Source organism: Eulemur rufifrons, chromosome 7 (genome assembly GCF_041146395.1).
Source record: "Eulemur rufifrons isolate Redbay chromosome 7, OSU_ERuf_1, whole genome shotgun sequence".
In the NCBI taxonomy this organism is placed as follows: domain Eukaryota; kingdom Metazoa; phylum Chordata; class Mammalia; order Primates; family Lemuridae; genus Eulemur; species Eulemur rufifrons.
Window position 1 is genome coordinate 40,551,707 of NC_090989.1, and position 288,358 is coordinate 40,840,064.

Consider the following 288,358-nt stretch of genomic DNA (forward strand, 5'->3'; position numbering starts at 1 on the left):
TCTGTATGAAAGTATGTTTAAAGTGAGTTTTGTTTTTAATACAACCATTTTTTAATTTATTTTTATTTTTTAACCATTTTATTGAGATATGATTTATATATAAAAAGCTATACATATTTAATGTATATAACTTGAGTTTGGGGATAAGTATATACCCATGAAACCGTCACCACTATCTAAGCTATAAACATATCCATCAACTACCAAAGTTTCCTACCTTCCCATTTATTATTATTGTTGTTGTTATTATTGTTTTGTATGGGTGTGGTAAGAGCACTTAACATAAGATCTACTCTCTTAGCAAATTTTAAGTATACAATATAATATTGTTTTCTATAGGCCCTGTGCTGTATAGTAGTTCTCCAGGACTTATTAAGAACTTATGAAAATAATGGATAAGTTCTGGATTTACACTTAATAAGTTACCATTATTTTTTATAAGGTATATATCTTACATATATTTTCCTATGTATGAGAGGAAATTTTGGGAGCATGTGTTTTTAATAAAATTTTTACCAGAAACATGGCAAAATAAAACATACTTAAAAATGAATAGTAGAAATATAGCTTTTACTGAATGACTTAAATAAGAAGACTCTTTAAAACCAACAGAGAGTTGTATTTCATAGTGGGCACCTACAGGTGGTTGCCAGGACCCCTTCTTTGAAGTTGCTGCTGCCTCCTCCCCTCTTGCCATCCATCTTTCTTCATGGGAGATGCATGTTTCTATGATGCACGTTGGAATACTTTGCCCAGCCTGCACACCAAACCAATTAAATGAAGATCCTGGGCTGCAGGCCAGGGGTTGGGATGAGGGTGGGGAGGGGAGCAAAGGTCAGTACTTTCAAAGGTCTGCAGGCGATTTTACTGTCCAGCCAAGTCTGAGAACATTGGCCTAACATAAACCTGCCTTGCTTTTGCACCATTGTCAATTGATTCATTAATGAACACATCACTCATGCTGGGTCAATCAGATCTTTCCCTTGGAATTCTGGAACTGGAACTAAAAGATAAAAATGAATATTCTGCAGACCAGGCGTGGTGGCTCACGCCTGTAGTCCTAGCACTCTGGGAGGCTGAGGTGGGAGGATCAGTTGAGTTCAGGAGTTTGAGACCAGCCTGAGCAAGAGTGAGACTCTGTATCTACTAAAAATAGAAAAATTAGCTGGTTGTGGTGGCACGTGCCTGTAGTCCCAGCTACTCAGGAGGCTGAGGCAGGAGGATCTCTTGACCCTGGGAGCTTGGAGATACAGTGACCTATGATGACACCATTGCACTCTACATGGGGCAACAGAACAAGACTCTGTCTCAAAAAAAAAAAAAAAAATTCTGCCATGTCTGAGGTGTATGTGACATGAAAATGCACATTCACAAGTGGGTGGCAGCCATGTTCCACAGTGTATACTGAAGACTTGAGGAAACCGGTATGTATTGGGAGAGTAATATGTATTAATAGTTGCTTGGAGAGAAACAGCAATGAGAAACAAAGTGAGGGAAGTTTCTACTACTTGCAACCAGTGGAGCCCTCATTCACTTAAATTTACTGTCAGTAACAGAGGAGTATTTAATGTTCAGTGTGGAAGAGTCGGATTTTGGCTTACTGTAAAGCAAAGCTTTCTAAGTCAGCACTGACTGTGGCAGACATGCAAGATGTTCTGCTCTGACCACCTTCAGGAGAACCTCCTGCAGCGGACACAGCTGACAGCCCAGTTGTTACCACTCTGTATCCTCTGAGGCTGCTTCCCAGCCAATGACTGAGCACAGCAAGGGGACTTAGGCCAGGCCCCTCCTGCCAGATGCAGGACTCTTCCAATGGGCAGGCTTTTTCAGGAATTCCTCATCGACCTAGCTGAAACCGTGTCAGAACTGCACTGAGATCTGAGACTTCCTATCAGCCTCCTTCTCATCTTGCACAGGTGTCAGACTTACGTGGCTACCTGAAGAATCTCCCTACCCATCCCCGTGTCCTGTTGTATTGGTTTGCTAGGGCTGCCAAAACAAAATACTACAGACTAGGGGGCTTAGATAACAGCAATAGACTTTCGCACAGTGCTGGAGACTGCAAGTCCCAGACCCATGTGTGGGCAGCTTTGGTTTCTCCCGAGGCTTCTCCTCTTGGCTTACTGATGGCCGCCTTCTTGCTGTGTCCTCACAGAGCCTTTCCTGTGTGTGAGCATGCCGCTGTCTCTCTCTTCGTTTAAAATGACACCAGTCACATTGGATTATGGCCCCACCCTTACCACCTCATTTAACCTTAATTACTTCCTTACAGACCCTATATCAAAATACAGTCACATTGGAGTTTAGGGTTTCAACATATGAATTTGGAGGCAACATAATCAGTCCTTAACACCTGTCTAATCCTCTCTTGGCCTCTGCTTCCAAACTGACACAGTGAACAGAGAGAAAATGAGTGAGTTCTGCATCAGTGAAGGTTGTCACATAGCGCCCGAAAGATTACCTCTCAGCAATATTGGCTGGTCCTACTGATTAGGTTTGTATCTAAATATCATACTCACATAACTATTTTTTAATTGAACATTAACAGTAAAAATTAACCTGGACTCTGTCAGCCTGACAGCAAGGTAAAAACAGATTAAATTAACATCTATCAAGACATGATATAAGGCCGGGTGCGGTGGCTCACGCCTGTAATCCTAGCACTCTGGGAGGCCGAGGCGGGAGGATTGTTTGAGCTCAGGAATTCGAGACCAGCCCGAGCAAGAGCGAGACCCTGTCTCTACTAAAAATAGAAAGAAATTATGTAGACAGCTAAAAATATACATAGAAGAAATTAGCTGGGCATGGTGGCACATGCCTGTAGTCTCAGCTACTCGGAAGGCTGAGGCAGGAGGATGGCTTGAGCCCAGGAGTTTGAGGTTGCTGTGAGCTAGGCTGATGCCATGGCACTCACTCTAGCCCATGCAACAGAGTGAGACTCTGTCAAAAAAAAGAAAAGAAAAGAAAAGAAAAATAGTGAGTACTTAAAAGCTGCAGATCCCTAGTCTTCTCAGACATTTCTAGAGAGTATTTTAAACATCAGAGAGGAAAGTATAGATACCAGGAAGTATGAAAATTGTGCTCAAATTGGCTTGGCACAAGAGAAAAATTTCTTTGAAAGTTACTATTTTCAATTGTGTATACATTTGCCAAAGGCTTTCAAGAGTACCAAGTTCTTAGCTCTGAGAAGATCCTTTAAAAAAAAAGTTTGCTTGCAGGAAAAAAAAAAAAAGAAAAATATTTAAAATTTCTGGAACAATTATTCTACAAATTTCAAAGTCAGAGGAATGTTTGAAATTGAGAAAAACCCTCCTAAGGAGGTATTGAACACGTATTTCGGAAGGTAGCTACATCTTCATGATTGATTCTAACAAAAGTTTTATTCCAAGCATGCTTCTTCTTTCAGGGAACAGAATAGATATGGTACCCTCCCTAACTCAGTGGTCTTCATAAGCTCATCATTTTTGGATCCTACTTGATCTTTCTCTCCTGCCATCCCAGGAGTTGCCCATTTGTATTTCTACACCACCATTAGTGTGCCAGCCATGGCTAAGGGTGCTTGTGCATGTTGTATGACATTTGGTTTAAAAGTTTTCTCAGCTCTGATTCTAGCATCAAACTCACGCATGTTCAGGGGAGCTCTTCCTCCTCTGCATTTCCCCACGTGCAGTCACTGACAACTCCCTCTGGTGTAAATTGGCTGAGCCCCAAAGAGGTCAGGAATAAGGCAAGAAAATGTCAGAAATTAGTGATTGCAAGCTCTTTCACCCATTCAGGGAGGCATGTCACAAGGTCATCATCTCTAGTAGCTGCTTAACCAAAGCTACTCCTCCAGGGCATTGGAACATTGTCTTCACAAGTTGCCATCCTCACCTTGGATAAATTTGCTGAAGACTCTCTTCTTCCTGCTTCACTCTCCATTTCTCTCTCTCTTTGTGACTTTTCCTTGTCTCTAGGTCTCTCTCTTTCCTCATCATCTTTCTTTCTCTTTTTTTTCACTTTTTATTTTTTTATCATTTTCTACTAGTTCCTTTCTCTTTTTGGACATATTGCTCTCTTTTTAAAAATCTCTGTATCGGCTTCTTCCTTGTTTTTCTTCTGGCAATCTTTTTTTCCCTCTTTCTTTCCATTATAATATATCCATATTAATAGCACTACGAAGAAATCTGAAATGAAATCATTTCAAATCTTCCACTCTTATGTATTAGTTTAGTTCTCACTGACCACAGAAATTAAAGATCTAAGAGACTTTCAAAAGAAATAAGGCAATTATTTTTTGAAAAAAATAATTTTTCACCAAAAAAATCCTCTTTCCAGTAATAATTCCAGTTTTTTAATTCCAGAATGAAAAGAAAATTGGAAATACTTATCATATTCACATATGGGGACTAAGACTGGACTTACACTTTCAGACAGGAGAAATGAGGTGAATGATTAATCTGTACTCACAGATTAACCATTGATTTTACTGATCCATCACCTATCTCTGCAAATGGTTACGTTCTAGGGGACTCTGTAATGGGCCTGTATTTTGGATTTTTTCACTATACAAACCTGAAATAGGACCAAATACCTACTTTACCTCCATGAAGCCACTGTTCTCTACCCAACTCTTTAAAAGTAGAAATCTATATTTCTTGGCAAAGATCAAAATCAAAGATTCTTAGTCACAGGTCTAGATGCTCTCCCTCTCTAGCCATATGTGAGTGCATCTCAAAGACAGATAAAATTTATAAATGCATCTCTGGAGCCTCTATAAACATCACTGCATGTAGGAAGGTTTCTGCTTCTGATGTGAATCCCTAAAGCTGCCCTTGTATGCTGCCATAATTAAATGAGAAGCAGAGAACTCTTCCCCAGAAGATATTAATTTTTCCCTCTCTTCTCTTTTTTCCCCCCTTTCTCATATTTTCTCTCAGCTTTTCTCCATCCTTGCTTTTTTACACCAACATAATTATCAATAGTCATTGCTGATATTTCATAATTATCAATGGTCATTGCTGATATTTATCACTCATAGTATATGGTGGCAACTGGGCAAAAAACTGCACCCAGTAAGATGATCTAGTACAATTTCTGGCATGTGTCAGACACTCAATGCATGTTATGTTTGCTTTTCTTCCCTTTCTGAACTCCAGTCTACAGCCCAACCATAACTGTTCATCAAATGTTTGAGCTGTATCTGTCTTTTAACTGAAGAACTACTGTGCTGCATGAAGAGTTAGAAGTGTATCGTGTAATTTTATGTTCTGTTCAAAGAGTTGATAGAATAAAGATATTAATCATATACATTTCAAAATTATACACCAATTTATTGTTTTATGTGATGTAAAATAACTACAGTAAAAGGAAGTTTATTTTCTAAAACTGTCAATGAAATATCTGATACACACCTGATGTGATAATAGATTCAAGAGTAACAAAACTGCCACTTGAAATGCATAGCCGCAGTACCCGCAAGTATGTGGCAATTTACCTCCTTACTTCTTTGATTACAAAAACACAATATTAGCTATATCCCTCTGTGGTTATCCTTTTGTTAAAATTTTCTGTAATTTTCATAGTTCCTTTGTTCTTCAAAAATCATGTTCTGGCAATTTACTTTGGTAATTAAAAGTTGGATTCAAGGAAAACTATGAAATTCCACATACGTTCATTCTTGTTTCCAACACTAAATTCTGCCATTTCTAATGCAGAGCTTTTGTGATGCACAGAGCCAAAATTTAAGGAATGTATCCATCTCATATTTCTATACCCATTCCAACAAAATATAATGTCTCCTCCCTCATAGAATCCAATTCCCAAGAAGCAAGATTCATGTGCCATTCTCATGAAAATTTGTCCTACTTCTTTTCTAATTCAGTAAAGATACTGGTTCACACGTGAAGCCAGGTAAGAAAAAGAAAAAGCCAAAGCTGGTCCCCCTGAGGAATTGCTTTGGAATAAAGCTTTATGGCCCTCTATTCAATTCATATTTAGTAGGCCATCTCTTCTGCTTTCATAGGGAAAAACAAAACCAAAAACAAAACACTGCCTATGATGGATAATATTTAATCACATGCACTTTTGTTTGGCTTTACTTTTTTGCCTTCTGAGAATAGATATTTAAACACTATTCATGATGACAAAATTAAAATTTACTTTTACAAATAAAAATTGAAATGATGTCATTTGTAGTAAAAAATTCAAATTTAAAATTTTTATGTGTTTCATTATTTAATTTCTAGACAGCAATAGAAGTAAGGATTTTTTAATGTGATTTATATTACAACAGAATTTTTTTTTTGAAAAAGAACCTTTTTTAAAAATTCCAAGAAGGTTAAAGTACCACAAAATAATTAAAGATTGTACATCGTAGGCAAAACTCTTCAGCTATTATTGAAACGTAAGTATAATTACACACAGGAAAAAAATATTATCAGCAGAGAAAAGATGCCTTAAGAATTCTTTGTGTCTTCCTGAACTGATGGACATGAGTGAGCTCTAATATCATTATGTTTAGAAATGGCTTCATCCAGATCCAATTGTACACCATTAATCTTTGTTTCCATGCAGCCATTATAAAAGGCATTCACTGGTGTGGCATTGAATGGAACATCTGTAAAAACAGAATATTAGACTAATTAGTCCAAGAATTTTAGCATCCTATTTGTTTACAGTTAGAGGAACCATTCAGACTTCCCATTTCCAACCAAATTCTAATCCTAAAGGAAAAGTTAATAATGTAATTCTATTCGATAAATACACAAATTCAGTACATCATGAGTTCCTCTGATTTCATAAACATAATCAGTTTCATCCAAACTTAAGATAAATAAACACATTTTAAGAAGCACAGAAATAAGCATATTCTTACTTATAATATTCTACTTTATTATGCAAATTATGTATTATTTTATCATTAAATTTGAGCAGCAGTTTAAGCATTACCAAATCATTTTTTCACCTCTAAATTACAGATACTTGGAAATCTTTTCTAAATACCATGACAAATGTATCTTTTTTTTATTATTGCTGGAAGAAAAGCAGATTTCTATATTTTCCTAAGAAATAGTTTCCTTTTGAGTATACAAAGCAGGCCATGATAGATGGTTAATTTTATGTAATATTTGGTGTTCTAAGAAATAATAATTTTAATAACTCCTCAGTGAATAATTTAGGATTATTTTAGGGCCTTTGGGTCATTCTACACTTTCATATTCTTTATCAATTTTTTTTTTTTAGAGACAGTGTCTTGCTCTGTTGCCCAGGCTATAGTGCAGTGGTGGGATCAGAGCTCACTGCAGCCTCAAACTCCTGGGCTCAAGGAATCCTCTTATCTCAGCCTCCAGAGTAGCTGTAACTACAGGTGTGCACCACCATGCACAGCTAATTTTTTTTTTTTTTTTTTGAGACAGAGTCTCACTTTGTTGCCCGGGCTAGAGTGAGTGCCATGGCGTCAGCCTAGCTCACAGCAACCTCAAACTCCTGGGCTCAAGCGATCCTACTGCCTCAGCCTCCCGAGTAGCTGGGACTACAGGCACGTGCCACCATGCCCGGCTAATTTTTTCTATATATATATTTTAGTTGTCCATATAATTTCTTTCTATTTTTAGTAGAGATGGGGTCTCGCTCTTGCTCAGGCTGGTCTCGAACTCCTGACCTTGAGCGATCCACCCGCCTCGGCCTCCCAGAGTGCTAGGATTACAGGCGTGAGCCACCGCGCCCGGCCCACAGCTAATTTTTTTATATTTCATTGCCCATGCTGGTCTCAAACTCCTGGCCTCAAGTGATCCTCCTACCTCAGCCTCCCAAAGTGCTGGGATTATGTGAGCCACTGAGCCTGGCCTCTTTATAAAATTTAATACTTAGTAAGGCCCTTTGATTCCTAAGAACTAAGGTTCATTTGAAGATTATCCATCTCTCCACTTGCTTCCTCTTTTTTGGCATCTCCTCTCCATGAATTTTAATTCACAGTAGATATTCTCTAGTTCTTATTCTTCATCCTCAAAACCTTATGCCAAAAATAAAAACTTCAAATTTTCCAATTCTAACTTGCCGATACAATGAATAAAGAAAGTCCATACTTTTCTATGCGCTCATAGCATTTGTTAAGAATCCCTTTTAAGTCTAGCCAAACATCATAGATTATGCCACTATTACAAAATTCCTCAGAATCATCGATTTCCCCTGAGTTTTAATTTTTAACATGAAATTTAACATGTCTACTTGGGTACTATTAATCATTTACCCATCCCATAGTTTATACACTTATCTCAATTTTCAGCGTCTCTTAGATTTTACACACTCTTTCAACACATCCTGCCTGAAGTCAGTCCTCAATGCTATTCCCAAATCCTGGAACCACTGAAATTTTGATACTTTTGCTTCTTTTAAATTGTTTCATTGTTTGATTTCCTAAAGTTATATTTAACTAACTTGTGAATAAGGTAGTAGGTTGATTTCAATATAGAATTTATTGATTTGAACTGTAATTATACTCCCTAATAACTAACTATGCTACCTACGTAAGTAACTCTATGTATCTATGTATCTATCTATCTTTAGAGTCTATTTAATTCTATTTCCCAAAAGCCCAGATAAAATTTCCATATATAGGAGACCAAGACCCTGAACAGCTAAAGCAATACAATGAGGGTTGCTAGAAGTCCAGACATCAAACTTCCAATTTTGCCTGTGAAAATAACTTGCCCATGGTACCTAAAAATGCTTTGGAAGAAGTTCCTGGCCTTTTTTTTTTTTTTTTTTTTTTTTTTTTGCCATTTAAAATAAAATATTGGTGCAATTTTATATTTTCCAATATTAAGTTAAAGATGAACCTGCTGGCCGGGCGCGGTGGCTCACGCCTGTAATCCTAGCACTCTGGGAGGCCGAGGTGGGCGGATCGTTTGAGCTCAGGAGTTCGAGACCAGCCTGAGCAAGAGCGAGACCCCACCTCTACTAAAAATAGAAAGAAATTATATGGACAGCTAAAAATATATATAGAAAAAATTAGCCGGGCATGGTGGCGCATGCCTGTAGTCCCAGCTACTCGGGAGGCTGAGACAGGAGGATCGCTTGAGCTCAGGAGTTTGAGGTTGCTGTGAGCTAGGCTGACGCCATGGCACTCACTCTAGCCTGGGCAACAGAGTGAGACTCTGTCTCAAAAAAAAAAAAAAAAAAAAAAAAAAAGATGAACCTGCTTTTCCTCCAGCTTACTCCATTTTGGTAAATGGAATCCATGCAACTGCTCATGCTAGAGACCTTAGAATCATCCTTATACTGGTCTTTCAATTGTTAAATCCTAATAATTTGGTTTCTCACATACTTCTCCAGTCTATTTTCTGCATACCATCTCCACTGCTGTCACCCTGGTCCAGCAGCTTCCTCAGCTTCCTCATCTGTAAAATGGGGATACTAATAGTACTTACCTCACAGGATTATTCTGAAAATTAAATGAGTTCATACATTTGAAGCACTCTGAGCACTGCCAGACTGTTTGTTATGCACCAGTTGATGGTAGTGTAGATATTGCGGCTATTACTGCTTCTTCATCTGGACTAATTCAATAGCCTCCCAACTCATCTCAGCTGCACCCACCTTTGCCTCTCGCCTCTCCATCTCCATCCATCATGCAGAGTGAAATTTTTAAATTGTGACATTGATATGCCACTTCCTGGTCTAAAACTTCTTAACCATTCTCATGTCTCATAATAAGACTCAAGACCCCAAACCAGGTCTACAAACCCTTCCTCACCCACCCAGGTCACAGCCTCATGATGCACTACCATCTCCTTACCTGACATGCTTTAGCCAGACTGATCTTCTACAGAGTCCTTAAGCTTCTCATCCCCTTTTGTCCATTTTTCCCACACATGGACCATGTTACCTGCATATGAACTCTAATCCCCGCTCCCACCACCTGCTTAAATTCATCTAATCCTTCAAATATCAGATTTACATTTTAGTCTCCTATTCAGAGAGGTTGTTCCTGTCCCCCACAATCAGGTCCTGTCCCCATTTTCAGACTCTAAAGCATCCCATACTTTTCCTTCATAGAAGTGATCACAATTTTAATTATTTTGATATTTTCCTTATCAGTTGCCACTAGATTGTAAAAACCTTAACAGCAAGGACCATATCTATCTATTTATTACTGTGTCCCTAGTACCTAGGACAAAAGTACTTAATAAAAATTGGATAAATGATAGATGAACTGAACAATGGATGAATAAATATTGGATAAATTATGGCTGAATTGAAGAATAAATATTGAACTTACAAGACTATTGTGAGGGTGAAATGAAGTAATATATCCTTTCTGGAAGGATACCCAAATGTACCAAAACTTGGTCAGTTGCAGTTTACTGTTTAAAAAAGCCAAAACCCAAAAACGCACCAATAAAGTGTCAGTATCCTCCCCCAGAGAAAGAACAATAGGTACAAAAATTTTGTCTTTGCTTCTGATGGCTTTTTGCTAAAATTATAAATTTAAAATATTATCAATTTGATTAAAACTATACTTTTTAAAACTGAAGTTAGTAAGCGTATACCTGGAATGCCACCCAGGTAAGTGGCCACTGTTCCTTTCATTGCTTTATCCAAGATGGCAAATTGTCTTTGAAAGTGTTCAGAGGAGACGGTATCTTCTTGAAATGGAGTCCACACTTCCAGATTGTTTCTGTTGACTCTGAATTCCAGAGATGATTGTTGACCAGAACATAGACTCATGGCCTCTATCTGAGATATTACTGTATTTTCAACAGATACCAGAATATCCTGAAGAGCAAAGCAAAGACCTAATGTAAGCAAGTACTAACAGTAACGTCACTTAAGAGTGAATTTTGAGTTTCTGAAATTCAAAAAACCTGAATTTCGATAAGAAAAAAATATGACAGAGACTCCAGGTTTAATTGAAAAATTGCTGATTATAATAATCATAATTTAAAAATATATATTAGTTTTACAAACTCTAAGTTTAGCTAATACGTAAATGGATACTGAATTCTGAAAATTCAGTAAACTAATAGAGTTGTTTTACCACCAACAGGAATGTAAAGTAGTGTCTTAAGCAGTACCTTTCTGTTTATGAGCCTTCCTAAACTCCAAAGCTTACGTATTAAAAAAAAGGAGTTGAATCACTCTTTGATGGGGAAAAGACTTGGAAAATTTAAAGTGCTTTAGTAAGCACATGCTAGCAGGACTGAAAAGTTTGTTTGTGCCACACAAGCTATCATATAGATTTGGAACAAAATGAGTGAGGAGGTCCTGAGAAAGAAAAACCTGGGGTTGTCAGCAGTCAGTTACAGAGTATTTTCCAGAAGATTCTCAAAAAAGAAAATGTATTCATTTTGCCAAACTTTTCAAACTGCTGATATACTTAAATTACTCAGCTTGTTGAGAGTGATCTGTGCATATAACTTATATAGTGTAGAGGAAATGTAAAAAGAGAGAGAAAATAATATCAAAACTAGGGAGACAGGTACTGTGATGCTTCCCAGGTGGTAGAAAGATAGTCTGAAATGTTTACTTAGGCATTCACAATACCTATGTTAAGTGAAAAGTCTCTACGTCATAAATATAGGTTATTTGAGGATATTTGTTATAGTGTTGTACATGTCCGTATCCCTAAAACTCATTTAAAGAGATGGTCAATTGAGAAAATGCTCCAGAATGATCAATGGTTCGTGGAATAATGTTATGAAATATTGTACATAGATCTTGAGAAGGGAATCTGACATGTAAAATAAGAGCTATGGAGACAAACACAGAAAGGATAAAATAAATATCAAAGACATAGAATGCATTCACCTCCTCCACTACATAAATGTAGTAAAGATAGGAATTCCATTTTGTTTAAAAAAAAAAAAAACATGCAAACAAAAAAACTAAAATCCAAATGTAGAAAGCTCCTTGTAGTTGGAGATTAAAAACAAGAAAAAGAAAAAACTCAGCAGGACCTTTTTAGGTGACTTATGGTTAACCACTAGAAACTCCCCCCACCCTACCTCCGACCCCAATCATCCTTTAAGTTACAAACACCGTCCTTTTTTATGACTATAGGCATTATTCAATTATATGTCTTTTTCTAAAAGCTAATGAGAACATCCAAGCCAACCCTGGCATAAACATCAGCTGCTTGCTGTAACTTGGGATCCACTGTTTTGATGACACATGGACAGAATTATTAAACTCTAATATAAGTCTGTATAATTCAGATCTGATAACTCTCATGTATGCTTTTACCTAAGACTTTTTCCTGTTCTTCCTGCTAATTTCAAATAAGAGTTGCCAGTAAGGCAAGTGGGCCAGTTTTAGTTTTCTCTCTTCTTTCCTAATTTATTCATGGGAGAAAAGATTTAAGAGTGCAAGAAAGTACAAAGCATTATAATTAAGCACCGAATATATGAGAGTGGATTGTAATCAGACTCCCTTCTATTTTGTTAGTGCAGACTAATTCCTATGGTGCTCCAAAGATTCTGGATAAGGGTGGGTCTCCATGGGCCCTGTGATGGCTCCAAGCTGCCTGCGTGAGTCTGCCTAATCTTAGCTATAGACGCAGAAGGTTTCTTGACCCCCCTTTCCTCACTTCTTGGTTCAGACCTTGGAAATAAGACAGCGAAAAAGTAGCAACAATGAACATTTTTTTTTTTTTTTTTGTTGAGACAGAGTCTCACTTTGTTGCCCAGGCTAGAGTGAGTGCCGTGGCGTCAGCTTAGCTCACAGCAACCTCAAACTCCTGGGCTTAAGCGATCCTACTGCCTCAGCCTCCCTAGTAGCTGGGACTACAGGCATGCGCCACTATGCCCGGCTAATTTTTTCTATATAGATTTTTAGGTGTCCATATAATGTCTTTCTATTTTTAGTAGAGACGGGGTCTCGCTCAGGCTGGTCTCGAACTCCTGACCTTGAGCAATCCACCCGCCTCGGCCTCCCAGAGTGCTAGGATTACAGGCGTGAGCCACCGCGCCCGGCCAATGAACATTTTTTGAATTCTTAATTATGTGCTGGAGATTGTGCCAAGTACTTTACATAAGTTTCATCATTTAATCTTCAAAATAGCCCGTTTGAGGTAAATACTGCTATAATATCCATTTTAAAAATGAAGAGAAAACCAAGGCTTATACAGGTTTAGAGTAAAGTTACCTGAAATTTTTCAGAGGTGGAATCCACCAAGGACAAGGCGAAGGGCACTGTGTTACCAGAAACCAAGGCAAGCATAACACCAGTGCCCGCAGATGGGCGGATATTCAAGGTCACATTTACTTGCCAGCTCTCAGCACTGGATATGTTATCTGTTTAAAACAAGGAAACAAAAACAGGATCAATGTACTCTTTAAACAAATTTTTTTTTAATTTTTAAATTTTATTATTTTATTTTTTGAGATGGTGTCTCGCTCCGATCAGGCTGGTCTTGAACTCCTGAGCTCAAGCAATCCACCCACCTCAGCATCCCAGAGTGCTAGGATTACAGGCATGAGCCACTGCACCCCAGCCAGGGTCAATGTACTCTTAAAGCACACCAGAAGGATTTATTACAATCTGATTAATATTCAAAGCCATGTTTGTGTAATACTAAAGATTTTTAGTTCCATTTCTCAAAGATCTATATAACCTAGGGAAAACAAACAAACAAAATTTTTGTATTTAAATGCAGGTAAATGGAGCTTCTTCTTTCTGTTGTTTTTAGAAGAGAATTCTGGATTGTGGTGTTAAGGATTATTATGAGCTTTCCCTGTTTGCTCTTTAACAGCTCTTCCTTCTCCCTTGCACATTGACCAATGCTCAAATCTCAGAGTGGTTATATTTTAAAGTACACATTTAGAAGGAAATTCAACAAATTTATTGTAATTTCTGAGGGAAAATGTGGGTATAGATAGCTGCCATCACCACCCCAACATTTTTCATCTTAAAGCAGTGGGAAGGATAAATATGATTTATATACACAGGGGAGTTGGATAGTTTGATAGCAGAGAAATATTTTGACGTCAACGTTATTAATAGTTTTAAAATTAGAATGGGAACTCTTGTTCTGCAATTCTCTTACCTTTGTATTTAACATTCTCTTTCTTAATTACTATGTTAATAGTTTGCCCCACTAAAGTGCAAGCTTTAGGCAGTACATGTCTCTATCATCACTTTATTTTCCACAAGTCATTCAATAAATATTTGTTGAATTAATTACGTTTCCAAAGTAATTAGATTCCTGAAAACATTAGTTCACAATCTGATGAGGTCTCCCTCATTTAATATGATGTAACATATAACAAAGCCCAAATACTACTTGGAGCATTTGAAAGGGTGAATGTGAATGGAGAAAATAATTTTCCTTTGATAAGATGTTCTTCCATGTAGTCACATATAATACTACTAAATTTTTCATTATAATCCTATAATTCCCATGCAGAAGAAAATATATGTAATCATTGTGAAATAAGTAAATTTAACACAGGATATTAACAAACTCAAACTAAAGTGAACATACAAATGCATAGAAGTTATAATGTAATATTAAATATTAGTTATAAAGTAGTTCTCCCTTTCAAATGATCCATGAAATAACTAATTACTTATGAGAGTAATTTTTTCAGGTACAATATAACTTTTATTTTCATCATTGTGAGCTTAGATTTTTTCTATAGTCAATCGTCTCCCCATTTAGAACATCTTTTTTTAAATCCTTCATATGTAGTACAGAGCTAAAGTTAAAGGCATTGTATTAATTCATGTTAGGAAAACAGAAATCACTGGTATAAAATTCTTCCTTAAAACTATAGCAAATACTTTTTAAGGATACGAATAAACACACTTAAAATATAACTTTTTCTTAAAGCAGAGATATCAGATTAACACTAACTTAATTTATAATGCAAAGTGTTAGTAGCTCAAATAATGAACTCCTACAACAACAAAAAAACCCAATAGCATAATTGAAATGTACAAATATTAATAAACATATGAAGCTAATAAACATATGAAGAGATATTGAAGTCCAATAGAAAATAGAAAAATAATATTTTAAACTACAAAATTTAATTTTTGAACTATCAGATTAGAACACATCTCAAACAAACTTTCTCATTCTGTGGGGTAGAAGTATTAACTGATAAAAGATCTTTGGAAGAGAATGTAACAAAATCTGTAATAATTATATATTTATATAACCCTTCCTGGAGATAATCTAATTCTCAGATTTTTTCCTATAGAATCAATCACATTAGGGCACAGAATGTATGTTCAAGGATGTTCACAGAAGTGTTATTCATAAAGGTAAAAACCTGGGGCAGCCTGGCAAGACTTCCTGCTCCACTTAAGCTGTAGGAAACTGGAAAGAGCACTACTCCCACTCTTATATCAACAATGAAAGCCAAATTATCTGCACAACCACAACTTCTCTTAAACTGTCAAAGAGCTGAGGTTGCAGAGCTGCCAACTAACCAGAAACCTAAAGAAAGACAGGTGTTTCCAAGGAGAGCCAGGATAAGAATACTTTCTTACCCAGGGCAGATGCCACGTGCCCAAAAATTGGTAAAAATAATTTAGGTAAAGCTTGCAACAAATTGCTAAAGTCCATATGGGGGGTGGTGTGTGAGTTCAGAAAACCTAGAAATTGGGGACCCAGGTGAAATTCATACTCATTCACAGGCTCTTCTCCATAGACCTTATTGGGTGCTCTAGAGAAATACTGGGGGCAGGAAAGGAGACCAGAGAAAGAGTCTCCTTCCTAATGCAGTCCCGGGAGTAGCACTAGCTGCAGGAAAAGCAAAAAAACCCACTCAGATCCTTCTCTGTCTCCTCTACACAACAAAAGCCTTAAAGCATTGGGGAAAAGGCAGCAAACCTAGCCATTAAGACGCATATGAAGACCCACTGCACCTACAGACTAGGGAAAGGGAAACAGGAAAAACAAACCAAAAAAAAAAAATATTTATCATGGAGGAGGAGTAGGAAACCATCTTGAACCCTTATCATCAGACTTTTCCCTTACTGGTGAGGGTGGGAGAGGAGGAACAATGAAAAGACCCACCCCTGCCTGAGACTGAGTCTGTACCAGAACAATAGAGAATGCTCCCCTGACCTCCAGGCTCTCTCTACCATGTGAGCAAATGTCAAGTCACAGGTGAGAGCACTCTGCTGGGGGCTGGGCAAGGCCATGGAGGGACACTTTCTTGAGGCATACCATAAAGGAAATACCTAAAACTGAGCTGCTATTTAAAAAAAAACTAAATAGCTGAATAGCTATTAAGAACAACTGTCTAACAAACAAGTCCCTAACCTAAGCAGAAGGTAATATTAGAGGTATTTGAAGCCTGGGGTGCACTCAGGATAATCCTGGCAACCACAAAACTCAAGTACCTCAACTCCTCACCAGCGAAGGAAGAGGTGTGCTCAGATCCAGACATAAATATTATTTATCTCAGTTTCTAGTGTTCCATATAAGATGCCTACTTCTAAACCTAAAATTATATGATACACATAGAAGTAAGAAAAAATAACACTCAGTTAAGGGACCAAGCAATCACCATGACCAGACCCAGATATGATACAAGTGAAACTATTAGACCAGGAATTTAAAATAATCATAGTACATATATTGAAGGCTCTGGTGGACAAGCTAGACTGCATGTATAAACAGATGAGGAATTTCAGCAAAGAGGTACAAATTTTAAGAAAGGATCAAATGGAAACGATAGAAATGAAGATGAATTCCTTTAATGCATCAATTGGTAGACCCCAAACAACTGAGAAATCAGTGAGCTTTAAAATAGGTCAATTGAATTTACCCAAAATGAATCAGGCTATGTGCCAAAAAACTTTAAATAATAACATAAGAATATTCAACTGTGTTCATATTTTTTCCAATATGCTGAAAAAATTTTATAGAAAGTGTATAACAGTATGAATAAGCCTAAGACTACTCCAGGAACATAGTAGATACTCAATAATGTTCACTGAAGGCACCATGTCTGTTTGTCAATGAGTAAATTTAGTTATTAATGAGAAAAGAAAGATAAAATGGGAAATCACTTACTATAATCTATGCTAAATTGAGCAACTCCAGAACCAGGATAGTAGGAGCCCTTCTCCACAGAAACGAGGCAATGCTTATTTTGTTTTTCTTGAATAATTTCCTTTACTCCTGAAGCTCCTTGATTCATCAGATTCCAGCCTCGTATACATCCATCTAGACGAGGGTTAATCTAACAAATCAAAATGTAGGTCAAGGAGTGCATTTTAAACTTAAGTCAGACTGAAAAGTCATTTAATTGATTATGGGTATAGGTGTTCATTTAGAGGAAAAAAATCCTATCTTTGATAACATTTTAAAATAATTTAAATATTTTTAATTTTATCTATTTTTTTTTCAAGGTGTCCTTCAGATGGACAGTCTTCTTTTAGTAAAAGTGAATTTCTGCCATCACAGGTCCTCATGGGATCCTAATAATTTTTAACACCTCAATCCCCACCTGCCTCTCCTAAGTCAACCTTTCTGCTCTCAAGTTCTGTATTTGCTTCTAGTTGTGGCCCTGGGCTCTAAGTTGCTTTCTGTTTTTCTTTATTTCCATTTACAATATAGATTAGTTTTGCCAATCAGACACTGAGCTTCTTCAGGCACAAGTGTTTGCATTCTTTACCCTCCACCAAACCATCTAGACAGGCTCAAGACATGTAGTAGCTATTTCAATAAATTGTTGATTCTGTTTTAGTAATTCACTTTAATTTTAAAGTGTCTAGATTTATCAGTTTCAAAGAATAGGCATATTCATTTTGACATAGGTTAACTAACTAGAGTTTAATATCATAACATAGAAATCTTTTAACCGTTAAAGTAACTATGAATTGTCAGGATATAAAATAGTAACTATTTAAACTAAATCAGCAAGTGTATCTGGCAGGACCATGATTTCAAATGAAATTTTTAAAACTCTCCAAGGACGGTGATAAGTCACCTTCATGAAACCTCGTCCACAGTCATTAAACAAACATCATATCCAGAAAATCATTTGTTATATCTAATTTGAATTTATGACAGACTATAGTCATACCCTCAGTAAACATTTTTTTTTTTTTTTTGAGACAGAGTCTCACTTTGTTGCCCAGGCTAGAGTGAGTGCCATGGCGTCAGCCTAGCTCACAGCAACCTCAAACTCCTGAGCTCAAGCAATCCTCCTGTCTCAGCCTCCCGAGTAGCTGGGACTACAGGCATGCGCCACCATGCCTGGCTAATTTTTTCTATATATATTTTTAGCTGTCCATATAATTTCTTTCTATTTTTAGTAGAGGTGGGGTCTCGCTCTTGCTCAGGCTGGTCTCGAACTCCTGAGCTCAAACGATCCGCCCACCTCGGCCTCCCAGAGTGCTAGCTCAGTAAACATTTTTTAATAATAATTTCCACCTTTTGTGCTATCCTTGAGCTCTCTCACATTTAAGTCATAAAAATACACTTGAGAAAGTCCTTTGTCTTCTAAAAATAATGTAATTTTGGACTCAATCATATGTATTTAATATGTTTAATGGCTGACTATAGGCTATTACGATATTCATACTGAATTGACACTTGGGAATTTTAAAAATCCACTTCTCCATGAGTAATGCTGGGGACTTAAATGGGTACAAAACCACTACATTCATTTTCTTATTTCTTTAATATAATTTCAAGGGTCACTAATGTTATTTTTCCATGTTCAATTCAAGTTGTCACACTTGGCATGTTTAACAAAATAACTTCTATTGATTCTCAGCAAAACACATCTTCAAACCTATCACAGACAAAAGGAATTCATCCATGATGAATGATATAAGCTTGGATCATTACCGGTTTAATGAGTGCATTTTCCACTTTCCGAGGGAATCCTGCAAAGTATACTTTGGTCTCCAAAAATCCATTTGTAGGATTAAAAAGGCTTCCAGGTTTATTTATATTCATCACAGCCTCTTTAGCTATTTTAACACTAATACTATGTTCTAATTCTTCCACAGACACCTACAGTTAAAAGGACAAAAATTACCAAACAAGCAAGCATTATTACATGTCATTTGAAACACTGGGATTGAAAAACTATTATTCCAATAAATAAGTTCCCAAAGTAATCATTTTAATACAATTATTACGTTGTTCCAACACATTTGGAATGTCAAATCATGATTAATGTGATAAAAAAATGTGTTTTAAGGTGATAGTACTTGATCAAAAATTAAAAACATACCATATTTTAACATTAAAAAAATCAGTATCATTCTCTTCAGTTTAAATATTCAATTACATATTTTTCAATCCCAGTATGCTACAAAATTAGCAGTTTTTAAAGAAGTGAGCCATTCTATTTTAGAAAAAAATTTAAGTGTTCTTATTTTGCAATTGCTTGATACTACACATATGGAATCAACAATGTAAGTAAGTTCTTAATAACTAAGAGAAATCAATATGTCCAGTATTCTGTTCATTGAACACAAATTATCTTTCTTTCAAAATTCAAAAGTGATAGAGGTCATAAGAAAGGACATACATAAAATTAAATTGGAGTTTTCCAAGTCTGAAAGTAGTTTGGGTTTCATTAAAAAATAAGGCTGGGGCCGGGTGCGGTGGCTCACGCCTGTAATCCTAGCACTCTGGGAGGCCGAAGCGGGAGGATAGCTCGAGGTCAGGAGTTCGAGATCAGCCTGAGCAAGAGCAAGACCCCATCTCTACTAAAAATAGAAAGAAATTATCTGGACAACTAAAAATATATAGAAAAAATTAGCCGGGCATGGTGGCACACGCCTGTAGTCCCAGCTACTCGAGAGGCTGAGGCAGTAGGATTGATTGAGCCCAAGAGTTTGAGGTTGCTGTGAGCTAGGCTGACACCACGGCACTCACTCTAGCCTGGGCAACAGAGTGAGATTCTGTCTCAAAAAAAAAAAAAAATAAAAATAAAAAAATAATGGGAGCCAAACAACAGGTATATGAAAACACCATTATAGGAAGGGAAAAACTATCCTCCAAAGTAAAATTTAGTAACATTTACAGATTTAAAGTTGGTCAACACTCCATCCTTAATATAGCAATCAGCAGCATTTTACTGTAATGACTATTTCCTCCTGTACAGGTGTTCTTAACTTCGCCTCCAGCACCTGACTCTCGCTTGCTTCTCCTACCCTCCAACCACTCCTTCTCAGTCTCCTTTGCTGAATGCTCTTCTTCTTCTCAACCTCTAGTAAAAGATCCAGGGCTCAGGCCCCAGTCCTCTCCCTTCTAGCCATGCAAGTATTTCTATGACCTCACTCTGGGGCATTTTGAAAATTTGAGGATAGAGTGCACTTTTATTTGTCACAGCGAGTAGGAGCCACGCTGTCATTGCAAGATGCTAGCCATTCTGCAATATACAGGCTAGTTCTGTACAATTAGTAATAAAATAGCCAGTATCTTGAAAACCTTTGGAATATCCCTACTAGATATTCAGTTTGTGTATATATTAATATAAACAAAATATTTGTTGCACCATTTTTACCATTCATTACATTTTTCAAGAATGCAATAACCTTGTCATCCAAGGATGTATTGATGTTTGTTTTGTTTAGCTCTCTATCAAGAGTTTCTCACCACTTTGGAAAATTAATATTACTGATGACAACACCATTTACGTACTTATGGTCAGTACAACACCACAGCATGTCTTCATTTATAGCTTTCACTTTATTCTAAGTACAGAAGAAAGCTATGACAAATACTATAGTTGTACTAGAGCATTTATATATTGGAATACATATTTTTATATAAATTACTTTCCCTTTATTTGTATAATAGTGAGAGCACTATATTGAATTCTATTAGGGAGCTTACATTACTGATGCATTTCATTATAGGACAGTAAAGGAGCATTATACATACTCGGACACTGGATGAGATAGAGTTTAGAACCACTGATCAACACGGCCAATTTCATAGCCTTAAAACCCTTCTTTATGCTGAATATTTGAAAATCTGAATTGAAGCCATAACTTGAAAAATACACTCAAAATCTGATCACTTCCCACCACCCTTACCATAAGCTATCTGGCCAAAGCTGTCATCTTCTCTCCACTGGGTTATTGCAATGGTCTTCTAACTCCATATCCTGTTCTACTCTCACTCTCCACTATCTAGTTTCCAAAAAGTCACCAGGTTCTGTTGAGAATTATCTTTTAAAATGCAAATTAGATCATGTCACTTCTCAAAACCATCCAAGGCCTTTCACTTAGCACAAAATCCAAAGTCCTCACCATGGCCCCCAAAGCCCTAGATGATCTTATTCTGGACCATATTTCTGATCTCATTTGCTAACTACTCTCCCCCTCTCTCACTCTACTGCATCTATCTGTGCTAATCTTTGTGGTGGTGTTCCTCAAATACCAAACACATCTTGTCCCATGAGACTGTGCACTTGCTGTTCACATCGTAGAGAATCATTTTATATAACTCCATATATTTCTCATGACGTGTGCCTCAAGTCTCAGTTTAGATCTAATCTCATCAGAGATGCCTTTCCTGATTCTATATGCACACTATTTTTTTTTTTTTTATATAGAGTCTCACTCTGTTGCCCAGGCTAGAGTGCCATGGCATCAGCCTAGTTCACAGCAACCTCAAACTTCTGGGCTCAAGCAATCCTTCTGCCTCAGCCTCCCGAGTAGCTGGGACTACAGGCATGCGCCACCATGCCCGGCTAATTTTTTCTATATATTTTTAGTTGTCCAGCTATTTTCTTTCTATTTTTAATAGAGACGGGGTCTTGCTCTTGCTCAGGCTGGTCTCGAACTCCTGACCTCGAACGATCCTCCCACCTCGGCCTCCCAGAGTGCTGGGATTACAGGCGTGAGCCACCGCACTTGGCCTATATGCACACTATCCCTCTCTATCCAAGTCTTGCTTTGCTCTTCTTATTCTTCATAGCATTAATAACTATCTTATGTATTTATTTGTTCATGGATTTATTGTTTGTATCTCACCACTAGAATGTAAGCTCCATAAAGGCAATGACTTCGCCTTTTCATTGTTCGATCCTTACCATCTACAATAAGGATTGGTACATAAAGTGCTCAATGAATGAATTATGATACAGTTACAGATTCCCCACAGATATTAGGATCCCGTTACATTGTATTAGTTCATAAAGCAGCATCAGCTACTTATCTGTGAGAAAAGCTCAAGAGCAAGGAAAATCTCTTGCTATAGTTCTAGCACCTTGAACTCAGGAACTTAGCACTTTAAAAGTGCTCACCAAAAGCGTATTGAATAAGTGAGTCCATGAGTGCATAAATGAAGGAATGAAAGGATTTAGTGATGACCTGACGTGGCTTCTCAACATAGATCTCTCGCCAGCTCCCATAGGCATGGAAAGTGTCTTTTTAGGGCACCCCATTCTAATGTGGTGCTGATCTTCTCTCAGCTATCCTCTGCTGACAGCAGTAACGATTTCACTCCAGAAAAGACTGCTCTCCGCTATCAACTAGCAGTAATCTCTTCTCCCAGAAAAGTCCCATTTTAATCCAGTTGATTACAGTGCTATTCTTGATTATTAAAATAAAGGCCATTTGTAGGATTATATAAAAATGCTAGTTTCTAAGCATGCTGACTGGTATCCACTAGGTACATTGTTTGTACAAAATTGATTACTTATCTATATGCTCGTTATTAAAACTGAATTAACTTTCTGATTTTGTTACTTTGTGCATTTCTCTTTAATTTAAAAAATACTGGTGGCAATTGAGGGTAGTTTTCCTTGATCAGTGGTGCCTTTGCATAAATTATTATGCCTGCTAATAATGCCTGACCTGTAAGAGAGACACCAAATAACAGCCACTAAAAAAGGCAAAAAGTTAAAGACAGAGTAATTCAAGCAAATAACTAAAGCCAATTTTAATTACAAGAAATCCTAAATACATTAAATGAGGGTATCATGTTTCAGAGATGTACAGTGTTTAGAATACACTTCATAAAATATCAGATAAATCCAAACCCATTTTGGTCTAATACCACTACAAAAAGAAATTGCATCTAAAACAAACTGTATCAAAGTGAAAAGATATTCATAAAATCTGTAAAAATGTACCATATTCCATAGACCATTACTAATAATTTTGCCTCCAGTTGTGATTTTGGTTGTATGCTCATTCTTAAACTGAATTTCAATCTTTCCATCACGAAGTGCAATCAGGAACCAAGCTGAGTGATCCAGAGATTCTGCATACAGTATAACACCTTCTGAGTCATATGTCCGGAAATCAAATTCGGCTGAAAATCTAAACAAATGAACAAAGAGAGATCCATAATAGTGAGAAATATGGACAGCTCAATGTGCTACTCTTTTTTCCCTCTGTTGGAAAACAGTAATATGTCAAACAAGTCAACTAGTTATTTTGTTCAAATTAATAAACGAGAAGGACAGAATTAGACTGTTCATGTATTATCTCTGGTTCCATGTGTGTTTAAAATCAAGTTATTATATTTTCTTGCTTATTCTTGGATTCTTTTTCCCCAAGAACAGATGCTTTGGTAATTTTTCATCTTTTTGGCATATGTTTTGAAGATATCTTTCAAATGCTGGAATTAATACACATGTACAAATATTAGGCATACTGTATCTCTCCTGGAGCCTTTTTTATACTATATAACCTGACATTAAGATGTGAGGTCTTTTTTTGTTGTTGTATCCAGAAGTTATTAGTAAAAGATGTTACAATTTCATGATTGGTTTATCCATCAAAAGGCATATTTTCCCTATGATTTCACACATGTCAGGAAAGAATCACTCACAGAGATCTACAAGATAGCATCTGGACAATTGCAGACATAATTAAGCCTTCATGTGTGGTAAGGAAGGTAAAATCAGAAACTTTAAAATGTATCTATTAGCTTGATTTCAAAAGCTCTCTAAAAATTCTAATTGCATAAACCGCTGCAGTAGAATACACAGAAGGAAAGCTTAAAAGATATAGTCTAGCCCTGTGTTTGGGGGTATCTGACAATGACTGTTGCTATTAAGACTCTAGACATATATGTAGCTATTACAGGGGAGGAAAATCTTAGGGAGGCTGGATTTAAAATAACATGTGTTGATTCAGTGTTCTTAGAACACTTTGATGAGAATCAACATTAAAGTTTCCAAAGGACTAGCAAATCAAAATGATTGAAAAAAGACAAACAGGGGAAAGGAAAAATATTTGTTTAACTATTAGTCACCTGAGTTAAGTTTTAAAAAAGGTAATTTAAGTTAAAGAATCAGGACTTCAGATAATTGTTAAATAAGGCAAAAAGGAATGGCACACTCTCATCCCAACATATAATAGTAATAGAGGCACCATTTGCAATGAGTCACAGCTCCCTCTCAAATGGAACAAAGAAAAGGAGACAGAATAACATTTTCATCTTTAGAATTCCAAGGAAATATTCAAAGGAGGTAAAATGTGGAGTAAAGTATGTTGGATGATTAATAATTTGGTAGGAACTTACTGAACTCAGATTATATAAAAAAAGAACCATTTTGCTTGTAACAAGGACTTCTATCCTCTTTCATAATTATCTGAGAATTTTGCTGATGTGAAGCATGTATTATCTTGCCAAAATCCAAATCTGTGTATGCTCACGATCTTCCAGAAGTTGATCCCATTATGGAGATAATTTCCTTTTCTTTGTAAAATCATGCTAAAATGGTATTTCAAAGAGTCATGTTCTGCATATTTTGTTTCTGGAATATATCAACAGTATACTGATTCATTACATTGGGGAACAATTCATTCTTTTTTAGAAGTATTGTAGAGAGGAAAAAAGTGAATTTGTTAACATTTGGGCAGGGGAAGTATTTGATCATGGGAAACAGATGAAGAAAAAAAGAGCTTGCTGTTTTTTGTGTTAGTGACAGGTGGAAGTTTATAAAAATTCATCTACCTTTATATTTAATATGTGTGTACATTTCTGTGTATATATCATACTTCAATAAACAGTTTAAATAAATAAAAAATAAATAAATTCCGTAAAAAATAATTATTTGGCCAATTCTGATACAGTGTTAGGGATCAAACTAATGTCAGTGAGAAATGAATACACTCATCCCTAGGTATCCACAGGGGATTGGTTCCAGGAGCCCCATGGATACAAAAATCCACAGATGCTTGAGTCCCTTATATAAAATGACATAGTAAAGTATTTGCATATAACCTACTCGCATCTTCCCATATACTTTAACTCATCTCTAGATTACTTGTAATACTAATACAATACAAATAGCTGTTATACTGTATTTTAAAATTTGTATTATTACATCATCATTATTATTATTTTTAATACTGTCAATTGAGGTTGGTTCAATCCACAGATGAGGAACCTGAGAATGTGGAGGGCAGACTGTACTCCTAAAAATGTCTGAAGATAAACCATAATTAGCTTTTTTCTTCTCTCATTTTTATTATTTCTATAGCAAGGAAAGGGTGTCACAATTTACATTACTAGAAACTACTATATGCTCTAAGATGTGAAAGAGAAAAACTGGGTATTAGGGGAAATGGAATGTTGAAGGAGCACAATTACATAAGTGAATCATAGAATAACTTTCAATGTTTCTTAAAAAGATTTTTATGAATTTAGTTGAATTATTTAATGAATAATCACTCATATCTAACATTAAATTCTAAACATGCATGCTTATTTAATTAAAATATTTTAAAATCTGGACTGTATAATCAGTCTGAGATGTTTCCTTTCCATTATTCCAACAAAATTCCAATTTCTTTCTTCTACTTCCAACAATGTATGGCTCTGAAAAAGTTTAATAGTTAAAGTAGAATCATGACTCAAAAACATAAGCAACTATTCCCTCCCTAAAGCCAATCCAACTACAAGAATAACAAAGTATTAAGATAGTCAACTAAAGTTGTATAATGTATGTCTTTAAAATACCACTTAAACAATCTTATAAATTTTCCTTAATAATTTTGAATATGATATTCTAAAAGCAATACTATGAATATTTTCTCATTACTTAGTTTTCATAATATATATAAAGAACAATGAAAATTTCACAAGTATACTGAATCTACTTTCCCAGATTCTTAGTACATATGTATTTGCTAGAAAACGAAGAATGATGGAATAAGGCAAAATGATCATGGGGACAGGTCAGCCTGGAATGACCCGAATAGGGTCTAGCATGGAAATGACATGTGTGAAGGAAGAAATTAACTTTAGAGTTTTCCAAATCATGTGACTAATCCTATACCTAAATTATCTGATTGACAATACAATTTCATACATTTCAAACCTTTTTAGTTACTGTTCTACTGCCCCTACCTGTTTAACCTCTAGAAATTATCATTGGTATTAGTTCCTCACCTGGAGATTTCTGGCAGACGAAATTTTAAATATAAAACGACCCCTACAAACTGCTCTGCCAAATAAAGTAATTCATAATTTTTGTTAAGGTTCAAGGGAAGGCACACTGGAACAGCCTGGGAAAAAAGAAACAAAACAAACAAACTGCATAGGTTATTGCTTGGTGTTTGTGTCAAGCTGTGTATTCTTTCTCTGGTTCCTAATGTACCCTCTGTGATATACTAAAATAAATTAAGAATATCTTTGGTAATAATAAAGCAATATCTTCCACTTCCTTCTATAGTACATCAGTATAACCTCTAAGAATACCTGTGTGTTAAAGTTATGTTCAATGTGTGTGGCTTTAAATTTTCGTCTTTAGATTAATAATTTTTTTGCAAACCTCATTCTTTTTTTTTTTTTCTTCTTTTTTAAGATTGTGTTTTATTAAAAAACATTTAAATACATGATGCTATTTTCTTTTGTCAAAAAGATTGAAAGTTTAAAACATCGTAGCACAAATTGAAATTAATTTTTTTGTCCACACTGAGATATTGTGTATGCAAAATGCCTTAATTATGAATAAGTCAGTGTATTATGATACCAATATATTTTTAACAAAAATAAAACCAGCTGTGATTCTAACAAGATAAAAATTGTGGAATTAAATCAGGGGGCAAACCTCATTCTTAAACACAATCTTTTTCTTCAAGTACCAACATGTATCTCTTTAATACCATCAGGTATTTATTTTCACTTCCAGTTAGCAAAAGGTAGAAGAATTAATGTACCCGAAAAATAACACCTTAGTCATTAATTCATTCATTTACTAAGCTAAGAATTTCTGAGCAAGAATATGCTATCTATATAGGAATGGGCATACTAGAAAACATGGAAGAAATAAATATAAGTTAAGATATCACAGTCTCCACGGAATTTACAAGAAAGTAATTTAGAATCATCACATACGGTATCTGGTATTTTTTTTCTAAGAGTGAAAACAAACATTAAAATGAAAAACTTTTAAGGGATAAGTTCTTGGGCACATATAAGGGTATTTTGAGTGGAATTGTATATATAGCACTGTATTAAGTATAGGCCCAGAAATAACATTTCATCCCTCCTTACAACTTTGATAAATTTATTCCAAGGCAGATGGTGGCCTATACCTACAATAAATACTGAAATAATAAAACCCTAAATTATAAAATAGATGTTCACATAGCATAGAATTCCAGTTAAGCAGCATCAAAGTTACTACACATGCCAACTAGCTTACCTCATCTTTCTGTACCAAGTGGGTTGCATAATATTGAAAGTTACACTTTTCTGGGAATAAACTGCTTTGTATTGGTAACACAGAGGTATGTGTATACACATAGTTAAATCATTATTTAGGGATTTTTGTTTACAGTTTGCTTCATACTCATATGTAATTTCAACTTCACTTGTTAAAAAAAAGATGAAACAATTAGAAGGATTACTAATATGTGATCCTAATTTAGAAAACAAAAAAAGAGCTTAAGATGTTGACCTGTTTATTTTAATGAAGGAAAATCTAAAACCTATCCCCGATATTCAATTCCTGGGTCAATTATGCATTCAATCTGAGTAACTAAAAGCAAGTTTGAGAGACAGGGATTAACAAAACTGACCTCTCTGAATTTTGATATACTTAACTTCACTAAACACTATTCTGACAAAGCTGTTTCCACCTGAAAGTTTATGAGTACTCTTACAAGTACTAACATGCCTCAGGTGTAATCAAACTTAACAGAGTGGGATACAGAAAAGTAGATACCGGAAAATGTTTTCATTAAAATTTCCATGGAAGATTATTTTTTTTTTCACAAATAGAGTATTAACCTTAGCTTTTCTTGCTTTCTTAAGTAAACATACCTGAATTGTGACTCTGCAGCCTTTTTTTTTAACCAGCCACTAATTATTCCTAATGTTTATGACTTAAATGAGCATAATTAGTAAATAGATCATGACTCATAGCCTGCTTAGAACGACAGCAATTAATGTAGAACAACTGCATTTTTCTGACTTACCTCAGCTTTGTGAAAATAAATACCTGGATCTCTCATTTTAACAAAGAGATGAGAAGTTTAGCATTGTAAAATGTTTACCTCACAACTCTTCTCATCATGAGCAAGTTTGAATCCTTTCTTCCCATCACAATAACAAGAGTAACCTCCAGGGTAATTGACACAAAGTTGGGCACACATGTTCTCTGAGCATTCATCCACATCTGGGGTAAAACAGAACATAAACCTTAATATCTCCTAAATGTTCAATCTCATAGGCAGAGGAATATTCTGATTTTAGTATGTGATAATCAATGATAATAGATCCTTAGGGAAAGAAATTCCTATGATATCAAATCACATTTAAACACTTGACATGGAAATTTGAATGAGTTACAAATGTAATTTTTATTCACTTACACACTTGAAACAACAAATTTAATTTGTAACTTTCAGCAAGTAATGACAAAAGTATAACAATTGTACTAATTTTTTGATTTTGAATTTGAAGAAAAAAAGATTAAGTCTCAACTGTCATATCTTGTTATATGAATTCTCTTGAGATTACCTCCCAATTCATTGCTTTGAAGAAAAGAGAAGACATGGGATGGGGAAAGGAAAAGAAGGAGATGATAGGGAAGAAAAGTAAAGAAATGGTAGAGAAGGAAAAGGAAGAAAAGATCCTCTTTAACTGAAAGCTAATGCAATTGCGGATTAAGTGACAATATCACGAACATTTGACTTCTCATTGTACAATAATAATGATAGCAATAAGTTTAGGGACATATCTGTATTTCTTAACTTACCTTTTTTAATGAAAACCTCACCGTGATATTATCTTCCCCAATTAAATAAAAAACCTTCTATATGGTCCCTGTCCTTACTCCGTATTTTGAGAATATCATTCTTGAAAATTTGTAATAATATGCTTAAGTTAAAATCTACTTCTGAGCTATATAAGATCCTTGACATTTTCATTGGATGTACCCTGTGTCTTTGAAAATCCTCAAATGCATTATGAATATGTTCTCATAAAATGCTTTAAAACAGATCCCAAAAATTAGTGATCTTTCAATAGCATTAAAATTGCATGATATATGATTAAAGTTGGATATATCTATAGTCATATATAAATCTTTTTTAAAAATCTGTCATTCATTGAATAAAACTACAATATAGGTGATGAACTGGCTACCGATAAATCTGCAAACGTCTAAGGTTCACCTCAGAAATTTCTATCTGGAGTGGTGGGAGAACAGAAATGGGGTGTGTGTGAGTGTGTGTTTTTTTGGGGGGATACTTTTGGTGAGTACGCAAGGAGGTAAGATATCAAATTCTCAAAAGGAGCATATGCAGTTGAAAGAAACCTTTTCTAATATTATTATTGATTTAGGCAATTTTGGGGATCTGTTCATAGAGACAGAAAAGTAGATTAAAAGTTACCAGGTAACTAAGAAAAGGGAACTTACTGCTTAATAAATTCTTAATAAACAGAGTTTCTGGTTGGGGTGATAAAAAAATTTTGGAAATAGACAGTGGTGATGCTGCACAACAGTGTGAATGTAATTAATGCCACTGAATTATACATTTAAAAATGGTTAAAAGGGTACATTTTATATGATATATATTTTTCCACAAAAGAAAAAGTGTTATTGATTTGATTAGTTTTAGTCATGGTATTAAATTCATTTTGAAATTTTAAAAAATTTAAAGGATGGTGAGAGATGATTTGCATATATCATGATTTAAAAAACAAACAAAAACAAAACTCCCTCTACTATGTTTAAGCTGCCTGAGGCAAACCCGGCAGCACCACTGCAGCCAAATGAAGTGGCAGTGCCTCCAAGGGGCTGTCCCAAGTGCATTGGCGCTGATAGTCCTGATGGTATTGCTCAAATCTCTAGAGTTCCCGTATCACTCGGTTATGATAACAGAACTGTGTCATTTCTCATGTTAGAATAAACTGCTTACTTACATATGCACAGAAAATCATTGAAAAGCTTGGAATAAAACTTAATATTTTTAACCAGGTTCATCGTTTCACTCACATAATTTTTAAGCTTGCATCCTTCTTTTGTGTATGTATGTTTTTCCTTCCAAAACGAAATTCTCTTCATCTTTGAGTATGATTTAAACGATGTGAAAATATGTTTGTCTTGCTTTTATCACACATGGAGGTCTCCAATTCATACATAGCTTAACGGGCCAATTGGCTTGCATAACATTAAACCTAAAGACCCTGTGTCTTACATACTTTTACTCTGGAAGGAATCCAATGATTACCCAATTGACCAAGCTAGAAATCTGATTGTGGATGTCAAACAAACCAAGCCTTTCAATTATCAACTCAGGGTTTAAACCCACCCTCCCCACCATCAGCAGTGATACCACCACCATTCTACCTTCACAAGACTTTGATTTGGGATTGTATCTGTAGCCTTCAGGGCATTCACATTCAAAGTCTCCTGGGATGTTCTTGCACACAGCTGTGCCACAAATGCTTGGTTTCATAGAGCATTCATCCATATCTATAAATGAAACCAATATATTGAAAAGAAAACATTTTTCCCACACCAAAAGACACTAGCAAAGAACCCTTGATTTGTGTTTCCTAGATCGAGTTTAATATATGTAGTGAGACAAAAGATTGGTCTTAGAACAATAAAATATTAAATCTATCATCATATTCTAATTCACTAAATGATTTCTTTATACAAATGCACAAGCAATTTGATTGATGTTTGCCATATTCTTTTATAGTATGTAAAAGAAGGAGCGGGCTTTAGTTATTTTCTTATCTGCCAGGTTATGGTATGAAAATAAATGGAAGAAGAGATTCAACCATAGTCTTAATATTCTTCAAATGTATTCCTAAATACATGTGTCTGAAATATGGTCTTGAAAGTAGATTCACTCCATATTATCACAAATATACAAATATAAAAAAATGAGATGGCTCATCTGTCTTACCTTATTCCTTTGGAAATGGACAAATACCTAATTTGTATACTACTATTATGCCTAAAGTATTCAATAGTGATTAAAATTAAAAATGGGCTTGAGTAATGTCTCAAAGTACTTATAAAACTGCAGTTAATCCAATAAAATTTAGTGCTAAATTAATACTCCAGAAATTTCAAATGCATTTATTATATTACCGAATGAAGTAGGAGACAACATATTGATTGCAACTAGTTACTAGATAAAAACCTGTGAGAAAACAAAACAAGTGACAGAAATAGTTCAGTAGAGATGTAATTATTAGTGAACTTTTCTCATCTGTGCTTTCTGGAGAAAGACAAATTCAGCATGAAAAATATATTTTCTATTCTAAAAAGTTGACAGCTTTTTCCCATAAACTAATTGCCAAAATTTCAGATATTACTCCATTTAAAATAACCTGCACAAAAATAATGGAACAAGTTTTCTTGTATGAATTTTTCTGTATTTTGACTGTGTCATTGTCAATATCCCAAGTGTGATACTGTACTATAATTTTATAAAATGTTGCCATTAAGGGAAATTAGGTAAAGGGTACAGGAGATCTCCCTGTATCACTTCTTACAACTTCATGTGAATCTTGAATTCATTCAAAATAAAATAATTTTTTAAAAGAGCTATAAAATCCAAACTTTTAAAATAAACTACAAACATATGACTAAAATTATTTGGTTCGAGGCACATTGCTTATTTAGATCATATGCATTTAGATTATACAACATTGATTTTATGACTCTACACTGACATCTAATGTCTGGTGAAAAGTTTTGTTCTTTCATTTTTACACAATTCCTGGCAACATGATCCCAAGCATATCCATGTTTTGGCAAAGGTCCCATTGTAATAGTTTTATACATTTTCTTCTAAGTATTCTGTATTCCTTCACTTAAGTATCATGGATAAAGGATTACGTAAATGAAGAATATAAAAACATATGTTCTAGTCATCGGGAACATTCTTATTTATAAGAAGGCTTTTTATTGTCAAAGTATGAATGGGTACTATTTGTTTATGGAATGCATACAGTATCCAGAATCATGATGGTTTTCTGTAACCAGTGTTCTAATGATACTGTTATTATTCCATATTATCTAAACTCAAACAGATCTTCAAATAGACAGATAAAAAAGATATATGGTCACAAATTGAATAATCATTTAGTAGAAATTGTTAGTTAATGCAGTTCCCTTTAGAGATATTTAACTGCATTTTAAATAATATTACAGTAAACTATACCATACCAAAAATTACAATGCAGTAAGAGACCATTTGAATATGAATCTAGTTTGAAGATATACCAAAGCAGACATAAATAAAGAGTTGAACAAGAAAACTTCACATTTTAACTTAACGAATTTTTTTCCTCTTAGCAAAATAACAAAGGTGTGTCTGCGGTGGGGGCGGGGAAGGAACTTCTATGTTAACCATATCCAGTTTCTGGGGAATTTTGTTTTTAGTTATCCACACACCTAGCACCAGTATTTGAAGATTTAGTTACAGCAATTAAAGCAGTCAAACAGAAAGGAGAATATTAAAACAGAGAAAAAAGTCAAAATGTGGGAGACAGGGAAACAAAGAAAAAACACACTAGTAAAATTATCTGTTAAAAAGCTAAAGTGACAGAGATTGTTTAAGTCTGAAGAAAAACAAAACAAAAAAAAAGTTATGATCAATGATGTGATCTTAAATGCATAAAGAAAAAGAAAACCATATTTTCATTTTTTCCAAAACCACAACAGGAAATGAGATGCAAGATGAAGGGTTTATAGTGGAAATCAAAAAGGTATTTCTGAAAAGGAAAAAATAAAATACAATGGAAGAGATTATTAAAGACTATGGTAGATTTCTCTGTATAGCTGTTTATCTTACTGGAAGAAAAGAAATAATGTAGTGTCTGAAAACAAAAGACAAACAATGATTTTGCAGTCTGCGACGTGCAAAGACCTGCACTGAAACCTCACGTTATAATGAAATTCTTCGCTGAAGCATGCACATATGTGTGCACCTACACACAATACGAAAGCAACGAAACACTCTTGTTAGTACTATAAACTAAAGGCATTCTCATCCTTTCACAAGGCTTCAAGGTGGATAATAATTTATGTTTACTATAATCACTTACAACCAGAGTTTTCCAAGAATTTCCTAGAGAAAGTCCTCTGACTGAATTTTGTTCTCACACAGTAAATATCCTTTTACTCTACCTTCTTGTTCTTACCTTTACAGTCTTTTTTATTTGAAAGCATAATAAAACCGCTTTTACAGGAACAGTGGTAACTTCCAGGTGTATTATCACAAATCTGGCTGCAACCTCCATTTACATTTGAGGGATCTTTGCATTCGTTTATATCTAAAAAGAGAAAAATAAATTATTTTTAAAGAATATAACGTTTAGGCCGGGCGCGGTGGCTCACGCCTGTAATCCTAGCACTCTGGGAGGCCGAGGTGGGAGGATCGTTTGAGCTCAGGAGTTCGAGACCAGCCTGAGCAAGAGCGAGACCCCATCTCTACTAAAAATAGAAAGAAATTATATGGACAGCTAAAAATATATATAGAAAAAATTAGCCGGGCATGGTGGTGCATGCCTGTAGTCCCAGCTACTCGGGAGGCTGAGACAGGAGGATCCCTTGAGCTCAGGAGTTTGAGGTTGCTGTGAGCTAGGCTGACGCCACGGCACTCACTCTAGCCTGGGCAACAAAGTGAGACTCTGTCTCAAAAAAAAAAAAAAAAAAAAAAAAAAAAAAGAATATAATGTTTAGAGAACTTTTCAAAAGGCCAATCCAGATGAGCCAGGTGGGTTATTATACATACCAATTTCACACCTTTCTCCTTGCCAGCCTGATTTACAAATGCAAGTGAATGTAGCTTGGCCATCTCTGCAGCTCATATATCCATCTTCATTGCATGGCAGGGGATTACACTGGTCTGGAATGGCTGAAGGAAATACACATCTATTTAATTTTTACCTCATGCCATGGTTAAATAAAATTATGTGCCCTTTAATAAAAATCCTGCTTATGAAGCCTATAAGCAATGAAAAAATTATAACTCTTTCCTTCAAAGAATATGTTTTTATAAAAAAGTGAGTCCACTAGGCAAATCTTTATAATTATTTTATAAAAGGAAACTACTTTTGCACTGCACATATATGCCATATTTTATAACTGTAATTTAAATATATTTCCAAATATATTACCTTATTTGACCCTTAAAACAATTCCATGAGACAGAAAGAACAAATAATACTACTCTTAGTATCAACAGAAAAAAGAACTTGGGACTTCCGATTCAGGCTAAGATGGAATAACAGAGACTAGATTTATTCTCTTGTCTTAAATAAATAGAATTTCAGTCAACATACGTGAAATAATGATTTTAAAACATTGTAGAACAGGAAGTAGAATACTGTGATTCCTAAGGGAAAGGAAATAAACAAGGTGAACTCTACAATAGCACCTTATTGACTAGAGACAGTTTCTATACAACACTGTAAGAAAGTCAAACAGTGTCTAGTGGTCTCTCCGGGTTGAGAAGACAAATACTGGAGTTTGGGAGGTCAAACTAGAATTTTGCTGGCCAGAGTACTGTAAAAGCAGAGAGAGAAAACAGTGTGTATGTGTGGGGAGAGAAAGAGGGGCAGGAAGAGAGAGAGAGAGGGAAAGAGAGAGAGAGGGAGAGAGAGAGAGACTCTAGAGATCTGCAAAAATATCTCCTAAAGTCTTTGGCTGAATAATGATTTGCACAGGACAACTTCCAGAGCTTACACAGGGCTAGGGATAATTCCTTTTAGACTAGCTAGACTGAAAATATTTCATACTATGGAGGGGATCAGGTAAAATTCTCACAAGGACATAGCCTTATAATAGAGGCTAAATTAATGTTAAGCCAATGGCTACTCCAGACTGCCCTAACAGAGCTTAAAATCAAGGTTTTATTTTTAACATATTCCAACTAACTTAGCTGAGTACCAAAACAAAATCAAAAACTATTTGGAAGAAGCCAACAAAATCTAGAATCCAACAATATACACTGCTTATTTTCCTTCTCTTAAGAATTGCAGTACTGTGTTGCCTGTTATACAATGTCTAAAAACTGTTGTTTTATATATTTGACCAGAGTTCTACTTATTTAAAGCAGAAGAGTAAATCTGGTCCCCATTACTTTATCATAACTCAAATTAGAAGTCCCAGATTCTCTTTTCTGCTGATACTGGGAGTAGTAGTATTTGTTCTGTCTGGTAAAAACTTTAAGTAGGCGTGCAAAGAAGCAGGAAAACATGACCTATAACCAAGAGAAAAATCAAATGATGGAAATATATCCAGAAATGATTGAACAAGCAGAAAAGCAAGTCAATACAACTATTATAAATGAACTACATACGTTCCAGTAGTAAATACAAACATACAATGAAAAAAAACAATAAATGTATAAGAGACCTAAATGGGACTTATTGAGATGAAAAGTAAAATATATGAAATAAAAAACACACTAAAGGGGGAATTAAAAGCAAATTATACATGGCAGAAGAAAAGAAGAATGAACTCGAAGACATAAAAACTATCCGAAATGAAGGACAGATAAAAACAACCAATAAATAAATAGCCAGAGAATCAGTGACTTGTTGAACACTATCAAATGGCCTAATATATGTGTTTTTGAAGTCCGAGGAGAAGAGAAGAAATAGTTGTGGGAAAAAAATATGAAGAAATAATACTAAATAATTTTCAAAGTTTAATGAAAACTATGAACCCACAAATCTAGGAAGCTCAGCAAACCCCAAGCAGAATAAACGTAAAAATATCATTTCATTTTGAAGAAAACTAGTGACAAAGATAAACTTTAAAACCAGATAGAGAAAAAAAAAAAAAACAAAACAAAAAACCACAGTACATACACAGGGAAAAACTAAGGATGACAGCAGATTTCTTATCAGAGTCTATTCAAGTGAGTGTACGGTGGAGAGACGTCTTTAATCAACTGAAAGAACACTTAGTAAGTCTTTATCTAATAAAAATATCTTCCAAAAATACAATCAATATACGCAATATTTTTAATTAAAAAAACAGAGACAATCCATCTTCATCAGCAATGCACTATAAGAAATATTAAAGCAAGTTCTTGATGCAGAAGGAAAATGTTGCCAGATGGAAATTTGGATCTACACAAAACAATATAGAGTGGCAGCAATGGTGAATATTTGAGAAAATATAAACTAACATTTTCTCATTTGTTAATCTATTTGTAAACTAATGTATTGTGGAGTTGATAATGTATGATATTAAAATCTAAGGCAGAAACAGTACAAAAAATAGAAAGAAAATAAAATTTTATCCTTTTAAGTTCCTTACACTGTATATGTAGTATAATATTATTTGAATGTAGACTATAAAATGTTACAGATGTACATTGTAAACACCAAAGAAAAGAGCAAAAGAAGTTTATGAGGTATAATTAGTAAGTAAATAGTGGAGATACCATGAAATCAACCCCCAAAGGAGACTCAATTATTTGGCACAATTTCAGGAAGAAGAATCAAAAAGCAGATGGGATCACTGAGAGATTTAAACCCAAGCATATCAATGGTTACATTGGATATAAATGGTCTATACGCTAACATTCCAATTAAAATACATAAATTGACAGACTGTATAAAATAGCAAGACTCAAAAGAAATTCACTTAAAATACATACACATACTCATTTTAAAAATTAATGGATGGGCCAGGCATGGTGGCTGATGCCTGTAATCTTAGGACTCTGGGAGACCGAGGCAGGAGGATTGCATGAACTCAGGAGTTCGACACCAGTCTAAGCAAGAGCAACATCCTGTCTCTACTAAAAATAAAAAAATTAGCTGGGCTTTGTGGCATGCACCTATAGTTCCAACTACTCAATAGGCTGAGGTGGGAGGATCGCTTTGAGCCCAGGAGTTTGAGGTTGCAGTGAGCTATGATGACACCACTGCATTCTACCTGGGCAACAGAGCGAGACTCTGTCTTAAAAAAAATAAATAAATAAATAAGTAATGGAAGAAAAAATATACCATAAAAACGTGAATCAAAATAAAGCCAGAGTGACTATATTAATATAAAATAAAGTAGATTTTAGAATAAGGAATGTTACCAGAAAAAAAGAGGAATATTAAAAATTACAAAGTAAGGCTGGGCGCGGTGGCTCACGCCTGTAATCCTAGCACTCTGGGAGGCTGAGGCGGGTGGATCACTCAAGGTCAGGAGTTTGAGACCAGCCTGAGCAAGAGTGAGACCCCGTCTCTACTAAAAATAGAAAGAAATTATCTGGCCAACTAAAATATATATAGAAAAAATTAGCTGGGTATGGTGGCACATGCCTGTAGTCCCAGCTACTCGGGAGGCTGAGGCAGTAGGATTGCTTGAGCCCAGGAGTTTGAGGTTGCTGTGAGCTAGGCTGACGCCATGGCACTCACTCTAGCCCGGGCAACAAAGCGAGACTCTGTCTCAAAAAAAAAAAAAAAAAAAAAAAATTACAAAGTAAAGCTCAATTATAGTACCCTATTTATTTTCTTCATAAAACATCACTACACTTTATCACTATTTTAAATGACATGCCACTCATTTCTGTACTTATTTGTGATCTCTCTCCCCTCATTAGACATTGCAATAGTCCCTCGGTTTATACACATTTCCATGCTTGCTTCTCAAGCCTTCCTAGTCAATTGTACAAATTCTTCCCTTTCTTCCAATAATACTTCCAATATTCCAAATACTTCTATCCCTTTGCTTAAAATAGAGGAAACTTCTGTTGTTTGATAGATAAATAAATAACCAACCTAGCTAACACTTAATTAATTCCAGAATTTTTCAAAAAAAAATTCTCATAAAGTCACTAAATTTTTTGGAAAGTGGTAATAAACTAGGTATTAGTTAAAATGATAGAAAACAAGCTATTAGGAAATTGTTACCAAAACTATTATTTTCCTGTTTTTCGGTAGATTTTTTTTAAAAAAAGAAAAAGTATGAATTCAATATATGTGTTCAGGCAAACTGTTCTACCTGTAAACTTACAGCCACTTTAAATTACAGAAAATGCAGACAGATGAATATTTAGAGAATGCCTATGCTGCACGTAAAATATTCATTGAACAAACATCACAATTTATATCTTTCAGTTGCACCATTTTGCTTTTACTCTCAGTTGGGAAATTGATAAATTAGCAAAAAATAATCTCCCAACATTATCATTAGGCCCTTTGTGATCGTTAGACCAAGAAGGCTAATTTGATACACATGATATTTCCCACATTTATATTATTGATGTCAAAAAGTTAGAAGAACAAACACAGCTCTACTTTGACCTATTAATTAACTATAACATTTGGTTATACTACATGATTATGCAACAACAGCCAAAATAAAGCTGTGAGGAATAAAAATTCTGAAGTCAATGACCTAAAGCTTACTAAACAAGGAACATTGTTCAGTTTAAATATTAGATGAAAAATTCATTTTGAGTAAAACAGAAGCATTTACAATTAAAAAACATTCTTTCAACTCCAGTTTAAAAATACTTTTGCTGGCAAACCATCAAGGGCTCATTTTTTGATTTTAAATACTAGTTTATGTTAACATGGGTATACTTTACTTGTAGGTTTTTGTTTTCTTTTGTGTTTTAAATTGATGGTAGAAGCACTTACCATTGACACAGCTCCTTAGGTCAGGGTGAGCATCAGTTGACTGACGTGCAGCAGTGAATATTCCAGCTCGAAAAGAGCCAAGACAAACTGTAAATAAAAACATATGTACTCTTTTTAGAGTAGGCACTCACTTGATCTGAAATCATGATAGAAATTATCTCAAGCAGAGATGTAACGTTATCCTCAAATCTGTAGACCAGAGCCTGATTTATAAAGTATATATAATTATGTCGGTAGAATGAGCTAGTGTTTCTAGTTGCTGTGGGCAACTTCCAATATTTTTAATGTTGCATAGAGACTAATAAAATATTTGTATAATGTCTCAATATTACAAAGCAGGTTTACTTCATTCCTTTCATTCTTCACAACAATCCTGTGAAATCAGATATTGTAACCTGGCAGATATTCCTAGCAAACTAAGAAATAACAGCTGAAATAATAGAGACGAAGTACTAGGAACTTTAAAGTAATTAGGAGACATTTAGTGCCAAAAATACAATTCTTGATAGCCGATGAAGGTATTATATGTATCACTTCATTGTTCAGATAGTCAACAACTTGCTAAAAAAGGTGATATTTTGGTTAGCTTTTTTTGTTATCCTTGGAAAAATACAATTTATCACAGATTCAAAGGTTCATTTGAAATCAGTATGTGTTTAAGTTTCCTATTGCTACTGTGACAAATTGCCAAAAATTTAGCAGCTTTAGAAAAACAAATTTATTGTCTTATAGTTATGGGGTCAGGAGTCTAAAACAAAAGTGTACACAGGGCTTCATTACTTCTGGAGACTTCAAGGGAGAATCTATTTCCTGGTCTTTTTTAGCTTCTAGAGACCATCTGCATTTTTCGGCTCCTGGCTTCATCCTTGCATCACTCCTAATTCTTGCTTCATTGTCACCTATGCTACTACTGACTCTGATCTCCTGTAATCCTCTTACAACGAACCTTATGGTTATATTGGGCCCTCCCAGATAATCCAGGACAATGTCCCCACCAAAAGATCCTTAACTTAATCACATCTGCAAAGTCCTTTTTGCCATATAAGGTAACATTCACAGGTTCTGAGGATTAGGACATGGATATCTTTGGGGAGTCATTATTCAGCCTAAAATGGTGGGTTAGAAACAATAGAAACAATAATTTACAGATCATGTGGTATTTCTGGAGCACCTATCCTAGTCTGCTTTGTGTTGCTATAACAGAATACAATAGACTGGATAATTTGTAAAGAAAATAAATTTATTTCTCACAGTTCTGGAGGCTGGTAAGTCCAATATCAAGGTGCCTCAGCATTTGTTGAGGGCCTTTTTTCTGTGCCTGTGAATCTTTTTATGGTAGCTCCACTCCTACATCTCCACTGGGCATTGCCCTAGGGAGGGCTCTCTGCAGTGGCTCTGCCCCTGCAACAAGTCTTTCCCTGGGTCCCCAAGGTTGTCCATAATATCCTTTGAAATTGAGGTGGATGCTGCCCTGGCCCCACAGCTCTTGCATTCTGTGCACCTGCACAATTAGCACCACAAGGACACCACCACTGTTTATGGCTTGTACCTTCCCAAGTGATGGGTTGAGATGCACCTGGGCTCTCCTGAGCCATGGCTGAAACAGTTGAGTAGCACTGCACTGGAATTCAAGGAGCAGAGTGCCGAGGCAGTGAATGCTGAGGTCCTGCAGGCACCTCTATGAAAACCTGGCATCAAGGTCCTGCTCTGGGCCAGTGATGAGAGGGGAAACCTTGAAGATTTCTGAAATGCCTTTGGAGTCTTTCTCTCATTGTCTTGATGAACATCCCGTGGTTCTCTTCTATCCATGATAACCTCTTTTGCAAATATTTACTTAGCCCTGTTCTCCTTGGTTTGTTCTCCTAAAGACACCTCTTCACCCTTTAAATGGATAGGCTTTAAGTTTTCCAAATCTTTTCACCGTGCTTCCCTTTTAATTATAAATTCCATCTTTAAGCATTTCTCTCCTCTTGCACTTTACTATATACCATTAAAAGTAACCATGCAACTCTTTCAATATTTTGTTTAGAAATTTCTCAGATATCTTTGTTCAGCACTCTTAAATTCTGCATCCATAAAGCCTCAGGCATGGACATAATTCAGCCCAATTCTTTGCCACCTTGTAACAAAGATGGCCCTTACTCTAGTTTCCAATGCTTTGTTTCTCATTTCCATCTGGGACCTCATCAGAATGGCCTTTACCATCGATATTTTTAACAACATTCTTATCATGACACTTAAGTAATCTCTACAAAATGCCAGACTTCCCCTCCATTTCTTCTCTTCTGACTCCTCACCAGAATCACTCTCAATTTTCCATTTATAGCAATCTAGGCTTTTTCTAGACTGCTCCTCCAAATTCTTCCAGCCTCCACCCATTACCTGGTTCTAAAGCCACTTCCACATTTTCAGGTGTTTGTTATAGCAACAACCCCATTTCTGGTACCAATCTTATGTCTTAGTCTGCTCTGTGTTGCTATAATAGAATATTAGAGACCAGGTAAAGAAATTTACTTCTTCTAGTTCTGGAGGATGGGAAGTCCAACATCAAGGTGCTGGCATCTGGTGAGAGCCTTCTTGCTGCATCAACCCATGGTGGAAGGTGGAAGGGCAAGAGAGTGCAAGAGAAAGGGAGGGGAAGGCAGCCAAACTTGGCCCCAGTAAACTGAACTAGTTCTAGGTCTCGAGTAGTCTTACCTTTATACATTTGTCCCTCCTCTTGAATCACCCACCCTCAGACTTAGCTTATTCTATTGTGAAGATTTCATTAGTATCATTGCTTTTCAGACAGCCTCATTTTGTATCTCTGGACAAATTTGACAGTGAACAGGCAAAATTTGAAAGCCCTGAGGCTGGAGGCCCAGGTAAAAAGTTTCATATGGTGAGCAGGACCCTGGGCCAGACTACAAAGTAGGCTTAACCCAAAGTGCACCGTATATAAGTTTATACTAATATGTGTGATGGCATTTCTATGAAAAAGTACATTTAGAATTACAGTATGGGGAGCCAGTTTCACGGCTACTCAAAAGCAAAGCAATATAGAACCATCACCTCCCCACTTCATTTTCTTACTGCCCAACAGGAATGGGGAAAATTAAGGAGAGTGAGCAGGAAGGTGAGAATTGGAGGGAGATTGCCCCAGTTTTGTAGTCTGAGGCAGAAGCTCCCACAAGAAAAAGGATTAGAAACAGCAATTAGGGCCATCAGGGAGAAAAGGCTAAGAAACAGGCATTTTCAGGAGAGGTTCCTGTGGTCATGACAGAACATCCTACGAAAAGATCTTGGTTCTAGATTCTCACAATTGCTACCTTTTATTTACTTTTTTCCCCCATTAATTTTATTAGGGATTTAACTATTTCATTTTCTTTTGCCACTTGCTATAGGTACCACTGTCCTAATTATTTTGGTTTGTCAATTCTAAAAAAATATTAATAGCTCAAACAGCCATTGTTGACACTTAAACACAAGATTATAGTGGAGCCAGAGTCAGGTGAATTTTTCTTTTCTCCAAGAAACTACTTTATAACCCTCTGTCTTTAAGTTGCAGAAGAGGTCATCACACACAAAAAAAGTCTGAATGTTGGCTTATTTGACTTCACAAGCAGAAGACTGAGATTTCATGTTTCCCCTTTAACAGTGCATTATTATTATTGGTCTTTGAAAAGCCTATCACTTGCTTTAAAATATATACATATAATATATATTTCTTTCTATTTCCATTTCCATTTACTCTGTAGGCAATGATTCTAATGGTTTCATGTGTATTTTTAAAATTAGTATGTGTTCTTATAAACTACATATTTGCAATTTTGTGTCCGTGAATTTTTTCATTTCTGTAAATAGTTTCATATTATATATTATATTCTCTAACGTTTTTAAACTCAGCACTGTATTTTTATGATCCATCCATACTGCTATACATAATTTGTTGTGTCTAACTGCTAAACATTATTCCATATGTATTCAACCACTATCTTACAATTCTCTCTACCTGTGAGAGATACTCAGATTGCCTTCAACTTTTCACCACTACAAGTAGCGCTGCAACAAATATCCTCATGCATGTCTCCTTAGTACATGCATGAGAATTATTAGAATAGACACTCAGGAATGGAATTGTGGGATCATTAGGTAGGCATGTACCTAACGGCACTCCAGGAGTGCATTCCCACCAGCAGAACATAAGGATTTCTACATCTCATTTTTTTTTTTTTTTTGAGACAGAGTCTCACTCTTTCACCTGGTGAGTGCAGTGGAGTCATTTATAGCTCACTTCAATCTCCAACTCCTAGACCCATGTGACCCTCCTGCCTCAGCCTCCTGAATTGCTGGGACTACAGGCATGAGCCAGCATGCCCGGCTTATTTTTTCTATTTTTTTCTGTAGATACGTGTGGTCTTGCTATGTTGCCCAGGCTGGTCTCGAACTCCTAGGCTCAAGTGATTCTCCTGCTTTGGCCTCCCAAAGTGCTGGGATTACAGGTGTGAGCCACTGTGCCTGGCCTCTTTCTAATTTTTGCCAGACTAATAATACGTAATAAAATGATATCTTATATGGTTTTTCTAATTTCTAATGAGATGGAGCATATTTTCATGTCATTTTTTAAATTTGGGGGTTTTCTGAACCCCCCATCTGAAAATTTTCTCTCTTTTTTTTAACTGTTTTTCCATTGGCACTTATTTACTGTAACTGTGGATTTGCAGAAATTTAAACACTTATAAATATCATCTCTCATTTTGTCATCTGTCTTTTAACTTTACCTTTCATATCTATCTTGTAAGAGAAGTTCTTAATTTTGTTGTAATCTAATGTATTGATTATTTTGCCTTATAGTTTATAAATTTGAAGGGTTTTCTCCCCCCTGCCATTGATCACAAAGATATTCTCATATCTTTTTCTTTAATTTCGCAGCTTTACTTTAACATTTTTGTCTTTATTCCACCTAGAAATCATGGTTATTTGGTGGTAATTAGGAATCTAGATTTATTTTTCTGCTAATAGTCATCCACTTTTCTCAATACCATCTTCTAAACCATCCACAGTGATTTGTGCTATCATCTTTACCAAATATTAGGTTAGGTCATATATACATGGGTCTTTCTTTTAACTCTCTGTTCAGTTCCATTAGTCTACATGTTCTGACAATACCACATGGTTTTATTTTTATAGCCTTGTATTATTAATATTTGATAAAGTGCATATAAATTTGAGAATTGATCTCGTAGCATCACTTAATTCAAGATCATAAAATATATTTTCAAGATTTCAGTTCATCTCCTATATCCTCAATTTGGGCATTAAAATTTTCTCCATAAAGATTTTTTGTTTGTTTGTTTTTTTTGAGACAGCGTCTCGCTTTGTTGCCCGGGCTAGAGTGAGTGCCGTGGCATCAGCCTAGCTCACAGCAACCTCAAACTCCTGGGCTTAAGCAATCCTACCGCCTCAGCCTCCCAAGAAGCTGGGACTACAGGCATGCGCCACCATGTCCGGCTAATTTTTTCTATATATACATTTTAGTTGGCCAGATAATTTCTTTCTATTTTTAGTAGAGACGGGGTCTTGCTCTTGCTCAAGCTGGTCTCGAACTCCTGACCTTGAGCGATCCACCCACCTCGGCCTCTCAGAGTGCTAGGATTACAGGCGTGAGCCACCGCGCCCGGCCAAGATTTTTTTTCAGTATACACATGCATATTTATTTATTTGCCTTCCTGTAAAAGATATTTTACTTTTTTGAGCTTTAGTGTTACACTTTTGGCTTACATTAAGTGACTTTTTTTTTTATTTCAGGAAATTATGGGTATGTATTCCTAAGATATTTCTATACATTTTATGGGATTTGTTGCTATTATGAATGGTATCATGTTTTTCTTTTCTTTTCTTTTCTTTCTTTTCTTTCTTCTTTCTTTCTTTCTTTTTTTTTTTTTGAGTCACGGTTTCACTCTGTTGCCCAGGCTGGAGTGCACCGGCATGATCATAGCTCACTGCAGCCTTGAACTCCTGGCCTCAAGCGATACGCCCACGTCAGCCTTCCAAGAAGCTGGGACTACAGGCACTCACCACAACACCTGGTTATCTTTTTATTTTCTACTTGACTATTGCTTGTGTAAAGAACTACTACGGATTTTTATAGGATAGTCTTAGAACTACCTAAATCTCTTATGTTCTCTAATATTTTGTATATGGATTTTCTTTTTTCTAGGTATATCAATTATGAATAATGAACTATATATTATGGCTTATGATCTACACAATCCTCATTTGTTTTCCCTTTTTTATTGCATTGGCTGTAATCTCCAGTGTTTCCCTTCTTGTTCTCAACCACAAAGATCTCTTTCTCTCTCTCTGCCTCTCTGGTGTGTATCAGCAGACTGACCATGCTTGCCAATTTGCCCAGCACAATTCCATTTTATTCTTTTATATCTGGCATTTATCTAGATAATAATCCTACACTGAAGTGTCAGATTTTGGAAGATAAATTACATAGTTACTGTATATTTAACCTTTACCAAGCTCAGAAACTTTTCTTATATTCTTAGTTTGACAAAAGTTTTTTATCACAATTAAGTGTTAAACTTTATCAACTGCTTTTTCTATATGAACTGGGGTAATATATTATTTCTATGGAGAATTACATATACTGATAGATTTTCTGATGTTAAACCATCCTTAAATTTCTGGAATAAACCTTATTTGATCATGATATATTATTTTTAACACACTTTAGATTAGACTGGATATCATTTTATTAAGGATTGATTAAAAAAATAAATTATATTTTCATTTTCTCATATTGCCCTGATCTGGCTTTGGAGTCAAGATTACACCAGTCTCTTAGAAAAACCTCACAGTACAGAATCTTTTTCCATTTTTTAGGACAATTTTATAAGAGAAAAATTAACAATTTCTTTAAATTTGGAAGAACTCATCTGTAAAACCACCTGGATCTGGGTTTGGGGGGAAATAGTGAGAAGAGGGCTTTGACTGAGGTTGTAACTTGTTTAGTACATATTTGTATAACCCAGTTCTTGAATGCTTCTTGTGAAATTATAGATATATTTTTCTAGGAATATACCCATTTTTCCTAGGTTTCCAAATGTATCTTGGTATAGCTGTTTGTAATATTTTACGATTACCTTTTTAATATATGTTGGATTTAGACTCCCTCCTCTTTTCATCCTGTAGTTTGCATATTGGCATTTCCTCTTTCTTTTCTTGTTTTTCCTTAATTGTTCTAGCCAGATGTCAATTCAACTCATTAATATTTTCAAAGAATGAGGCAGGGCACGGTGGCTCACGCCTGTAATCCTAGCACTCTGGGAGGCTGAAGCGGGTGGATCGCTCGAGGTCAGGAGTTCGAGACCAGCCTGAGCAAGAGCGAGACCCCGTCTCTACTAAAAATAGAAAGAAATTATCTGGCCAACTAAAAATATATATAGGAAAAATTAGCCGGGCATGGTGGCGCATGCCTGTAGTCCCAGCTATTCAGGAGGCTGAGGCAGTAGGATCGCTTAAGCCCAGGAGTTTGAGGTTGCTGTGAGCTAGTCTGACACCACGGCACTCACTCTAGCCTGGGCAACAAAGCGAGACTCTGTCTCAAAAAAAAAAAAAAAAAAAAAAATATTTTCAAAGAATGAGATTTTGCTTTTGTTAGTCCTCTCTTTTGTCTATTTCACTTTTTTCCTATCTCTATTATTGTTATTTTTTTTATTTCTTGTTAATCAGGGTTTGCTCTCCTGTACTTTTTTGGTTTGTTTTCTTGATTTGAAAGTTTAGGTCACTCTTAAAATCCTCCAATCTGTTGTCTCTCTGCTGCCTCGGCTGTCAGCACCCCAATTCCCCACCCACACACGCCAGGTCAAGCCCGAATTCAGTCCATCTGGGGTTCTTACACTTTCTTACACTTCTTATTGTTTTTCATTTTATTTTGTTATTACTAGTGCCTAGAATCTTACTGTTTCTCCAGAGAGGATGTGAAGGGAAGGAATCGGTAGTTTGGGATAATTCACTAACTCGGAAGGAGCTAGAAACTAAAAATGAATTCTAATGTTTATATTCAGGCTCAGAGAGTAGTATTCTTCCCAGGAAGTTTCTCTCTCATTAATAGAATTATTCACTCTATCAGGTGATATTTTCACAGGCCTATACAGATGGTAGAGTTATTCATCTTATTTCCTAAGGAACAAACACCACAATTAAAAACTTATGTTTGTACAGTGAAACACAGGGTATTTTTTCCAAATTGCATGTTTTCAAGATAGTACATGAGATATGTGGATGGACTGAAGTGCTTTATGAACCCTTAAACTAAGTCTAAATTCTGTCCAAAAAGAATGGGTCACAGTTGTCTAATTTCTTTGGTGACCTTATCCCACTACAAGGAGTTCCCTGCATGAGCTGTTGCAATTAGTTAAAACTACTCTTAAGTTTACCAGGGACAGGATTATAAAATTTTTTTCCCCTCAACTTAGGGCCTGGCATAGGTTATAGCATATACACATCAAATGACAGAAAAGTTTAACTCAGGTACGGCATTTTTTTTTTTCTCTTTTCAACTTATGTATGCCTATATATAAGTAAAGAACAAAATATAAAATTTGAATCAAAAACCAAATCATAATAAAAAGTATATTTGTTTCATATGATGCGTTGATTAAATAATAATACTTTACATTTGAGCAAACTTTGACAGAGTAAAAAAATCTATCTATATGCATATACTTACTTGGTATTCCAAGAGCTCTGAAGTTAGAAAATATAGTCATAGTATACATTTAAAAATATAGAACTTGAAAAGTTAAATAGTTAAGTAACTTGCTTAACCTGACACAACTAGAAATTTTTAGGTCTGGGACTAGAGCCCACATCTTGTGTTTTTGTTTATTTTTTCTTACTTTGGCTTTTTACCATGCTGCCAAGTAAGATAGGTAAAGAGAAAAGAAAGTTAGGTGGAGCCAGAAAAGAAAAAAACTGAAAGGGATAAAGGGAGAAAAGAAAAATATTTTATCTAAGGAATTTTCCCAGAACACATAATGCTGTATTCAAATGTTATTTATCTTTATCTAAATGTACTTTGTGATCAAAGGAATACATCTTCTGGAATGTTGTACCCGCAAGAACACAGCCTCATTACAAAGCCCTAAGAAGCAAAGGTTAACACTATATTTTTTAATTCAAGCTTATAATTTATAAGAGTCAAACATTGTCTACTTTTACTATAAAATATTTAAATTCTACCTAAACTGAGAAGCTGAACTCGTCTCGATATTCTGTCTTTCCTCCACTTTGATAGTACAAATGCTTGATTTTTTTTAGAAAGTTAGGAGTCACATGTAATTTTAGAAAAGAAGAGATCTTTTTCATAGATGTATACCTATATTCCATTGCCTCTTTAAGATACGGCACCTAAATCTTGTTGCACTTCAGTATCTATAGACATAATAATATATAAATATCACCTCACAATTAATTTTTACAGTGTGCCATTTCGAAACTCGAGGGAAATTATTTAAGTTTGATATTAGTAGCTACAGAAAGGGAAAGGAAAGAAAAAAAATGGAAACTGAAGACAAGTCAGGGAAGAAAAATGAAGAGGACTAGCATGACAAACATCTTACTGAGTGCTTCAAAAACATCTCATTGTAGTACTTGCTACAAACTTATTAGGTAAATAATTTCTATCCATTTGACAAATGAGAAAACTATAGCACATATAGTTTAATCCTTAATAACTTAAATAATTTTAAGATCTTGCAAAAAGGAAACGTGGAATTGGAGATTATAAAAAGAAATAGTGATAAGCCAACTAGAAGACACCCAGCAGCACACAGCACAACAATGTAAAATGACATGGCATTCTAAAGAGAGATACCACAGAATTGATGTCTTAGAGTTGATGAGAGGGTGAACTGTAGTGTAGTATACTATAGTTGAGTCTTCTTGGCTCAGGATACGTCATAAATATAAAATTCTTATTGCATGGTGGTAGAAGAAAATGAAAGAAAAAAAACTAAATAAATAAAAACAAAACGAAAACAAAGATTCTGATCATCTTAGACACTTAAAAAATAGAAGAGTAACCATATCAGGATCTATGGAAAAGAGCTCCTGGTTCTAAAGGGTCTTCTACCCAGGGGTCTTGGGCTTTTAGTCTGTTAATTGTCCCAAAGGTAAACAGAATATAGACATGGGCTGCATAACATTTCAGTCAACAACAAACCACACATACTATGGTCCTATAAGATTATAGTGGAGCTGAGAAATTCCTATTGCCTAGTGACATCTTAGCCATTGTAAGGTCATAGTGCAGCACGTTGCCTTTTCTGTGTTCACATATGTTTAGATACACAAATACTTAACATTGTGCTGTAATTGCCTACAGTATTCAATACAGTAGCATGTTGTACAGGTTTGTAGCCTAAGACCAATAGGCTATAACATATAGCCTAATGTGTAGTAGGCTACACCATCTAGGTTTGTTTAAGTACACTTTATAATGTTTGCATGACAAAATACCCTAATGATGCATTTTCAGAATGTATCCCCCTTGTTAAGTGATACATACCATCACTTCAATGTAAGGCTCTGTAAGAACAAGGGGAAAGGTCTAATATTCCTTCATCTCATGATGGTCCTTAGAATCTCTGCATGAATATTTACAAACAAAACCAAACAAAAATAAAGCTCCTAAACTATAATTAAATCCTCAAAATTCATGAGAAATGAGTTTAATAAACCATTATTTGCAAAATTATGTTAAAAATTCTAAGCTGCATAGTTATTAGTGCATATCAGAGCCCATTTCTACTTTTTATTTTCGAAGAATATTTACTTTTCATTTCAAATTGGCGAGGATGAGAGTAGGGTGGAAAGATGCATAGATAAGCAATATTTGGAACCTAAAGGAGGAGGGAGAGCACACCGCTGTGTTCTGTGCCTACAGAGAATCCCATCAGAGAGAGATGTACAAATTATTCTCCACTTTTATTTTTGGAAATGCCAACAATTCTCTCAAGGACTATGAATATAAAACATTTCTCTATTTGCTTAAAGCAAACTGGAGCCTTGTTACCTTTGATTGATATTTAATTGAAATCGTCTAATCTATTTGAGTTTGGAAATACTACCTCACTCCTTGAGAGCCCAGAATCATACCTAAAAACAGAACATGGATAGGATACTGCAGGAACTGATGAAATGGGGTTGTAAAGAGAGAAGCTGTTAATGATTTCTATAAATATTTAAATGATAATTATTTATGTCATAATCTCTGAAGAGTTTGGAGATCTTTCCTTTCATTAAAAGATAACTCATGAAAATTCATATACTTACAAAAAATGTCTTGGTACCTAAATACAACTGAACATTAAGCCTGATGACTCTATGCGAAGGATACAAGAATGAAAAAACCGAAAATCATAATGCCACATGATAATAAAATAATTATTCCAAATTAGTATGCATGTATTTAAATAAAAGAACAACAAAATTGCATATAAAATGAAATCTCACTCCCAAGTATAATGAAATTACATTGGATGGAATATATGGGTAGAGAGTTAGACTTGAACATATCTAAGTTCCCTTCTAAGATAGTAGATTGAAGGCTGCCTAGGGCTGGGAGTGGGAAAGGGGGACAGAGGGTACATGAAGGGGTGGTGTGGGACAAGTCAGGGGAATGCTGGAGAGTTGGAGTTAGATGGCTAAAGGATACAGAGTTTCTTTTGGGGGTGAAAATGTTCTAAAGTTGACTGTGGTTATGTTTGCACAACTCTGAATAGACTAAAAACCACTGAATTATATATTTTAAGTGGGTGAATTATATGGGTGTGAGTTATATCTAAATAAAAAATAAAGCTGTTTATTATCAAATTTAAAAAATAAATAAATAAATAAATAAGTTCCCTTCTATTGTATGATTATGTGATTAAGATGCTTTGAACTTACCTAAGTATTTTGGATAAAAATTATCCTAGAAAGAGAAAAAAGAAAAAATATATATTAGCAAACCTAAATTTCATTAAAAAGTTAAAACTTAATTTTATAATGTGTTTTTACATTAAACTGCATATAAATTACATATAACTGTCATTTTCACATAATATCGTATTTTTTCTATAGTAAAATATACCAAGAGAAGTAAAAAAGTTAAACCAATAAGATGCTTGGGTTTAAGGCAATATTAATCACTTAAATCACGTTTCAAAAGCTTCTAATCTGAAAACAAGTTCTATTTAAGACATTAAATATAATCATATATGCCCCCTTTTTGTAAATACTTTAATTTTTCTATAATGAATACTCATTTGACATACTTTATGTCATGATGATTACCCACACCAGATTCAATGTTGAATAACAGTTAATTAAAGTGGACATTTATTTTGTAGCATCTTATGTCTATGTAATACTTTATTTATAAATTGGTTGTGTACTGAAAGTTTGTCTGTAAATCAGTAATTTGGACTAAGGAATGTACCTTACCAAAGGAAGAAAAATGTTAGAAATTTCTGACAGTAATTTCCCAGGCTGGTCCACAAAAGCATTCATAATGTATCTAACATGTAACATTAACAGCACAAGAACACCTCATGAGAAACCAGAATTTCTGCAGAAAAACATATTGTGCTTAATTTTACAGCTTAGTAAGTACAGAACATATCTTCATCTAGTACAGAGTCAACATCCTCATTCTTTTGTCCTCACACATATAAACCTATACAACCAATGCTTACTTACTGATTTATAAGAATGAAATCTCCTACCAAGTAATTCAGACAACAATATTGTCTTCTACAGAAGAAAAGCCAGGAGGAAAAGCAGCAACAAATGGCTTCAAAAGGTGATGATGTGATGGTGAAAGGAATATATTAGGGACAGTGGAGAGGTAAGCAACAGGATGAAGATTGGAAATGTGCACTAGGGTATCAGGGATGTGGTCAGGGAGTGTTTGGAGTAGGGTAGAAAATGATAAACATTAACAATTTTTTTCTTTCATTTCATTTCTCCCATTTTTTGTCCTGCTCTCTCTGTCATCTCTTTCTTTTCTGTCAATGAGACCAATGTTAGAGTTAGTGGAGGGGAGGATGTGCATAAAGGAGTTTTCCTTCTTCACTATCTGTTCGTCTCTCCATTGCAGTCTTCTCCCTCACTTCTCCTTCTGCTACTTAGAGGCTACTTTCTACGAACATATCTACAATGTTAGAATTTATGGGTGATGTAATAATATGATATCTTGGGCATGCAGCCAGGCCTTAAAATATTCCAGAAAAACAAAACAAAAGTTAGAATGCATGGGATAAAAAATGGGCAAAACAAGGATGGCAGATGGTTGGTAATTGTTGAACCAGGCATAGGTAAATTTATTACATTTTTCTCTCTACTTTGATATTTAAAATTTCCATAATAAAAAGGAAGACAACATATATAACAAAATATATATATATATATACACACACATATACACACATACACACTATTATATATGCACTGTATTCCTTTTCATTATGGAAATTTATAATTTTTACTATACAATATGCACATTCCTTTTTATTATGGAAATACAAAATATGTCGAAAACACATATATAATATGTATATCAGGTAGATATACATTATATATATGTTTCCTATGTAAGAAAAGTATTCTACCATATTGTGTGGAATAAAATATCTTTGTCCCATCAATTGTATAGCCACAAAAGCAACCAACCATTGAGAGAAACATTTCATTTAATTCTGGAGAGTAGTAATAATTAATCTTTGAATACCTTGGGATAAATTCCCTTTTAACCTATTAGAACAGGTGGAGGTAAAAAGGATTAACTAGCAGCCCCAGAGAACAAGTTGCTACTGATTTGGACAAATATTCTAACCATAAACAAATGGCTCTTGCTCATTATCCCTCATCTATTCTCATGGTCCTGGGAGCCATGGCAGAAGTATGGGAGGTACTTTGTATATAGGTTCTCCCTCTTTTGCTCTAGGTTATACAGTTCGTCTCAGGAAAAATATCAGAGGTGACCCTGAAGGTTATCTGATTAGAATTCTCAAGGGCCCCCTCACATTATTTTTTTCTTTTCTTTTTTTTTTTGGACAGAGTCTTGCTCTGTTGCCCTGGCTAGAGTGCAATGGTGTCATAATAGCTCACTAAAACCTCAAACTCCCCTAGGATAATTACGAGATCTAAAGATAAGGTCTAGGGGGTCCCATATTTCTGTATGATATTTAGGGGTCCATGTGATTAGATTTTTCTTGACAAACTTGGAAAATTTCATACACTGAAGGTATAAATTCTAATCCTAGGGATTATTGCTTATATGAAGTAGGCTCAGAAAGCTTTCCAAGGGTACATGTAATAAAGTTTACTCAGTGTACACAGTACACAGTAATGAATTCTGCATTAGGCATTCACTGAGTATCTGCTATGTACCAAGCTCTGGATTAGATAGCCCTGTTTTCTAAAGCCTAGTTAAAAATAAATGCCAGGCCAGGCACGGTGGCTCACACCTGTAATCCTCGCACTCTGGGAGGCTGAGGCGGGTGGATCCTTTGAGCTCAGGAGTTTGAGACCAGCCTGAGCAAGAGCAAGACCCTATCTCTACTAAAATAGAAAGAAATTATATGTACAACGAAAAATATATATAGAAAAAATTAGCTGGGCATGGTGGCCCATGCCTGTAGTCCCAGCTACTCGGGAGGCTGAGGCAGGAGGATGGCTTGAGCCCAGGAGTTTGAGGTTGCTGTGAGCTAGGCTGACGCCACAGCACTCTAGCCCAGGCAAAAGAGTGAGACTCTGTCTCAAAAAATAAATAAATAAATAAATAATAAATAATAAAAATAAAAATAAATGCCAATAGAGAGATTGAACAAAGCATAGTGATAACAATCCAAATATGTGTGTGCACGCACAAACATACACATACACGCACATTATACTTGAGACGTCCTCTCCCATCTCCCTCACACTACCAAATTCTGGTGGGAGAAAATATTTACAGACCACAAGGTGAATACTATTTGCTGATAATGAAGTATAATTGAATTACACTTTGGTCAGAACAGATTATTATTGGCAATAGTATCTTTGTGACAAGCCCACCTTCCTCTGATGGCACGCCCTGAAATGGAAGTGGTTACGTCTGGAAGGTGATGTACAAAATCATCAACTTTAAAATGGAATGCAAAGGAACTCAAGCTGTAAATGCTCAATCTGTAAGTGTATGTCTAGGCATGCAGAATTGATAATTTTCATGGATTCTTACCGTCTCAGGGTCATTTTCAAAGATCTCCCTGGCTTCTTCTTTATTGCATAGTTCTTCAATACATTCTCTTTCAAGATTACCCTGTTTGGTTTCTTCAAGCAAACTATTTGCACGACGTTTCCTAACCAGGACTTGTGAAGCATGTTTTTTTGACAAAACTAAAGGAAAAAATAAGTTTATATGAATAAATCTTCCATTTCCTCAACTAAAATATATTATTTTATTAAATAAGAAGAGTTATGGGCAATATATATAACCTGAACTTTTGTAACCCCATAATGAGCTGAAATTAAAAAAAAAAAAGAAGAGTTACAAATTATTCATGCTTGAAGTCAAACACACCAGATGATATGCAATGTTTACCTTATGATTGCAATGGAAAAAACATCATGCTAAAATGCCTATGTCAAAAGTCATAGTCACACCATCTTTTAAAGCAAAAGTAATAAACTTTCTCAATTTTCATGGGAAATTTCTGTGATCTTTGTGGAGATACACAAATGTGGGAGTACAGTCCAATCAGCTATTTGAGAGGTACTAGATAAGCTACAACATTTGATTATTCATACAAACAGGAAAATAAAAATTCATGAACAAATGACATTATGCAAAGTACAAAATACAAAAGGCAGGGAGAAAAAATTGGTAACTTTGACTTCATAAAAACTTTTAACAAGTCCAAGAACAACCAAAACAATATAAGAAAGTTCAATATCAAGCAACAAATTGGAGAGAAATGCTTGCATCATATAGAACAGAAAAAAAATTACATACAGAATTTATGATCTACTTTTGCAAAATAAAAACAAACAATAAGCCAAACAATAAATAAATGTGTGCAAGGTTATATACAAAATCATCTAAACAATATAAACAAAATATAAACGAAAGTATAAACAAAATCATATAAACTATCACTACAGAGAAAAAAGCTGACAAACATACAATGTTCAATACATTTTTAATTAGATTTTTATCTATTAGATTTGCAAAAATTTAAAAGACTGATAACAATTATTGATGAGAATAAAGGGAAACATGTATTTTTGTTACACTGGTGGTGGGAATATAAATGGGCAAGCATTATTTGAAGATAATTTGGTAAGATTTAAAGCACACACAATCTTCAACTCAGCAACTTTGCTTCCAACTATGTCCTACACATATGCATGTGTGCTGGAAAAGACATGTATAGAATGTTTACTGACAGATTGTTTGTAAGATCAAAAAATTAGAAACAACCTAAATATCTATTAAGAGGGGAATGGCGGCAGCCGGGTGTTGTGGCTCCTGCCTGTAATCCTAGCACTCTGGGAGGCCAAGGCAGCAGGATCACTGAGCTCAAGAGTTCGAGACCAGCCTGAGCAAGAGTGAGAGCCAGTCTCTACCAAAAATAGAAAAATTAGTCAGGCATGGTGGCACATGCCTGTAGTCCCAGCTACATGGGAAGAGTAGCAAATATATGATTCTGGGGAAAACAATAATACTTGAACGATAACATCAATAGCAAAAAACATCATGAAATGATGAATACATTGATTCAATAACAAAAAAATCAAGGTCAAGTGAACTTTGGGAAAAAACCACCATAAACATTTACTTCTTGGCATTTCTTCCATACAAAATATTAAGTTATGGAATTAAGGGCTTAATATTTATATTTAAGAATATCTCTTTCTCTACAAGGGCCCCCAGTAAAGGACACAGACCAGGTATAATAACACAGACTACATTCATGTTTGTGAAAGGGGAAATTCTCAACCACCCAGGTAGAACCAAGTTGGTGGTTTAAAGCAATGACCACCTAAGTTTATAAAAGGAAACATAATAACCTCCATTATTTAAAGATAATGAAACTCAGGTAAAGAGCATGCAGTATATTTGCCCATAATTATAAAGTTAATCAGCAACAAAACTAGGACTAGATCACAGTCACCCTGGCACTCAGACCTGCACCCCATCCGTTTGCTGCTTCTCAGAAAATAGGGACTTTTATTGTCTCCATTCATGAGAGGAATATCGAAAGGGAAAATTGTTATACCTTTGACCTAAAGAATAATTATGCTAACAATAAAGAAGTAATTTTGTCTAAATATTTGCATCAAATTTGGATGTTTATGTTTTATTTCACCTAGGTTCAGCCCAACAATGCTTTAAAGTGGCATGATACTTAATAATTTTTAAAGTGTATATTATTTCATTTGATCTTCACATGATGAAAGAAACAATAGGATAGAATTATCACCCACATTTTCTTATTCGAGAAAATGAAGCTGAAAGAAGTGACACAATTTTCAATGTCACAGAGCTAGCAAGTTGTGCTAATAGGATTCAAATATACCCATTATCTTAGTCCATTGCTCTTTTCTTCTGTATATTGTGCCACACAAACGTCCATGATGTACTTGATTTAATTTTTTTCCATTTATATAGCTTTATTTGGAATGTTTACATCAGTATAGTGGAACTAAATTTTAGAGACATTGGATTTCATTAGTTTAGAGATCACTACTTTATTATAAAAGGGAGACATGGAAATTTTTTACTGGATGAAAGATTTCAGAACTTCAATGGAATGGGCAGCTTCACGTTGATGAGATTTCAATAGTGATTTGAAATAAATACTTTCCAAGAATGTCAACACCTCTAAATAAAAAATAATCCTTGTGGTCTAGAACTACTTTGGTGCCTCCATATTCTTTTTTTTTTTTTTTTTTTTTTTTTGAGACAGAGTCTCACTCTGTTGCCCGGGCTAGAGTGAGTGCCATGGCTTCAGCCTAGCTCACAGCAACCTCAAACTCCTGGGCTCAAGCGATCCTCCTGCCTCAGCCTCCCGAGTAGCTGGGACTACAGGCATGCGCCACCATGCCCGGCTAATTTTTTGTATATATATATTTTAGTTGTCCATATAATTTCTTTCTATTTTTAGTAGAGACGGGGTCTCACTCTTGCTCAGGCTGGTCTCGAACTCCTGACCTCGAGTGATCCACCCGCCTCGGCCTCCCAGAGTGCTAGGATTACAGGCGTGAGCCACCGCGCCCGGCCCATATTCTGGGAGAAGAATTTTATCTCCAACTTTCATACCAACTGACTGAATCTCTCCACCCTTTCCTTTGGGGCCTGACCAAAGAGCTACTACTGTTGCTTGCAATACTTTTCCTTGAGATTTTTCTGTAAGTATGCTGCCTGCTTTGCTTACAGTTTCAGCTGCACTTTGTTCAACCAATACTTGGTGAAAAGCAGAAGAAACTTTTTAACTGCTTGTCCTGCCATGACTTCAACTTCTGCTGCCACAGCCCAGACTGTTCTTGCACTGCTGCTACAAGCTGATTTAAATGTTTAAAAACTAAATTTTGTGGTTGTGCAGTGTATAAGTTTGGTGTCTTAAATAAGACATTTGCTGTCCTTTATAAAATAAACCCATCCATCTACAGAGTGGCTTTTGAGGGAGTCCACTGCTTTTTGACAGAAAGATACAAATATGATATCACAGATCCAAATTAAGAACTACAGGACTGTAGGATGAGAAAAGTATGTGGTTAGGAGTGCTTTTACCAGTTGGCTCAAAGCTCTTTTGCCCAAAAATACCCACCCTACTGGCATTGCAGGAATGTCTAAAAAGTTCCACTATTTATGATAATAATAACCATGACATATAAGCACATAAAAACTACTTTGCAGTATCTGCTTTAACTCTACTCACAACTTTTCTTCTAAGCAGATCATAATTTTCCATTTTCGATGAATAGCCTGCAACTCAGAAAAGTTGAGTTAATCTTACCAAGTTCCCACAGTTGAGAACACAGCCCAGCCAGCCTCCAAAACCTGTTCTCTTTTTATATTACCACTGTCTCATCATTTGTTTCACTTCTTTGTATTAAGAAGTATCTCAAGGAAGTCCTTGTTTAAACCAACTATGTTGCTTGCAAAGTGTTACATTCAGATTCCAAATTTTAGGTTATAATTTCAAGTTATGAGTCTCTTCAGATAAGAAGTATGTCTGAGTCAGCTTGAGTTTTGAACTTAATCTGAGTCATTCTTCAAAATAGTGACCATAGCAGGTGGGAAAATTATGACAATAATGGAACCATTGTTCAAACATTAACTAGAGTTCTTTTTTGAAATTGTCTTCACAGCCTTCACATGTTCCCTTCAGTGGGGGTAAATCTTTGCTTTTTGAGTGTAAATTTGATTGTCTTATCTCCAAAAAAGTAATTTATTGTTATTGGTTTCCTAAGAGCAACTGTAATAAGGACAGTGGGGTTAGCATTGCCTCTGCTCGTGGGCAGATTCCCCACTACTCAGTTCGCTTCCAACTTGGCCAAGGGGAGTCCTTTCCTCGGGTCCCCTTCCCCATTTAGGCATAAAAACTTGCTACTCTGGGTTCAGGGAGGGCAGAACCATGGATCTGCAGGTTGTTCAACACTGATCAGTCAGATAAGGGTGGGGTGGCAGATGGAGGAGGGTCCAGGCTTTAGGACAGCTCATCCTCTGAAATGCTTCCATTTTGCTCCCTTGTCTTTTGCATAGATGGCTCTCACATTCCTCCCTCCAAAAGCTCATCTTTTAAGTTATACTTTGTCTCTGCTTTCCCCAGGCTCTTTTTATTTGGCATTCTAAGAATAAAAAATTGGCCCTGAAAAAATGTGTCTGAGAAGAGAATCTTTGGCTAGCATTTGGGCTGGCAGAGTGTTTTCATCTTTGGGCTTCAGTGTTGGATGAGGTGAGGGAAAATGGCTTTCACCATACAAACAGAGAGAACAAGCAGCTACTACTTTGAGATATAATTGTGCCTCACATGTCTCAACTGTTGAAATGGCATGTCTTCTTCAAACAAAGCCTGAGAAAATGAAATTTTATCAAATATAAAGAAAACTTTTAGTTAATAATAAGAAAACATATGGATGAATATTATAAATTTTATTTAATATAATCACATATTAATTAACTGTAAGAATATTTTAATTCTTTTTATAAATATTTCTACCACAGAAGATTTCCAATTGGGAGAAAGGAGAAATTAAAAAATGTGAAGGTTGTGAGGATTAAGAAAAACCCAAGGATAGATTTTTAAGTAATCATTCACCATACTATATAATTATTACCAATTTTTAGAAAAGCTTAGCTTTCAGGAAAAAATGCTATGTGTATATGTATGTTATGCTTCCATTTTTTAAAAAAAAGCTTTTATTTTTCTTTTAAAAAAAGAACTATTACACTTGCTTTTCTCTAAATTTCACATTTTGGTTCGTATTGAAGATTATGCTACTGAACAACTCTTTCCTCTCATATTATTGTATTAAGGGTTAGAAATGGTTAAAAAATATTCTGTGAAGATGAACCATGGCTCAGTCCTTCAAGAGGACTAAGCAATAAATATGCTGATTAGAAATACTTTCAGAGAGTCCAAGATCATAAAAGATGGGTCAGAATAAGGATTTAAATCCAGAAAACTAAAAGGGCAGAAAAAGAGGAAATGATACAAAGGTGAGTTCTAAAACATTTGGATTAGAGAAGTAAGGGCTGGTATTTATTTAGAAGTTGGAAAGCCACCGGTGGCATTAAAAAAAATGTGACCATTGACCCCAATCGGGAACAGATCAATAAATGAGTAGGGAAACAATGCCTGAACTGCTAAGCCACAACAGAAGTGAAATCTCTCCTTACTCCAAGATTTAATTATAACTTTAACATACAGTCCTAATTCTAGGACAAAAAAGAAAAAAGAAAAAAAATCACTGGGCCATTGTCTCCAGAGAATAAAACCTTTGATTTGGTCATAGATAGAGAAAACAGTACATATTAGTTATTCCCTCCAAAACAACAAATATCTCTCTCTACCTAAAAGATAGGACAGCTTTCTACCCAGAAAAACATTTACATCGGCCATTTCTTTTATTTGACTTGTTTGCTCTTGGTGAGTGATAAATAAAGATACTTCATTTGAAGGGATTCAAGAGTTCAGATTTTGGCAAGGTATAAAGAGGGAATTTTCTATAATCCCTTTTTTTCTCCTGACTACTACATTGCAAACTGGATGAACTCCCTGAGGCTACACCAGGAGGGTTCTTTCATGGTGTGCAGCAAGATATTTACATAGTCAGCTTTCCTTGTCTTTTTTATCTCCTACCCACTAGGACACCAAAACACCATCTGATTTTGACGTCATGTACCAAGGGGTTACTGCACAGAAAATGTTTTGTTTCTGTTCTATTTGACCTATTTTGTTACAATGGCATCAATATTATTAGTTCTCTGGCCCGGGTCTGTATTTATGTTTGGAAAAGCAAAGACAAACTGTTCACAGACATTTTTAAAAGCAACAGTAAAAAAAACTGGCCTAATTCTGCAACATCCCACTTCTTGCAATATCCCTTAGATCTCTAGAATAAACAAGTCTGAAGTGTGCTTAGAGGCTTACAAGGATTCCAGATCTCAATGGCTTCCCTTTTGACTCTTGAGGAACTATTTATTTTTTAAAGTGCTTATGTGGAAGTGAGATTATTTGGAATATTGGTATATCATTGAATGGGTGTTTATAATTTAATACTGTTTCTACCAGCCTCTCATAATTTCCTGTTGAATATCCAAAAAAAGGCCATAAGACACAGTCTAAATCAATGAAATAAAGTCATAACTTATTAAGGAAAGGAGAGAATATGACTGGGATAAAGAATTGGGGAAAAGAAGGAAAATAAAACAAGCAATAAGGAAAGGTGTATTTAACACATAGAAACTCAGGTCCACATTTTGAAAAAAAGAGGCAGCCACAGACAAAATGAAAAACTTATCTATCTTCTTCCACAGTAAGCAAAATAATAAAATAAGCATTTGTGTTCTATTTGACAGGGTACTATGGACTGAATATTTGTGCCCTCTCCCCCCGAAATTCATATGTTGAAGTCCTAACACCTAGTGTGGCTGTATTTGGTGATGGGCCCTTAAAGAAAGTAATTAAGGTTAAATGAGGTCATAAGGGTAGGGCCATAATCAATAGGATTAGTGCCCTTATAAGAAGAGGCACCAGATAGAAATACAGAAATCTCTCTCTCTCTCTCTCTCTCTCTCCTCCTCCTCCCTTCTTCCCTCCTCTCTCTCTGTCTCTCTCTCCCTTGACACACATGCACAAAGGAAGGCCACATGAGGACATAATGAGAAGGCAGTCATCTTCAAGGCAGGAAGAGAGCTTTATCCAGAAAATGAATTGGCCTGAACCTTGGACTTTCCCACTTCCAGAACTGTAAGAAAATGAATTTCTATGATTTAAACCATACCATCTGTGATATTTTGTTATAGCAGCCCAAATATACTAATACAGATTCTGGTATTAAGAATTTGGGTGGAAACAACCCAAATGCCCATCAATACATGATTGGATTAGTAAGCTGTGTTATATGTACACCATGGAATATTACTCAGCTATAAGAAATAATGAAGATTCGACATCTCTATGGTTCTCCTGGAGAGAGTTGGAACCCATTATATTAAGTGAAGTATCCCAAGAATGGAAAAACAAGCATCACATGTGCTCACCAGAAAATTGGTTTCCCTGATCATCACCTAAATACACATCTGGGAATGGCACCAATCGGATATCAGACTGAGGTGGGGGGTGGGGGAGGGGATGGGTGTATGCCTACACAATGAGTGCATTGCGCACCGCACCGTTTGGGGAATGGTAACGTTTGAAGGTGCTGACTCAGGAAGGGGGGTGGGGAAGGGAGGGATATATACCTACATGACGGGTGCAACGCGCACTATCTGGGGAACAGACACGCCTGGAGCTCTGACTTGGGGGGAAAGGCGGTACATGGGCAACGTATGTAACCTGCAAGTCTGTATCCCCCATAACAATAAGATGAAATAAAAAAAAAAAAAAAGAAAAAAAAAAAGAAGTTGGGTGTTGCTTTAACAATACCTAAAAATGTATGCATGGCTTTGGAATTGGGTTATAGATAGAAGCTGGAATAGTTTTGAGGTATATGCTAGGAAAAGCCTAGATTGTGGTGAAGGGAATGTTGGTATGAATAGAAATATGGATGTTAAAGGCAATTCTGGTGAGGGCTCAGAAAGAAAATAAGAGAGCTGAAAGCCTAGATCTACTCAGAGAATACATAAATGATCATAAACAGAATGTTTGTAGAAATACGGATATTAAGGACCATTATGGTAAAGTCTCAGAGAGAAATGAGGAACACATTACTGAGAATTGGAAGAAAGGCTATTCTTGTTATAAAGTTCCAAACAACTTGGCTGAATTGTGTTCTAGTTGTTTTTTAGAAGGTAGAACTTACCAGTGAAAAAGATAGGATGTTTAGCAGAGGAGATTTCTAAACGAAGTATGGAAGGTGTGGATTGAATCTTTCTTATTGCTTAGAGAAAAGTATGAGAGGAAAGAGATGAATTGAAGAGGAATTACTAAACAAAAAGAAACCAGTACTTGAAGATTTAGAAAATTCTCAGCCTATCCATCTTGTAAAAAATGAGGAAGGCTGTTTTGAAGAGAAACTAAGGGTGTGGCTGAACAACCATTTAATAAGGAGATTAATATGGGTGTGAGCCACAGATTAATCAGACATCTCAGCAGAAGCCAGGAATAGAAATGGGATTGTACTAGCAGAAACACTGCTAGCTGGGACCAAAGAAAGCAAACAAAATGAGATGAAATGAGGGAGGCTTCAAATATGCTTATTCTTTAAGAAAGGGGGAAAATGATGCTGAAAGTGATTCAGAGATCATCATGGTAGCTACTCTCACTACAGGCTTAGAAGCAGGGCTGCTCCTTCCTTGGTTTCAGAGGGTAGAGCTCACGAGTTTCAACAGGCCAGGCTGCCCATGGCCTTGGAGGTAAGGCCCCCAGCGGAACCTTGGAGGCAGCACCCCCACCCAGCAGTGGGGGTGGGGCCACCACTCCAGTGGGTCCCAAAGGCAGGACCACCACCAGTGGGCCCGGGGAGCAGAGTATAGCGCTAAAGAAGATTATTCTCAAGTCCTAAGATCTAATGGAATTTGCCTTGCTGGTTTTGGACTTGCTTGGGACCTCTTTTTTCCTTCCAATTTCTCCTTTTTAGAATGTGAATGTCTATTTTATGCCAATCCCACCGCTGTATTTTAGAAGCACATAACTTGTCTGCATTCATAGGTTCATAAATGGAAAGGAATTTTGCCTCTAGGTGAATTGTACCTTGAGTTCCACCCATACTGATTTAGATATTTAGATGACACTTTGGACTTCAGACTTTTATACCAGAATGAGTTAAGACTTTTGAGACTGTTGGGGTAAAATGAATGTATTTTGCATGTGAGAAAAACATAAATTTGGGTGAGCCAGGAGGAGAATGTTATAGACTAAACGCTTTTATCTCCCAGAAATTCGTATGTTGCAACCCTAACCCCCAGTGTGGCTGTATTTGGAGACAGGCCCTTTTAAGGAAATAACTATCTCTAAATGGAATATAAATGTGGGGGTCTGATTGCATAGGATCAGTGTGCTTATAAGAAGAGACAAAGAGACATAAGAGATCTAGATCATGGAGTCTTGTGCTTACTCTCTCTACTTGTGCACACATGACGAGGAAAGGTCACAGGAGTATACAGTGAGAAGGTAACAAGCAGCAAGCCCAAGAAAAGAGCCTTCACCAGAAAGTGAATTGGCCAGGACTTTGAGGTTGTGCTTTCCAGCCTCCAGAAGGGTGAGAAAATAAATTTCTATGGTTTAAGCCTTCAGTCCCCAACCTCCAGGCCACAGATCGGTACCAGTCCCTGGACTGTTAGGAACCAGGCCACACAGCAGGAGGTGAGTGGCAGGCAAGCAAGTGAAGCTTCATCTGTATTTACAGCCACTCCCCATCCCTGGCATCACCACATAAGCTCCACCTCCTGTCAGGTCAGTGGTGGCATTACATTCTCAGAGGAGCGTGAACCCTACTGTAAACTGCGCATGTGAGGGATCTAGGCTGCACGCTTCTTATGAGAATCTAATGCCTGATGATCTGAGGTGGAGCTGAGGCAATGTTGCTAGTGCTGGGGAGCAGCTGAAAATGCAGATTGTCATTAGCAGAGAGGTTGGACTGCATAATAAATGTAATGTGCTCGAATCATCCCCAAACCATCCCCCACCTCCCCCTCCCTCCTGCCCCAGACCATGGAAAAATTGTCTTCTATGAAACTGGTCCCTGGTGCCAAAAAGGTTGAGGACTGCTGGTTTAAGCCACACAGTCTGTGGTATTTTGTTATAGCAGCCTGAGCAGACCAATGCATAAGACAAGAAAGTTCGTGGTTATTTTTAGCTGCTCTTTAAAGACATAGAAAGTGATGCTTATGGTTAATGATGGCAGAGAGTATTTATGTGTTCTCCTTCTAAGGCTACATTAAAGTGATAGAGAATTTTTAAAAGAGGAATAACTCACAATAGTTGAGAACATGGAAAGGGTCATAGTTATATACAGGGATTTCAACAAATTCTCCAAGCTGGAAAGCTGATGAAAATCTGTCCATGAATAAGCAAAGGAAAGGAAGACTTGATCCAATATACACACTCAGAAGTACAGTGGAAGTAAGAAACACTTTGCCTAAAGAAGCCTCAGAAAGACTTTAATATGGCATTAGCAGGAGGGTGGGAGAAAGGCAACTAGAAGCAAGGGGATTGATCTGAAAGTCCATCAGTGACACTGGTTTCCCCATTCCAATGTATATTAAGTAGTATATTCAGAGAGGGCCCAGTAAACATTCATTGTATAAACAGACCAATTAATAAATGTATAAGAACTACCTGATAACTCCCCTTTAAAAGAAAGACTAGCAGGAAACCAGATCAATACACACAAAAGCAGAAGAAACCCATATCTGCCATCTAAAAGCAACTCAGTACTGTCACTTAAGTATAAGGAGACAACCAAGAATCATCAGAAATATGGTAGAAAAGGGCCAGGTGCGGTGGCTTACGCCTGTAATCCCAGCACTTTGAGAGGCCGAGGTGGGAGGATTGCTTGAGGGCAAGAGTTTGAGATCAGCGCAGGCAACATAGTGAGAATTTGACTCTAAGAAAAAATTTTTAAGGCTGGGTGCAGTGGCTTAGGCCTATAATTTCTAACACTTTGGGAGGCCCCTGAGGCAGGAGGATCCCTTGAGGCCAAGAGTTAGAGACCAGCCTGAGCAACATGGGGAGACCCCACATCTACAAAAAATTTAAAAATTAGCTGGGCATGGTGGTGCATGCCTGTAGTCCCAGCTACTGGGGGAGGCTCAGGCAAGAGGACTGCTTGAACCCAGAAGTTTCAGATTACAGTGAGCTATGATGATACCGCTACACTCCAGCGTGGGCAACAGACTGAGACCCTGTCTCTCAAAAAAAAAAAAAAAAAAAAAGAACGAAAGAAAGAAAGAAAAAAAATTAAAATTAAAAAAAAAATCAAGAAATTTACAATATGATTGTCAAAACAGAAGCGTTGAAAGAAAAAATTGAAGAAATTTCCTGGAACCTAGAGCAAAATTTCAAATATATAAAAAACATGAGAGTCAAAGCCAAAAGGATCAACACCAGAGGAATTCCAGAAAGAAACAACAAAGGATATGGAGGAAGGAAATTATCATATAAATAAAAGTAGAATATTTTCCAGAGCTAATGAGAAATACTAGTCTTCATATAAAGAAAGCCTACTGGCACTAAACCAAATGAATGAAAAGAAAACAAACTTAGACATAATCTGATACAATTTTAAAACATCTAGCACCAGAGAATCTCCAGAATCAACTGATACAGATTAATTTTACAACTCCATTCAGAATAGCAAAGCTGTCGGGAGTCCCCCTCTCTTTCTCGATGCTTCTAGCCTTTAAAATAAAACCTGAAAAGTGCTCCCTAAAGATAGGAATGGTATTGCTTGGGAAGTTTCCATGTGTGGAGCTGGATGCCAAAGAGCAGAACTTCCAGTCACTCCAAAGCTCATCTCAGTTATAGTGTGGGAGAAAGCTGGTGAAGCAACTAGAAAGAGTTATTTTTAAAGAGTAATGCCCTTAGCTCAGCAATTGCCCTTGCCCAGTTTTCACATAGGCCCTTAAAGAGAAGCCTGGCTATTGATACATCTACCCACTTAACTGATAACAAACTTCCCAAGGGAAAGCCTTGCTTAGGAAACAGACTTAAACAACCACAGGAAAAGCCATGCCAGCTACCTAGGTTATCTGATGAACTTAGGGCTTCCTTCAAAACATGTGAACCAGCCAGGCGTTGTGGCTCACGCCTGTAATCCTAATACTCTGGGAGGCCAAGGTGGGTGGATTGTTTGAGCAAGAGCAAGATGCCCCCCCCCAACTCCCATCTCTACTAAAAAAAGAAAAAAAAAATAGAAAGAAATTAGCTGGACAACTAAAAATATATGGAAAAAAATTAGCCAGGCATGGTGGTGCATGCCTGTAGTCCCAGCTACTTGGGAGGCTGAGGCAGGAGGATTGCTTGAGCCCAGGAATTTGAGGTTGCTGTGAGCGAGGCTGACGCCACGGCACTCTAGCCCAGGCAACAGAGCGAGACTCTGTCTCAAAAACAAACAAACAAAACATGTGAACGAACAGCCAAAGATCACCAAATATTTGTTTGCATAAAATTAATAGCATAAAAGAGGTGTATAAGAATCAACCCTTCCCCCCTCCAAAAATAAAGATAATTGACGATAACTTTATAAAATGTGTAACTAATATCCTAAATAAATTTGCAAGGATCTGCCATCCATAAAACAAAACTAGGCTGCAATGAAAAAGAAAAATTAACTAAAATAGGATTTTGAAATAAAGAAGTTAATGGATGGATTGAAAATAGAATTATGCCCTGTTAAATATCAGTCTAGTTATATGGAAGGTAAAATTCCATTACATAGAGAAAATTATAAATAAATGTAAAATTTCTGGGGGAAAAAAAAGATAAGAGACACAGTAAAAAGATCCAGAATCAGGCCGGGCACGGTGGCTCATGACTATAAACCTAGCACTCTGGGAGGCTAGGCGGGAGGATGGCTCGAAGTCAGGAGTTCAAGACCAGCCTGAGCAAGAGCGAGACCCCATCTCTTCTAAAAATGGAAAGAAATCATCTGGACAGCTAAAAATATATATAGAAAAAAAAATTAGCTGGGCATGGTGGCACATAGTCCCAGCTACTCGAGAGGCTGAGGCAGGAGGATTGCTTAAGCCCAGAAGTTGGAGGTTGCTGTGAGCTAGGCTGATGCCACAGCACTCTAGCCCAGGCAACAGAGCAAGACTCTGTCTCAAAAAAAAAAAAAAAAAATCCAGAATCAATATAATAGAAGCTCCAGAGATGAAACAATGGAGGTAAGGAAATTATTAAAAATAATATTGAAAATAACAATGTTAAATCCCTAATCAGTAGAAAGACAAAAGGCTCTCAAGTATATTAATTTTGATCAAGACAAACAGGAAAAAAAAAAAAGATTTCTAGATAGGGAGTTTTTACTAAAATTTTAGAATTCCAAAAATAGATAATACCGTAAAATCTTAGAGAGAAAAAATGTTATCTATTTACTGTTAAAGACACAGTGGCAAAAAAGAAGATGAGTAAAATTCATCATCTTTCCTATTGAGGAGTCAATTGATAATGTCTAAAGGTACTAAACAAAAAGAAAAAGAAAAGAAAAATATGGAAAGAGGACCCTATTTGAACTCAATAATATTTTGATTCTAATTAAAGCCCAGTTATTTAGCATCCTACATAGCTTCAGATCTAATTTCTTTTCTTTTTTTTTTTTATTTCATCTTATTGTTATGGGGGATACAGAATTGCAGGTTACATACGTTGCCCATGTACCGCCTTTCCCCCCAAATCAGAGCTCCAGGAGTGTCTGTTCCCCAGATAGTGCGCGTTGCACCCATCATGTAGGTATATATCCCTCCCTTCCCCAACCCCCCTTCCCGAGTCAGCACCTTCAAGCGTTACCATTCCCCAAACGGTGCGCAATGCACTCACTGTGTAGGCATACCCCCATCCCCTCCCTCACCCCCCACCTTAGTCTGATGTCCAATTGGTGTCGTTCCCAGATGTGTATTTAGGTGATGATCAGGGAAACCAATTTTCTGGTGAGTACATGTGATGCTTGTTTTTCCATTCTTGGGATACTTCACTTAATATAATGGGTTCCAACTCTCTCCAGGAGAACCATAGAGATGTCGTATCTTCGTTATTTCTTATAGCTGAGTAATATTCCATGGTATACAAATACCACAGCTTACTAATCCAATCATGTATTGATGGGCATTTGGGTTGTTTCCACATCTTTGCTATTGTGAATTGTGCTGCTATAAACATTCGGGTACATGTGTCTTTGTTGCAGAATGACCTTTTTTCCTTTGGGTATATGCCCAATAATGGGATTGCTGGGTCAAATGGCAGGTCTACTTGAATCTGTTTAAGATACCTCCATAATGCTTTCCACAGGGGTTGCACTAGTTTGCAGTCCCACCAGCAGTGTATTAGTGTTCCTGTCTCTCCGCACCCACGCCAACATGTGTTGTTCTGGGTTTTTTTGATAAAGGCCATTCTCACTGGGGTTAAGTGATATCTCATTGTGGTTTTGATTTACATTTCTCTGATGATTAGGGATGTTGAGCATTTTTTCACATGTTTGTTAGCCATTCTTATATCTTCTTTCGAGAAGTTTCTATTCATGTCATTTGCCCACTCTTTGATAGGGTTGCTTGATTTTTTCTTGCTGATTTTCCTGAGTTCTAAATAGATTCTTGTTATCAGTCCTTTATCAGATCTAATTTCTTTAATCTTCAAATTTCTGTTAGTTAAAATAGTTATACTAACCAAACCCCAATAAAGATAGTACAGAAAAGAAAATATATAAACTGATTTGCCAAAAGAGTATAAAGGACAAATTCTAAATAAAATACAGGCTTTAGGACAAAAATGTATCAAAAAATAAGATGTTATTCTAGAAATATAAGAATGATTAGGAATTATATGATGATCACAACATCAAGTTAGCTGCCTAAAAGTCACTGGAAAAAAACAGAACATTCTTGATTTAAGAAAAATTATTCTCCTGAGAAGTTCACTGTTAGTAAAACATTTTTAAGTAAAAAAGAAAAATATTAAAAATAAAGGCATTACGAATCTAGAAATAGTAGGGATCTTCTTTAACATGTCAAAGAGTATGTAGCAGAGACTGACAATAAAAAAAAGATATTAGCCAATGAAACACTGATACGCCCATTAAACTCAGGATCAAGACAAGGATGCATAAAATCATCATTATGTAGCCGGGCGTGGTGGCGTGTGCCTCTAGTCCCAGTTACTCTGGAGGCTGACGCAGGAGGATCCCTTCAGCCCAGGAGCTCAAGGTTGCAGTGAGCTGTGATCACGGCACTGCACTCCATCCAGCCGGGGTGACAGAATGATACCCTGTTTCTTATTAGAAAAAAAAAATCATCAGTCTTATTTATTACTATTCTAAATTTCTAGTTAAGCAATAATTGAAGAAAAGAAAATGAAGTAAAAATAGTGGTATAGAGAAACATGCCACAGCATCAATGAAATTTGAAAGCATTATGCTAAATGAAATAAGCTAGACACAAAAAGACAAATATTGTATGATTATACTTACATTAGGCACTTAGAGTAGCTAAATTCATAGAGACAAAAAGTGGAATAGTCATTGCCAAGGGAAAAGAGTTACGTTTTGATGGTTATAAAGTTTCAGTTTGGGGAGATGAAAAGTTCTGGAGATTGATGACGGTGATATCTGTACAACAATGTGAGTGTATTTAGTGCCACTGAACTATACACTTAAAAGTGATTAAAATGATAAATTTTATGTTATGCATATTTTAATACAGTAAAATAAATATGGTATAGGCAAAGACAAATTATTGTCATATAGAAATGAGTGATTACCAATGAAATCCAAGAGGACATTCTGAAAATTTATGAGCACTAACAAGAGAGCATAGAAAAATATCTAGACAGAATATAAATTTTTAAAAAATCAATAGCTTCGCTACACATCAGCAAAAACCAGTCAGAAAATATAAAATGTCGGGAGGAGGAAAGCGTAGACACAACAAAAAAATTCAATATCAAGGAATAAATAGAGTAAGTCATGTTCAAGATCAATATGACAAAAACCAAAAAACGTTACTAGAAGACATTAAAGTCTTATATCATGTCTCATATCATGATCCTGGATAGAAAAGCCCAATACTATAAAGATGTAATGTCCCCCAAATTAATCTGTAATCTTGATGCCATTTCATTCAAAACCCTAATTGTTGTTGTCGAATTTTATTAGCCATTTATAAAGTCCACTTGAAAGGATAAACAATAATATTTACTTCGGCCGGGCGCGGTGGCTCACGCCTGTAATCCTAGCACTCTGGGAGGCCGAGGTGGGCGGATCGTTTGAGCTCAGGAGTTCGAGACCAGCCTGAGCAAGAGCGAGACCCCATCTCTACTAAAAAAATAGAAAGAAATTATATAGACAGCTAAATATATATATAGAAAAAATTAGCCGGGCATGGTGGTGCATGCCTGTAGTCCCAGCTACTCGGGAGGCTGAGGCAGTAGGATCGCTTGAGCCCAGGAGTTTGAGGTTGCTGTGAGCAAGGCTGACGCCACGGCACTCACTCTAGCCCGGGCAACAGAGCGAGACTCTGTCTCAAAAAAATAAATTAATAAAATAATAATAATAATATTTATTTTTAAAATAATGAAAATAACTTTTTAAATCTGAAAATCATATTTTAGTTCTCTAATTTTCCTTGTTCACAGCGGCCTCCTTTTGTTTTATACATGCCAGATCCTCTCAGATTTATTTAGGATTAATTTTTTTAAAGTTATCTGCTGTGTCTTTTTACCTCTACTGCCTTTGGGTCATTTGTTCTGTAAATTCGTCTTATCTTTCTCTTTCACGCTATTAATTTTATGCAAATATATGGTAATCTTTGGCTGTAAGTTACTTTTTCAGATATTTAAAATGTGCTCTAAAGCCAGAGAAATAAGAACATTGCAAATGTGGCACAGTAACAGAATAATGGATCCATAAAACGTGTTCTTAGGCCTCCAGGATTCTCATGGGCCAGTGTCTCTAAATTGCACTGCTCTTGGGCAGGACACTCCTAGATAGATGGCTGCTGTCCTTAAAGTCCCAGTGCCAGGACCAAGAAACATTCTCATCAACATTTAAACTAAACAGACAACCACACTAGGTGGTGCCACACTGCAGCAGGGACCAGGACACGTTTGGATCTTGCAGCCGGACCCCAAACCTGGACAGCTACCTACACAGGTTCATTCCTGTCATTTTTATATACTGGCAACCAATGCAACCTATGTTTATAAGGTGGCAGGGGTTTACTATGTGTATACATTATTGGGGCATTCCTTTACCTCACACTAAAGTCAAAGTCAAAAAGAAAAATATGAAAACAGATTTGGCTCATAAACAGCAAAAATGTCTGTTCATCTAAAAATACACTCTGTATCAGTAAAAATCAAGGTGCAAACTAGAAAAAAGATGCAACTTATATGAAAGAGGTTTAATGTTTTTAACATGTACAGAGAACTTACAAATTCATCAGAAAACAATTTCTACTAGAAAAATGGACTAAAAACATCAATAGGCATTTTATAAAAGATGAAATAAAATGACTAATAAGCATATGAAAAAATTTTAAAGAAATATAAGTATTATCAGAATTCCTTCAAGCCTCACCAAACAGTGGATATACATAAGGTTACATTAACACTTGTGGCTGAATTTCATGGTCTCTTTACCTTCACTTTGTGATTCAGAAACTCCAGTCAGCCAAGTTTTTCTTAAGCATTTTGGGCAAGTTTCACATCAAGCTAAGACATTCACTCTCTCCACCCACCAAAAGTCTTTTTTTTTTTTTTTTTTTTTTTTACTACTATTTCATTAACAAAGATTTAAAAAGAAGTTAACATTCAATTTTGGCAAAGATGAGAGGAACCAGACACGTATAAAACCTACTTTTTTCTTTTCTTTTTTTTAAAGAGACAGGGGTCTCACTATGCTGCCCAGGCTGGTATTGAACTCCTGGTCTCATGTGATCCTCCCATCTGACCCTCCCAAAGTGCTGGGATTACAAGTGTGAACCACCACGCTTAGCCTAAAATCTACTTTTAAAAGCAGATTTCCAGGGATAAATCTACAATATGTGTCCAAAACCTTCAAAAAGGGCATATTATGTGGACTTTCAGCTAATGATTCTATTTCTAGAAAATCAACCATAGGAAATGAACACGGACATATATGAAGAAACATATATGAATGAATATGTTCATCACAGTATTATTAATACAAGCAAAACATTGGAAATAATCTAAATGTCCAAAAATATGGTGATATATAAACATATATAAAGAAATATTATGAATCAATTTCCGAAGGTGATATAAATTTTAATTTATTGATGTGAAGATAATCATCATACTTTATGATATGAAATATCAAGTTACAAATAACATATAGATCACAATTCCATTCTTGTACTTATATATTTTAATTTCTAAGAATAGATGTATGTGGACAAAGAAGCTTAGAAAAATATAGAGCAAAATGTTACATTGATCTCTGGTTAGTGGTACTACAGATGCATTTTTTAGTGCACATCTGTATTTTCAAAATTAGATTGCAAGAAACTTGGATTACTTGAATAGTTTGTTTTTTTTTTTTTTTTTTTTTTTTTGAGACAGAGTCTCACTCTGTTGCCCAGGCTAGAGTGAGTGCCGTGGCGTCAGCCTAGCTCACAGCAACCTCAAACTCCTGAGCTCAGGCGATCCTCCTGTCTCAGCCTCCCGAGTAGCTGGGACTACAGGCATGCACCACCATACCCGGCTAATTTTTTTTTTTCTATATATATTTTTTAGCTGTCCATATAATGTCTTTCTATTTTAGTAGAGATGGGGTCTCGCTCTTGCTCAGGCTGGTCTCGAACTCCTGAGCTCAAACGATCCGCCCACCTCGGCCTCCCAGAGTGCTAGGATTACAGGCATGAGCCACCGCGCCCGGCCTTGAATAGTTTTTAAATGTCAGGGAATTGGTGAAATAGAGCAAGTAGTTTAAGCTAGGAGAAGATGTCCAATAAGGCCAGAAGTTCTAAATGGAACCCCAGGTTAACAATGATATATTGTATATTTCAAAACAGCTAAAAGAGGATTTTAAATATTCTCACTTCAAAGAAATGACAAATATTTGAAGTAATGAATATGCTAATTAGCCTGATTCAATCATTCCACAATGTATATATGTATGAAAACACCACACTGTACCCCATAAATCCTTTAGTATCCTCAAGGAATTGGTTCTAGTAGCCCCTTGGATACCAAAATCCAAAGATGCTTCATTCCTTTATATAAAATGGCTTAGTATTTGCATATAACCTATGCATATCCTCCTGTATACTTTAAATCATCTCTATATTACTTATAATATGTATAATGTAAATGCTATGTAAATAGTTGTCGAACTGCATTGTTTAGGGAATCATGACATGAAAAAAGTCTGTACATCTGCATTATACATGCAGCCATCATGGGCCTAACTACATTTTCAATCCTTGGTTGGATGAATCTACCAATGTGGAACCCTGACTGTATATATTATTGTTTGTCAATTAAAAATAAAATACGATTAAATAAAAAAATAAATGGAACCCCAAGAAACTCTAACATTTAAGGGAAAGCAAAGATCATCAAAACATAGAAGCAGAATTAGTAACACATATGTACAGAAAGAAAATTTGCAGAAGAGAATGCTTATAGACACAAAAGGAAGTGAATTTCAAAAGGATGAGAATTTCTACAATACTAAAGGTTACAAAGAAGTTACTAATAATAATTGCCATTATATAGGATGAGAGTTGATTTATATAGTTGATTTACCAATAAGATCGCCATTAGAAAGAGAGAATAGTAACTTCAGAAAACAACAGGCAGGGTAATAGCAACATTTTCTTAAAGCTGGGAAGGTGCATCACAGAATAGCTTTGCAACTCATCGAGACAATGCCAGATGTACTATTTTGAAAGATGAAAAAATATCACACAAAGGCAGAAAGTCACAATTTTACCATTTTTATGAAGATTTAAAAGTCATTTTTCTTGAATGTGTCTTTTAAAAGTCTATTCCAAAAAATGAACAAGAGGACTAAGAAGAATTTTACTGATGGTCTAGAACCAGTGAGAGCTGGATCCTATTGCTTTACTCATCTGTAGAAATGCTCAGAATCTATTCAGATAAACTTGTTATTTCACTTCCCCTGAAGCTTGGAGGATTCAATCTCTATATTTAGAACAATATAATGCAAACAAACATTTTAAAGAAAGGGTTTTCCTTATAATAAAGTTAATAAAACTTAATTTATTATATTTAGAAAAAAGTAAATGAGCAATAGAAAACATTGTAACTCTGCTTTCCAAAGACACCAACCACTGCTAAAAGGTTATCCATTTCTTTCCAATCGCTTTCTGTTATGCAGAGTATTTTTTTGTTTAAATACTGAATTCTTGCCCAAACCCCCAAAAATTATTATAATTTTTTACTTATATGGATGTAAAATAAAACTTAATAAAACAGGAATGTTTAGGTAAAAAGAATTTGCATCATTTAGTAGAACAAGAGTTAAGACATATTACTTTTTTTGCACTTGGAAGTTTTTTTTCTTTTAGATTAACAAAATGTTACCCTCAATCAAAGCTTAACAACTTAATTTGAGTTTTGCTAATGTCATCTGCCCTTTTTGATTCACTGAATGATGACATGAAACTCAATCCCACATTTGATAAGTAAGAATACTTACTTATCTAATGTCTCTCAAAACTTCAGCATTTCTTTGGAGCTTAGGTTCTTATGGCCCCTGTTAGCTTTGTATGTTAGGTTTCGCTAAACTCTTTCTTCACCTCATCCATCTTATGGAACACTTTGCTCTTAATCAACTTAGATGTGAAAATTGACCCCTTTTAAAGAAGAAACACTGGTGGCAGAGGATGGGGTTGGGAGAAGGACTGCAGTTGTTTACATTCAAGCAACTTCTGCAATTTAAAGTTGAGACTTAAAAATGCCAGTTCCTAAAAGTCCTTCTCCACTTCACATCTAGTCATTTTTCACTGGAGACCTTCTCCGGAAGCTACTTTCTCTTGCCATGTTGCTCGGCCTTCTTTCTCCCTTCTCTGACATTTCCCCTTCTCTCTCCTTGGTTAGCCCCTACTGCCTCCTGCAAAAGTCTGTTCACTTCTCTATTTTCTCTGCTATCTCCTTACAGACCAAAATGTCTCAAACTTTAAATGTGCATAGAAATTACCCTGGAGTCTTGTTAAAATGCATATTCTGAATCAGTACATCTGAAGTGAGGCCACAGATACTTACTTTTTAATAAGTTCCCAGGTAAAGCTGATGCCGGTGGTCCATGACCACATTTGAATGGCATGGTTATAAACTACGTTTTCAGAACTGCACTTTCAAAATCTAAAACTGCTTTTCAAGGTAATTTCTAAAATAATTACAGTTCTCACTATAGGAATAATTTCAATATCAGCTGTTACCATATTTTTTCACTGTGCTGTATTAGCAGCCAACTCGATGTAATAATACTAAGTCCCCAGCTGTTATGTTAATAGGCATAGTTAATTATACCCTCTCTCTATCACAAATTTTATTCAGATAGTTAAAACCACCTCACATTTTATAATATATGTTACCAAAGTTTAAATAGACAGTAAGTATTTACACTTCTCTTAGAGAAAGAGACACTAATTTTAACCTTAGAAGAAAAATGTTTGTAACAGAGACAATGCTGAGGAAATATTCCATGTGCTTCCTTGGGTTGGAGCTACTTGAACTACAAGCAGAAGTAAATTTGTAACTTCCATGCGACAGCAGTTAAGAACAAGTATACCTCCTCCATTGTTCTCTTTTCTTGCAGGGGCATTGGAGGCCATGTGTACCAGATGGTATAACTAAAGATTTATTAGTTATACCACACTGAACTTTCTATAATTAAGAAACAAACTCTTATTTTGCTAGGCCATTACGATTTGGAAATCTGGTAATCAATTTGGAGTTGAGGTTAATGTGTTATCATTCTATAGCCTATCTTATTCTAACTAAGATTATGAAAAATCTAAACTAATGCCTGTAACAGAGTTTATTTAGCAATGTGCTAACTTGCTCCTTTGCTAATTCTAAAAATCAGAGGGCTCTAATAAAAGCAAAAACACACAGATAAAACAGTAGTTCCTGTTTATTCCTTGAATAAACTAACCAAAAAAGCAAAAGCGTAAATAAAAGCAAAGAAGCCCTAAATGGATTTTTAAAATATCAGAGAATAGCTATGGAGAAAAGAATAATTTTCTAAATTATCCTTTAAGAGTAGTGGAAAAATTAAAATCCTACAAAGCTTTATCATATTAATACATCAATCCATGATTCTAAAAAAGAAGAACAAAAAAGAAAAACAAAATCTTATGAAGTATCCTAAAGTATGAGTACTCTTTGGACAGATCACCTGGGATGATTGGGGGAGGACCATAAAGAGGAATAACCATTCAAAGAGAAGGACTAGCATGTGAAAAGACCATAAGGGAAAGGGGACAGAGAATGATCCTTTTTGAGAAGAGGGGCAGTGAAAGGTCAGTTACAGGAAGAGATAAGGCTAGAAGCCTCCAGATTATGAGATTAGTATGCCAAGTTCAGACTTCAGATATACAGGTAAGAGATAAGAAGCAGCAGCAGATGCTTTTTTGCCGACCTTGTAGAAACAAATTGCCATGTTATGGAGAGGACTACATGGTGGGAAGCCTCAGGAGCTGAAGGCCTCAGTTCTACAACTGTAAGAAATTGGATTTGCCAACAACCAGTGAGCCTGGAAGGGGACTCCAAGCTTCAAATGAGATCTCAACCATGGCCAATCCCTTGATTTTAGCCTTGTGAGACCCTGAACAGTCTGCCTGGACTTCTGATCTATGAAACTGTGAGATCATAAATTGTGTTATTATATTTTAAGCTGTTAAATTTGTGGTAATTTGTTACATTGCAATAAAAAAACTAATTCAAAAAGATATAATTTTGAATCAGGCTGAATGCGTTAATATTGCTGTTTTCATTGCATGTGCTAGCTGGGGCTGCCAGTTTCAGTTCTAACAGTTGGCTTGGTTGGCTAATGCCATCCTAGACCAAATCTTGGCACACGCTAAATAACATTGAAAAGCCAGACATTCCTTGGCATAATGCAACAGAAAGAATTCACAAAGACTAGGAGACAGACATTCTGGCTTGAATCCTGGTTCCTACCAATTCACTCTCCTCACTCATCCATCCCACACCCCAACACAGAAAAGAAGAACATATTTTCACCAGAACCATGGTAAATAGATTATTGGGGAAACCATTGGAAATTTTGAAAAGCTTTTACTGGCTGTTCTCCCTAGATAAAAAAAATACTGGTGGGCCTGGCAGTAATGGAAATGAGCCCTCAGATCTGAAGTGGAATGGGAAGAAACTAGGGTGGCTGAGCTGAGGTAACACCCCTTACTCACCTCAGTGAAAGTAAGGGTGCATGTAGTGATGAAATCTCGAAGAAATTATTAACAAGCAGAGATTTCACTAGAATGAGCTGGAGGACAGACAACCCACAAAATTCTTCATTGAGTGTTTCACACACAAACGCCCTGGGTTAAGCAAATAGAGGCTGCACTTCAGTCACAAAACAAAGAAATCACCACCTCTTCTTAATTACCAATCTTGAGTCAGTTGACTGACCCAGAACCTCTTGAACAAAGGAGGGAGATGCCCTTGAGGAGGCATCATTCTGTAAGTTCTGTATCCTTCTGTTTACAGTTTTTAAACTTTTTTTACAGTTTTACAAAATTTTCTCCTAGTTTCTCCAGTGTAAAATGAAATATCTAACCTGGGTAATTACACTAAGTAAAGAAAGTCCAAAAATCTCAAGTAATGATTAGATATTGGTCTTTGGAGAAGCAAAACATCTAAGATCTAAGGTATCCTGGTTAGAATTGAGGTTAATGGAAGTCGGCTGCTAAGGAGAATTCTGCCATAAAACCATCTAACTATAGGCCCAATCAGTCTCAAACCTCAAACTGTGGTTCCTTTCCTAGGCCTGAGAGCAGTGAACTATTTTCATCAACAGTTTGGTCACACTTGAATACACCTGTGCAAGTGAGAATTAAGTTGTTATATACCTAAGTGTCCATTAGTAAGGTAGAAGAATACATTTTGGTGGACCTCTTATTTTTGACGCATATTCCATTTTTGGCTGTTCTACTATGATCTATTTACCACAGGAGTCCAGAGGCTGCCAAATGTAGATGAGAACCAGAATAAGAGAATGCTCTCCAGCTAGTTCAAAGTTCAGTTCAAGCAGTCTGTCACTTGTCCTAGCCAATGATCCATCAGATCCAATTGTGCTCAAATTTTCATAGGATAACAGGGTCTTCTCTAGGGACAGTAGCAACTTCCAGGAAAGGAATTTCAGTAGAGATCTCTATGATTTGTAAGCAACTCACATTTCCTTCAGCAAGCGCTTAGTTTCCTTCTGAAAATCTCTTGGCTTCCTTTTGGACTTAAGTGGAGTCTGAAGATCTGACCACAGGACACCTGGTGACCATATGATTTGAACAGTTCATAATAAACTGGATGTGGTCTTCTCCATCTAGCTATAAATTTAGTTGTGACAGCATGAACCAGGCTCAAATGGTACGGATAGGATGAGCCTAAAAGCATAAAACTAAGTTGCCTGTGTAGGTTGCTCACTCTTCTGACTTCTTCTCCACTCTCAAGCCCCTTTTATGGTTTCATGTGGAGAGATCTGTGACAAACTGTGAAAAATCTCTTATTTACAGATGCTTATGTGTGGTGTGCCAATATAAGCCAGAAATCGACCTGCCATAAAGCTATAGCCAAAAACTGATAAACTGTAGCCTCTCTGAGTGGCACTAGAGAAACAAAATCCTCACAATGGCAGACACAATATGCAATATTTCTTATTATCCATTTTGCCTAGAATGAGAAATTGCCTGAGATGGTTACAAATGGTCTGTCTAGACCGTAGTTGTTCAGGGACTTGTAAAGAGCTAGATCTCAGGCCTAGGGACAAAGAATCTCGGCAACAATTGGTCCAGAGCTCAGAATGTCTGTGTTCTAGGTGAATGTTCACAAGACAGCCCTACACCAGAGAAGTTCTTAATAATAAGGGAGACAGAATGACTTACTTAATGACTATCAGTTGTGTTTCTTCTTAAAACAATCATCATTGATTCATCATTGTGGCAAGGGCCACAAACTCAAATATCTACAAGTGTCAGGTAGGTAACATAAACAAGGAAAGAGAATCTGGTGACAGACAACAGAGGATGCCAGGCATTGTGGCAAACTGGAGAGGGCATATTCTATCTAAAGAAGGCAGCTCAGAATCGGCTCTAGCTGAATGTTACCATGTTGGGGTGTGAGCCAATGCCAGATATTCCTTTATTTGTTTTTCAAAAGAAGCCATAAAACCAAATTTTTACATGAAATTTTCTGATTTTTGAAATGTCATGAGGCCAAACATACAAGTCTATGGGCCACATGTGACTGTCAGGCTGCTTACTTTGTGTGATTTAGTCTAATATTTGTTCAATACTCATATAATAGGCAGCCATAGTGGCAAGGATGGAGGCTACACATGGACTCAGCCACATGGACTTTCCCTCACTAATGCCCACCAGACTCTCTCTACTAAAATAAAAACACCAAATTTGTCAGCAGATTTGCTATGCCTTGAGCTGCTAAATATTAGACATAATACAATATTCAATCAGATATCTGGTAGATGGTTGATTAATTAGGCTCCTTTTATTGTGGAGGAGCAGCAATTAGTACTCAAAGGTAGAGACATTTATTCTACATTTGGATTTAATTTTTCTGTCAGCACCACTATTGACAGACTTAGTCAATGCTTTATGCTAAGCCATGTAACATTACCTCCAACTAAGGAATTAACACCACAATTAAGGAAATAAGTCAATGGAATGATTATAATAGTTTTCATTGGTCTTATTGTATACCCTAATATCTGGCAGAAGATAGCCTTATGGAATGACGAACTGACCAATAATACAATAATAATAATTGTTATTATTAGAGACAAGTTTTCACTCTTGTTTGTTTGTTTTTTTTTTTTTTTTTTTTTGAGACAGAGTCTCACTCTGTTGCCCAGGCTAGAGTGCCGTGGTGTCAGCCTAGCTTTCAGCAACCTCAAACTCCTGGGCTCAAGCAATCCTCCTGCCTCAGCCTTCCGAGTACCTGGGACTACAGGCATGCGCCACCATTGCCAGCTAATTTTTTGTACATATTTTTAGTTGTCCAGCTAATTTCTTTCTATTTTTTTTAGCAGAGATGGGGTCTCGCTCTTGCTCAGGCTGGTCTCAAATTCCCAAGCTCAAACGATCCACCGGCCTCGGCCTCCCAGAGTGCTAGGATTATAGGAGTGAGCCACCATATCTGGCCTAAGTTTTCACTTTTGTAAGGTAAGGGTGCATGGAGGTTGGAGTGCAGTGGTGCAAGCTTCAACTACTGGGCTCATGAGATCCTTCTGCCTCAGCCTCCCAAGTAGCTAGGACTACAGGCAGTGTCACCATGCACAGCTAAATTTTTTTTTTTCTGTAGAGATAGGATCTTGCTATGTTGTCCAGGCTGGCCTTGAACTCCTGGCCACAAGGGATCCTCCCACTTTGGCCTCCTAAAGTGCTGGAATTACAGGTGTGAGTCACAGCCCCTGCCAAATGGACCAATTATTGAGGGCTCCATCACTGTCCTTTGGAGCACAGCACCATCTTTCAAAATGTAATTAAAAAAATGTGATGTATTCTCTGTACCAGCAATCACTAAAATATAGTGTTGTTTTTCTAAAGCCATAATAAAGTTAGGAATAAAGGTAGAAAGAGAAGTATTTCTCATACTTTAATGGTTAATAACTATAATGGGTTGAATTGTATCCCCTCAAAGATGTTGAAGTCCTAATCCCCCATTACTTGTGAATGTGACCTCATTTGGAAATAAGGTCTTTGCAGATGTTCAGATTAAAATGAGGTCTTTAGGGTAGGCCTTAATCCAACAAGACTGGTGTCCTTATATAAAGGGGCAATGTGGGCAGAGACAGACATGTACAGAGGGAAGACAATGTGAAGACAGAGGGAGAATGCCATCTACAAGCTAAGGAACATCTGAGGCTACCAGAAGCTAAGAGAAAGCCATGGAGTAGATTCTCCCCCATGACCCTCAAAATGAACCAACCCTGCTGACACCTTAATCTCAGGCTTGTGGCCTCCAGAATTTGAGACAATAATCTTCTATTGTTTAAGCCACCCAGTTTGTGGTACTTTGTTATGGCAGTCCTAGGAAACCAATAGTTACACAGTCTCAATTTTTTTGCATTCTTTCCTCACAACTGGGTTCTGCTCATCTAGAAATCTGGAAGCCAAGAAGAAATCCAGTCTCTAGGGGACCTAATATATTTTCCACTGAATTAGAAGGTGAGATTGTTATGTAGCCATTTTAACTTTTTTACTCTTGTTGAAGAAAAAAAAGGGGGGGATTATGCCAGAATGATGACAGTAATCAATTGCCACATATAAATCAGGGTTAGAAGGAGTAGAATTCCTCTGGTATGACTATTGTACACGCTACAAATAGAAAAGAATCAATGGATATACCAGGTAGGAATAATAAGGGCTTAGATTCTTCCTGAATAAGAGTGTAATTCATCTAATTTAGCAGACACAAACATGAGGAGCTTCCTAAGGGCAAAAAAGACATAAAATGGATAGTGAAAGAATCATAAATACCAGCCTGTAACCCAGACAAGGAAGCCCTAACACCATTACCTGTATTCCCCTGCTTGTTTTTTACTTATTTATTTTTTTGGCATATAAGATGGTTGGTACACTATAGTGTATCATTTTACCCATAAAGCATAGCACAGACCTACAGGAAGCATGGCCATGATCTGATGATACAAAGCTAGGAAATGGTAGCCTCAAGTCTTCCTCTCTGGATGTGGTGACTAGAACCTATTAAGGAGTGGATTCTTTCTGTGGTAGATGAGTTATTTGCATTATATTAGACAAATATTTTCAAATGATGTTTATAGAAAAAAGGACAAGTGTGTATGTTATACAGCCAAATTAGAACGTGTACACTTCTTATTTCTGCGCCCTTTCCAGAATCCATTCCTTTGTGGGAACTGTCCTTCCATCACTTTGTGTGATTATAGTGAGTTAACAACCACAGGACTCCAGAGTCAGGCTAACGCAAAATGATCAGGCTCTCCTAGGAATTTGAATTGAGAGCAGGGACACACAGGACTAGAAGGCAGTTAGAACAGAGTCAACTGATTGGTAGTTCCTAAATTAGTGTCACATGAGTTCCTACCATATCGACCACCTAAATGCTCAAATCCCTGGCCTCCCTAGGCCTGCTTGGCTGTTCAGCATGCCACTCAGTAGCTTTCCAATAAATCACTCAAATTTTCCTTCCTCCCTCCCTCCCTAGCATAGAATGGTAAGAGAATATGGCATAGGATTTGTTGTTGTCATTGCTATACACCAGAAACGGTTTCTAATTCTTCCAGCACGAACCCCAACTAGATAAAATCTCTCCATCAGTGCAACATTTAGGACTTTGAAGTAAAGAGAATTTAAGAAAAGGCAAGGATACAGTCATAGAAGAAGGAATAATTAGAGAAGGAAGGAAGAAGATGCAAAAAGAGAAAAAAATATATGAGTCAGTAATGTCCAGGATAGACTGTACCCACCCAGAAGTGGAAGTCTGGATAAGACCAAATTAGCACAGCTAAATAAGACATCTTCTTTCCCCTATGTCCCTTCACCACAAGTCCTTAGTGAGAAATGATTAAAATACATAGACAGTATATGTTTTAATTATATAGATTCTCTCTCAGACAAAAAATAACAGATGCTGGTGAGGATGCAGAGAACAGGGAACTCATAATCTGTTGGTGGCAATGTAAATTAACATAGCCACTATGGAAATCGTATGAATATTTCTCAAAAAACTAAATAGAACTAGTGTATGATTCAGCAATCCCACTACTGGGTATTTATGCAAAGGAAAAGATATCAGCAAATCAAGGGGATACCTGCACACCCATGTTTATTGTAGCACTATTCACAGTAGCAAAGATACGGAATCAAACTAAGTGTCCATCAACAGAGAAATGGATACAGAAAATGTTGTATATATACACAATGGAATACTATTTGGCCATTAAAAACTCATGTCATTTGCAACAATTAAATGGAATTGGAAGTCATTATTATTGTTATTGTTATTAAGTGAAATAAACCAGGCACTGAAAGATACTCATATGTGGGAGCTAAATGTTGATCTCCAGGGGATAGAGAGTAGAATGATAGATACCAGAGTCTGGAAGGGTGTGGGAATGGTGGGGTAAGGAGGGGTTGCTTAATGTGTACAAACATACAGTTAGATAGAAGAAGTTCTAATGTTCGAAAGCAGGATCGGGTGACTATAGCTAACAACAATGTATTGCATATTTCAAAATAGAGGAGAGGACTTAAAATGTTCCCCAAATATAGAAATTATAATACTTGAGGGGACGGGCACCCCAAATACTCTGACTTGATCATTAGATAGTCCAGGCATGTAACAAAATATCACATGTATGCCATAAATATATATATAAATTATGAATCAATTTTTCTTTTTTATTTTTTTTTTTTTCTTTTTTTTTTGAGACAGAGTCTCACTCTGTTGCCCAGGCTAGAGTGAGTGCCGTGGCGTCAGCCTAGCTCACAGCAACCTCAAACTCCTGAGCTCAAGCAATCCTCCTGTCTCAGCCTCCCGAGTAGCTGGGACTACAGGCATGTGCCACCATGCCCGGCTAATTTTTTCTATATATATTTTTAGCTGTCCATATAATTTCTTTCTATTTTTAGTAGAGGTGGGGTCTCGCTCTTGCTCAGGCTGGTCTCGAACTCCTGAGCTCAAACGATCCGCCCACCTCGGCCTCCCAGAGTGCTAGGATTACAGGCGTGAGCCACCGCGCCCGGCCATGAATCAATTTTTAAAAAATGAATTTGAATTAGATGATTTCTAACAATTCTGTCAAAAAAAAAAACAGTGTGATTTATAAACTTTTTTCTTTAAATAGCAACTACATTTCCATGGGCTAAACAATGAATTATAAATAAAGTATTTAGAGTTCTAATATATATCTCAAATTTAAAATCTTATGGAGTAAAAACACCCCATATGTATATGTTTCCTTACCAGTAAACCAGAGATGACTTTTACCCCATTTAAGCAACCAAAATTTTTAAAATGAAGGCATTATAGGGCCAACTATTCTTATATGATATATTTGTAGAATTAATTTACATACTCTATCATTATTTACATATAACAAGTGTAATTCTCCATATATTATATATGTATATATAATACATGTACACACACATAATTTTTACCTCTGCCTAGATTTGGTCAAAATGTAACAATCTCAACCAAAAAAAGGGCCTAGCAAATTCCTGTGATGACAAGCAGTTAAGTGTGGCAAGTCACTTTTGCCTTTCTCCTCTCTGAAACACTAGCTACCAAGAATATTTAATTGTCCTAATGAACTAGATAGATGAGTTAGTGCATGTAGTCACACATCATTTAAATGTTGAAGTTTTGCCATTGTAGCTCTTTAAGACCAACAAATAATGTTTTAGCCTTTAAATTAGAATTTTAAAATACCTCATTCATCCTGATTATTAATTAATAAAAACTAGTGGAATATTAGTAAATTCTTATTTAATTCTCTTGAAGTTGCCATCTCTGAAAAGTTTACTTTGGAGCTCAAGAGAGCCTACAAGTTATTTGTAATATAGTTATCTCTCCTGTGCCAATTCCTGAGAATAAAACAGAGCACAAGAAAGCATTTTTAATCAAAGAACATACTTAAACTTTAGAAAACAAATTAAGTGACAACTAAAATGTAGTAAATGCCTTGATATTGCTTATATATTTTTCAGAGAAAACTCAATTTGCTGTCTTGAATTCGGACGTAGGAACATAAAGAATTGGAAATAAAAAGGTAAAGTGCAACGAATTCATGCCACCACCTCAGATCAGTGGCACACAGTGTCAAAAATCCTCAGTACAAAATGATCTGAGAAAAACAATACAGTATTTAATAGTCCTTTTGATTTCAAGGTTAGAAAATGACAACTGCCTACCGCTATGCAAACCCTCAGTAATCCTAAAAGTTCATCAGTGTGAGACAAGCAAACCAAGCTCAAAGTTCAGTAACTGCAAAAGGGAGGTAGGTTGCAGCAGAGGGTGCAGGTTGGGGGCAGCCGCTTGTACAAAGAAAGGGAAGACACCGTGTGCTGTCTTTTCTTCTCTACTCATACACTGGAATCTGCTCATCCCTGTCCTCTAACAGGGCACTTCAGCTGTTGAGGGAAACGAGTAGGCGTTCTAATTCCTTCATTGATACTCATCGTCACCCTGGTCCTTGCATCCGTGCTGTAGGCGACATATTCTCGCAGCAGGGCACATATTGACCCTGCCCCACCATTACACTGCCCGCTAGATCCACAGCTGCTTCCATCCGCTGGGTGTCCCTAGGGACTTAGGGGAAACTTTCTAGGAAGCCGCAGCTCTAAAGAAAATCCTACCAACCAGGGCACGTAGTTCAGTCGGCTAATGCTGGGGAGGGGAGAAGACGAGACGTTGTTGATTACTCACAGTTTGCCTCTGAGACAGAAAGCACTAGGGCGAGGCACGCCAGCAGCGCCCCGCAGCGCCCACCCAAGACCCTCATTGTGAAGCGGGCGGAGGCGCTGGCGGGGACGGTGGCGCGTCGCAGCGGGGGCCAGAGCGCTCGGCGCGTCGCGGAGCTGCGAGCTGGGGCGCCCCTCTCTGAGCTGTGCTGCGCGGTGGCGCCTGCGAGCCAGCCGGCGCCAGCGGAACAGCCAGGGGCGGAGGGGACCGCCCGCTCCCAGCCCCCAGCCCGAGAGGGGAAGTGATAACGAGGACATTTCCAGGAAGCTTTTCGGAGCTGGGGGCAGGGCTCTGGGACAGTGTTGGAGGCCCAGAAAACACTGCGGAGACATCCCTCCTCATCCGTTCCCAAGCTACTGCGTTTCGTTCGGTTTCTCCGGAATGTGAAGTTTCCAAAGAAGAAGGGGAAGGGAAAGCAGTAAAAACTTCAGGCGAGATAGGTTGAGAGACTGAGTGGCCAAGAAAACTTTGAGAGTTGAAGAGGACATGATCTCCCTAGCTTAGAAAAAGAAATGAGACAATGACTTGTCAATGAGGATATTAATTAAAACCAGTCAGTGACTTTATTACTTAAAGTCAGTGATAGCTTTAGGAAGACTGCAGAGAACAGAGATTGTAAAAGCAAATAGGATCGTTTTGATCATCCGCATTTTTGTTTTGGTCTTGTATTTATGGTGTAAAAAAACTATAGCAAAAAATATTTTGGAAAAAAATAGAGAATGTATCAAATTCCATCACCTTCAAACAGCTTGTTTTATTTTTTGCATATTGCCTCTAGTTTTTGTCCTTGGGCATAGGTACGCATTTGAAATATGTTTAAGGCTACCACTGGAAGTAAACTGCCTGAATTCTAATTGCAATGCTCTGCCACTTACTAGTTGTATAACTAAGTAAATTGCTTAATATTTCTAAGCCTTAGTTGTATTGTTAGGTAGATAGCGAGGGAGGGATTCCAGGTCTCCTAGGGACCAAAGTGGGTGTTGGTGCGATTCACCGCCCTGCCCCATGGGCTTTCACAGAGGTTCAGGCAGATCTTCACACCCAGTAAGACCCAGATCATGCAGCTCCCAACTGTCCAAAGTTCCATGGTGAGGTCTGAGCCACAGGGAGGTCCCAATCCCGGCGATATAAAACAAGACTCAGACCATAACCACGCCCTTTTTGGGCCCTTCCGTTTGCTCTCCCTTTGCCAAGACTGTGGGTCTCGTCCTCTCTGTAGTGTATGTATCATGCTCTGTAAACCTGTATCTTGGTCTTGCCCCTATATTCCTCTGTCTCCTCAATAAACCTCATTTTTGTGTATGCCTAACTTTGATACCTATGGTCATTCTTCAGCCATGGGCGCACCAAGAACCGACATTTCAGACTGAAAGCTGACAGTATCATCTGTAAAATGATGATATTAGTAGGTTTTTATAGTGTTGATATAATGATTTCAAGAGAGCACATAAAGCAATTAGTGTGTGTCACATAGTAGTACTCAATTCATATTTATTATTGCTTCTAATATTTCTGCCAAAATGAAATACCAATTGATTTCCTATGTGTGTGAGTTAAATTCCATAGGGTGATCCTATTTCAGGGGTCTCTTCCAGCTTTATCTTTTTATGGTTCTGTGATCCAGCTGGATAAAGTTGATTAAGATTAGAGTCATTTTTTCTTGTACGAACATGGGCTGGGGAATTCTCATTCACTCAATAGAGGAGGAAAATGATTCCTACTGCCCTTCTAGGTTTTGTGGCTGGTCTAAGAATTAAATTGACATTGATGAACAGAAGAAAACAATATTTAATTACATATGTTCCAATGGGAGTGTAAGGTTTTTTGGATTGGCCGGTGCCAGAGAAAGAAAGACGAGCAGAGTTTAAAGGGATAAGTAAAGAGGCTTTATTGGAGCCCTCCCGAGTGAGGGTAACGGGTCCCAAGAGAGGGGGGCCCGAGTGAGGTTCACAGGTCCCTGGAGAGAGGGGCCTGAGAAGTCACATTGCCCAGAAGTTTTGAGTGGGCTTATGTATGTTTTTTAGAGTTGGGAGATGGGGTTTCTTTGGTGCGAAGAGCGAGGATTTTCTTTGTTGCAGTTTTAAGGTGGGTATGGAGAAATAGGAGGGACTTGTGGTGTGTGTGGACTCCAGGAACCGTGACTCTTATCAGGGTAACCATCCAGGTGTGGTCATCCTTTAACTTAGCTGGGCCTTGCAGGCGTTGTTCTCGGCAGGTCTCTCGAGCTTCTTCTTTTTTTCATTAGGGAGGGGAGGGGTGCCCACCACCTGCCTTACAAGGAGTTTCACAAAAATATGAGATTTGATGAGATGGCCAGATGATTGAGACATATTAATATGTCATCTGGAGCTAAGGAAAGGAATAGGGTTTGAGGCTTCTAGGGGAGAACAGGCAAACTGAGAGAAGGTACCAGGAAGAAATGTATGGTAAATAAAGGTTGCTTTGTTATGCAGGTAAGAATCTCTCAGGCGTTAACTATTGTCTCTGGGGGTAGGTAGCTCTTTTCCTGGTACAGATACCTTTACTAAAGGAAATTTCTTTTATAAATGTAAATTTCCCTTACAAAAGGGGACATTCATACTTTATTTTAGGCACTTGAGAGGGAAGTAAAAAGCTTTCTCTACTTCTGCTGGGTTCTTGATTGCCTTTAGCTCAAAATAATACATATGTCAAAATGCCATATTTTGGGGTGGAATGTTCTGAACCCCTTCAACTTATTTGAGAAAGAATTATTGAGTGTATCTATGATCCCTCCCACCTTTAAATTCTCTTCCTTCTTGGTTTGTCTGACTTCACCGGGCAGTCTATTCACCACTTTATTCTCATCCCCAAGCTATTTAAATAGAAATATAATTCTAATCTGTGTAGAATTGTTTAGATTATATTAAACAAAATAATCTTTAAGTACCATATTAATTATTAACTATTTAAATGTATTGGCCGGGCGCGGTGGCTCAAGCCTGTAATCCTAGCACTCCGGGAGGCCGAGGTGGGCGGATCGTTTGAGCTCAGGAGTTCAAGACCAGCCTGAGCAAGAGCGAGACCCCATCTCTACTAAAAATAGAAAGAAATTATATGGACAGCTAAAATATATATATAGAAAAAATTAGCTGGGCATGGTGGTGCATGCCTGTAGTCCCAACTACTTGGGAGGCTGAGACAGGAGGATCCCTTGAGCTCAGGAGTTTGAGGTTGCTGTGAGCTAGGCTGACGCCATGGCACTCACTCCAGCCTGGGCAACAGAGTGAGACTCTGTCTCAAAAAAAAAAAAAAAAAGTATTGAAGCTCAAAATCTTTCAAGTAAGAGCCCTATTTAGGAATCTCTTCATGTTGTAAGGAGGAAAAAAAGGAGAATATCAATTTTGAGGATCTCAAGGAGGAAACAACACCAAAATCAAGAATCTGACACTGCCCTTTTTAAAATTAATAAAGGGCCACAAAGTGGGACCTGTAGTGAAGGAAATATATATATATGTGTGTGTGTGTATATATATGTATATACACACATATATATAAACAAGCCATTGTACCCAAGCTTGCTTTCCTATAATTGCTTGCTACTCAGGAGTCACATAGCTGATGATAAGATTCTTAGCTTTCTTCATTACTCACATAGATAACACCACCCTTGTGAAATTTATAACGCTAGTTTTTGAGATATCTTCCAGGCCCTGCATTCCAGTGGATCAGCTGACCCACCCAGACCAGTGGCCCATTACAAGGAACTGACTCAACTGGTCTTATGACTCCCACCCAGAAATTAACTCAGCACAAGAAGACAATTTCTACACTCCTATGGTTCCACCCTGAGCCTAGACAATCAGCAGACCCAACTGCCTAGCCCTTTGCTCAACAAATTATCTTTAAAAACCCTTTCTCCCAAATTCTTGGGGAGATGTATTTGAGAACTGCTTCCTGTCTCGTGCATGGCATCTGTGATATTAAACTCTCTCTCTCCCTCTCTCTCTCTGTAGTAACCCCTGCTGTCTCAGTATATTGGCTTCCTCTTGAGGAGCAGGCAATGAACCCGGTAAGGCTATAACAAATCAACAACTTTCATAATAAATTACCTCCAATACAAATATATATGAAAACTATAGAATGTGAAGAAAAGAAGGGAATGTTCAAGAAATGTAGGATATCAAAAAAAAAAAAAAATCTTGCTCCTCCAAAGACTTCAGTTGGACGTGAATATTGGCCAGGCACTGTGGCTCATACCTGTAATCCCAGCACTTTGGGAGGTTGAGGCAGGAGGATCACTTGAGTCCAGGAGTTCAAGACCAGCCTGAGCAACACAGCAAGACCCCACCTCTACAAAAAATAAAAATAAAAAATAAATTAGCCAAGCCTGGTGATTCCCACCTGTAGTCACAGCTACCCAGGAGGCTAAGGCAGGAGGATTGCTTGAGCCCAGGAGTTCAAGGATGCAGTGAGCTATGATGGTACCACTGTACTCCAGCCTGAGTGACACAGTGAAACTCCATTTCTAAAAAAAGAAAAATAGGAAGAAAAAGAAAGTGATTATCTTTTCAGTACCACAAATGTGTATCACAGTGCTGGTAATAGTCCTTAATGCTGAAAAATTATGTGTACTACCCTGTAATGTCAAGTTTGAAAATTCATATGAAATGTTAGTAATACAATTTCATAACATATCTCTGGATAAAATTTCCAAGTTTTTAATTTATCTGAGAAGTTCACTCTGGGATGGTGATATCTGGCTTTAGCTCAATATTGATTAACACCTGTTCAATTGCATTCAGCCAAAATTTGTTTTTGGCACACTTCTAAATATACAACTAAAATCTGTTCAAAATTTAACTCTTAACCTAATCCTATTCCTAATTCTAATCCCATACTCTTACCCAGTTTTACATTTCTCTAAATTGTTTTATATTAAAATACTGTCTAATTTACTTATTGTGTTTATTATCTACTTCCTCATCTCTCTCCACTACTAGAATGTAAAATTTATGAGGCCAGGAATTTTTTATGTTTTGTTCACAACTATTAATATATTCCTAGTGCCTAGAACAGTGACTGGTCCATAAACACTCAATTTAATTTAATTTAACAATACGGTCCTGGGAATATTTATGCCAAAATATCAACAGTGATCATGAAATGACAGTCTTAACTAGAATGATAGCAGCAAGACTGTTTTCATAATTCAGAATAAACTAGACTATACTGTGGTAAAGCAGCCACAAAATCACAGTGGTTTAGGTAACAAGTGTTTGTTTATTTCTTGTTAATGGTAAGTCTACAAGTCTGCATGACTTTCCAGGCAGCTGTCTTCTATGTGTTCGCCCAGCATTCCATGCTGCTTTGATTTTATAGTGCCTCAAAGTCAACATAAGCTTCCATAATTACCACTGCAAGGGAAGAGAGAACATTGAGAATTGTGCCCCAGCTCTTAAATACTTTTACCAAGAAGTGATATACCACTTACATTTCACTGGACAAAGTAAGGCACACAGCATGCCTGACTTCAAGAGGGTGGGAATAACTTTCTCACATACTTATAATGAAAAGAGTAGCAGGAAAGATGAGCAACACTTATGTCTACCAAACCACTACGGATATTGAAAAGCTAACAGTCAACTTAACTAAGTAAGTGACTATATGTTGACACCAAAAATGTTTGGTGATGTATTACTGTTGAAATTAGGGAAGCCATGAAGTACAGCAAGTCCTTGAATAACATTGTTTCATGAAAACATTGATGAGAAAAAAAAAAAAAAATCAATTACCGGCTGGGGTCACTGTCTGTGCAGAGTTTGCATATTCTCCTCATGTCTGCATGGATTTTCTTTGTGTACTCCAGTTTCCTCCGACATCTCAAAGATATGCATGTTAGGGGAACTGGCAGGTCTAAACTGTCCCAGTGTGAGTGGGTTTGGGTGTCTATGAGAGCACTCTGTGATGGGATGGCATCCTGTCCAGGGTAGGTTCTTACCTTGCACCCTGAGCCACTAGGATAGGCTCTAGCCACCAGAGACCCTGAACTAGAGTAAGTGGAGAAATAATGTTCTTACTGGTATTATTAATCTTTCTTAAGTGTATATATAGCTCCCATTTATTTCAATGTTTAATATTAGAAGCATTTTAATCTTTACTTAGAGTTTGGTGATGTTTTTGTGACCAAAAATATTCCATAGGAACTTAATTCTAATTTATTTCAATTTGCCTATAAATAAAATTGGTTTTGTTGTAAGTCATTTTGCTTAAAGTCATAGTTTCCAAGAACCTATGTATGACATTAAGTGAGAGGACTTACCGTAAAGCTGGTGTTGAGTGTATTTTTGGAAAAAAACAGTATTGAGTATGGTTCCAGAAACGCTGAGAAACATCTACATAGTAGGATCTTTCAGGCACAGAATAATTGAATTCTCCAAGACAACATGTTTTTTAAAAGGAAAACAGAGGGATAAGGTCAGATCTTAGAGAATGCTAATATAGGAAGCCAGAGGAAGAATGGCCAGGGAAATCAGAAGAGAACCAAAATAGTTCATAATTGTGAAAGACTTAGGCAGGAAAGAGTTAACTATATTAAATACATTAAATGATGCAAAAAAGAGAACTTATTTGGTAATTAGGAAGACATAAGTTATAATCCAAAAATATGTTTTTAGTAGTTTGATGGGACAGAAACCCAATCACAGTAAATGGATAAAAGAGTGAACAACAACAATAGAGCTTTAGGGTTTGTGAATCACTAGTTTAAGAAAATGGGTCATGAAAATAAAGAGTCTGCAGAAACGGTACTAATTTGGCTTGTAGTTAAGGAAGAACTGTGGACTTATCCTGCTTTGCCCTACTATCCTTCCCCCCCATCCCCCCATGGAGCCCGGAGATAGGAGGATACTTGCCATAAATGTTTACAGAACAGGTGACACCAAATTCAAAATCTGTTATCTCTTATGTACCAGAAATTGCACTTGAGCTTTATTTCTCTCATTTCATTGTCTTAGAAACCCTGAAAATTAGGTATTTACATTTCTGTTTTACAGATGGGGTTGTTGGGGTTCAGAAAATGATACCACAAAATAATGGCCTCAGAAGCAAAGTTTCTTTCTGACCTTCTCCTGCCCCCCCTGTCTCTCACCCCTCATTCTCTCCTTAAGCGAGCCATAGATACTAGAATTCCTTTTTCTCAAGGCAGATTATAGAAACTAGAACCCCTTTTTCCCAAAGTCGTCCATACAACCTAAAAAATTTACTCTAAGCTTCTTACTTTCTGCATAAGAGCTGGCCATAAAGAAATTCTCTGACCCACCTTGTTTGATAGTAAGTCATAATATCTTTATTCTGGAAAGGGTCCTTCCCTGTACCAGGGAGGAAGGAATGCTGCACAGGGAGGCCAGGAAGAATTGGAATAGACAGGCCTTGCTGAGTTTGCCCAGGTAATCTATTCTCATTAGACCTTACTCTTTTTGTCCAATAACAGCTTTACCTGGCTGTCTATTTCATTGAACCTAAGCATAAAATGGGTAGTATTCTCTTTTTGTTTGTGTCTTCATTCAGAAGGCTTTCATGTCACAGAAAACTTTGATTTAATAAATTTGTTATGCTTTTCTCTTGTTAACCTATTGTTATAGGATTGTTGGCCATGTCTCCCATGATGGGGAAGAAAGGTATTATTTCCTTTGTGCTCCATAGGGTTAAGACAGTAAGTTGTATGAAATGTATATGAGTTTGAATTAGGGTTATATGAATTATTAAAGGATAGAGAATAACTTAAAACCTGTATCTATCTTAGTCCCAAACCTTATTTTCCGAAAAATGCACTGGCATTCTCAGTGCCTTCTTTCCTTTTACCAGGATTTGAAAGTATTTATTTAAGTAGAAAGTGAATGGACACACAGGTGCCTAAATATTTTGCATGTACTTTTTTTCCCTGTAGGAATGTACTTGTCATTTTTTTCTCCAAAGAATATTAAAAAATGCAGATATTACATACCTCTTTTTTTTTTTTTAAAAAAAAAATAAAGTATTACAAAACAGTCAGTGGATCACAATCTTCATCTTGCAGAAACCAAATAGCCAGCAATCTATGTATCTAAAAATCCTGAAACAAATATACATCAAAATGTTAACACTGGTTATCTTTGAGTGTTGAGTGTGAGATCGCATTTTTTTCCTCTTGTTCCTTTTCATTGTTCTTCACATTTTCTACAATGAACATATATTTCTTTTGTAATCGTAACCCCCTACAACAAATATTCAATTCCGTTTCACATATTATGTAACAGCGATAAGCAGAGATTAAACCTTCACTCTCATCTGAATTATTGAGAAAATTTAGCAAACGAGTCCTTAACTTATAATAATTGCCCCAGTATATTGTTCCTGTAGTTGTGCAGCCTGAGTTTGCCAGAACGCCAGAGGATCCTCATCCCCGCTGCAGGTAAACTCCCCAAAACATAAATAAAACCCATGCACAAGAACTGAGATCTTTGAATCTCAGTTGGGGGTATTAGAGACAGACAAGAAGCAGCACCCTCGGCTGGCAACACGTTTTGTACAGGTATAAAGATAGGATTGCCGGAGATCTATCCCAGATCCCTCAGCTTATCTCTGGACGCTCGGGTTGCCTAGTTACAAGAACTCTCTTTCCCCCGAGCTCCGCCTCTTTCTTCTAGACCACTCCCCTTCCCCCTTCCCAGCTCTCGGGCAGGGGCGGGGAGCCAGGCTCCTTCAGCCACTCTGAAGCCCCCGCCGCGGGCCCTCAATCTATGATTGGAGAAGAGCAATGAGGGCGGTGCTTGGAGGAGGGTCTTCCGCGCTTTGGAGTAACGTCAGCACGTCGGCGCGGGGGTTTTCTCTGGTCGGGTCCCGCTAACTCTGCCCGGTTTATCTGCGCCTCTGTCCCCGCGGTCCCTGGGCGGCGACGGCAATCGTTATCCGCTCGCGGACCGACGCAGTTATCGGGGCGTGGTGTTCCGACCGGCCGCCTTGCCCTCCCTCCCGGTTTTTCCTCGGGGCCTACCCGCCTTAGGGGCGCCTCCGAGAGGCGGAGGCCCCTGGGACTCGGCCCGAGGAAGCTAGGGGCCCACCCCTGCTCTGGGATCGGATGGGAGGTGGCGGGAGGAGCGACCTGGCATGTTCAGTCTGATGGCCAATTGTTGCAGCTGGTTCAAGCGGTGGCGGGAGCCGGTCAGGTAGGCTGGAGCTAGGTGTCCCGGCGCCGTCCTAGGGGATGGGGATAGCTGCACCCCAGGGGCTGGGCGGGGCGCCTCCTCGTCTCTCTGCTCCTGGGCGAGTCTGTCCCAGGCCGCAGGGGATGCTTTCGTTCCCAGTTTGACTTGTCCCAGCTGGGAGAGATAGAAGGGTGTAGCCTTTTTGTCTGGTTACCTTTACGTTCTGATCAACAATGCTTATCGTTATATTTTAAATAGATATGAGTTTCTTAAAAAGTTGTGGATTGAGGGGGGGAGCGAAAAAAAAAGTTGTGGATTGTGTGTGTGTATGGAGTTGGAAACCATCCCTTGCGTATTTTTCTTCTGAGGCTTTTGTAATAGAAATCCTTTTAAAGAGAGAGGGACATGGGGATTATGGTTTTCATAATATCCACACATCCCATTCCAAATCACACCCCCACACACCCACACACAGTTTTGTTTGAGCACTTGGGCTTGAAATCTGGCTCCACTACTTAATAATTATATGACTCAACCATTTTTGGCCCCACCTTCCTCTTATATTAAATGAGGGTGATAATATCTGTGCCTTAAAAGTTTTGTATCCAATGAGAGTAAGTGGATGGGTAGTCTTTTAACTGTAACGTAGCTTCAATTTTCATTATGACTGTAGTAAAACTTTTTAGTTGAAAGGGTCCACTTTTTAACATTTCATTTTGAAGTGCTAGACATATGAGTATTATATTCAGGGCCTGTTACTTGATATTCATTCATTCAACAAATATTGTTAAGAAAATACGATGTGCCAGGCACTGTGTTAGGGAATTAGTGAAAATGAAGCTTTTGAAACTGAGAGGCCCAACCCATAAAGAGACTTTTAGTTTGGTACTCTTTATGAATAATGTTTTTATTTTTATTTTTTATTTTTTTTAGTTTTTGTTTTTACCCATGGAAGAGAAGGATGAAAATAATGTTGACTATACATAGTTCTAGTCTGGAATTAGGTCAAGGGTAAAATATAGCAAAAAAATTTTTTTAATTGTTAACATTTCAAATACAATATTTGCCATAAGAATCTATCTTCAAGAACTATCCTTGAAAGATGAATCTGAAAAACTATACTTACACATTATAAGGAAAAATATATTTTTATGTTTGGAAAAGAAATTTGCTTTAAATGAAATTTGAAATTCTTTCCCTATTATTAACTCTTAACTAGATTTGAGTGTGTGGTTTTTTTTTTTTTATTTTTTATTTTTTTTTATTTGGTTATTTTTTTTTGAGACAGAATCTCGCTCTGTGTCCTGGGTAGAGTGCAGTGGTGTCATCATAGCTCACTGCTTCAGACTTCTGGGCTCAAGTGATCCTCCTGTCCCAGCCTCCAGAGTAGCTGGGAGCGCCACAATGCCTGGCTAATTTTTCCTACTTTTAGTAGAGAGGGGCCCTTGCTCTTGCTCAGGCTGATCTTGAACTCTTGGCTTTAAGGGATCTTTCTGCCTTGACCTCCCGGAGTGCTAGGATTACAGGCGTGAGCCACTGCGCCCCGCTGAATATTTTCAGTATAAGTGGTACAGTCCACTCTAGGAGTGTTTTGGGATGTATGGACTCTGCTTATTTGTTTTAATTTTTGATCATATTCTGGTCTTACTGCAGAGTCTCTGCTAAGGCGTGAGTTTCATTCATACTACATGGCCCCTCATGGTTTTTTTCTGTCTGCTTTTAAGAAATGTATTTGATTTTCATGTAGGCATTATAGCATGTGTCCTTTTAACTAAAAACAATCAAAAAAGCTTGTAATCTGAAGGAATTTTCAATTTAATTCATCATTCTTAGTCCTTGCTTTTCTTAGCACCTTTTGTATGATCTAGGATGATTTATTTAAAGGAAAGACAGTTCAGAGAAAGGTAATATATTGATTTCCAAGTAGACCAGATAATTGAATTTTTTTCAATGAAGCAATATTATAATTTAGCTCTATAACTCAGAGTAAAAATCCCCTTAAAAAGTAGCATCTAGATTTGTACGTCCACTAGGGTAGCAGCTAGCTACATGTGGTTGTTGAGCTTTTGAAATGAGGCTAGTCCAAATTGAGATGCTCTAAGTATTTACTATATAGTGGATTTGCAAGATTTATTATGCAAAAAAGTCAATATCTTATCAGTCTTAAAATTTTAAGTTTGATTACATGTGGAAGTGATAACTTTTGCATATATTGGGTTAAATAAAATATATTAAAATTAACTTTATCTGTTTTTTGGTTTTACTTTTAAAAATATGATTTCTACAAAAATTAAACTTATACATGGCTATCATATTTCTATTGGACCTTGCTGATTTAGATTATAGTCTAGTATAAAGGACATAAGTAAACATTTCTCAGTGTTGGTTAGAATTAACTGTCAGAGGATTTGAAAACAAGTTGGGTTACACCCATCTTTAAAGTACCCTTGTTGAATGCCTGATTTTTATAGTGGCTCAATAAATATTTACTGAATTGCAATAATCAGCCTTATGTAAATAATATTAGCAAGTAGTTCCATTTAATTTTCTGGAATAAATGAGAGGTGATCAATAAATATTTACTGAATTGCAATAATCAGCCTTATGTAAATAATATTAGCAAGTAGTTCCATTTAATTTTCTGGAATAAATGAGAGGTGATCAAGCTGCTTTTAAAAACCAAATTTTGTGCTTTTTTGATATTCTGTATTTTTTAAGAGAAACTATCTAGTTGAGTATTTTATGTGTATTTGTTTTCTATAGAATTTTTAAAGTTTTAGACTATGATATCACTTACTGAGATTCCTCTTCATCTTTTGATCTTATAAGATGTCTTTGCAATTGTGAGACATGAGTGTGTAAAAGACAAGATGATGATTATTAATATACTGTGTTCTGAGATTACTTTGTAGATTTATCTAATATATTCTGTACAGTTTGTATTTAGCCACCTCTCCTCACTTAGACGCTCTTCCATTGAGCATATCGTGCTAGAGATTGGGATCAGGAATTAAATTTGTGCAATAGGGACAAGGTGGGAGTCAGAGGCCAGGTATTAAGGCACCAGTCTACGTCAGGAGTCAGGACCAGGAATCCAGGTATTTCAGGTAGCCACCCAATGTTCAGACCATACCTGCTATTCACAAGTCAGAACCTGAACCTAGGCTTTCCAGCTGTGTAAATTAATCTTTTTTTTTTTTTTAATACTGTCCTTTTTTAAAAAAAAAAAATTCAGAATATTACAGGGGCACAAACATTTCGGTTACATAAATTGCTTTTGTACAGTTTGAGTCAAGGCTATAAATGTGCCCATCACCCAAATAGTGTGCATTGTACCCATTAGGTGTGAATTTACCCATCCTCTCCTCCCCCCTCCCACCTGCTTGATTTCCTTTTGAGTTTCACTTCCATATGTGCACATAAGCGTTGATCGATTATGTCCAATTTATTTATTTTCATTTTATTTTGTTTTTTTTTTATTATTTTTTTATTTCAGCATATTACGGAGACACAAATGTTTAGGTTACATATACTGCCTTCCCCCCTCCCCGCCCCCCCGCCCCAAGTCAGAGCTTCAAGCATGTCCATCCCTTAGATGGTTTACACCACACCCGTTAAGTGTGAATATACCCATCCCCTTCTCCTCCCTCCCACCTGCCCCACACCCAATCAATGTTACTACTATATGTGCACATGAGTGTTGATCAGTTAATAACAATTTGATGGTGAGTACATGTGGTGCTTGTTTTTCCATTCTTGGCATACTTCATTCAGTAGAATGGACTCCAGCTCTATCCAGGGTAATATAAGAGGTGCTAGATCACCATTGTTTTTTGTTGCTGAGTAGAACTCCATGGTATACATATGGCATATTTTATTAATCTACTCATGTATTGATGGGCACTTGGGTTGTTTCCACATCTTTGCAATTGTGAATTGTGCTGCTATAAACATTGGAGTGCAAATGTCTTTTTTATAGAATGTCTTGTTTTCCTTTGGGTAGATGCCCAGTAATGGGATTGCTGGATCAAATTTTAGTTCTACTTGTAGCTCTTTGAGGTATCTCCATATTACCTTCCACAGAGGTTGTACTAGTTTGCAGTCCCACCAGCAGTATATCTCTCCATATCCATACCAACATTTATTGTTTTGGGACTTTTTGATAAAGGCCATTTTCACTGGAATTAAGTGATATCTCACTGTGGTTTTGATTTGCATTTCCCTGATGATTAGAGATGTTGAGCATTTTTTCATATGTTTCTTGGCCACTAGTGTGTCTTCTTTTCAACCCTGTTAAAAAGTGGGCAAAGTCATGAACAGAAACTTTTCAAAAGGTCCAATTTAATAGTGAGTACATGTGGCGTTTGTTTTTCCATTCTTGTGATATGTCACTTAGAGGAATGGTCTCCAGTTACATCCAGATTGTTTGGAAAAGTATTAGTTCACCTATTTTTTTAATAGTTGAGTGATACTCCGTGGTATACATATGGCACATTTTATTAATCCACTCATATATTGATGGGCACTTGGATTGATTCCACATCTTTGCCATTGTGAATTGTGCTGCAATAAACATTCAAGTACAAGTGTCTTTGATAAAATGACTTTTTTTGCTTTGGGTAAATACCCAGTAATGGGATTGCTGAATCAAATGGTAGGTCTACTTTTAGTTCTTTGAGATATCTGCATAGTACTTTCCATAGGGGCTGTTTTAGTTTGCAGTCCCACCAACAGTGTGTAAGTGTTCCTTTCTCTCCGCATCCACGCCAGCATCTGTTGTTTTGGGACTTTTTGAAAAGGCCATTCTCACTGGGGTTAGGTGATATCTCATTGTGCTTTTGCGTTGTAATTTCCCTGATGATTAGAGACACTGAGCATTTTTTCATAAGTTTATTGGCCATTAGTCTATCTTGTTTTGAACAGTTTCTGTGCATGTCTTTTCCCTTCCCCACTTTTTAATGGGGTTGTTTGATGTTTTCTTGCTGATTTCCTTGAGTTCTTTGTAGATTCTGGTTATCAGCCCTTTATTGGATGTATCGCATGCAAGTACTTTCTCCCATTCTGTGGGTTGTCTGTTTGCTCTATTGATTGTTCCCTTGGCTATGCAGAAACTTTTTAATTTAATCAGGTCCCATTTATTGTTGCTGTGATTGCTTTTGGAGTCCTTTTCATAAATTCTTTGCCTAGACTCATATCTAGAAGAGTTTTTCCAACCTCTTCTAGAATTCTTGTAGTTTCATGCTTTAGATTTAAGACGGTTATCCATTATGAATTAATTTTTGTGAGTGATGCTACATACGGATCCTGTCTCAGTCTTCTACATGTAGCTATCCAGTTTTCCCAGCACCATTTATTGACTAGGAATTCTTTTCCCCGGTATATGTTTTTATTTACTTTGTCAAAGATCAGATGGCAATATGAGTATTATTTTATATTTGGGTTTTCTGTTCTGATCCATTGTGCCAGTACCATGCTGTTTTGGCTACTATAGTGTTGTAGTATAGCTTGAAGTCTGATAAATTGATGCCTCCTGATTTGTTCTTTTTGCTTAAGGTTGCTTTGCCTATACAGGGTCTTTTCTGGTTCCAAATGAAACACAGATTTATCTTTTCTAGATCTACCAAAAATGACGTTGATATTTTAATGGGGATTGCATTGCATTTGTAAGTCACTTTGGATAGTATTTTAACAATGTTGATTCTGAGAATCCATGAGTATGATATGTTTTCCCATTTGTTTATATCCTCTGCCATTTCCTTCCTCAATGTTTTGTAGTTCTCCATGTAGAGGTCTTTTACCTCCTCGGTTAAGTATATTGTTGATATTTTATTTTCTTTGTTGTTATTGTGAAAAGTATTGAGTCTTTGATTTGATTCTCAGCTTGACTGTTGTTGGTGTATAGAAATGCTACTGATTCATGTATGTTGGTTTTGTAACCTTTGTCTTTGCTGAATTTATCAATTCCAGGAGTCTCTTGGCAGGATCTTTGGGCTTTTTTAGATATAAGATCATATCATCAGTAAAGAGTGGTGGTCTGACCTCTTCTTTCCTCATTTAGATACCCTTGATTTCCTTCTCTTGCCTGTTTGCTCTGGCTGGGACTTCCAGTTCTTATTGGGAGTGCTTTCAGTTTTTCCCTGTTCAGTATGATGTTGGCTGCAGGTTTATTATATATGGCTTTGGTAATTTTGAGGTATGTTCCATCTATGCCTATTTTGTTAAGTGTTCTTATTATAAAAGGGTGCTGAATTTTGTCAAATGCTTTTTCCTGCATCTATTGAGAGGATCATACGGTCTTTGTTTTTGCTTCTATTTATAGAAATCACATTTATAGATTTGCATATGTTGAACCATCCTTGCATCTCTGGAATGAAGCCCACCTGGTCCTGATGGATATTGATCTGTAGTTTTCTTTTTTTGTTGAGTCCTTTCCTGGCTTTGGTATCAAAGTGATATTGGCTTTGTAGAACGAATGTCTTGCGTTGCTTCTCTGTGGTTTCCTAATGTTGCTTCAGAGAAGAACCATCCATGTGTAGCCAGCTGCCTGCACCTTTCACTTTTTTCTTTGGGAGTGGTGTGCTGGCAGGGTGCTTATAGTCCACCATTTTTGAGAGAGAGCCTGTAAATTAATCTTGAATAGACTATAATACTAGATTCACAGACAAATAGCATGCTCCAATAGAAGCAGTGCAGTATAGTTTTGTTTTTTAGCTTTTTATTTTGAGAGCATAGTACAATGATTAAAACTAAGAAATTAACTTTGGTATAATACTGTTAAGTAAGCTATAGACCTTCTTCTGAGTTCACCAGCTTTTTGACTAGTGTCCTTTCTTTATGTTGAGTATCCAGTCAAGATCCCACGTTGCATTTGCCATATCTCCTTAGTTTCCCCAAGTCTGTGATAGTTCCTCAGTCTTTCCTTCTCTTTCTTAAGGTTGAGACTTTGAAGAATACTGATCAGTTGTTTTATAGAATACCACTCAATTTGTCTGTCTGGTATTTTCTTTTAATTTGACTAAGGTCTTGTGTTATTGGGAAGTAGAATGTCACAGAGGTCATGTGTCCTTCATGGCACATCATATCAAGGGTTCATGATGTTGGTGTGTCTTAGTGGTGATGTTAAACCTTGAGTAACTTGGTTAAGGTGTTGTCTGCCAGTTTTCTCAATGTAGTATTTGAATTAAATAGATTTGGGTCTAAATCCTAGGAATTTTGCTACTTTTCCCTCTGTCAAGTGTTGATAATTTCTGTCTTGCAGCATTTTGAGAGCAGAAATTGATGCAAGTACTTCATATTTGGTACATAGTAGTCACTATATGTAAATGGTACCTCTGATCCTAGGGGACAAATATGAATTAGTAAATTACCATCCTCAATTCACATATCATGCTTATGAGTATAGATATTCTTTTTCCTTCCTGTTTTAGTGGAAGAAGGGTTAATTTTCCTTTTCAAGGCTAATTCTTATGCTTGTGCTCTATATCCCATTTTCTTCCTTTAATTGTTCAGCATTTAGCTAATTCTACAGTATAAAGATCAATATATAGTTGAAGCTAGAGATCACACAGAGAACTTCTGGGATATAAGAATAAACTCAAACTTTTAACTGAAAACATATTCTTCAATTTTGCTATCAAAATACAAAATCTCTTTCTTTTATCTCTCATATTTTTTTCAATAGTATATTTACATGCTGAAGTCTCTCTTAACTAAACAAACCAAACTAAATGTATTAGTTTCCTATTGGTGTTGTAACACATTATCATAAACTTCGTGATTTAAAACAGCACAAATTTATTATCCTACAGTTCTGAGGTCAGAAGTATAAAATGGGTGTGCAGGATTGCATACCTTCTGGAAGCTCTAGGGATGTGGTCTCCAACCCCTGGTCTGCGGCTCGTTATTGGTCTGTGGCCTGTTAGGAAAATAGGGCTGTGCATCACCACCTGAGCTCTGCCCCCCCCAACCCCCACCATCCATGGAAAAATTGTCTTCCTTGAAACTGGTCCCTGGTGCCAAAAAGGTTGGTGACCACTGCTCTAGGGGACAATCCTTTTTTTTGTTTATTTTTTTTGTTGTTGTTTGTTTGTTTTGTTTTTTGCCTTTTCCAGCTTCTAGAGGCTGCCTGCATTCCTTGGGTCATGACCTCTTTCCTCCATCTTCAAAGCCAACAGCATAGCATCTTTTTCTTCTTTCGTCCTGTTTCCTTCTTAAAAGAACCCCTGTGATGACATGGGGCCCACTAGGATGACTCGACATAAACTCTTCATCTCAAAATCTTCAGTTTAATCACATCTACAAAATTCCCTTTACCATGTACGGTAACGTATTCACACCTTCCAGGGAATAGTATATGGACATCTCTAGGAGATCATTGTTCTGTCTGCCATACTAAACAACCTTCTGTCCTTGGAGCTACCACCCTTTCTTCTTCCCTTTTCCTGAGGCTTCACAGTTGGCAATAGATTACTGACACTATCTCAGCTTCATCCTCTTTTGTGGATTCTTTAACTCCCAGTATTAGAAGATTTTGGCCCTAACCCTTTAGTTAAATTGTCCTGGCTACACCAGATGTTCATTTGATGCTTAAGACCACTCTCCTTGAAATTCTCAGATTTCCTTTTTCTTTAAAAAATTTTTTTTATGGTGAAAAGACATATATTTAGAATTAGCCAGGTAGACTTGGTTTAGGTGATCCCAATTTTCTTGGTAACATCTAAAACATTGTAATTGGGGTCAGTAGAGCATATACCTTTTTCTCTCCATTAGATCTGTTCAGGGTGTTGACCAGTGACATAGAGCTTCTTCACAGCCTGTTTGATCTGTTTGATCTGGTGCTTGTTGACTTTGACATCCATAAAGGACACTAATGTGTTATTGTCTTCTATCTTCTTCATGGCAGACTCTGGTCAGGGGGAACTTGATGACATAGTGGTCAAGCTTGTTTCTCGTTGGAGTTGCTCTTGTGAGGATATTTGAGATACCTTTGGAGCCACAGTGTCCTAGGCCACCAGAAGATGAGTGATGTATGGATCTTCTTTTGTTTGTGGCTGTGAATGCCTTTCAGCACTGTCTTCTTGGCCTTCAAAGTTTTGGCTTTGCTTTGGCTTTGGGAGGGCAGGAGCTTCCTTCTTCACCTTGGGGGCCATCTTGTGAAAAGTGATTTCTTTTTTCTGAATTTTTTTTTTCTTTACTGCCTGCCTCCTTTTCTATCTCTTTTTGTCAGTTAGCCTTTCTTTCTTTCTTTCTTTCTTTTTTTTTTTTTTTTTGAGATAGAGTCTCACTCTGTTGCCCGGGCTAGAGTGTCGTGGCATCAGCCTAGCTCACGGCAACCTCAAACTCCTGGGCTCAAGCAATCCTGCCTCAGCCTCCCAAGTAGCTGGAACTACAGGCATGTGCCACCATGCCCGGCTAATTTTTTGTATGTATATATTTTTAGTTGTCCAGCTAATTTCTTTCTATTTTTTTAGTAGAGACGGGGTCTTGCTCTTGCTCAGGCTGGTCTCGAACTCCTGAGCTCAAAGGATCCTCCCGCCTTGGCCTCCCAGAGAGCTAGGATTACAGGTGTGAGCCACCACGCCCAGCCTAGCCTTTCTTTTCATGTCTCCTAAGTTTTCCCCGGGGTTCTGTCTTCAGCCTTTTTTTTGTTTTTTGGATTTTTTTTTGAGACGTAGTCTTGGTCTCTTGCCCTAGTTGAAGTACAGAGGTGCCATCATAGCTCACTGCAACCTCAAACTCCTGGCTCACGTGACCCTCAGCTTCCAGAGTAGCTGAGACTACCTACATGTGTGCTACCACGCCTGGCTAATTTTTTTTTTTTCTTTTTTTGTAGAGATGGGATCTTGCTCTTTGCTTAGGCTGGTCTCAAACTCCTAACCTCAAGCAGTCCTCCTTCCTTGGCTTCCCAAAATGCTAGGATTACAGGTGTGAACCACCATGCCCAACCAACCTTCTTTTCTTCTTCAGCATATTCTCCCTGTATGATGAGTCTCATATTTTATTGACATTTTAACTACCACTTGAACATTGACTCTTGACTCCATGCATAGTCATCCACCACTTCAAGATTTACATATCTAATTGCCACAGAATCCTCAGTCTTAGCACATCCAGAATTGAGCTTCTGTCCTCTCTCATTTCCATGCCGCATGTTCCTGTTGTTTCTCCCGTATTATTAGTGAATTGGTTCTGCCTTTCCATTACCCAAAGCAGAAGATAAGAATAATCCTGGACAACTCTTTGTTTTTTGTTCTCTCACTTTCCCAGGTTCTTTGATTTCTACTTGCTTAATACCTCTTACACTTCTTCCTCTATTTCCTGCTTCCCCTATTTGTTTTTCTGTTTTAGATCACATTTCTGTTATTTCCCAGATTTCTTTTACAGATTTTTTACTATTCTCCTCCAATTAATTCTCCGTACTGCTATCAGTGGTCTTCTTAATGTGCAGCTGACTTTATATTGTCAATAATTCCTAATTGCCTTGAGGATAGTATCTAAACTTCTTACAGAGTACTGAGCTGGTCTAAATGGACTCTTCATAAGCCATTCTTTCTCTTCCTGTCTTGCCAGATTTGGGGTACCTACATTCTCCAATCCCTCCATTCCTATATGGGATGCCTTTCTTTTCTTTTGGGTACTCCTAATTAGGCATCTAATCTGAGTTGGGAGAGTCTCTCCTGCAGGAAACTTTCTTTGAATTCCCAGCTACATTCTTTACCCATTACTTGTGTTTCCTTAGCACACTCAGTCTCCACTTATCCGTCTATTGTAATAAAATGTTTGCTCCTTTGTTAGTCCCCCAGGATGTCTCCAGGACTGAAGGTGTTGCTATTTGAACAACATTTAAAAGTAATGTATGTTTATTGTTATTTAAAGGTAAGATATGTTTATTGTAGAACATTGAAAGCACAGTTAAACAAAAAGAGGAATATTTAAATTACCCAGTGTCTCACTCCCAGAACCACCCCAAAATACCATTGGTATTTTGCTGTAGAAACTCTTATGTCCATGTAAATTTTTAAACAATAATGAGATAATGGAGTGCTATTTCACAGCTTTTTATTTATTTTTTTGCTTTAATATATCATTAACATCTTTCTGTAACGTTACACATTTTTCATCACTTTTAAATAGCAAAGTAGTGTGTGTATAGATATACCAAAGTATATTTATTTAATCATTCTCCTGTTACTAAATATTTAATATGTTTAAAATATTTCACTACTATCAGTAATGTTTTAGTGAGCATCCATATATAAATATATTTGGAAATAGAATTCCAGTTAAAATGGTATGAAAAAGTTTAAGGTGTTTGATATTGTTAAAATCATTCATTGGGGCCCATTAGGCTGAGAAGGCACCAGTTTCATGAATGAGCAAATTGAAACCGAACACAATGTAAACAGTAAAAGGAAACTTAAACTTAACCAGTCAGAAACTTCCAACTAACCATTAACTAGAGACTTTTCCAATCAGAAACAGCCAACTAACCTCTAACTAGGGGCTTTCCACTTTAACCAATAAAATATTCTCTTTGTCTTGCTTCTGTGAACACCTTATAAAAGTTTTCTTCTTGAACCCTCTTGGTGGAGCGTGAACTGCTTCTGGTTTGATGTTAAGCCATTCATGAATCAGTGAATGCCCAAAAAACTTTTTAAACCTTTAATGTGACTAAGGTTATCTTTTAGTGATATATAAACAAATTGCTCTTCAGAAAGGCTTTTAAAAAACTGTTTTCTACTCCTACCAGCAGTGTATGAAAGTGCCTTTTTCACTTAAAAAATGAAGAGTCATCATTTTTCATTTCCAGATTATAGGGGAAACTGCTATCTGTTTTTAATTTGTTTTCTTCATTACTGGAAAGAGAAGTTTTTCCTTGGATATTTGTATTTTTTTTTCCAGTATTATCCCTCAACTCCCTTTATGTTTTTTTCTTTTGGCAGGTATGTTTTATTACTGGATTTTTAAAAAGAGATTTTAAGTGTTTATAGTAGTAACCGTTTCTCTGTAGTACAGTTGATCGTTGAACAACTCTGGGCTGACCTCCTGTGCAGTTGAAAATCCAGGTATAAGTTTTGATGCCCCAAAAACTTAACTACTAATAACCTGCTATTCACTAGAAGCCTTACCGATAACATAAACAGTCGATTAGCACATATTAAGTGGAAGTGGATCATTGTAAAGGAATTCATCCTAGTCATCTTCAAGTTGAGTAGGCTGAGGAAGAGGAGGAAGAAGAAGATGGGTTGGTTTTGCTGTCTGGGAGGGTGCAGGACGGGGTGGGGTGGGGGGTGGGGGTGGTAGCTGCTGAGGCAGAAAAAGTAGAAGTGGAAGGGGAGACAAAGGAGACAGGAAAGGCAGGCACACTAGTTGTAACTTCTATTGAAAAAAAATCTACGTATATTTGAAAAAATCTGCATTATAAGAGGACCTGTAGAGTTCAAACCTGTGTTGTTCAAGGGTCAGCTGTATATTGTTGCAAGTATTTTCCTTCAATTTGTTATATTTTTAAATTTTTTATGGGTTTTGAAGTATGGACATTTAAAAATTTTAAATTGAAATATATTGCTCATTGTAATGTTTAGAAAGTTCCAAGACTATATTCACCTATACTTTTTTCTAGTACTTTATTATTTTAATTTTTAATATTTAAATTTTTAATCTATCGCAATTCATTTTATGTTTAGGGAGCAGCCTTCATCCTGAGTACAGAACACAGTCTGTCAAGTTATGATGCTCAGTAAATATCTGGACCCTGTAGCAGGTCCTCACCTTACATGTTATCATCTGTGTATTTTATTTTATTTTTTATTTTATTTTATTTTTTTTGAGACAGAGTCTCACTCTGTTGCCCAGGCTAGAGTGAATGCTGTGGCGTCAGCCTAGCTCACAGCAACCTCAAACTCCTGAGCTCAAGGGATCCTCCTGTCTCAGCCTCCCGAGTAGCTGGGACTACAGGCATGCACCACCATGCCCGGCTAATTTTTTCTATATATATTTTTAGCTGTCCATATAATTTCTTTCTATTTTTAGTAGAGATGGGGTTTCGCTCTTGCTCAGGCTGGTCTCGAACTCCTGAGCTCAAACGATCCGCCCACCTTGGCCTCCCAGAGTGCTAGGATTACAGGCGTGAGCCACTGGGCCCGGCCCATCTGTGTATTTTAAACTCCTCTTTTTTATACCAAGTAGCATCTAGGTGATGAGATAGTGCCTATAGGATATAATAATATGGTATGGAAGAGTTGAAAGATGATTTCCAAGATTTTTTTAGCAAGAATCAGAAGACAGGATTTTAGAAGGGGTCTTGAGGACTATTTGTGTATTCTATGCTATCCATGAACATGATTTCGGGAGTGGCCCATCTAAGAGAAAGAGAAGATTAAGACCAATTTAAGTGAAAGAATTTTGGCAACAAGAGTTATATTATAATTTAAAATAACAAAATATATTTTTACTATTATTTAAACAAAAAGAAAAATATATTAAGTACCCACGTGTCTTCCCCCCAGGTTTTACAAATACTAACCTTTAGTCATCACATTTTAATTAAAAAAAAAAGAATAGGTAACAAATCCTTGAAGCTTCCTGTACCCTATTCATCTCCTTTAGCGTAACCACTATCTGGAACTAATTTCTTGCCCATCTGTATTTTTCAACATTAAAATTCAACCTATTAAAGCTTTATTTCAAATGTATTGGCAAATTATTGTTTATTATGGCCAAGTCTAAAAGAAGAGACTCAGATTACCCTGAGCAGTGAGAATCAGTGCCTTCTGCATATCAGTATGGAGTCTAGTAAAGCATACTCTGACGTGATATGTCATCTTAGCTATGAACCTTTTTCATTGCAGGGAATAGCTCCCTAATACTACCTTTCTTGGTCTAAATAAATATAACTATAAATCTAGACCATTTATAGAAATTGCTGAGATCATTCTTTTCTAATTAAGCTGTACATACAGATTAGCAAGGATTATCTAATGTGCTCTGTGCTGAACTGGAATATCTTGTATTTCTTTTTATCCACCTACTGATTCTTGTTTATGCATAGTAAGAATTGTAGAATTTTATGATAGAAAGGGACTTAGAGACATTCTTAATTCTACCCCCTTATATTTTAGAATGAAAAAATTAACACTAAGAATTTGATTTGAACAAGGCTTCAAAGCTAGGCTATGATCCCAGATTTGGTCTTCTCACTATTTGTTCATGCTTAATAAATTTAGATAGTGATTTTGATGTAATATTATGTGAGGTTCTACAATCTGAATTAAAATGTCAGGAAATAGTATACTTGTGTAATAAAATCACACTGTAATATTTTTGGTAAATTTTTTCATTCTGTCAATTATTTGTGGTAATTCTTTTCATTCTCTCACATATGCAATAAAACAGTATTCCCAAGTCCCTTTTCATGTATGTTTGTTACTTTTAGAATTTGTATGTTTTATGTTAAAATTTAGAACTTGCTCTGTGTAGTTTAAAATATTTCAAATGATAGTTTTAATGTGTCAAACTTTGCTTTTTAGTGTTTTTGGAGAAATATTTTATCTTTGACTTGCATAATATTATTGAAGTTAGAAATAGCTTTTATGTAATTATCTCATTTGAAGTATTATCTTCCTTAGTTGACAGATGAGGAAGTTTAAACTTGTAGTTGTTGAAATGATTGTGATGATATCTTTCAGAAAATATTCAGAATTTAAATGTTTTCTAAGTTCAATAGTCTGTAATATCATGCTGTATATATTTCTGATATATTAATTTGTCTATATGTTACCTAAAAAGGGACCCTGAGAAAATATATCCTCATGTACTAACTTATGGGGTCTGTTATATATGCTATGTTGATGTGAACAACATCAAATATTAGCCTTGGAATACAGAAGTCTTCACTTGGTGAGGCAAATAGGTAAAATGTTATAAAACAGAACTTTAAGTCTCTTAAACCTTACCTTGCATTTTTTTTGCTAAGAATTATTTCAGTTATAAAATCTTTCTAACTGCTAATTATTACCTTGAAATCATGAGCATGGAAGCCTTTTTAGAAAACGTTAGCCAATTTGATATAAGAAGATATGTGATGTAATTACAATTTCAATATTGAGCTATTATTAGTGTAAAGATTTATATAAATATGTTAATAATACTTTCTCAATTTGAAGTTATATATTTCAATTTTACTTAATATTTCCTCAGCAAATGGGGGATCAGAAAATATATTTATGTTGTTTCCTTCAGTAAAGATGCCTACTGTGTTCCCAGCACGTTTGATACTAGTCCTACAGAACTGACTAAGACAAGTTCTGGTAGAGAAGACTGTATGAAAAGTAGCATGAGATGGTCGTGAAAGGCTGGGGGAATCTTGGGCATTGCAGGCCTGCTGGAAGTGGCAGAAGGGGCTGCCTAGTTTAGACTTGATGCTATAGGAGGATTTATTTATTTATTTATTTTGAGACAGTCTTGCTCTGTTGCCCCTGGTAGAGTGCAGTGGCGTCATCATAGCTCACTGCAACTTCAAACTCCTGGGCTCAAGCAATCCTCCTGTCTCAGCTTCCCAAGCAGCCAGGACTACAGGCATGCACCATGAAGCCCAGCTGATTTTTCTCCGTTTAGTAGAGATGGAGTCTCACTCTTGCTCAGGGTGGTCTTCCACCTCGGCCTCCCAGAATGCTAGGCTTATAGGCATGACCCACCGTGCCTGGCCTATAGAAGGATTTTAAGCAGAAAAATGCCATGGTTAGTTTTTTTTTGTTTTATTTTGAGACAGAGGGTCTCGCTGTGTTGCCCAGGCTAGAGTGCAATAGTGTCATGATAGCTCACTGAAAATTCTAACTCTTGGGCTCAAGCAGTCCTCCTACTTCAGCATCTGGAGTAGATGGGACTGCAGGCGCATGACACCACGCCTGGCTAATTTTTTCTATTTTTAATAGAGGCTGGGTCTCCCTCTCGGTCATGCTGGTCTCCAACTCCTGACCTCAAGTGATCTTCTCAGTTGGCCTCCTAGAGTATGAGGATTACAGGCGTGAGCCACCGTGCCCAGGCTGCCATGGTTAGATTTTTATAAACATCAGGGTTAGGTTTTATCAACATCATGCAATTCACGACCTCAGTTAATCTACTTATTACCAGGTCATCTACCTTCTATTACATACAGAAACCAAGTTGTGATTGTGGTGAGCCTAACTCTGGAGAAAAATTCCAAGCTATCTTGATGAAACTGAAACAAATTACCTGGGTACCTGATTTTTTGTTTGTATATAAATGTGAGTAAATATTAGGATAAACAGAACAGTTCAAGTTACTCCATAAAATAATCATCTTTATTATTATTTTGTAATAATAAATTATTATTTCAACATCCCATGGAAATTAACTTCTTAGCACTGAAACCTTGAGTAACTTGTATTGCTTTACTTGCAGGGACAGTGTGGCAATAAATGATAGAGTGAAATAGCTTTCAATTATCAAGACATGCTATATAAATTCAAAGCATTGGTTATTGCAGGGTTGAGCAAAGCTGAGAGCATTTAATTTTGAGGTAGTTACTAAAAAGGTAGGACTTTTATATTAAAAATTTTCACTATTTGATATTGTTCATCTGTTAACCTTTCTAGAAACCATTCCCAGTGCTATCATTTCTTTGGTCTCCTCACTTCTCTCTGACCACAATTTTAAGAGTTTCTTCTTCAAAGGTTCTTTGGGTTCCATTCTCCCCTGTGTTCTGGCTCTTTGTTCTCCTGTTCTCTCCCTGGGGTGTTTCATCTTTTCTCATGGTTTTAACTGCCAGTAATATGACTCATAAATCTAGTCCAGGACTATTTTCTAGCTTCGGACTTCAACAGTGAGACCAGCACCCTTGTCAACATGTCCAAAACTGAACAACTCATTAATAATCTGGCTCCACCCATATCTCTGGTCTCATCCGGTTCTTTAACTTTGTGCCGTAATAGCAATAGCTGTGGGTTGAGCACTCATTGTGTGCCACAAGCATTGTGCAAATTACTTGCATTGTCCTATTTAATTTTCACCTCATCCCTTTGGGGTGGCCGTTGTTATTCCATTTCACTGATGAAATTCTGAGAAGTTAAGTAATTTGTCCCAGGTCATATAGCTTGGAAATGGCAAATCTGGAACTTGAACCCAGGTCTCTAACATCAAGTTTATGGCTGTATATCAAAGTGGCCATAATCCTTATTTTACTTATTACTGGTACAAGCATACTATAAATCTTACAATACCATATAGTCCTTTCTATCTCAGTGTTTTTAGTTTGGTTTGTAATCAGAGACCTAGTGATAACTGTGATATGAGTGAAGTGGTCACTTTCAACTTCTGAGAAGGTCATATCACTAATTATTTGATAATACAATTTGAATATCCCTTATCTGAAATGCTTGGGAACAAAGTGTTTGGATTTCAGATTTTTTTGGATTTTGGAATATTTGCACATATATAATGAGGTATTATGGGGATGGGACCCAAGTCTAAACACAAAATTCATGTATGTTTCATATGCAAATAGCCTGAAGGTAATTTTATACAATATGTTTAATAGTTTTGTGTATGAAACAAAGTTTTGACTGAAATCTGTCACATATAGGGAATTTTCCACTTGTGGTGTCATGTTAGTACTTAAAAAGTTTTGGATTTTGGAGCATTTCTGATTTCAGATTTTCAGACTAGGCATGCTTAACATATTCTGGTTCCTTAAGTAGAAGTATGTCAAGTTCCCTTTAGATTCAATACATAGTTGTATTGAGTTGTGATTATGTTCCTTTGTTTAAGACTGCTCTACTGTTGTGTGCTTTTACTGCTGGTTTATCAACTTTCAGCATGGTATGGTGTCTTCTCATGCATTGTTCTCAGTCTGGAATCCCTTTATTTTCTTCCATTTTCACCTCCTTGTTTGGCAAATTTCTCACTTTAAGAACTTAGTTCAGGCATCACCTGTTTAAGAAATCTCCCTGATGTTCTCCTCTATCTCTGGACTGGATAAAGTCCCCTTACTCTGTATTCCTTTATCATCTTAAGTATGTAGATGAACATTTTAAACTGTCATAATATTGCAGTGTATTAATATTTATGTTTTATGTACTCTCACTAGAGGATGAACACTTTGGGATAGAAATCATGTCTGAAGTATTTTTGTGTCCATAAGACCTAATATGCTTTTATTGAATTACCATCTGACCAAATGACTAAATGATTGATTTTATTGCTAGTGTCAACTTTTCTAGACACTGTAAACCTAAGACCACTGTATATAATTTTTTTTTCATTTTGAAGGGTTAATATGTTTGATCAATACTCATAAGACTAAAAGACATAGACAATCTTTCATCTTTCTGTTGTCACATAGCACTGTAGCCAAACTGTTCCCAGCCATAATTTATCGTATTTTAAAAACCTGTAATGGCACATACATTTTAACATGTGTTAAATAGATTGTACATCTTTATTCTTTAAATATTTGCATAGAATTTTGAGTTTTAGGTGAATGTTAACCTTTTAAACCCATTCTATTCTGAAAGTATAAATTTAATGTTTTGTTATCAGGCATTGTGGTAATTCATGCTGTGGTTTTTATTTGTATTGCTAGTATTACATCTCTTCAGTAAGGTTTTAATTAAAATATTTAATTAAAGTATTTTATCAAGGATATGGTATAGTCCTAAAAGTTAACTATTTCCAAGGGTAATCAAAGTGAAAATAGAAATACAGATAGACTTATTTTTTGTCACTCTCAGCACTATTTTAGTTTTCCAACATATAAATTTTCATCTTTGAAGGGCTTTTTTTTTTTTGTTTGTTTGAACCTAATAGCCTATTTTAAAAAAGGCAGGCTTTTGCTGCCCTGGATGGAGTTCAGTGTTTCAATCATAGCTCACTGTAGCCTGGAACTCCTGGGCTTAAACTATCCTCCTGCCTCAGCCTCCCAAGTAGCTAAGACTACAGGTGTGCACCACCATGCCAGGCTAATTTTTTAATTTTTTGTAGAGATAGAGTCTCACTATTGCCTGGCAAGAAAGACAGGCTCTTAACGTAAAAGCTAACATCCTTAGTAGCTTTAAGAGCAATATTTCAAAATCCATAATAGATGTGTATTTGGAAGTTTGTTTTTTAAAAACTGTGGTATTGACAGGAATGGAGAAAACGTAAGATGCCACTTATGTAATAGAGAATAAGGGGTTATTGTCCTTAAAAAGTTGTATTAGGGAATTTTTACTTTGGCCCATATGGGGTGTGAAAAAGTTTCATGATGTTTCTAGGAACTGCTGACTCAGTTGATGTTTATTGGTAGTCTGGTCTTTGACTTTCAGAGTAGGCTCTGTTGGTCTCTATTCCTATGGCTGCTGCTGCTGCTGCTTTTTCTTTATAACAGGGATCATACATTATAGTAATTACCTCTCCAATGCCTGTTTTCTTGCTAGGCTCTGAGGTTTATGAGGGCTTAGAATTGTAGGTGTTTATTTGCTACTGTATAATGAGTGCTTAATATTTATAGAATAAATAATGTAAAGAAGCAGAAAACAAGGATTTTTTTTTCCCTAAAAGTAGTTGTTTTGGTTCATGGTGATGCTGAAAGCACTGTAGATCTTGAAATGCATTAATAAATAAAGAACAATTGATTTAGTTTTAATATTAAGAGTATTTTAGTGCAATTCATTGTATATCTAGTAACTAGAATTATCTAAAATATTTATTTAAAATGCTACATTATTCATTTTTTCTGGACAATCATTGACTATATGTTGTTTAGGAAATTATTTTATACTTTAATATTTGATACTTGTATGAATTATTTAATTTATAATTATGAATTCTTCAAACAGAATATTAAAATTATTGTCAAAATATCTCATATTCCTTAGGAATTAAATTCATAGTTTTTTTCAGCTTCCACTGGAAAAAGCAAAGATTCATATTTTTCAAAGTTGATAATGCAGGTAAAATTTCCGCATGGGTAGAGGTACCTTGACCTTGCATAGTAACTCATCTCCATAAATTCATAATCTGCTATGGATCTCTTTGGCATTCCTACTTGCCTCACTGCTGGCCGATTGGGAATGGCGCCTAGGAGTGCTGCTTATTGTGATTTTTACATTATTGCTTATTTTTACACTAACTCAAGTGTAGGTATAGTTTCCATTTATTTCACATGGTGGGTACAGGTTGGTTGAAACATTTAGAGAAGACTAAGGCTCCTGGTTAACAAAGGAAATTAATGTAGAAAGTAAATTCATTTTATTCACAGTAAAAGTCACAGTCCTCACTATGGCCTATAGGGCCTTACGTGATCTAGCCTCTGACATGACTGTGAACTTCTGTTCTCCTACTCTGTCCCTTTCTTACTCAGTTTCAGCACGGTGGTCTCTTTGCTGATACTTGGACCTTTCTGCATGTCCCTGCATTGCTGTCTTTGAACCAGCTGTTCTCTTGTGTCCCAAATATACGAGTGGCTAACTCCCTCCTTCAAAGGCTTGATTAGATTTGTCTTCTGAATGAGGTCTGCCATGATCATGCTACATAAAACTGCTTCCACCTCCACTCCTGGGCCCCTTTACTCTGCTCCATTCTTTTTTTCCGTAGTATTTAGTCACCTTCTAATAGACTATATTATTTATACTTGACTTGTTTATTAGTGTCTGTCTCTTACCACTAAAATATAATCCTAATAAGGCAGAGTTTCTTTGTTTTTCTTTTATTGTGATATTGGTGTATCTCAAGTACCTAGAACTCTATAGTCTGGCATATGGTAGATGGTCAGTGATTATTTATTTTATAAATTACCAATTTGGCTTTTGCAGGAATGAGTTTGTTCTTCCTCAGCTTGTGATTCATAACTGGACTACCTCATAGCTTCACCTCTGTCCTTTCTCTTTATTGTATGGGCCCTTTGAATACATCTGGAAGTTTTTTTTTTTTTTAAGTTCAAATCCAAGAGAGCCAGCCCTGGAGAGATTAAAGCACATTCTTTACTGCAATCTAAGTTGGGATGTTTGCTAATGATGACTGTCCTTTGGCAGAAACCCTGATTATACCTCATAGAAGTTGTGGCCTTATCCTGTGGTCTTAACGTGGTGGCCGTATTAAGCTGTGGCTTTCTCTCTGTATTCCCAAGGCAGTGCTCATTCCCAAATGTGTGGTGGTAATGAACTGTCTCACCTCTTATAATACATCGTGCAAAGGTTCAGCCTGGAATGGAAATGAGCTTTAGTGGTGGTCTGAATCACCAAGTAAATAGAACCAGTATAGTAGGTTTGTTCCTTTATACCTGTTCCAGGTTTAAGAAGTTCTTAGGAATTAGATGAATCTGGTTCTGACTGTGTAACTGATTTATTGTGGGACCTTTGACGAATTATTTAATATATCTGGGTTTATGTTTCTTCAGTTGTAAAATTGAACTAGATTGTATTTTTTTGTCTTTATGGAGTTTAGCTATATTGTCAGAAATATTTTAAACTTTATAATTGTAAATTTAAAACATTAGCACTTAAATTAATAATCATGTTTATTATATATGATTTATATTTAGTAAGGTGCTGCATATCTAAAAACAGTTGAGCCTAGGACCTAGCAAGAATTCTTTTCTTATCTACTTTCATAAGATAAACAGATTTATGATAACTCCTAGAATCCAATTAACTAGAAAATTTATTGAATCTGTAGACATGATAAATAATTCAGGGTTAGACTCTGTCTACTTACCTCCTTTTCACTCTTTCTTCTTTCTCTTATTTCTTCTTTATCCCTTGGATTATCAATTGTACAATTTTACTTTATTTACTTAAAGAACAAAAGGATGACACTTTACAGGTATTTTCCATGAATTTTGCTTTTGAATCTATATTTTACTCATCATTGTACTCCCCTAGCATCTAGCAGATTGTCTTGTACTTAGTACTTTCTCCTTAAATGTTGATTGAATGTATGAATTTGCTTTTATTTTCCCCAATACTAAATTAACAAAGAGTGATTTTTAAATTTTATTATTTTAAGAAAGGTGACACTTGTGATGGTGGGACTTGATAATGCTGGTAAAACAGCAACGGCAAAGGGAATCCAAGGAGGTAAGCTGAAAATATTCATATGCTTTCTGAACTCTATTAAGTTATTCTGAATTATCTACTTATTTGTGTTAAATTGCTTTATTGCTTATTAATTGGGAATAGATAGTGTGCACTGCATTATTCTTAGTATACTTGTGACTGATATAGTGAATAGGTTCTGGTTTAATGGTACCAGCATGTTATCATGTTTCAGATTTGAATAGATGCAGAGATGCAGAGGCTCCTTGAGGTCTTTGATCAGCTAGGAGGGATTGTATATGTGCTATAGACAATAGGAAGGAAAATAAAAAAGAATGACATGCTCCTGCCTTTAAGAATACTCAATTTCTACTCATATATTCTTGGCCAGAATTTAGTCACATGGCTACACTTAGATGCAAGGGAGGTGGAAATAGTTAGCCAACATAGTTCTCTTTGCATCTCTTGATGCTTTTTTCCAATATATGTAATTTTTATAGTTACATTAAAGACAGGGCCTCTATACCACTAAAGGGCTTTATATCATATATATTACATGTCACTGAATGTATTTAGTTGGTTAGTCTTAATTTAATGTTTTGTACTACAATATAGCAGTATCTATACTAGTGAGTTTATTGAGCAGTGAAGATAAATCACCAGTTGGGCATCTTAGGGGTATGAATTGGGAAAAAAATCTAACACATATTTGTTGGCTGATGATTACAACAATATATTATGCATATCAGATAGTCAGGGATTCAATTATTAACACCTTGCAAAGCTCACTGTTGGAGAAAACATTTTTGTCACCCCAAATTCTACTATGTAACGTTAGATGCAAATTACATATTATTATATATAGAGTCCTCTAAAGCTTCATTGGTAGCCGTCATGTTATCTTCTAGGTTGTATCTTCATGGAGCAGTACTCACTGTCATCATCTAAACCAGAGGTCAACGAACTTTTTCTTTAAGGAGCCAGATAATAAATATTTTAGACATTGGGGCCACATAATCTCTTTTTGAACTACACATCTGACATTATAGTGTGAAAGCAGCCATAGAAAATATGAAAACAATATGTAAATGAACCTGGCCATGTTCCAATGAAAGTTTATTTATGCACACTGAAATTCAAATATTAAATCATTTAAAGATGTAAAACACATTTTTAGCTTGTGGGCCATACAAAAACAGGTGGCAAATCAGATTTGACCTGCATGACAGGTCAAATAATAATGATAATGGTAAGATCACGAGACCTTATCTAAACTTCTTCCCTTCTTCTGTTCCTTCAAAGCCTTACCAGGAGAGCAGGCAGCTAAGAATCTGCTAATCAGAATATATAATTTGTTGTGTGTACTTGGAACATCCTCTTTCTGTCAGGTCCTTTCTCATCTGGGTTCCACCTCGATATATCCATCAGTTCCTTTTTCTGAGTCTAGAAAAATGCTCAAGATATCCCATCATAAACCAAAAGTCAAAGCTGCCTTCAACTTTAAGCTCTCTTCTGTTCTATTTTTATTCTTTATCTTATATTTACTCTTCAGCCTACTCCAATGACTGACCGATTTCTTCCTTTGAATTTTTTTTAAGATTCCAGTTGTATAGAATTCTGATTTTGAAGTTTTCGTAAGTTAAGACTTCTCATGCCTTTTATATTTTTGTTTATGTTGTTCCTACTTACTAGAGAGAATATCTACTTATCTTTAAAGATGTATTTTTGTCATATAGTCTCTTTTATAAAGTCCTTTTTAATCTCCAGCTGCTCCCAACTATTACCACCCTGATCAATAGAATTGACCATGTCTTCTTTTTTGGCCTACTCTTACCTATACTTACTTGTATCATGACTTAATTGTATTTTGTTTGTGTATTTTTCCACTTGTTCAGACTGTAAATTCTCTAAGGACAATTTTGCTCATTTTGAAGTCCCAGTTGTGGGAGGCCATGCCTTTTAGGTATAGTATGCATCCTTCTTAAAACATCTCTCCTGTGGCTTCTACTTTTCTATTTATTTCAGGTTCTTTTAACTCTTGACTTTGTTTTTCCCCTTTGGTATTTGCTAGTTTCTTTTGAGATATGTCTACTTCCTCTCTAACTGTATTGCCATTGCCTAAATCCAAGCCTTCAGTGTCTTTCATGCATAGTGTCACAATAGCTTCGTAATCTAAAAGTAGCACCCCTACCAGAACTTCAGTTCTTTAAGTCAACTTCTCTTCTTCATGGCTGTCAAAGTGAATGTATTAGTTGGATATAGGTTCAACTATTTTAATGGAGACCTAAAATAATAGGGGTTCAGCAAAATAGAAGTTTGTTTCTCTCTCTCATAACAGGCTTGGTGAGAATAGTCTAGAACTGGTATGGCAACTCCATGCTTTTAGGAATTCAGTTCCTTCTCCTGTTTGCTTTGCCATCCCTAGTGTCCTCCCTCACCTACGTGTTCTAAGGTAATTTATTACAACATGTACATTTCAGCTGGAAGGAAGAGGTGTAAAGGGTAAGGGAGGCTATCCTTTTCTCCTTTAAGAGCATGAATTAGAAGCTGCCATAACACTTTATACCATTGCCTAGAAACAATGGTGTTCTGGACCCAGACATTGCTGCCTCATATTGGCTCATATCAACCAGCAAGAGCCAATGATGCATATCTCTTACTAATTCTATGTCCAGGTACCTCACATTGCTAGTTTGAAATTGGCCATGATGGAAGTATTTATACCATGGAAATTGACAGACACTACATATCAGGGTTCCCCCTACCCTCTAAGTCAGTTATTAAATATTTAACAACACACCACTAGCTAGAACCTCCTCTCATGGCCACCCCTAGTTGCCATAGAGGCTGAGGACTGTAGTCTAACCTAAACAGTGGTGTGCCTAGCTTAAAAAATCTAGGATTCTCTAACTGTCCAATAGGGAACTATTGATATTTTGGGTGTGAAAATTCTATTTTGTGTGGATTGGTCCCTAGCATTGTTGGATATTACCATGTCTTCATTATATTGTACTTATTTGCTTATATATATTTCACCAATAGACTAAGAGCTCTGTAAGATCAGAAGATGGATCTTCTTAATCTTTGTATTTCTAAAACCTTGCACAGTACTTAGCATACAACAGATGCCCCAAATATTTATTGATTATGTATTTGCACTTTATCTTGGACTTTCTAGAGATTACATCTTACCACATATACTTTACTGAAATTCTCTCTTTTTTTTTTTTTTTTTTGAGACAAGATCTCACTCTGTTGTCTGGGCTAGATTTTAATGGTATGATCATAGCTCCCTGTAACCTCAAACTTCTGGACTCAAGCAATCCTATTGCCTCAGCCTCGCTAGTAGCTAGGACTACAGGCATATGCCCCGATACCCAGCTAATTTTTCTATTTTTTATATAAGCCGGCGGTCTCTCTCTGTTGATTAGGCTGGTCTGGAACTCCTGGGCTCAAGTCATCCTCCCACCTTAGCCTCCTAAAGTGCTGGGATTAGACGTGTGAGCCACCATACTCAGCCTTTTACTAAAATTCTCAGGATTAGGGACCACGTATCTTTGTGCCCTTGGTTCTTGCATGATGCCTCATCTATGTAATAGGCCCTCAATAAATGATTAGAAGGATGGATGGATAAATACATGGAAGGTCAAAAGAAAGGATGGATGTGTGGACAGCTGCTTCAGCTATTTCAGCAGTTTGTTGTAGTATTGGGCTCTACTAGAGAATCATCATAAAAAGGATTATTGGGAAGTTGTACTTGAACATTTAGTCATAAGTCTTGAAACACAAATTCTATGTAGGAACCAGAGGAAAGAATAGAGAGTGTTTTATACATCAAAAGAAACAGGATTTTGAAGTCCTGAAGACCTTCATTAGGGTGCTGGCTCTGCCTACCATTTTTGACAAAAATTCCTTAATCTGAATTTGTGTACTAGTAATGTTGCTATAATTTTATCTGTGCTTACATTTCTCCCTCTGCCTAAAATATTGTTCTCCCATCTCTGTTATATTTATGTGGCTTTTAAGACTTCACTCACAATCACTTCTAATCTGAAACCTTTCTAGACCATAACTCACCTCTCCTTCTTTACGCTCTTCCTCTGGAACTTTCTCACACTATCCTCTCCAGGATTTTTTACAGAATATACAAATTCTTTGTTACTCCCATTAATATTATGTCTCTCTGTGTTGCACTATATGTTCTTTGAGGACAGCAACCATATCTTACTCATCTTTGCATCCTGATGCCTAACAAAGTCTTTGTACCAAGTAGGCATTTAGTACCTGTTACCCTTTTTCCTACTCCAGCACAGTTGATTGGATTTTGCTGATGATTTCCTGGGTACTCCTGTCAGTTCATACTTAAAGGCAGCTGCCTATTTTATCTATGGAAACCAGCTCTGTCTAGGACTAGATCTACATTTTTAAATGTCTAGTGTAATCCTATTTCTGAAAAATCATTGGTTACTTATATTAGGTCTAACTGCCTTTTTCTCTTTCTAAATAATGAATGTATTAGGAACAATATGACTTGTAATGGCTCTCTATTAACTTTCTTTGGAGCTGTGTAAATGGCACTAAGGTGCTTACAGAAAGAGAATGGTATATGGCAAGTCTGTTTCTCAGTCACACCTGAGCCTAGCAAATGCCTTTCAAGTTAATCTCTGTAATAGCAAAATGTTTTGCTAAATGTGGGAATAAGAGCCTCTAAACCAATATTGTTCAATAGAACTTTCTGCATTGATGGAAATATTCTGTGTTGGCACTCTCCAGTGGGGTGGACCACTCGCCACGTGGTTTTGGATACTTGAAATGTAGCTGATGCAACTGAGAAGCTGAATTTTTAATCTTGTTTTAATTTATTTAAATTTAGAAAGCTTCATGTGGCTTGCAGCTACTGTTTTGACCATGCAGTTCTAAACAGTCTTAAGTGGTAATAATTATCAGTAGAGGCCAGTGAAGAGAGAATGGAAAAGACAAACGTGAACCTTAAACTCTATAACCACTGAGTCAGCAGGTTCAATCTTTCTTTGCTATTCCTTTCTTTTCATTTTCATACCTCTTTTTGAAGTGGCTATCACTCTCACTTCCAGTCATTCTAGAGACTTTTGCAAGATGAAACACTGCTTTAATCGCCTTAATTATATCATTGGTCTGCCAACTACCTTCAGTGGCTCCCCATTCTCTATCTTCAAAACCTTCTTTATTCTGACTTCAGTCTGCATTCATAATCTTAAGGATTTCCTGTAGCAACAGTGTTCACTTTGTTTGTATTCCTTGACTTTGCCATTTCCTTTACTTTATTAGATCACTCTTCTGCCTGTTTAAGTCCTACCTAGCTTTATGTCCTAAGTGCCATCTATCCTATGAAATCTTTTATGACTCTCGGGGATCTTTTTAATCTCTTACTGTCATTTCCACTCCTTAGGAGTTATAATCATATACCTCCTGTACCTTCTTTATGTTGTCATATATGGAAGTCCAAAATAATTCAATTATAAATTTATTTGGATATCCAAAACATGATTCTATAGAAAGGATGAAATCTACTTTCTATTTGCAAGCTGCTCTCTAAAGACTCTTTATTCCAAGTATAGCTTTAATTCATCTAATTGAAAAAGAGTGGTCTTACTCTGTAGCTTCTCTTACTCTTTGTTTCTTCTATTCTCTAAACGTTTATGGTTTTCCTTATAACTCCACAGAATATGTAACAGTCCCTGGGGGTGACTTTGGTGTTGAAGCCTTGACATTCTTATTGTTTGTAATTTGGAGAGCAGTCATAAAAGAGTTCATTCATTTATTTATTCAACAGATACATATTAAATACCTATTATATGCTAAGTGCTGGTGTTATATCAGGAAGACATAAAGAAATTCCAATCTGCATGGAGTGCAAATTCTGGTTGATATTTTATAGTATCTAGCTTCTTCCCAAACCAGTATGCTTGGATGTAATGTTTATTGCTTGAGCAAATAATAAGCATGGCACTCTGTGGTAAAGTATGACTAATAGCACTTTTTATGTCATTTAAGTTATAAAGTTAAATTAATATTATTAATTTAAAGTCTAAAGATTGTTTCTTTTGTATCATTTGAAACAGAGCACCCTGAAGATGTAGCTCCTACTGTTGGATTTTCCAAAATTGACCTTAGACAAGGAAAATTTGAAGTTACCATCTTTGACTTGGGAGGAGGAAAAAGAATTCGGGGAATCTGGAAGAATTACTATGCTGAGTCCTATGGAGTAATATTTGTTGTGGATTCTAGTGATGAAGAGAGAATGGAAGAGACAAAAGAGACAATGTCAGAAGTGCTAAGACATCCTAGGATATCAGGAAAGCCTGTATTGGTGTAAGTAACATTGGTGTCATTGTACACGTTGGGGCAGAAGCATTGGCCAATGAAGAAATTTACCTGTTATAAAATACTGAATAAGATAAATTAGTCATGTCTTGGTAGAATAAAATGTATGTAATTAATTGGGAATTGTCAATATAGTGAGGCCTTGTTATAATGCTTGCCACAGGGATAAAAGTTAAGACTATATTATGAACAAACTTATACTTAGATCTCCTGAGTATTCAAATATAAATTCTTTGTTTTATTTGATGATTTATTTTTCATTGACTTTTGCATTTTGGAATAGTCTATTAACAAGATTCTAGAATAGTTTTCAATTTTTCCCTTCTTTCAATATTAATAACTTATATTTTGCCTTTGTCCTTTTTCTTAAAGAGTATTCTTGTTTGAAATTTATTTAAGTGGTTTATTTTTTTAATACCATATTGATTTCACAATTTTCATTTCTACATTTTCATATTGAACCTATGACCTGTGACATTATCAACATAGACATATGCTTATATCATTTTGTCCAAGTGCCTGAACATTTTTTTAAAACTTAAGGGACAAAGGACTTTTGTGTTACTGGCTTTCATAGTATTTATGCATAATAAACACCAGATGGTGCTATAATTGTGAGACACAGTAAAGTGAAAGGAGTTTAAATTGCTCTTTAACATGGAGTAAACTAAACGTTGGCCCTTGGCAACCTTTCCCTTTTCCCATGTTCTTGTGATTCATTATTGGGGATTGAAAAAAAAAAAATCAGCCTATCATGTGGTTAGATGAAAACCTGTAAGTAGAGTTTCTCAGTGATTCTTAGTAGCAAGTGAACATTTATTTAGTAGGAAGTTTAGAAGCTCTAAATACAAAAGTTATAACTTTATTGCATCATTTATTGGTAAAGCTTATACTTTTTAATTTTCACACATTTAACTAGTTAGAGAAGTTATTTGATTTATATAATCAATTCTCAACTTTATTAAATCTGAAGGAAAACTTTAAGAGACATATATGAAGAGTGAACTTTGTGGAACCCCACAGGGTAAATTGGTCTCTACAGATGTTTAAGCAGAAAATCAGCTTTAGTCTAAAGTAAAAACTATTTCTGGACTAAAGAAAAAAATATTAATGACTTTTGGTCATTTGTAAAATAATAATGTGTGCTTTGTTTTTAAGCAAATAGTCATTTGTTTAATTATTTTTGTTTACTCTTTCATGCATTTACTCATTCATACATTCATTAATTTAACACATATTTATTGAACCTACCTCATCTCCTATGTGCCAGGCATTGTTCTGGTGATGGGGATGCACTTGGGAACAAAAACAACAAAAATATATGGATGAATTTCAGGAGGTTACATTCTAGGGGCTGAGAAACACAATAAATATAATTAATAAATTATATCCTATATTAGGTGATAAGTGTACTGAAACCAATGAAGCAAGTAAAAGAGTATCAGGAAGCCTATGGTGGTGGTGGTGATGACAAGGGAATGTTGCTCTTATAAATTAGGGTAATCATAGAAGGTCTTATTGAGAAGCTGACATTTGAGGTGAGGGAGTCAGTCATGCAGATATCTGTAGAAAAGCCCTGAGGTAGGCGCATGTGATTGTTAAGTGACTACAGTGATTACTGAGTAATGAAATCACTCTGTCAGCAAAGTATCTGCTTTCAGTTCTGTCTCCTCTCTCAGCTAGTGAATTTCCTGAATAGAAAAAAAGTTACACAACTAGGGTGATTGTTTCACCATTATAATCGCATTGTCAGTGAGAACCCACAAAGATACGAGAATTAATTATGGATGGTATGGTATGTTTATGAAACATAGAGTGGATTGCCTGCCATTTGACCAGCTTTTCTCAAGGTAGTTTTACAACCATAGAATTTTTATTAAAAAGGTAAATTGCTTTTTGAAATAAAAGTGCCTTAAAAATTTACAAAATGTACACAAATATGTATATTCTTAATAAATTTCAAAGACATAGGGAAAGAATTTTTTTGTTTTTATGGATATATAATAGTTATACATATTTGGAAAAGAATGTTTATAAAAAATGATTGACGGCCGGGCACAGGGGCTCACGCCTGTAATCCTAGCACTCTGGGAGGCCGAGGCGGGTGGATCGCTCAAGGTCAGGAGTTCGAGACCAGCCTGAGCAAGAGCGAGACCCCGTCTCTACTAAAAATAGAAAGAAATTATCTGGCCAACTAAAATATATAAGAAAAAATTAGCTGGGCATGGTGGCGCATGCCTGTAGTCCCAGCTACTCGGGAGGCTGAGGCAGTAGGATCCCTTGAGCCCAGGAGTTTGAGGTTGCTGTGAGCTAGGCTGACACCATGGCACTCACTCTAGCCCCGGCAACAAAGTGAGACTCTGTCTCAAACAAAACAAACAAAAAAAAAGATTGACTTACCATCCAGAGCCAGTCACTGCTAACATTTTGAAGAATTCCCTATGCATATTTTTATGACATGTAATACATATAGTATTTATATAATATATAAAATTTTGTATCCCACCTTTTTTTTTTTAATTTAAATTAAAGAGACAGAGTCTTGCTCTGTTGCCCAGGCATGATCATACTTCACTGCAGCCTTGAACTCCTGGGCTCAAGTAATCCTCCTGCCCCAGCCTCCCAAGTAGCTGGGACTACAGGCGTGCCACCATGCCTGGCTAATTTTTTTATTTTTTAGAGAGACAGTCTCTATGTTGCCCAGGCTGGTCTTGAACTCCTGGCCTCAAGTGATCCTCCTGCTTTGGCCTCCGAAAGCACTGGGATTACAAGCATGAACCACTGTGCCCGGCCCCTACCCTTTCTTATATGCTTATAAACATCTCTTGCATGTCTGCCCAAGCACCACGTTTGGAAGTTCTCTTCGTACTTTTTTCTCCCTGACCAATAACAGAATTAACTTCTCTTATTGATACTACTGTCTTAATATCATTTGAATCTCTTCACTACTCTTTATAAATCCCTCGTCACTTCTCCACTGTATGACTGATAGCAATGGTCTCCTAAGTAGTCTCTTGCTATGAGTCTTGCCCGTCCTTCAAGCTCTTCTCTACATTGCCAGCAGGAACTTTTTTCTTTATTTGATATTTTCAAATTACAAAACCAGTACATGCTTGTTATAACAAGTGAAGCAATGCAAGAATATGTAAAAAATGTGAGATTATTTCTAAAAATATAAATTTGATAATTTTACTATTTGTTTGCTTAAAGTCCTTGAGGCTCCGTTCATAGTTCTATGCAGATAGGAAATTCTGTTTGTTTTTTTTTTTTTTTTACAAATATTACCCCAGCAACTAGAAACTAGACATGCCTAGCACATAATAGATCTGGCATTGACAAATCCACTAGATAATAAGTGGGAAGAGTGTTTGGGAGAATCATGCTAAGCTCAGTGCTAGTGGCAAGAGAGCTGTGGAGAAGTAGGAGGAGGATCCCTATATTGAGAGGCAGTGCTCTTTGTTGCACACAGCTGCATCCTTGCTGCCTGCAGACATCTGGACCACTCATCTGCCAAATACATTTACAGCATCTAATTTCTTCTCTTCTCCCCTTATCTGAGCCTAAAATAGTTGATGTAGAACCCACAAAGCCTCTCAGAACCCATTTTAATACCTAGATAACTTTCGCCTCTCATATCCAGGTAACGAGCAAACAGAAAGCAACTGACCTCTGAAAAGATTCAGTCTTTCAGTAGAAGGAAATAAACCTAAAGAATTAGAATTTTGCCTATAATCACAAAATTACAAATTGATAGAGCCAGAATTCATTGTTATTTGTGGGACACAAAATAGATGACCATAGTGGCAGGTCCTGGACAATCTTTAGTTTTTGCCTACTTGTTTCTGCCCAGCAGACTGACAGCATGTGTGATTGCAAATGATGCCTTGGCCAAATTTCACTTGATGTCACAGACTTGAGGTTTTTCTTGAAAAGTCAGAATCAGACTATTACTAGGTTTCTTTGTTTTATTATTTCAGAAGTTTTCTTTGCAGTGATACAGCATTTATTAATCAGCATAATATTTTAATTAAAATTTTCTGAAATAAATGGTGAGAAGTTAAAAAAACTATTAGTTTAGAGAGAAGCTGGAGTCTGGAACCTGGATTGTAAGAGCTAATGTGAATTTGTTCATGACCCTGACAAATCACTTTACTTCTTTGGATTTAGTGGTTAAATGCCTTTTCTGTAATAAAAGTAGGTGGAAAATATTGTAATTCTTTGCTTGCATTCCGCTGTGTATAGTGACATGACCCAGAACCAATTTAAATAAAAAGATAAAAGTGATCTGCATTCCGTCTAAAAAAGATAAAAATAAATGCCATACAAACATTCCACTTTGCAATCCTGTTAACCTATTTACCTAGAAAGTCCTTTTTTTCTCATAATGACTATAGAAATTGCTGTAGCCTATACTCTGAATTAACCAAGGTATGAATTATTTTATCTACCCTACCCACACACTGTTGTTTTAACTATTTATATTTTAATTAAAAAGACCCCAAAACTTCAAACTAATCTTCACAAAGAGGGCCTTTTCAAGAAAAAAAGTAAAAAAATTTTGTAGTTGTATAAATAGCACTGAAATCAGCAGTAATCTCAAATTTTAAACTCAATATCCACCATAGAAATTTTCCGTTAATACAGGGAACTATTTATTGCTTACTTATGAAATAAACTGAGCTGAGAGGTATTTTAAACATCTTAACCTATTGAGATTTTCAGCAGCCCAAGGTTACACTGGTGGTGTAAGAAGGCACATGCTCTTTCTGTACCACCTCTCTCTATTACCTGTATAGATTTGAAAGTTGGCCTCAGAGAGATAATAAATTACCCCTCCTTTTTATAGTTGAGTCTCTTAATACCTTTAACCAGAATGACCCTGGAGACCCACAGGCTAAAATTTCCTTCCAGGATAATAACAGTTCCACTTGTGTTAGCACACCTGAGTACTGGAATGGTGCCACTTTCTCATTACATACTATCTGCTTTTCCATGGAGATATATGATCTAACTTAACTTTCGACCAAACTTCACAAAAACTGATGCTTATAACAAAAGTGATACATGTATGGAGTTTCATTCAGGGAAGAAAATATCAATGTAATATCTCTGATTTGATTTTACTAGATCTTATGAACATTCCAATAAAAAAAGGGTTTCTTGACCCAGGTTTTTTGTAGGACCCATGTACACAATTCCAAGTTCATGTGCATTTTTCTTGGGAGAAGATCCTAACACTCATCAAATTCCATGAGGAGTTTATGACCAAAAAGATTAAAAACTCCATTGGTGAGTTTCCATATCAGGAAAAACAATTACCAAACTTTTGTTATTTTTCAACATGGGATTTTTTTTTGTTTCCAACCTTTATGTGGTTACTTGACTCTCCTTCTAGACAATGTTACAGGAAAATGTTAGTTTGCAAGTTTCTTTGAGTCATATTCTTTAAGTGCACAGGAGAAGTTAACTAGGCTATGGATTATCATAATACTATTATCAGAAATTGAGTCAAATGTACTTTTTTTTAAGTTAGACCTTTAAATAATAAATAGGAGAATGATAAAGACGTGAATAGATCCATGAATTGAAGAAAAATTGAAGAACCCTTCACCTTCTTATGCCTTAAGCTAGATTCAACTCCCAGTTACCAATTAGATTCTTCAAGTACCCAGTTGAGTTTTCCCAGGATCTGTTGACCACTGAGTTAACTTACCTACCTGAGGATAAAGGATTTGATACAGGTTCTAGTTTTATTTTGCTTTATTGTAGCACCCTTTGAGATCTTACTTCATATTATTCTTAACTACCAAAATATTCTCACATGAGTCATTTGGATTGCTTAAGTAGTCATCACTTAATTGAACATTCATATTGTTAAAGCATTGGAAGTTAGAAAAATGCTTAAGAGCTTAATACCTGACCAGAAACTTAAGATCAATTCATCTCATTTTTAATATTTAACCTGTAAGTTGATGATAACGGTACTGTTTTCAGTTTAATTAAATAAAGACTTGTTTTATATAACTGGCTTCAGAAATTTCTGTAATTCTAGTGGGTTAGAGTTAAAGGGAAAAATTACAAATTAATAGTGATGAAAGATATGTGAATGGATGCATGAATTGAAGAGAAATAATACAAGACACTGAAATATGGGTTATCCTTCACTCTAAAGATGGAAACATTTCTAAAATCTCTTCTTTATTTTGAGCCACAGCATGGACAGCAGCAACAACACAATACCCTGCACAGATTTCTTTTCTTATATTTTACAGCTAGCCCAAATTTTTCTTTAGTATTTTTAACATATTCTTTTGTACTAGTCACTATCATCTCAATATTGTTGATGCTTTCTCCTTGTTCCTCTACTAAAAGAGATATCTGAATGAAAAGATCCCTTAAATCCTTTATTTGGTTCTCCAAATTAACAAGTTCCTTGTGTCTCTGTTCAATCTCTGAAAGCTGTGCTTTAGTGATATTGATTTCTGTAAGTAAGCTTTCATTAAAGACTTCCCATTTTCCTTGATGTAGCATATCATTTACTTCTTCTTCAGGTACCTCTTTTCCAGCAACTTCAAGCTGACGGAGGATAAATGTCTTGCACTTCTCTTGCTTTGCTGCTATTGTGTCATTGTATATAAACATGATTTGCTGAAAATGGCGGAACATTGCAGCATGCTGAGATTTAAGTATCCTTGTGACCACTGATGATGGACCATTTTCAACCTCTGACTTTTTAACTTCTCTAACTAAATCATCCAAACTTCTGTTAATGTGTTCTGCTTGGATTTTTATCTCCTTTGTAATGCTAGACTCTTTCTTAAGTAGACTAAACCTTCTCATTGAAGCCACCAGACTTTTTTGTTGTTGCCCAAATTTTTGAACGTTATCTGCCAAATTGTTAATACTCTCCTGTAGTTTCTGGATTTCATGTAGATGTCTCTCAGCTACAGGCTCTCTTTCATAAATAACAGCTTGCTGCAGAAACACCCCTTGTTCTTCTGCTTCTGCAGTTGACCTGTGACTTTCTCTAGAAAGTTCGATTTCCTTTGTTCTCTGCTTTAGTTCTTGAAGTCGGTCTTTCATCTTCCCTTTCCTCCTAAGAAGCAAAAATGATAAAATGATTGTATTTGAATAGAGAGAAACTTGATATTTTTTCACAGTAGCAGCTGATTTCACATAGCTGTCTATCTCCCAGCAAAAATTCTCCTAGTTTTCTAAAAAGAGGCTAAAAAATTAGAAAAATCAAGAATTTCCTCATAAAAATCATTGAAATAGGAAAAGTAATATAAAATAATTTATAAATTACTTTACATAATGTGGGGCTGCTATGAGTGCCATTTAGTTGAGGGCAGTTGCTGAGAAAGCAATAATAGAGATACAGTTGCCCAAGATGAGTTCTTTATTGTCATGATACTATCTGTCACATGATAGAATTTTTTTGTTTTGATAAAGGGTGCTATTGATCATATCTTCAACTTTTAGGATTAATATTTAGACTCCAAAGTGTTCTTACTATTGGAGCTACCGCCTCCACTGTCTGTGTAATGTTAAAATAATACTCATTTTGCTAAATATACGTAATTCTGTTAAAACCATTGTAATGACAGGACAGACTCCATATGAGAACTTTAAGTGATATAGATAATATTGAACTTAAGTTTTCTGAGGCCTTTGGATTGATTAGCATATTATTTGACATAGCTTTGTTTTCTTACTCATTGCATGTATATGAAAACATATTCTTGGTTTGATTATGCTGATTTCTCATTCTTAGCATTCTTTTGCAAAGATATCCAGGCTCTTTCAGAATAAAATGTATATCAATTTGTGTTAAGTGATATTTTTATAAACATCAGGATATATTTATATAAACTCTTATTTGGAGATTACTAATAATATTGACATTTATCACATCCTATTTTGGTGTACACAAAAGTCAAATTGATGTATGTAATTTATATATAGTGATATTTAGAGATATATAATGATAGGTATATATATAAAATGAAGTGAATAAAAAACAATTAAAATGCTTATTTTCACAAAGAGTCTGGATTTTAGAAATGTCTTTCATGACATTTTTGAAGATAAGAAGAGGCTGTTTGGGAGTATAAATGGCTCACTGGACCACACATAGTATTAGTATCAACCAGAGAAAAAGGTCTCTGATATGATGCTGTTATGTTATGGTACTCAGTGTTTTATATGTTTATGGATATATTTTTATTAATGATTTGGGTGTTGTCATAAAAGGTATACTTACCAAATACGTGGATGGTGTAAATTTTGAGGGATCTTTAGTATATGTATGTACAGAGTAGGGGATTCAAAGACTAAAATAGTGTGGAACACTTCAGTAACAAAAATATATTCAACAGAAATAGATGTAAAATATTTCACCTAGATATACAGAAAAACATCTTCACATCTACAAAATGGAAGACCCTTGGATTCACAACAGTGTTTATGAAAGTATTGGAGATTTTAGTTAATTACAAAGTTTCTATCAGAACTATCACAATAATCATTATGCTTTTATGAATAATAGTATGATGTGATGTCTAGACAGATGAAGAAAGATATTCGTTCCTCCACTTCTTTGCTATTCAGAGCAAATTGTGGGGCGAGGGCTGTATGAACTTCTGAGCATGTTATTTTGAGATGGAAATTTATAAATTAGGAATTTCTAAACTAGCATGGAAAGAGTGAGATTGGAAAACCCTACCAGATGGAGAATCATTGAAAGAATTAGAAATATTTGTCCTATAAAAGAGAAGATGTAGGGAATATGTGCAACTATCTTCTAAAATGTGAAGGTCTGTATACACGAGGGATTAGACTTACTTGGCATAGCTTCAAAGGGCAGTGGGTGGAAATTACATGAGAGAAGTTTGATTCAATATAAAGAAGACTTTTCAAACAAGTAGAGCTGTCCCAGGATGAAATAAACTGCTTCATGAGGTGGTGAGTTTGCTGTCACTGGAGATGTTCAAGATTTTCTTGAATGATGACCCATTCAAGGATGTTATAGAACTGATTTTACCTGCATTGAGCAAAAGGTTAAACCAGTATCCTGGTAATATTCCTTTGGTTTCAAAGGACTGGCATTATGTCAAATAATTATCGAGGCCTACTATATGCAAAGTTTTAAATGCTGTAGTATATATTTAACAATCTCTGTCCTTGAGGAATTTATAATTTGGGGGGAGACGGATAATACATAATTAAACAGATCAATGAGATAATTTTAGGTTTTGATAGAACAATCAGGCAGGCCCTCTTTAAAGAGATTTAGCTATGAGGCTAAATGTTAAGAAGCCAAGCAGCTGAAGAGCCATGTGAGTGTATTCTGGGTATAGGATATGGCTGCAAAGGCAATGAATGAAACTGATATGTTTTAAGAATAAAATGAATGCTTGTGTCGATAGAAATTAATGAGAGGAGTAACACCAGAGGAATGAAGTTGGAACTGGAGGCAGGGACCAGACACTAAAGGGCCAAAATAAGGAGTTTAGATTTTATTCTAGATGCCGTGGAATACAATAAAAGGATAAATAGGGTTTTTAAAAGGTGTTGTTGCTTCTGTATAGAGAATAGTTTCCCTGGGGTGGAGGAAGTAGTTCACAGAAGAAACTTGGATGATAAAAAAAAAGTGATAAAATAAATAGGAACCATAAGGATATATTTTTGGAAGTAGAAGTAATAGGTATTGATGATTTTAATTCTTCACTAGCACTTAATATAATCATTTCTTAAAACACTTTCAAGAAAAGTGTTTCTCCTGTTTTCCTCTTACTTCTTTGGTTCTTACTTCATCACTTTCTTTTTTTCTGACTTCTTCTCATCTCCCCCACTTCTGAATATTGGAATGCTTCCAGGCTCAGTCCTCTTTTTATCCATCACCATTTTTCAGTCTCATGGCATTAAATACTGTCTGTTAGCTGATGACTCAAATTCATGTCTCCAGTCTAGACTGCTCTTAAAACACCTAACTTCCTGACAGCTCCATTTTAATGTCTGTGTCTAAAATGAGCTCCCGATCTTCCTCCGAACCCCCAAACTGCCCCATCTCAGTAAAGGGCAATGCTATTCTTTCAGTTGTTCAGACCGAAAACTTTGGAGTTATTCTTAACTATTTTTTTCCACACCTCATATCTAAACTAACAGTGCCTCATAGCCAAACTAATAGCAAATCTTGGCCAGGCGCAGTGGCTCATGCCTGTAATCCTAGCACTCTGGGAGGTCCAGGCAGCAGGATTGCTTGAGCTCAGGAGTTCGAGACTGAGACCAGCCTGAGCAATAGCGAGACCCTATCTCTACTAAAAACAAAAAAATATCTGGGTGTCGTGGTGCGTGCTTGTAGTCCCGCTACTCTGGAGGCTGAGGCAGGAGGATCGCTTGAGCCCAGGAGTTTGAGGTTGCTGTGAGCTAGGCTGACGCCAGGATGCTCTAACCTGGATCACAGAGTGAGACTTTATCTCATAAAAAAAGAAAAAAGCAAATCTTGTCAACCTCCTACAACTCTCCCTCTCCCTCTGCTTCAGTCTCACTATCTTCCTTGCCATTCTCACACAAACCAGGCATCATCCAGTCTTAGAGTTTTGGCACTTGCTATTTCCTATGTTGGAAATCCTCTTCTGCATGTAGTACATGACTTATTTCCCCAAGCCTTTTAGGCCTTGCTGAAATGTCATCTCTCTGTAAGGCTGACTTTGGTCACTCTGTCTAGAACTGCAACTCCTCTCATCTCTCTGAACCTTCCCAGTTTTATTTTTCTTAGGATTTTTCACTATTTAATGCACTATATCCTTACCTATTTTAATTTACTGTCTACTTTCTCCTCCTGATATAAACTTCATGAGGATAAGGGTCTTTATTCATTCTGATATTATCGGCACCTTGATGGGTCTCATATTTACTTGAGTTCTCATATTGAATTCTTGGTATCTTATGTTTACTTGAGCTCTTAATATGTGCCAGACACTATTCTAAGTGTGTTGTTTATTCTGGTGAGAACTTTGAATTAAGTATTGTCATGATCTCTATTTTATAGATAATGAAATTAAGGTCAAAGTTTAAGTAATTTAACCAAGATGTTAGCTAGGAGTAGAGTTGGGATTCAGATTCTGGCAGTCTGGTTTGAAGGATTCAACTCTTTACTATGCTATAAAGCTTTTTCAGTGGTGTCAGATGCTACAGAGAGATAATCCAGGGAAAGTTCTGAAAAGAGGCAATTAGGTCAGTGAAATAGTTGGGAAAGGAGCCATATCACAAGGGACAAGACCTTGAAATCTGTTTCTGACAGAAAAAGTCTTTTATAGATATTGAAAGTTTATGCAGAAACATTTGCTGTGTAAATGTATTATTGAACATTTTAAGTACTGGCTGGAAACAAATTTAAGAGTAAGTTTTTTTTGCCTTTTATATAGTGTTCTGCTATTTAATTTATGTATTTGAAATATTTAATTCAAATAGCTGGTAGTCTTTTTGTTCTTACTGATTTGCTATAGTGAAAGTGAAAAAAAATCAATCAATGCAATTTATGCAAATAAAAGACTTCTAAGCTCTTATTTGGGGTGTTGGCTCATGCCTGTAATCCTTGTGTTTTGGGAGGCAGGAGGATCACTTAAGGCCAGAAGTTCGAGACCAGCCTGGGCAACACAGTGAGACCTCATCACTACTAAAAAAAAAAAAAAAAAAAAAAATTAGCCAGGTGTGATGGTGCACGCCTGTATTCTTAGGGAGGCTGAGGCAGGACGATCCCTTGAGCCTGGGAGTTCCTGGCTGCAGTGAGTTTTGACTGAACCACTGCACTCCAGCCTGGGCGACAGAGCAAGACCTTGTCTCTGTTTAAAAAAAAAAAAAAAAAAAAAAGAGAGAGAGAGAGGGAGAGATTTCTAAGCTGGAAAGGGATTCCATTTCCCCCCCCCTGCTCACCTTTCATTCTCTATATTCTACCTTCAGAATAGCACTAACTAAAGCTAGTGGTTTTCCAAGATCTGAGGGGAAAAAAGTATATTATGAATGATATTAAACATGGAAAATTTGTGAAAGAAATATTAGTCAAGAAAGAATATCAGAGGGCACTATAGATAGAACTGCCAACTTTGGGTGTTAGGGAAGTTGTAGAGCAATATAAAACAGTAGTTATTGATCAATGTTAGGCAAATCTTTTAACAATGTATTTCTTAGCCTTTTTCCATAAAACTAGGAAATAAGCAAAATAGAGGGAATATATGTAATAGTATATGAGCATCCTATTATTTATGTCCTTTATTAAAATAGAAACAAGGCCAGGCATGGTGACCCACAGGTGTAAACCCAGCACTTTGGGAGGTCAAGGTGGGAGGATCACTTGAGCCCAGGAGTTAGAGAGCAGCCCAGGCAATGTAGCAAGACCTGTCTGTACAAAAATTAAAAAATCAGCTGGGCATGGTGGCCTGCGCCTGCAGTTCCAGCTACTCTGGAGTCTGAAGTGGGAGAATCGCTTCAGCCCAGAAGGTCAAGGCTGCGGTGCTATGATTGCACCACTGCACTCCAGCCTGAGTGACAGATCCGGTCTCTAAAAAAATAAAATAAAATAAAATAAAATGAAAACAAAACAGTTTTAATTGGGAAAGATTTTATTACTAGAGCAACAAATGAAATGTGTGGAAAATTAGATATTCTTGTTTTTTATATTTTCTCTCTTTTTAAACTATACTAAACAAGTTAATTTGTAAGTTATATATAACTTACTAAGTAATTTGTAATTAATTATATTTAATTGTAATTAACCTAATATCCTTAATTTAAAAATTCAAATTTAAAAGAAAGATAAATTGGAGAATTTTTTTAGCTTTCTAAAACAATTTACCTTGGAATTTCTTGTGAGTTTTAAATATTTGGTTTATGAGAAATTCTGCCCATTCCTATTTTACCAGTCAAGATATTGTTGATTATGCCACAATAATAACCAATTCCCAAATTTTGTGGGCTTAAAACTACAAAGATATATTTCTTGCTTACATTTTATGTCCATGATGGATTTGCAGGGGACGCTAATATCTGTCTTGGTCACCTGGAGACTTAAGCTCCCGTGGCAGGGAGAAAGAAGTACTAGAGAGTCTCTCATAGGCATTAAAATTCTATAGCGTTGATGTGATGCCATATCCCACCCGCTCCCCCCCCCTTTTTTTTTTTTTTTGCAACTCCTCAGCTAAACTGAAAGCAGTGAAGTATAGTCCTCCTCTGTTTCCCAAGGTAGAGATGAAGCTGGTCTCTTCCACTCCCAGTGAATATTCTAATTCGATTCCAGAAGAATCGTTACAGGTTAAATAATCAATTTCTCATTTTTCTTATGGGGAAACTGAGGATCAGAAAAATTAAGTGTCTTGCACAGAGTCATGGTGAGCATATTTGTAGTACTAGTATGATAAGACAAGCTTTCTGATTTCTAGACCAGTGCTTTTTCCATTATATATAGTATAAATTTATTAGAATGTATATATTACATAAAGCTGGTATTATCTACATGCTCTTTTGTATATAGTATTTTATCAAATATTTGATGATTATGCTGGTACAGATATTTAAAAACAGCTAAAAACATTGGGAAGTAATTGTGGAAACTTTTTCTCATGTGGCAACTTTGTGAAAGCAGAGTTACCACCCGTAATTTATTACATACCTCTGAATAAAGAAAGACTATTCTTTTTTCCGGTGTAGAGGGAATTTGATGTGAAAGTGAGTTGCCTTAATGATTTATCTTGAATAACTTCCAACTATTCATTTTTTGGCTTAGTGTTATTTATCACTTCCTTATCTATATGCTCTTTCTGGTATTACCATATTGATGCTGAAAATAAATTCCTCCCTAGAATGTTGAAGATGTCATGTCACATTCGATATAGCTATAAACTCTTTTTATTAGCTTTTTTAAAATGTGATTTTTTCCCCTTCAGATTAATAATACTTTTACACAGTTTAAGAAGTCAAATCACTTAAAGGTTTATAAAGATAAATATCTGACCCCTGTTTACCCTACCACACCCCATTTCCAGATTCCTTTTCCCAAAGGCACTCATTTTTAGCTCCTTAGGTGTATGGTGCCTCTAAACTACCCATTTCTAACAAATATGCTTGTGTAAGTGTTTCTGTGTTTTTAGTTTTAGATATTATATTGAATTTCTGTTATGAAATATGTAGATTTAACTTTCTCTTACACCTCCATCCTTCCCTCAACTTACCTGTCTCAATATAGTTGTATCACAATTTTTGGTTAATCAATATTAGATTTTCATTATTGTGACTACCCAAATATTTATAGCTGAGTCACATAAGGTGCTCTGGCTATATTTCCTTTCTCAAATGATTTTTTTTTATTGTTTCTCAGTTTTTTCAATGAGTAGAGATAGAAAATGAGCATTTTAAAGAAAACTTTTTATTGATATATTTATATACATACAGAAAATGCCCAGAACATAAATGTATATAGTATGATGATTTTTATAAAGTGAATACATCCATGTAACCACCAGACAGATCAAAAAACATGTAACTTTTCAATTTCTCTTGAAATTATTATCAGTGTTTTCCAGTTGCTTAATTTTGTACATATGCATCACTAATTCATTCTAAAATGGAAAATATCCTCTTGATATGTTTAAATGTAGAATATATTTTTATTTAATTTTATTTTATTGTTTCATCTTTTGAGGCTTCTTTCCTTGAACCCTCCAATGTGACCTGGTTGTGTTGGAATTGTTTTTTCTCCTTTTATATTGTCTCCTGATTTTGGTTTCTCATCTTCTTTGTTGGTTTGTCCTCTGATTTGGGAGTATAACATAGCTTCCTTTCAAAATGCAAATGTGATAATAACTTGCATTTCTGAAAATGCTTTTATTCTACCCTTATACCTGAATATTATATTTCCTGTGCATATAATTTTCGCTAAGAAATTATATTCCCTTAAAATTTTGAAAGTTTTGTTATTTTGTCTTCTAGCTTTGTTGCCCTTGAGAAATCTGCCATCTGATTCCTGATATTTTGCATAAGACCTGTTTTTATATTTCCTTTCATGAAATTCTTGCCCTTTTTTCTGTATTTCTGGTGTTCTGAAATTTTACAATAATGTGAATTAGGGTGAGTTTTTGCATTTATTTTCTGTACATTTAGTGAGTTGTTTCATTCCAGAAACTCAAGTATTTAGATATTTAGGGTTTTGGGATTTTGTTTTTGTTTTTTGGTATAATTTCTTTAAGAACTTTATCTTCTCCATTTTCTTTACTTTTCATACATTAAGAAAATTAAAGAAACAGTTCAATCCAATAAAGCCAACATCTAAATAAGAGAAATTTTAAAGTGACTTGCCGGAGGCCATTCAGCTTATAAGTGACAGAGCCTACTTGACATATGTCTACCTGATCTGTTCTCTTTCCCCTATTCTGCAGTGAGTAAAAATAGATTATCCTAGTGAAATGTACTATAAATGAAGTTGATCTACAACAAATATTGTATTATGTTATTAGCATAAACACATTTAAGAGAAAAAGAGTTTAACAGGAGATAATACAGCATATCAGATCTAAAATAATTCTGTTGTTTGCAACCTTATTAGTATCTTTAAATATAATCAGACCAAATTGATCACTGTACAATATAGAAGAAAAAGAATTAGTTTGGATCTCATAGACCTATGTCACAGACAGTTTCTAAGAAATTTTGAATCCTATCCTTGGCACCATGTGGAGATTGGGATTCTGATATTTTCTTCTGCTTCAGGTCATAGTTACAATCTGAAATAGGGTAGACGGGAAGTGAGGTGCACTTCATTCCTATTTATGTACATAGATTTCAGTTTCCTACTCTGGCACTAGCTTGTCCCTATAAATTCTTATAGCTACTGTGTTTTTGTTTTTTTTCTTTTTCTTTTCTACCTAAGTCTTTTTTTTTTTTTTTTTGAGACAGTCTTACTCTGTTGCCGGAGCTGGAGTGCCGTGGCGTCAGCCTAGCTCACAGCAACCTCAAACTCCTGGGCTCAAGTGATCCTCCTGCCTCAGCTTCCCTAGTAGCTGGGACTACAGGCTTGTGCCACCATGCCCTGGCTACTGCCTAAGTCTCAGTGCATATTAGCTGCAATATTTAAACCAGATACACTATTTTTTTTAACTGACTTGTGCTCCTGATATTATGGGGAAAAGAAAGAATAACAGTGTTAGAAACTTAGTGGAGGGAGAAAGAAAGAGAGAGAGAAACCACTATTAGATAAAACAGATTTTGATTTCGTATATATGAGAACTAAGTCCTATCTCATGTTTATATAATGGCTACATAGCTTTTAACAATCTTTGAATGTCACATTTCTTAAGAACTACAACATCTTGAACCTTCTCTTTGGTTACATGGTTTGAAATAAATGCTGAAAGAATCCCCTCTAACATTTTTATGACTGGATAGATCTTTGTATTTTAAAAATTAGAAATAAATTATCAGTGTCACCAAAAGCTTTTTATTGAAGGATCATAGTTTAAAAAATTTTTTTAAGAAATAGAATATTTTAAATTGATATTGAACACAGTATACCTTTGCAAAGTGCCTTTGGGAAGGTGAATTTTACTGCAACTGATTTTGGAAACCAAGATATTTGACTCTGACCCCTATAAAGGTTGTCTTTTCCTTTTTGTCCTTGGAAAAACAGTTCCCTGAAGGAGTGCCACACTTTTATATTTGAATAAAAGGTACTTTAAGGAACTCTTTAAAATATATTAACATGTATTTTGTGTTCATTAATCTTAATAAAATTACCAGCAAAAAGCAAATAAATATTCTGCCTTTTTTTTTTTAAAGATATCTATATATTGTTGCTATTAAAGGAAAAACATGGAAATAGAATAGGGTTTCCTTTCACAGTTATATGTCATGGCATGCATATGATATAAATGATGTTTAAAGTCAAATATAAAATTTATGTTATGTTCATCTTGGTTTATGGATCCTATATCTTCATTTATTTCTTTTGAACATTTAGAGTCCATTTATGTTAAAGATCCTTTACATTATTAGGTTATTTCTGATTTCTCAGGAATAAAATTCCTTTGTTTGCGATAGCCACTCACTGGGGCCACTCTCTTGGAGATGGGCAAGTATATTTGGTGAACTTCATCAGTAGTTTATCTTTATTGGGGTATTATACAGAAATTTTCTGAGTGCCCTGCTAAATTATGGATATACTCTGAGGCTTTTTTTGTTGTTGTTGCTACTAGGGCCCCGTGGAGTTTTCCCATCGTAGCCCAGGTAGTGTAAATATAAGTCTCATTTTTCTCTAGTGATTTTTATTGTTGGAGTAGATATCTCACTTCCTGCTGTAATCCTGGACAAGTCAACAGAAATATTCCTGTCTTTGTGTACATATTGTTTGGTTTTTCTTAGGTTCACTACTTCATCTAGGAAACTCAATTTTAGTTCCTTATAACACACAAATTATAAACTTTAGCTTTAGAAGGTAAAATATTTGCTTCTAGTAGCCCAGTGGAGTTAGTTTTACTTACTTCTTTTCACTTTGGCTGTATGTTTCCTCTTCATTTCTGGCACTTGGATATTTCACTTTCTTACTTTAAAATTGAATAATGTAGTTTAAAAGTTTTTTATAAATTTAATATTATATCATACATTTCTGTATATTTAGAGTAGGAAAGAGCAATTTCTATATCTGCATTATAGTCATAGTTGATTATCTTTTCAGAGTTAACGTAGTTCAGAAATGTTCCCTCAAATCCTTGTTCATCTGTGCAGAAATTTACTTAATGTAGCTATTCAGATGCACTTATGTGCTGTATGTAAATTACATTTTCTAGTAGTTGCATGCTCATAACTGTATGTATAACTTTCCAATTTAACTTCTTGATCTCATATCTTCAGAAATTAGAATATCAGGCAAAGTGAGACATCTAAGCATATTAGAATTTAAAAGTTGGAAGAGACAGAGTGCATGTAGGCATAAAATGTGAAGCTCATAGTTGTGAAATCATTAAATTGCTTAGGCTAGGTAAAATTGATGAGATCACTATTTTATGCAGTCTTTTCTATACCTTAAATTTATTTTCTTAATGTTGGAAGAGTTTTATACAAATATGAATCATCTTTCAGTATGTTTAGCTTCCAGCATTGCTATACAGTTTTGAATTTCACTAGCAATAATTGACAGTGTCTTTGAGCTTAAACATGATATTTGAAAAAAGAAAGTTAGAACACTAATTTGTACATATAATCAACTTTAACATTTGTTCTGGGAAATAGAAAAGTAAACTTGTGTGACTCAAATTACATATTCTTTACCCTACTGCAGACTGAAAATTCCTAGAAATGGAAACATGAATAAAAATTACCTAGTGCTTTAAGAAATATGCCCTGGGATAGATACTTAATGTATTTATAGATTTTTTTTTTTAAGTAAGCTATACTTTATATAGTTACTATGTTGATTAAATAAAATATTTCAACAAATAAAACCAGGCTTTACCCAACATAAAATATTCTTTTGTTTTTGTATGTGAAGTTAACTTGCAACATTTCCCTAATTCAAGTGAAAAACAGAGGATCTTGATGTAATATGAACCTCTTTGGCTATAAATAAGGGCAAAATAGTGGCTTCTAAAAACAAACTAAAAAATTATTACAGTTTGCATATATCGTCTAATTTTGAATTCTCTAACATTTTTTAATGCAATCTTTCAAAGCTTTTTTTCTACTTTTAGTGTAAAGAAGGTATTAAATTGACTTGTTTAATTTAAGATCACTTTTTTGGTAAATATAAGATGTGTAATTTTTGAATTTTCACTTATTCAAATGAGCTGTATGTACATAAAATGATTTTTGTATTAAATTTAATGCTACATAGCCATGAAGATAATATGTTCTAGGTATTACATGGCCAATTCTCAAATCCACCCTTAAAAAACTTACAAAAGTTATTGTTACTTTATTTTGAAATGGAATATTTGTTAAATTCTAACATGGTAACTTTGAAAGTACCTGACCTATCTATATGTTGCATTAAATGATACTGACTTAAATTTTTCAAACTATCACATCAATGTAATGTTTATGTTAAATTATATAATTTAAATATTTTTAATATATTGGCTGAAACATTAAAACAATCACTGAGTATTTTGATATTTTAACATACTCATGGAAACATTAAAAAGATGACTAATCCTTTTACAACAGGATTATTTTCTAATTTCCTCAAATTAATTTTAGAAGATTCTGGGAAATAACAATGAAGCAATTAATTAAGACCATATAGAAAATTATCTCAACTTTAACATTAACATTAACTCAACATTTTTACATATGTGCCAAATTTGGGTGTAAGCTTCTTTTCAGAGTTAAATGTAAAAGTGTTGTCTAAAGTTAAGCACAGTATGGTTAATTTATAGTCTGTCTATAAAAGGAAGAATTTTAGGTTTGTTTTCATAGGATCTGACTTTCCAGTGTTAACAAAATGAGAAGAGAAGTTACTTTTTAAAGGACTTAAAAAAATTTCTTTCCTCTAAAGTTGATTTTTGTGGTAGTGGTCTATTTTCAAGAGTTTTACACCCAAATCCCAGTCAGTATGTAAGTAGTATATATGAACAAATCAGCTGCCTATAGCCCTGTCCAAATCTGAATAAAACAAGTAACTTTCATTATCTATGGAGCTATTTTTAAATGTACACTATAACCAGATTTCAGTCTGTGGACATCTCACGTTAAAAAATACAAAAAGACAGTACCTTTCTGTCTTGTTCCTTTTGTTGGTTTTCCACCTGCGGTGTTGGAGTCCTGCCTTGAGAGAAAATCTGAGTATCATCTAATGTAATGTTTTCATCAAATTAAGTCTCTATCTTATAGGTCACAAGCTAATTTCTGTATGGCTTTCACATTGTTAATTGAAAGCCAAATAATAAAGTCAAATAAGTTAAGAGATAAAGTTATGCTTTTGCTGTTAATAGCAAATGAGAACAGATTGCTTACTTCACACCTGGAGAATCCGGTTCTGCCTGTTATACACCTGTTCTTTAGATTAAAGGAAGATCATTTTCATTGGACCTAGTTGGTAACAGGAAGTCATTGTTAAACTGCCTACATAGGGTATTTGGCACAAGCTCTGCAAATCCAGTCCTACATTGTATGTAAAATACATTACTCCAAAAAAATGGGTTTGTATTTAAATGAAAGTTGCTTTCTTTTCTATAGATATCAAAGCTTGCTAAAAATACAGAATTAAATAGGAATAAGTCGGAATGGAAAGAAGCTTGGTATAAAAGCTTTTTGTTCCATTTTCTTTACAATGATTGAATTTTGTCCTATTTTAGGAAATCCCATAAGAGCCTAGCTCATAAAATCATAGAATTTCAGAAGTAGAACAACCAAAAAAGAGCTCATGTCCCCCCTCCCCCGCCCCCACTTTTTTTTTTTTTTTTTTGGAGAAACAGAGTGCACACCTTCACACCTGGCTCATTTTTGTATTTTTTTGTAGAGACTGGGTCTTGCTCTTGCTCAGGCTATTCTTGAACTCCTGGCCTCAAGCAATCCTCCCACCTTGGCCTCCCAGAGTGCTAGGATTACAGGTGTGAGCCACTGCGTTGGCTGAGCTCATGTCTTTAAATCTTCCACCCTATTTTCTTTTTACTACACCTGCTATTTTTATTTTAAAATAATTTTTTCCATGCTTTTCTGTATAGAAGAACTAAAGTTGTACAGCAATATGTTAAACCGTCTATTTATTATATCTATATAGCAATTCAAAATTATTTTTTACCAGAGGGAAATATTTATAGGAAAAATTAGAAATGAAAATTTCTCTCATACTACCAAATTCCAGATCACTTCGTTTTTTTTCTATGTGGTTATTATTTGAGGGCAAGAGGAAAGACATTTATGTTTATTCTTTGATTTAATAGTTCCACTTCCCGGAATCTGTTTCCCAAAATAAAAAATGACTCCTTTATACACTTTGTCTTCACGGCACTCTTTTTTAAAAACAAAACACTGGAAACACAGAAGTCCTTCAGTGTAGAACAGGCTGAGTAAATGATGGAATATCTATACAGTGGAGCATTTTGCAACTGTAGAAAATAATAAAGAAGATTTCTTTATACTGCATCAGTATAATTTCAGGATTTACTATTCAGTTAAAAAAGGATAGTACAGAAGAGTATATAGTATGCTAGTTTTTTGAGGAAGAAAGGGAAGGTGGATATGAATATTATATATACACGCACATACATAAACCAGTCCATAGCAATGAATATCCTTAGTACCCAAATTATGGTCTTTAAAATACCATTTCCCCCATACACTTGTTTATATTTTCAAAAAGAAATAATGGGAGGATGAACTAAACACTAATGAAAGTGGTTACCTATAGGACAAGGGAAGGAATAGGGACAAGAAAGGACAGAGATGGCAAGTAGTTCTTTTTGATTGTATCTTTTTTTATAGTTTTGAATTTTCAACCATATAACTATTTTAGAAATTAAATCTTAAACAATAAAAAAACTATCTCTAAAAAGCAAAAGCACCCAGAAACAAATGAACCTAGCTATATATCTTGATGGTGACATAACCATATGGAAAAGTATTCTTTCAAGTTATTTTAAAACTCAGTATTTACATTGTACATCTCTAGCAGAATATATCTTAGGACAAAAATAACCACAGAGAGATCTTAACTCAAATTTAGCAGTCTTATATTTAGGAATAAATATGTAAATAAATATTAATATTAAATAAATACTTAAATACGTAAATAAACATTTAGGAATAAATATGTTGAAACATATTTGTTGAAACTACTATATATAGTTGGATAAAACAAATAGTTAATGCCACTAGGAACTGTAATTTTCAGCATAAGTAAAAAGAGATACAAATAAAATTTAAGGCAGGGCTCAGTGACTCATGCCTATAATCCTAGCACCTTGGAACACCTAAGCCCTTCAGCCCAGGAGTTCAATAGATCAGCTGAGCAATATAGTGAGACCTTGTAAAAAAGTTAGCCGGGCGTGGTGGCACGAGCCTGTAGTACCGGTTACTTGGGAGGTGGAGGCAGGGGTATTGCTTGAGCCTAGAAGTTTGAGGTTATATTGAGCTATGATGACACCACTGCATTCTACCCCTGTCAAAAACAAAAAGAAGAAGAAGAAGAATATCTAAGAAGCTAAGTCAAAACTTGGTAATATTTGATTTGAAATGTAAAAATCAATATGAACTCATGATTTAAGTTTTCTTAAAAAAAAAACAAAAACAAAACCCTGTTTCCTAGCTTTGTGCACTGAAAAGGTCTGGCAGCAGTGGCATGTTAATAGCAATGTATATCCATGATGACCAGATTGTGGTCTTTAAAATACCATTTCCCTCTGAAAAGACCAGGGCTCCTTAGGGAATTGGATGATTCTGAGTCTGGAACCGTGTTTCATAGTAGAAAGCAAAGAAGCTATCAAAGACTGTTGGAGTTGTACCAAAATGACCCAGACACCCATCTGAAGGGGACTCCTTCTGTTCGTTTAGCCTCAAAAAGAACACTAACTGTAGTAAATTGAAACACATCAAATATATTTTTTAAATCCATGAGTTCATAATGATAAACCCCAAAATAAGACAAAACAAAAAGAAAAACAAAGCAATTTGATCACCTTTGGAGGTTGCTAGGACACCAATTCATTATTATAAAAATTAGGAAATAAAGATAAAGGATCAGGCTGGCGCGGTGGCTCACGCCTGTAATCCTAGCACTCTGGGAGGCCGAGGTGGGTGGATCGTTTGAGCTCAGGAGTTCGAGACCAGCCTGAGCAAGAGCGAAACCCCATCTCTACTAAAAATAGAAAGAAATTATATGGACAGCTAAAAATATATATAGAAAAAATTAGCCGGGCATGGTGGTGCATGCCTGTAGTCCCAGCTCCTCGGGAGGCTGAGACAGGAGGATCACTTGAGCTCAGGAGTTTGAGGTTGTTGTGAGCTAGGCTGACGCCACGGCACTCACTCTAGCCTGGGCAACAGAGTGAGACTCTGTCTCAAAGAAAAAAAAAAAAAAAAAAGATAAAGGATCAAACATTTATCTTGACTTTTCTCTATGAATTGTAAGAGTCATCAAGTAGTTGATAAAAGTAAATTTTTAGCAAAAATCCTGCTAGTAAATGCAGAAGAAATACAGAAGTGGAAAAGTCACTATTTCATAAACTCTTACAAAATAATGGAATTAAGCAAAGATCATCAATGTCTGCTAAAACCATTAGGCTAAAGGTTAATGAGGAATTTTATTTTGGATGAATCAGGCTAATTCTAAATCCACTGATCAATTTTAATATCACTACAATAGAATATTATATAAAAGTGATATTATATACCTCCTAAGTACCAGCACCCCCTATGAAATACACTTGTCAAAAGAATTCAATCTGAAATTCATCCAGCCTCTATATCTAACTACAAGATATAGGAAATACAGGGTATGTATGTTAAATGAGCTCATGAGGAAGATATCTGCCAAATCCCAAACATGGGAAATTCTAAAGAAAAATGACTATTTTACAAATAAATGTCATGAGAGGAAAAGGGGTGGTGGTGTTGAGGTGGGAAGGGTAGATAATACAGCTTCAAAAAGAAGTAAGTGGTAAATTATATGTAATGTATATCTGGTTTAGATTTGAATTTGAACATAACACTTGCAAAATGATATTGGGGAATATTGAGTGACTTGAGTGATACTGAAGACTTACTGTTAATTTTGTTAGGTGTAATAGTGGTATTACGGTAATGTTTTTTAACATTTGGGTGAAGTAATATGACTGGGGGAAAAGTAGAAGGTATGTGAATGAGCAAGAATGACACAGTTTTGATAATTTTTAAAGAAAAGTGATGGGGTTCATTATATTTATTATTCTGTATATTTAAAAATATATATTTTTGCCTAAAGAGTCTATCAAACCTTGACCAAGACATTATTTTATTAAACTTTTTGACCTATGCCATGTGATAGGCAAATAGTGGTATATTGTGATAATTCCTGTTTTTCTTTAGAACTTATTTTGGCTTTCCTTTTTTTGGTCTCTAGTTTGTCCATAATTGAGTGTAATTCTTTCTTTCTTTCTTTTTTTTTATGCCCAGTGCTATGTCAAATAAATAAGAAGTGGTGTAGTGTCTTTAGTAAATTGCACATTTACAGGGACATATTCACACATTAGAAATGTAAATAAGCTCAAATATTACAAGCTCAGAATAAATATTTGAGCATTTAAAAAATGATACAGTTTATATTTTAAGAAAATAAAGACATAATTTATGGCTATGAGTTGTGGAAAACAGTCCACTTTTTTTTCTATTCTGTAGCTTTTTTGTTGGCCTATTGATCTATTGCTTATGCTTTGTTGATACTTCCCTTTATCTGATTTCCCTTTTATAGACCAATTTTATTTTAGCAATAATAAATAAAAGAAAATGATGAAATTGATACTACAATAATTTTTAAAACCAGTGTGTTCTGTAATCAGTAGATTTAAAACTTGAGAATAGAAGAATGTCGTCAAAGTATCTTTAAGTTGCCATCAGATTATATATTTGCTCTAAAACTACTTCATTTGTCTTTCTAGGTTGGCAAATAAACAAGACAAGGAAGGGGCTTTAGGAGAAGCTGATGTGATTGAATGTCTGTCACTGGAAAAATTGGTCAATGAGCACAAGTGCCTATGTCAGATAGTAAGTTTTATTTTTTTTCTGCCCTTTGAAATAGGTTCAGTATAACTTAGTTTTTATAAAGGTAATAGCAGTTAGAAAGCAATCTTTCAAAGAATTTTTTTTCTTCTCCCAGGAAATCACACTGTCACTGTTCTGTTGATGTGACTTAATATCATAATACTTATTTTCTATTTGATTGTTACTGACTTCCATAAACTGTCCTTGCATGGTTTTACAGATTTTCACATTTGTTTTTTGTTTAAGGTATTGCCTGATACAATCTATATCTATACCCATACATCATGGTATGAACTTTGTAAAATGGAAAAGAAAAGTATAATTAATAGAGATTTATCATGAGTTTTGAAAAATCATATCAGGAGAGTTGTCTCACAGTCTGTTTTTTTCCAGGTCATGCTTAGTGTTTTACTTTATAAAATAAACCATGGTATGAACCCTCTAAAAACACCTACTTGTATCTTCCAATCTCCACCATTCCCAAACATCAGTTCCATTCAGTTTCCTCCAACCCCAAGCTGACCACTTTGTTTTCACAAGTTCATACCTTCCAAATGTTTTAATAATGAATAAATGTTAAATATTGACTTTTACTATTACAGAAAGGGGAAGTCACACAGTCTTAAGGAAGATAGACAAAGGATTTAATCATTTATCCTAGTTCCATAAAATAATCATTAGGCTGTCAGTTTTATGAATGTTTACTGCTATAGATTCTAGTATAAGGAATTAATTCTGGGGTATTTTTCTTATGGCAGTTCAATTTTGTCTTTCAGTAAGCTTGTTTAAAATTATAACTAGCAGTGTCAACTTCTTTTGTGAAAATGTCTCTAGTAGCTTACAGATATTTGTAAAATATTTCCATTCTAATGTACTGATGTTGGTGATCATTGCAAAGGTACGTTTTATAAGTTAAGTAAACAGATGCTCCATATCATTCATTTAAATGGCTCAATTTTGATTTGCTAGTAATTTTATTGAATGTTTTATGGATAGATTTGTGTGGAGAACTTTTAATCTTTAAGTCAAATAAATTTGTCTTTTAGGAACCTTGTTCAGCAGTCTTGGGATATGGAAAGAAAATTGACAAGTCCATTAAAAAGGGCCTTTATTGGCTGCTACATATTATTGCAAGAGACTTTGAGGCCTTAAATGAACGCATCCAAAAAGATACAGCAGAACAGCGTGCTCTTGAGGAACAAGAGAAACGTGAAAGGGCTGAACGAGTACGAAAATTACAAGAAGAAAGGTAAATAGATTAATTTTGTACCACAGTGCATTTGAAGAGTCAAAAACAGGATAATTTTATGAATGATTTGCTAGTTTTGTCTATTTAGTTTCCTCTTTCTGTATGAATGAAGACACCAAGTAGATTTGCTATTTCTATGGATCTTTATGCAAGTTTGGGTGATAGATTTCTAATTTTCCTGCTGGTACTATAGTAATTAAATTTACTCTTATATAGTAATAATTTCCAAGAGTTTTAAATATTTACCTCTTATTTCTTATGGGTACCATTAGTGCAGTGGTTCTCAATGTACAGGGTGATTTTGCCTGTCAGGGAACATTTGGCAATGTCTGGAGACAGTTTTAGTTCACAGCTGTGGGGAGGGGTAGAGTGCCACTGGCATCTGGTGTGTAGAGGACAGGGCTGCTGCTAAACATCCTACCATTGCACAGGACAGTTTTCCACAACAAAGAATTATGTGGCTCAGTATGTGAATAGTGTTGAGAATAAGGAACCTCTTTAGTCTCAGCAAAGATAGAAGGTGAGCTGTTAGAGAATCATTCAACTCAAGCAAAATCTGATCCAAAGTTGCCTTTCATTTACCTAAGATTGGCCTTTTATGTGATTTAACATAGTTGCTGCCCAAAAGGCAAGAACCCACTACCCTTGGTGATCCCTTTGTGAGGTGCTTCCTTATATTGTGAAGGAAATGCTCTGAGAACTGGTATTTTTCAGAGGTAGGAGTTAAAGGAAAGAAATATTTATAGAGATAACTCTTCACTTCCCAAATGTTCAATACTATGAGCATGTCTTTCAAATAGGTCTCTCTTGATATTAAAGAAAGAATGGGGTGAGTAGTTTTGGCGTCTGCCAATATGGAGAGTCTTTGGTTTTCAATCCTATTGTATATTTTCATGATTTTTAAAGCTAAAGCTCAGTATAGCCAATCATTCTTGTAAGTATACCTTTTATATATTTATAAAAATTAAATATATGGCCACACTTTTCTGAAAACTCCTTTGCTTTTTTTCACTAAAAAAAAACAACAACAAAAAATGAGTTAGATAAAAGAAATTTAATGTTAGTAATTTTTTTTAGTTTTTGCCTTTTTCATAATGATATTCTAGATCATGTATGGCAGGCTTTTCCAATACTCATTCCCCTTTTCTTCTTTCTCCTTAGCCATACCATTTGTGTTCTGAGACTTCTCCTATTGAGCTGATATTCTGTAATTAAAAGTAAATTAGTATTCAGAGAAGAGTGATTAAAAATAACCTTTTTACTTTACTAAATATGATTGGTTCAGATAGTCATTTCCAAAGTTTTTGAAAAACAGTGCAACATATGCTACATGAAAATAGTATATTAACACTATATGCCTGAAACTGCTTACTAATAAATGAGTAGCAGCAATAATAATGACTGTCCTATGAGTAGGTTCATTTACAGAGTGTTCTCACATATACTACTTTATCTGATCCTTGAGACAGTCCTATGAAGTAGTTATTTTTATCCACATCTGTGGGAAAGCTGAGGCTCCAGAATCAGGTTCAAAGATTTCTAAATCTCCAAATCTTGGCTTCCTAGGTTCAGAATAAAAGGATATACATGTCCATCTAGAACACAGTTAATTGATATCATGACAGTGAACATCCACATTACTATACTATACTTATAATCTAGTTAAAGATCCACAGTACTCACTTTCTGTCTTTGGCTGCTTGTTTTAGTAACTTATGTATGGGACAACATTAACTATAAATCTCAGAGATAGTAAATGTTTCAGTGGTAACTAATACGGAATTATTTAATCTGAATGATACATGGCAAACTTATTTTTATAGCCTCTTATACTATTATGCAAAGCAACAGTTGTTATCTAGTTATTCAAATATGATACACAACTTGATAAAATCTATCATTTTATATTATTACTGATCATATATTTCTAGAGAATCAATCTATAGATGCCTTGCTTTTTTATTTATTTATAATAAATGAGAAACATGTTTGTGTAGAAACATGTTGAGTTAAAAGAATGTTTTCCCAGTTTTATTTTATAAGAGGAGATATAACCCTTAAGAAGAGTGTTAAAAGAGGATTTCTTTATTTGTTAACATTAGTAAAGAGGACAACATTGATTTTTAGAGGATAATTAATAAATTGAACAATATACACGCTTGGCACATGGATAATTAATTTTCACCATTGGCAGTAAGAAGTCATAGGAAATGTCATTTTTGTCAGCATTTCTTTTTTAAAAAATTCAAATGATTAATCTTTACATGGGGCTAGATGCATATTTCCTACATATAGATTTCTGAAATACTGTCAGTAATTAAAGCCATGTCTACATGTTTAAATTATTAAGTTTAATACCCTGAAACCTATGGCAAATTTTCTTAAACATGGCTCAATACTTTGTCAAAAGGAATTTCATTTTTTTTCCCTCAAACAATAGAAAACAAAGAGAAGAGCAGGCTGAACTCGATGGAACCAGTGATTTGGCTGAGTTGGACCCAGAACCAATGAATCCTTTCCAGCCGATAGCATCTGTAATCACTGAGGTATGAATGGTGACAAATGTAATTTTTATATCTTAAATTATGAAGTTGGAATTTGGGAAAGGAGGCGGGGAGTTGGGAAAGGAGGCAGGGAAAATAGAAGTCATTCTACAGAAATGATTTCTAAAAGAAATTAAAGGTGAGAGACTGATGAAAAGTTTACTGCTTTTTTTTCTCTTCAATTTACCTTTTTATATAGTGTAAAAAGAGAAATATGACTTCAGAATTAAATGACAATGAAAATAAAGGTTGACTGTGGCAATTATTATAGTTACTGTGTTGATAAATCTATTTTTTATCATTTTTGTCATGTGATATTAACGTATTTATTCTTGTTTACATTGTCTCTTTCTGTATTGCTCTTACTGTCCTTTTGCAACAATATTTATATATTTATAATACATTAGAGTACATAAACAATTTCTTTTTTTTTTTCCTTTTCTTTTTTCTTTTTTTTGAGACAGGATCTCACTCTGTTGCCCGTGCTAAAGTTCAGTGGCATCATCATAGCTCACTGCAACTTCAGACTGTTGGGGCTCAGAGTGATTCTTCTGCCTCAGCCTCCCTACTAGCTAGGGCTACAGGTGTGTGCCACCATGCCTGGCTAACTTTTTTATTTTTTATAGAGATGGATCTTGCTATTGCCAGGTTCTAAAATTCAAACAATTTTCTATTTTCCCATGATACTTAAAAATGTTTGATCCCACCCATGCAGATATTAAGGAAGGTGTACTTAAAAAATGTTTGGACTACTGTTAAAACCCAAGTGATGTCATTAATCCATATGTAGACTAGTGACTAGTAGATATTTTGACAAAAGTTTGAATGCTGATATTTGGTGGAAGTAGAGTAGTAACTCATATTCTATCAATTCAAGTATTCTTAGTATAGTTGCTTTCCCTATTTGTTCATTAGACTAATAATACCAGAATCTATAGAATTTGAGCCTTTATAACTTAGGTGAGGTATATTTCAAACATTTCTGGACAAATCTTATTTTGTATTTCTGAAGAATATAATAAATAATCTTCTAGGCCACTTAAAACCAATGGTCCCAAATTGAATATTCTTAAGAAATTTGTCTTGATGCCATTTGACATTTCTGATCAGTAATCATATTCCTGTAATAGTTAAAACAACTACATTAAACTTGTCATGGAAACTATTTTCTTGCTTTTAGGAGTATAATTCGTGCACATATAATTACTTGAACATGCCAGGGCATCTAATAATTCCCACTGACTTAGATGGTCTAATATAATCTAATTCAGGAGGCTTGAAAAAATAATCGTTTAGTCTTGTGAATTTTAAGGTACCTGACATCATTTAACAACACCAACAACTGGCACAACTTCTTAAGCTGTAGTTTCAGTCTCTGCTAGTTCATATTGCATGTTTATTTTGGACGGCGTTTTGTAAGGATGGTCCTTGTACTGATTTAAGTAAAATGTTAACATAAAAAAAGAATGTTTGAGATGGCAAAAAATTCTCCTATATCTGAACACCATTTATTTTAATTTTAAATCATCAGAAATTTCACCAACATTAATTTGTAGATTTTAATTATGAAGAACTTAAGAGTGTGTGTGTGTGTTTGTGTGTGTGTCTGTCTTTGTTTTCATTTTCTGCTGGTGTCCAGAGTTTGCAGGGGCTCTGCTTAATGGCCTTCAGTAGCCATGCCTCCGAGGCAGTGATGCCTAAACCTCTTCCATTTACTCGGAGCCTCTTGTGGAAGCTGGTGTGTTCTCCTTTCCTCTTCCCCTGTCGCTGCCTCCTTCCACACAGGTGCTCATCTGGAAAGGTGGATGATTATTTCTTCCTTGGAGCTGCTGCTGAGGAGGGAGGCAGCTCCGCAGGTAAAAAGATGATTGGATAGTTTTGGTATTGCTTTATTTTGCAAAAGAGTTGGTAACATGAGGTATTAGGTCTTAAGTTGCTTAGATATCAGAAGATTAATTGTATTCAATCTTTCATTAACCATATTAGGATCACCCTAAATATGTGCTTTTCTAAGTATAGTAAAACCATTTTAATAGCATGAACTATTGTTTTGTCTCCATCCTATCAAAAATTATGTTTGTCAAGTTTTGTTTTATGTTCTTTTAAAAATAGAAGAAAATCAAGTTTTGCTTTTCACTTTGAAACATTAATTTACTCTTAAGTATACTATATAGCTCTCTTTGTGAATGACTTTATTTTATAGGTCCATGGGTATATATCACTTAAGAGGCCCTAGTGCTTCTCCCAGCATTGTATTTTTCACAATATAAAGAAGTGAACAATACTGGTGTACAGCATAGTATACCCTACACAGAAAGTCCCTGAATTAATAAGTGGCACGGGGGAAGTATAATTATTATGCTTTTCAACTACGATACTTTTAATAAGATGGTCAGTAAAGAAATGAAAACAAATTTACTGACAGTCTCCTTTTCACCATGCAAATTTTCTTTTTTTCATGAAACTTCTCCTTTGGTATGTTTGCATTGTACAGAAGCACCTAACATTCTTTTGATTTTTACCACAGATAATAAAATTGGTGAAGTATTATGAAGTATTGGTTCCAAAATAGATCAGTGGAACAAATAGTAATAAAGCTAATTATGCATAAGCATTTAGTATAAGATAAAGGTAACATTTCAAACTTGAGAGAAAAGAATATGAACAACCACTTGGAAAAAAGTAAAATCATTGAAAACTGTATACCCAATTAAGTTCTGGAAGTATCCAAGACTTAAATGTATTAAAAAAGTAAAGCCTTAAAAATACTAGCAGATAATGGAGTTAAAGATTTATATGTGCTTAGAAGTGGAAAAACTTTCAAAGCAGGACAGTCAAGCCACAATCATAAAGTGAAAAAATCTTGTAGTATTCAATTTTAAAAGACCTATTCTACAAAGTTACAAAGCAAAAACGAAAATCAGCATAACAAACCCTAGTGGAAAATAGGACACATAGTCCTATGTGACTGTGAGACTGGTCCTAGTGACACATAGGACAAACTAAAGAACCCTTACAAATTACTATAAAAATAATGAGAATCTAACAGAAAAGTGGGTCTTGGGTTATCACAGGCAGTTCTTTAAAGAAAAAATAAAAATAGCAGTAAGGGTATTTTAATAGTTCATCTTTGCTAGTAACTATAAAAAAAATTTAAATTAAACTAAAACAACACTAAGGTAAACATGGTTATTTATTAATTTGTAAGAGATGTAAAAGGTCATTAATGATATGCAGAGAAAGATGTAGAGAAAAATCACCTTCCCAACCAATTGCCTGGGGGTATAAATTGATTTGGTTTTTCTGAAAGGAAGTTTGTGAATATATGTCACATTCCAGTAGTTCTGTTGTTAAGAATGTAGTCTAAACAAAGCTAGTAGGATGATTGTATTTCTTATAATAGTGAAAAACTGAAAGTAAATTTGTGGTCCATTGATGGAGAATTGGTAAAATAAGTTATAAATAAGTTATGCTATAACCATTCAAAGTGATAATGTAATTGATGAAAATAATAGTAACTAAGACTTACACATAGTATTTTGAAGGACTATTCTAAGCACTTTGTATATTCATTGAAATGGAAAGAAGTTTATATTCTTAAATAAAAACTTCAATTCTTTTTTATTTAAACAACAAACAAATATAAGGCCGGTGCATTGGCACAGGGTGCAAGACTAACCTGAGCAAGAGTGAGACCCCATGTCTGCTAAAAATAGAAAAATTAGCCGGACATCCTGGCATGCACCTGGAGTCTGAGCTACTCAGGAGGCTGAGGCAAAAGGATCACTTGAGCCCAGAAGTTTGAGGTTGTAGCGAGCTACGATGATGACACTGCACTCTACCCAGGGTGACAGAGCAAGACTCTGTCTCAAAACAAAGAACCAAAAAAACCCTCAAAAACAAATATATAAATATGTACATATAGAGACAATTATGTTTATGTATGTTTGTAGGTGCTGTATGTCTGTGTGTGTGTGGGAATAGGCAGAGGAAAGCGCCTCTTAGTGATCATACACTGAATAGTGGTCATCCTAGATTGCGGAATTACTGATAATATTTATTTTCTTTTGTTTTACTTTATATGTTTACTGAATATTTGGCAATTAACATGTTTTAATGATACATTCAACAATTTTTTAAATAGAAATCTCATTGTGTCCTTGAAGTTACAGAATGTTGTTAGGTTATTTGATTTCTCCCTTAAAACTATCTTAAATATAAACATGATAATAAAGATAATAGGGTTTTTTTTTTTTTGGTTGTTAGAATGAAAAAAAACTTGGAAAAGAGAAAAAGAAGCAAAAGATGGAGAAAGTCAGTGATGGCTGCCACCTGAAACATAAAATGGAGCATGAGCAAATAGAGACAGAGAGCCAGATTAGTGACAATGGCCAAAAAAGCAATGAATCTGGACTAGTAGAAAATTATAAGGAGGCATTAACACAGCAGTTGGAGAATGAAGATGAGACAGACCAGCGATCATCAGAATCAGGTAATAAAGTTATTTAAAGTAATTTTCTTATATATATTAATAAGATCTTTATTTCGTTTGTCATATTTATTTTCACAAAAAATGTACTGTAATAGTTTTGGTCTCCAGATACAGTATTTATCATGAGTTTCTCAAGGTCTTTAATTACTCATTTGCCAGTTTGCTCCTAACATGTTTTTTTCATGATGACTTAAAATGTGGTCCTTTGTTACTTATTAAGATTTCAGCAGAAGATTCAATTTTAAATTTTATTTTCATAAATTTGGAATACAGCATATCCCTCAAGAATCCTTGGAATATATTTGACATCTTTAAGGTTTTTTATTTATTTGGTTTTTAAGCCTCATAATGCTAAAATCAACATCATTTCTTTTATCGACTATTTCTATAGGATGCAAACATAACCAGTAGAACATTTCCTAAAAGTCTTGTCAAATAGCCAACTTCCTCTTATTTTAATATCCTACACAATCTTCAACTCATAATTGCTCCCCCCCAACTGGTTATGTGATTTAATAGAACATTCGTGTCTATTGCTGTCATAGAAAGTTAGCCTGTGTCTGGAATCAGACAACCTGTGATAGAATCCTGACTCTCTCATCTACTAGATATATGTTAAGTAATATAGCATTCTTCAGTCTTAATTTCTTCATCTCTAAAATGGGGAAAAACAATCTTTATTTACAGGGCTTTTAGGGTTATCTATAAAATAACTCTGCAGCACTCCTGGGAGTATCTGCCACGTGGGTGATGCCCAATAATTGTTACTTCCTGGCCATTCCTAGTTACTGATATGCCTTTATTATATATAAGAATTTTTTATAGTATCATAAGGTTTATGAAAATAAGATTTCATTGAGGTATAGATTAACTAACGTGGAGATTTTGGTGGATGAAAAATATTAGATTTGAAAGTTACACTTTTTGTCAGTTGGGAAGTTAGAACAGTCTTATCCCTACCCATATAATTATCTCAACAGAGTTAAAAAGACTTATTACTGTGGTCTCTCAGTTTTTAAAAAGGACTCTAGCAGTGGGGTCATCATAGCTCACTGCAACCTCAAACTCCTGGGCTCAAGTGATCCTCCTGCCTCAGCCTCCAAAGTAGCTTGGACTACAGGTGCATGGTACCATGCCTGGCTAATTTTTCTATTTTTGGTAGAGATAGGGTCTCACTTGTGCTCAGACTGGTCTTGAACTCCTGGCCTCAAGCTATCCTCCTGCCTTGGCCTCCCAAAGTGCTAGGATCAGAGGTGTGAGCCATTGCGCCCAGCCCTAAAATATATTTTAAAGGGCAAAATGATTTGACAAATGATTTGAAAATGTAGCACAGGGAGATCCAAGATAGTAAATCATGTAACTATAAAATAACTAACACTGTATTTTATACTTTAAAATATGCCTTCAGGTGCATTAAATTATATTATTCAACATAGCATTATGCTATTTAACAGAGCAATCCTGGGGTATATTATTCCTGTTACATAAATGAGGAAACCAGCCACTTAAAGAGGTTGAGTAACTTGTTTATGATCGTACATCTCATCTGTGTGTAGGCTGAGACCTCAGTCCAGAACATGTTCCACATCCCCATGACCCTAAGCTACTGCCTGTCCTGAAGTATCATGTGGTTCTAGAACTCTCTTTCACTTCTTTCAGGTGTAAAGCTTACTACTTTAATTGTGAAAAGGTTTTGTTTCTATCAGAAGTGAAATGGCTCAAGTGACACTAATTTATTAGAAAAATAATTTGTTTCTAAATATATTTTTATTTTGTATTGCTTTGTAGGCTTCACAGATATTAGATTTTTTTATGTTACAGATAAGTCCCATTTTAGAAAATATATTACATATATATAAATTTAGCAGTTTGTAATTGTCAGTTAAAATATTGCAGTAACTTTGATGTTCTAAATTTGGTTATATAATATGCCATCCTTGTTTACCTTGTTAAAATTTACACGTTAACATAGATATCCTTAAAATGTTTATATGTGCTTGAATGGGGGATCTGTAAATAATTTTATTTTGAAAGAAAACAAATTCAATTCTGCTAGGTCTCCTAATGTGATTTTGATCACATAAACTTGTGCATTGGGCATACCTTATTTAGGGATTATTTTAATGAATAATGTGTTTAGATTTAATTAGGGTCTTTTTTTTCACATTTCAAAGGATTATTTTTGGACTATTTATACCCAGAATTATTCTGTGTATCCCACTGAGAAAAATCAACAACTCTTCTCTTTTCTCAGGCCATTTTGATTTTCATGGAAACTCCTGCAATTAGATAATTATATTTGTTTCATATGACATTTGGGAGAAATATAAGTTGCTTTTGGAAATGTGAACTTTTTTATATTCTGAAAAATTTCTGTTAGAACTTAAAATACAGACGTTTGGCTGTTTATATCATATTCATTAATCACTTATTCAACAAGCCATCACTTTAAAAAAATTATTCTTGGTAAATGTGAGTTCATATTTGGTCATTGGTAACAATTTCCAAAGTTGAATAGAAGATGTTTTTATGTTAGTAAGATCAATATTCTTGTTTTATTCTTTGTTTTCTATTATAGAAGCTCACCTTTTTCCAAAGGTATAACATTTCATGTTTATATTCTTATAGATAACGGTAAAAAGAAAACTAAGAAACTACGAATGAAAAGGAATCACCGGGTAGAGCCAGTTAATACAGATGACTCCGCTCCTAAGAGTCCAACACCACCCCCACCTCCTCCTCCTAGTAAGTAAATTGATATTGGTACTGAATTTAGAAAGGCCGCTTTAAACAAGGGAGAAAAAAGGGAAAAGAAATTGTGTAGTTTGTATGCAACATATTCATTATCTTGTGAATTTGTGTAAAAGAGTTCTTCACTCTAATTTGTTCTTGTCAATATAAATATCTTTTTCTTTTTTTAATCAGAAAGAAATGTTTTATAAAAGTAAAAAAATATTAAAAATTATTATGAAAACCTTACTTGGTACTTCCTAAAATATGTTCAAGTTCTGTTTGAAATATCAGTACCCAGATTACTGAAAGGAATCTAAGTTTCATGGATGGATGGTTAATGTGAGCTTTTAACAATTTAGACCTTTCATCCTGAAAGTTAATGTTTAAACCCAAGATGTATTAATATTTCTAATATATTTCCAGCACACATATCCACCTCCTAAGTTGTTAAGAGGATTAAATGGAGTAAATCATGTAAAATACTGGGATATACCTGCACAATAATTGTAACTTTTCAGCACTAAGCATATTCACCTACTACAGGTTCTCAATAAATATCTGATGACCAGGTAAATATGTTTATAATGTCTTTATGGCCCTGCTTACAAGACTTTAGATGATAACATTTTCCTTTAAGAAATTTTTCAAGTCTCATTTCTGGTATTCCATTTATTAAGAACACATTTACTGGAACTCAGGGACATGATTTAAAAGAAAGAAAATAAAAAAAAAAAAAAAAAAAAAACACATTTAGCCTCTGCTAGGGGTGAGAATGGTATCCTAAGCTTATTTATGATGGTAGTGAAGCTTCTTATATTTTTAATTAAATGTGAATGAAAACTTAAAACAGATGTTAACAGCCTATAATTACATTTTTAAATAGAACTGAGTTAAAATGAGTTTATGGCTATGTAGTACTTTGTCATTCAGTATATTTGAATTGACATTGAGTGTTATGTACACTTCCTGTCAAGGGAGGGATCCTCTCAACAGACCTAAAGAGACATTGTTTAACAGTATTTTTAAATGTTTTTCTTTTTCTTTAGTTGGCTGGGGAACCCCCAAAGTCACTAGACTTCCAAAACTTGAGCCTCTTGGTGAAACACGTCATAATGGTAATGCAAAAGGATCAGTTTTCGAATATCATGTGTACATATTACATTCACTATGCTCTGCCTCATAACTTAAACAAACTTATATTTTATTTTTGGAAGCCTTTCAAATCCACAGCCATCCTTTTTTATTATACTTCCTTTTTAATTTTTTTTTAAATTTTTTATTCTTAAGTGGGCTTTTACCTCCATATAATTTGATTTGATGTTTACCTTAGAATACAGAGGTAAAAAGAATCATAGCTTGTGTTTATGTATGATACATTTAAACAAGTGATTGAGAAAAGGAAATGTTTTAAAACAATTTAAATATGAGACAATTATACTTACAGTGTCAAAAAACTGCAGTGTCCTATATATGCTCAATGTATTCAATGATAATGCCACGTAATTTTTCTCGCTCTATTCATAAGACACACCGCTGCTGAATATTAAAATGAAGTAAAGATCAACATAATTTGTAAAATTAGAGCTCAAATCAGTAACCCAAATAAAGTTCAGCTAAACAGAAAGTAAGTTATTAAAGGCTTTATTGAGTTAAGAGAACAACTTTGAATAAAATTAACATAAGCTATAGTCCAGCTAGTTTATGGCATTAGAACTCCAGGAGGCAAAAACTAGGGAAAGGACAGTTAGAAATAGTAGACAACTGCTTTCTAAAACAGGCAGTAGTCATGATTACAGACCATCAGTCTAAGTTGTTTCCATAAAATATTTCTAGGGTGCAAAAGAATAATAATTACATAGAATTGTAGCTCAATAAACTTGTCTATTGAGAATATCCAATTCCTTTTCTTTTTTTTTTTTTTTTTTGAGACAGGATCTTTCTCTATTGCCCAGGCTGGAGTACAGTGGTATAAGCATAGCTTACTGTAACCTCGAACTCCTGGGCTCAAGTAATCCTCCTGCCTCAGCCTCCCAAGTAGCTAGGACAATAGGCAAGTGCAACCATGCCTTGCTAATTTTTCAATTTTGTGTAGAGATAGGGTCGCTTGCTATGTTGCAAAGGCTAGTTTTGAACTCATGGCCTCAAACAATCCTTTTGCCTCCGCCACCCCACCTGTCCTTCAATTCCCTTTTTGATGGCTTTGTGTTTGCATAATCTAGAACTTGGTTTCCTAAGGAAATCACTTACTAGGAAAAAAGAAGTTTAATCTTGGGAAAAGCATTATTATCTAATTTGAAATTATATCAAAGTATATAAAATATTTTCATTCAAAAAGTACATAAATATAAATATGCTGTTTGCTTTTGTTTTCAGAATTCTGTAGCTCAGTAATGAAATATTTCTTCATAATCATTAGTGAAAATTATCTGATTTTTTTTTTCACATTTCTAAAGGCAGAAAAGTTTGTCCTTAGATTATATCAGAATTACCGAAGTGTTATTTCCAGTGGAATCACATATCTCTGGTTTATTGACTTTACATCATGGTGTTTTTATAAACTATAGTAGATTAGTTCCTGTTAACTCTTAGTGAATTTGTGTACATTAGAATACACTGTCAATTTAAATATTCACTGTGTTAGAAAAAACTACGTAATATTAGTGTGTGTTTTTATATATACATACATATACATATATAGAAAAAATATTTTTAATATGACAGTTTTTTTCCTCTTACTGTCATTCAATAAGCAACTATTTTGTAATTAGCAGTGTCTAAAACATTGGTAATGACAAGAAAAATAAGATACACATTCTGCCTTTGTGGAGGTCCTAGTCTAATGGAGAAGATAATACTTCATCTTACTATAGCATGTATGACAATAAGTTCTATAGTGTACAATTGGAGTACTGTGCATAAGCTGTGTGGGCAGTTAGGGAAGGTGGCATTAGACCTGGGTCTTTGAAGAATGAGAAGAGTCAGTGGAAGCAGCAGACTGTTCAAAGGTAGAGAGGTCAGACAGAATATTGTTTATTTGAAGAATAGCATGAAGTTACCTGTGACTGGAGCTTAGGTTCATGTGCATAGAGTGGATAAGAAAGAGAAATTTTTAAATTATAGAGGGTATTGAAAGTGGATTTAAGGCTTGGTGTCAGATTGTGAAGGCTTCCTGTGTATGATAAGGTATCTAGACTTGCTATAATTTTTTGAGATACTATTCATTTTTAAAAGAGAAAATAGTGTGTTAGATTTGCAGCTTAGAAAAATAATTTTTGTCACAATGTAAAGTACAGACTTGATGGTGACCACACCTGCAGTAATAATCGCAGTTAGGAGGTTGTTGCAGTACTCAGAGGAAGAAGTAAGAAGAAAATAACTGATGAGCTCAGTCAGGAGGAACATCACAGTTAAGGGTAAATGGAAGAAGTAGTTGAAAATGGGCTGAGAAGGTTTTCTTAAAAAATTTTTTTCTTGTCTGTGTTTGTTTTTAAATTAGAACTCCTGGGAAAAAATTACAGTAAATTAGTTCAGTTTAAGACTATTATATTCGAATATTTCAGTTAATTTTAAGTATGTATCAAACTTTAGCTTCCCAGAGCAAACACTGTAACTTCACAAGTTTTAAAATGTTTTTATTATTTTTTTCCAATATATTCTAGGTCAAAGTATACCTTACCTAGGTTAAAAAAATGTACAGTCAACTCTGCTTTCATTAATTGGAGAAGAAAGCAGGTATAATACATGTAAAATTTTAGTACAAAAAGCTTACATTAAATAGTTTTTAGGGGTTGTCATGAGATTTTTGTCTGAGATACTGATAGGTACCAATTACATAATTGGATCCTCTTCATTTCCTTACTTTGTACATATTTTTTTGCATTTATATTCAGAAGCATACTGATATAAGGTTGATGGCAAGTAGACAACACATATATTATGAACTAGAGTAAATAATTAAAAACTGACTGCACTTGGTTTAGCTTAAAATTTTCTGAGTTGAAAAACAATTTGTTATAGTCATATTGTGAATTTATAAGGCAGAGACTTACTTGTACTTTGATTACAGACATTTACTTTGGTAGCAATTTGATTCTACATTTCTAATTGCTTTATTGTTTGCAAAGCTTGCTCAGTGTAACAGGTAAGACAGATGTATTTGGAGAAGAGACTTAAAAAGAGAATCTATATTCACTTGTAAATACTCTCAATCTGCAATTTATCAAAAGTATGTTATATATTATGTATTATACATTATGAGAAATGAATCAAAGATTCTGTTGGTTAAAAAATACCAAATGCACAAACCAAGGAATATTAAAATTATGAAGGAAGATAAAATTTTGTGTGTAGTTTTACTGCTCTTCAATTTTCATGTTAAAAAATTTGAAACCCTTTATAAAAATGTGTGTTGGCAATTAAGTTGGTCATTTTAGGTATCTCCTAAGATCAACTTATATCCTCTATGATTAAGGTAATAAGAAACTTACTTTGTATAAAATGATTTGATTTTCTGCCTAAGAAATAAAACAAAATCAACTGCAGAAGTAAACTAATTTCCTGGGAGGGAAGAAGAGATTTCTTGCATATATGTTTATTTATCTTTTAAAAAAGATATTTTTAAATTGCAAAAATAAAACCTATTAGTAAACATTCACATTAGTTTGTGAGTTCTGTTTTATATTAAAATTCTATTAATTTTGAATTCGAGAAATTAGAGAGTGTATACTTTAATTTTATCAAAATAATTGAGTATCTCTTATCATTTAAATTATAATAATAATTGCATATACCATGTGCTTGGCACATTGCTAATCACTTTAGGTATTTACATCATTTTAATTCTCCCAAATAACCTTATGAGATGGGCAACAATATCCTCATTTTGTGCTTGAGGAACCTATACCCCAAGGCCATATAGCTATTAAGTGGCAGAATCAGAATTTGAAGTTAGATCTGTCCAGCTTTGAAACCCATACCTTTAATTCATTGTGATATAGCATTATATTATATTATATTAAGATTTGTTAGGCTATCCTTGCAGCTTAATAGTTACTTTGAATCTATAATTGTTTTAAAAATCATTTTCCCCTAACACATTTTCAGTATATTTATTTTAAGTGATCCTGAACACCTATGCTTCTAGAATAATTTTAAGGTGACAGATCAGAAAATAAGTACTTACTGAAGGTTTACATGTGCCATTAAATTTATAAGCTAGCCAGGTCTGGTGGCTCATGCTTGTAATTCTAGCACTTTGAGAGGCCAAGGTGGGAAAATTGCTTGAGGCCAGGAGTTGGAGACCAGCCTGAGCAAGAATGAGACCCCAGCTCTACAAAAAATAGAAAAATTAGCTGGGTGTCATGGCACATGCCTGTAGTCTCAGCTACTCGAGAGACTGAGGCAGGATTGCTTGAGCTCAGGAGTTTGAGGCTGCAGTGATTTATGATCACACTCTATTGTACCCTAGCCCAGGCAACAGAGAAAGACCCTTTTTCAAAAAAAATAATAATTTATAAGCCAATTTATGATAATTAAGGAATAGAAATTTATTATGAAGGACAAAATAAGACTTTTTAAAAAATATTCTCCAAGTCACTGAACTATATTGAAGTATTATTTTAAAAGATTGCAACTTAACAAGAACACAGGAATAATTAATGAATGCTTCTCCTAAAATACCTGAAAGTAACAGCCACTGGATAAGAACATAGAATGGACTTATCAGGACATTAGCAACAGGTTCCATATTTTACATTTGTTCTGTTCTAGTATGAATGTATAATTAGAAACAAAAATAATAGTAAATGTATCCATTAGGTACAGCTTTTTATTAAGTCAAGTAGAGATTAATTTCTAATCTACAGTTAGGAATTTACCTGAGTGATTGTGTTTTGAATTTGTGAAAGTTTTCTTGGATTCTGTTTTTTTTTTTTTTTATCTTCCCCACCCATGGCCTCACCTGCAAAGTTAGAATGTCTTACTTTTTTTAAAGGTGTTGGTTGAAAAATAATGAACTGTGTTAAAAATCTTGATTTACCATAACTGTTTTATGCTTTTGGTTTCCTTTCTTTATGTAGATTTCTATGGGAAGCCGCTGCCTCCCCTGGCTGTGCGACAAAGACCCAACAGTGATGCTCATGATGTGATCTCATAGCCAAGTCATGTGGATGAGCTCTCTTAATATCAGCAAGGTGAACTGGGACATTCTTTTTTCTCAAAAGAAGAAAAACCCTGAACATTGTTGACTGGGGCAAGATAACCATAGTGATTTCAGTGAGATTAATAGTTAAGGATCTCACTTGATAATTACCCATATTCTTCATGATTAAAAAAGAAAGAAAGCAAAATGGCCAGTAGATGGGATGAGCATTTGGACCAAGTTAGAAAGATTTAGTGTTGTGTCTTTGGTATGCACATCCCCACTCATAAGCATATTCCTGAAGGAAAACTTCTTCAGAGAAAGAGCCAATGGACTTTGTATACTTTCTTTACTATTTGTTTTAATAGTCTGTATTTCTATATATTAAACATTTTTTATAAAATACATGCACGTGTAAGGGGAACTTCTGGGAATTTATAACCTAAATTTTTAACTATTTTTATATTTTTCTAAAACTTTTAAGAATTTTAATCACTATGATATTGATTGTGCACTTTTCTATAAATGCTTTGTTTAAATTGTGTCTGGAAAGTAGAGTTGATTTACTTGATAGACATGAACTATAAAAACAGGATATATTTATATGACTTCAGGTATGTTTTTTAATAACATTGTTCTTGAAGTGTATATCCTAATTTGTTCTAATTTAAAAATAATACCTTTTTAAAATAGTGGATTCTCAGATCTTTATTCTAACATATTATGCAATTTGAAAGCAATACCTAAGGAGAAAGTTCATTTTGTTGTTGTTGTTTTCTTTGGTGATGATCTTAATAAATGAAAGAGACTTGAAATACCATTTTTACCCAAATGCTTTTTAAATTAATCAAAAAAATATGTTCTGTGACACATTATTAAAAGTTTGAATGAACCCATATTTTAAAGGTTAGATACTTTCAGAGATCAAGGTGCTCCCTTGTTCTGTCAGAAGCTGCGGTGACTCTTTGTAGGTTTTTGTAATTCTTTCATGCCTTGAAATTAAAGGCAAAAAGACTGAAAAAGCTACTGCAGGTCCAAAGACTTGTGTTTTACAACTGGGAAATAGCTTGAGTACTAAAGCAATAAGCAATAAAAATATTGGTTCAGAATTACTTTTGCAAAGAAATAATTCCAAAATAGTTTCTCAATTTAGAAAGATAACACTTCTCTTGCACTTAAGAATGGCATCCATAGGATGGATTCTCTATTAATCTGGCATTTAGACAAACTTTTAGATTTATATTTGGAATAATAGATTCATAATGTTATATTTATCGAAAACATATCTTTATATCAAGGTGAAAACTCTGTAAATGGAATGATTTCTATATCACCTTGTTAAGATTGGTGCTTCTGGTAACTTGTACTGACAATAGACATATACTGGTATCTGACAATAACATTAAGAAGTACATTTAATGCAGTATAATATGATTATTTACTTTTAAAATTTTATTTCAGAGCATTATATTCGCATTTTTTAACTCACTGAACTTTCATTAATCAGGTCACTTATTCCTCTAGTCAGCATCATATAGTTTGTTGGAGTTTGTACGTGGGACCTACCTACGACACTGAGGGAGTAAAAAGCATTCTACTTCACATATAAAATTCACAACAACGTAAATTTGATAGGTGACCGAAATGTGATGGAAACCAACACAAGAAGACAGTGTGTAAATTTTGTATTGGATTTTGGAGGGAAAATTGAACAATTTTTTGGTTCCTTTTGTAATATTTGCATTTATTCAATTTTTAAACAAAACTCATATTTTTGCCATCTTTTTAATATTTACCTCGTTTGAGAGTATACATGTTTTTAAAATTTGTGTTTCCTATCAGTGTTTACTGTGTATTTACTGACTCCATTTAATAAAAACAAATAAAAATGATTTTGAAATTAAATATATTATAAAATGGAATTAGTGTTTTATGTAGCTCTCTCAAAAAATTTAATTTGTATTCTTAAAGCATCCTAAAATACTTTAAAACATGTTCTGTAATTCCAGGTGGATTTTAACAATTAAATACCTATTTTGCTATATGCTACATTTTTAATCATCATGAATTATGGCATTTTCACACAATAAAAATAATTTATGCTACTATCTCATTTCTCTTTTCTTTTGGTGCATTGAAATGATTTTGTTTGGGTTATAAAATAGGTAAGTATGTTTTCATATGATTTTTGGAAAACAATCTAAATCAGTGGATTAAAATAATGCATTTTTTGTTATTTTACATGAAAAACTTTTTTCTCTATCCAAGTTTTTATATAGGAAAGAATGTTCTGATTTTAAACACAACTAAAAATAACATTTTACTATATGATTCTAGATATTTGATGTCTGTCTTTTATTAAAACTACTGGTCCACAGATATTTTTATTTATCTAAAAGATAATCCTTTGACACATATGCCTTTATGTGTAAAATATATATATGTATATGCTATATATGCAATATTGTATGTAACTGATGTCAAGTATAAAACTATGCATAGAAACACTAGAAAGAAATGTTGCCAAATGCTAATAGTGAATTTTTTAGAGTTATTGGTTGTATATTTTCTTCAACTTTTCAAACTATTTTTGTAAATTTTGGTTAATTTTTATAGTGGGGGAAGCAAATTTATAATTTTGTATAAATTAAGTACCATATTTTCTGTAAGTATAAAATTAAGTGCTCTTTTAAGTGCCAAATGAAAGACTAGAATTCCCTTAATATGTAAAACCTAAAACCTGTGAATAGCCAAGAGCAGTTCACCTATAGAATACACCATTGTATTTGCAGCTGATCTCTTAGTAAGTGTTCTCTTACTATGACAATATTTTGATTTGATACTTAGTTCAGTATGCCATTCTATTCATGTTACTCAGTTTCTCCCATTGCAACTAAAGAAATCAAATGCTTCCAGGTGACAAAAGCTGTTCAAAAGTGAAACTGTTTATACAAATAAAGCAGTAGGTTATAAACTTTATCATTCTTGGCTTTAATTGCTAAATTTTTCTTTTGGTGGAATACGCTTTGCAACTGAGATTCTGCTAATACTGATTATTTAATTTATCAAGAAATATATTCTAGCTGATCCAAGGAACAAACTCAGATATTTCAAAATTTTCAATAAAATACGGTATAGGTTATCAAAATATCATATCACTTATTCTTTCAACTTCGTGGAAACAGAATAATAGATGCCTCTTTTTAAGAAAAAGTAAGAAATCAGAAATGAATTTCCTTTAATGAAGGGGATTAGCGTATAATTTAAGGGAAAATAGGAAAAAAAAAACATTTGATTAGGGCCTGTGTTGTAAATTCCTCCATGTGCCACTGAGGACACAGAATTTATGACTTAGGTAAGTCAATCGGTGGTTTCCAAATTTTTATAATAATACCTGCTATCAGTAAACATTTTTAATATACATTTATATTTGAGTTATTTTATTAGTTTGCCAGGGCTGCCATAACAAAATAACACAGACTGGGTGGCTTAAACAATAGAAATATATTTTCTCACAGTTCTGGATGCCGGAAATCTTAAGACCAAGGTGTTGATGGGTTTGATTTCTCCTGAGGCCTCTCTCCTTGGCTTATAAAATAGCCACTGTTTTGTTGTGTCCTCACATGGCCTTTTCTCTCTACACATGTCCTTGATGTCTCTCAGTGTGTTCAGATTTCTTTTTATGACTTTGTATAACTTAACTCTTGAAAGGCCCTATCTCAAAATGTAGTCACATTCTGAGATACTTGGGATTAAGGCTTTAACATGAATTTTGGAGGGACAAATTTCAGCCCATAACAGTTACATACTTGTTCTATTGTACTATGTATATTTTTAAATCTACCCTCTAAAAATTAATTTTAAAAGATTAGACAAAACTTAATAAAAATAGAAGTCGTTATATTTATTTTCCAGTTGCAGCAGATTGTCTGCTGGAGTTTGTACATACTACTTTGGAGCCCTAAACTTTAATAAAATGCAAGCCTCACCTGAAGCTTAAGCCCAAGATTGCCTATAACTATGCTGTGTTCTCTGGATCACAGGTTCCTCCATTGTATTTTTCTGCCATGTACTTTAAAGAGCTAAGGGTTCTCTTGATTTCACATTGTTTTACTAAAAAGCCAGCCCTTATCTTTTTACAACGTAAACCTCTATATGATCATGAAGGGTTTTGAGACATTTTTTAACATAAATATGAAAATTCATAAAACAGTTTAGGAGATGGATGGTCTGTAAAGTGTATTTATTCTGAAACACTTCTTATATCAACCAACTTTACAATAAAATTGCTTCAGTATGTCAAAATTCATTTCTTGCCTAGAGGTTAAGTCTTGGTTCTTCAACACTACCAGTAAAAAAATGTTATTTCTAGTATTCAGCTTAATTTCTTATTTCATGTCTGCAGTGGTTTCACACAAGTTTGCTTCCATTAATAACAGTTTCTATTCCTAAAACTCAATGTAGAGCTTTGTTTATTCTTCAGTAGCTATTTGGGTTGGGGGTGAGGGAGTAAATCCATTAACATTCTCATGATACACAAATATTGATTCTAGATTAATGAAGGGGTTAATTATAAAAGATCAAACTATTTTAAAAAATGGGTAAAGAAACAAGTGGCTTTCCTCTGTGGGATGAAATTTATAAGTCTAAAAGCAATGGAATCGATAACAAACTCAATTGATAATGCATAAAAGTTTAAAATATTTTCACATTTAAAGTCAAATGGTTGTAAGAAAAATTGGGAAAGTATTTTAAAATGTGACATAGTTAACGTCTCTAATACAAATATAAACAAAATAGCACTAAAACACCTATAGATCAGTGGGCATAAGCAGGTAATCTACAAAAGAAATAACTAGGAAGATTTGAAAACCTACCCAAACTAAGGGCATAATTAGGAATTATAAGCAGAATATCAAAAATGGAGACAAAATTCATGAGTGAAGATGTTTATTTAAAATCACAAGATAGAAATATGCTAAGTCACAAAACAATGTTATAGAATTAATAAGACCTCTTTCCAAGTAAACAGTCTTTCCCTCAGAAATATAGTATAGATTTTTACTACTTTCTTAAAATTCTTTTACATGTTTACATTGCAAATATAATACTACTGTATTAATTCATTAATTGTAACATTCTGTAATGAGCATAGAAAAATAAATTTATAAAATATCAAAGTATAGAGGCTGAAAGGTAGACTAATTTTTCCACAAACATCCAACAGATGACATGCATTTCATCATTTCACTCCTTAATACCATATTTTCTTTTGTCACCAAATATAAATTCTAATATGATGCATTTTTAGATTACTGGGAAACTTGTTTAAATGTATTAAACTTCAAATCACATTAGCGGTAAAGACGTGTTTTTACTGGTTATAAGTCTTGTACTTATTGCATATGCCCATACTGATACTCTGAGCATCAAGGGCCAACTCAAAACGGTGCTTATTGAATATCGGAGACCATATTAAGCACTGAATTTTTTTGTGTGCATGATAAACCGCTGATTGCTGCTACAAGGGGTAGTTACTAAAGAATAACACCAAGAGAGCAAGTTAACTATTCTTATCAGAATGGGTGTAATAAACACCTTCCTAAGAACCATTAACATTGCTTATTGTAAAGGTGAATGGGGATGCTAGCGTGGAAGGTCATTTTAGTCTTCAAGCATTTGGTATCAGAACGTGATGATGATAATCGCAATGATCCTGGTAGTGAAAATTGCGGCAGCTCACATTTGGGCGTTTACTGTTCCCTAGTGTCTGTGCTAACCGCTTTACATGTGTATTTCAATTTAATCATGTAACACTCCCCATTAGGAGGAAGAGATTATCCCCATGGGCTACTTTTGGAAAAACATGTGACTTATTTCACCATATTTCACCCTTTTATCCTTTAGTACTATCTGGGCCAAAGAGGGTCATCAGATTTGGTAGATTATTTACTAACTAGCTTTGTCTTTGAGAACATTTTAAAACAATCATCATATAAACATAGACCAAAGACTCGTTCTTTTATCAGGCCCCATACACTGAGACAGTTCAGCACGAAGTATGAGGTTCTACCATCCAGGCGGCGCCCAAGCTGCGGCCGCCCAAAGCTCCAGCCACCAGCCCCAGCCCCAAATGCCTCGCTCACTGCCTCCGCGGGCTTGGAAACACCACCCTCCATCAGACACCCAAAATAACTTCGCGTGTGTCTCTCGCGGGAGTTATGTCTCTGGCGAGATTTCTATAGCGCACGCAAAGCAGTATCTCGCGACAAGTTGAACCGGAAAAGTGAGAACGGAAGCGGAATCCCGCCGAACCCGGAAGTCAAGCTGTTCTTTCGGTTTCTTGGAGGCTTTTTGGTGCCAGTTCTTATAGATCTCTAGTTTGGAAGTTCAGAGCGGGATGATCTTGACCCGGGTGAGGCCTGGGGCCCGGCTGGGCTCCTCTGAATGAACCAGATACTTCTGTGCCGACGAGGGGTGCGGGAGGGGGACGGGACAGGGGAACTTCACCTTTGGCCGCCCCTTCGCGATTATCTGGATTTCCTTGGCTTCTCTGTAGAGCCCTGGAGTAATGTTCAGGGCACTGACGCTTGCCCTTTAGCGTTTTCAACCGCGGACTCTCCTCCGTGCCCAGGTTACCCCTCCCCTCAGCCCAGCTTGCAGACTTCTAATACTTCCTCCAGCTCCTCGAGGGCTGGAATTTGTCTTGCGTGTCATTGCTGTGTCCTGGGAGCTAACAACATTGTCTTACGTAGTAGGCCCTCGATGCACTGTTCTTGAATGGATAAATGAAACAACTGCAGGGAAATTTCAAGAGTAAACTAGAGTGACTTTTTTCTTAAATTAACTTTTATATGGAATAATTTTAGGTTTACAGGAGAGTTGGGAAGAGAGTAGAGTTCTTATATACTTTTCACTAAAAGTTTCCCTTGATGTTAACATCTATGGTAACCTTTTAGAGTTAATTTTGTTCTTTTTGGTACAGTTTCTTTAGCACCACTAGATTCTGCCTTTTGTTTCACATTGGCCAATACTCATTTGGAGAAACCCTCCTTTTTGATAAGTATGCCGCGTATCGTAATACAGTTTTATTACAAGTAAGGTATTGCTCGTATTTCAAGAACTTGTAATTCTCCGAAAAAGTGTTCTTATAGTAAAAAAATAGTGCTAATGTTGAAGTTCAATAAATTTTTAATAATATCTGTTTGTCAGCAACTTTTTCTTACCGTCATAGCTGAAAGCAAAATCAGAGGGGAAGTTTACAAAACAGATTTGCGAAGTTGTGTTGGATCATTTTGAAAAACAATATTCCAAAGAACTTGGAGATGCCTGGAATACAGTAAGGTTAGTATAATTCATCTTTTGAAGCTTCATGATAGTACAGAGAAAGTAAAGTTTATAATATAACCTTATGGGGGAGGGAGGCCCAGAGAATAAACAGTAAAGGAATCTAAGCCCGGTTGCTCTTTCCTACTCTGAGGCTATAGGAAGGAAGAACTAAGAAATACTTAAAAAGATTGAATCGTAAGATGATGGAAAGGGAAGAAAGATGACTTTGTAATGATAGCAAAAATTGTTATTCCCTTGCTTTCAGTAGTAATTGCTTTTATCCTTGAAACAGGAATGCCCAGCAGTTTGACAAAATGAATTAAAACAGAAAAATCTTAAAACTTCTGGGATATTTGACTAGTTTCTGAAATTTAGAAGATAATACAACAATAAAGCCAGCACTCCTTTATCTTAGCTAAAGTCATACTTTATTTGCTAACCGTATTTCTTTTCTGTCTATGGCTGGCTATATTTTGAACACAAGCACACATATGTACACACATAAGTTCTTTAAATATATTATAAAAACAAATATTTAAGCATGGAAGTGGGAAATTTGTTTTATATATTTGATGAGTTTTGCTGTTGGTCAGAATGTTACTTGTATGGGTTCTTGACACTTAGTGCCTGACACAGTATATAATGTCTCCTGGAATACAAAGAGCAAGATAGTCCCCCATGTCCTTCTTTCATGCAGTCTAGTTGGTGTTCATGGGGGGAGAATGAAGAGGTGTGGTCACAAGGATGTAAATTGCTAATTTGTAAGTATTATATTTAATAATAGAAGTAGGCCTTGTCTTATTTAATAAAGCTTGAGGTGCCAGCAAAGGCCTGAGGAGAAACCAGGTCTTGGTGACTTGTAGGGAGTTACTTTGGCAAAAAGAACCAGATGTTCTAGGTTGAGGAAAGTGGGTGCATTGCTCATGAAGTTAGGGACAAAAGCCCCATACACTTTGCTCAGGGGAAAAAAAGTTACATAGCTACAGGTAGTAGCTAGGACTTGGTCCAGATGATAATTTTTTAGACAGTTTTCTTATTCTCTTTTTGGATCAACTCAGTAAACATTTTTTCCTTGAAGCTTTAAGCATTTTTTAAAATAAAGAGATGAAGTCTTGGCTAATAAAGATCATAAAGTGTGAGATGGTTCTGTTAGATAGATACTGAGGGCTTCTGGGTCTCCTAGGCACGAAAGTGGGTGCTATTACCCCTATCTTGGTCCTGCTCCACCCTAATTCTCCATACCTGGGGAGGAGGGAATACCCTACGAATCTGCTAATCAGAACGTGGCATGCCAGCTGGGAAAGAATGCAGAGGACTGTAGCCCACAGGCCAAGCCACGTGGGTACCAAAAAATCCAGAAAGTGACCTAGAACCCACATGCGTAGTTAAGGCTCAGGTCATGTGATTCACAACTGTCTAATCAAAGTGGTTCCATGGTGACCTCTAAACCACAAGGGAGGTCCCTATCTGGACACTATAAAATAGGACGTAGACCATATCCAGCCTCTCTCTTTGCCCTCCCTTTTGCTAGCCCTGCTGTGACACTGGGTCTGGTCGTCATCTGTGGAGTATGTACCATGCTCCGTAAACCTATGTCTTGCTTTTGCCCTATAATCCTATCTTTCTCTCCTCAATAAACCTCATTTTTGTGCTTAACTAACTTTGGCGTGTCTGGTCATTCTTTAGCCATGAGTGTGCCAAGAACCGACAGTTTCAGACTAAAACCTAACAGTTCTAAGATAATTTTAGGACAACTAAGCTGTTTTAGAAACTCATAAATACTGTAATATGGAAACATAGTTTAGAGCTGTGGTTTTTATTTCAAAACCATATTTTAAAATGAATATATTTTATCACAATGAAGGACTGAATAATAAAATATGTAATAAATCTATGAGGCTTTCCATATGCAAAGGTACTGGAATAGAATATACAAATAACTAAAACACTTATTGCATGCTTATGTGCCAGGCAGTAGTGACTTGCATGATCCTTAGAACAAACCTGTGAAGTTTGTTTCCTATTTTTCACCTGATACAGTACAGAGTTTAAGTAACTTGCCCAAGTTCACTCAGCTAGTAAATAGCAGAGCTTTAACTTGTGCCTAGGTTCTCTGACTCAAGAACTCCCACAGCTAACCCTTCTTCTGTATTGCCTCTCATGCCTGGGATGTGATTTAGAAAAAAATATCTATATATATTTCAAGAGGTATTTTTTCTATACACTTTATGGTAATTTGGCTACTCATACTCTTTAATGAGTTATTTTTTCTATTTAGTGTGCTCAGACAGACATAAATTATTAATTTGACCCTAAACGAGCAGTGATCTTCAAATCCATTTAATTCACTATGCCTTTGGCTTTATCTACCTTTTTGTTGGGTTTTCATGGCAATTTAAGTTTTGTATAAATGTGCTAAATTTGCCATAGACAAAGTAAAGGCTTCTCAGCTTAGAAAGCAGTCTGAGCATGGACGATGGCATGGGGAAATAAGAACAGAATTATATGTTATGTTTTTTAACTGTTTATTTGCAAGACACAATATTGTACTTGTGGAATCTATTTACTTTGAGGGAAAGTTAAGTGCTTTTTTTTTTTCTTTTCTTTTCCTATCTAGAAATTAATTTAGTCAACATTTTTAGTTTCCTATAGTAGTGGCGAAGACTTAGTACTTATTTTAATTTTGTTGTTTTGAAATAACTTTTCTTGCCCAGTCATCCTTTGAGCAGCCCTTTTAAGCAGGAGTTTACCCTGGTTCGGTGTTTGCTCTACTTGTTGCCTACCATGTTCTCCTTCAAGTAAGCCCATTCATGTGGCTTGACTTTAAACTTCCAGGAATATGCTCTCAAGGTGTGCAGTACTTCCCAAGGTACAGTTTCATACTTCTAAGTGTTTTCTAGCAAACAGTTTTCACAGTTGTCATACTTGGCAGACTCAAAAGCATATTTTATCTCAAGTGAAGATACCACTATCGATATGGTTTCCTCCTTTCTCCTCTCCTACCTTCACTACCTTTATAGTAAAGAACAAACCTTACTGAAAAATAGATCTGGCATTTGCCCTCAGCTCCTGGGAGGTGATCTCTGAGCCCTTGTAATGTCCTTCCTGGTAACAGTGTCTTTGTTTACCTGGGGTCTTGGGCCACAGGTGATAATCTAGCAATGTAATTTATGGTGGGGACTGTGGACCACAGATATCAGCTCAACTTCCAGAGAGACTGGAGACTAAAAGTCAGCTTGTATGGGCAATCATGTCTATGTGACCAAGCCTAATAAAAACTGAACACCAAGACGTTAATGAGCATCCCTGGTTAGCAGTACTCCTATGCATACTGTCATACATCATTGCCTGGAAAAGTTAGCCTTGTCCCTTATTCCACTAGAGAGGATGACTGGAATCTTCATGCTTTGAACTTTTGTGGACTCAGCATCATGAGTCTACCCATGGCTGATTTAAGCCAGTATGCTTTTACTCTAATAAACCATAACTATTAGCTGTAAATATAATAGCTTTCAGTGAGTTCTGTGTGTTCTGGTGAAAAATCAACCTGAGGATGGTCTTGGGGACCTCTGAACTTGTAACTGGTGTCAGAAGTGAGAGTTATCTTGGGGACTCCCTAACTATGTACTAACACACACCACTATCCTGCCTCCACCAAATGCTGTTGCTTCTACCTGAGAAACTTTTAATTTGGATCTACTTTTCTTTCTTTCTCTCTCTCTCTCTTTCTTTCTTATTTTTTTTGTCATCTCTACTCCTGGTATTTAGTTAGGCCTTCATCATCCCTTATCTGGCATATTGCAACAGCCATAGTCTCTCACATTTAGTATTCATCTGTTTGCTTATTTTGGCAACCAGTTTTATGGCACTATGTGCCAGGCAGTATTCTAATATTGTAAATAATAACAATCTTCCATACAACCATCTGAGGTAGTTATTATTTCCATTTACAGATAGGAAAGCTGAGACACAAAGAGGTTAAGTAACTTGCCCAAGGATGCACAGCTCACACTTAGAAAAGCTGTGGGAGTTTGCCTTACTCACGCTGTCATGCTGCTTCTCAGTGCTGCCATATTGGGTCACTCCTTGAGTACAAAACTCTTTCTCCCCTGCAATATATAGTGTTACCTTTGAACTAAAGATCTTATCATAACTAGGCAGCTCCTTCATGCCTTTGGGACTGGATGTGCTTTCCCTCTGCCAGGAATGCCCTCTTCCCTTCATCTGTATAGTGATTAAGAGTGTAGGTTCCAGTCCTACCTCTGCATCTTGTAGCATATGACCCAGGTAAAAGTTACTGACTTCTCTGTGTCTCTTTGTCCTCATCTGTAAAATGGGAAAAAATAGTATCTTCTTTCATAATCATTTAGGAAGATAAAATGAATTTATATATACTTATGTATATATAAAAAGTACTTGGAATATTGTTTGACATCTAGTAAGCCCTTGATATGTGTTAGCATTATTTTTGTTACTATTTAACCACTTGTTCATCAGACCTTCCTATATGCCCCTTGGCAAAATTAGTTCTGTCCTTTGTGTTTCTACTGTATTTTGTTGATACAGCTGTTGTAATTCTTTCAAGGTGGTATTGGCATAATTTACTAACTTGCTTTTTCTGTTTCCTGAGAAGGGAAGATCTTGAAAAACCAGTACCTTAAGATGGGCAAGTCTTCTGCTTATTCACATTTTAGGCATTGTTTATGTACCAGGCATTCTACTAAGCACTGAGGGTACAAAGATGGATTATATATATCCGGACTTCAAATGTATGCATGAGGGGTGGATTAATTGTAAATCTGTGTGAACTTTGGAAATTTTACATTCACTATATAGAAAGCAAAACGAATATTAAACATTTATGTCTGGCCTATCTGTAACACTTTTTTTTTTTTAATTTAATTTCAACACTCTCCTCACTGACCCAGAGTTCACATACAGAGGGGAAAAAACATTATATAAGTATATAGTATCACCATAATCTGTGAAGGGAATAAAGTGGTGTGGTTAGGGAAGAGAGAAATGAACTAGTATCTGGATACCTATTTTGTCCCATATGTTGTCTTTACACATGTTTTCAACCTTAATCTGTGTGACACCCATGAAGTGGTAACTTTTAGCCCCTTTTGAAGTTAGAGGTTAGAACAATTGCCGGGTATCTCACAGTTATGGAAATCCAGGCCTGTGAGTTAAGAGCCCATGCCTCTTCCTCTACCATCTGTGCTGCTGTGAAGGGTCTCGAGTCACAGCCTTGGAAGTGTGTGCACAGATTCTGTAACATGAACAACTCCTCCATATGTCCAATATTTTTAGTCTTTTGATGTCTCCAACAGAAACAGATCTTCACTCACAACTTCCTATCTGAGGTAGTGTGGACAGTAAATCTGGACATAAATGCCCCTTCTGTGAGAGACAAGGAAGAAATATTGCCAAAATAGAGTAGGAAGCTATCAGCTTATCATTAGAATCTCTGAAGAATAAAGATACAATGGCTCAAAAACATACTTTGGTGCATTTCCAAGAATTGATTTATTCATCTCTAAACCAGACTTTTAAAATGGTTGAATGAGCACCCTCTAGTGGATAATCATGGCACTAAAATAAGAATTTCTATTTTTCGGTGGGGGAGCTTTGCTTGTATTTGTGTTTTCGAACCAGATACTCTACTAGGCCTTAGAAGCTTCTAAGAGGAGAAGAAACCTATTTTTGCAGCAAGTGGGTTTAGGCCATAAAGGAAAAATGTTTCATTGGCAAACACTTCAGTTCACTGAAAGAAAACAGCTAGTTGTTCCTTTGTTTACAGGTATGCTTAACTCTGTATATTAGAGCAATGTATTCACTTTCACCTCATAGCCACAAACAGGCAAAGAGAAATGTTTTCCCAGCAAGTGGGTGGTTTGTACTGTTCAAACAAAGATTTCTATTTTTTTAAGCCATGGAGACTTAACACATTAACTGCCATGTGAGTTGTATTTAATTCATGTTAGTTTTGAGCCCAGAGCCTCATGCAGCATATAAAACTCAACATGTCTCTTTACCTTGGGAGCCGTGTGGTGTGCAGGCAACTCACGGGCTGCCACGCTATAGCATACACGTTATGTGATGGGTGGCCCCCTGGGCAAAACCCTCTAGTTGGTTCCTGAAAATCTTGTTGATGTTCTTATTGTTATAATTAATACTGGCAATTTAATTGCATATAACTCACAGAAAACAATGAAAATAAAATTTTCATTAAATTAGAAAGGATCATTTTTGTTTTGGAAGTTTTTATTCTATTTTCATAATAGAACACTGTGGCTGGCCCCAAGGAAAAATTTTTTTTTTCTAATGTGGCAGTCAATGTGTTAAATTGGTTCTATAATCTATAGGGTTATATCAATTGTATTTAGCAATTTCTAGATCAAAGGAGTTTTATGATCCTCATTACTAGAGAGGAAGGTAGAGTAGGGAATAAAATTGTAGAAGAGAATAAAGTCACAGAAAAGTTGAATGAAAATCATTCTATCAGATAATAAACATCCAAATACATTATGTAATTTTTCAAGATTTTAACTTAAGATTTTAATTTTTTAATGCTTTAACTTTGTTAAAATAGCAATTAGTCCAGACATCCTTGAAAAAAACTCTGATTCTATTAATTTACTCAGGGGCTTAAGCCCCTTGGCTACTATGTACTTAGCCAAAGAGACAGAGAAAAATAAGTTTCCCACAGAAACAGGTTGGGGAAACAGATAAACAGGCAGAATGACATGTACTGTGATGCATTAGTGTAACTTCACTTACTGTTTCTCAAAGTTCAGTTACTTCCGTGTACCATCTGTCCAGTTTTAGTTAATATTTGCCTTTTAGTCTGTTTTAATTAATATTTCTCTTTTGTTTCTTAGAAATTTAAATATAAGCTCATTTTACATCATCATCATTGAATAGATGTGCCTAACATATAGTCAATACACAGTGTACAGTTAGAGAATGAATGAGTGTTGACACGAAGACAATACAGACTTAGCATAGACTTAGCACATTGGAGGTAGGAGCAACAATGAAGTAAGACACAGAAAGACTTTCTAAGAAAAATTCAGGCATAGGCAAGTTACAGCAAACAATTTCCAGATCGTCAACTTTCATGTATGCTCTTTCATGTATGTGTATTGACTCTGCTCCCCTCACTACCTCAGGGGTTACTTATTCTCCATTTCCAACCTGCCTTTCTCCAGTTTTTCATGACTCTCTTTAAAAAGAAAAGCACATTTTCACCATCCTAACTTCTATATTGCATTCTTTGAGGGTGTCAAAACCTCTCAGGGTTAGAGACTATTGGAATGTCAGCGTGAAGGTTTATAACGTGAATGACGAATAACTAACAAATTCTGTGGCAAGTCAGGTGGTTTCCAAGTTTTGCTTTCAATAAAAGTAAAGGAGCCTCAATTGAGTTGTCAGCTGATAATTAATTTAAAATATTTTTGATGATAGATCACTAAGTGATTTGTGGATATAACTCAGGATTCAAAGAAGTGGGAGACACTACTATAACAAAATATATTTAATTCTATCCACTTATTTAAATGAAAGTTTTTCTCAGATCTTATACAAAATAGGCATAAAATTGATGTTGAACCCTAGCTTATTATATAGTTAGAAGTAATAGTCCTCCATGGATATATGGAAACAAAAGTTCATTAAAAGATCCATTTCTTTTTTTTTCCTGAGACAGAGTTTTGCTTTATTGTCTGGGCTAGAGTGTAGTGGCATGATCATAGTTCACTGCAACCTCAAACTCCTGGGTTCAAGTGATCTTCCTTCCTCAGCCTCCTTAGTAACTGGGACTACAGGTTTGCACCACCACGCCTGGCCAATTTTTATAGTTTTTGTAGAGATGGGAGTCTCACTCAGGCTGGTCTCAAACTCCTGGCCTCAAACGGTCCTCTCACCTTGACCTCCCAGAGTGCTGGGATTATAGCATGAGACACTGTGCCTAGCCAAGAGATCCATTTCTTACCAGTCTTTACTTTTTATGTTAAGTATCAAATTTATAAGTTGTTTCAGTCAATTTTGTACTGATATTATTGGTCACTGAATGTAGAAGTTACCATTTTAACACTTAGAGATTTAAGACTATAGGAAAAACAAATTTAGTATATACACGTGTGTGTATGTGTGGGGGGGCAGAGAAGTATGATAGGGTAATAAAAAAGATATCAAGCACAAAAATAGGATAAAGTTATATTAAGTAGAGTGCAAATAAAAGAAGAAAAGGAACAGTAAAATTTTCATCTGTTAAGAGTCAGTTCACAAATTTTTATATGGATAATGATTGGTATCAAAACCACTCTGATACTTAGGTTCCACGGAGTACATTTTTAAAAATAACTTATATTTTAAAAATGTCAATTTTTACAGTATGCTGGAAATAGCTTCCTTACACATATGATGAGGATTTTGATGTTGACTTAAAATGTGTTGGCGGCTACATAGTTTTTTTCAAAATGATACCAGTGATGTACTAGTAAAATATTTACAGGTCACTGACCTTGTGGCTCCAAGTTCTGCTGGCTCCCAGTTCTGCAAGTACTATGTACTTGCACTTCTTCTGGACTCGAAGACCAGTAAATGGAGCAGCTTTAGACTAACCTTGAATCTTCGGAGGAGTCGTAGAGTGCCTCCTGGCCACTGTCTCCTTGAGATTTTTTTTTTTGTTTTTTTTTTTTTGAGGCAGAGTCTCACTCTGTTGCCCGGGCCAGAGTGCGCACCGTGGCGTCAGCCTAGCTCACAGCAACCTCAAACTCCTGGGCTCAAGCAATCCTTCTGCCTCAGCCTCCCGGGGTGCTGGGACTACAGGCATGTGCCACCATGCCCGGCTAATTTTTTTCTATATATATATTTTAGCTGTCTAAGTCATTTCTTTCTATTTTTAGTAGCAATGGGGTCTCGCTCTTGCTCAGGCTGGTCTCGAACTCCTGACCTCGAGCCATCCTCCCACCTCAGCCTCCCAGAGTGCTAGGATTACAGGCATGAGCCACCACGCCCGGCCTCCTTGAGTCTTCTAATAGACATTTTCTCTTCTGCCTGCTGGGCTATTTGCCCATCCATCAATGCTTTGGACCCAGTAGCCACCACCCTTTCAGCTCCAGGGTAGCAGCCCACTAAGTGCAGGCAAAGGAGGGTGGTGTGTGTGTTGTCGGGAGGGGCATGGAGGTCAGTGACAGGTGTGTGCAGAGGGAACTGTGAGACACAGCTTTGCTCTCTCAGGGCTAGGGAGCACCAGCCTGAGCAGCCTTAGTAGTGCCTTCAGTGAGTTGATCTGTTGCCTCTGGTTCTATGGGCAGGGTATAGCAGGTTGTTTCAATCCTTGGAGGCAATAGGTCTGCTTCAGGGAGGTCAGGGCCACTTGTACTGGGTGAGTTGTAGGCTGAAAATTCTCTGCCCCTCCCCCGGTGTACTGCTAGAGTCTCACACTTTGGGAATCACTCCTGTTAGGCTTTAAAGCCAGCCTGGGCCAGGCATGGTGGCTGACGCCTGTAATCCTAGCACTTTGTTGGTCCATGTAATCTTCTGCCATGTGCCACACCAGACTACTAATTTTCCAAATGGACTGTTCTTCCTCACACTCATTCACCTGTACATGTGCTATTGGTTTTGCCCAGTAACTAACTTTCTCATTTCTTCTCGTGGATATTTTGACTCATTCTTCAAGATTTAACATGTTTATACAACAATCAATAGTGTTCCTAAACTAACAATCTTCTTAAACAATATCCTGAAAAGGAAATATGCAGGATTAATAACCTTTGCTAAGGGATAGGAAAGAAAATGTGAATAGATGGAGAAACAAACATTGTAGTCAGGGTTGGAAAGACTGAATACAATAAAGATGTTAATTCTTTCCAAGTTTAATGCTTTTATTAATAATATCCTAGTCAAGGTTACCACATCTATTTAGACACCCAAATATTTTATAAATTATTTTTAACTGAATTTTAATTCTAAAGTTTATCTGAAAGTATAAACATTGAAGAATAGCTTTGAAAATTCCAAAGAAAAAAAGAAGAATGAATAGAGAGATTCACTCTGTCTGATATTAACCAATTGAAAGTATCTTGTCTTTTGTTAGCTAAGGAGTGGGCACAAGCCACTCCAGTTATATAATTAAAGTATATTTCTGACCACTTCTCTATTACACATGACTCACAACACTGGATAGATTTTTCAACCAGTTTCTAGGGTAAGATGAGGATGAATTGTCATAGGATTTACCACAGTGGCATTTGAAAGTTTGCCTTTGGGGTCCACTTTATATCAGCAGCATTAGTATCACTTGAAAACCTGTGAAAAATGCAAATTTTAGGCCCCACCTTATACCTGCTGAATCAGAAACTCTGGGTAGAGCCCAGGAGCCTTTTTTACAGATCCTTGATTAAGTTTTCAAACCTTTTTCTGAAAAAAAGGTTATCATCCTCCAAAATAACTGAAACGGATATGCCAGGCTCCTATGATGTACCATCCATATAGTAAGAGACAGTGAAAGGAGAAAATAGTTTCGCATATTAGCCCTAAATTGAAATTCACATGGCACACTTCCAGTCGCAGGTGTTACATTTCAATCCAGCCATTTCTCACTGAGGCAACTCCAGGTTGAGTAGCAGCTGGAATTTATTTAATTGACCATGGTTAATGAGGCTCCCAAATAACTCAGCTAGAAAGGTCAGCTAGTAAATAAATTAAATATTTCCTGCTGTATCATCTGTCAGTTGATGTGAGCTTGTGATTGTCAAGAGATCTAACTGTTGGGCCGAATACAAATTTAGAAAGGTAAAGCTGCTGGGGGGAAAGTCTGCACCATCAATCCGTAAGTGGTTTTTAAATCATCCTTGGTTTTGTGTCATCTGAGCCACTCATCGCCTCATTAACTCCATTACTGTGGAGCTCACTGTAGTTAGCGTCCCGTACCTTTTATCTTCATGAGAGGAAAACACTCCTTCCCTCTAACACCCGTTTATGATAGTACTTTTCCCTCCAATATTGATAGTCTCTGGTTTTAAATTTTGTGTCTCTAAGAAAAACAGTTCCTTGTGCAAAGAGTGATGGACAAAAATCCCTTTTGACAGATTTAGAGGTATGTAAAGTCAGGCCATGTTTTTTTGGCGAGATACTCGGCAGGGATGGGCAAGGCTGAGCCTAAGCTGGGCCATTCCTCTCTGGTGCAGAATTTATGATCACAATTAATTTTAAAAAAGCCATGATGAACAAAATGTTGATTTTTAAAATAGAGACAGGATCATAACAGTGCTGGACTGAGCCATATCAGAGCCTCAAGGGGCAAAAGGAAAAGTCAGGAATACTGATCCTGTCTCTGAAAAATCACATGTAAGTGAAGTGCAAAACTAGGACCACATTTACCTGATTAATCATATAAAATTGTATTGGTGTATATAATATTGATACTCCTTTATTTTCTTTTTCTGTTCCTAGGGATGTACTGACATCTCCATCATGCTGGCAACATGCTGTCCTGCTTAACCGATTCAATTATCCTTTTAAACTGGAAAAGGATTTACGTTTGAAGGGCTATCACACACTCTTTCAGGGATCTTTACCCTACTATCCTGAATCAATGAAGTGTTACCTTAGCAGAACCCCCGACCGACTGCCTTCAGAAAGACACCAAATTGGAAACCTGAAAAAATACTACCTTCTAAATGCTGCTTCTCTTCTCCCAGTTTTGGCTCTGGAATTAAGGGATGGGGAGAAGGTTCTGGATCTGTGTGCTGCTCCTGGAGGCAAATCGATAGCTCTGCTGCAGTGTGCTTGTCCAGGTAGTGTGCTTTTCTTTCAGTATTTGACAACTTTTTAATATCCATGTGTGGGGAGAAACATAAGATTAAGTTTGCAAACTTAGGAAGCCTGAAAACCAGGACACTATGGAAATTTTAGCTGAGGAAATCAGTGTAAATAATATCTTTTTCCAGCTACTTAATTCTAGCAGGTGACTGGGGACAAAACTACAACATTTTGTGAATACAGATCTGCCAGATAATTTGAATGCTGATAAGCCAATGACAAAGGTTTTTTTTAATTTTATTGTTTACTTTTATACTTAAGAGTCTTGAATTGATATTCCTGTCATACGTCTCTGCAACAAAAAAATATACATTTAAAATCATTTTTTGTATCATTAAACCATAAGGCTCTAAGGCGAAGTACATACATAATTTTGTATTTTTGAGTAGTCCCATTAAAAAAGTAGAAACAGGTGAAATTAATTTGAATAATGCTTTGTAACCCGATACATTCAAAATACTATTTCAACATGTAATAAAAATAAAAAAATTTTAATGAGATATGTTACATCATCATTTTCTTACAGGCTTCAAAATTGGTTATTTTATACTTAGCGCACATTTCAGTTTGGACTAGCCACATGTCAAGTGCTCACAGCCACATGTGGCAAGAAGGCATAGTATTAGACAATGTAATAAGGTCTTTTGAAGTGACTTTATCATTATCACTATTAGTACAAAAGTGATATACATTTTTACAAATATTTATTAAAAGTAAAAATATTCACTGTGATTTTTTTCTTAATGAGATGGATGGGACTTTTTTTTTTTTTTAAACTAATTCAGGTTTCCTTGGATTAAAATTACTTATTGCTAAATGAGGCAGCATTCAGCATCAATTCTGTCTGGATTTTATATGCTGGTTTTGTTTTTTTTTTTTTTTTTGGTGCAAATGCTGTTGTTTAGGTAGATAGAAGATGGAAGTGGTGGGAATTGTGTTACAGTGGTTTTACTGGTTCTTTAAAGTCCTTCTAATTTATAGCCCCAAATCACATACAGATCTTCATCAAACATTATTTTAATGATCTATTAGGCAAGCACTCCTTAAGTCCCCTTTTGATTTTTGTTGAAAGCAAAGAATTTGAACCATGTAAATTACAAATGGGAACATTGTCTTATTAGACTCACTCACTTTCTCAGCCAAGACACCAATGTGTTGAACTGCCCTTATTTGATGTTCTGGAGGTTTCTACACCTTGACACATGTTGCCATAATAAGATTCTGGACGAGTGGGAAGCTTGCTTTTCATTTGTAAAATTGGTGAAGTGCCATGTGAAAGGAGATGCCCCAGAGGAGGTGTTCTTCTTTGGGAAGTTGATGATCTGAAAATTGATTCTTTTGAAACTATCCAAGACTGCCTGTCTCTTAGAAAGTTGTCATATATCCCCAAGGCATGCATATCCCAGTTTGAAGACTGCTAATTTATATCTTTTTTTGAAAGCATTCACTGTTGAAGTAGATTAAAATTTTTTTAATGACAAATGTGAATCCAAGTTGTACTAGGCATTGGTACAAATATATCAGCTAACCATATGTTTAGGAGAAAATATACTGCATGTTTTAGAATTCTGATTTAAACTCTGTTATTGAAGTTTGTTGCTCACAACAAAAGAGGTTATTTTATAAGTTTACCTTATTATTTTTATCATTTGACCTCAAGTTTTATGGAATTGTGTGTTATAAAGGAGTATTTGCTTTTACTTCTACTCTTTTAATGTTCTTTGACAGTATTCTTATATTGGCTGTTACAGGGCTTATACTCCTTAATTCCGGGTATGAAATTTTTAGTATTATAAACGATGGAAGAGAAATGTCAAATTTGGTTACAATTTTGAAGAGAGGGCATTTTAATCCTAAATTATCCTCATTAGTAGGCTATAAATATTTTACACATTTATGGTAGCAAATTTGATTTGATTAGGAACCCAAAGGCAAACTGATATATTCTGGGAGTTTCAAGTGGTGAAGAATCTTCCTGTTCTTATATCAAGGGCAGTGAACTACAGGCAGTGTTCCAAGTAAAGTAGCTTTTCATCTAAGTAGGACTAATGATAATGATTTACTAAGAAGTACAGATGTCTTCATGCTGATGCTTAAAGCCCAAATTAGGTTAGCTACAGTGCTTGAATTTGGAATGTAGAAGCAATGCTAATCAAAGCTTTTATAAGCAAAACTTAAAATGATGGCTGCACTAAATGTGCATTTGTACATCAAATTTCTTTAGATCAGTACTGGTCTTTATTTGGGGCCAAGAGGCTCACAGCTTTGAATGATTAAAAAGCTCATGCTTTAGAATAATTAAAAAAAAAATAGTCTACCATTCTTTTGGTCTAGCTGCTCTCACCTGTTAGCACAGCAATGGACTGACCATGTTTTTTGTCAACACAGTCTTTGTAATGTTCTGGTCTAGACAGAAAAGGGCAAATAATTCTATTTCTAAATAGAAAAACATTAACATATTAACTAAGGATGACCCAGCTTGGTGGAGTGGCTTTGTCAACTTTCTTGTTGTGTCCCTCCAGGCACAAAAATCTCTTTGATGTCAGTGTTAACATTTGACACCTGGTTAGCATTTGGTGGTTGGGAAGATTAGGAAGACATTTTTCTTTGTTGAATTGCTTTTGCCTTCTTTCCTGCTCCTTCAAATCTGTAGTCCTTTTTGCACACTCTTCAGGTACCACTTTCCATCCTTCAGGTTACACCTCAGGAATCAACTTCCCTGGAAAGCCTTACCTGAGCTCCTTGCATTAGGTGCATCTTCTTTGTGGTAATAATAAAAATTATAATCATTTTGGAACACTTTATGTGTACTAATGACTGTGTTAATCACACTTCATAAATCTGTGCTTTTCACACATTTTTAGTAGTCTCTGCTTCCAACATCTTATGGTGTGTTTTTTTTTTTTTTTTTGAAACAGAGTCTCGCTTTGTTGCCTGGGCTAGAGTTCAGCCTAGCTCACAGCAACCTCAAAATCCTGGGCTTAAGCGATCCTACCACCTCAGCCTCCCGAGTAGCTGGAACTACAGGCATGTGCCACCATGCCCGGCTAATTTTTTCTATATATATTTTAGTTGGCCAGATAATTTCTTTCTATTTTTAGTAGAGACGAGGTCTTGCTCTTGCTCAGGCTGGTCTCGAACTCCTGAGCGATCCACCCGCCTCGGCCTCCCAGAGTGCTAGGATTACAGGCGTGAGCCACTGCGCCCGGCCATATCTTATGTTTTATTTCCATTTATAATTCTTCCTGAAGTCCTAGAGCTCTGAGGAACACTGTGACTGTCACTGGTGACCATTATCTCATTTAACTCTGCAGCACTGTGAGTTCAGTATTATTATTCCCATTTTAAAGATGAAACTGAGACATAGAGAAGTTAACTAAACTAAGGTAAGCGGCAGAACTGGGATCAGAACCCAAGTTTACTGTTGTACTGTTGTTACTGAAAGTTCAACACTTATCCCCAAGGTCACATCAGAAGTTTGGTACTTATCCCCAAAGCTGCATCAGAAGAATGAGGACAAGTGATTTGAGGAGAAAGAAAGAGAGATTTGTCAATTTGTTGGCAAATGAGGAGAATGGCAGACTCCTGTCTTAAAGTATCAATTTTCCTAACTATAAGCAGAAATACAGAGCTTTTAAAGGAAGAGGTTTCAGCTTCAGGCTATTGCTGTTTAACTTTAGTTGATAATTCTGATCCATCCCATCTCCTGGGAAAACAACCTCTTGACTTCCACCACAGAGTTCTGTTGAGCTGTCTCTTGTGGTACAAAGAGCAAAGGAGACATTCCCTGACTCTCCTGACCGCTGGCCTGAGGCAGGGATACAGGTTTTAATTCCCCCAAAGAGTGGAGGAAGTTTTAAAAAGACAGCTTGTAAAACATTTTACCCTTTTTTCAGGGCATTCCCTCTGTTACACTGTTGACTCTATTCCAAGGTCTCCCAGTGATACTCACCTGTTGATTTGTCTAGTTGCTTCTGTTAGACAACTCTGTTAGTCTTCTTGAGCATAGAGCAGGTTCTTATTTATCTTTGTGTCTGCTTCAACTAACACTATGTCTAGTCCATTATAAGTACCTTAATAAATTAGAGCTTTAAAGTGGTTGTGTTCTCAAGTGCATTTTAATCTAACGTCAACTAAGTTTTAAAAAATTCATTATTGCCGTTTTGTTCTTTTGTAAGTTTGTAACATTGCTTCCAAGTAGTTCAAAGAATCTTACCATTAGCCTTCTTAGCACTTTGTAGTATACAGGACAATATCATTATTCCAGTTTTGACATTGAAAGGAACTTACTGTTAATGGAAAAACCCAAACTCTGTAAAATAATTTAAAGAGATTTGTTCTGAGCCAATGTGTGTGACTGTGGCCTACGGAACCATACCCAAGAAGTTTTGAGCAAGTGGTCCTGAGGCAGTTGGGTTACAGTTTGGTTTTATACATTTTAGAGAGACAGAAATTGTCTATAAAGTTATAAATCAATGCATTGGTTTGGCCTGAAAAGGTGAGACATCTTGAAGGTGGGGGGCGGGGGTAATACAGGTTATAAGTGGGTTCAAAGATTCTTTGATTTGTAATAGCTTAAAGAAAGCTTTGTCTGAAGGCTTAGAATGTTTTAAGTTAAGATAAGGAAATCTGTTAATCAGAGACAAGCCCCAATATAAGTGATCTGTTAAACAAATTGACGACCCACAGGTGATATAACCTTTGTCCTGCATGCCCTTAAGTCTTGTCATTAATTTTATATCTTATTGTCACAAAGAGCCTGACTTATCAATTTTATGATCTCTGTTTTAAAATTAATACTGGTCAGTTGTTGTATCTAAACTCCAAAAGGGAGGAGGTGTAATGAAGCATGTCAGACCTTCCTTCCAATCATAGCCAGGAACTCAGTTTTAAGGGTTTTTTTGGATCCTGTTGGCTAAAAGGAGGTCTATTCAGTTGGCGGGGGGGGGGGGGGGGCACTTAGAATTTTATTTTAGTTCACCGTAGAAAACAGTTATAATTATAGCTTATGGCTCAGAAGAAATAAGGCAAAAGTATTTTTTTCCAGGTTAGGTGTACTAAAATAAATGAATAAATGAAACTGCCAGTTTCATTTCCTTTCTTTAGACCAAAGGCTGCCATGTACAGATGCTAAAGCCTCAATGACTTTTTTAGGAATTTGTTAAATTCACCCCTTATCCTACTTAGATGAAAAAAATATCAACTTGATTTATTTTTAACAATTTAAGCAAAGATTAATTATCTCAATGTACTAAGTACTAGTATATATGAAACTTGCATTGTGATACTTTATATTGCATATTTTTAAAAGTTTAACCAACCTAAGACCATTTCAAATAAAATCTACATCTAAGTAAAACATGTGGGAGCTATTTTAAAATGCTGAATTGAGAATCTTGACTAAAACTATAATTTAATGAAAAGCTGCCCAGATTTTCAGTAATAGTGATTTAAATATTCTTTATTATAATGCCATGTTTCAAATCAAGTTATCCACATTTAGTGTGCACATACTATGTGCAAGGCATTGGGTGGTATAGTGTTGAGGGATGTAGAAAATGATAAAGACATCTGCTTCCCGTGGTGTGACAGACTAGGTACCCTAACCACCACTCCCCCAAGAAAACAACTTAAAATGTAGGATATGATATTAAAGAAAACCAAAATCTTTTAAAATGCATCAATAATCTTTAAATACTTAGTGACAAAAATTTAAGAGCTAGTGGGAACCTTGAAGGTAAATTGAGTACTGAAGCTGGCTTTTGACTTAAGATCATTTGCTTAACATGAAAAACTGTCATGTTGATTTTCATTGCTTTGTGAAAATGCAGGAATAAAAAACAAAGCCAGAGCCACATAGAGCATCTAATAGGAAACCAACTCATATAAAGCTGGGACTCCAAAGTGCTATACCCTCCATATAAGGTAAAGGAAGAAATTGTCCTCTCCAAGGGACTGCAAAGAAAACTGCCTGTCTTCAACCTTGGTCCTGGGGGAGAAGGAGAGAATGTACCCTTTGAAATTTCATAACCACAGCTAAATCAATGTAGGCCATTATAGTGAAGTTGTAGAACACTGAAAATAAAGATATCTTAATAGTAGCTAGAGAGAATGGACAGTTTACCTTCAAAGGAACAACAGCTTAGAGGGTTAAGATGAGAGTAACAAGAGAAACCAGCATTCAGAGGAATGGTGTTTTCAGTGTGCTAAGAAAAGATGTCAATCCAGAAAGATACTCAGTCAAAATATCCCTGAAAAGCAAAAGTGAAATAGGCCTTCTTTTTTTTTTTTTTAGACAGAGTAGGGGGAAAGAAAGAGAAAAATTGATTAAGAGTTTGTCACCAACAATTCTAAAGGATGTACTTTAGGAAAAAAGAAAGCCATCCAAGATGGAAGTTAGGAGCTACAAAAAAATGAAGAGGAAAGAAGGTGGGAAATATGTGGGAGAATCTAACCATCCTTGGCTGTGGAAGACAATAATAATGTTTTGTGCGGTTAAAAAATGTAAGCCCAAATAAAACCCAAATATACAATAAAGGTAGCATCTAAGTTAGGAGAAAGCATTACGAGATTCTTATATCTTTTAGAAAAGATAGTGAAATAGACTTAATTTATGTTTTTTAAATGTACACATGTTAAAATCTTTCAGTTTACCACTAAAAGAATAGAAATAGAATATAAAATATTTAAACCGAAAAAAGAAAAATGTAATGAAAGATAAGTAAGGCATGATTCTTTCCTTTAAGGCTCTTATTATCTGGTAGGCAGTGGTGGACACAAGATATGACTTTGGGGGCTATTTTAGACTCAGTTTATACATCAACGCAGATGTGTTTGGCTTCATCTTTAGTCCTAGCCCTCACCTCAAGGCTGAAATCACTTGAATTGATTCAAGAGACTGCAGAAACCCTACAAAGGCTCAAGCCATTCATGCAGTTGTCTGTTGCTAATGCTACCCACTGCCACAAATTCAGAAGCCTCTGGATGGATGCCAGTTAACAAGCAGAGATCACCACACCTGTGTGCTTGTGGTACCTGACCTTGGGTGCTGTCTTGCTTTTTTAGCAGTTGCTTGGAGGGGCTAGGTACAGAAACCCGAAGTAGGTGGAAGTTATCAACTCTTGGAATGGACTTTAACCAAGGAGAGAAAGGAGATAAGAAGCAGCCAGCAGATTGTTTGTTTGTCCTCCCTACTCTAATCTCCCCCACATTTTCTTCCCAAGGCTCTCTAATTTCAGACTGTAGAGATATCCTGAGAGACTGACCACAGCTATAACCAGCTTGATTGCAAATCATATCTGTGTACCCATCTGCCATGATTTACTTCCTTTTTTCTCTCTTTCTTCCCTAGAATTGCACCCTTTCCATAACATCAACTTTTGTCTTCCAATGTTTTCTAGTGATTTCAGGCTATGACAGGGGCCTTTAGACACAAGCCAACCAAAATAAACATGCAAACTAAATATAAAAGTGTGTAGTCTCTCTGCAAATGTGCTTTAAGATGATTTCCTTCTCCTCTCCTCTTTCTAACAAAACCGATTCTACCTCCTGAGCTCCTCTCATATAGAAATCTGGAGCCCTGGTAGTAGAAAAAGTAAGCTATGAACATAAACACCTGTCATAAAATAAAATATGGTAAATACAAGAGAGGTATGAAGTATGTTTGGAAAATGGAATAGTCAATCAAGTTTGGTGGAGCACAGAGTATATAGGTGAAATAGTGGAAGATTAAAATTGAAAGATTGTCTTGAGTTCTATTGTGGACCTCGAATTAAAGACTAGATGTTTGAATTTTATTCAGTGGATGATGGGAAGTCACTAAAAGTTTTTTTTTTTTTTTTTTTTTTTTTAAGAGATTGAGTCTCTCTGTGTCACCCAGGCTGTTCTCAATCTAGCCTCAGGTAATCCTCCTACCTTTGCCTTCCAAGTTGTTGTGACTAGGATATGAGTCACCATGCCTAGCAAATTAAAAAATATATAAATATTTTTAGAGACAGGGTCTTGCTATATTGCCCAGGATGGAGTGACAGAAAAAAACCACAGCTCAACATATAAACACCTTTATATGGCCGGGTGCGGTGGCTCATACCTATAATCCTAGCACTCTGGGAGGCCAAGGCGGGAGGATCACTCGAGGTCAGGAGTTTGAGACCAGCTCTGAGCAAGAGCGAGACCCCATCTCTACTAAAAATAGAAAGAAATGATCTGGACAGCTAAAATTATATATATAGAAAAAAAAATAGCCGGGCATGGTGGCGAATGCCTGTAGTCCCAGCTACTCAGGAGGCTGAGGTAGTAGGATCCCTTAAGCCCAGGAGTTTGAGGTTGCTGTGAGCTTGACTCCACGGCACTCTAGCCCAGGCAACAGAGCGACACTCTGTCAAAAAAAAAAAAAAAAAAAAAAAAAACAACAAACAAACAAAAAACACCTTTATGTATTTGAGCAGAAGCTTTACAAAAAAAATTTCCCATGTACTTTAGAATTTGACTTTCAATTAGTTCTCTAGAATTATTTTCTTGGTAACCTGACAGAGAGTATCACGGTGTTCCTAGATGACATTGCTTATGATAAAAATGACCTGATTGGTAAACTGCATGTGCACTGGGAGAAAGAATAAATAAACCCTCGAGAGCTAACAGAGATGGCATGTTTGAGTTTTTCTGAGTGCGATGATTCTTGTAACTATCAATGTTCCCATGGAGGACCCCGAAGCTGTGCCTATGGAGTTGTTAGAAATTTTGGTTCCTGTTGTACATGAGACTTTTAAGCCAGGATAGATCCTACACCTGCCTCAATGTGAGTCTTATTTTGCACTTGACTTACTACCTGTGTGAATGTGAGAAGGAAGAATGGCTCACTCTGCCTTTTGAGAATGCTGTGGTTCCTATCCTGTGTAGGGTGATAACAAATGCGGCCTGTGTAATTCTAAATGTTTAGTTGAATCAGATCTGAAAATGGTTGAGAAGACTACCTTAAATAAAACCAAAAAACCTAGAAATTATAAAAGGATGATATGATTGACTATAAAAAAATTGTGAAACTTATACAAAAGATACAAAGAAATTCAGAAGGTAATTTAGAAAACATTTGCAAGTCAGATGGCAGATAAAGTTTTAATATTTATAATATGAAACTATCTTACTGTTTAATAAGAAAAATATAAATGGTACAATGGTAAAAAAAAATAGACAAAGGATAAATACAGGTAGCTGACAGAGAAGCAAAACGAAATGGCCAGTAGTAAAATGAAAAGATGTTCAATAGTGTTAGTGATCAAGGAAGTGCAACTTAATATACAACGACATCATAGCCCGTATCATACTAACAATAACACTTCTTGTGGGGGGTTGGTGGAATGAAATGGTAGCATTTACTAAAACTAAAAATTCTCAAACCTATCCATTGCTGTGGTACTGTCCCATAACAATAAAAGCGTACCATGTAAGGACAGCTGTATAAAGGTGTTTGCTGAGTGTTGTAATTAGTGACAACAGAACAGTGTAAGCACACAAAAGTAGGGGAATGGTTGAAAAAAGGATGATACATCTGTTCCTTGTACTATTTAGCAACCTTTAAAAAATATTTTTATCTCTGCCAATTGACTTGGGGCTATTTCCTTTGAGGTATTGATGTATATGGAGAATAAGGAGACAGAGAAGTGTGTATAATACAATCCTGCATGTTGGTGTATATATGTCAGGTTAATAACATGGGTTACTTTTGATGGGGCAGATGGTGGAGGGGGTAGATGAAGAGTAGAAAGAAAACTGACACTACCAAAAATATTATATAATTCCATTTATTTAAAATTTTATATATGAGGATATATATAAAGAAATATAGTATGACTATCAAAATGTTATATGGAGGTTATCTGAAGACAATGGATTTCAGGTAATTTTTAATGTCTTCTTTTGTGCTCTTATGCATTTAAAAATATGTTTGCATATGTATACACACATATATATACATATCTAATATATATTGTATATATATTTAAATAAAGGAAAAACAAAACAACTGTCTCACTAGGAGGAGAATCATTTGCTGAATGTCCTCTATATTGAGAAGCAGCATGCAATACTGTTTAAAGAGTAGGTACAGCTCTGGGACTAAGCTGGGCAAGGTCCCTAACCTCTCTTGGCCTCAATTTTCCTCATCAGTAAAACAGAAATAATAACAGTATCTAACTCATAGGTTTGTGAAGACTAAATGTATTACTACTTGTAAAGTGCTTAGAGCAATGCCAAGCACATAATGAGGTCTCAAGAATTATTAGTAATTGTTATAAACATTTGTTATTTACTATTTTTGCAGTACTATGCTTGGTATGTTACTAAAGTTATCACATTTAATCTTTTTTTTTGTTTTGTTTTGTTTTTTTTTTTTTGAGACAGAGTCTCACTCTGTTGCCCATGCCAGAGCGTGCCGTGGCATCAGCCTAGCTCACAGCAACCTCAGTCAGACTCCTCGGCTTAAGCGATCCTACAGCCTCAGCCTCCCGAGTAGCTGGGACTACAGGCATGCACCACTATGCCCGGCTAATTTTTTTTTTCTATATAGATTTTTAGTTGGCCATATAATTTCTTTATATATTTTTTAGTAGAGACGGGTCTCGCTCTTGCTCAGACTGGTCTCAAACTCCTGACCTCGAGCAATCCACCCGCCTCGGCCTCCCAGAGTGCTAGGATTACAGGCGTGAGCCACCGCACCCGGCCCTCACATTTAATCTTAACAACCAATCTGTGAAGTAGCTAGGTACAATTCCCATTTTATAAATAAGGAAACTGAGACTCTTGAAGAGCTAAGTAACCTCTCCAAAGTCCCAGTTTATAATTTTAATCCATGTCTTTCTTACTACGGAGCACATAGCACTTGCTTTTTTCCACATACTACTTTACTTTCCTTCATTTAAAATGAAGATATGCTGTACTGTTCTTCGCTCTTAAAGAATTAGTACTTTAGGATGAGAACTGTGTCTGAGGTATTGGTTGGATAGTATATCTTTACAGATCCATAATCCTTGGAGGCTTCACCTCCAAAATTAAATTTGATTGAGCAAATGCTAAGAGCTTCTGAGAAGCTGTGTAGGCATGACTATTGTAAATGTTTTATGCAGTCTGTGTGTGTGTGTGTGTGTGTGTGTATATATATATTTCTGTTTTTAAAGCAGAAGATAATTATAATGTTTACCTCTGAGGCCTATTTCTGCATAATTATGAATTGATTTCTTTTTGAAATTTGCTGAAAAGTAGAAATTTAACATCTCTATTGCCTCCATTTGAAACTTTTTAATCCTTTATATTTAGGTTATCTTCATTGTAATGAATATGATAGTCTGAGATTCAGGTGGCTGAGGCAGACATTAGAATCTTTCATCCCACAGCCTTTGATAAATGCGATTAAAGTATCTGAATTGGATGGCAGAGAAATGGGAGATGCCCAGCCGGAAACATTTGACAAGGTACTTTTATTACATTGTGACAAACTGATAGATTCCCAATAATACCACTAATTATGTTGCTGTGTTGCTGTTAGTTTCCATCTGCTCCCAGACATAGCCTGATACAGTTTCTCAGTACTCTGGGAAATTTTGATAAAGTGAACATGGAAGCAGTTTTCATTTGATGGTCATCATGGTTCAAAGGAAGCGGTAACATTAGATTGGGGATTGTAGAATGTTTTGTATTTCCAGGTACGTCAAAGATACTTAGGAAAAGATCAGATATTATTTGGGTCAGTACACAAACATGTGCACTGTATCGCTTTAATTCAGTAACATTTCATATGAGAGTATGACAGTTGAAGAAAAAGAGGTCATTTTAGTCAACTGAAATTGAAATACTAGTTCTTAAATGCTGAGAATCCAGAAACATAGTAATGGTTATTTACAAAGAGTAACTTTTGTAAAAGTTTTTACTGTAGTTGTCAAGAATATCAAATATCATTTGATAGATAGGTAAACATAAGTAGACTTTAATTCTCCTATCCCCCTCAGGAAAAAAAAAAAAAAAACTAAACTAAACACTGAAAATAAATAGGAAAATTTTCTGAAAAGTGTTACTGAGGAAATGTAATAAAGACCGTACCACTGGAATGCTGAATAGATACTTAAAAAAAAAAAAAAAGAAAAGAAAAGAAAACTTACCATGGTATATTTTCAGTTTCAAAAGAAATGTTTTATTTATTTGCTATTTGTCATGATTTACATAGCTTCTCTATCTCTTTGTGCATCAGAATATATTGTCAGTGTATATTTGCATCATTTGTCCTCTTTTCTCTCTAGGTGTTAGTGGATGCTCCATGTTCAAATGATCGAAGTTGGTTGTTCTCTTCTGATTCTCAGAAGGCGGCCTGTAGGATAAGTCAAAGGAGGAATTTGCCCATTCTACAGATAGAACTTTTAAGGTGAGGACTGTTAATACAAAAGGGTATTTTTTGGTTTCTAATGTAATTTAAATAGGTGTGACAAAACATGTCAGGCCCCCAAATGGAGGTCTTCCTATGTAGGTGTCAGCAATATTCCTCCAAAGGCTACACTCAGAAAGTTCCAACGTCTTCCCTTTCAGCTCTCATGCTATAGTGCCCACCCTACTCCCCGCAATGAAATGTAGTATTGCTGTGCATTGTCTTTTAAAAGGCATAAACAATTTTACTGTGGTTCAAAGTTGTTTGCTTGCGGGGAGCATCCCAAGCCTAGGGTTCATCATGTTATTCTTTCTTTAACCAGAATCTGAGTAGTCTCCCTGTAACAGTAGCTTTGGATCAGGATGCATTTTTTATAATGTTCTGGATGAATCATCCCCTAGGAAGTTACAGCTAGTTTTTAGCACTTATCTTCCCTCCAAGAATTTTCCAGGAGGGCTTGGTTCTGAGAGATATTGGTTTCCTTCAGAACAGAGGTATTTGGGGACATTTTTGTTCTGGTTCCAAAAGAAATTTCAGTTTATACCCTGCTCCCAAGTAATTCCTATTTTTTAATGCTGAAAAAAAAATTCTTCAGAATATTTAAAATATAGCTAAATGGTGCCTTATCACTTATTACCTCTTACATGTAGAATGACAGTGAATGATGGTATGCATTTCTGACAACATGCTTTACTTCCAACTTCTGGCTGGTACGTAACAATGAACATATGCCATTACCTAAACATTACAACCAATACTAGCACATAGTCTTGTTCTTGTACCAGATCATGTATCGGCTCATTGTGGTGATTCTTGGTAGTACCCAGTACTTCTCATCTGGCAGTTAGACCACTTGTTTGTGTGCTTCTGGTGTCAGCCTTTCATATAACCCTAAGATATTTTGAAAACTGTGTACCACCTTTTCCTTTTACCTTTTAGGTTATTAGCTTTGAGATGTTGCCTGGACCCTTCTCTAAATCATGTTTCTCATCTAAACTTTATTGATTTGTCTTCTTAATGAATTATTCCTGCTATTCTGGGCCTTGTCATTGTTATCCCTTATAGTGTATACAGTTACTAAATTTTGTGATGGCTCATTAGCATTGTGACCTCCAATTTTTATGTTAAGCTGTGGGTAAGCAACCAGGTTTCCTGAGATTACTATTTTTCTACTCCATGTCATGAAAAATCTCCCCTTGACTTCTTTTTCTTCATGTTCATCATCAGGCTTTCTGTGTATAGTCTGTCTACTGTTTTTTCTCTCATTTTGTCTTAATTCATTCTCTTTTTGTCTTATGTCTCCTTTATTCTTTCAAGCCTATTCTTATTGAAGTTACTAAAGTCCCATTAGTTGATAAATGGATATTTTTCTGTTAATTTTACTTGATTTATTTAAAAAATATATTTGATAGGATTTTAATTTTTTTTGTTTTTTTTTGTGGGGGGAAGAGTATCACTCTGTTGCTCAGGCTAGAGTACAATGGAGTCATTACAGCACACTGCAACCTCAAACTCCTGGGCTCAAGCTATTCTTCTGCTTCAGAATCCCAAGTAGCTGGGACTACAGGCGCGGACCACTATGCTCAGCTAATTTTTTTTCTATTTTTTGTAGAAATAGGGTCTCGTTCTTGCTCAGGCTGGTTTCAAACTCCTGACCTCAAGCAATCCTCCTGCCTCAGCTTCCCAAAGTGCTAGGATTATAGGCTTGAGCCACTGTGCCCAGCTTTAAAAATATGCTTTTGGCCATACACCTAATGCATGGAAACATTTTCATTGTAAAAACAAATCAAATAATAGAGATGAAGCAAAAGGCGCTCTAGGCCACATGCCTAACCAAATACAAACCTTCTTCATGGAATTAACTATTGGACTTAAGTTTGGTGTATACTCTTGCAGACTTTTTTCTATACCTTTTCTTACAACTATGTATACATAGAGAAATAAATTAAAAAATAACTGCTACTATTATGTCTATATTATTCTGTAACTTGCTCTTTTTTGTACTTAATGTTTTTTAGTCTTTCCTATGTAGATCTACTTTGTTCTGTTTAAGTTCTGTGAAATAGTCAAGAAGATCAGTCTATTATATTCTATTTAATCCTCTATTTTTAGATATTTACATTCTTTGTTTCTTTTTTTTTACTTTTGTGAGCTGTTCTTTAATTTGTCTCATTGGACAGGTGCGCTCACATTTTTTTTTCTTGATTAAATTTTGAGAAGTGCAATTGAGGATCAAACACTTTAATAGTTGTATTGAATTGTTCTCCACAAAGGCTATACCAGTTTATACTCTCTGCCGCACTTGGCTTTGTTAACTGCTTGCTCCCACTTAAAATATTCTCTTCCCTTGACATTTGATAATATACTTTCCTGGTTTCCTCCCTCCTTATTTAGTTATGTGATTCTTCATATTTTTCTTTTTGTTCTTAATCATCTCATCCCACAAATTTTGGGTTTCCTTAGGCTACTGATATTGGTGCTTTTCTCTATCTCATGGCTTCAAATGATATAAAATGCAATCTCCCAAATATGTGTCTAAACTCAGATCTTTGTCCTTAGCCTCAGACCTATATATTCAATTACCCATCAGAGATCCCTAGACACATCAAACTCAACTAGTCAAGACAAGACTCATAATTTCTATTGCTTTCCTAGTTCCCCTCCCCAAACATCAAAACAGAGACCCCACTTTGCCTCTTCTCTCTTTTTTATCCTAGTAAATACCACACCACCATGCATTTGCCTAACTCAGAAATCCATCTCCAAGTTCCCTCTTTCTCTTCTATTCCATCAATCACTAAGGCATCTCAGTTGTACTTGTTACATATCTCTCAAGTCCATCCAATCCTCTCCTTCCTTAATAGCCTTACCTAAGTCACCAGCATCTGTCACCTAAATGATTTCAACTGGCTTCTAACTGTCCTCCAGTGTTGAGCTTCACTAGTTCACTCTCCACGGTGAAGTCAAAGTGATACATCTGAAATGTAAATCTCATCATGTCATTATCCTTCTGGAAATTCTGCAGTGGTTCCCTATTACAGGCAAGATTTCACTCACTTAGTATAATAGTCAAGTCCTCTATCAATCGCTCCTACTTACTTTCTGGCCTCATTGTCTCAGGACTCCCATAGCATTGTGTTCCGACTGAGCAGTTTCTCAAACACTCCATGCAATGTCTCATTTCTGAGGCCAGTGCATTTCTTCTTCCTTTTGCTTGAGATTTCTTCTTCTAATTTACCCTCCTTTTCTCCTGGCTAACTCTGCTAGTTCTTTAGGAAACATCGCTGACATCTCTTTATTGAAGCCTTATCTGACTTCTTAGGCCTGGAGTGGATATTCCTCTCATGTCCTTGCCTTCTTTTAAAAATGTATTTATTGTCAGTTCTTCTGCTAGACAGTTGCCTAATACTTGTCTCTCTCTTCAACAAGACTTTAAGCCCCATGGGAGCAGGGATTGTTTTATTATTTTTATTCCCACTATATAATTTGATGCCTGGCATGTAGAAGGGGCTCAGTAAATAATTGTTTAAAAACAGTAAATTACAAGGGTTGAGTATTGAGAATTTACAGCTGTAATTAAATTGATAGCACAGTTAATCTGACAAAAATAATGATGTAATCATTATTGTGCTGCCTGGTAATTAGGCATAAATGTAAAGCAATCTACATAATTTATTTTGGTTAGTATTGCTTTTACATAGCCAAAGCATGGTTTTAGTTTTAGTTTAATTTTTTTTCTTCATTTAATAAATTTTCTTTTTTTTTTTTTTTTTTTGAGACAGAGTCTCACTCTGTTGCCCAGGCTAGAGTGAGTGCCGTGGCGTCAGCCTAGCTCACAGCAACCTCAAACTCCTGAGCTCAAGGGATCCTCCTGTCTCAGCCTCCCGAGTAGCTGGGACTACAGGCATGCGCCACCATGCCCGGCTAATTTTTTCTATATATATTTTTAGCTGTCCATATAATTTCTTTCTATTTTTAGTAGAGATGCTCTCGCTCTTGCTCAGGCTGGTCTCGAACTCCTGAGCTCAAACGATCCGCCCACCTCGGCCTCCCAGAGTGCTAGGATTACAGGCGTGAGCCACCGCGCCCGGCCCATTTAATAAATTTTCCTTAGCATTATCCAGCATTTCAGTCGTCACTGTGAAGATCATGCACGTACATAAACCTCATATAGGCATCTTTTTGTGCCCAAACAACTAAGGTTCTTCCTTAGTGACCACTCCTCTCTGTCATCATCTTACCACTCAAAAGGAATGGCTTTAGTACCACACTGCTTTAGTAGCAAATTGACAGGACACAAAACTGAAATCTCAGTCACAAAAACAATGAATACTGTTTTTCATGTAATCATATGTGATTGGGAAAGGCCATCACACCAGCCGTCTCCTATTCTTTTCCTTCAGCAGCTGCTCTACATCCCCTGCCTCTGCTGCCTGGTCTATCTGAGAGATTTTGGAGAGACTTGGAACAGCTGAAATTCTAAGTCCCTAGGCTACGTGATTGTGATGATAAAGGGGAGAAAGCGGGGTACCCAAGCTATAGGCACAGAAATGGTCTGATTCCCGACATCTACAAGTCTTAGGGTTAAAAAGATAAGGGAAAAAAATGATAATACCAGACACAACCTGTTTTTTTTTTTTTTTTTTATCTCCTGCCCTTGACTTCAAAAAGTGAAAAAAAGATAAAAGACTAGTGCAGTTTTATCATCAGGGATAGCTCTGTTATATCACTATATCTCTTACAAACAAGTTTCTCTTGTTTGTCTTCCAATCTTCCTCAGCTAGTGATTGCCATACTGTCTTTCTTTTTTTTTTTTTTTTTTTTTGAGACAGAGTCTGGCTCTGTTGCCCGGGCTAGAGTGCCATGGTGTCAGCCTAGCTCACAGCAACCTCAAACTCTTGGGCTCAAGCAATCCTACTGCCTCAGCCTCTCGAGTAGCTGGGACTACAGGCATGTGCCACCATGCCCGGCTAATTTTTTCTACATATTTTTAGTTTTCCAGATAATTTCTTTCTATTTTTAGTAGAGACGGCATCTTGCTCTTGCTCAAGCTGGTCTGGAACTCCTGACCTTGAGCGATCCTCCCGCCTCGCCTTCCCAGAGTGCTAGGATTACAGGCGTGAGCCACCCACCACACCTGGCCCATACCTTCCTTTTTAAAAAGGCAATCCTTTTATTCCACAATAAGAGATAAAAGGTTTTAAATGCAAACATGCAAGAGAGTAAATACATTGATGTATGTGAATTTTAGTCATACTGTTAAGGATTGATAGTAGATCCTCATTGGATTTGCAAAGAGCAATTACAATGCAAGCAAGCAAATACTACTTGGCTTGATATTGTGGACAGAAGATGTCATTTAGAAAGAGAAAAGAAGTGGAAAGAGTATTCAATAAATAAATAAGGGAAACTTTTTGATTATACTGTTTTGTCAAAGACTAGACTTGTATCTGCATTTGTCTGTTGACAGATATGCTCAAAGGTAATTTATACATAGTGGAATAATATGCAGCCTTTAAAAAGAAGAAAATTCTGTCATTCACAGCAACATAGATGGAACTAGAGGACATTATACTAAGTGAAATAAGCCAGGCACAGAAAGATAAATATTGTGTGATCTCACTTACATGTGGAGTCTAAAAGAGTCCATCTCATAGAAACAGAGAGCAGAAAAGTATTTATCAGAGGCTGAGGGAAGGAGGAGGGATGGGGAAAGGGGAGAAACTGATGAAAGGGTACAAAGTCTCAGTTAGACTGGAGGAAAAAGTTTTAGTGATCTATTGTACTGCATCATGACCACAGTTAATAATAATGTATATTTCAAAATTGCTAAAAGAATAGATTTTTAATATTCTCATGTAAGTTGATGAGGTAATAGATATGTTAATTAACATGATTGAATCTTTCTATGATGTGTATATAGACTAAAACATTACATTATGCCCATAAAAATTCACAATTATTGGCCGGGCGCGGTGGCTCACGCCTGTAATCCTAGCACTCTGGGAGGCCGAGGTGGGCGGATCGTTTGAGTTCAAGAGTTCGAGACCAGCCTGAGCAAGAGCGAGACCCCACCTCTACTAAAAATAGAAAGAAATTATATGGACAGCTAAAAATATATATAGAAAAAATTAGCCGGGCATGGTGGCGCATGCCTGTAGTCCCAGCTACTCGGGAGGCTGAGACAGGAGGATCGCTTGAGCTCAGGAGTTTGAGGTTGCTGTGAGCTAGGCTGACGCCACGGCACTCACTCTAGCCTGGGCAACAGAGTGAGACTCTGTCTCAAAAAAAAAAAAAAAAAAAAATTCACAATTATTATTTGACAATTTAAAAAAAGTTACTTTATGCTCTTCAAGGCTGCATATTCATTTAATTTACCAGAAATTATTCTTATTTATATTAAATAAGCAGTCTGCATAGTGTTCAGTATTTTAGCTATTGAAAAGACATTATTCTATAACCAAATATTAATCTTGAATATTTTATGAATGTGATACTTAAATGAAACTTGGTATCTTATTTAATAGAAGTTTTTTGATGTTAAAGTTTTTAAAGGAGTGTTAGTAAATATGTAATGTTCTTTTAAAATTTTTTAATAAATTAATGTATGTATAGAATTATATATAATCATGAAAATAGTAATCTAATTTGCTTTTGGTTTTAGCATGAAAAGCTTATTGGAAGGTACTGTGATGACAGGAGAAAGATCCCAAAAGCATATGAGTTCTTTGTATACTTAATAAGAACTCTTTGATTTATCCAGACAGGTATGGAAGAATTAGAATCTTCTATTAAATTTATAAAACACAAAGATATAAGTTATATAAAATTCTCTTACACATCTGTCTCCAAAACTATAATATTTTCAGGAGATTAGAATGAGGGGCAAGGATATAAGGAATAATTGAATGTAAGTCAATTCTATTAATGAAATACCATTTAAAAGTATAACCTAGGCCCGGCACAGTGGCTCACTCCTAGCACTCTGGGAGGCCGAGGTGGGAGGATTACTTGAGCTCAGGAGTTCAAGACCAGCCTGAGCAAGAGCGAGACCCTGTTTCTACTAAAAATAGAAAAATTAGCCGGGCGTTGTGGTGCATGCCTGTAGTTCCAGCTACCCGGGAGACTGAGGCAAAAGGATTGCAATCCCAGGAGTTTGAGGTTGCAGTGAGCTATAATGATGCCACTGCACTCTACCCAGGGCAACAGAGTGAGACTCTTGTCTCTGGGGGAAAAAAAAAAAAAAAGTATACCTTTGTTATCATTTCTCAAAATAATTTTTGAGCCAGTCATATCTGTTACATATTATGTATGTACATATTATACTACATAACCACTCACTTGTATTTAAATATATTAAGAAAAAATAGAGTGGGAAAATATACAGAAAATGATATATATGTAGTCTTTTTAGAAACTGGCTATGATATTTGTGCAAGAGTTTACATGATTTTCAGGTTGAAAAGTGCTAACTGAAGACTATGATTTATAACAAAAATATAGGTATCTTATTGCAGTAATGTATCATGTCATCCATTTGCTGGGAGAAAATCAATCACATTTAAAATACTGACCCCTTCTGATTTTCTGTTCTCACTGCTTGACAAGTAAAATCCAATTTATGAACTCATTGAAAAAGGAAGCTTAGATTATTTGGTAACGTTTCGAAAATTTGTATAAATCATCCAGATAACAATCCTTAAAAAGTGGTAGTCTGACAGCAAGAATTGTGTTTTAAAAGAAACATTTTTTAAAAATCACTAACATTTATTCTCTGATGCTCTAGAGTTAAGATAAGGAAAACCTAGTGACGATGTAGCATGGGCCTTTATCATTCAACACAGAGACCAAAAGTACATGTGTTCATATTGGAAAAATAATCTTTGAATATATGGGTCTATCTGAATGGAAGGATTCCATCACTATTTCAGTTATGTCTATATTTTCTTTTTAAAGTTCAAATAATTCTGCCTACTCTTGGCTGTTGAAGGTAAAAAAAAAATGAAAATAAAATTATTTCAAATAATTTAGGTCATTTTGCGTACTATCATCATATGCTTAGTCATATGTTTGGAATCCAGAAAACAAAAGAAAACTACTATTACTAATAATAATAATTCTCTTTCTCTTCCTATTCCTTCTTTCTTCTTCACCTTTTTCATTTTTCTTTAAGTTAGGTGGCAGGTGTCAGATGTTCTAAGATTAAAAAAAAATTTGTAATTTGTTTGGGGAAATGCAAATTTCTTTTTAACTAGAATTTACTAATCAAAATATTACATATGAAATTATAAAAGACTGAGGAGACATCCAAAGCTATAATTTGTAACTATCATATTTTCATTAATAAAAATGTCTCAAGTGCAGACTGACAGTATGAATACAATTTTGAAAACAAGATTTTATCAGCATTTATTAATTTATTTAACATTTATGATCTACTTTGTATTGGGAACTTTGCTAAGCACTGTAGATCCTAAAATATATAGAAAATGATTCTTGTTCTCCAGGTCATCAGGCCGATTACCATAAAATGTGGTAAGGACTATAATAGAGAGAACAGTTAGGGAGCTGAGGGAACAAGAGGAGGGATGCCTAACTTTGCTCAGGTTAAGGATGGAGTACGAGAATAAGACTGCATATTTTACAACATCACAGATAAATATTTAACCTTTAATATTTAAATAAATATTGAAGGTATTTTTCTTTTTATTTATTTTTTTCTTTTTTTGAGACAGAGTCTCACTCTGTCACTCCAGCTAGAGTGCAGTGGCGTCATCATATTAATACCTCACTGCAACCTCAAACTCCTGGGCTCAAGCAATCCTTCTCCCATAGCCTCCTCAGTAGCTGAGACTACAGGCAGGCACCACCACGCCCAGCTAATTTTTCTGTTTTTAGTAGAAATGGGATCTCACTCTAGCTCAGGCTGGTCTCGAACTCCTGACCTCAAGCAATCCTCCTGCCTTGGCCTCCCAGAGTGCTAGGATTACAGGTGTGAGCCATCATGCCTGCCCTAAACATATTTTTCTAATAATTCTTTCCTAATCATGAAAATAATAGAGCCTCAAAAGCACTTGGAAAACACAAAGATATAAAGAAGAGAAGAAGCCACCTATTGAAAGAAAACTGTTATACTATATATTATTATGTTGTATATTATTATACTGTGTTGTATGTTATTACACTATATCTTATGCTATTACCTTTGGCAGCATATAGTATTTACAATAATAATAATAAAAAAAAGAATCATAGTCATATACAAATTGATATCTTTTCCACTTAACTTATCATGAACAGTTTTAATTATTCAGTAGTCTCTGATAACATGCTTTGAAATGGCTACATCATATGAAATTATTCATTTGTTTATTCGTTTATTCAGATAGTTAGAAGTATTTAAAACTCTCTTTCCTGATACAATCTGATTAACACAAGAAGTACTTACAAAAATATATCCTAATGGAGATAAAAATATCAACTTTTTTATATTCCAGGCAAGAGCTTGATAATTTTTTGGGGAAAGAGTTAATAGCAGCTGGTTTGTGAACAATTTCTCTTTTGATATCCAGAGGGATACTCCACAGAAAGAAAGAAGGCAGGCAACCCAGTTAAATCTTCACATAAACATGTTGATAACTGAGCTCCTTGGTAAATAGACTAATGAGTTTTGCCAGGAGGATAGTTCTTACTTATGGAATGCTTTGAGCAGAATATTTGTGATTCAGATTGCCTACAGTAAACACAACCTAGAATCTATAGATTTATGAAGCATGGCTTCCTGGAGAATGTCATCTATCAGCTCCCTGAGGTAATATTGTGGCATAACCTAAATGCTCCCTCTTGTGTGAGGTTATCTGTGAATTTGGCTTAAAGAATGTATCTGTTATTCTGAGCTAGAAAGCACATATCAATGCTGGAAGCAAGACCTGGGAAGCCACATTGGATGTCCCAGATCTTCTCCTGCTTCTTTTGTGCCTCTTAATTGCTTGTATACTTGAAACTATTAGTAAAGCTTGATAGTGGGTAAGATCTCTGCTTTGTATGAATATGACTTGACAATCCAATCCTTTGTGTTAGTTTACCCCTGAACCCCAACCAGTTTCTGTGATGAAACTGAATTGAGGGCATGATTTGGATCCGAGTCTCAAGTGCAAACCTCTTATTCCAGTCCCACATCTGAATCTTGGGACTCAATCAACTCATCCAGCCAGCTGTTAGAAAGAAAGTAAATCCTGCCCCTTATATGCTTGTGCGTGGAAGCATGATTTAAAGGATGAAGGGATAGGGCCCATCCCATAGTACAAGAGCTCAGATGGGTTCAAGAGAACAAGAGAAGATGCGATATACATGAATAGTGACTTTTTCCATTTTGGTTTTATCACTAATAAAATAATAATAATGGATGCCTTTTACTTACTATGTTAGCTACTTCTCATTTCCTTGTTTGCAGAGGTTCAGGAAAGTAGGTGGAGAGGGTGTTGAATTATTCACTCCAACAAGATGCTCATCTTGTGCCTTGTGGTAGGGGAATCTCCTCCTTTATAGAAATGTGAGGCAAGGTTTATGAAGGTTGTCCCCTAACTATTTGTCCTTTCAATAAGTATTTATTGAGTGTCTTCTATATACTAGGCACCAATAGTGAACAAGACAGATTCAAATGTTATTTGACTTAGCTATTATTATTGTAATTAACCATCCACCATCTCTTATTCTGGAGTCTTATGTCTTCTACCAACACCCATGAACTTGGCAGACTAACTAACTTCCAAGCAGGGTAAAATATCAGACCCTTCTATAATTTCTGACAGTTTGGTGCAGATATCTTCTTTCATGATTTGGTGGTTTTCTCTTTTACTATCTTTGGGTTTTTTTTTTTTTGTGGGTTTTTTGTTTTTGACAGAGGTCATTACTTTTTACGTAATTCATTATGTTTTCCTTTGTGATCAATGCTTTTTGGTGTGTCCTGTTAAAGAAATCTTTACATATCCCAGATAGTCTCCTGTGTTATTTTCTAGAAGCTTTATTTTTTAACTTCCACAGTTATTAGGTCTATAATCCACCTGCAGGTGATTTTTGCTTAATAGTGAAAGATAGAATCTTCTTTTCTCCTCTCCCCTCCCCTCTTCTCTACTTGTCTCCCCTACCCTTTTGTTGTTGTTGTTAATCAGTCTTGCCTAAGGTTTGTCCAATTTTTACACCTTTTCAAGATCCAGCATTTACCTCTGTTGGTCTTTTTTATTATATGTTTGTTTTCTATTCTCAAAACATATGGGGATTTTTTTTGTTATCTTTCTTATTATTTTCTCATTTTTATTGTGACCAGAGAACATATATTAGCTCTGACTTGCTTTGGGGCCCCATATTAGATCAATTTTTGTAATTATTTTATGTGTGCTTGAGAAGAATGTAAATTTTACAGTTACTAGTACAGTATTCTATATATATCCATTGAGTGATATTTGTTAATTCTCTTTTTCAAATCTTCCATAGTATTACTTTTTTAAAAACTGATTCTCAATTATTGAAAGAGGTATGTTAAAAATCTCACAAATATGGTTTGAATTTGTACATTTCTCCTTGTAGTTATGTTATTTTACTGTGTATATTTTAAAGCCATGTTATTAGAAGCACCCCAATTTTGTTTTGCCAGTGGTTTTCATACTATCTCCAGAACCCTAGGGACCACCCTATTTGGCTGTTAAAAAGTGTGACTCTCCTATCTGCACTTACTCTTGAGCCAGACAGTACTGCTTCTATTTATTTTAATTATCTGTGCTTTTGAGTAATATTTAATTTGAACAGTTTATTCCATAACTTAACACAACTGTTATGTATACAGTTGGGAGCTACTAAAAGTATTTTTAACAATGGAATTATATAATTACATTTAGTTTAGAAAAATAACTTCATTACACATAAAGGATAGGTACAAAGGAGCAAACAGAGAGAAGAAAGCTAATTAGGAAGTTATGGAAATTTTCCAGGTGAATGATGATTATCAGTAGGCCAAAGTTAAAACACAGAGGTCTTCAAAATGTTAATGATACTTTAAGCATTTCAATAACTCACCATAGTTTATTTAATTTGTATGGTAAATAAATTATTATAGTTTATTTATAGTTTATTCACCATATTTATTCAATTGATGTTCATAAGAGTTTAAATTATTTTTTTCTTAATAACTTGAAAAGCCTTTGATGGATAGCAAACAAAATGAAACTGAGCAAATAAGTATAGTAAGTATATAGTAAGTGTTTGAAACGTGGGAACACATAAATTCTTTTATTTTAAAAAGTTTAAAATTTTTTTTTTTTTAAGATTTCTAAATAGTGACCATTAAGTATGGCAGAGGATGACCTGGCTATTTTTGACTTGAGAAGAAGTGCTTCTTTGTCATTTCAGCATTCTTAGTTGTCACTTGGTGTTCTATGTTCTTTTGCCTCCTCTGAATCTTCTTTCTGCTGGGAACAACTACTTTTATGATCCAAAGGATTGGACCTAAGGCTGAAAAAGCCAGATTAGTCCATCTTTTCCATTAGGGGTCCCTGTGAGTCTTTCTTCTTTCATCAGAAAGGTTGTCCTGGCACTTGGCCTCATTCTGCCACTCTTTACTGGTATTTGAACTTACCATGCTATTGATCTAAATGGAGACACTAAAATGCCTTTAGTAAACTTTGTAGACTTTTCATTCTTTTATAATCAATCTACTGCAGGAGTCAAATGATTTTTTTTTTTTTCTTTAGGAAGAGATGGTCATTTTTTTCCTCCAGAGAATTATTTAGGCCATTGAGTTTCAAACTCTGCTCTATAAAGACATAGGGGTTCTGTGGCATTGTTTCGGGGGTGGTCTTGATGGAAGAAATAGGGATGACCAGGAGATCCCCTTAGTCCACCACACCAAATCCAATTAGAGGCATCGTGATCTTTGGTTAAACTTGTAGAAATTTATTTGAAGAAAGTTTCTTCTTAGTAAAAAAAAAAAAAGAAAGTTTGAAAAACCCTTTTAAATCATTTAAATCAGTGATAAGCAATCTCTGTTCATTTATAAACACATTTTGCCATGAGCAAAGTCAGGTCAATTCTGGTGTTTTTCTTGAAGGCTTTTTGTTTCTTTTCTTTCTTTTTTTTTTTTTCCTTTATTTCAGCTTATTATGGGGGATACAGAAGTTCAGGTTACATACGTTGCCCATGTACCGCCTGTCCCCCCAAGTCAAAGCTCTAGGCGTGACTGTTCCCCAGACAGTGCGCGTTGCACTGATCATGTAGGTATATACCCATTCCCTCCTCGCATCCCCCTCCTCCCCGAGTCAGCACCTTCAAGCGTGACCATTCCCCAGACGGTGCGCAATGCACTCATTATGTAGGCATACACCCATCCCCTCCCCCCACCCCCCACCTCAGTCTGATATCTGATTGGTATCATTCCCAGATGTGAATTTAGGTGATGATCAGGGAAACCAATTTTCTGGTGAGTACATGTGATGCTTGTTTTTCCATTCTTAGGATACTTCACTTAATAGAATGAGTTCCAACTCTCTCCAGGAGAACCATAGAGATGTCGTATCTCCGTTATTTCTTATAGCTGAGTAATACTCCATGATATACATATACCACAGTTTACTAATCCAATCATGAATTGATGAGCATTTGGGTTGTTTCCACATCTTTGCAATTGTGAATTGTGCTGCTATAAACATTCGGGTACATGTGTCTTTGTTATAGAATGACCTTTGTTCCTTTGGATATATGCCCAATAATGGTATTGCTGGATCAAATGGTAGGTCTACTTGAATCTGTTTAAGATATCTCCATAATGCTTTCCACAGGGGTTGCACTAGTTTGCAGTCCCACCAGCAGTGTATGAGTATTCCTGTCTCTCCACATCCACGCCAACATGTGTTGTTTTGGGACTTTTTGATAAAGGCCATTCTCACTGGAGTTAAGTGATATCTCATTGTAATTTTGATTTGCATTTCTCTGATGATTAGGGATGTTGAGCATTTTTTCATATGTTTGTTGGCCATTCTTATATCTTCTTTTGAGAAATTTCTATTCATGTCATTTGCCCACTTTTTGATAGGGTTGTTTGATTTTTTCTTGCTGATTTTCCTGAGTTCTAAATAGATTCTTGTTATCAGTCCTTTATCTGATGTGTAGTATGCAAAAATTTTTTCCCATTCTGTAGGTGGTCTGTTTATTCTCATGACTGTTTCTTTGGCTGTGCAGAAGCTGTTTCTTTTTCTTTATATGAGGGAAGAGACTATGGGTGATAGATCAAAGACCGGGTCTTGAAGTTAGGCAGGCCTAATGTGGGTCTGTTGTCACTCTTTACTAATTTAAGAACACAAAACTGGATTCCTTATGTTCAATTTTAGCAGAGAGGTTTTAATCCCTACCCCCCATTCCCATACTAATGAGGTAATGATCTGCTGAGAAGAGGTACTAACGATGAGATCTCCAAGTGGAAAGTGGTAATAAATATGTTAAAACTTGTCATTTATAATCTCTTTCAGGAGCATCTCATATCATTCCTTTGTTCTACTAGTACTGTATAAGAAATATTCCTTCTTCAATGTAAAAACTTAGTGTCAGTAGAAAGAAGATAATTATCAGCATTGTTTTTGTTTCTTAGACTGACAAAAGAATAGCCATTGGGTATAGTATCTCTGAAAATAGCCAGCTCATGTTTCTTTATCATGAATTTACAGAATTTCTTTGATAATAAACAGTTTGATATCTAGAAATTTGATTACTTACTGTGAGCACAGTGAAAGGTACCCTCAAGGCTTCTAAAATAGTACCTTTAAAACTGATGATGGCACTATCAGCCTAGAAATATCTGTGTTTAAGATGCTTATAGTACTGTAAAACTTAATTTTAAATCTGCATTTATTTGATAGATTGTACATGAGCTTCAACTTTTCACCTTATGTTTTCTTTAGTCGTAGTACATAATAGTGGTAGGGATTTTTTATTTGCTTTCTTGCCCAGGGGGCTGTTTGCCAGCAGAAATAGTAAACTGATACAGACAGAGTGCAATGATGAGAAATAGGCAGTGGAAAACTGAAAGAAACAGGAACTGCTGAAAAGAAACAACAGAAAAATTGGAAAGGAATACTAGAGGCCAACAGGCTAATATGAGATGGAAGCAAAAGGAAAGGAAAGAAAAATCCCCAAAATGCTTTGGGGAAGGAAAGAAATGAAAGGTAGAGGAATTATACATTAGAGTTAGGAGGAGGCAAAAAAAAAAGAAAAAGTCAGAGACAGAGCTTTGTGGAGCTCATACAGATTGCTTAAAGATGTTTTTGCTATTTATTAAATTATATTATACCAGTTAAAATATTTCTATTGCTATGTCAAATTAGGCTAATTTTTAAAAAACTAGATCTATTTTCTTCCTTTTAAATCAAACTACTCTTCCCCACTAAGTTCATGTTAGGTTTCCCTTTTGTTTCTAGAAAGACAATTGTCAGGAATAAATGAAATTTTAAAATGTCCTAATGGCATTTTTGGTACCTCATATCTCAATTTTAGAATAGTGGCCATAGTTTTTCATAGATCCAAGTTTACTTACTAAAAGTTACCAAACGGTTCTATTCAATCAGAAACGATACCACAATTGCTAGGTAGTAGCCCTCGTGAATAGATTATTTTACTTTCTTTAAGAGTTTATTATCTAAGACCCATGTTGGCAAGAAGAAAAGCCTTTCTTATTTTTATAAATTACTTGTTAACAGAAGCTTTAGTCTTTTTTTTTTTTTTCCCCCAAATAAAGGCTTTGGCCTTTTTCATTTCTGTCTGTTCTATAACATAAAAGTTGGAGGTTGCTTTAGCTGTTCCCTACTCAGAATTTTTGCATGTTAGTTGCAATTAAATATCTTTCTTCTCTCTTCTGAATTTTCTTGGGAAAAAAAAAAATATATAACCCTTGATTTTACACTGAAAAGTTCTCTTCCTGACCTGCCTATTAATTAAGGTAGCATTCATTCATTTAATAAATATATTCTAAGAACATACTTTCCAGTTGTGCTATATATAAAAAATACACAATGAATGTAACATTAACCCTGTTTTCAAGCAGCTGAAAATTTATTGCTTGGGAAAAACAGAATAAAGAGAAATTCCATGGGGAATCAGTGAAGGTTTCAAAGACTATGTGAGCTTTGAAGTGGGTCTTGGAGGCTGAATAAAAGTTCACCTAGTCAAAAGGACACACGATTTTTGTGAAAAATAATTTGTGTAAGCATTAAAACTTGCTAAGCATCTAAAAAGAGGCAATGAATTAATTTTAACTCCCTGACTTGCTAGTTAATTGCACAACAGTGTCTTTCTAGCTTCATGGGGGCAGAGGTATTTGTTAACTGTTGTTTAGAGTTTAGTCAGATAAAAAAATCCCTGTAAATAACGTAAGGGATTCATTATTGGAATTATTAATAGATCTTATTCAACTGTGGGAACTGTTACGTAGTCTACATAAGTCTGTATAATTGTGCTCCTACTTCTGGTGCTAGCCGTGAAGTGAGCAGGGCCAGGAGTCAGCACATCAGGTGGGGGAGAGTAAAGGCACAGTGGGACCCATGAGGACAAAGAGGAAACATGTCTCTGAGCATCCAGCTTTGATGATGTGGGTAATCCACAGAAAAGCTAGTGCATTCTGCCATGGGGCTGCACAGGAACCTGGTCCAGAATTGGGAGAAGCTGAAGGAAGGTCCTGTGATTCCTGGAGTTGCCGTGGGTACAGCTGCTGTCCTCTACCTACAGGTTGAGCCAGTGGATCTGTAACAATGTGTGTGTACACTAAGCTACATGTATTTTCAAGAAGTTTTGACAATTATATAGGTAACAATATCAAGATATAGAACATTCTTATTCATCCCAGAAAGATTCTTAGTACTCCTTCAGAATCCATTCATTCCCTTTACCAAAGGCAACCATTTTTCTGATTTCTATAACCCTAGATTAGTTTCCCTGTTCTCAAACTTCATAAAAATGTAATCAAACATGTACTCTTTTATCTGTTTTTTTTTTCTCTCAGTGTAGTGTTTTTGAAGTGTATTCATATTGTATCTGAAATTTACTCCTTTTTATTGGGAGAGGTATGGAAGCAGCATCTTTGCTTTGGGACTTACTCCCATTGTTTGGACAAGAACATTTACTTGGAAGTGCTTGAGTAAGGATGGAGGCCACTATATTATCTCTGTAAGAAACGCCGCTTTAGAGATATCTTTTTATCACTGCTTCACTTTAGGGTACAGAAACTTTTCAACCCTACAAGGTCCAAACTGCTGAATTTTCAGTAGGCTTAGATTATAATCCACAGGCAGAGAGCCTTCCTTCACAGAGCTGTGTTTCTTCTGTCTCTGTGTCCAAATTCCCCAGATTTTTCCCGAGTTTTCTCTCATTAACATACACTAACATTTTGAGATTTTCTTCTAGTTACCCTAGAGTTATGTAAACATTGTTAGGATGTAGTCTGTCTTCCAAGATATCATAAACAATGATTTTATTACATGTTTTGGTATGGCATAGTAAGGGTCACTGGCCCTGTTAGAGTTCTTCAGAGAAACAGAATGGATAGGATGTGTATATGTGTATATACACACATATATACACAGTCATGCGTCACTTAACAACAGGGATACATTCTGAGAAATGTGTCTTTAGGTGATTTCATCATTGTATGAATATCATAGAATGTACTTACACAAACCTAGATGGCATAGCCTATTACACACCTAGGCTGTATGCCTTATTGCTCCTAGGCTACAAAGCTATACAGCATGTTAACTATGCTGAATACTGTAGGCAATCGTAACACTATGGTAAATATTTGTGTATCTAAACATAGAAAAGATACAGTAAAAATATGACATATAAGATAAAAAATGGTACTTCTGTATACACTTACTATGAAGGGAGCCTACAGGACTGGAAACTACTCTGGGTGAACCAGTGAGTGCTGAGTGAATGTGAAGCCTTAAGGTATTACTGTACACTACTTTAGACTTTATAAATACTGTACCTTTAGGCTACACTAAATTTATTAAAAAATTTTTTCTTTCTTTTATAAACCTTAGCTTACTGTATCTTTTTTTACTTTACAAACTTGTTAGTATTTTTTAACTTTTTGACTCTTGTTATAACACTTGGCTTAAAATATAAACACATTGTACAGCTGTACAACAATATTTCCTTTATATCCTTACTCTATAAGCGTTTTTCTATTAAAAAAATTTTTTTCTCATTTTTAAATTTTTTTGTTAAAAAGAAAGACAAAAACACACATAAGCCTAGGCCTACACAGGATCAGGATCATCAAGATCATTGTCTTCCACCTCTGTATCTTGTTCCACTGGAAAGTCTTCAGGAGCAGTAACACACATGAAGTTGTCCTCTCCTATGAAAATGGTGCTTTCTTCTGAAATACCTCCTGAAAGACCTGCCTGAGGCTGTTTTACAGTTATTTAAAAAAAATTCTTTTAGAGGAAGGAGTACACTCTAAAATAATGATAAAAGTATAGTATGCTAAATAGGAGGCAATTGGAGTTTTTCAGCTCTATTATCATTTTATGGGACCATTGTCCACTGTTGATCAAAATGTTATGTGGTGCATGACTTTATATATATATAGAGAGAGAGAGAGAGAGAGAGATTGATTTATTTAAGGAATTGGCTGATGCACCTATGGAGACTAAGTTCAAAATTTGCAGGGTGGGCTAGAGGGCTGGTGGTCCAGGGAAGAGCCAGTGTTGCAGTTCAAGTGCAAAGGCCATCTGCTGGAGAATTCCTTCCTGTTCCAAGGAGGTCAGTCTTTCATTCTATTCAGTTCTTCACCTGATTAGATGAGGCTCACCTGAATCATGAAGAGAAATCTGCTTTACTCAGTCTACCAATTCAAATGTTAATCTCACCAAAAATACCCCAACAGACACACCCAGAATAGTGTTTGACATATCTGGGCACCATGGCTCAGCCAAGTTCAACCAAAAATTAGCCCAGCCTTCACACTGGCTTTCTAAACTGTAGTGGTTTTGACATTGCCCTCTTACCTGCTTACTAAGCTAGTTCTACACTTAGATTCTGCTAAATAAATCCCACATGTGGCACCAAATTCAGTATTTGTTAAGACAGTTTTTCTTCTAATGTCACAGAGAAAGAGATTCAAAATAACAGGGACTTAAATAAAAGTATGGGTAGGCTTCCTGGTTATCCTGGCAATCAGTAAATTTCCAGACTCCACAATCATGCGGGATGCAGGCCCAATCTTTGACCTCACAGTAGAGAATAGCTGTTCCAGTGTTTGCTGTTTAGTCTGCATTGCAACTAGTAGGACACGGAGTGAAGGGGCCTAATTCAACATTACTTCTCACATATCATCAGTCAAACTTAGTCATATTACTACCTTTATTGCAAGGCAGTTTAGGAAATTAGCCTTAGCTGCCCAATTACAAATCCCATTACTACAGAAGGAAGTGAGAACAGATATTGAAGAATAATTAGAAGTGTCTGCTGTAAATTGGAAATTCCTTGATCACGTAACGTTGGAAGATGCAAAGAGAATGAACAAGAAAGTCCTTTAGCAAGAAAACCGATTTGAAAGATTTTGCAATAATCAAGAAGTAGATGACAAAGTCCTTAACTAACTGAATGGGCGGGGAATAGAGATGTGATGAAATTTGCAGATATTTTCCATAGAATAGAATTCGGTGATTGGCTCTGGAGTGGGAAGGAAAAGAAAGTGTCAAGGATAACTGTGGTTAAGAGCATGAGCTGTAGAGCTATATTGCCTGGATTTTAATACTGGTTTGGACACTTTTTGAATGACTTTGTACAAGTTACTTAACTCTCTTCCTTAGTTTTTTCATCTGCAAAGTGAGAATAGTAATTCATGTCTCAGAACTTAATTGAAAGACCTAATGAGGTAATATCTATAAAACACTTAGTTTTAGGAAAAAGAGGTAAACCAAAGATAAAATTCTAGGGAGGACTGATATTTAAGGATAGAAAAAAGAAGAAAGGTAGATTACAAGGCTAAAAGGGGACTTCATAGAATTAGGAGATAAACAAAGAAAGAATAGTGTCCAGGAAGCCAAAGTGGGAGCAAGTTTCACAAAGTTGAGGATGAATGACAGAAAATAGGCTTTTTAATACAGGCTGATTGTGTACTTATTTTCTTGTTGAGAAAAACAAGCTTCTGAGGAGAACAGTATTTTTATCTACATTTTAGAATTGTGAAAATGAAATATGGTTAAATGAATTACCAAATTGTTTGGAATTTGAAATAAATACCACATTATTCCATGTTATTTGAAATTTTAATAAATTAAATACTTCTGAGTTTCTAACCCTTGAGTCTAACTGATTAAAATTCTTCAAAACTATCATTTAAATGCCAATCTGTGATGAAGAGATTCAAATTATCTCTTTGCATGAGGTATTTGTTTCTGTTGACCTCATCATAAATGCTGTACAGCAGCACTTTAATAGGTGGGGGTTGCATGCTCCACAAAAGGACTAGTAGCCAACATAGTACGTCATTGCTTCAGATCTGTTAATTCTTAGTTTCTTTATGCTAAAAGTGCCTAAAGGTATATAGTTATTTTTTACCTTCAATGAGTATTTGAGACAATTGGGATGGTAAAATATATGCATGTGGTGTCTTTGTCTTATTGCCCCAGATTCCATACTTATTTTAGCAGTTGTGATATTTGCTTCAGGGTATATAGCAGTGGTAAAGCTTGCAGTCCTTCTCCTGGTATTAGATTTGGGTGGCATTCTTTGTGCTACATTAATTAGCTGTGCAACTTCAGGCAAGTCAGAGTCTTCGTGACCCTTGGTTTGATAAATTGGGTCTATTTACCTTGTACATCTCACCTCGTAAGGTTTTATTAAGCCTCTGTGAATGAAGTGCTTTTTAAGTAAAGCACCAAATAAACATAAGGTAATATTATTAACTAAGCTGATCACATGTCCTACATTCAGTTAACATAGGAATCCACATCTTGTTTGATTCCTGGACCAAACCATATTTCCTTTTATTCAAGAAGATTCTATTCTAGTCTAAAGAAAGAGTACAAATTTTCTTATGGAGGAATATGTACTGTGTGTCCAATGTCCTCTGGAAGCATTTCACCTTTTCACATTTGGACTTAGTTTAACTGTCTTTTGGGCAATGAGATAAATAGATGTGGCTGCCATACGTTTTTTACATTATTAATTATATAACTGTTTTTCTTCTCTCTTTAAGTTGCAAGTAGGCTTATAAAGTAGGCTTATATAGGATATCTGAAATATTAATTGAATATTAAATGGTCCCAATGGAACAGTTGCAGGATTGATGCTCCTATGCTTATTTTAAGTTCTTAAAATTACCACAAAGTTGCTTGATTTTAAAAAATATATAATGCTAGAATTTCTAGGGGGAAAAGCCTGCTAATATTGTGGCATTGAAGGAATCTTCAAATCTATCTCATTTGATTGTTTCCCTTTGCCCATATTTACATCCAACGTACCGGTACTATTGTCTTGATGCTTTAATGGTGAAGAAAGGGATGTGAATAAAGATGCGCAAATATATTAATCATAGTATTTAACTGTAGTCTTAATTTTTAAAGATTAAAGACATCTATGATTCCTTTATTTATGCGCCAGAAATTGTTGTAGGCAAGATAGTGACTATAATTTCAAACTTGTTACAAGGATGACATGAAAAGAAATTGTTTATCTCCTGAAGGTAAGTCATGGAGAATTAATAAAAAGGGGGAGAAAAACACTCTCTGTTTTGGTCAAAAGGTGGCACTGTTGCTGTGCTGATTGTTTTTTTCTGCACTTTGGGCTCAGTCCTTTTTAAATGCAGAAAACAGTTAAATTTAGTGATCTAATTAACACTGACCCTCCCAACAGAATGCCAAATTTTCTAATCAAGCATCAGAAGAATGGATCAGAGAAAGGGAATTTATATTTTTTAAATGCGTTAGGTTGTTTTAATAGCTATTTATAAAAATAGCATTCTATGTTTGAAACTCAGAGATTTGTCATAGGAAAAATAGGACACCCTGCATCATGTTTTAAATTTTGGTTAAGTTTTGAAATATTCTTTCTTTGGAACTCTAGTAGCTGTCAAGGTTTCAAAACATTTTAGGTTTTGTTTATTTTGTTTTAGTTTTCAAGGTCATTGAACTGATGCTATCATTAAAGTAATACTTTTTTTTCTTTGAAATATTAAAGTCAAATAACCATTTTTATTTTCCTTGCTCACTATAGTTTACTGGGTAATAGTTGGAAGGTTTTGTGAACTAGTCTGGATATGTAAAGGTGATCTTTCTTTTTGTTCTGGGAAAGCAACATGTTCTCATCTTGTTTCTGAGCCAGTGTCTTAAATGGCTCTTGAGGCTTGATTCTGTTTTTCTCTAAGCAAATTTTTCAAGGATGGAGAACTTCAGTGAAAGGCAATACATTAAATTTTGGAAAAGACAGAATGAATGCCTCAAAAAATGGCTTTATTATTGATTGTACAAAGTGTTTACTAAAAATACACACAAATCAAAACACTTGGGTGGCTGGGGGAAGGAACCCTTGGTGAATTAAGAGAACACAAAACAATCCAGTTTTTCTTCTTACCTTATATTAGAATAAGAAAACACTGGTGAACTCCATCATATAGACTGTTTATTAGTAGATTTGCCTATCTCATGCTTTTTAAAATTAACATTTAAGTGATTTACTTGTAAAAAGTAATTAAATTAAGCTTTTATTATGTAACTATGAGGCCAGTATTACATATAGATATATTAAAGACGATATTTTGTGTAGCTTTGCAATGTAGCTGATTTGAATCTAAAACACAGGCCCAAAATCTTATTCAAAACCTTTAAGTGCAGATGTGTTTTAGAATTCAGAATTTTTTTTTTTTTTATTTTAAAAAGGTAATAGAATATATATTGGGTATATGATAAAACCCTTCCTGCAGTAGGGTCTGGAGCAATAGTCCATAATCAAACATATTAATGCTTTTTGAGCAAAACATATGAATAATTAAACCACATGAAGTAAGTCTCAGTTATAAATAGCCATACATCAGTTTAGGTCAGATATTGAGACCAAAGGAACCTGTCATAACTTAATAAAAAAAACCTGTAGGTTTCAGAGCTTTTTGGATTTCACAATGGAGCATAAGGGATAGTAGACCTGAAGTACAACTCAAGAATATTCTGTGAACTGCCAAAAATCTATCAAGGATTTTGTGTTTGTAAATGAGGAAAATTTAACATTATGTTCTATACAATGGTTTATTTTTTAAGAATATGTTTTATTTTGTTTTTAGCTGCTTCATTAACTATGTGGTTCAAACACAAAATGCATTTCAGCCTATTTCATAATACACTGAAAGACAACCAAAGATTTGGGGAAAGTTGTATAGCTAATATCTACCATTTAACAACAGGGTTTCTGGAATATATTCTGTGGCAAGAAAGCTCTCATTCTTTCTTTCTTAGGAGTACTTGGGGTAAAAGCATTTCCCACTGTATTTTATGCTATACTATTAATCAAAATCAGCTTTGTTTCCTACAGCAATGTTGTGAGAGAGAATCTTATTTCATATTTCAAGTAGAGTTTAAGCCTGATCAATGCTTATGTGGGAGGCTTCTGAGGGGAATATATATGTTTCATATATGTTATAAAGAAGTTATATTATGTGGCAATTCTGCTTCCTTTAGAAGTACATCCCTCAGTGAAGACTAGTTGGTTAATGAATGCAAAAATGCTGTTAGTTAGAAGGTACAAGTTCTAGTATTTGATAGTATAGTAGGGAAATTATACTTAATAATTTATTGTGTTAATATATTTCAAAATATCCAGAAGAGTTGTAATGTTGCCCACATAAAGGAAAGATAAATGTTTATGGGGATGTATTTCCCAATTACCCTGATTTGATCATTATACGTTGTGTACATGTATCAAAATACCACCTGTACCCCCAAAACATGTACAATTATGGTATATAAATTAAACAAAGGAAGTACTTCTCCCAGCTTTGCATTATAATTGGACATTTTGTATTGAATAATATGTAACACCCAAGATAACGTTTACTAGTTCCCATTTCAGAATATTAGGTTAGCATTCTACCTAATCTGATCAAATAATACTTTTGCTTCTACTGTTAGTCATGACGTATTTTTCTGACTTCTACTTTTAAGTATTATTAGAAAGCTCACTGTTATTATTATAGTTCAGTGGTAAATAATGTCAGTCTTAATACAACATGATTTGTAGTAATTTCATGCAATATAATTAGTGGTTACAACACAGGTGAATAATATCACATTACTAAGGATTTTGTTAAACCATAAAACTTAGAGTCATTGAAAAGCCAAGGAAGGAGCCATGACTCATTTGGAGAAGGTTAGCAGAGGATACTGTTATGCCAAAATGGATGTTGCTTTAGTTGGTTGTTTAGTTTTTCTTCCTTTATTAAACAAAACATGAATAACTTTGCATGGCACAGAAATTTACTCAAGCATAGAGAAAAATCCTTTTGACTTCTACCAGACCCCAAATCCAATCTGTCTTTTTTTTTCCTTCTCTAATCCTGGTTTGTTTTTTTATGTAGTCAATACCACAGCTTTGCCAAAGTTTATTAGTATTATTCAAGTTTCTTTAATTCCTAAATGTCTTTACCCCTCCAGAATTTTAAGTTCTTAGTGGGTTGGTTAAGACCCACCAAGCAGTGTGTTTCTTCTGTTCTGATTGAATCATTTCTCTTCCTGAAACGGTCCTTCTCGCACCCACTATCTAACTGTTATACAAATACATATATAGTTCTCTGTTTATGAGTTGGATAAAACCTACAACAATAATTGCTTATTTCTTGTGTACTATTTGAAAATATGTGTGAATTCCTATGGAAGCAGATGATTTACTCTAGCTAGAGACCACTTTAGTGGATAGGATACTACGTATTTAGGTACGTATATTTTAGGAGTATATTAATTTTCACTTAGTATATAGTAAAAGACATCTGTTAATTTGTATTGGAAAACCAAGACCAGAAGTATTGGTCTTTAAATCATTGAATTAATCTGCTTATGGAGCTGTTGAATGTTCTAGCCTTAAAAGAAACTATTATGTATATTGATAAATTCTAATTATAGAGATCATTTGATACTTCCTACAAAGCTCGTGGTAGACCTCAATATGGACTGGTTCAGTTCATGAGAAAAATGTCATCTGTGGCATAAGATAATTCTCAGTATAGAAAAATCCTAGCTATAAATTCTGGGAGCGAGTACTTGCAGATTGTCTGCTTTCCTTGATCTTTGAATACAAATTTATGGTGCTTTCAAAATCCATAACTATAGAAGAAAAAGGATAAAAATGATATTTAAACAATAACCAGCAGCTGCAAAACAGTAACAACCGTTTGACAGGAATCCCTAACATTTTTCTCTAGGGTTTTGAGATTAACTCAATTTGTTAATAAAGCCTTTGTATTAACACACACAGCTTTTTTTCTTTAGAAATTAATGTGGGCAGTTGAGTTATACCGACCTAATTTTAGAAAGATAAATTATGAATGTTAAAATGAAAACAAAGAAGAAGAATCAGCCAACATTGGGAACATTATTAATTTAATTTAAATTAATTTAAATTTGCATTAAGCCAGGAACATATTGTTTGTAAATGATGAGGCTTCTGTGTACTTTTGTACAACTTTAATGAGGAAGAATCATACTTGATTAAGCATTGGCTTTGCTAATTGAGGAACTAGGACCAAAATCAGTCCTTTTAATGGGAGTTTAAAAATATCTGCATTAAAATACTGCATTTATCCCTTCCACAATAATCCAACATTTGTAAAGCAAATCTTATACTTATTGCTGTAGTCAGTAGAAAATGATCCAAAATGGAGGAGTGTAGTTATAACTTACACAATTTTAGTGTATGCCTTAGTGTGTCGCTGTCAAAACAAGAAAAAAGCCATCACCAAGTGTGTTTTAGTTGTTTCCTATTGCTGCTGTAATGAATTACCACAAACTTAATGGCTTAAAATAACACAAATTTATTATCTTTACACTGCTGGAGGTCAGACGTCCAAAATGGGTCTCATGGGGCTAAACTCCAGGTGCTGGCAGAGCTGTGTTCCCCTTGGAGGCTCTAGGGGAGAATCCGTTTCCTCACCTTTTCCAGCTTCCAGAAGCAGCCCACATGCATACCTTTGCTCTTTGGCCTTGGCCAGTAGTCCTGTCACTCCAACCTTAACTTCCACCATCCCACCTCCTTCTCTAACTCTCCTGCCTCCCTCTTTCATGTGTAAGAACCTTTGTCATTACATTGGGCCACTCGGATAATCCAGGATAATCTCCCACCACAGGACCCTTGATTTAGTCACATTTGCAAACATCCCTTTGTCATGTAAAATGGCATATTTCTAGGTTCCGGGGATTAGGATGTGGGCATCTTTGAGTGATCATTATTCTTCCTACCATGGGGTGTTATCCCTTAACATTTCACATCTCTGATGTCTAGATATGAGCCTCTTCTATTTTTGTGGGAGATATTTAGAGGACAGTGAAAAGTGAGGAGAAGATACATATACAAGGTTTTTTAGAGACTAAACAACAAACACTTACGGGTAAGTAGACCCTAAGTGGTAGACACTCCCAAAATATTTTTTATTCAATAAATGAATACATGGGAAGTATTGAAATTCTGGATACCATAAAATTTTAGTTATCTGGGACCTCAGGGAATAAATTTCCTGAAGAGATTATCCCTTAACAGTCAAAAAATTTTAAAAAATATATGTAACTGACCTCCATGGGAAAAGTTCTGATAGTCTCCTGTCAAATCTGCCCTTTAATTTGTATTACTATATAAATAAAACTCATGAGTAAAAAATTAAAAATATAAATGAGCTTCTAGTGAAAAGGAACTTTCTTTTGCCATTCCTCCCTCTCTTACTCCTCACAGGCAGCTTCTCATTATTTCCGTTCCTAATTTATTCTCAGGTCACCCTCAAATCTGTAAATAATGTGTTTATCCTTTTTAAAAAATATATCAATTTTAGACATTGACTACTGACCTGTGGTTAGGATTAATCTCACTTCCACCACCCTTCTCCCATGTCACACTACCCTGCACCCTGTAATTACACACTGTTCTCAGTTTCTCCCTGAGTCAACTCTGAAACTTGTGTATACTCAGATCTACATTTCTTGTAATGCTAGTGGTGGAAAGTTCCTCTTATACTCACTTCAACCTTTATTCTCTTTTTCTCTTTATTTCTCTTTATTCTCTTTTTAAAAATAATTAGGAACTATCTCTTGGTTTCTCCTTTCATACAATAAGAGTATTTACTTGCCTACCCTGCCTGCCATGTCTCCCTCCCTTCCACGTCCCACTGGCTTACAACTGTACTTGTACTTTTACATTGTCAAGGTTGATAGTATCCTTTCTGAGAGTTTATAATCTACTCTGAAACATTACTAAGATCATCCTATGGAGTGATTTTGAACATTAAAGACCAATAAGTGGTGTATATTGTTTACTTCTGTAAGTATTGTCTACTGCAGAATGGAGGAATATGTTAGAATTAAATTTCCTTTTCTATTAGTTCAATGTCATGATCAGAGTTCCACTGAAAGGCACTCCCTTCACTGTTTTCCTGTGTTGCATTCACTCTTTTCTGGGTCACATTTCTCCTCTTTCTTGATTTACCTCCTCATTTTGCTAGAGTTAAAATTTCTGAGTCATCAGATATCTGCAAGTTTCTGTATTCCTCCTACATATTTATCTGATGGGTTGGCTGCAAATAAGATTCACTTTAAATGGCTTTTTCCTAGGATTTGGAATGTACTACTGTACTGATACCAGCCTGATTCCTGGACTTTTAATAGGTGACCCATTTTTCTCTCTGGAGGCATTGAGCATCTTCTCTTTATTCTTGAAGTCCTAAAATTTAATAGTGATGTATCTAAATATGGGTGTTTTTCATTCACTAGAGGGTTGAAGTTTTTACAGTTTTCAACAAGACCCTGTACCTCCTCTTCCTCTTAACTTTCTGATCTCATCACAAACTACCATGCCCACTCATCTTGCTCCAGCACACTGGCCCCAACTTTCCTTGAACATGCCTCAGGGTCTTTTCACTGGCCATTCCTGTGGTGTGGAATGCTCTTCCCTGGGATATCTGCTTGGGTCACTCTCTTACTTCCTCAGGTCTTTGTCCAAAGGTCACTTTCTGAAATGGCATCCTATTCTAACTGTCTGATTTAAAATCGCAATCTCCCAGCCATCCAAGCATTCCTAATCCTTTCTTTCTACTTTAATTTTCTTCATAGAACCTATACTTAATTGCTTACTAAGTAAAAAATATATGCAAACATACATGTATGTATATGTATGTTTATACATATATCCATATATGTGTGTATACATATATGTATTTATGTTTGTATATGTGTGTGTTTACATATTAAATGTGTATGTATATACTTTGTATTAGTTTGCCAGGGCTGCATAACAAAATGCCACAGACTGGTGGCTTAACTACAGAAGTTTATTTTCTCATGGTTCTGGAGGCTAGAAGTTTGAGATAAAGGTGTTGCTGGGATTAGTTTCTTCTGAGGCCTCTCTTGGTAGCTTGTAGATAACTACCTTTACCCTGTATCTTCTTCATATGGCCCTCCCTCCATAATACCGTGGCCAAATTTCCTCTTCTTGTAAGGTTGCTAGTCATATTCAATTAGGGCCCACCCTAATGATCTGCTTTTAACTTAATTACCTCTTTACAGATCCTGTCTCTAAGTATAGTCAGATTCTGAGGTACTGGGGGTTAGGATTTAAGCAGATGAATTTTGGAGGGACACAATTCAGCCTATAACATATTTATTTATTTATTTATTTATTTTATTTTTTTTTTTTTTTGAGACAGAGTCTCACTCTGTTGCCCAGGCTAGAGTGAGTGCCGTGGCGTCAGCCTAGCTCACAGCAACCTCAAACTCCTGAGCTCAAGGGATCCTCCTGTCTCAGCCTCCCGAGTAGCTGGGACTACAGGCATGCGCCACCATGCCCGGCTAATTTTTTCTATATATATTTTTAGCTGTCCATATAATTTCTTTCTATTTTTAGTAGAGGTGGGGTCTCGCTCTTGCTCAGGCTGGTCTCGAACTCCTGAGCTCAAACAATCCGCCCACCTCGGCCTCCCAGAGTGCTAGGATTACAGGCGTGAGCCACCGCGCCCGGCCTATTTTTTATATTCTATATTCCCTAGCTAGAATGTAAGCTTCATAAAGGTGAGGGATTTTTTTCTTGTTGGTCTGTTTTGTTTATTGATATGTACCCAACACCTGGAACAATACTCAGCACATAATAGATGCTCAATAAATAATAATCAATATGCTAGCCTCTTGATAAGTTCTTTCAATCTGAAGAACTCATATTTTTTTCTTATCTCTGGAAAATTCTTTTATTATTTCATTGATTCAACTCCCCCTCCCCCAATTCTTTATAATATCTTTCTAGCACCCCTATTAATTGAATTTTGGACCTATTTGATTAATCCTCCCTATCTCATTTTCAGTGAATCTATTATTGTTCTACTTTTTGGGAGGAGTTTTCTTTAACCTTAATTTTAAATACTTCTATTGAATATTCTTTATTTTGGGAAACATATATTTTATTTCTAAGATCGTTCTTCTTGGTCCTTTTTCATGGCTTTCTGTTACTGTTTTATAGGTGCTATATCTTTGCTGATCTTTCTGCATTTATTAGATCTTATTTCTCTTTTGTCCCTTGAATTTTCTGTTTCTTGCTAGGTCATTTATTTATTGTTTATTTTGTTCTTTTACTTCCACATTGCTTAAGTAGTTTTCATCCTTATCTTGCAATCAACATATAAAAAAATGCTCAACATCTCTAAATCATTAGAGAAATGCAAATAAAAACCACAATGAGATATCATCTAACCCCAGTGAGATTGTCCTCTATCAAAAAATCCCAAAACGGCCGGGCGCGGTGGCTCACGCCTGTAATCCTAGCACTCTGGGAGGCCGAGGTGGGCGGATCGTTTGAGCTCAGGAGTTCGAGACCAGCCTGAGCAAGAGCGAGACCCCATCTCTACTAAAAATAGAAAGAAATTATATGGACAGCTAAAAATATATATAGAAAAAATTAGCCGGGCATGGTGGTGCATGCCTGTAGTCCCAGCTACTCGGGAGGCTGAGACAGGAGGATCCCTTGAGCTCAGGAGTTTGAGGTTGCTGTGAGCTAGGCTGAAGCCACGGCACTCACTCTAGCCTGGGCAACAGAGTGAGACTCTGTCTCAAAAAAAAAAAATAAAAAAAAAAATCCCAAAACAACAAATGTTGGTGAGGATGTGGAGAGATGGGAACACTCTTACACTGCTGGTGGGACTGCAAATTGTTGCAACCTCTGTGGAAAAGAATCTGGAGATACCTCAAAGAGCTAAAAATAGAAATGCCATCCGATATCCAGCAATAGCACTATTAGGCATCTACCCAAAAGAGCAAAAGACATTCTATAATAAAGACATCTGCACCCGAATGTTTATGGCAGCACAATTCACTATTGCAAGGATGTGGTTATACATTTTTACTTACTAATAAGACAATAAAAATACTAGAGGTTTATTTTAAGGGTGAGACCTTTTTACTTGTTGATATTACTTTATGATCAGCTAGCTGTTACTCCGGAGGCTTTCTTCAAGGTACAATGCAGAGGTCTTTAAATTAGAAGCCAACACCTACAGTGGCTGTCTTAGGTCTCCGCAGATAGGCTATTCAATTTTCTTAGATAAGAACTTTTTACCGGGTTGCCCAACTTGCAATATATGGGAGAATGGAATCAATGGTTTCTTATATATCATTCAATTAATATCTTTGTTTTTACTTTCACTTCCATTGATTCAAAGACATTATTCTATAGTTTACCCCCATCCTCCTACTTTCAAAAGGACAAAACAACCAACCAGTCAAAGACACTCTGTCTTTTCCATGTTGACTGATCTGATTGTCGTTTTCTAAGTCATCCAGGGATAAGTTAGAAAGGGATAGGTGTAATGCTAGAAAACATCCCAAGTTATTACCGTCTGAGTCAGAGTAAGGTTAGCTTCAAGTATGTAATCTTCTTGTGCTCAGACCCCCTAGTTTCCTTTTAATGTACCTCACTAACCTTCTGCATTTTTCTGCTTACACACAGGTCTGCAATTAAGGCCTTACGTCCTGGAGGTCTACTCGTGTACTCTACATGCACACTTTCCAGGGCAGAAAATCAAGATGTAATCAGTGAAATTTTAAACTCTCACAATAACATCATGCCTGTGGACATTAAGGGAATAGCAAGGACTTGGTCCCAAGACTTCACATTTGCTCCCACTGACCAGGAATGTGGGCTCTTGGTGATTCCAGATAAGGGCAAAGCCTGGGGACCAATGTATGTAGCCAAATTGAAAAAATCATGAAGCACAGGAAAATGGTGACATGAATTTTGTAAATTATGTTGATGTGTTATTATATTTATTTTTCTGAGCTTACTACATATGAATATTTAAATAATTATGCAGTCACTTTCTCTGGGTCTGTTTGGAGTCCTATTTATTTAATGCTTTAGCATCTCAGAATCTAGGCTTGAGAATCAGGTGTATTTTTTTCCTAGAAATTTATCTGTTGCAGTGATTTAAGGTGGTGCAGATGGTGTTTGTTCTGTATAATAAATCTTCTGTCTTTTACTTGGCATTTTATAGTTAAATTAATCAGAATACATGGTTTAATGCATAAAATGTTTAGAACTACAGAGTATCCATGATGTTGGTGCTTTGAACCTTTAAAAATGCACATTTACCATGATTCTTACTGTTTTCATCTTTATCAAATGTATAGATTTTTCAGTTTTTCCCCTCTTTTTCTATAAGAGCTGATTGGTATTCTGAGACTAACTGTTTAAACAGCACTATTTCTAGTTCTAAAAAAATAGGTTTCTTATTTGTGAAGTTGTTTTCTGTTAAGGACTATCTTCTGTTTACTATAAAGGTCAGTGACTCTATTGACACCCACTTTATTTCCCCCACTTTTTTTTTTTGTATTCACAAATACAAATTGAAAGGCTAAATTATGTTGAAAGGCCTTTAGAACAGCAGATTCACATGCACATGTTTGACTTTCGACATTCAGCTTATAGAATAAGGGAGTCTATCCAGAAGGCTATAAAGCAAGTACTTGAAACAAAACCAGAATGATTAATAACTGCAATAACTGCACTATATTTGGAGAGTTTTGTTACATAATTGCAGTCATAATGAGCGCTAGAGAATCTGATTATCTTACAGTGGCAATCTGGAAGAGCTTTTTATTTCACTTTGTTATAAAATGTTATATGAGAGTATGATGTCACATATTAATGCAAAAGAGGGAGAGGCCTAATGAGAGTGGATTATACTATTACCAAAACCCAATACCATTTACTAAGTGACTTTCCCTATTTACATATATCCAAGGAATATTGTATATACTTCTTTATATGTAGTTAGGGTTTTAGCCTCAGTTTGGGATCATGCATTTTCTCCAGAAATTACTTTACTTAGAGTCCAAACATATTTTTCCAACTATTAAGAAAAATTATGCAGCGTATTTCAAAAGGCTATATCTACTTGGAAATTAGCTTTTTTTATATAAAAAAAAATCTCTGTTTATAGAAATACAAAATTCTGCTGAAGCCGGATACTTTTGAATTGTTCATTACATTCTGTGCATTTAGAGACTATTTGCTCATTAACTATTTTTTTGTTTTGCAAGCATGTATAACTGGGTTCATATAATTGGAAAGTTCCTAGGAAGAATATTTTTTCTGTATCTTCATTCTATTAACCATTTCTTTCTTCATATTTAACCTATATGTTTAGAGTAAAGCTAGTTCTCTTGGACCCAATCAAATATATTGAGTTAATACTGAAGATTAATGATGATGGAAAAGATTTTTATTGTTTTTTTGTTTGTGCTTATTGGATTATTTTTTTAATTTGACATTTTGTCTTCAGATATCATAGGTTTAAAAAGTAGATTTCTTCTGCATAGGTTAATTATGGAGTAAATTTTTAGTGTATTTTGTTGAATGTCATTATTTTCCCCATATAATGGAATGAAGCTTAATCTGAATACTTGGTGTGCCATTGGATTAGACTTTCCTATGATTACTGGAAAATGCATATATGTATTTATATATATTACACATTTCATTTTATTAACAATAATTATAATGAAGCAGCTAACATTTATTGAACATTGACTATTTGATTAAAAATTCTTTATATATATTATCTTTTTTGATCTTTAAAACAAATCCAGGAGTAAGTCATATAACCCCCTTTTGTGACTGAGAAAACTGAAGCTCAGTGCTATTTGTAGCTTGCCAAGGCTACATTGGTAAGTAAATGGTGGAGCAAAGATTAAAACTGACTCCACAGCCCAGGCACTTCTCCCTACACTATGCTGTCTCATAGAGTATAGGTTATAGAAACACTCAAGATTAACAATTAGTTTTACCCCTATTCTTCATTGTTTAGTTTTTCCCGTTTATGCAATTACCTTACCTATGCCCAGGGCATCAAAGGATTAATCAATACTTGGGAAAAACCCTTTGAAGTAGTTCAGGGCATGTTCTAAAGGAGTACTCTTGTGATTTTAGTACCCAGAAATATCCCATGGAGGTGTTCTGTGCCTTCCTTTTCCTATAGAAGCTGAACTAAAGAATGGAAATTTGGAGCAGATTTGCAGTGTCAATGGAAAAGCTAGGAGTAATTGATATTACTTTCTGTGGCTTTGAGTTACTTTCAAAATAGATTTATAAAAATTTAGGTTGCTTACCAACACATTAACTTCTCCCTGCCATCAGCACGCTGAACAGCTACTAGTTTCAGAAATAGACTATGAATAAATGTAATGCATTTAAATGGTTTGTACTGAATTTTTAAAGCATCAGATATTATCTGTGATTTGAAATCAAAGTAGCCTACAGTTCTTTATCTTATTTTTTATATATTTATATATATCCGTATAGCCTTATACTCAAGATTGTGTATTACTCCTTTTGCAGTATTGTGAAAGATATCCTTTCATATAATGTGGGTAGGTATAAAATAATATTAATGGCTACCTGAGCACTTGTTACATGACTAAATAATCACAAATCTGATAGAGCCTTATCAAAGAGGGCTTTATGCCTAGGAGATAAGCATCAGATAATCTGCATAGACTAATAATGCAACTCATCCGGAATACAAAGAGGAAATTGGAACCAGTAGCAATGATTTTATTAGATGCCAAGAAGTCCTTTGATGCAATTGAATGAGACTACTTGTATTATGTGTTAGGTAAATTTGGCTTTGGGGACAAATACAGCAGATAGCACAATTTATTTTCAACACTCTTATGTGGTTCAAATCAATGGTTTACAATCTTCCTTTCCCTACCTTATTGCTGCAGTGGGGAGGGAAATAAGGATGATGCCCATTACTGATGTTACTCTTCAGACTGACATTGAAGCTAGAATATCACACAGATCCCGTGGGCATCTGAAGAATATTCGGAGGAAGGTTCACAAGTTAACTAATGTATGCAGATATTCTACTACTTGTGCTAAAAGCTCTAACAGCATCTGTCCTGAAAACATTAAAGGTAATGTCAGAATTTGGAATGGCTTCAGAATGCAAAGTCAGTGGGAAAGAATCAAATAATATCTTGACAGAATAGTTTATATTAATATTGTTAGGGTATTTTATTTAAAATAAAATAAAAATTTTAAAAGAATTGATATGAGATTCTCATTAGGGAATAGAGTAAACAAAACATTTAAAAATTGACCTGTAATTCAGTGCTAAGTTTTTTAAAAATAGGTTTTATTAAATCTAAGGAGGAAGAAAGCCTGATAGAGCTTATATACTGTTTTAAAATTTAATTTGTTAATTCAAATATTAACTCCATACCTTTCTGTAACTTTTCACAAATGAAGAAAGTGATTTCCTTAGTCATGTGAGACCATGTAGTCATGTTGAAACCCGGTGGAAGCATATGCTGCCTTAGGGAAAGGACTGTTTGCTCCCTTGGAAGCTATTTAATGGTATACGTCATGACTCAATTAAGCTTGCTATGGCTTGTCAAAAGGGATTTTCCACTGCATATTGCTATGGAAGAGCCTATCACACACAAATAACTATGCAACCTAGCAGAATCAACAGACTAAAAATGTATAGTCTATTGAAAAAATAAGAAACAGGACCATAGCACCCAGCTTCTTCCTAGTTCTTAAGAATAAGTGGAAATAAAATTGCAAAGAGGGATTACCAGTGGTAAAAGGAAAAAAGGGACTGAGTTTATATCAACATACAATTACTAAGTTATAGAGAAAAAGATTGTTCAGTTATTAATCCAAACAAGGTGTAATAACCTTTCCAAAATGGTAAACCTTTCCCCAAAAGGGTATTAACAGTAATCACTGGGGTGAAAGACAAAGGAATGAGAGGACGGGAGGACCTGTGCTGGCTCATGAGTTGATGTTAGCAGGGAAAGGATTACTAAGGGCTCATAGCTCAAAGCTGCCTACTTTCAAGAATAGGAAAGGAGGGATGTGGTGGTAACAATTAGCTCTGATGCCACTGCAGTTGTTCTGTGTGGTATCTTTAGCCATGAATAGCCAACATAACTAGTTATCCCACATTTGTACATGATATACATTCCTCTTTAATTGATAGCACTAGTTTATAAATACGTGTTTAATAAACACAATAAACATACACAAGTCAAACTACCTGTGTTCTTCAATAAAAGATTGCTTTGTGTTATATCCTAGTACAGGTAATTTCTGTTAAATTTTCTATGTAAAGCTGTAGCTATGCACATAGATGCCTCATTTTCAGTTACCCAGTCAACCTAGCCATATACAGTTGACACAGTAGGTTCTTTTTCCATCCCGTGGTATTGAGTTGGCAGAAGCAATTTGATGTAATTTCAGAAGAGATGATTTTCAAACGAGAAAATGTCTAAGTGGAATCTAGGACATCACTCTGGGGCAGGGCCTATACTGAGTCAGTCAAGCTAATTTCAGGAGCAAAAAACAGTATGGTAAGACATGAAGGGTTTAGTATGCACTACCAGGAAGCACATTACAACTCCCAACAAAGTTGAGGTGTTCATCTGTCTGGTCACATCCTATATACACTGAGGACCTTAGTCTAGTTCATATCTTCTCTATAAGAGCTTTTGCTACCCTCCAGGCAGAATTCAACATCTCTGTGGAAAACCTGTCCAATATCCTAGCTTCCTGGTTCCTTGATTGCCTCTCCTTCAAAGGCTTTTATCTCCATTATCTTTTGCAACTCACACACCTGGGCATCCCCTAGAACCTGGCATTATCTAGGGCCACACTCCAATGGACCTTTCCCCATGATGGAAATGTTTGATCTGCCCTATCCAATACGGACAGTGGTAGCCATGTGTGGCTGCTCAGCACTTGAAATGTGGCTAGGGTGACTGAGGAACATAATATTTAAATTTTAATTAATTTAAATGTAAATAGCTATACTGAACCATATTAAACAGCACAGATACAGAGTTTCTCCAATGAGAAAATTTAATCTCAGGACCTCCTATTCTTTCAGCTTTATCACTCTCTCGTTTTTATTAAACTACAATCCAATTTCCTTTTTTATTTTTTCTTTTTGAGACAGAGTTTTGCTCTGTCACCCAAGCTAGGGTGCCGTGGCATCAAGCTATCTCACAGCAACCTCAAACTCCTGGACTCAAGTGATCCTCCTGCCTCAGCCTCCCGAGTAGCTGGTACTACAGGCACACACCACCATGCCTGGCTAATTTTTCTATTTTTAGTAGAGACAGGATCTCACTCTTGCTCTGGCTGCATTTTCCTTGATACCTGTAGTTTTTAAACCTGCATCCTACTGAAGACTATCTTTTCCCCCTCCTGTTTTTTTCCCTTATTCATCCTGGACTCTATGGTTAATGCCTTAAAATTTTTCCTTCACAAAGCTTTCATCTCCCTCACGCTCTTACATTCCCTTGCACTTGATATTTAAATTTGCAGTTCTAGATCAGTCCCATAGTCCATGGCTCTACTGATATACTTACATGGCTGAGGATTGTTTGGAAAAAAAGAAAATCGTACAGCATGGCAGACTGATTTCACCACAAATTCATGCTCACCTGCCTCTCCTAAAATTTTTACACTGCTCAATAACTTTGGCTATTCCTTGACCAGCTTCCTTTTTCATTTCTGTTAGTGAGTTTTCAAAACTTTATTCTCTACAACTCTCCTTCATAAATACCTTCCTCTTTTCTCTCAGAAAATGCTCCTGCCTCCTAATTCCTTGAGAAAACTAGGGCCATCAGAGTGAATGTCCTTACCTCTAACTTTCCTGACACATAACTCCTCTTCTCATTTTATTTGGAAGCGCTACCATCCATCTGGGCTCGTAAGTTAGAAACTTGGAAGTCATATTTCACTTTTCTCTGTCCTTTTCCTCAGTCTCACCTCTAAATAATAACCAAGTCCTATCTTTCTTATTATTTTATTTTGGTACCATTGACATTGCCTTAATTATGGTCACCTGAACTATTGAATTTTCTTCCCAACTCATCTTCTTATCTGCTGCCTCACACCTCACAATCTAAACTCTCTGTTGCTGCCAAAGTGCTCTTCCTACAATGAACTTCTATCGTGGCATTATCCTGCTTAACATTCTTCAATAACTCCCCATTACCTGAAATGAAATCCAAGCCCTTAGCATTTCATACTAGGTCCTCTTGCTTTCAAGTCTGGATACCTCTCAATCTTCCTCTCTCTTTTCCTCTCTCTCACACTGTTACATCTTCTTTTACTTTCTTCTTCAAAATTTGAATAATCCTACTGAGAAAATCTAATTATCACAATGGTTAAAATGTCCCAACTCATTGCTTGGGATACCCTTTAAGTAACTTGTTAAATTTCCCCATCTATAATTAGCGAGAATTCTACTAGGGAACCTGATGTTATTTTTGCAGTGATCTAGATATATTTAAAAATACAGTCTTTTTGTTTTTATATTACTATCTGTCAACAATATAGGTATATTTTAGGCTGCAATACTTAGTTTTCCCATAGTGAATTGAAGGAATAGTCAAACCACTTTCAAAAGCTTGTGCATTGGACTGAGAGATGTAAATTAAATAGAGAATCCACTATATTACAGGCATGCTGAAGCATGCATACAGTGTGGGAAAATTTCAAAATGAAATAGGCTCAGTAATAAGGTTGGAATGCCAATGGATAAATCCATAATTGTCTTCTAGAGGATACTTCAAACGTACAAGGAATATCTAGGGGTAGAACAGCAGATGAGAATGTCTTAAAATAGAAAAAGAAATTGTACTTCACATCAAGGACAGTCAAAAAATAGATTATTAAAGAAGCACTTGCAGAAATTATAGAAAAATCTTATTCTTTATAAACTTATCAGTTACCCCAGGGTGTTTTTTTTTTTTTTAATGTGAAAATTAGTGTGATCTGGAACTACTTCTGCCTTTAACTTGATCTGTGAAATTAAATAGGCCTAGAACTTTCTAAACTTTGGTTGCCTAATCTTTAAAGTAAAATAGATTATCCCTAAGGAAAGTGAATATATATATTTTTAATCATTTTTTAATTTCAAAATATTAAGGGGGTACAAATGTTTTTGTTACATGGATAAATTTTATAATGCTTTAGTCAGGGCTTATAAGTGTGTCCATCACCTGAATATTGTTCATTGTACCTGTTCAATAGGTTTTTACCCCTCCCTTCTCCCTGCGCCATCCCTCCACCCCGTATTGATTTCCAAAAATTTTTACTTCTTTCTGTGCCCATGTGTGCCTATCAATTAGTTCCAAATTATTAGAGGGGACACATGGTGTTTGTTTTTTCATTCTTGAGATACTGAAAGTGAATATATTTTGAGCTATTACTATATTCCAAGGATTGTTTCAGGTATTTATATGGTTGTTATTTTATTGAATTGAGTATCTTCTATTTGCAAAAGTTCCCTGACCGTAACTGAGGTTGAGGCAAAAGGCTAATATTTTGTATAAAAGTTAAGAGAGAAAGTAGAAAGGCAATATTGGAGAACTAAAATAGGTCTAAGAGGAGTTGGTAAATAAGAAGAGTGAGGTCTGAGTAGGTGATGGGAATGGCAGGGAGAAGCAGGTGGAAGACCCTTGTCGAAGAGTACAACTGGCCATGTTAGTTCATGTTCTTGGCAACTATAGTCATTTTGCTAAACTGGCATCTCTGTTAGGCCAACATGCCAGGAAGCCTGGTTGTTTCTGTTTCTGATTCTCTTTTGCAGCAGACTGGCATTTGTTTCCAAGCATAATGTTTTCCACTCTTCTTTATCTCAAAATTTGCTAATATAAGTATCCCTTTTTTTTTAAAAAAAAAAAAAAAAGCAAGAACATTCTCCAGGGCCCCAGTATTTTATTAAAATATTTATTTTAACATGAACAAACAGAACTGTGTATAAAATTCTATATATGTACAGTTTTATACAACTCTAAAATCCACAAAACTATCAAAATTGTTAACAGTCAGAAAATAAAATTGAAATAAATAGCATTAATTTAATATCTCAAATGATGCCATTCCGTTAAAACTACATTGGTACGTGAAATCCGAGCATGGTCCTCACTATTAAGGCGCAGGGTTTTGAAGCTCAGTGTGTCTCAGTTATCATTCATCGTGCGATTTCTCAAGTCTTCCGTCAATTTTCTCTATTTGAACTGCAGAAAAATCTTGACGTTTATGGTTTTTTATGATGTTCTTTTGTCTTCAACTTCTATAAATATAGAATTTATGTGTTGAGAACAGCTTTGATGTTTTTTTAAGTTATTATTTCACAAATATTAAAATAGTACTCCTTGATTTTAACTTGATGATAACAGAAACACCTTCTTAAGCACAACAATCTCATAGTGACCATCCAGATGATACAGTGTGTATGTACATTATATTAAAATTTGGAATAGCTTTAAAATGAAATTTAAAAATTTTCCCAAATTCTTTTTGGAAGCTCAGTTAGCTGAGAATGATGTGAGAACTCCCAAGTCCTTGAGCTTCAGTTTGAGAAACACTGCTGTGGTTTTCACTGACACTCCTACATAGGAAAACGTGAAATTTCCTCTGACAAATGTGTCTCAGAGGATTTTACAGGAGAAAGGGAAGCACAAGGTAGTCATAATTTGAATGAAAGGATAGAACGTATTTGCTACACAGTCCTTTTCTACAAATATGTCTTTCTAGGGCAGGGACATTTCATCCTTGCTGTGAAAAGGGTGGCCATATAATTTATCATTCAACCAGGAGCAGAGAAGAATGGCAAGCTATTAATAATTACAGCAGAACAACTAGGTAACCAAGACTGTTCAGGCCACATGATTACCCTAAATGTAGTGCATGGGAAAGAGTGAGGGGGGCACTCATGCATTTGCGGAGATCAGATAGATTTCATGCTTCATGAGAAGTGCTTTTATCCCTCCTGTATACTTTCCTGCAGTCCCCTTCTGCAGAAATGAGATACTCCCCCTTTGAGTACAAATGAAAACATCTTTAATTACAAAACAACATCCTTTCCACTCTCTGCCTGTAATCTAAAGTGTGAGGGTCTCCTTTTAATCAACAACTCAAAAGGTACTCCAAGCACTCTCTGATGACTTCAATCTCATATTATTCTTGATGGAGCTTTTGACGAGATCCCAGCTGAGATAACTGATAGTCAAGATGAATAGTCAAAGCTAACACAGCAGGTTTCAAACTTTTTTTAAGAATGTGAATCATGTTTATAAGATGACACGCAAATAGGCGTCTATAGACACACAAAAAGTTTTATTACATATTATCCTTAAGATGTATACATACACACACGTATATAGAGATGTATATGTATAATTTCTTAAGACTGTGACCCACCTAATTGATTTCATGACCCAATAATGATGTGTGATGTGTAATTTGTAAACCACTATTAACCAGCCATTCCCTTTGTGTCTAGTTAAGTAAAAGGGTACATGAATATACTATATTAATTCATTTCTACATGCTCTTTCAAAACTTTACTATTTTGTTCTTGGTTTAAGTAAGAATCAATTTCAACAAATTTTAAAAATCCTATGTAAAATGTTATATACTGTCATTCAAAGTCCCCTCCCAATCCTATGTAGGACTATAATTATTAATTTCTCTTAGATTTCAGTGACTGTTTTCAGATTACTTGGACTATGTAAATCACATTACTTCCCATTTTGCCTTGTCTGTTGAGAAACATAGCTAATTCTATGATAAAGTGCAGTGATTATCTCTGTATATCTCCCTTCACCTGTCCCATTCTCCACATGGCTTCTATTTCCTCATTATCTTCCCTCTTTAATAAAATAGTCATATTGTAGAAGTTGTACTCATTAAGGGTGTATGTACCAGAGTCAATCTGCCTGACTTTAGAGTCTGTGCCACTTTCTATTATATTAATAGTTGTGTGATGTTAGGCAGGTTACTTAACCTCTTTATATTTGAGTTTCTTTATCAGCAAAATTAGAATAACAATAATAAAAATAGCAACCAGAATATCTGTACCATAGGTTTTTTGTGAGAGCTAAATGGGGAAATACTTTTAAGTACTTAGCACATTGCTTAGCCCTCGTAAGAAGACAATGCCTGAAGTTATTACTATTATCATCTTAAATTTTAGAAGTAGATATTACAATTAGTTAGGGTTCATTTATTTTCCAATCTTATAGAACTAGGAAACTCCCATAAATACAAATCTCATTTAAGTGGACATATCAATGTGCCTTTGCATCTTGTTCTATAAACATCCCTTTGTCAGTCAGGTGAATGAATAAAATGTTTTCTCTTGGAATCTTGAGACTAGGCTTACTCCTTTGTGGTATCTGTGTGAGTTTGTTTTCCCACTAGTACGCAAGAACCCTGAGGGCCAGGGGCTGTCTTGTTAATCTTTGAGTTCTCCCAGCTCTTCATTCACTATATTCCTACAGTAGGTCTTTCATAAATGTTTAATGAAATAAGTTAACAGGTTCTTTTTAATGTCAATAAAGTAAGAAAGTTCTCAGCAGAAAGGAGTAAACATCCACACAGGATCTGATAAAAGCACAGAGTTTGATATTCAGAACATTAGCTGAGAGCGTAAGGCCAAAGTACAACGCCCACTTCCCTATCAGAAGGGTTAAGCAAATGGGCTTTTTTAGTAAATCTAGGTATAAAATTTTGTCTCTGTCACTTCCTACTTATGCAAACTTGGGCAAATTATATAACTTCTTTAAACTTAGTTTTTTTCAACGCAACAATAAGGATAATTAAAAGATTATGGAAAGTGCTTAGGACGGTGCCTAATATATACAAAGCAGATGTATTTGGTTTTCTATGCTGCCTCATGGAACACCAAATTTATCACCTTAAAAGAACACAAATTTATTATCTTACAATTCCCATGGGTTAAGAGGTCAGCACATTTTAGTTGGGTCCTCTGCTCAGGATCTTCCAAGGCCAAAATCAAGGTGTAATCAAGGTGTAAGCTGGATATTCCCTCATCCAGAGGCTTGCCTAGGGAAAGATTTATTTCCAGCTTTCTTCAATTTGTTGGAAGAATTTTTTTTTGCAGCTACATGAATGAAATCCAATTTTCAAAGTAGTGCTGGCTGGGGCCACTCTCAGCAACTAGAAGCCACTCACAGGTCCTTGCCACAAGGCCCCCCTGCATAGGTCTCTCACTCTATGAATCTCTTAATCTCTTCCTTCAGGAGAGACCCGCCCCCCACCCCCATCCCTTTAAGTGCTCGAAACTGATTAGATAAGGTCCACGGAGGACAATCTCCCTTTACTGAACTTGGTGTCAACTGATCAGTAACCCAGCTGATCAGTAACCCAAGCATGGGAGTGATATTCTATCACATTCACAGGACTGGCCGACACTCAGGAGGAAGGGAATCCTAGGGTGTGGGTCAGCAGGGGGAGAGAATCTTGGGGCCATCTTAGAATTCTGCCCAACTCAAGTAGTAGTTTAGATCACCTTTGAATGAGCATTTAAGTTTTGGGGAGCATGTGGCTAAAGAGAAAGAGAATCACATTTTATCCCACCATTCCGTCTGTATTCAGCAAGTGAGTGTGTATAGTGAGTATCAGATGAGAGATTTGTAGCTGATGTTCCCTCACTGCATGCTTTTCTTACTGCCAGCATCCTGCCACTCTTTGATTCTATTATTTACGTATACACATTATTTACATAGCATGACCCTTAGCTGTATAATCAGGTGCTAAATTGAAAAAACAGCATTTTTCCCCTAAGATTGGAGGAGAAACTGGGTATGTTGGACTTAGGCTGGTAGATCTCCAACACTGCACCTTCCTAGGAGATTTTCAAAGGTAATTTTGTTTTTATGTTGTTCGCACTTTATACTCTGTTTCCAGAACCTAACCTCAATAAATAAATAATTCTACTATTTTGTTCTTCTTATTATTATTATCATCTAGGATGTCTTGAGATAACTGGTAGGGAGAGAAAAATGGTTGAACAGATATAGTTAGGAAGACATTGTCTCTCTTTATCATCCCTTCTGTAACAAGTGGCTGAAACAGAAAATATGTTACAACTTTCAGTTGGATGAGTTATGTTCAGCATTGTGAGGAGTACAAAAAATATAAAATTACTTTTATCTTCAGTGAGCTTTCAATCTAGTTGCAAAGGTGAGACATAAATATGAAGAGTTAAATAGCACTAGAAGGCACTTTATAATTATAAGCCAAATGAATAGTGTAAGTTAAATGACGGAGTCATAATTATAAGCTGGAGAGGTCAAGGATGGCTAAGGGAAACAGGAGAGCACAGCTAAGCCCACAGAGATAGGCAAGGTGTCTCCAGGTAGAAGGGAAAAGGATATTTCAGGAGGGGGAAATAAACAGAAATACAGAAGTACATGCAATGAAACATATTAATGGTACAGTGGCTAGAGTCCAGACTTCAACTAAGTGAGTAGGAAGAGATAAAGTTGAAAATATGGATATTATTTGGAACCTCAAATATGAATCCAAGCAATTTGAACTTAATCCAATAGGCAATAACAATCCATTGAAGATTTTTCAGAAGAGGAATGCCACATGGAGTGCTGAGTAAGTATTTGTGGAAATAATGAATACATGATAAATATTCTATTTTAAGAAAAGTAATTATTTTAGAGAGACAGAATTGGAGGAGGAAGAATATTGGTCTGGGCTGTATAGTATTAAAGGCTTAGAGAGGAGTAAGATCTGAGTTAGGTCAGATAGCAATGGGACCTCAAAGGAAGGGATAGACAGAAAGGAAGAATTAACAGGATTTGAAGACTAATTAGAAGTGGGGGAAAGGAAAAGAGCAGAACCAAAAATGACTCTGGATTTCCAGCCTGGATAACTTAAAAAACGATGGTAGCACTTTACAAATTTCCTATATGTAAAATGAGGAAGATAAGAGTACCTCATAGCAAGCATGTTTCTATTATTATTGTTAGATACATAAAATGTCTAACACAGTACTTTAGTAGTGGTTTCCAATAAATAGGTGTTATCTTAATATCTTTATCACCATCATTAATATTAATTCATAATCCTCAGTTCCAAGTATCTCTGAAAATCATCTTTTTTTTGGTAACATATTGAGTGATCTGACCTGAAGTCTTTTGGAAGCAAAGCTTTATCTGAACTGAGAAGTTATTTGTATCTTTATTTTCTATGTAAATAACCATATGTTTTGTTCCCTATAATTACTGTATTTATGGTGAGAAAAAATATTTGGCTTAGCCTGCTGACCTATCTTTGCCTATTTCCCTGACTCAACTCCTTAGCCTATTTGTAAAGATGACAGTATCTCTCACGTTATTTTCTAGCTCAATCAAAGGGACAAATTTGGATGCTGAGATTCTCTTAGGGGTGTTAAAAATATGTGGTATATGTAATATATTACTGTTCTAGTATTTGAAAATATCTAATTTCAAATTACATCCAGCTCAAGGGTTTTGAATAAAAGATAGAACCTGTACTACTGCTGGGGAAAAAGAGCTACTTTGAGGAGACAAATGGTTGATTTGAGATATGTTGCATTTGAGGTGGTAGGAACACATCCAAGTGAAACTGTTTGCTAGGCAATTGGAGATACTTGATTGGAATTTTGACCAAACAAGTGGGAGACGTATATAAGTGAAATTTCAAGTCATGAGTAGGAAAGTAATCTCCTAGCAAGACTTCATGGAATGGAGAAAAAGCTGTGAGGTGATTATTGAAACTTGGGGTATGCATGTACCACACAAAATGAAAAGCCCCAGCTAAGCTATCCCAAAGCAGATCCTTAGTGAGGTCATAGTTGAGTCTGTTGGAGTAGTTTGAGATGGAAGAGAAGCAGGAGAGTGCCATATTTGCCAAGGAAAGAATTAATTTTAAGGAGCAGTTGATTGTGTCTCAAAATCATTAACAGATTTTACTTGTTTGGGTGCCAGTAAACCTTCATAAAGATTTGGAACTTGGGAAAGAGATCATAGAGGCAGTGGTAGAATGCATTGATCCTGGTTCTCCAATATTCTGATTATACATTTCTTTGCTACTCAGTCACTTTTTGAGCTTTTTGTTTTGTGTGAACTGCAGCCTAGAGGACAAAGAGATATACAAGAAATTCCAGCCTTATTTGGAAGTTCTCTGTAGAAAATGGCTTATCAATGCACTTTTCCAAATGTCATATACAAATATGCCTTATTTCAAGTAATTTGCAAAGTATTAATCATATATTTAACCCTGTAGAATAAGAGTATATTTTTTTCTTTCCTGTGATGTGCTCTAATGTCTGATGTCACAAATTTCTAGTGCTCCCAGATTAGAATACCTTCAAGGCCTAATGGCACCTAAGTGTCTCGCCATACCTCAACAATGCTAAGCAAATTCCAGTGTGTTGCTCAGGGGGCCATGTATTATGCTGGCAGGCTGCCTCACCAGTGATTCACCTTGAGACAAAAGTATTGTCAACACTTTCCTTATTCACTCCCTCCCCTCCCCTCCAACTAGGTAAATTTGTATTTCTAGAGCAGCAATCACAAAGTACACCTAGTTATTTTGTCTGGATTTCTAGCTAAATTAAACAGCTACATAAGTGGAAATATACCTCCCTGGCTTCTCTGCCAGCCTACCCTGAGAACATTCTGGCTTAATTCCTATCTTTAACAAAACCAAGAAGACAGTCTTTTGCATCTCCATGTGAAAAGTATTTACATATTCAGAAATCAGCTTGGCAAACCAGAGCTAAGAGCATGGGGAATAAACATTGTCTCCGTTCTTTTTTCCCCTCAAAGTTGAGAATTAAATTCTTGAATATGATAAGAGCTAAAACTTGGCAAAAGGGAGATGGCAACAGTGATGTGACATCTGTCAAGAAGTTGCGTTGATCATTGAGGCCTTTCTGCCCACCTCATGCACTCCTGGGCTCTCAGGGGCTTGACAGGTGTCTCCCTTTCCTGTTTCCTTTCTCTGGACTGGCTTTCCTGGGCCTGATAGGGGCAGAGGCAAGCGTTCCACAGCTCACATTGCCTGATTTAAAATGCACGTTGTGTAGAAATTAAAATGAGTTCTTTTTTAAGCAAAAATGTCACCATTCTCTTTCAAAAATGAGAACCTGAGTAACGACTCTCTACTCTCTCGAGAAAAGATTGGTGTCAAATTATGAGGCTGTGCTTAGTGGGCTTATGATTTATGTACAGGAATACATAATTTTTTGACAAAGAGTAAGATGAGTTTGAAATTGTATTTATTTGGCAAGCTAATATTGGCTTCTTTTACTTTTAAGCCATTGGCATACATTTCATATGCCATGTACACTTATTTAATATCAGGTAGGAAGGACATGGGTGTTCATGTTCAAAACTAGGGCAGGCACTTGTTCACTGGACCGTGCAGGAAATCTCCAAACAATTCCATGGGATGAGAGCTGTCTTTTTGTGTTGTGATGGATATGCTAAACCATTCGTTTTGTATCTGGAAGCATGGTTTCTTTAGCTGCTGTCTGTTTCTTGCTCTTTCTTCTCTATTAATATCACAAAAGGAGGTCTAAACCTCTGGCAAGTGGAAAAATTGGTGTAAGGACCACCAGCCTTTAGAAATTCTTTGGAAATGTATATTCCATTTCTATTTCTCTCTGGCATGTTATTTTAGCAGTCAAACCATTTGTATATCAAAAATAAGAATTATAAATTATGCAGTCTATTTTTACTAAATAATAATCATGAGTATGATCACGTATGAAATTTTTCTATGGGGAATTCAGGATTAGTTTTATTCTGCTTACTTGTTAACTGAGATGATTAAATGAGCACCATTTGGTCCAAATTCATAGCTGCTGCTGCCATGTTGAATTCAGGCTGTTTTGAGGAATGTGATTCTCACCTTCCCACTAATCCATGAAGGAAAATCTTGAAGTTCCAAGTTTACAGCACAATCTCTGTGTTCTGTTATCTGACATTTTCATTATACATACAGACCCCTCAGGAAAGAACAATGGTTCTGAGTCTTATTTAGCATTGTGCCTCCATGAAGCTTATGAAATTTACTTTGAAGATTATTAAGAGGAGATCTGCACAAACACTACCTGCCGTACTGCCCTTATAAATTTTAAGTCTGTGGTCCTTTCTTGAGTCCCACATGTAAAATCATTCAGGTATTTTACCGAGGCTATTATTCTCCCATCACATGTCTAAGAAGATCTTGAAAGAAGAGATAAGACATACGGAAAGAACAATATCTTTGAAATGAGTCAGATGCTTAGTAAGTCCTTTGGCTTCTGAATCCTGGTTTCCTTTTCTGTGGAACAGAGATGGTAATACTGTCTTGAAGGGTTACCGTATGGACTAGAAGTTGCAGGCCTTCTGGTAGGTAGACTCTTCCAAGTCTACCACCCTTTCTCTTGGCTGGACATCATTTACAGTAATCCTGCTGCCCTGGATAATTCTGGTCACTACACACATACATTGTCCAACAGCGTGGTCTTTCTGTGCTGTTCCTAATCTGTTCAGTCTAACAGCAACTCCCACTGGTGTTCTGAGGCCAAGCACCTTTCAGAGTTTATGTATTTCTAGGTTCTATGAGCTACTACTTTCAATTAGTGTCTGAAGCTATTTTTCCTCAGTGAACATATAACTTTTGAAGTTCTCCCAGAGACTCCAGCAGCAGGCCTATAACTTATTCATTCATCCATCAAATAAATATTTAGTCCTTTAACCAACCCACCTACCCAACTCCAACATTTCTGGATCCTCTTTACACTTTGCACCTTCTCTTTTTTTCACTTATTATTAGCATACCACAGAATCTATTATTTTCTTATTGCCCCTCTCTCTATTATAATGCGAGTTTCACTAGGTCAGGGATCTTTGTCTGTTTTGTTCACTGATGTATCCCAAGCAAATAGAATAATTCATAGCACTTATCAAATTGTTGTTGAATGAGTTTAGAATATACTATGTTTTCAGGACATGGACACTGGTAAGTATGTTGTTTTTCCAGAGAACAGTTTGTTCAGGAACTTTTCTAGTGTTCTTTAGAATTATCAGAGTTTCTCATTGAATATCCAGCTCCTTTCTTCTGTACACTGAAGCAAAGGTAATATCACACAATGACTCTGTATTCTAGGCAAGCTGTTGATCTCCTAGGGTCTGTGCTATTCTCCTCCTCCTTCTCATCATCATCATTATCATCATCACCATGATAGCTAGTCTCCAAGGTGGTTCCTAATGGTCCTTTCCTCCTGGTATTCACACCCTTGTGTAGTCCTCTCCTCATCCCTTAGGGATGACCTATGTAACCAATAGGAAATTGTAGATATTGTGGAAATGATTATGTGTGATTTCTAAGGCTAGGTCATAAAAAAATACTACAGCTTCAGCCTTTCTCTCTTGGATAATTTCCTTTGGGGGCAGCCAGATGTCATGAGGTCATTAAAGCAGTCTTCCAGAAAGGTCCATGGGTCAAGGACACCCAACAGCCCTGTGAATGAATCATCTTGGAAGTGGATTCTCTAGCCCTAGTCAAGCCTTTAGATGACTGAAACCATGGTCAACATTTTGTCTATAGCATCATGAGAAACTCTGAGCCAGAGCCATCTATGTAAGCTGCTCCCAAACTCCTGACCCATAGGAAGTGTGAGCTAATAAAAATATATTGTTGTTTTAAGCTATTAAGTTTGGACATAACTTGTTACATAGCAGTAGATAACTAAAGTCATCGCTGCACTTCTGGAGTGCCTTCGTGTACAAACAAGTATGTGATTTCATTCTCATATCAAACTGCTGAGTTGATAATTATCTTAGTCCATTTTGTGTTGCTATAAGAGAATGCCTGAGACTGTATAATTTATAATGAACACAAATTTATTTGGCTTACGATTCTGGAGACTGGGAATTCCAAGAGCATGGCAATGGCCTTTCTACTGCATCCTCCCATGGCATAAGGTGGAAGGGAAAGTAGGCATGTGAGACAGAGAGAGGAAAGGGACCAAATTTATCCTTTCATCAGGAGCCCACTCTGGGGATAACTTACTCCCATAATAATGGCATTAATTCATTCATGAGGGAAGAGCCCTCATAACCTAGTCACCTCTTAAAGATTCACCTCTCAACACTATGGCCTTGAGGATTAAGTTTCTAACACATGAGCTTGGGGGCAGGGGGCATTCAAACCATAGCAGCAGTCATATCCTCATTATACAGATGAGAAAATGGAAACTCAAAGAGGTTAGTTTATACATCCAGGGAGTGGAAAAGAGAGAATTTGAAAACAGGCATTATTTTTAATGACCATGTGGTGCTGAGTAGAGTATAATCTTTAGAGTATAAGACTACATTTGTCAGTATCTGAGCAGGGTACCTGAGAAACTTGGCAACCACAAATCACTTTCAATAATGTTCCTTTTAAGGTACAACACGAGAGCACCTAGGTACTTAGAGTTTCAGAAATTATCCAAAGCTTCTAATGTCCCCTAAGATAAATGCATAGGTTCTCTATAATTACAATCCATGGTTCATGCTAAGTTTTTACTTTACTAACTAGTAAGCTAGCTGGTTCATGATGGAATATAACACAAGGTGGAAGTTTAGATAGTAGAAAGAGATAAGGGATGATGGCATTGAAAGAAGAAAGAGGTACACAGAAATCATGATTGTAAAATGTCAAAAATAATCTTTGTCATTTCACAAATTCTCCACCAATTCTAGCCTTCAAAGAAGGGCACGCTTTTTCAAAAGTCGGTGACCAATAGCTTCCCCTGCTTTTCTGGGTTTGCTACTTTAGTATCTTATCTAAAAAACAGCCATATCCAATCATAAGGACAGAAAATAAGAAATAAGTGAGAACATAGTAAACCCCTGACCTGAACTTTATCCACATCCACTCTCCTATTTGTTAGAATGCCTCTATCTGTCCAAAATAGGATTAAATGTAATTAAAGTAATTCTCCTAGCAGTATCCCACCAAAGAAATGCAGATATATATTCTGATTGCTTAAAATGTTTACATGTGAATTAGACATAAAACTTCTGTCTGCAAAACAGATGGAAAATTAAAATCTAACTGATGAGTGCTTAAAGACGACAGTCTAATTTCTCTAAATTTATAAACCACCTTCTATTGCTGCTTTTGTGCTCAATACTCCCATTGTTCTTTGTGTTTTAAATTCTTTCGCTGACTTATTTCCTGTGTCAGTTTTCCACAGTCAGCATCCTTTAAAATTGGCTTAGAATTTTGCTACAGAAAATGCTGAAAAATCCCTTGCTGATTGTGTATGGCATGTACCTCACATAAAATATACCATATCTCATTTTCTTTTTGAGCAATGCTTCTTATAAACAGGAAATTACAATAGAGTTGGGAAAACTATCTAGAGAGGAACAAATAGTTGTTATGGGATATAAACTCTTTTCTGTGAGCACCAACACTATATAAAACCTTGAACCTAACTCCAAAAAAGAAGGACTCAGTATAGAGAAGAGACAAATACATAGCCAAATGGCACATGTATTCAGCAGGAAACTTAATCTACAAACAGCCTATTGTGGCAGCCAATAAAGCTAATGGGCATTAACACAAGAATGCTACCTAGAATGAGGAAGGTGATAGCCATTCTCTGCTCAGACATTTGCTAGGATATTGCATTACATTCTGAATAGCAAATAGTTAAGGAAATAGAAAGAAATGAAGCTATACTCAGATAACAAAATTTGAGATAGTGGAGTATTTCAAATCTATGTCACATGAGAAAAATATTCAAATCACATTTAATGGGCTCTGTGGATTCAAGGATCATATTTTTAATTAAGTTTTCAAAATATGGACCTAGAACCTACACACAGAGAAAATAGGCTGAATCAAAAGAACTGAGGAGATAATTAGCTGCTTCAGGAGGTGTGCATTTGCAGTTATTGGAGTTGTTCAAATATAGAAAACTACTTGAGAAGGAATGCACATGGATACAATGTCTTTTAATACACTGTCACTTCATTCACTAACATGTTTTGCCCAAACAACATCCACGACAGGGATGGATCAAATTGGCAAGTCTTCATTTTATGGGAAGGGGGTTGGCTCAATGCTGGGGAGAGCAGCAGAAACACAGAGGAAGGCTGCTTGCTATATCACCTCCCCTCCCCACTGTACAATTGATAGATTTATCTTCCCTGGAAAAGAACCATGAAACTCTCTGGAAAACTTTCTGGCAATAAATAGTAGGAACTTTAAAGATGTTCACATCATTTGACCTAGCAATTTCACTTCAAGAAGTATAAAAGAAATAAACAGATGTTGTAAGAGAACTTCACTTACAGAAATATTCACCACAAAATTATTTATACTACTGGGGGAGAAAAGCAGGAAACCCTTTTAAGTTAGCAAATGTTTACTAAGCTTCTGCTCTGTAACAGGTACTCTTCTAGATAGCTGGGGTACATCAATGAGCACAACAATTTTCCTCCTCTCATGAGGATTACAGTCCAACAGGAAGGACAAATGTAAATATAAATATAAATAAGTAATTATATAATATGGTATGTTAGAAGGTGATAAATACCATGGAGAAAAATCAAAGAGTAGTGCAGAGTAATGGGGGTTGGCTGCAGAGAGGCCAGAGTAAGGCTCATTGAGAGGCAGTATGACCAAAGACTTGGTGAGGACATCAGCTATGCAAATATCTGGAAGGAAATAGCAGCATGTCAAATGATAGGAATGCTTCACTAGAAAGTGAACAATTGATGAAATAATAATAGGAATAATAATAATGATGAAATAATAAAAGAATAATAGGAAAATGCTAACAATGTAATATTCAATGAAAAAAGCAGAGTATAAAGCGTACATTCAGTACTATAATTTATAACTATACACACATATATATTCATTATTCCAAGAAATATTTTTGAGCACCTATTTGTTTATTTTATAAACATTTATATAGCACTTATTATACTCCAGGCACTATTCTAAGCATTTCCAAATATTAATGTCATTTAATTTTCAGAACTTTTTTAAGAAGTGGGAGCTATTTTGACGCCATGAGTGGGAGAGATGCTAATCAATTATCCATATTAATCACATGGTTAACACAAGCAGAGCATGGTTTTCTTCTCTTTGTGTTCTTAATTTCCATGGATTCTACCTCCTCTTCCATGAGCACTGTTAATGTCCTGAGGAGAGAACAAAACACATAAATGTATGCCTAGAAAAAATTCTGGAAAGAAATTTACCAAATGTCAATGTTGATTTTTCTGTGTGGGCATAATTATAGATAATATTTATTATTTTGTATACATTTTTGCATTTTGAAAATTTTCTATAATAAAGATATATTTAAGGTTATAATTAAAGTAATATATTTTTTATAATACAGTGCCTTTTATAGTGCTTATAATATTAAAAGCATAAACAGTTAAAACTTCAAGGGAGAGCTGGAACAGGACTTGGTTTCCCTTATTTTATTTCAGTCATTTTTTGTTGTTTTTTCCTCCCCTTAGTTACGTTTCTGTGTATATAGTATGTTTAGCATAATATGGTAGGAAGATAGGTGACTCTTCTGGAAGCCAGGCCTACTTCTGACACTAGCAAACTCTGCACCTTGCAATGGGCTGCTTAGCCAGTCTGGACTTCAGTTTACTCTTTTGTAAAATTAGTGATTTGGACTATTCGCCATATGGCCTTTTCTATCTCTGACTTTCCCTGATTCTATAGAAGGTTTCTTGTCTTGCTCTAACTAAAAGGCAAATCATTCTGAAGTAGATTTTGGAATACCAGTTTATTAGCTTGCAAAAGAAATTAAGTGATGGGTAGACAAAAAAGCCTTGAAGTCTGTGTTATTAATTCATTTTCTTTATTTTTATTTATTTATTTTTTTGAGACAGAGTCTCACTCTGTTGCCCGGGCTTGCCGTGGCATCAGCCTAGCTCACAGCAACCTCAAACTCCTGGGCTTAAGCGATCCTACTGCCTCAGCCTCCCGAGTAGCTGGGACTACAGGCATGCACCACCATGCCTGGCTAATTTTTTCTCTATATATTTTTAGTTGGCCAGATAATTTCTTTCTATTTTTTAGTAGAGACGGGGTCTCGCTCTTGCTCAGGCTGGTCTCAAACTCCTGACCTCGAGCAATCCTCCCGCCTTGGCCTCCCAGAGTGCTAGGATTACAGGCGTGAGCCACCATGCCAGGCCTTCATTTTCTTAATGTAGTCAAACTATGAAAGTATTGTTTTGTAGATCAAATAATAGCCAAATATTAGCACATTCAGAAGGTTTAACTTAAAGCATGGGAGACAATTATAATCCATGACCACTTTATTGATTAATTTTGAAATTACTATCACATGCATGGAAATACTTAATGTTCAAATAATTAGAAAATTCTACAGTATAGACTGACCAGCTTTGGAGTCAGAGGTGTGCTTGTTGAGTATGGAATCAGAAAAAGAGGCATCAGAACAAGCAAGCTGTCTAAAGACAACAGAATAAGATAGCCTGAAACATCTAAATATCTGGAGATTCAAAATCTGTGGCTGACAGCCTCCCTATGCCACCTCCACCTTAAGCTACCCTTACCAGTGGGACTAGGGATTTCTGAATTGGAGGTTACCTCTTTTTTGCACACTGCCAAAGTCGGGCTGTGCTGACACTGAGAACCCTGTGCCTTTCCTTTCTCTTTGCTTCCTGGCTGGACCTAAACTCCTTTCTCTAGAGGATTGCCTCCTTTCAGCGACTTTGCATATCTATATCCTCATCCAGGTTGCAGTTTAACAATCTAAAGGATAATCTTTAACAATCTTTCTTATTTTCCTGGTTTTTGAAAGAGAGGAGTAATTCACTATAACCCCCAAGAATTGATGACACATTTTGCTCCTTTGGTGCAGCACAAGATTCTTTTGGGCTGGAAGAAGCAACTTTTTCTCAAAATCCCAGGCTGAGAAGAAATTAGAGTTACCTGTGAAGCCACTAAGACATCCAGGCGCCTCTACAAAGATGTTACTAGCTACTTTGCTGTCCAAGAAAAGAAGCACCAAATACACCCGCAAATCAGCTCCGTAATTCACAGATGGGCATTATTAACAATGTGCACCATCTGGCAGCTTCCTTTTTTTGACTAATTTGTCTTGCTAACTAGGCTCAGTTATGGTCTATGCTGCTGAGGAAGTGCATGTGCTATCAACATGTATATATACCAAATTTTAAGACTGCACAAACTTAAAATCATTATTTAAAAAGTTTTCCCTTCTCTAAGTTTTAGTTACCCAGCCCCAGATATTGTTTTGATTTTACGCGTGTATCTTTGGTTTTCATATATATGATATTGACAAGAAAATGTTAAAGGACTTTTTAAATCAGTGTGGAGAAATATCTATGGGGTACTAAAATAGTAAACATTAGAAAATTACAAAAGCCCCAGATTCCAAAAATCCAACAAGATTATTATGCCAGTTATTATCTGACTTGCAGTTTCAAACTCCTCATTTTATATGAATTCTGTAGACTCTCTCTGGGGGTTCATACATCTAACATTATTCTATGGTGCTTCTATTCTGAAGATAGATATCATTAATCATCCCTTTCTTCCTGCTCAATATTCTGTTTATTTTAACTAGGAAAGAGAAAATTATATCATCCTCTGGTATACAGTTGCTGTGGAATTGATTAAATACAGTTTCAATAACTTTCTCATTATAGTTTAGACCTTACACTATTCATGAGAAACTATCTTGCCTACAGACAGATTGTCAGATCTTTTTAAGTTATAAGAAACATAAACTTGAAAAACAAATTCAAAGTATCCTGAGAAAAATACTGGACTCTATGATCCACCGACTGGTAGAGAAGAAAAGGAAATAGCACCAGGTACAACCAGACCCAGGACACAAATGTATCTTCAGATCACTTTCTCTTTGCTGCTCAGCTCTTCCTCTCTTTGTATGTTTGCCTCAAACCCTCCTATTTGCTTTCTAGCCTTCTTCTGCTAGCAGGTAAGCTATTAATAGCTGGTGACTACCCCATCCTGTAGAATACCCGCTTAGCCCCCAAAGAAGAGAGAGCCAACCCTTTCTCTCCAATGTCTATATTGCAATCCCAGGAAAGGACTCTGTTGGGCCTTGCTTAGTCACTGACCTACCAGCAAACCAATCACAGAGGCCAAGATGGTGTGGTGTGCTCCCATGACCAATCCTCGGTCATTTCTTTTGGCAGGAGATAGGGGATTAGATTGTATTTGACAACAGAAAAGGAGGAAAGGATGTTTGCATATTAGGCACACAAACACAGTAGCTAACCTGGTTTACTCTACTCTCTACGAATAAAGCCATTTATAGTGTTATATTTAGCTTTGCATTATGGTAGCCAGCTAGCCTGAGTTTTCTAGAGCATTTCAAATATTTTATCCCACTGAGTGACCACATGTCCCAAGTTTTATATTGGAAATTGAATCATTCTATTCTAAGGCATGCAGTGATTGACTCTCAAAAAAGAACATTTTGATAGTTTTTATATAACTTACTATATGTATTTTTGTTTTAATTAAAAGATACTAGTGTATAAATTCAGGAGGAACATTATCAACAACAGATGATAAAGAAAATAGAAAAATACTATTATTAAGAGAAGGTAGTGTGAAGTTTTTGATATGTTTTCAAACCTTGACAACAAATATCCCTTACCATACATAAACTTGTGTAACTCTCAAAACTGACATTTAGGCTACTGTTTTCCTGGCACCTTTCACAAACTCATTAATTATGCTTTGAAATTTTACTTTACAAACTATTACTTTTTAATGAGGGAGCTCATTATTTTCCATTGGCAGTACTTCATTGCCAAGCGCTACCATTTCGTAGGAGGTAGGCAGACTTTAATTTAAGCAGCAGCACAAGGCTCCATTATGTTTTTCTGTTCATGTTGGCCTCCATCAGCTGTCCTTTCCCCTCCCTCCCTGCCAAAATAAGCATTTCTCCCCACTAGGCATATACTCTCAGCCCTTGGAACTTGAAGCAGCTATCAGGAGTCTACAAATTAATCTGTTCCGTCTTCACTAACAGATGCTATTCTGGCGCTGGGTACACAGGCTGAACTCACGGGATTTGCAACATCAAGAGTAAGTGTGAAAACTACAAGCATTCAAAAGGCACTCATTTTATTTAATTCACGGATCTTGGCATTTTATTAAAAAATGGAAGCACAAATATCTTCCTAGTTACCCTCCTCAAACAATTTCTCTTTTATTGAAATTCAATGCTCTTTTTAATAAACCCCAAATAAGCACAACAACCAGATGTGACCAGAAAAACTGCAAGAGGCTTTAAAATGAATTCTCGTAAATGCCACCCAAAGCTTCTAGACCCAAGGGACACCGCACTGCTACAATATACACATAGTGAGAACAGAGGAAGACCAACAGGCAGATAAAAATCCTGAACAGCGTGTGCCTCCCAGCACGAGTTACTCAGGAGGCACTGTTGGTGTGGCTGTTTAAAAGCAACAACATGTTTTGGAAAGTGAATTTAAAGCACAGGAATACTTTTGCCATCTTAATGCCATAAAAAGGAAAAAAGTACACCACAGGCTTTTAGGAGAGGGTTGGGCTGTGCAGTGTTCTGATTTAAAATCCTTTTAAAGACTGCCTATTTTTCCTTATTCTTTCACTTCCTGTGATAGAACAAAAAGCACTCCATGGTATGCAAGTGACACATCATTTTATGCATCCAAGTGCTTTATTCGCTTAACTGTTTTTTTTCCAGCAATTTAAATAAATCACAGAGATGGAATTAGATTTTCCTGAAGAGCTAGAGAAAGGCAGTGAGAGGCTGAGTCACAGTTAATTTCTACTGAGTTGAATTTCACTCCCTCCGTTTAGGTGAGACTCATGTAGTTTGGAAAGTAATGTCTGGCATCTTATCAGCCTACTATAAAGGCTGCTTAGGTTCCTGACTAATGAGTCCCTGAAATGTTTTTAATGAATGATGGGGGGAGGAGTATGAAATGTCCTCATGTTTATTCATTTCCTCGTTGTAATGCTGGCTGATAGACCGACTAAAAGATTGAGCACTTAAATAATTAACTCATTTAAAGTGTGAATTATATGCATGATTTGCCTGACATGCAACTCATGAAGTGGAACACACAGTAAAACCTCTCCATACAGCAGGGGAGGTAGGGAGGAGAGGAGGTTGTTTTAAGTCCGGTTAATCTGGGAACGAACATTCAGTAAAGGGATCAGACATTAAGGGGATTGGAGAAGGAGGGGATCAGACACTCAATTTTCTTCTTCCAGAACAGAGGCTGGCGACCGACCTTTTTGTAAAGGGACAGAGAATAACCATTTTAGGCTTTGCAGGCCCTATTGTCTCTGCCACAACTGCTCAGCTCTGACAGGAACGCAGCCATAGATAGTAGGTAATTGAATGGGTGTGGCTGTACTGCAATAAGATGTAATTTATGGGCATTCATATTGGAATTTCATATAATTTCGATGTGTCACAAAATATTGTTCTTCTTTTGATTTTTTGCAACTACTTCAAAATGTGGAAAGCATTCGTAACTCACAGGCAAGACAAAACAATCGGTGGACCCACGGACAGTAGTCCAGGATCCTGCTCTAGAAGGCTGGGTATAAGTTTCCCCATTTTGTTATGGAAGACTGTGTCCAGGGCTTGAGGCAGGACAGAGAGCTGTACAACTGTAGAATGTGGCGTTGAAAGAGATTGTCCAGTCCAGCATCCTTACTTTAACAGCCATCCCCAGCATTTCTAGCTCACTATTAAGTATGATAGGGCATATATAAACTAGTACAGAAGGAGCTCAGGAAATTTCACCCCAAAATGTGAGTCCTTGGGATTTTGTATTAAGGCCCTTAGAGATGAACAGGCCCTGGGAAAAGAACAATTGACTTCCTTTCCCCTCCCTGTTATCTCAATATATTTCAGGTGAGACCATCAAGAGTGCAACCTGGCCCACATCATTTTAAACATAATACTTGTCTCTCAGGTTAGTTTACCATACAGTATGTTTCTCCCCATCCATGCATTTTCCCAAGTATCTATTCATCCTCCCTAGCAACCATTTCTTGCCCCTAAACAGAATTACCTCTACTCCTCATATCCCTCCTCCTTTCTAAAAGGCACGTATAAAAATATCTGGATCCCACTGGGATATTGAGTAATCACTGTGTGATTCTCCCCATGTGCGTAGTAAATAAACCTCTCTTTCTTATTAATCTGCCTTAGTTGTGAGTTGATCTTTCAGTGAACTTTGTGGGAAAAGGGGAAGTTCCCCCCCCACCCCCACAGTTCACTGCAGAAAGTGGCATATGTTATTTTGGGTGATTTTGCCTAGTTTAGGATCTATTTCTTGACTTTGCAAGTCTAATAATGTTTATCAGTGCTTTTGATAGATGAGGCTGCCTCACAATAACTCAAAGTCTTAACCTTTTGAAAGACATTTTCCCCTTTGGTCTCGTCTCAGAATAATTTTTTAATGGCATAAAATAAAATACATTTGGCAGTGATAGTTTATTATGGTAAAGTACAGTTATAACATTATAAACAATTTGTGCTGTGGTAGTTTATACCTCTTTTTTAACCCTATAAATAATGAGATCTAGTGAAGTAGTGATGAATATAAATGATATCTTGTAAATAATATTTCATGTCACAATATGATATGAAATATCATGATTTGTTTTGTAAATAAAGTCTCAGGTACTGTTAAAATCTTATACAATAGCAAAGTATAAAACCAGAATCCTAATGTATTAATTTTCAAAGAGAAATATAAATATTAAGCACATCAAGTCTTCACGTTATCTTTACTGTATGGGTCTCTCTACAAACCAAATACTTAAGAAGCTAAAGTGCAGGGAATTTGCCCTTATGTGCAGGGAATTAGAGCAAAGGTGATTGATTTATATGATTCAAATAATATGATACCTCCACTTCCACAGGTGGAGATATATAGAGATAAGATCTGCTTGGGTTTTCCAGGTGTCCCCACCACTGGGCATGGACATGCCACTATTTGCCATGATAGCTTTTTTCTGTGTTATCTTTTGAAAAAAGTACTCTGAATGACATGCTCTTTCTTTACATAATGGTTTCCCTCTGGTTCATGTGCATCCACAGCAAGCCTCCCAATAATTTCTGGAATCCTTCTGCAGGTACCTAATGGGTGCTTCCAAAGAAAAACCCTTCCTGTGCTACATTTAAAAATGGCCATAGATATCTACCTACGCACACATACACACACACACACCAACACACACCCCTATCTGTGCCCTTTTAGTGCTCCCACTCTGATTCTCATTGGTTGTGTAATTTGCTTTAGCCAATGGAACGTGAGCAAATGTGACACAAGCAGGGCCTTGAAAAGCCCTTGCACTCTGGGGCTTGCTCTGCTGTTGTTATTGAAACCTGGAATACTTCCCATGGGAATGCCTGTTGGAGGATGGGAGGGATATGACCTGTTGTTACAGTGAGAACAGCCTAGACTTTGCAGCTCCTGGCCAAGCCACACATGCATGAGCCCAACAGATACTACCTGAGCCTGCCCCAAATTAGCAGAACCTCCCAACTGCTGCATATACTCCAGAACAATAGTAAATATTTGTTATTTCAAGCCTATGTATCATGTGTGTGTTTGTTCTGCAGCAAAGGCTAACAGTTTACAATACCATTCCCTTTACCCTCCTGCTGCATGACTTTCTGGCGATATTGACCCCAAAGTTTATGGAGCTACCATTGTGGTCTGAAGGACCTTTGCTTACATACAAAATTTATTTCCAACCCTTGCCCAGTATCTCTTACCCTTACATCCTGTCCCTGAGATCCCAGAGAAGTTGCTTTAAGCATCCCAAATCTAACACAGATATTGTGTGCAAATAACATAGTGGTTTTATTCTAAAATGTACCTCTTCTATAAGGAAAGAAGATGATGACATAAAAAAATATCCCCTCTTTAGGAGCATTTGAATATAGAAAAGTATATCACAAAGAGAAGGCAAAGTTTTACACCTGGAATAAATTTCTATTGACAGAATTTCAAGAATCAGTTGAGATATTATGGATGAAATGAGTTTCCTAACTCACCTTAAAATTAAATAAATGCATTTATTGAGTTAATACCATTTCCACAGCCAGGGCCAGTTTAGGGTGAAGCCATCAAGCTTCCTAGGGCATAAAATTTAAGGAAAAATATATTCCCAAGGTCACGCAAGTGCATGGGCAGCACCTGGAAGTGATTGCCTCTTTAAATTTTGTGCACCAGGTACCCTAATCTCAGCCCTGGTCCACAGCATTATGTAGGGCATTGTACTCATCAACCTTTGCTAGGACTGTAACAAGACACTGTTGGTTGCGCCCCCAACATCCATTTGTCTCTTTTTTGTCTTACTGCTATAGCCCAGGTTTTGTTCAGGTGCCTCCACAAAGCTACGTGTTTATGTATGGGTTCTTGCCTTGCCCTGGGAGGGCAGTCGTGATTGTTCTGATAAATCTAAGTCAAACATGGTGCCAATGATTGGTTCCCGTGTTCATATGATTCAATTCTGATGAGTTGGAGCTGGAGGAAGTCTGCTGTGCTGCTCCTGGGAAAACTAAACTCACCAATCAAAGGGAATAAATAGCAGGGAAGTTCTTGTTTTTCGCTAAACGTGGCCTTGTTTGCAGATGATACCTAGCTCTGTTATGACCATTTGCAACTAGAAGGGATGGATTGCTGACATGCCTGCAATGGTACATTAGCACCTGGGTCCTTAGTGACAGGGCCGGCCTGCTGAATTAACTGTAGGTAAGTGTTCCTTCTGAGGTTTTTTGTTTTGGTGTTTTTTTTTTTGTTGCTGTTGTTTTTTATTGAGATAAAAGTAAGCCCCCTTTAGTCAAGTTTCTGTTAATTGAAATTGAAAGTGTCTTAACTGATGATGCAACCTAATACTCTGAGTTTGCAGAAAGAGAGTTTTGGCGGTGGGGGAGACTGCCACTTCTTTAGCACTTTAAACGGCATAAAAAATATCTCCTTTCATTCAAGCATTGTTCAAGAAACAACCAATAATTTATGAGAGCTGAGATCTTATGAATCTATATAATTTAAGTTCCAAGGTGAGCTGCACAGCCACAGACTTGATACTAATGGATGCAAAAAGAAACCTGCAACCTTTTGTTACAGAGAAGATGTCTCAGGACACCAGGGTGAGAAACACAGGTACTAATAAGCAGAGGACCTCTGTTTTGTAGCATGAGAACAAGAGGAGCAACACAGAAAGTTGGTGGACAAAAGGAAACTCGTTTGTATTTAATTGACTGAGATACATATCAGCAATGATTTAGAAAAGCTTGCTAAGTACCTACTTGATGGCTACTTAGCTACATAAATCAGTCAGGAAAAGACACGCCCTGCTTATAGGGACTTTATTTTCAAAGGGACTTAGAGATATGAGAAGAAAACAGTGATATTATAACAGTGTATGTTTTACAATCTGAGTTTCTTTTCATGGTTCTTCTCCCTCTCTGCACTAGGAGTATGAAATTGGGGAGAAATTACTAAGGGGAGGGAAGGAAAGCTAGAAAACTGGATGAGGGACAAGAAACTCTGGAAAATATGAAAGTAGAACAAGAATGAAATGAACTATAATGAAGACATGAGGGGAGAATTAAGAATAGTAGGCAGTAAGGGAAATAATACTCACTGGCCGCTTACCACTCGCCAGGCACTTTAACACGCTTCCTCATTTACTTTTCACAAAAATCCTGAAGAGAAAGTATTTTTACCTCAATTTACAGATAAAGAAACTAAGGCTCAGTAAGCTTATGTGACTTGCCCAGCTAAGTGATAGGCCTGGGATTCAAATCCAGGTCTACTCTGTCACATTGCCACACACCCAAAAAAGTCTTCGAGTTCAGAAAGTGGGCTGCAAAGTCCATAAGACAGGAGTAGAAAAATAAAATCTGTTACTACATAAAACCTATATCTAGAATTTTTCATGGTGTGAGTGAAGTGCAGGACCAAACGAGCTGACTGATCTGGCACAGTGGGTGAGGCGAAGGCGGGAGAGGGAAAGATGAGTTTCTGGGAGATGTGGGGACATGAGCGAATGTAGTCTTGAGTACTTCACTTCCACTGCAAGGGGTTCTGCTCCAAGATAGACAGAAAAATGGCAGAGGCCATAAGACGTGCTGGGATTGAGGGCATGAGGATATGATCGGCCACCCTAGTGACTCTATACCTGAGGTTGTCCCACATGGTTCGTAGAAAGAAGGGGAGAGAGAAGGAGCTGGCCGAGTGTGGCGGTGGTTCTGTGAGACACCTCAGTTTTTATCTGCAGCACAATCGTGTTGGTCTCTCTCAGTTCCTATCTACGGCCAGAGGCTGCTTACTGAGGGAACATATCCTGAGTGCCAAGGGGATGTGCTTCTGCCCGTATTCTCCAGGTTAGCTCTTCCTGGGGCAGGGGCAGCCAGCCAGCCAGGAGGTGTTGCCACCTGTTACCGGAACAGGAGGAAGGTGGTGGTCAGAACTCCATCTCATACAACCTATATCTGCCATGCAACCATCCTTTTAGCTTGGATGCTTCACCCGCTCCTTATATTCAACACATCCCAAAAACTCATTCTCTTTCCTCTTGTTTTACACTTTCTTGTCTTCCCAACCACAGGGAATGACATGGAGACACGCATGCCAGAAACCATCATCCTGGACTCTTTCTTCTTCTCCTTTAACATAGCCCCGTTTCCTCCAAGCTTCTCTTTTCAATTATTCTCTCATTTATTTACTCCTTTCATGCATACTGTCACTGCCCTGTATCAGGTCTTCACCATATCTCATCTGGACCCTTCCTACTGGTCTATTCCATCTAGTCTAGTCCTTTTTAAGTTCAACACCCCCCACCCCACAACCTAGGGTGATTTGATAAGCAACTTGTGAGCTGCAGAATTAAGCCCAAGCTCTTTAGCTATTCAGCATAGTACATGAGTCTCTCCGATAACTGGCCTTAAGTACTTTTTAGTCTCTATCTCTTCCTACTCTTTATTATTTGAACTTTATTATTTAGCAATACCCAGCAGCTTGTAGTTCTCAGAACACACCATATAGGTTAATTCCCTTAGGTCTTTGTTCATGTCTGGATGCCTTTCTCATCTTTCACCACCTTGCTAACTCTCTGGTCATCCTCTCCAGTACACTAGCCATCTTCAGAACCCTGAACCAGACATGAGGCTAAGCACTGCCCACTTTCCCTTTGCTTCTGTGCTACAACTAGAATCCTCATTACCTTTCTAATTTAATGTATTGAAATGAACTGTTTAGGGTTTGCCTCCCTCAGGTGACCAAAGAATTCTAAATGGCAGGGCCTGGGACTTGTTTAGTTTTGAGTTCTCAAGTACCTAATGTAAGGGGAACATAGTCAGGAGATAGTAAGTGTTTATTAAACCAAATGAAAGTTCTCTTACACTGACCAAAGTGCCCTCTTTGCCTTCATCATAAATGCAATACACACACTATATAAATATACTTTAAGCTGGAGGGATACCCCTAGACTGTTGACCTGGATAATACTTGTTACACTGTTCAATTCATCCTCAGCCTCTTATTGTTTTAAAAGCATCTACCCAAAGGGCCAGGTGCAGTGGCTCACACCTGTAGTCTTAGCACTCTGGGAGGCCAAGGTGGGAGAATCGCTTGAGTTCAGAAGTTCAAGACCAGCCTGAGCAAGAGCGAGACCCCCATCTCTACTAAAAATAGAAAGAAATTAGCCAGACAACTAAAATATATAGAAAAAAAATTAGCGGGGCATGATGATGCATGCCTGTAGTCACAGCTACTCGGGAGGCTGAGGCAGAAGGATTGCTTGAGCCCAGGAGTTTGAGGTTGCCATGAGCTAGGCTGATGCCACAGCACTCTAGCCCTGGCAATAGAGCAAGACTCTGTCTCAACAACAATAACAAAAAAAAGCATCTACCCAAAGGAAAAAAAAAGACATCTGCACTCTAATCTTTATAGCAGCACAATTCACAACTGCAAAGATGTGGAAACAAACCAAGTGCTCATCAATCCATGAATGTATTAAGAAAATGTGGTATATGTATACCATGGAGTACTACTCAGCCACAAAAAAAAAAATGGTGATCCAGCACCTTTTATATTATCCTGGATGGAGCTGGAGCCCATTTTACTAAGTGAAGTATCACAAGAATGGAAAAACAAGCACCACATGTACTCACCATCAAATTGGTATTAACTGATCAACACTTATGTGCACATATGGTAGTAACATTCACCTGGTTTGGGCAGGTGGGAGCGGGGAGGAGGGGATGGGTATATTCACACCTAATGGGTGCGTTGCACACTGTCTGGGGGATGGAGACGCTTGTAGCTCTGACTTGGGTGGGACAAAGGCAATATATATAATCTAAACATTTGTACCCCCATAACATTCTAAAATAAAAACAAAAGATAAGGAATCAACCGAAGTATCCATCAACAGGTGAATGAATAAAGAAAATGGGGTATACATACACAACAGAATACTATTCATCCACAAAAAATAATAAAATCTTATTATTCATGGCAACGTGGATGACTTTGGAGGACACTATGTTAAGTAAAATAGCCCAGTCACAGAAATATAAATATTGCATGTTCTCATTCATATGTGGAAGCCTAAAAAGTTAATCTCATAAAAGTAGAGAGTAGAATAGTGGTCCCTAGAGGCTGGGAAGGATAGTGGGGGAGAAAGATGCAGTGAGAGGTTGTTTAACAGATATAAAATTACAGCTAGATAGGAGGATTAAGTTCTAATGTTCTATAGCACTGTAGTGTGATTATAATTAACAATTTATTGTGAATTTTCAAATAGCTAAAAGAGTGGATTTTGAATGTTCCCAACACAAGGAAATAATAAATGTTTGAGGTGATGGATATGATAATTACCCTGATTTGATCATTACACATTATATATACATGTATCAAAATATCACCCTGAACACCATAAATATGTACAATTATTATGTGTTAATTAAAAATAATATTTAAAACAAAATTGGTTAAGATGATAAAATTTAAAAAGAAAATAATTATGAAAGCCATTAAAGGAAGATAAAATAAAAAAAAAAGACACAGGGAGAAGTGTTCTTTTTAGAGATTTCTTTTTTTATTCATTACAAACAATGTTTGGAGGGCTAATGTCTAGATCATTATAAGAAAGTATACAGCAGTTATTTCTTTGCTAAATTATCATCTGCAAGTTGAACTCAACCATGGACCGCCAGGGAATATCATTTTGAGGTCACTCTGTATCTCCTTGTTTCTTTTTCCTTGTTCACCTCAAAAAGCTAGTCAGAGCCTCACCATATTGCAGACTAAGTTTGGAGTTGGTGGATTAGGCTTGAAACCTTTAACAGTCTGCAAAAATATATTTTGTTCTGGATTTTCAAAGGATAAATTTACATTATTTAGTCTGGTTGATGAAGCACAAGAGCCCTAGGGACTGAGTTTTAGAGCTTACTAAGTGAATGACTTACAGTTATCATGCTTTCCTTGGTATCAAGGATAGTTGAAAAATTGACATTTTTCTCTTACAAAAATATGCTTTTTGCAAAATATGATAGTGGAGGAAATGAATTTTGTACCATTTATGCTGCAGGCATAGGTATATGGCATTGTTTTTTCCATTTTATTTAGAAGTGTTGTCCTTTTTGCTGATTTACATGCATGCTTTTGATTGGTTTCTTAATAGGTGTGAAATTATAACAAATAATGATTATGCTCCCAGAGTAGTGAGTGCCCTGTGTACGTGTGGATCCAATAAAGTTGTTTGCCAACAGTGCAACGTTTTTACTTCTCTCATCACAGTGAGAGAAAAGTACTGGAGATGGATGTCCTCATTTCTAGCCCTGGCTCTGTAGCTAGTTAGCTTTGTGCCCTTAGAAAAGCCAGCTATATTCTCTGGGTCTCAGTTTTCTCATCTGTAAAATGCAAGGTGAATTTATGGACTCAAAATGCTCTCTCTGGCTACAAAATTTTACATTTGGTACCAATATATCAGAAGCTTTTAATGCTTAAATGATGGATTGTTGATCACTTTTTTTCCCTTTTCTACTTTTCTGTGTTTTCCAATTTTTCTTAGTATTTTTCTATGGGCTTGAGCTAGGAAACAATATAACAATATATGGAATTACATGGTTTTTCTGAAAAAAAATTAAATAACATTATTTAAATATCTAGTATAGATGCCATGATACCAAGCATGATCACATAAATTATCTTATTTAATTATCGTATCTACACTGGGAGTTAGAGATTATCATCTTACATAGAATGGGGAACCTCAGGTGTAGAGAGAGAATAACTTTCTCAACACAACTAGTAAATTACAGAACCAGGATGCTAAGCTCTACATACAAACTCCCAGCAGACCATTGCTACTTCTGTTTAAAGCATTTTAAGAAAGTGACAATTCCTTATATCTATTTTAAAATAAATATGTGAGCATAAAAACGACTTGTCTAAGGCAGTTAGCCGAACTATTAAGGACAGTGCTAAAAGAGACTGTGATTAAAACACTTCAGGGTATTTTCTGTTTTCTAGTGGTTACATTTTTAAAATTTACCAATGTCATAGCTGGCTGAAAGTACATTTGCCATCTGTTGTTAAAATCTCTACCTCCTGGCTGTCTTTTTTGACTCAAGTAGCGTGTGCAGGTCTCATCCTCAGTGATGTATGCTGTACTTTCCATGTGCTGCCAATCCGCCATCAATCCAGCTTCTCCTCTCGCTGCTACCCAGCATCAGTAGCAGATTTCAAGCAAAACTCTGCAGACTTGGCCTACCACCAATTCACGCTGCCTGACTTTAATTGCTTCTTAATCCTTTCATTAATCTCTTGTTGATCCTCTAACACAGCTTGCACAAGAGCTATCCCAAACCTTCATTCACTTCCAATTCCTGGTTCCAACCTTCCCTCTCATTTTGAAGCACACAACTTCTCTTCTTTATCAAGAACTTAGGGACTGTGAGCATTTTTTAAAAGGGAATGGACATGCTTAAAGTTCTGACTTGGGGGGATGGGGGGGCATGGGCAATATATATAACCTAAACTTTTGTACCCCCATAAGCAGCTGAAATAAAACAAACAAACAAACAAACAAAAAATCTAAAAAAAAAAAAAAAAAGAGATCTCTATGCCATTTTTTTATTATTTCAAAATATTAAGGGGGTACAAATGTTTTGGGTTATGTGGGTCACTTTTTAAATTCTTGAGTCATGGTTATAAGTGTGCTCACCACCCTAATAGAGATCACTGTATGCATTAGGTAGGCTTTTGCCCCTCCTTCTCCTCCCCTTCTCCCCTGGTTTATTTCCACTGAGCTTTACTTGCCTCTGTGGACATGTGTGCTCATTGGTTAGTTCCAATTTAATAGTGAGTACATGTGGTGTTTGTTTTTCCATTCTTGAGATACTTCTCTTAGGAGAATGGTCTCCAGTTCCATACAGATTGTTGCAAAAGGTATTCATCTTTGTTATGGCTAAGTAGTACTCCATGGTATACTCATACCACGTTTTATTAATCCACTCATGAACTTTTTAATCTACTCTCTTCTTTACATGTCCTCTCATCTTTTTTTTTTTTAAACAATTTGAGAGTAAAAAGCATCTTTCTTTAGGGGCTAATGCTCCCACTTGAGCTCCAGATGTCATGTCGTAATCACCTCTGTCTCCCCAGCATTATTAGTTCTTTTCTTCTGTTGTACCCATACTTCCACCGTGTTGAAATACACATTCCTGGACTCTGCAGTCTGCATCACCCAGCTTCCATTAAACATCTCTTCTTTCTCTATTTTCTAAGAATTTTTATATTTATCTATATTCAATATCTACAAATTTGTACCATCTATTCCCTCTCCAACACCTTACATTATTGATTTTGATGCTTCATACTCTATTAATGCTGCTCTCTCAAAAGGCCTTAGTGACCATTTTACATTTTCTTATGAAATACAATGAACTTTCATAGTTATTCTTTTTGACATCTCTCAAGCACTTGACTTGGTTGTTAATTCACTTCTATAAAATTTTTTTCCCTTCACTCCCAAAACTTTTTCGTGACTCCTCTGCTCCTTCATGGCTTTTCTTTTCAACCTTTCTATGTTCTTCTGCTATATGGTATTTCATTTCATAATGATTGACTCTGATATTTGACAATAAACTTACGTCTCTTCTAAGTTTTGATTGCAAGTTATTTTGATATTCTGTTAGTTTCAGTGCTCTAAACTCACTCCATCCAAAATTAATTTTATTACCCCCACAATTTTTCTCTACTCATGTCTTGCATGATAGAAATAACATCACCAATGCCTCATTTATTCAAGTTCCTCTTTATCTGAATTCAATCAACTACCACCTGACTGATTGTATTAGTTTTCTATGCTGCATAACAAGTTACCACAAATTTAGCAGCTTAAAATAACACAGATTAATTATCTCACACTTATTTTTCTAGACCAGGATTCCAGATGTGGCTTAACTGGATCCTCTGTTTGTAGTATTATAAGACTGTACTAAAGATGCTGGCCAGGTGTGAGGTCTCATCTGGGAAAGGATCCATTTCTCAGATCCCACAGGTTTTTGGTAGACTTCTTTTTTCGGTTTAGCTTTAGAACTAATAATGGCTTGCTTCTTCAAGGCTGGTGTGAGAGGAAATCTTCTAGGAGATCTATCTTCTACCTATCTATCTTCTATCTATTATATATATTAATCAGGAAAGTGACATCTAGTCACTCTTACTGTATTCTGTTGGCTGGAGGCAAGTCATAGGCCCTGCCCACATTCAAAAGACATACCGGTATATCACTGGGGGCTAACTTAGAATCTTAGCTCATTGTTCTTTCTACAGAACTCAAGCAAGGGAAATAAGTGACTTCTATTCATGCTACAGGAATGATTTGGGAGCCAAATTAAATAAACATAAAAATGCACAAAAGGGACTTTAGTTTACTCTGGGATCTTAGGGAGGGAATTAAATTGGGCTATAAAACAGAAAAGAAGAAAGAGTAGGAAGTGAGAATAGCTCAAAGAGGAGCTGCCATAAACATTTTTCTAAAATGGTCTGATTTCGTGCTTAAACTACCTGTGGACATGAACCAGGATTTTTGTTGTTTGTTTGCTTTTAACATATCCAATCTATTGCAGACCTAAACTTTTGTAGAGGTAAAAAACAAACAAAAAAGAGTTAGTAGAAAAATGAGATAAGAAGAGAAAACATAAGTGTATAAAATATGAGCCTGATTTCTTTATATTAGATAAAACAGACATAAAATTACCTTGTACATTGCTATGAAAGTTTTCAACTGCTTACTTTTAATATCTATATGTAAGTCACTGAGGACAGTGACAGTTTGAGGACGAGCATTGTCTGTAGTCCACACTTTGAGCAGAACTGATCTAATTCACTCCCACAGCATAAATTCCCCCAGATATGTGATAATAAGCCTGTTTTCTAGCTTTAGGTACAGATCCTTTTTTTTTTTTTGAACTTCTTTTCTTCATTCATTCACAAACGAATTATTGAGCACTTACTGTTGGTCAGGTACCATGTTGGACTAGATAAAATGCTAAATAAATTGATGACTTCTCTTTGCACATTTTAACCTCCGGATTGAAATGATCTCAAACACAGCACATCAAATAGTGAAGATACTATGTTTCCTCTAGTCTGCTACTCCTCCTATGCTCTGCTTGGCACCTCCAACCACCAGTTGCCAAAGTCAGAATTTTGCTTATCTATTCCTCACTTCCTCATATTTTCTTTCCAAAATATCAAGTCTATCTATTTATTAACACCTACATACCCAGTTGCTACTACTTAGTTCAAGCACCCACCATTTCTCACTGGACCACTGTAACAGTTTTTCAAATATTGCCCTTGACATCATTCTTGCACTTCTCCATTCAACCATCATAGTACATTTAGGAGGATCTTCCTAAACTTCAAACCTCACTGTATCACTGCCTTGCTTAAAACCCCTCTGTTGTTCTTCATAGTTTAACAATGAACCTGAAAATTTATCAACGTATATATATGATGTCCTTTATGAACAAATTCCTGCTTTCTCTTCTTCTTCTTCTTCTCCTCCCTCTCCTTCTCCTCTTCCTCCATCTCCTCTTTCTTCTCTTCCTCTTTTTCCTTCTCCTCCTCCTCTTTGCCCTCCTCCTTCTCTTCTCTTGTCTCACTTCCCCTTGGAAGATTTGCTCTAGCCATACATTGAATTATTTGCAATTCCCAGGGCTTGCCATGCTCTCTATCATCTCAGAGTCTTTGTTTTTGCTGCTTCTCCCCTCTGACACATCTTTTCTCTGATACTTTATCTGGGTACTTCTTTTGGTTTCAGTACCGGATCATCTGTTTTCAGAAAAACTTCTCTGCTGCATCCCCTTTTCCTTTCTGTATTTACCTTCATCATAGTACTGCCACATCGGGTTGTACTACAAAGAAGAGATGGTTAGTTTGTTTTCATCACGAGACTGTGAATACTTAAAGTTAGAAAATTTGGCCAGGCATTGTGGCTTACACCTGTAATCTTAGCACTCTGGGAGGCTGAGGCAGGAGGATCGCTTGAGCTCAAGAGTTCGAGACCAGCCTGAGTAAGAGCCAGACCCCTTTTTTACAAACAAAAAAAAAAAAAAAGAAAAGGAGAAGAAGAAGAAGAAAAGAAAAGAAAAAGAAAAATTGGCTGAGTGTGGTGGTGCACTCCTGTAGTCCCAGCTATTCAGGAGGCTCAGGCAAGAGGATGGCTTGTGCCCAGGAGTTTGAAGTTGCAGTGAGCTATGATGATGCCATTGCACTCTACCACTGCACTCTATCCAGGGTGACAAAGCAAGACTCTGCCTCAAAAAATAAATAAATAAATAAATAAATAAATAAAAAGAAAGTCTATCACATTTTTGTTGATGTTTTGAAATAAAAGGATTAAGGAAACCTACAGAGCAGGTTGTTATACACATGTTGGGGGTAAGCTCAGCCCATTTAATAAGGCCAAAATGATCTCTCCTCCCTCTTCTGCTCTTGCCATCACAAGCCCAGTTTAAGATCTCATCACAATATATATGGAGTATCACTACAGCCTTCTAATTTCCTCCTGGACTCTACCCACTTCCTTAGAGTCCATTTAAATGCCTTTTCTGAGGCTTCAAATCTACCTTCAGAGTTAATCAAATGTTTGGTTAAATGAATTTGTTTTTTCAACAAATATTTTTTTGAGCACCTACTTTGTGTCAGGCATTCTGCTTGATCCTTGGGCCACATCAATGAACAAAATAGAAAAAAAAATCCATGTTCTTTTGGAACTTACATTTTTCCTCCCATGCTATACATTATATCCCCAGGATTTGTTCAGGTTGTAACTGAAAGTTTGTACCCTTTGATCAACATCTGCCCATTTCCCTACTCACCAGCTCTTGCCAACCACCATTATACTATCTGTTTCTATGTTTGACTTTTTTAGATTCCACATGTAAGTGAGATCATGCAGTATTTGTCTTTCTGTGACTGACTAATTTTACTCAGCATGTAATGTCCTCCAGGTTCATCCATGTTGTCGCAAATGGCATATCTTTTATTACATTTCTGTTCATGGAATTTCATTTATCTTATTTTTAACACTGAAATATAGATACTGTAGCTCAAATTATATAGATGCAATCATAAATGACTGGTAGACAGAGCCATGGTTCTTCATGCATTTGTGAATGCTGAATCAACTATCCTATATCAGTTACATGTTACCACGGCTGTACTGTGTAAAAACCATCTAAAGCTCCATGGCTCAAAAGAATACACCTGTATTATCTTTCATGAGTCTATGAAGTAGCTGGACAGTTCTGGTCATCTGGACCAGGCTCGGCTGATCTCAGCTGGGCTCATCACACATCTGTAGAAATCCGGTAGCTCAGCTGGGAGCTGCCTGGTCTAAAATAAGCTTGCTCATATCTGGCTGTGTGCTGGTTGCTGCTTGAGGTGATGGAGGTGATTGGGCTAGAAATATCTCACCATCTAGCCTGGGCTTGTTCATATACTGGTGGTGAGTTTCAAGGGAGAGAATAGAAGAGAAGCTTCTTGAGACCTAAGCTCAGAATTGGCACATGGGCTCTTCTGGTGGTTTCTTTTGGCCAAAGCAAGTTACAAGTCTAGTCTACATTTAAGGGGGAGGGAAATGGATTCTACCTTTGGAAAGGGAGAAGCTGGTCACATGACCAAGGATGTGAATAGAGAATTAGGAATTGGGAACATTTTGGCAGTCTATATTCCATAGCTTCCTTCTTTGCAGCCTCAGTATCTGATAGAATGCTTATACAGAGGTTTTGCTTGCTAGTCATTGCACACAATTATCTGACTTCTGTGTATGTTTCATAACTTATTGTGATATAGAAAACTAAAATGTAAACCCTTAGATTTTTGTAAGCTCCTTGAAGACAAGGTACATATCTCATTCATCTCTATCTTTCATGGCACTCAGCACATTGCACCAAGTAACCTCTCAAAATATTAGCCGAATCAATTATATGAACTTGCAATAAAGAGCACATGGAGTGTCATGTTTAGAAGTCCCTTCCCATCTACTTGGCTTAAAAGGAGCATGAAAACACTATAACTCAATGTGCTTTCCCAATATTATTTGGGTAACTAATACACTTCCCTATATGACGGAGAAAAAGCCATGAGACACATTAAATTTATGTGGCTTGCTAACAGTCATCTGGTGCTTCTGGGAAAGAGATTAGGATTGATTTCTTCGGATAATTAAAATCCTGGCCAGAAACAACAAAAACAAAACAAAACAAACCAAGCATGAAGGGAAGCAGAGGAGCCAGAGATGGTCCTATGCCACAGTGAAGTTAAAATAGGCAGAGCTAGAGCCATATTACCTTATGCTTGGTGGAAGAGAGAGGGTGTGGTTTTTTAAAAAAGCAAACAAACACTAAACTGTGACTGATCAAACATGTTCCTTAGTTGAGCCAAACTAAGGATGTTAATAAAGCGTTAACTAAACCTTTCCATAAAGCATCTAAATTACTTGCAGGAGTTTCTAACTATCTGGAGATAAGGTCTAGGTAAAATCAATAAAATACAGGTAAATTATATAAATGAGCTGTCCTCACTCATAAAATTTGTGAGACATGTTACTGCTAGAAAACTCTTGATAGTAATAAAGGAGTTCCCCCCCCCCCCCCATTTTCCTCAAGGATGTTTTGTGTAAACATATACACAGAAAGAATGATTAAAAAAAAAAAACAGAAGAAGAAGAAAAGAAAGAGGAAAACTTCTTAGCTGTATTTGCTTTTTGCATTTGCAAATGTATTTCTGTCAACTTTGAAGAGTTGGAAGGAAATGAGATAGATGTATGTTTTTAAAAAGTGACTTCAGAAAGATTGGAGGGAGAAATAACTTTTAGTTAGATTTTAGTCTATTAAAGAATATTCTAATTTCTCTAGGAGATACTGTATTTTCTCATTTGCTATTTACTTTACAAAGGAAGATTAGAATTGTTTAAATTAAATTTGAATTTTAAAATTTGTTTTAAATGAAACCAACACCAGGGTATATGGAAAAAAGGGAGAGTAGCCTATCATGGATAGTTTTATTACAGGGCATTAATTCAATTACAATAATCTATAATATTAGTGGAATAAAATGACAATATTGATGCACGCTATTGTATTCATAAAAGTTTTTTTTTTTATATACCAACATGGGCAGTCAGGTTTAGGTCTTACAACCCCAAATTTGTGTTTTGCTTAAACAATTCAGATCTTATTACATTAAGCAAACACTATTCAGGAGAACAGTGGATCATGTAAATACCGTTAATATTATTCATGAATTTTACTCCCACAGTAGGTTAGAAATATGCTGTGGATATTCTATTATGTATGACCTTATTTAACTTCTGATAGTGCATTTCTGTATTTTTTTATTACAATTTAAAGAGGCTTTGATTTACCTCCCTGCTATGGATTTAGTGTTCTTTTGTTCCTACCTTTTGCTCCAGTTTTCTTAACTGTGTTTCTCCTCTTTATTTACCCTTTTACTGTTTTCTCCATCCTTACAGGCCCCTTGGCACCAATTCATATCAGCAGTCAGGATTTCAGGCTAAAGTGAACAAGTTTAGTTTTAGACAACACACACATTTGTGTGTGTGTGTGTGTGTGTGTGTTTAATCAGCCTGTAATTTATGACTACTTTCCAGTGTATCATCCAGTGGTACAAATGAGACCATTGCATACTTGTGCTACAGGACAGCTTTGCTAAGTGCTGCTCTTATCACATGATATCCTTTGGGTGTATGGTGATATCAGAAGAATGAAAAAAATACAATGTCAAAAACTAGACAAAACTACTTTTTTTTTACTTCATATATTGACTTATTTTCTAGTCCCTATAATGTTTCCACTTCAGTAAAATAATATTGAGTTAAGCTGAGCATCCTTAGGAAATTGGGTCAGGAACTGGGAACAAAGATGTAAAACAAAAAAAAGTAATACAATATATTTCCTTTTATAGTTCAGTTACCCATAATCACATTCATTCGTGTCATTTATTCATTCATTTATTCAATATATATTTATTGAGCATCTATATTGTTCCAGGTACTAATCCAAGCACTGGGGATTGAGCACTAAACAAAACAAATTTTTTGATCTCTTGGAATTTATATTTTTAATTAGGGGAGACAGAAAATAAAAAATATAATATTGATCAGGTACCAATAAATGCTAGAATGAAAAGTAAATTAGGAGAAGAGTACCCAATAACGGGTGTGATTTTAGATAGTTTGATTGCATCACCCATAACAAATATTTGATCAGAGCCTGCATGAAATAAAGGAACGAATGATATGGCTCTCTGGAGGAAAGAGTGTGCTTGGTGTGTTTTGGAAGGTGAGAAAAGGCCAGTTTGGCTGGAGAGATGATGAATGAAGGGAGAGTCCAGAGGAGATGAGATCTGACAGATGGAAGTCGGTGCAGATACTGTAGAGGAGCGTGGGCCCAATCTTGTGGGCCATGGGAAAGGTTTAGCACTTTACTAAATGAGTAACATGTGAAGCCATTGGAGGGTTTTGAGCAGAGAAAAATATAAGATCTGACATAATTTTTAAAAGTTTTTGTTTTTTGTTTTCTCAACCATCTTAACCATTTTGAAGTGCACAATTTAGTAGTGTCAACTATATTCATATTGTTGTGCGCCAGATCTCTAGCCCTTTTCCATCTTGCAAAACTGAAAATGAATACCCATTGACCACCTCCCCACTTCCTCCTCAGCCCCAGCCCCTGGCAGCCACCATTGTACTCTCTGTTTTCCATGATTTTGACAGTTTTAGATATCTCATATAAGGGGACTCGTGGCATTTGTCTTTTTGTGACTTGCTTATTTACTTAGATATGATTGTTGTATTAATATTTTTGATTTCATTATTATGTTATCTTTATGTCATAGCTTCTGGGTGAAAAGGATTTAAGACTAAGGATGGGCAAAGGTGGAAGCACAGACCCAAATTTTGATGCTATTGCAGTGCTATAGGCAAGAGATGATGGCACCTTCCATAAGGCTGTAGCAGTAGAGGTGTAACAAGTGGATAAAATCTGGATAGGTTTTGAAGGTAAAGCTATTAAGACTTGATGATATTTTAGACATGTAATGTGAGAGAAAGAAGAATAAGATGTGAATCATTATATAGTGACTTTCCCAAATAACTTAATGATAGATTCCTTATCCATTATTGAGAGTAATTTTTGTAAAATATGATTAAATGCTGCCTGCCTTCTAAATTAGTGTGCAGATGCTACATCAACCTACTTGATGGTATATGGCTATTGTTTTGAACTTGAGTTTTTTATCTGTTTTAAATATAGGTATATATGGTATGAAACCTAAAGTGTGACTATATCAGGAGGGTATGAGAAATCTGGCTTGACAGGGCAATAAGATAATGAACAGTATCCAGGCAGGGGAAAGATTATCTCATTTTAACAGCAAGTTGGCCACATCCTACAAAATATTTTGGAATATTATTTAGATTCTATGTTGTAAACCTCTTTCTCTGTCCTCCTAATGAAATCTGTTCAGCATTATCTGAGCATAGAATAAACAGGTTAAAACTTGAGACCCAGTGAAGTCAGAGAAAGTGGGGGAGGTAGTAAGGTAGTAATCCTACTTTTGTCTTAATTTTTATTTTCATATTAGAGACAAAAAGAAAAGAAGAATTCTATAAGGAGAATTTTTTTCTAAGTCTTTAAGGATACTAAACATAGTCATTGAGAATTATCTCTAAGTGTTAAGAGTTATTGGTTATTATTCAAAACTATACAATGAAAAATCAGTTATAGGCAGCTTGAGATTTTTTAAAAAAGCAGCTTGCCACATTCCTCGTGAGACCATAAGAGATGTAATGAAAGGACGCAGTCTCCTAGGCTGTGCTTCTCTTTCTATCATCCTGTCCTGCATTTTCTTGATTGACACGAAGAGAAGCAGCAACGTGCACTGGGAGCTGTATGCTGGCCGTGTGTACTTTTTTTTGACCATTCTTAAAGCATGTCAGGCAGAATTTTGTAATTAGCTGAAAAGGCACGCAATTCAGTTTCACTTTGCTAAACCCAATCTGTAGGATTGACAGCATGCCTTTAATAGATTCCTTCAGTAGATAATTAGACCAGTTTAACGCAAGCACTGCATGAATTAACATTTGCACTTGGGTATGAATATTCAGGGATACCAAGCTTTCTGTGGTGTGAGTTGTTTCCCCAGGATTTGCAGAAATGCCCATTAGGTGCTTGTAACGTATTGATTAGTACAGAATGGCACCAATTAGAGGGTGTGAGAACATCTCTGGAGTCAGAGATGATATGCTTATTGGTGGTACTTATGCTTTTTTTCTGTAAACTCTAACCTAGACAACAGATTGCCTGCTTCAACTAGTCATATGCTTGAATTTTGACATGAATTTTACTTTAAACTGCTATGCAGAAAACTACTAAGTTTCCTGGCTTTTCCTGGAATTATGCCATCTGTCCATTTCTCCACTCTATGAAATTTTTCATCTGTAAGATTAACCTAAAAGATCCTATGCTCTAGATATTGTAAATAAATAATTGAATAGATAAATAAACAAATGAGTCATTGAAACTTGCTTTTCATAGTGATAAAAATTACTTTGGCACAGCTTGCTAGTGTATAAAATATTGGTTCAAAATTTTATTTGCATGTCTGTGAATTTCAAAGAACTTTATGCTATTTACAAAATAATCCCTGAGAACATAAAAACTCAAATGTGCATAACTTTAAAACAAACCTATTCAGGGAACTTAGAGGTGGAGGGAGGGATTGGGTAGCTGATAATAAACCAAGCTGATATTTCTGTATGATGATTTAAAAGAAAAATATAATTTAATTATTTTCTGAAAACTGAAGGAGGTTGTATAAAGTGGGAGGTGACAAAATACCTAGGTATGAACCCAGCTCTAATACTTACTGGCTGTGTGACCTTGGGAAGGTTTCCTAACCTCTCAGTTCCCTAATCTGTAAATAGTGACGTTAACAATATTACCTACTTTATAGGGTGGTTGTGAGGTTTAAGGGAGTTTAATACATGTATAGCATTTACAACAGTGCCCAGTATTATGTAAGCACTATGTGTTTGCTCTTCATATTTGTTCATTAACATACATATAGTAGAGACACTTTGAAATGATCTTTTCTAAAACATATAAAACATTAAATGCAAACTTTGAAGTATTTCAAAAACTTCTAACTTATGACATCTATTCATAGTGGTGTAAACATAGGGTCTCCTTCCCTTCTGCAGTCTGCAAGCCCCCGTGCCTCTCCCTCAAGCTCCTCAACGCTTTTAAGACTTAACATGCATTTTGAAGGTTAATGTCAGGTCTGGCACACAGAGTTTTTATGGTCTGGAAGGCAACCAAATGATTTTAAATGTACCCTCTCTATAATTTTCAGTGTTCCAATTCTACATTTTAGTCCTGCAGTAAGGGTGCATATATAGATTTTCTATGAACACCAGCTTCCAATCTGTGTGTTGTCCTACCCAGAGTATAAGGGCATTTGGATCAAGATACGGAAAGAATGTTAAGAAGCTTCTTTCTTGCTCTAATTGAAAATGGCCCCCAGGCCTGAATCTCAGTAGGAGAAGACCCATGCTGCTGTCAAAAAAGTGAAGTGGAAAGTAGAACTCCTCTGTGGAAAAGTAAGTGGATTTCCTACCCAGTAGAAATGAAGAGTTGTGTTACTCCTGGGGTAATTTAGGAATAGCCTGAAGGCCATCTACTCTTTCTTTATAGTTTTTCTAAGTGTTAAGTAAATAAAAGTTGCCTAAATTGAGTTGGTGAGAAACCTCAGCTCTCAGAGTTCTAATGAATGCTGTCTGCCCATGAGAACATAGACATCTCACATATTCTTCTAATGACAGAATCCTCGCTCTTTGAAACCTTGCTTCGGCACAGGCAGGGACATGGGAGCTGGATGAGGATATGTTCCCAATATGTCCAAGAGAATTGAAGGATGCTCTCTAACCAATACAGATAACATTAAACAAAGTTTATTGCTGGCTTCTATATTGATGTTCATCAGATATAGTGTAATCAACTTTTTTCCTCTTAATAGTGTGCATAATGAATGCCAGTGTCTTGTATCTGGAGGGAAGTCATTCATTTTAGCCAACATGCTGGTTATAGCTAAATCTGAAACTCCTGGCTTCTCAGTAAAAAACAATGTCATACTATTCAAGTATTTGTTTATTTGGGGAGATTTCTTTCTGGAGAGTGAAACAATTGATTTTATATCAGAAGTGCTTCAACTGAGATTAGTGCTGGGTTAACACAGGATGAATGCCTTGGAGGCATTTCAGGGATTTTTCTGTTAGGAAGGTGGTACCATGTGTGTGTGTGTGTGTGTGTGTGTGTGTATGTGTGTGTGTGTTTGTGTGTGTCTGGGGTTGGGAAGAGAGGACATTTTTAGCTTGGTCTCAGATTGAAGATAACCACCCTATGTGCATCAGTGTCAAGATTCCAGGAGATGCCTTTTGTCAAAATGTGGTTAAAACCAATTTCCCACAGCATAGGTAAATAAGAATAAAGATTTGCTTTGCAAATATCTATCAAATTAGATGGGAATGCCAGCATCATTTCTGTTCCTAAATTTAACTCTTTGGATATATATTTTCAAACAAAAAAGAAAAAAATGTTTTTCTTTCCCAAGCATAAATAGCTAGGATTTTCCTAGTTTCCTTGTTTTCTGACATTAATTTTATTATTTTGTGAATTGAAGTTGTGAAATAAAAAGCAAGATTAGCATCCTATGAATTTCCTATAAGAATTAGGGCCCTGGTGAGTACATGCGGTGCTTGTTTTTCCATTCTTGGGATACTTCACTTAGTAGAATGGGCTCCAGCTCTATCCAGGATAATACAAAAGGTACTACATCACCATTGTTTTCTGTGGCTGAGTAGAACTCCATGGTATACATACACCACATTTTCTTAATACACTCATGGATGGATGGGCACTTGGGTTGTTTCCACTCACCATGAAATTGGTATTAACTAATCAACACTTAAGTGCACATATAGTAATAACATTCATTGGGCGTCGGGCAGATGGGAGCGGGGAGAAGGGGATGGGTATACACATACCTAATGGGTGCGGTGTGCACCATCTGGGGGATGGACACACTTGAAGCTCTGACTTGGGTGGGGCAAAGGCAATATATGTAACCTAAACATTTGTATTCCCGTAATATGCTGAAATTAAAAAAAATACAAAAAGAATTAGGGCATTGAAGATATTTTAAAAGCAGGTTGCAATGTTGAAAGAAAAGTAGGAAATACAGTATTTAAATAAAGAGAAATATGCGATTTCATAATCAGCTGGAAATTTGGAATTTGTCAGTCAGTGCTGCCTTACTATGCAGGAAAAAGGCTGTGAAAAACTTGCAGAATCTCTGTTGCTCTGCTTTCTTCTTTAAAATGTCATTTTAAAGAGTAATCATTTTTGTAGGAAACTTAACTAAAGTTATACACTTTAGCATGATACTACATTGAGTATGATAAAGGAGTAATTCTCTTTTAAAAATGACTTTATGATTAGATTCCAATAGGAAAAAATTTGAATTTGTAGTCAACAAAGGGAATCTCATAGTTGAAATAATTGACATCACCCACGTATTGCTAACCACGTATTCTCCTCTTGCTGCTCCAGTTTCATTAACACCAAGTGTGAGAACAGATATTATAATTGACAGCTAAGCCTATTACTCAAGACTATGCCTTTCATATGGACGTGTGGGATGTGAGTTATGCATTAGAAGTTGTTACTATTGTTCTTAAGTGCACATTCCCTGATGTACACCATTGCTTTCTTAGCTCTCATTTTGCCTTTTTATTTTTCTTTTCCATTTGTTCCTCAAAGTACAACTCATTAGTAAGTTAAGCTTTTTTTTTTAAATTTAAGGCAAAAGTGTATAGCTGAAAATACATTTTCCTAAAACCATTTTAAAAGTTCTATGTCTAAAACTTTGAGTTTTACAGAATATGAATAATACCTGAGTTGAAAATTATATGAAAATGTTGCAAGTTAATATTCTCTTTTTCTCCCTAATTACTTTATTTGTTTTCCTACAAAAGATGTCAGTGTGGAACCAGATATTTCTTCTAGATCTTAGACCAGGAGTACTTTGCATTATATGAAAGTCAGCCAGGATGTGTGTCACTAACAGGGTAAACAGTTGGGAATCTGGCAAAGAACATCAAACCTGAATGACAAGTGAACATGGTGTCAGTCGAATCTACCTTCACATGCCAAGGTTGTGAACCTTGGTCATCTTGGTCAAGATACTCAACCTTCATGAATCACAGTTGCCTTATCTGTAAAACAGAGATAACAATATGTACCTATTTCCCAAGGTTGTTATTGAAAACTGAATGAAATGCCTGATATCAAGCACTTTGCATAGTGACTGGTCCATTGTTAAGTACTCAACAAATTGTAGTTAATTCCTTCCTTCTTCCCAAGGAAAGGAATTTGATAAAGGATGCTACTGGTGTAAATGTTCTTGCTTCTTTCGTGTATTTTCATTAATTAAAAATTTAAAAATTTTTTTCTTTTGTTTTTGTGGTAAAATAAGAGAAACATTATAAATTCATGGTATCTGTATTACACTGTGGGTAGGAATACATATTGGTTCAATCTTGCACATGATAGTCTGTTACGTAGTAAGAGCCTTAAAATTTGCATCTCTTCAATCTCCTTATCCTAAGGAATTAAAGTATAAATACTTACTTAGCATTATTTGTAATATTGATAAATATTCATAGTATTTGGAGGCAAACTAAATATTTGTTATTTAGGGAATTGGCTAAAAATATTTAAGCATGGCTGTAATAAAATATTTTGAAGGCATTAAAAAGAATATTGTAAGCACTCATAAATGTATATGGAAAGATGATTATTCTATATTATTAAGAGAAGGAAATATATAACAAAACCATATTGTCCAGGTCCTGAGGCCTAAAGTGGCCCAACATTATAACAAGAACCATGGGGAGTTATGAGCCAGGAACTATGGACAAAAACTAATATATATGTATGTGTATATACACACACATATACCTCACATAAGATCATAGTTTACATATTTGAAACATTTCTGTGATTTAAAAACATATTTTGTTAATATGTAAAATTACTAAATTACTATGGTAACACACAGTTTGAAAATTCAAACAATAAAAAATGTATAAAGTACAAAATGAGCATTCGCTCCACTTCCCCCATGCATTTCATTTATAAGCAGTAAAACACAAATTAAAAATTTTTTACTAATAAAAATAATCAAACCCTTACTTCTCTAACTCACTATCCTGAGAGCAAGCAACAGAAGTTGAGCACAGAACAGCAAATTTCCTCCCTAAATAGTTTGATGGACAAAGATAAAATATTTTGAGAATCATGACTATCATTGTTGACATTTTCCCCTATGATATATACCATTGTGATCTTATTTGAGGCTTTAGATGAATTCAGAATAAAAAACCCATTACATTGCCAAAGGAGAAGTGTCTTTTCTAATATGCAGAGCACACATGCCTACCCATTGTGTAAAATTACACTAAGATTCTATTGGAAACTTGCGATGCCACAATAAAGGGAAATGTGTGCTCACTCTGCCTAGGCCATACTGAATGGAGAAGTGCTCTATAGGAAGGCTCCTAGAGAGATTTGGCTAAATACAGCCAGGAAATCACACCTGGCTTAAATATCCATAATCACACTAAAGTTGCTTTCTCTTAATTGACGCAGAACCAACTGAAAGGTGTCTGTTATATAATCCTGCCGAGGAGCAAATGCTTCAAAGTACACATGGTAGGAAGCAACGTTCATTTTTGTTCTTAGATTGCATTAAGTGTAAATGAATCTCAAGGGATTTAAATCATGTAGGAACAGAACATTACCCTTTTTAGCAGCTTTGAGAAGTAAAGCAGCAGTCAGAAATTTCATCACTAGTTGACTTGAGCAGGATGTTATAACTATTAGTAAATGGATATTTTACTACATTATATTCCATCAATTAGGTTTCACTCTCTCTGAGCCACCTTGCATTTGAGGAACATGACAGATCTGTAGTCTGCATAGTAAGATGCCTAACAGGAGACTCTGGAGTTGCAGTCCCTCCATATCTTAAAGTGGGCAAGGCCAAGTGGACTGCCAAGGTCACCGGGCTTGGGATGGCCTTTCCAACTTGGCCAAGTCCCTCTACCTCTCTGAACCTCAGCTTCCACATCTGTGAAATGTGGAGAATTTGTTTATTTCTGTAATATTTATTGAGTCCCTGTTGTATACCAGGCACTTTGCTGAGCATAAGAAAACAAATGCAATGACAAGTTCTTTGTCCTTAAGGAATGTAACTGAGAGGGACAGAAGACAGCATGAGGCAGAGGGTACGGGGATAATAATTGTAACTCCTTCCATCAGTTAGGGTTGCTGTGAGGGGCTAAAGTGAATGAGAAAGGACTCGAGTACTTAAAGCATCAGTATTGCAGGCTTTTCTTCCCCTCCTCTGACAAAAGCTATAAAATAACCAACAATAGAAGACAGCACCCTAAAAAGTACTCCTAAAGCTTTCATCTCAAATATAAGGGCTTCTTATGAATTTTAGAGTTTCTCATGCTTTGAGATTGTAATAGAAATCTCAAGAAATGACTCATTGGGAAAATTAACTGTCCATAATTTCATAAATAGTTAATAACTTGTTCTCCATTATGTTATCCATTTTCCTGTTGCAAAAGGTATCTGTTTTATAGGATAAGGTTAAACGACATCAAATATAGGAATTAAAAATAAATTCAGTTGCTTATCTAGGTTTCCCTAATTTATAACATTTTACATGATTAAAAAAATATAATATTTAAATTTTCATATGACTTTACATTTTTATTTGGACATCTGGGATTTCATTAGATTCTATCTGAGAGGCATTACATGGCAATGCAAGACCCCCATAAGTGAAGCCAAATTTTTTTAAAGGTAGAGTTTAATAGTTTAGAAATATTTTTTCTTTAGGTCTAATATTGAAAGGGGATAATACTGACTTTTTATTACTTGATGAAATGTAAAGACAAATATAATTTGGATAAAGTTATGTAGAAATCTCAGGAATGCAGAAATCATGTTCTTCCATCTTAGGCCTCACTCTGTAGGGAGCGGGGCCATCTGTGCAAGTTGCAACAATAGCATTTGAGGACATTGCTGCCTTTCCACCTTTCCATTCTAGCACAGAATTCGCAAAGCTTGTTCAGCTTTGGAATAGCTAAAAACCAATCTATGAGGAATAAATGCTAGCATAGGAGTAGAAGAAATAGGGAAGCTAATCAAAGGGATTGACAGTTTTTCTCAAATACATTTCTCTAGAGTAGAACTGACTTTGTTTTCCTTGGTGGAATTTCAAAGCATGGGTGGTCTGGTAATAAATTTATTTGACTTGTCATTGCTACTTCTGTGGAGAACTTCTAAAATCAAATACAAGATACAAAATTATTGCATGTTAATTTGGACTCTCACCCAGATACCGTATGATTTTTAACTTCTAAATTCAGGATGAAAGGCTAGCCTTTCATTCGCTATAATGACTCACACACTTGCAGATGGCATCTCTGCATAATTTGGCTTTTCACTTTCTGAGTGAAATTTTGTCTAATAACTAGTCAGACTAAGAGAACCAAATAAAATATTGTGTTCAGCATACTCAATTCCTGTCAGGTTTCATCTCTTACTCAACAGTGAAAGATGAACGCCTTGAGGTGTTCTTTCATTTTCATGGTTTGGGGGATTCATGGCTATGTATTTTCCCTACAAATTTATGTCCTGATTTTAGTTTCTATTTTCATTTCTTTTGGTCAAAATTATTAGATTATTACAAAGTTTCTTCTATTCCAGCTATGAAGTTCAGGAAGATTGTCCTGCCAATGCCAGGGATAAGCAGTAATGAACAAGAGACAGCAGACATTTTAATTGTTTGAATTTACCACCTTTGTCCATAAGAAATATTTCAAACACACAGAAAGTTGAATGAACGTTATATGAAATATATTCCTTTTGTTCGACTTGCTTTAAATTTTTAAAAAATGAAATAAAACTTTACAAAAAGTTGAAGCTACCCTGGGTACCTTTCCCTGATCCAATTATTTTCCCTCCTCTTGTGAGAAGCCCAACTTAGTATTAATATTTATCACTCTTTGCAAGTTTTTACACTTTAAGTAAAATTGTATGTAACTATAAAGAATGCATGAACTGATCTGCTTATTTTCTAGCTTTACAGACATATTATTCCACTATATATACCATTTGATGAATCACTTTTTCCACTCAACTCTAAGATTTTGAGACTAGTCTGTGATACATGTAATTCTAGTTCACTCATTTTAGGGGTTGAATAGTGCCCCAGTGAATGAATTTATCAAAACTTACTTAAACATTTCCTGGTGATGGACATTTAGGTGACAAACAAGGTTGAAATAAACATTTTATGCATGGACTTTTTTGTTCACATAGGAAAAAGTTTCCCTAGGTCTGAGTATTTTCATCTTCACTTTGCAAGATATTGCTAAATTATGCTCTAAAGTGGTTGTGCCAAATTTATCCTTCCATCCCTGTAAAGAAATTTTGTATTTCTCCACATCCACACCAAATATTAGTAATTTCAGACTTCTAAAAATATTTACTGACTTGATGGATGTGAAATGATACCTTACTCAGGTTTAAATTTGTATTTTCCTGATTACTGAGGTTATGTGTTTGTTTTATTTAATATTTCTATTGATCATTTGGGTTTCCCTTTGTGAATTGCCTATTCATTTCCTTTACTACTTTTCTATTGGATTGTTTGTATTTTTTTTTTTTTTACAGTTGTTCTGGACATGTATGAGTTACAAATATCTCTTCCTAGACTGTAGCTTTTTAAAAAAAAATGTTTATGGTATTTTTTCTTGGCAGAAGTTTCTAATCTTAATGAAATCGGATTTGTCAATCTTTCCTTTTGTGGTTGGCATTTACTGTGTTTTGCTTGAGCAGTATTTCTGTAAAATGTCATATTCTTTGATTATGACACTTTGATTTAAGAATTTTTTAATTAATGAACTTTATTTTTTAGAGCTGTTTTAGGTTCACAGCAATACTGAGTGGAAAGTACAGAGAGTTTTCATTTACGCACACTCACAACTTCCCTCACTATTAACATTTTGTACTACAGTGGCACATTTGCTGCAATGGATGAGCCTACATCAACATATTATTATCACCCAAAGTCCACAGTGTACATTAGGCTTCATTCTTGGTGTTGTATACTCTATGGGTTTTGACAAATGTATAGTGATATGTATCCACAATTGTAGTATCATACAGAATAGTTTCCACCCTTAAAAATCCTCTATGCTCTGCCTATTCATCTCTCCCCCCACTCAGCCCTGGCAACCACTGATCTTTTTACTGTCTCTGTAGCTTTGTCTTTTCCAGAATGTCATAGAGTTGGAATCAGACAGTATATAGCCTTTTCAGATTGGCTTCTTTCCCTTAGTAGTATACATTTATGTTTCCTTGATGCCTCCATATGTTTTCATGGCTTGATCATTCATTTCTTCTGAGCACTGAATAATATTCCACTTTTGGGATGTGCCACAGTTAATTTATCCATTCACTTATTGAAGGACACAGTGGTTGCTTCCAAGTTTTGGCAATTATGACTAACGTTGCTATAAACTTCTAAGTGTGGCGTTTTTTTTTTTTTTTTTTTTTTGTGGACATAAGTTTTCAATTCATTTGACTTAATATCAAGGGGTGTGATTGCTGGATTGTATGGTAATAAAATGTTTATTTTTGTAAGAAACTACCAAACTGTCTTCCAAAATGGCTGTACCATTTTGCATTCTTACCAGCAATGAATGGATTTCTTCTACTGTTCCATATCCTCACCAGCATTTGGTGCTGTCAGTGTTTCAAATTGTGGCCATTTAATTGGTGTGTAGTGATATCTTGTTGTTTTTAATTTTCAATTCTCTAATGGCATATGATGTTGAAACATCTTTTCATATACTTGCTTACCATCTGTATATCTTCTTTGGAGAGGTGTTCATTCAGGTTTTTTGTTCGTTTTTAATGAAGTTGTTTGTTTTCTTATTATTGAGTTTCAAGAGTTCTTTGTATGTTTTAGATAATAATCTTTTATCAGATGTGTCTTTTGCAAATATTTTCTCCCAGTCTGTGGCTTGTCTTTTCATTCTTTTGACATTGTGTCTCATAGAGCATAACTTTTTAATTTTAATGAAGTCCAGCTTATCAACTGTTTCTTTTATGGATCCTGCCTTTGGTGGTGTTTCTGAAAAGTCATTATAATACCCAAGGCCGTCTAGATTTTCTCCTATGTTATCTTCTAGGAGTTTTGTAGTTTTGTGTTTTACATTTAGATAAGTGACCCATTTTTAGTTAATTTATGTGAAGAGCACAAGGTTTATATCTAGATTTATTATTATTTTCTTTGCATGGTAGGTGTCCAGTTGTCTCAGCACCATTTGTTGAAAAGAACATCTTTGTATTGTTTTTGCTCCTTTTCAGTTGATTATATATGCAGATCAATTTCCAGGCTGTTCTGTAGATCTGTTTGTCTATTCTTTGGCCAATATACACTGTCTTGATTACTGTAGTTTTATAGTAAGTTTTGAGGTAAGGTAGTATCAGTACTTTTACTTTGTTTTTCCCCTCCAATAATGAGTTGGCTATTTTGAGTCTTTTGCCTCTCCATATGAACTTTAGAGTCAGCATTTTTTCCCCCACAAAATAACTTGCTGGGATTGTGGTAAATCTGTAGATCAAGTTGGGGAGAACTGACATCTTGGCAATATTGAGTCTTCCTATCGACGAACATGGAATATCTCTCTATTGATTTAGTTCTTTTTTGATAGCTTTCATCAGAGTTTTATAGTTTTCTTCATATAGATATTGTACATATTTTGTTAGATTTGTACCTAAGTATTTCATTTTAGGGGGTGCTAATGGTAATGTGTTTTTAATTTCAAATTCCACTTGTTCATTGCTGGTATATAGAAAAGCAATTGATTTTTTTTCCAATGAAACTGACATTGTAAACACAAGAAAGTGATTGACTTTTGTATGCTGCAAACTTGGTATAATTGCTTGTTTGTTCCAGGAGTTTTTTTGTTCATTCTTTCAGATCTTTTACATAAATGGTCATGTCATCTGTGAATAAAGACAGTTTTTTTCTTTTTTCCAAATCTGTATACCTTTTATTTCCCTTCATTATCTTGTTGCATTAACTAGGACCTCTAGTATAATGTTGAAAAGCAGTGATGAGAAGGGAAATACTTGCTTTGTTCCTGATCTTAATGAAAAGCTTCAAGTTTCTCACCATTAAGTATGTTAGCAATAGTTTTTTGGTCGATGTTCTTTATTAAGTTGAGGAAGCTCCCCTCCACTCCTATTTTGCTTAGAGTTTTTATCATGAATTGGTATTGGATTTTGTCAAATGCTTTTTCTGCATCTATTGATATATCATATGACTTTTCTCTGTTTTGTCTGTTGATGTGATGGATTACATTGATTAATTTTCAAATGTTGAACCAGCCTTGCACTCCTGGGATAAATCCCACTTGGTTATGAAATGTAATTCCTTTTATACATTGTTGAGTCTGATTTACTAATATTTTGTTGAGGATTTTTGCATCTGTGTTCATGAGAAATATTGTTCTGTAGTTTTCTTTTCTTGTAATGTCTTTGTCTGATTTTTGTATTATAGTGATGCTGGCCTCATAGAACGTGTTAAGAAGTATTCCTTGAGCATCTATTTTTGGAAAGATATTGTAGAGGATTTGTATCATATCTTCCTTAAATGTTTGGAGAATTCAACAGTGAATACATACAGGCCACGTGCTTTCTGTGTTAGAAGAATATTATTGATTCAATTTCTTTAATACATATAGCCCTATTTAGATTGTCCATTTTTTTCTTGTGTGAGTTTCATATTATGTGTCTTCAAGAAATTGGTTCATTTCATCTAGGTTAGTAAGTATTACATAAAATGAGTTCAAATTAGACCCCTAGAAACAGGAGAAATAATAATAATAAATAACTCTTGTTTTATGCCAGTAAGTTTGGAGTGGTTTATTTCACAGCAATAGACAACCTCAACACAAAGATTAACTATTTTCAACTGAAGCTTATGGGAATAGAGATGAAGATGGATTTATTGCAAGTTAGCTTTTTTTTTTTGAGACAGAGTCTCACTCTGTTGCCCAGGCTAGAGTGAGTGCCGTGGCGTTAGCCTAGCTCACAGCAACCTCCAACTCCTGAGCTCAAGCGATCCTCCTGTCTCAGCCTCCCGAGTAGCTGAGACTACAGTCATGCACCACCATGCCCGGCTAATTTTTTCTATATATATTTTTAGCTGTCCATATAATTTCTTTCTATTTTTAGTAGAGGTGGGATCTCGCTCTTGCTCAGGCTGGTCTCGAACTCCTGAGCTCAAACAATCCGCCCACCTCGGCCTCCCAGAGTGCTAGGATTACAGGCGTGAGCCACCGTGCCCGGCCAAGTTAGCTTTTTAATTTGAAATTATCTTACTCTTACCAAAAGTTACAAAAATAGAACAGAGAACACTTATATACTATTCACCTTACTTCTCCTAATATTATCATTTTATATAACTACAGTAGAATTAATGACATCAAGAAATGACCATTGATGCAATAATACGATTAGAGACTTTATTTGAATTTTGCCAGTTGTACCATTAATGTCCCTTTTCTACTTCAAGATTCAATCCATAAGCCTACTTTGCCTTTAGTTGTTATATTTTGTTAAGCATCTCCAGTCTAATTCCTCTGTTTTTTTTTCTTTTATGACTTTAACATTTTGAAGAGCATGGACAAGTTATTTTATAGAATGTCACTCAATTTGAGTTTGTCTGATGTTTTCTTATGATTAGATTCAAATTATACATTCTTGGCAAGAATTCCACAAAAGTAATATTATGACCTTCTCAGTGCATCATATCAGGAGGTACAGGATGTTGACATGTATTAATACATGATGTCTTATTACAGAATTTTAACTTTGATCACTTGGTTAAGGTGGTATTTGTTAGGTTTCTCCACTGTAAAGATATTTTTTCTTTTGCAATTAATGTGTATCTTCTGAGGAGATATTTTGAAACCATGCAAATATTCTGTTTCTTTTCACATTTTAATATACTAAGTTTAACACTCATCTGTGATCCTTGCCTGTAGCAGTTAATATTATAGTGTTTACCTAATGACAATTTTCCATTTTCATCACTATTTCTATATTTATTAATTAGAATGTGACTGTAAGAAAAGCTGTCCCTTCTGGCCCATTTTTAAATTTATTAAATCATTTATATCACTGTGGACTATGGGTTATAATCTAATATGTCATCATTTATTTTGTTGCTTAAATTGACCTAGATTTGGCCATTGAGTTTCTTCAAGTTGTTCTTAAATGTACCTTCATCAGTTTTTAGCATTTCCTTTCTTTCTAGCACTACAAGATATTCTTGGATTGTCTTGTACTTTCCCTGCCTCAGCCCAGGAATCCACCATTCCTTCAAGAGCCCTAGTTCTTTTTTTTTCCAGGATGATATTAAGGAACTAAGACCTGGATAGTCTCGTTTCTTCTGGAATAGCATTGCTGCTAGGCTCTCTCAATGGACAGAGCTAGAAAATACATGTATGTAAACCATCCTAGGCATACATATATATTTGTATTTATTTATATATATATCCATTCATATTCATATTAAAAACTGGTACAGGTACCTCTGATTCCAACTCACCACCACAGGTTTTATTCTAGCTTCCTTTCTTTCTTTCTTTATTTGTGATTCCTTTCTGTAACAGTGAGAAAACTTATTCTCATTATCCACAATATAGTTTCATATGAAAATGGAGTTTTGATGGTTGCCACAGAGGCCCTCTGCTCTTATGGCCCCTTTTTTCTCACTTCTAACTTCAACTACTTTCCTTGCAGTTCAGAACTCATAAAGGTTTTGTCAATAGAAACAAATGGAGACTACCGGTTCTGAAGAG

General features: G+C 35.8%; 4 protein-coding genes across 7 annotated transcripts; 2 read left to right on the top strand and 2 right to left on the bottom strand.

Annotated features, from left to right (window-relative positions):
• Positions 1–5,230: 5,230 nt before the first annotated feature.
• Positions 5,231–223,256, bottom strand: PROS1 (protein S). Of its 2 annotated transcripts, XM_069475050.1 has the most exons (15): positions 86,062–86,286; positions 54,264–54,421; positions 50,948–50,972; positions 39,005–39,091; positions 34,144–34,266; positions 33,551–33,682; positions 30,735–30,860; positions 28,435–28,556; positions 26,324–26,439; positions 23,049–23,238; positions 18,797–18,964; positions 17,012–17,180; positions 13,126–13,274; positions 10,533–10,758; positions 5,231–6,598 (listed from the first exon to the last, which is right to left on the bottom strand). In XM_069475050.1, the coding sequence occupies exons 1-15, from the start codon at positions 86,135–86,137 to the stop codon at positions 6,438–6,440; spliced, it is 2,028 nt and encodes a 675-aa protein (XP_069331151.1). In that variant the 5' UTR covers positions 86,138–86,286; the 3' UTR covers positions 5,231–6,437. The 2 variants fall into 2 exon arrangements, with proteins under 2 accessions (XP_069331151.1, XP_069331152.1); XM_069475051.1 differs by lacking the exons at positions 54,264–54,421; positions 86,062–86,286 and adding an exon at positions 223,253–223,256 and having other exon boundaries at positions 5,336–6,598; positions 50,948–50,968.
• Positions 94,932–165,823, top strand: ARL13B (ARF like GTPase 13B). Of its 3 annotated transcripts, none has more exons than XM_069472468.1 (10): positions 94,932–95,261; positions 117,243–117,313; positions 123,373–123,622; positions 148,252–148,357; positions 149,401–149,603; positions 152,044–152,149; positions 156,413–156,638; positions 159,267–159,383; positions 160,418–160,486; positions 165,449–165,823. In XM_069472468.1, the coding sequence occupies exons 1-10, from the start codon at positions 95,203–95,205 to the stop codon at positions 165,523–165,525; spliced, it is 1,284 nt and encodes a 427-aa protein (XP_069328569.1). In that variant the 5' UTR covers positions 94,932–95,202; the 3' UTR covers positions 165,526–165,823. The 3 variants fall into 3 exon arrangements, with proteins under 3 accessions (XP_069328569.1, XP_069328570.1, XP_069328571.1); XM_069472470.1 differs by having other exon boundaries at positions 95,250–95,261; positions 117,247–117,313; XM_069472469.1 differs by lacking the exon at positions 160,418–160,486.
• On the bottom strand, positions 129,817–143,626 carry STX19 (syntaxin 19). Its single transcript, XM_069472467.1, has 2 exons — positions 143,392–143,626; positions 129,817–130,730 (listed from the first exon to the last, which is right to left on the bottom strand). The coding sequence occupies exons 1-2, from the start codon at positions 143,466–143,468 to the stop codon at positions 129,833–129,835; spliced, it is 975 nt and encodes a 324-aa protein (XP_069328568.1). The 5' UTR covers positions 143,469–143,626; the 3' UTR covers positions 129,817–129,832.
• Positions 171,870–228,607, top strand: NSUN3 (NOP2/Sun RNA methyltransferase 3). Its single transcript, XM_069475052.1, has 6 exons — positions 171,870–171,925; positions 172,745–172,854; positions 184,306–184,649; positions 195,985–196,139; positions 196,962–197,083; positions 228,308–228,607. Exons 1-6 carry the CDS (start codon positions 171,911–171,913, stop codon positions 228,567–228,569), a joined length of 1,008 nt encoding a protein of 335 aa, XP_069331153.1. The 5' UTR covers positions 171,870–171,910; the 3' UTR covers positions 228,570–228,607.
• Positions 228,608–288,358: the final 59,751 nt, after the last annotated feature.

Excerpts from the sequence above, each read along its gene's own strand:
- STX19 (XM_069472467.1), bottom strand. The coding sequence starts at position 143,468 with ATGATACTCAGATTTTCTCTCAAGGCAGGACTCCAACACCGCAGGTGG. Across the intron at positions 130,731-143,391 it reads AAAAGGAACAAGACAGAAAG|GAGGAAAGGGAAGATGAAAG; the intron begins GTACTGTCTTTT and ends TTTGCTTCTTAG.
- PROS1 (XM_069475050.1), bottom strand. The coding sequence starts at position 86,137 with ATGAGGGTCTTGGGTGGGCGCTGCGGGGCGCTGCTGGCGTGCCTCGCC. Across the intron at positions 34,267-39,004 it reads CCTAAGGAGCTGTGTCAATG|CCATTCCAGACCAGTGTAAT; the intron begins GTAAGTGCTTCT and ends TATTTCCTTCAG. Across the intron at positions 33,683-34,143 it reads AGGAGAAAGGTGTGAAATTG|ATATAAACGAATGCAAAGAT; the intron begins GTATGTATAATA and ends TTCTCTTTTTAG.
- ARL13B (XM_069472468.1), top strand. The coding sequence starts at position 95,203 with ATGTTCAGTCTGATGGCCAATTGTTGCAGCTGGTTCAAGCGGTGGCGG. Across the intron at positions 95,262-117,242 it reads CGGTGGCGGGAGCCGGTCAG|AAAGGTGACACTTGTGATGG; the intron begins GTAGGCTGGAGC and ends TATTATTTTAAG. Across the intron at positions 123,623-148,251 it reads TCAGGAAAGCCTGTATTGGT|GTTGGCAAATAAACAAGACA; the intron begins GTAAGTAACATT and ends TTGTCTTTCTAG.
- NSUN3 (XM_069475052.1), top strand. Across the intron at positions 172,855-184,305 it reads GATGCCTGGAATACAGTAAG|GGATGTACTGACATCTCCAT; the intron begins GTTAGTATAATT and ends TTCTGTTCCTAG. Across the intron at positions 197,084-228,307 it reads CTACAGATAGAACTTTTAAG|GTCTGCAATTAAGGCCTTAC; the intron begins GTGAGGACTGTT and ends GCTTACACACAG.